This window comes from Dasypus novemcinctus, chromosome 16 (genome assembly GCF_030445035.2).
Source record: "Dasypus novemcinctus isolate mDasNov1 chromosome 16, mDasNov1.1.hap2, whole genome shotgun sequence".
Taxonomy (NCBI): Eukaryota; Metazoa; Chordata; class Mammalia; order Cingulata; family Dasypodidae; genus Dasypus; species Dasypus novemcinctus.
In genome coordinates this window covers 74,963,348-75,251,705 of record NC_080688.1, presented here as the reverse complement: position 1 = coordinate 75,251,705, position 288,358 = coordinate 74,963,348, and the positions used below count along the sequence as shown (strand labels likewise).

The 288,358-nt window shown below is 42.7% G+C and overlaps 2 protein-coding genes, 1 long non-coding RNA gene and 1 pseudogene across 6 annotated transcripts; 3 read left to right on the top strand and 1 right to left on the bottom strand.

Moving 5' to 3' along the window:
* Positions 1 to 206, top strand: part of LOC101446842 (ubiquitin-conjugating enzyme E2 G2 pseudogene) — a 481-nt pseudogene extending 275 nt beyond the window's left edge.
* Positions 207 to 29,876: 29,670 nt separating this feature from the next.
* MALT1 (MALT1 paracaspase) lies at positions 29,877 to 87,420 on the bottom strand. 2 transcript variants are annotated; one of them, XM_004447193.5, is made up of 17 exons: positions 86,970 to 87,420; positions 72,733 to 72,899; positions 62,107 to 62,228; positions 61,314 to 61,473; positions 58,287 to 58,465; positions 57,814 to 57,910; positions 57,210 to 57,242; positions 54,236 to 54,262; positions 52,123 to 52,155; positions 47,611 to 47,814; positions 42,732 to 42,909; positions 41,884 to 41,958; positions 41,432 to 41,559; positions 34,636 to 34,785; positions 32,522 to 32,679; positions 31,592 to 31,717; positions 29,877 to 30,512 (listed from the first exon to the last, which is right to left on the bottom strand). In XM_004447193.5, the coding sequence occupies exons 1-17, from the start codon at positions 87,194 to 87,196 to the stop codon at positions 30,072 to 30,074; spliced, it is 2,505 nt and encodes an 834-aa protein (XP_004447250.2). In that variant the 5' UTR covers positions 87,197 to 87,420; the 3' UTR covers positions 29,877 to 30,071. The 2 variants fall into 2 exon arrangements, with proteins under 2 accessions (XP_004447250.2, XP_012379143.1); XM_012523689.4 differs by lacking the exon at positions 57,210 to 57,242.
* Positions 87,421 to 121,512: 34,092 nt separating this feature from the next.
* On the top strand, positions 121,513 to 267,672 carry ALPK2 (alpha kinase 2). 3 transcript variants are annotated; one of them, XM_058277803.2, is made up of 15 exons: positions 121,515 to 122,080; positions 129,950 to 130,051; positions 132,933 to 133,077; positions 133,401 to 133,528; positions 137,795 to 137,912; positions 169,873 to 171,580; positions 212,802 to 216,021; positions 219,632 to 219,779; positions 226,094 to 226,221; positions 226,318 to 226,353; positions 233,440 to 233,714; positions 235,636 to 235,724; positions 247,256 to 247,473; positions 252,416 to 252,464; positions 266,930 to 267,672. In XM_058277803.2, the coding sequence occupies exons 3-15, from the start codon at positions 133,052 to 133,054 to the stop codon at positions 267,141 to 267,143; spliced, it is 6,357 nt and encodes a 2,118-aa protein (XP_058133786.1). In that variant the 5' UTR covers positions 121,515 to 122,080; positions 129,950 to 130,051; positions 132,933 to 133,051; the 3' UTR covers positions 267,144 to 267,672. The 3 variants fall into 3 exon arrangements, with proteins under 3 accessions (XP_058133787.1, XP_058133786.1, XP_058133785.1); XM_058277802.2 differs by lacking the exon at positions 129,950 to 130,051; XM_058277804.2 differs by lacking the exons at positions 129,950 to 130,051; positions 132,933 to 133,077 and having other exon boundaries at positions 121,513 to 122,080.
* Positions 267,673 to 274,303: 6,631 nt separating this feature from the next.
* On the top strand, positions 274,304 to 281,015 carry LOC131273697 (uncharacterized). Its single transcript, XR_009180974.1, has 3 exons — positions 274,304 to 275,867; positions 278,657 to 278,762; positions 279,415 to 281,015. It is a non-coding gene; the product is annotated as an uncharacterized lncRNA (long non-coding RNA).
* The last annotated feature ends 7,343 nt before the right edge of the window (positions 281,016 to 288,358 follow it).

Here is a 288,358-nt window from a genome sequence, read left to right as displayed (position 1 = left end):
CGACGACCCCACGGGCTCCGAGAGCAGCGCCGAGCGGCGGAGCCCGGTGCAGAGCGTGGAGAAGAGCCCCTGTCGGTGCTGAGCGTGCTGGCCGAGCCCAGCGGGGAGAGCCGGGCAAATGCGGATGCTGCCAAATGTGGCGGGACGACCGAGAGCCGTTTTATAAAATCGCCAAGCAGATTGTCCAGAAGTCCCTGGGGCTCTGATCGCACACCTGCATGTGCTCGCGCGCAGAGCCCCCGCCGCCCGGCGGCCTCCAGGGTTGCTCCTCGGGAACGATTAGCGACGCTGGCGCTCTGCGCTACTACCAAAAAGGCAGATTTGCAGGATCACAGCATCTTTTTTTTTTTTTTGCCCAACTTCCCTACCCCAAATAGGCTTCTCTGAAATTATGATTTTGTAGAATAATGACAGCCTAGTGCGGTTGTGAGGTCTTCCCTGGAAGGTTCAGGTAGATTCCCAGCGCTGCCAGCCCTGCCTTTCCCGGCTGGGGAGCCCCCCGGGGCAGGCGGGACCTCCCACGGCGTCCTGCGGCTCCTGCCCTTGCCCACCGCGGGCTGAGCGCGCCGCCCCTCCGCGGGTGAGCAGCAGTGCTGCTCTGCCAGGAAATGGGTCCTGTGGCAGCAGCCGAGGGGCAGGGGCGTGAAGGCCAGTCCTGTGTCCATCGTGTGCCGGGAGGGGACGTGGCAGCTTCTGTTACCGCATCTGATGAGCAGACGTTTTTCTTAAAAGCTTGTTAAATCTTTTTCATTTGTTGTATATTACAAACTCTCACACATATTTTCAGGAAATAAACGTTTTTTTAAAATGTGGATTAATGAAAAATGGGTTACATAGAAAAGTTTACTGCTGTTTGTAAAGACCAAGAGTTCTTTTGTGATCACATTTCTTAAAGACTGACATTTATGTCTTAGCTACTAGTGAGTTTTTAGAGCAGGCATACAAGAGGGGGTACGTTTTAATGGAGATTTCTTCTGGAACTATAGGAGTTTTTCTTTCCCAGCCTAAAAACTGGTAAGTTCTAAGCTTTTGCACATTGTGGTTGCGCCAGGAACTTGAACTGTTGGCAGAACCGTTGTTGGCGCTTCCAGGAGGGGAGGGCGTCCGTGGTTGGTGCAGACGTCCCGTAGTGACCGCTGGCCCTGGAGGTGGCACGGGGTCCCCAGGCTGTGGGGACCAGCAGAGCCCCTTCCTGGGCCCTGTGGCTTTGCTGCGGTTGGGGCTCTACAGCACAGTCCGGGGGCTCCTGTGAGCAGTGGTGCTCACTTACCTGTCTCCAGCAGGTCAAGTTTAAATAGGAATTTCTGTTTTTGAAATAAGGATGGTCTATCTGATAGCCCTTTCTGTAAGGAGTGTAGGAGTGGCCTGGGCAGGTGGGCAGGCAGTGTGGGGGTGTCACAGCTGCAGCAGGGGCCGCACAGGCTGTTTGCCCATCAGGCTTCCATGAAATTCGGGAATGGAAGAGCAGCAGTCTCTTTGCAGAACCAAGTATTTTTATTCGTTTGTATTTATTAAACAGAAAAAAAAGAATCCTATGATGTTCTTGCTCTGTGGTGGAATTTAATTACCTTGTTAAAAATAAAGTTACATATTTTCCTCCTGAAAAAAAAAAAAAGATCCTACTTACAATGGGCCCACCCCCAGGAAAGGATTAACTTTAAAAACATGCTTTTCTGGGGTACATACCGTTCCCAACCACCACAATAGGGAAAGAGTAAAATTTAATAAGGAGTGCATTATGAAGCCACTCCAAGTGGGCAATTGGAACTTTTTTTTAATAAAATTTTTTTAAAGATTTTTTATTTATTTCTCTCCCCTTCTGCCCCCCCCACCCCAGTTGTCTGCTCTCTGTGTCCATTTGCTGTGTGCTCTTCTGTGTCCACTTGTATTCTTGTCAGCGGTACCCAGAATCTGTGTATCTTTTTTGTTGAGTCATCTTGTTGTGTCAGTTCTCCGTGTGTGTGGCGCCATTCCTGGGAAGGCTGCACTTTTTTTGCGCTAGGCGGCTCTCTTTACGGGGCACACTCCTTGCATGTGGAGTTCCCCTATGCGGGGAACACCTCTGCGTGGCATGGCACTCCTTGCACGCATCAGCACTGTGCATGGGCCAGCTCCACATGGGTCAAGGAGGCCTGGGGTTTGAACCTTGGACCTCCCATGTGGTAGGTGGACACCCTAACCACTGGGCCAAATCTGCATCCCAGGCAATTGGAACTTAATCCTATGGGGGAAACCCTAGGAAACAATGTAAAAAAAACATGCCTCAAGCAGATGTGGCTCAAGGGATAGGGCCTCTACCTACCACATGGGAGGACCTGAATTCAATCCCTGGGGTTTCCTGGTGAAAAAGAAGAGAAAGTGTGCCTGCACAGTGAGCCAGTGCCTGCGTGGAGAGCTGAGTGCCTGTGTGGTGAGCTGAGTGCCTACGTGAGTGCCTATGTGGAGAACCAGAGCCTGCGTGGTGAGCCAGTGTGTGTGCAAGTGAGTCATGCAGCAAGATGATGACACAACAAAAGAGAGACAAAGGGGAGTGTCAAGGCGAAGCACAGCAGAGACCAGGAACTGAGGTGGTGCAATTGACAGGGAACCTCTCTCCACCTTAGAGGTCCCCAGTATTGAATCCCGGTGAATCCTAGAGGAAGGTGAGGAGAGAAGAGAAATAGATGCAGAAGATCATACAGCGAGTGGACACAGATGGCAAAAACAGCGGGGCGGGGAGGGGAGGGGAAGGAAGAAAAATAAAACTTGCCTCAGGGTTATCCCACCTAAAGAGTGAGTGAGCTGAGGTATTGTGTCCATCAGTGTCTCCAGAGAAACAGAACCAACAGGACATACGTATCCACAGAGAGCGATTTATTTGAAGGGACTTTGGGGGCTGGCAAGTGTGAAATCTGTGGGGCAGGCCAGCAGGCTGGAAATTCAGGTAAGAGAGATGATGCAGTCTTAAGTCCGAATTTCCTAGGGAAGCCCAGCAGGTTGGAAATCAGAGAGGTGTCGTGTGTGTAGTCTTGAAGCAGAGTTTTTCTTCCCTCTGGAGCTCTCAGCTCTTGCTCTTAAGAACTGATTGGCGGAAAGCGGATGTGGCTCAAGCGACTGGGCTCCCATCTACCATATGGGAGGTCCAGGGTCCAATTCCCAGGGCCTCCTGGTGAAGTTGAGCTGGCCCACGCGGTGAGCTGGCCCAAGAGGAGAGCTGGCCCATGTGGAGTGCTGGCCCGTGCAGGAGTGCTGGCTCATGGAGAGAGCTGGAGCAGCGAGATGACACAACAAAAACAGACACAGAGGAGGGACAAAAAGAGATGCAGCAGACCAGGGAGCTGAGGTCTGGAGATCGAGCACCTCTCTCCCACTCTGGAAGGTTCCAAGATCGGTTCCTGGTGCCACCTAAAGAGAAGACAAGCAGACACAGAAGACTCACAATGAATGGACACAGAGAACAGACAACGGAGGGGGGGGGGCAGTGGGGAAGGGGAGAGAAATAAATCTTTAAAAAAAAAGAACTGATTGGGGGAGCGGATATGGCTCAAGCAGTTGAGTGCCTGCTTCCCACACAGGAGGTCCCAGGTTTGGTTCCTGGTGCCTCCTAAAGAAGACAAACAATAAGCAGACAACAAAACAATGAGCAGACACTGAGGAAAAACAATAGGCAGACAAACAAAAAAACCAATGAGCAGGGAAGTGGACTTGGCCCAGTGGATATAGCGTCCATCTACCACATGGGAGGTCTGCGGTTCAAACCCTGGGCCTCCTTGACCCATGTGGAGCTGGCCCATGTGCAGTGCTGATGCGCGCAAGGAGTGCCCTGCCATGCAGGAGTGTCCCCCACGTAGGGGAGCCCCACACGCAAGGAGGGCGCCCCGTAAGGAGAGCCGCCCAGAGCTAAAGAAAGTGCAGCCTGCCCAGGAATGGTGCCACACACACGGAGAGCTGACACAACAAGATGATGCAGCAAAAAGAAACACAGATTCCCGTGCCACTGACAACAACAAAAGTGGACGAAAACAAGAACACACAGCAAATACACGCAGAGAACAGACAACTTGGGGGTGGAAAAGGGAGAGAAATAAATAAAATAAATCTTAAAAAAAAAACACAAACCAATGAGCAAATGAGGAGCGGACAACAAGCAAAAAAAACCAAACGAACAGGGAATGGATATGGCTCAAGCAGCTGAGTGCCCACCTCCCACACGGGAGGTACAGGGTTCAGTTCTAAAGAAAAAACAAATAGACAGCAAAAACAACAAGTAAACAGACAAGGGAGGCACCTCAGGAAAAAAAAAAGAACTGATTGGATAAGGCCCACCCACATTACGGAGGGTCATCCCCTTTCCTTAAAGTCCCCTGACTGTAGATGCTGACCTCATCTACAAAATACCTCCACAACATCTAGACCAGCATTTGACCAAACAACTGGGCACCGTGGCGCTCCCCATCTCAGGGACTGGTGCGCTAACTCCCATCAGCCACTGCGTGGGGCTGCTCCCGGGTGCGGGCGGGGCGGGGCCTCGCTGTGTCCTGCCCTCCAGGCTGCTGCGCTCACAGCGGCAGAGCCACCTTTGGAGAAATCCTGTAGGCAAGGTGATGCAGACACCTGCCTTCAGAAGCCGGCCAGAACCCAGCTGAAGAGGAAGACCTGTGGGATCTGGGGAGGGCACCAAGAGGATCCGCTACAGGCCCCTAGGAAGAGAGAAATGAGGTAAGTGTAGTTCAAACCCAAAATGCAGCTTCTCCAAGTTATCTTCATTGAATGCCTGGCATAGAGTGGGTGCTCAATAAATGTGTTTGATTGTTAAAGGGAAGAGAGTTTATCAGTTAAGAAAGGGCAGAAAGTGCTGAAAAGGCTTCATGCCAGAAGCAGGAAAAGCAGGTGCCCAGAGAATGACTGTCAGCTTCCTCTATGGCCAGGCCAGGCTTCCAGCCTCTTTAAATGCCTCAGGGGGGCGTGACCTGGGAAAGATGTGGTCTTGACCGGTGGTTCTCATTACCTGCAGGGACCTTCAGTTTTGGATAAACACACCTTTACTCTTTAAAGCTTTTACTTTTTATAGTTCTTTCAATTCCTTTGATTTTATCAGGGAGAAAACTCTTAAAGAAGGGTATAAGAGGTAGAAATTTGTGAGACTGTAAAACCCCACAAAACTTGATTATGCTGGGTTTAAGAGTTATGGCAAAATTTCTCAGCCTTGGTACGACTGACATTTTGGGCTGGATAATTCTATCATGGAGGATATTTTGTAGCATCCTTAACCTCCAGCTGATAGATCAACAGGATGATTTTGTCATTGTCCCCCTCCCCCAGACATTTGGCAATGTCTAGAGACATTTTTGGTTGCCAAACCTGGAGGAGGGGGTGGGTGCTACTGTAACTGAGGGTTAAGAATGAACAAATGGGGGGAAGGGGACTCAGCCCAATGGATAGGGCGTCCGCCTACCACATGGGAGGGCCACGGTTCAAACCCTGGGCCTCCTTGACCTGTGTGGAGCTGGCCCATGTGCAGTGTTGATGCGTGCAAGGAGTGCCCTGCCATGCAGGGGTGTCCCCCACATAGGGGTGTCCCCCGTGTAGGGGATCCCCACGCGCAAGGAGCGCACCCCATAAGGAGAGCCGCCCAGCGCGAAAGATAGTGCAGCCTCCCCAAGAATGGTGCTGCACACATAGAGAGCTGACACAAGATGACGCAACAAAAAGAAACACAGATTCCTGGTGCTGCTGATAAGGATAGAAGTGGTCACAGAAGAATATAGCGAATGGACACAGAGAGCAGACAGCTGGGGGAGGGGAAGGGGAGAGAAATAAATCTTTCAAAAAAAAAAGAATGAACAAATGGGGGAGTAGATGTAGCTCAAGCAATTGAGTGCCCGCCTCCCACATGGGAGGTTCCAAGTTTGGTTCCTGGTGCCTCCTAATGAAGACAAGCAGATGCCGCACCAGCATGATGCTGCAATGAGCAGACGTTGCAACCAGCAGACAGCCCACCTAGCAGGAAGCCGAAGTATTCGAGTGCTTGGGCACTCACCTCCCACAGGGGAGGTCCCAGGTTCCATTCCTGGTTCCCGATGCCTCCTAAAGAAGATGAGCAGTCAGCGAGCAGACAGATGAGGGAGCCATCCCAGGGTGGGGGTGGGGGGAGTAGAATAAAAAAAATTAAAAGTAATTAAAAAAAAAAACAAATGATTTTGATTATTGAATCATAGAGACCCTTTTTCTTCTTATTTTTCCAATATATTATAAATACGCAAAAGTTCATATTACTGAAACTGGCTATACTTGCTATTGTGATGGTTATCCTAAACTGGTCTTACCTTTGTTTATGGTCATTCCAAACCAGTCTCACCCTGGTATATACTTGCTATTGTAATGGTAACCACTCTACCTTTCCGTTTGAATCCATAACAACCTTAATTTTAGGTCATTAGGCCACTGAGCTCCTTGCTATGCACTGGCAATAAATACTTTCTCTCTTTGAAACCTAGATGCCTCAGGAGCTGGTCAATATGAAGCACACTGGACAAAGAACCCTGCTTTTGTTTATCGATTCTGGCCTGGATAAACATCCCACAATTCACAGGACAGCCCCCACAACAAAGAATTATTCAGCCCCAAATGCCGATAATAGCGAGACTGAGGAACCCTGGTCTAAGGAAACTGAAACGGACACAGAAGCTGATCCAGCAGGATGCAAGGAGAAAATCCTAAGACAGTGACATCACCCTGACACAGAACTCAAATTTCCATTTTCTCTGTAAAGCCTGGCCCCTTGCTGATAAAGGCAGGAACAGGTGGCTTTAACGGCTGATTCTGGAGTTGGGAGATCTTGCTGGCGGCACTTCCTGGAAGACAGCCTCTGCCACAGGAGGGGCGTGTTCTGGGTTGAACTGCGTCTCTCCAAAAGATCCGTCCCAGCCCTAAACCCTGGTTTCTGTGACTGGCACCTTATTTGGAAATAGGGTCTTTGTAGATGGAATCAAGGTAAGATGAGGTCACCCGGGATTAGCATGGGCCCTAAATCCAAAAGGACTTGGGTGGGAAGATTGGAGCCTGAGATGGAGACACACAGGGAAGTGGCCATGCCAAGAGTGATGCTGCCAGAAGCCTAGGGACCACCAGAAGCTGGAAGAGGCCAGGAAGGGGCCTCTCCTAGAGCCTTCAGAGGGAGAATGGCACTGTCTTGATTTTGGACATCCAGGCTCCAGATCTGTGAGAGAATACGTTTGTGTTGTCTTAAGCCACCAAGTTTGTGGTCATTTGTTTTAGGGGTCCTGGGAGACCAAGACAGGGCATGATGTAGGAGAGGGGGGACATAACCTTATTTTTTTGAGGTGCTGGGGCTGGGGATTGAACCTGGGACCTTGTATGTGGGAAACTAGTGCTCAGCACTGAGCCACACCAGCTCCCCTGAGTTGGTTTCCTCGTTCTTTGTTTTTGTTTTTTAGTAGGCACCATGGACCGAAGCTGGGACCTCCCATGTGGAAAGAAGGCGCTCAACTCCTTGAGCCACATCTGCCCCCCATACATCCTTTTAAGAGTGGCCAAGGAGGCACAGAAGAGAGTTAACAGACACATAACTTATTAGTTGGGGAAAGGGACTAAAACTTCAGAAAAGCCAACTCATGCGGCTTCTGCTGGCTCTGTGAGCCCTGACAACTGACTGAAAAACAAAACAAAACAAAACAAAACAAACGCTGAAAGGAGCAGATGCAAACACAACACAGCCGAATTGGCAGGCTGGGCTGTCAGTACTTAAAATTTTTTTCAGTATCCAACATCTGTGAAACACATCTCAGAGGACATTCAAATATCACCCACTTGAAAATACAATTGAAACCAGACCTCAATTATGAAAAATAATGAGCAAATAACAAAGAGAAAAAGAAAAGCGTCTGTGCATAAATGCCTCAGCTCTTATCAATCAACCTGAGAGCATTAAGGCTGTTTTTTTGCTCTATGATCAGCACAGCTAGGTGATGGTAAACAAATAGCTGTGGGTTGTCACTAATTAGAGTAGCTGCTGGTTCCCTCTCCATCCACTGTTGGAAATGACAATGCAGTAGGAACAGGTTGAGGAAGGTCAGATTCAGAGCTGAAGAAAAGAGAGGTTAATTAAAACCATGGCATGCCCAGCTGCTGGGGTGCACCTGAAATAACTGTGTTTACAAATCTTTTCCTTTCCCACCTATCCACTAGCTAGACAGATAAGAATAAGAAACGATATGCATTTTAAAATCCAGGTACAATGAGTCCCCAAAAAAGAGCTGGGAGGTTATCAGAGGGGTTGCCCTTATGCACACCTGAGCAGAGTCCCAGAGACAGATAAAGGAGATACAACCCCAGGTATTGGTTCTCCTGAGAGCTACAGAGACCCATAGGTTCTATGGTCATGGCAGATGGAGTTCAGTGCCATGTCAGTCGGCCCTACTTTGGAGTTTGTGTTTCTGTGTGATGGAGCTGGACTCAGATGTGATCTTTGTTCACAAGCCTCTCCTGTTACTTTTACCGGACCTGTGGTTAGTGCTGGCATTTAGTGTTTACCCAGGGGACCTGAGTCTCTGGACTGACCATGTGATAGCCAGGCCCTGAGCCTCAACAGACTTGCAATTCCTACACTCTGGTTTACTGGACTTACCCCACTCAGCTAACATGGAGGTGAAGAAGGTCAACCACCACACCAGGGAGCCAAGAGTGCCTACAACTGAAAGCAGGAGAATTGCATTCAGCATCCATGTGGAATCTAAGCCCCCTCTTGATATAGATGTGGAGTGGATACAACCATTCCAGGGTCCACAGGATGGAGGAATAGAGTATGGATTAGAGTGGACTTACTGATATTCTATTCATGAACTATTGTGATTAGTAATCGAAGAAAATATAGCACTGATGTGGAGAAAGTGGCCATGGTAGCTGCTGAGGGTAGGGAGTGGGAAGAAGAGGTGTGATGTGGAGGCATTTTCAGGACTTGGAGTTGTCCTGGGTGGTACTGCAGGGACAGTTACTGGACATTGTATGCCCTCCTATGGCCCACTGGGTGGACTGGGGGAGAGTGTAAACTAAAATGTGGACCATTGACCATGTGGTGCAGCAGTGCTCAGAGATGTATTCACCAAGTGCAATGAATGTCCCATGATGATGGAGGAGGTTGTGGTTATGGGAGGAGTGGGGTGAGGAGGGTGGGGGGTAAGGGAGCCTCATTTTTTAAAATGTAACATTAAAAAAATAAAGACAAAAAATAATAAAAAGTAACAGGACCTCAAGAAAATTCATGGAGGAAATAAAAACAGCAAAAGGATATGAATAAATATAAGAAAAAATTTCAAAGCCATTTATAAAAAAGCAAATTTAAATAAAATGTATGGCAGCATCATAAAAATAAAATAAAATCCAGGTACAGGAAAACAAAAAGTCATTCTATATTTCATGTTCGATTTTTCCTCCCTGCCCTTTCAGAACAAAAGCTAACACCACCTGGTTGGGCTACTCCTGACCAGGTACTCTGAGGCTCTAGTTCCTGAAAAGGCTGGACATTGAAGACAAAGAATGAGGGAGAAGAAGGGACAGGCTGGGGTCATGTGTCCTGCAGCAGCCCATCCCAAGTTGTGTTAGTGTATTAAAACATTCTGGATTTTCTCCAGTGCTTTGGCAACACTTTTAGCACTGAGGCCAAACCAGGGTGGAAAGAGGTGGATAGTTGGCGTGTTACAGCACAGCCAGGAGTTCTGAACCATAGAAACTTACAACCGGCATTCCAGAAAGCTGGATGAACAGTTTAATTACCCGCGGGCCCAGAGGAGAGTCAATCTCCAAATTCTGAGCCCCTTTTTTCAGTTTTCATAGGTTTATATACGATTTCAGGTGGGATCAGCATAACTTTTGTTCATTGGCTAGCGCGTCGCTAAGCGAAATTTTGCAAGCAGGGGAGTTACAGAGTCAGAATGCAGCTGCCAGGTTGTGGGCTGATTTACAGAATGGGGGGGGGGGGGTTGAAATCACTTATTTGATATCTTTCTACTAGGCCATGTTTTCACAGACTGATTTACAGAAACTGGGGTAGGAGTTACTTGATATTCTCCTGCAAGGCCATGCCCTCGCAGGCCGATCCACAGAAGCGGGGGCAGGAGTGACTTGTTAGATATTTTGCAAGGTTATGCTTTTGATTCCTCAACAGGTGAGCATGCAGGGATGGGCCTGTGCAGCCCCTTGTCACCGTGGGCATATTTAGAGTCATGCTAGCTCACCAAGACTTGAGACACTGACACTATTCCAAGAGGGTGAGGGAACCCTCCCACCAGCTTCCCAGCACTCCCAGGATGGGGACACTAACTCAGGGCTGCCCTCCAGCGGCCAGCACAGGGTCCAGCCAAGGTGTAGTCTTCAGGCAATGTCACTGCCTGCCTGGGGTTCAAATGCAGGCTCCACCATTTATTTCCTTTGTGACCTTGAGCAAGTCAGCTGCCCATCCCCCACCCCTGGTTCCAGGGCTTAGGTTTCCCCATCCGTAAAATGGGATTAGAAGCAACAACTAGACCTCAAAGGGCTGGATGAAGAAAGCAGTTAGCACAACGAGTAAGGAAGCCGTCTCTCAGAGTTAGCCATTATTGTTAGGTGTTCGTGTTCAGCCTTGCTCAGCTTGCTAGCTCACCAAAGACCAACTATCTAATACATCTTACTGCTTAAAAGTGTTTTCTCATAATTACTGATAACTTCCCATTTACATTATGCATAGATTATGTTCAAATCGATTTCAGAGGCTTTTGAATAGCTTTTGGTCCTGTTTTTGAGCATAGGTGTAGCCCCTGCCACTCCTAAAGTTTATGGGGAATGTGAGGCTGGACGTGTGAGTGAGAGGTACTGAGGTGTTCTGGAAAGTTCATAGGTGCAGAGTGGCCTGAAAAACCTCTCACGCCCACTTTCGAGTTCCTTCGATTATTTTTCTCAGCTAAATTATTCTCCAGGACTCTCTGCCCTTTCTCTTTGAGGTTCACTGTATCTCTCTGGGCCTCGGGTTCCATTTGTGGAACATTACAATAAAAACCTGGGGTGGGGAAGCACATTTGGCTCAACAGATAGAGCGTCCAAGTCCGCCTACCACATGGTTGGTCCGTGGTTCAAACCCCAGGCCTCCTGACCCATGTTATGAGCTGGCCCATGCGCAGTGCTGATGGGCGCAAGGAGTGCCATACCACGCAGGGGTGTCCCCACGTAGGGGAGCCCCACGCACAAGGAGTGCGCCCTGTAAGGAGAGCTGCCCAGTGCAAAAGAAAGTGCAGCGTGCCCAGGAATGGCGCCACACACAGGGAGAGCTGACACAGCAAGATGACTCAACGAAAAGAAACACAGATTCCGGGTGCCGCGGACAAGAATACAAGAGGTCACAGAAGAAAACACAGTGAATGGACATAGAGAGCAGACAACTGTGTGTGTGTGTGGGGGGGGGGGGGGGGGCGGAAGGACAGGGAAGGGGAGAGAAATAGAAAAATAATAAATCTTTTTTTAAAAAACAGCAAAAAACCTGTGGCGGGAGGGGCACCCGTCTCCCTGCTCACACCCTGGCGCCATTTCGAAGAGGCGGCGGCCCAGCGTCGTGTCTCCCAAGGAGCCTCCCACAGCCGCTGCCGAGTCTGTGTCGTCTTCCTGAGCTGGGTAAGTTCTTGTACTTCTGCGCCCGACCCCGCCGGCCAAGTGCGGCCCTCAAGAGCCCTTGCTGGCTGCTCCTCAAAGCAGGAGCCTCCCTCAGAGGAGGTTCAGTAGGACGTGGCTCGGCCATGCCCGGATGTGGGGCTTCGCCCCTTTCTTGCCCTCTTTGGCCTCAGGGATGCGGAACTGAGGCTGGAGAAGAAAAAGGAAGAGGAAGGACCACTTCCGGGCGCCCGACTCGTGGCTCAGCGCAGGCCCTGTGCGCCCCCCCTGGAGCGTTCCTTGGGGGGCTCCCTGGATGCAGCCCCTAGCTAGATGAGGGGGGACCCCAGTGTGTGGAGAAGCTGCGCGCAGAAAAAACGCAAAGCCGCCTCCCCGCGTTCTTTCCACGGCCTTCTTGGGAGCCTGGGAAGGTGACGCTCCGCAGCCTGGAGAGCCAGACACCAACGCCCGCCTGCGCTGCCCTCTGCTGGGCAGTCAGCTCGAGGACCGTCCCGGAGCGGCGGGAGGAAAGCCCAGGGCAGAGCCGGGCGGCGGAAGCAGGGCCAGGCGTGCAGGCCTGGTGCAGCCGGCGGGCCCCAGGGGCGCCCCCGCCCGCGCGACTCAGGACCCCTCGGCAGGCTGCTAGCCTGTTCCCCCCGCGTCGATCCCAGCTCTCTCTCTGGGGCCGATACCCTCTGTGTGGTGCAGGTGGGCAACACCTGGCCATTACTAGGTCATTCGGGGATGGTGCCCTCTCTCCCTGGGGGTTAGGGAAGCCTCACCTGTCCCCTAAGACCCCTAGAGTGGGCCCCCCATTTCCTTTCCAAGACAGGCCCCCATCCCATCTCCCCCGTCATTGCAAGAGTCTCCAGTCATTTCCACCTGACCTTGCAGCCAGGTTATCTTTCCAGAACATTGATCTGATTCTGCCATGTCTATGTCTGACCCTCTTCAAAGCCTCCCAGTTGCCAAGAGGGTGAATTAAATTTAACATGAAACATAAAGCCCTCACGGTCTGGTTCCTGCTTTCCTTTTCATGTCCAGCACCAACTTTTCTATTCTTGTACCTGTTCCTTTCCCTCATTCAAACTGGAAGCAGTGTAGTCCCTGGAGCCAAAACTGCTTGGGTTCCTCTATCAGCCTACTACCTGTTTGAAGGAAAGTTTCTTAACCCCTCTTGCCACAAGTTCTTGTCTGTCTGTAAGCTGGGGATAATAACAGGAATAACGTGCTTCATAGAGTTGTTTAGAGATTCCCTTGATTCTCCCATTTCATTTGAGATATCAAATAGCTGTGGGACCCACACTTCTTCCTCTGGGCCAGGAGAGGGCGCAAGAGGACCTGCAACAGAAGGCCGTGAATCTAAAGGAAGCCTTTAGAAGCTCTTTGTTTCGTTACCTCTTCAATGCCCAAAGTTAACCCTATGGCAGGTAGTACTGGTTACCTAGGAGAAAGCCCAGGCTTAAAGAGATTAGAAAACTGCAGAGGTGGACACCGAACCTAAGGAGAACCTTAAACCCACTCCTGCTGCCTTTGTTCTTGTAAAGTCTGCTTGTCACGGGGCTTGTTCAAGCCTTTATATATTGATTGCCTTTCTTCTTAAATCGCAGGCAAGGCTTGCAGCTTATCATTTCATTGCATGTGATTAAAAGGAAATATCAGGCATAAACTTACCTGTAACTGTTTTAAATTTTGGGCCAAGAACATATAAAATCCTCTGTGGTGGGAAAATCAGCAAGATGGCGGCAGAGTAAGGAGCTCCTAGAGTCAGCTCCTGCTGCAGGGCAGTTAGGAAACACCCAGAGCTCTCTGGAGCTAGCTAAAGCACCTGTTGGGGGCTCCAGGAGACCAGAAGAGTATCCTGCAACATACTTGAAGGAATGGAAGGGGGAGACTGCCAATCTGCAGAGAAGACTCATAAGTAGAGCACTCCATGCCTCGGAGGCTGGTGCCCATCCTCCACTGGAGCTGTTCCATGGCTGAAATTGAAAGCTCCACTTCCCAAAAACGGGGGAGGAAGAGACGGTTGGGCACCAACTTCGGCTACTGAGGAGTAAATTCAGCGGACTACAGTATAATCCTGAGAACAGCTAAAGTGTGAGCCTGTCTAAGTTAGAAAGAGGCCGGTAGCTGCCATCTGAACTCCAAGCCTGGCATGAGGGGAAGCATTGCTGGTGGGGACTGGCTCCTGTCCATCCAGATCAGATTGCAGCTCTTGCCTAGGCCCCAGCACCACCTCCGGCAGGGAGGAAGCTGCAGGGACCTGTGCCAGCCTCTCTGGGAAATTACTGGCCAAGCTGCAGAGGCCGATGATGGTCCTACTATGGCAGCACAGGCCTTCCCAGGAGCTGTTGTATGGCTGGAATTGGAAGCTCCATTTCCCAAAAATGGGGGAGGAGATGGTTGGCTATTGATTTCAGCTACTGATAGTAGATTTGGCTGGCTAAGGTATAACCCTAGGAACAGCTGGGGTATAAATCTGTCCAAGTTGGAAAGAGGCTGGTGGTGGCCATTTTGACTCTGCCCTCAGTATGAGGGGAAGCCAGGCTGACTGAAAATCAGTGAGGGTAGAGAACAGTTTCTTTCACCCAGATCGGCCTGTAATCCTAAACTGGGCTTCAGCCCAGCCTCTGGCAGGAAGGAAGCTGATGGACCCTGCACCAGCCTGTCCAGGTAACTGCAGGTACCTTTGGCTGGCACAGACAGAATAATCGGAAGTCTGCCGGGGCATAGATTTTTGCCCACACCTGCAGCTCCATCCCCTCCCAAGGCAGGGGAGAAAGGGCTGTGAAGCTTCATCAGTCTCTTTGGGTAGCAACAGTCTAAGCCTACTTGACTTGGATTATTTCACACAGCTGTGACTCTCTCCCTATCCCTGACAAAGGAGAAAGTTGGGAGACGCTTCATTGGTCCCTGGGGCTATGAGGGCAGCTTGAGGCTCCACAGTTTATAGCACCAATTACATTCTTGTTTCTACTGCACAACTAGCAAGGGAGAAAGGGCAGGAAACCCTAAACTAAAGAGAAAGACTGCACCCAGAATAAATACTCTAGTAAGCCAGATGCCAAGACACCAACAAAAAATTATAATCTACACCAAGAAACAGGAAGATATGGCCCAATTAAAGGAACAAGATAAGTCTCCAGATGACATAATGGAGTTGAGACAACCAATCATAGATGTTCAAACAAATCTCCTTGATAAATTCAATGAGGTGGCTCAAGAGGTTAAGGATATTAAGACACTGGATGAGCACAAAGAAGAATTTGAAAGCATACATAGAAAAATAGCAGATCTTATGGAAATGAAAGGTGCGATAAATGAAATTTAAAAAACGCTGGAATCATATAACAGCAGAATTGAGGAGGCAGAAGAAAGAATTGGTGAGTTTGAAGAAATGGCCTCTGAAAGTGAACATTACAAAAGAACAGATGAAGAAAAGAATGGAAAAAATTAAACAAGGTCTCAGGGAACTAAATGACAGCAAAAGGCGTGCAAACATATGTGTCATGGGTGTCCCAGAAGGAGAAGAGAAGGGAAAAGGGGCAGAAGGAATATTTAAAGAAATAATGGTAGAAAATTTCCCATCCCTATTAAAGGACATAGATATTCATGTCCAAGAAGCACAACCTACTCCCATCTGAAAAAATCTGAATAGACCAACTCCAAGGTGCATACTAATCAGAATGTAAATGCCAAAGACAAAGAGAGAATTCTGAGAACAGCAAGAGAAAAGCAATGCATAACATATAAGGGCTATCCAATAAGATTAAGTTCTGATTTCTCACCAGAAACCATGGAGGCAAGAAGACAGTGGAAGGATATATTTAAGATACTACAACAGAAAAACTTCCAGCCAAGAATCGTATATCCAGCAAGACTGTCTTTCAAAAATGAGGGCGAGATTAGAATATTCACTGATAAACTGAAACTGAGAGAATTTCTAAGCAAGAGACCAGATTTTCAAGAAATCCTAAGGAGTGTGCTAGAGACTGAAAAGAAAAGACGAGAGAGGGGCCTGGAAGAGAGTCTAGAAATGAAGATTATATCAATAAAAGTAACTAAAAGCATCAAAAGAGTGGTGAAAATAAAATATGACTCAAATGGTCAGGAATAAATTTAAGCAATGATGTAAAGCACTTGTATTCAGAAAACTGCAACTCAGTGTTAAAAAATAGGAAAAAAAGGCCTAAATAACTGGAAGAATATTCCATGCTCATGGATTGGAAAACTAAATATTATTAAGATGTCAAGTCTACTCAAATTGATATACAGATTCAATGCAATCCCGATAAAAATTCCACCAGCATTAAAAAAAAATTGAAAACATGGCTATCAAATTTATTTGGAAGGGTAAGAGGTCCTGAATAGTCAGAAACATAAAAAGGAAAATCGAACCCTCATCTCTAGACTTTAAATCATATTACCTAGCTATAGTGGTAAAAACAGCATGGTACTGGCATAAAGACAGACACATAGACCAAGGGAACCAAATTAATGGTTCAGAAACAGACCCTCACATGTATGGTAAGTGATTTTTGACTAGCCTGTCAAACCCACACAGCTCGGGCAGAACAATCCATTCAACAAATGGTGCTGAAAGAATTGGACATCCATAGCTGAAAGAAGGAAAGAGTACCCCTGTCTCACAGCTTATCCAAAAATTAACTCAAAATGGATCAGAAACCTAAAAATAAAAGCAAAAACCTTAAAACTTCTAGAAGAAATTGTAGGAAAATATCTTCAAGACCTGGTGGTAGGTGGTGGATTCTTAAAGGAGATAAGAGGAGGACTGAGATGGACTACTGATGTTTAATGTATGTAGAAGTTTTAATTAGCTTTACTGTAAAATTGTGGAAATGTAAAGAGGGGATGGTAACACACAGTGAGTAACAGCAAGTTTATAAATGGGGATGGGGGAAGTGGACTTGGCCCAGTGGTTAGGGCGTCCGTCTACCACATGGGAGGTCCACGGTTCAAACCCCGGGCCTCCTTGACCTGTGTGGAGCTGGTCCACTCACAGTGCTGATGCGTACAAGGAGTGCTGTGCCACGCAGGGGTGCATCCATGTAGGGGAGCCCCACATGCAAGGAGTGCATCCCGTAAGGAGAGCCGCCCAGTGTGAAAGAAAGTTCAGTCTGCCCAGGAATGGCGCCGCACACATGGAGAACTGACACAAGATGATGCAACAAAAAGAAACACAGATTCCCGTGCCGCTGACAACAACAGAAGCGGACAAAGAAGAACACGCAACGGATAGACAAAGAGAACAGACGGCGGGGGCGGGGGGGGGGAGAAGGGGAGAGAAATAACTAAATAAATAAAATAAATGGGGACGAGGTTGAAAATGGTAGTCTAGGGATGTAAATGCCAGTTGATAGAATGCTAGAGAATAATTTAGGAACTGAATAGCACAGTAAACCAAGAGGTGGATGAGAGATGTGGTTGATGGTATAGATGCAAGCGTGTCCTTTGTGAGCTAGAGAAAGTGTACATCACCACTGCAGGGTGTTGGGAATGTGGAGAAGCATGGGAAAAATAGAACTGGAGTGACCTATGGACTGTGGCTAGCAGTAATAGTATAATATTCTTGCATCTATGCCAAAGATGTACTGTGTTGATAATGAGGCAGTATGGAAAATGTGAGCCAAATGTACACTATGGATGTGGTAACAATCAGATGATATTATCTTATCTGTAACAAAAGTTCCACCACAGTGTGGCATGTTGATGGAAGGGTGTTGTTTGGGACTTCTGCACATGTGCATGTTTGCTTTGTAAATTCACAACTTATACTATACACTTAATTGTTTATGTATGTTCATATATAAATGATATAAAGTTAGTAATAATAGGGTGGTTGGGGGAAAATACTTTGGTTAATAGTGATATTTTGACAATGCTCTTTAATTATTATTTAAAAAGGTTTAACAACAGTGCAAGGTTTTGGTGGTAGGGTGAGTTATGAGAGTCCTGTATGATGTTATATTTATTTGTTTTGTAAGTTCACAACTATTACTATCCACTTATTATTTAGGTATGTTTATGTATTAGTGATATACTTCAATAAATTAATTTTTTTTTAAATCCTAAAAAAAAAATTTCGGGCCAAGTCTGGCTGGACTAAGCCAATCAGGAATTTGGAAGTGAGGCTCAGGTCCCCAGTAGATGTCAAGGAACTGAGAGATGTCAGGCCTGGGGCAGCCATTTTCTGACCTGAGCTTAAGGAAGAAGAGAGCTCCTCTGAAATGAGAGGGATGGGGGCTTCCTGGTCCTTCCAGAGCTCGGAGCTTGGCTGTAGCCTCTGCCCCTGGGTTTGCACACATATTCTGGAATCATCCTAACAAAAGTTCAGTTTTGGTTAAGCTCTTTTGAGTGGGGTTCTGTTACTGGATGCCCCTAGGTCCTGCCTAGGACCATGTCTTCAGCCCTGGGCCTGTCACAGGTCCTGACAACTCCCAACTCCCAGCCGTCTGTGAGGACCTGCCTCTTTAGGCCTCATTTCCCCACCTCCTCTTTGTTCATTCCCCATCGACACCGTCATACAACTTTCAATTCTCCCCGCTTTGAGTTTATGGAGGAGGCATCCTCAAATCCATTTTCTCCATCCCTTCCTCTCTACAATGTACTTCACATTCTTCTATGTTCTTAAAATTAGATAGAAGGGGAAGCAGACTTGGCCCAATGGATAGGGCGTCCGCCTACCACATGGGAGGTCCAAGGTTCAAACCCTGGGCCTCCTTGACCCATGTGGAGCTGGCCCTGGCACAGTGCTGATGGGCACAAGGAGTGCCCTGCCACGAAGGGGTGTCCCCCACGTAGGGGAGCCCCATGTGCAAGGAGTGTGCCCTGTAAGGAGAGCCTCCCAGTGCGAAAGAAAGTGCAGCCTGCCCAAGAATGGCGCCACACACATGGAAAGCTGACAAAACAAGATGACGCAACAAAAAGAAACAGATTCCTGGTGCCGCTGATAAGGATAGAAGCAGTCACAGAAGAACACACAGCGAATGGACACAGAGAGCAGACAAAGGTGGGGGGGTTGGGAGAGAAGGGGAGAGAAATAAAAAAAATAAATAAATCTTTAAAAAAAATTAGATGGACATTTGGGGCATGATTTGCTTTTTAAAAAAACAAAACAACCTCAGAAATTTTGAACTGCATCCTTTTAAAAATTTTTAAAATAGCTTCATGAAACTATAATTCATATACCATACAATTCACCTATATAAAGTGTACAATTCAGTGGTTTTTAGCATGTTCATAGACTTGTGCAACCATCACCACAAACAATTTCAGAACATTTTTATCACCCCCCCCAAAAGAAACCCAAACCTTCAACAGTCACTCCCCATTTACCCCTAACCCCCAGCCCCTGGCAATGTTTAATCTGTTTTCTGTCTCTTTAGATTTGCCTTTTCCAAAGAGTTCATAAGATAGAACTGCAGTCCTGATTATTTATTTGTGATGAGCAGAAGATTGGATGACCTTCTTTGGACTTTAGAGATGTTTTCAAATAGGAGGCTCATTCTTTTCACAATTAACTCATAGGGTCTCAAGGATTTAAATATTTGAACACTTTTAAAAATGATTTTAGTATTGAAAGGGTAGAGAATAGGAGGAGAAGCATCTGGGCAAATTTCTTTTTTCCTCCTTCCCACTCAGCCCTCTCCTTTGTCTCCAGCAATGAAGGGAACAGTCTTGAGGGGGAAAAGAAAACACAAAGGTTCAGAGTTGTGAAGGAAAGAGGAATGAGAGTATGACTGTGTGAGACACACAGGGACCATGTTTAGGGGTAGCTCACCTCCTTTTCTTCCTTTTACTGAACACAGATCTCCAGTCTTCCCCTGCCCTACCAGCAGAATAGGGATAAAGACCCTTTAGAGTGAACTGTGTATTTATTTGATTAGCAGCAGTGCAGGTGATTTGCATCGTATTTTGTGTACTTTTTTCTGGGTTTCCCCTTCCTACCCTCAATTCCAGTGCCACATGTACCCCAAACTCTGGGGTACTTCTGCGATCAACCATGACAAGCTCAGGGAATAAGGAGGAAAGTAAAGATTGAGCCAAGGGGCGGGGGGAGCTGGGGGTGATGAGTTGTATCGTGTACTAGCAGAAATACCAGTTGGGTACTAATGGCAAATGAAAAGGAAGGGGTCCTTGAAGAGAAAGAGTGAGGGAGAAAGAGAGGAGAGAGGGCAAAAGGAGAAGAGGGAGAGAGGAGAGATGAGAGAGATAAGATTGGCAGAAGGCTGTTCCACCTCAGCTTGTCTGGACCAGTGGTTTCCGGAGGACACTTGGTTCTGCTTCCGTTTCCACTGGCCCAGTGGTTTCCCACTCTCTCTTTGACTTCATGTGGTCAGCTGAGGGGAAGCTGAGGCAGCACGCAAGTGTCAGCATATTTCCTGGTACAAACGTGCTTCCTTTACATGGCTTTCTTGAGGAACACTGTGGGAATCCTGGCATCCTCTGAGTTTCCCCCTGGAAAGTGGCTTCTCCTATAGGTAACATCCCTCCCCCAACCTCTACAGAGGAGCTTTGAACTCGCCATGAAATGAACACTCGATCCAACTCAGGAATCGTACTAGTCTGCAGAAATAGGAAATACATGTTTTTAAATATCGGCTGTATTTTAAGTTTATTTCTGCCTGAGTCCTCGCTCCCTCTCTGAGCTCCTCCTAGCCCTCGGGACAGCCTCTCTCCTCTCTGCCTGGTGGGTGGCTCACCTCAGGGAACCTGGTCAGCCTGGTCAATGAAGAGGAGCCTCCATCATGCAGGGGGTCTGGGGGTGGATAGCGGGCAGGGGCTTCTTCACGTTATTACCTTCAGGCCTGAGAGAGCCCCAGGATCTCCATCGCTCACAGCCTGCCACGTCACAAACGACCTGCGGGCTGGGTGGAAGGTAAATGCCTCTTGGCGATGAGTGGGGTGTGTTGGGGATTGGGGACAGTGTGTGGGTAATTCTCTGGGGTGAAGAGCTGGAGAGACAAATGGCAACCTCAAGTCAGATGACCTGTACCATGTGCCAATGACATCTCTAACTTATTTTGTGTTCTGGGCCCTATTAGCCACAATCTGGGACCAAAAGATGTGCCTTTGTGGCATTTAAATTCTGAAAAGTATGTTACAAAGAACTCTGTTTATAGTGTTACTCTAAATGTACTATTGTGGAAGATGGCCAAGCTCTGTAGTTAACTGAAAGAAGGCAATTATAAAACAGTACATTCAGCTTGATCATGTGTGTGTGTATGTATTTTTATCTCCACCTACCTTCTACCTAGCTATATATCTATATATGTATCTGAAGAAATGTTCACCAAAGAATTAACAATGGTTGTCTCTTCAAAGTGGGATCAGGGGAGGACGGGGGAGGAACTTTCAAACTTAGAAAAAAATCTTTTAAAAAAATTTCCCCCCTCTATGTTGTTTTCACTCTTGCTGTCCTCTGTGTCCATTTGCTATGTGTTCTTTCTGTGTCTGCTTGTCTTTTTTATTTTCTAGTCTTTCTCTTTAGGAGGCACCAGAAACTGATTCCAGAACCTCCAGTGGGAGAGTGGCACTCAATTGCTTGCGCCACCTCAGCTCCCTGCTCTGCTGCATCTCTTACCGTCTCTCCTCTGTGTCTCCCTGTGTTGCATCATCTTGCTGTGCCATCTCTCCACTGTGTGGGTCAGCTTGCCTGCACCAGGAGGGCCTGGGGCTGCCCATATGGTAGTTGGGACCCCAATCTTGAGTCACATCTATTTCCCTCAAACATTTTTATATACAAAAAATAAGTGAAAAAAATTATTCTAGTCCAATCTAATTAGGGTAAGACTAAGGCCAGGACCCCAGCCTCCTTTTTGAGACTAACCCACACTCTCTGCCCAATATCACCCTACCTGTGGCCTCTCCTGTGGTTTGTTCTTTACTCCCTCACTTCCTGCAAATTACTGATTTATGATTGCAGAAGAATGCTTGTGATATTCTCTGTCTCTACGTATTTTGAAGTGAAATTCCTTGGTACTCAGTAGTTTATATTTCAGGAGAGGCTTAACTACCAGTTGCTCAAAGCACTCTCTCCAACTTGGCTCTCCATTCTGCTTTCAATGGTAATGGGCCTTACTGGCCTCAGATGAAAACGTCAGCAGGAAGTGGTGTAACTGAAGGTGCGCCTTTGGGCTCTGGAGGGAGGTGTGTTCCTATTGCCTTTCGTACCAGGTGGAGAATGCGCTGATGGACAGGGTGGTTTTCCCCTGTGAAAGCTGAGCAGGAGTTGTCAGTGATGTTCTCCTCTCCCTCCTGGTCAATCTTGTCACCACCAGCTGGCTGCAGTGACTGAAGTTAAGTCATGAGCATCTCAGCTCTCTGGGGTATGTGTGGCTATTTCCAGGAGTGACCTCTCTCTCTCTCCCTCACTTGCACCTTTACTTTCTTTTATTTTTTTAAAGATTGATTTATCTCTCCCCCCCACACACTTGTTTTGTGATTGCTGTCTGCTCTGTGTCCATTCACTGTGTGTTCTTCTGCGTCTGCTTGTCTTCTTTTTAGGCGACATCCAGAACCGGTCCCAGGACTTTCTGGAGTAGGAGAGAGGCACTCAATCTCTTGTGCCACCTCAGCTCCCTGGTCCGCTGCGTCTCTCATTGTCTCTCCTCTGTGTCTCTTTTTGTTCTGTCATCTTGCTGCGCCAGCTGTCTGCGTGGGCCAGCACGCTGCACAGGCCAGCATTCTACTCGAACCAGCCTGCCGCACGGGCCAGCTTGCTTTCACCAGGAGGCCCCAGGAATCGAGTCCTGTACCTCCTATATGGTAGATGGGAGCCCAATTGCTTGAGCTTCCCCATCTTTTCTTTCTCTTTCAAAATATTTTGATGCTCTTGAGAGGGCTAGTCTGTCTCATCTTGGTGTGGTGTAAGAGTGGGCTCTCTGTCTGAAAGCTGGGGTTTTGGCACTTTAAATGTGGAAGAATGGAAACCAGGGCAGTGATCACGAAGTGAGAACCTGTGTGCTGTAAGGTGGCAAGAAGGCAGGCATATCTTCCTGTGCTTCCTCACTCCATCTCTCCCTCTCTCCACCCCAAGAAACATGAAATGCAGAAATCCCAGGAGTTTGCAGTGTTGACATAAGTCACAGGGGTGTCCCCAGCACAGGAAGAGGCATGGGCCTTGGGCTCTTTCCCTGAATGGAAGGGTCAACTTCAGGAAGTAATCAAGGTACTTCTCTGGGGCAAGAGATATCCAAGGGAGCAGATAGTGCCCATGAAGGACTCTGAAAGCAAAGTAGCATTTCAGAATACTCACGTGGCAATGACACAAGCACTAATGATACCCTGGAAGATCTGGAAGTTAAAGATTTTTGTTAAAAGGAGTATTTACTCAGGGATAGAGAACCTGAGGTTGGTTTCAGAGCTCTGAATGGAGAGCGAGTGCTGTCTTTCCGTGGATCAGCCTAATTTACGTTAGGATGCACGTTCAACATTAAGGCTTCATCAGAAAGCCACCATTTAAAAAGGTTTTTTTCATCTCTAGAAGTACCATATAGCTTGCCATGGGCAAAAAATAAAAATAAAAAAATTAGAGAATGATCTCTAATATAGAGGTCAAGTTGGGAGACTGAACAGGATGTGAAGGAGGAGAAGTGTAGACTGTGCTTTTAAGATATGTGGGAGAGAAGGGAAAGAGAGTGGGAGGCATACCTGGGATGAAGAGGTACCTTTCTGGGGGATGTTGCCATTGTTGGTCAAGAAACCAGTTTAAAGCAAGAGACTGAAAAGCACAAAATTGAGAGGGTGGGAAGGTAGTGGTGGCAAGTACAGGGTCATGAGTGATTCTTTAAATTTGGTGCCCGGGCACCTGGCTTGCTTCAGGGTGCCAGAGAAGGAGGTGTGGAGACAAGATGACCCAGAGGTTGAAACTCCTACCTCAACACGAGGGGAGGTTGAGGTGGGGAAGGCAGAGATGTGTGGAGTCAAGGGGAAGGACACTGAGGAGGTGACTCCTCATGGCCGCTGTCTTTGTAGCATGGGATCTGCTGTGATCAGGGTAGCGGAAGTGTGCCTGGGGTTCCAAGGAGAGAGCTGAGGTTTTAGAATGGTTGTCTCCTGGGAGCACCTCAAAGAGGATCCCAAAGCGTGAGCTCTCCGTGGGACCCTAGTCCCCACTCCTATGGGCCCGAGGGCTTAATGAACGAGGCAGCCAAGTAGAGGTGCCAGCAGTGCAAAGGTAGGAGCTAGGGGTAAGCAGAGGGCTTGATGGGAACACAAAGGGGCATTTTTTTGGCCCAATTTGCGGGGCTGATTGGTAAGGTTTTCTGAAAGAAGTGTCATGTGTAAGCTTTGGAAAGAAGAGGGATAATAAGCCTGGCAAGGTAAGGAAGGTGCTCCAGACAGTTAAGAGCAGGTGCACTGGAGTAGCCTGGTGTGCAGTAAAGGACTGGCCTTGGTCAAAGAAAGATTTGGCCCCTTTTCCTGGCTCCTGGGAGGTAATCTTTCAGCCCTTGGACTACCCTCCCTAAAAAGAATCTTTTTTTTTTTTTTAAAGATTTATTTAATTTCCACCCCTCCCCCGGTTGTCTGTTCTCTGTGTCTATCTGCTGCGTCTTGTTTCTTTGTCCGCTTCTGTTGTCGTCAGCGGCACGGGAAGTGTGGGCGGCGCCATTCCTGGGCAGGCTGCTCTTTCTTTTCACGCTGGGCGGCTCTCCTTAGGGGCGCACTCCTTGCGCGTGGGGCTCCCCTACACGGGGGACACCCCTGTGTAGCAGGGCACTCCTTGCGCTCATCAGCACTGCGCATGGCCAGCTCCACACGGGTCAAGGAGGCCCGGGGTTTGAACCGTGGACCTCCCATGTGGTAGACAGACGCCCTAACCACTGGGCCAAGTTCGTTTCCCCCTAGAAAGAATCTTTGTTTACTTGGGAACCTTGGGCTATGCTGGATAGTCTATGCTAAGAATGTGATTTATGGTGGGGGCTTGGGCCTCGAGGCACCAGCTCAACCTCTGGGCTGGAGACTAAGGTCAGATGGGTGGTGAGCCATGCCTTTGTGAGCAATCCACCATAAAACCCTGGGCACCGAGGCTCAGGTGAGCTTTCCCGATGAGTAGTATCCGCTGTGTGTTCCCACATCATGTCTGGGTGGAGTTAAGTACTGTCTGTACAACTCTACCTGCAGAGGACAATGGAAGCTCTCACTTAGTCTCTCCTGGACGCTGCCCTACTTGCCTCTTCTCTTTGCTGATTTTAGCCTGTATCCTTTCATTAGCATTTCCGAGTTTGATGAGTCCTCCTAGCGAATTATTTGAACCTGCTAAATCCCACTTGTGTATAAATCCTATCTTATCCAACTGGCATGTGATTAAATAAAAGCATGGCTAATAGAAAAAGCAAAAGCTGCACCTTCCTTTTAGTTATTTTTAGACAATTTAAAAAATAATATATTTTTAGTTTGAAAAGTTAAAATATACAGAAAGGTATAAATTAAAGATGAAAGTCCCTCAGCCATCCCTAACTAATAGTCCCATTCTTGACAACTGCATGGCCCAATATGAAAACGACTAGGTACATGCAGTATTTAAATTAAAATTATAATAAAAAAATTCAGTTCCTTACTCACTAGCTCTATTGCAAATGCTCGGAAAACACAGGGGACTAGAGGCTTTCATCTGGAGAGGGCAGATATAGAACATTTCCATAATCATAGAAAGTTCTACTGGACAATGCTGCTCTGTACAATTGAGCACTTGTATATTGTTCCGGAACCTTTCTTTTCCATATATAAGCACATTTAGAAAATGGAACATTATCAAATTGTGGTGCACCTGACTTTTGCCATGTTTTCATAGACAGCTTTCCATAGCAGTACATCATACATACTTTATTCTATTTAATAGCTGTATGACTATACCAAAACTTATTTTTCCTACTGGTAAAAATCTAGACTATTTCATTGAAAAATTTAAAAATGATAGACGTTTTAGACGTAAGGGCGTTTAAAATTTGTCAATTTAGGGGGTGGATATGGCCCATGTGGTTGAGCTCTCACCTCCCACATGGGAGATTCCAGGTTTGGTTCCCAGAGTCTCCTTAACAAAAGAAAAAAGAGCAAGTAAAACAAAAGAATAAACCAATTCAGGGAAGCCGATGTGGCTCAGTGGTTGAGCGCCAGCTTCCCACATACCAAGTCCTGGGTTCAATCCCCAATCCCTGGTACCTGGTCTAAAGCAAAGCTTTCAATTTATGTTCCCACCAAAAAAGTTATCAAGTGGGTTCCTTATGAAAAATAAAAAAGGCTAAATCAAAGGTTTTCCCTGTCATGATTTAGTTTCTATGAAACTTGATCTAAGAAGACACAGAAATTACATGGGAGTGAACTAGTAGTAAATGAATGACTTTTCATTCTAATACAATTTTTTACTACTGCTCAACCTTTGTTTTCCCTTTTCCTGACAGTATATAGCAATTAAGGAAAAAGCAGAAAATGATCCAATTTAAGATCCCTGGACTGATGTTTATGATCTTCCAATTGGAAAATGAGGTATAACTTTATCTTTAAATTCAGTTTGGCCTGAAAGTCAAGGTAAGGGTCCATTTTCAGACCTTTTTTTTTTTTCCCCCCAAAGAGTGAAATTCCTTCAGTTTCCATAAAGCACCAGTTATAAGGGATAGATGCAAGACCAAAAAATTCCTTGAGATTAGGCATGTAGCGCTGAATAAATATCTCTGGACAATGTATCCAATCAATTATTTTGCAGGAAGGAGACATCTGCCAGTAGTGCCTTTTGTTCATTTGTTTTGTTTTTAGACAGTTTTATTGTTATATAATTCACATACATCAAATTTACCCACTTAATGTGTGCAGTTCAGTGGCTTTTAGTATATTAACAGAGCTGTAAAACCATCCCAATACAACTTTAGGATATTTTTTATCACCCCCAGAATCCCTAGCCCCATTAGCAGTTACCCCCTCCCCCCCCATTTCCCACAAATTCTCTAACCTTAAGCAATCATTAATCTACTTTGTCTCTATGGATTTGCCTAATGTGGACATTTCACAAGTGGAGTCATACAATACATGGCCTTTTGTGTTTGGCTTCTTTCACCTAGCATAATAAAGTTTTCAGGGCTTATCCATGTTCCTGCATGTATCAGAACTTAATTTTTTTATGGCTGAATAATATTCTACTGTATGGATATGCCACAATATATTTATCCATTCATCAGCAGATAGATGTTTGGGTTGTTTCCAATTTTGGGCTACTATGAATAATGCTGCTATGACTGTGAACAACTTTTTGTGTGGACTTACATTTTCATTTCTTTTCAATATGTACAAATACCTAGCAATAGGATTGCTGGGTCATATGGGAACAGTGTCCTATTCAAAGCAGCTGCATGAGTTTTCCATTCCCTCCAGCAATGTCCAAGGGCTCCCAATTGTTCCACATCTTCACCAACAATTACTTTGTCATTTTGATTATGGTCATCCTAGTGGGTATGAAGTGATTATCTCACTGTGATTTGATCTGCATTTCTTGAATAGTTAACATGTATATCCTCTTTGGAGAAATGACTACTTAAATTCATTGCTCATTTTAAAATTGAGCTGTCTTTTCGCTATTGATTGCAAGAATTCTTTTAGTATATTTGTTGCCAAAGTGAGCACAAAAATTATTTTGGGTATAACTCCCTTATCAGGTATGATTTTCATACATATTTTCCTCATTCTTTGGGTTGTCTTTTCACTTTCTTTCTGTTGTTCTTTGTGGCACAGAGTTTTTAATTTTTCATGAACTCCAATTTTTTTTGTGTTTTCTGTGTAAAATCTAAGAATCCATTGCCCAATACAAGGTCCTGAAAATATTTGCCTATGTTTTCCAAGATTTTTACGGTTTTATCTCCACGATCCATTTTGAGTTAATTTTTGCATATGATGGGAGGCAGAGGTCCAACTTCATTCTTTTACATATAGCTCTCCAGTTGTCCCAGCACCATTTATTGAAAAGACTATTTTTTCCCCATTTAAATGTCTTGGCCAACACTGTCAAAAAGCCATAAATGAAAGGGTTTATTTCTGGACTCTTATTGCATCTTTTTTACCAACCACACTATCTTGATTACTGTAGTTTTGTGGTATGTTTTGAAAACAGGTAGTGTCAGTCTTCCAAATTTGTTCTTCTTCATCAAGATTATTTTGGCTATTCTGGGGTTCTCCAATTTTCGTATGAATTTTAGCATTAGCGTGTCAACTTCTGCAAAAAGGCCACCTGGGATTTTATAGAAAGTGCACTGAATCTGTAGACCAATTTGGGGAGTACTGCCATCTTAACAATGTTAAGTTTTCTAGTCCAGGAACATGGGGTATATTTCTATTTACTTAGAGCTTCCTTAATTTCTTTCAAATATGTTTTGTAGTTTTCAGCGTAAGATTTTATTTTCATTCTTTTTGATGCCATTGAAAGATCACATTATCTATGAATAGAGATAGTTTTACTTCTTCCTTTCCAATTTGGGTGCCTTTTACTTCTTTCTCTTGTCAAATTGCCTTGCCTATTACATCAAGTACAATGCTAAAGAGAAGTGGTAAAAGTGGATATCCTTGTATTTTTTTAGATCTAAGGAGAAAAGTATTCAGTATTCAATATATTACCATTAAGCATGTTAGCTGTGGGGTTTTTGCAGATGACCTTTTTTTTTTTTAAAGATTTATTTTCTCTTGCCTCCCCCCTGTTGTCTGCTCTGTGTCCATTCATTGTGTGTTTTTCTGCATCTGCTTGCATTATCTGGTGGCACTGGGAAACTCTTTTTTGTTGCGTCATCTTGCTGCGTCAGCTCTCCATGTGTGTGGCGGCACTCCTGGGCAGGCTGCGCTTTTTTCATGTGGGGCTCACTCCTTGTTTGTGGGGCACACCCCTATGCAGGGGCGCCCCTGCATGGCACGGCACTCCTTGTGTGTGGGCCAGATTACCACACGGGTCAGGAGGTCCTAGGGATTGAACCCTGGACCTGCCATATGGTAGAAGGACGCTCTATCAGTTGAGCCATGTTCACTTCCATAGATGGCCTTTATCAGCAAAATTTGTTCCTAATTTGTTGAGTTTGTTAATCATGAAGGGGTGTTAGATTTTGTGGAATGCTTTTTTTTGCGTCTATTAGGATAACCATGTGCAATCTGTCCTTTATTAATGGATATAGTGTGTTATATTAATCGATACTTGGATGTTAAACCACCCTTGCATTCTGGGGATAAATTCCATTTGGTATTGATGTATGACACTTTTTATATGCTTTGCTAGGTTTGCTAGCATGATGTTGGAGGTTTTGGCATCTATATTTTTAAGGATCTGTAGTTTTCATTTCTTGTGATGTCTCTGGCTTTGGTATCAAGCGTTTACTGGCCTCATAGATTGAATAGTAAAGTATTCCCTCCTTTTCTATTTTTAAGGAGTTTGTGAAGGATTGGTTAATTATTTTTTTAAACTTTTGCTAGAATTCATCAAGTGAAATCCTCTGAGCTTGGGACTTTCTTTGTGGGACATTTAAAAATGACTAACTCAATTATTTAACTTGTTATTACCAGTTGCCCTTTTAATCTTTTAAAAAGTAGAATAAAACATAATAGGAATATTATCTTCTAAAGCCAGTACAACTCAAGAAGATACGTGTTACTAACAAAGATACTTTCAATGTTTAGATGGTTCAGATCAGCAGTTACCAAAACTATTAAATCACATCTCAATTCTTAACCTTTGCTGTCTAACTTTAACACAGGCAAACATTTTGCCACCTTTCAAATTCTTGCTTCTACTAAGCAAGATGACCTTATAAACCAGAAATTTCAGCCCATTTTATATAAGACTATATACTGACCTTTTAACTAATACTTCCAGCAAAGTCCTATAGTCACAAATTAAAAGCTTAGACATTCTTTGAGAGTATATACAGATAAGTGTATCAACCAAATATATACATATATATATATATTTATATATTAAATCTATGTACAAAAACACCTGTCTCAACTGGTCAGGGAGGCAGTATGTATAGTGGAATAAATACTGAAATGGAAATCTGGAGGCTTTAGTTCTGTTGTTGGCTCTAACATAGACAAGATGCCTTAATATGTTTCTCCCACTGACAAAATTAGCTGTAAGCCCAATGATCCACAAAGGTTCTTCTGATCCTAAAAATACAATGACTTATTCTATAAATAATGCCATTCTCATTGCTTTTACTTCAGAGCAGCCATAATGAAAATATGTGTCCATATTTCATTCTTATAGAACAAATCAATCAAATTCGCAAAATTTTAAGAGAGAAAAGGAAGCTGGTGGCTAAACAATACAATTCCAGCATCTCAAAGTGGATGTTCCTGAGTCTGCTATGAAAAAGTTGTTACTCTTTTCTCTCTCTACATCACATATTTGCTTTCCCACAATACTTCACAAATACTACTAGAAATATGCTAACTTTCAAAACCCAAGGAATTTAATTTTCAGAAATTCTGAGCCTATCAGAGAAATTGAACGGTATTTCATCAGTTGTTTCTTCAGGTACATTACTTCCACCAAACTGGGATGAATAATGGTGGGCATGACGACGTGAAATAAATGAATCTGGAGTCCGGCTGCTATGACAGTTATCTGATTGCAAAACATGGCTTGAATTATCAGGCTGTAAATGGTAAATATCTGGGAATGAATCTTGAGAAGAATGATAATGTCCAGATGCACCTGATGTGGATACAGGACTCTGGTAAGGGCCATTAGACATAAGACAAGTTTGAAAGCAAGTCTTCCTTCCTAAACCTCGATGAATGTCTAATTTAGCAATGAGAGGTTTCCCAACATTTACTTCTTGTTTTTCCTCTACAGTATCTTCCAATCCTGAATACTGATATGATAAACACACTGTGAAAATCAGATGTTCCTGAAAAGGAAAAGAAATGAAGCTTGTTATTTTATCAATAGTGAAAGTATATTAATCTTAAAAATGTCATCAAACCAAACCAAAAAACACAAAACAATGAAAAACTACTCTCACCTCCCGCCTTTCCCAGGGTCCCAAATCATCAAGGCATCCTTTATATCTCCCATAGACTAAAAATGGTCAGCTATAATCATCTTGCTTTTTCTTCATTCAATACTAATTCTTATTAGAGTTTAGTAGAAATCTAGTTCCTACTAATTGAAAGTAGGCAAAATCATAGAGATCCTAAGTTATTTTCCTGATGAAAAGCAGAAAGATATTTTCTAAGCAGTAAGGCTTGGGAAATCCTTCCCTATTATTGGAGATAGGGAATTATTATTTAAAGGAAAAATAATCTGGTTTTGCACCTAGGTCAAAAGCTTAAGCTGTTGTAAACTATAAAATAAAAAGCTACAAATAAAGGTGGAGAACTATAACTGGATCAGATAATGGGCTAAATTTCTAAGAAAAGAGGAGTTTAAGTAGATTAGCTATGAACAGGGTGACATAGGTTTATGCCTGTTGTCCCGGTGTAATTGTCAACAGTGCCCCATTTCATTCTCTGTTGTTGGTATTAGGCTGATAAATTATATGGTCATGCAATTATATATGAGTTAAGAAGTCAAGCTTGGCAAGGATATACTTTTATTAGAGAGGCCAACATCATATGTAAAGCAATTAGAAATTAAAAATAAAGATAAATTTCAATTCTAATTTTCTATGTTTTGTTATGAAGTCAAAGAACTAGAAAAGGATTACTGAAAACGCTAAAACATTTAAGAGTAGAATATGGTCTATGTCCCTAACTTCTCAACACTATGGAGGGTAATTATATATATTCATACAAAGAGCCTCAAGGCCCCTATAATGAACAGAATACAATAGGAAAGGGTCACTGATGAGATCCAACATGATTTATCTCTACTTCAATTTAATACCCAATGAAGTTGCATCTATAAAGACAAGGTCCACACCCCAAAATGAATTTTCTTTTTCATAACCCTTTCTATTAGTAATCATGAGGAGGAAAAGTTAACAACCTTTAATTTCTGCAGTGAACTGAGTCTAGTATAGAGGCAATGCTTGGGAAGATCCTTTGATACTAAATAGCTGCCAGTTTCTTCAGGAGTCCCTTTATTTGCATCTTTTGGATCAATATCTAGGTCCTGTGAAAATCAGCGAAAGTTAACAATGAATTCAGTGCAAGTTAACATATAGACCATGACACAAAACAGGCATCATTCTCTTTCTTGTATTTTGGCCTGAGAAGGTAGACCCTTACCCAGGAATGAAGAGACAATGAAAATAAACATAGTATAATTAAAATAATTTATTATGAATTTTGTTCTTATCTTACAAGTATCACTAACATTTAATTATAAATATATTTCATGGGGGTATATCTTTGAGCATTCTAAATTTTGCACAAACTTAAAACATTTATATCTGAAAGGACAGCTTCCTTTTGAATTATTTTTAGAAACATTTATTAACCTACTCAAGTTTCCTTTTAAGTAGAGAAAGCCCCATTATTGTTCTACTCATGGATTCTCTCCCTTTTTATTAAACACTTTTGGAAAGGGGAAAAGGGTTTTATATTACTGGTATATTTAAGAAGAATAAATGGGCATGCCAAAGTCCTTCACTTTTTCTCCTTTTTGAGCCAGCCCCCTGGCAAAGAGCAAGATGTGTTCTGCTCCTCCAGGGGGAAGCCCAACAGGCGCCTCCCCCCACCCCAAACATATAGTGAGGCCTACCCTGGAACAGTGCGGCCATGACTAGGGAGATGAATTTGTCAGATTCTGGGGTTCAGTGGTAGACCATTTGCTCACATTAAGCAATGTCCTCCATGAAGCCTTTATCAGTAATAAAAGTGATATTTTGGATTTCTGTTTGCTTACTCTTCGGTTACTTCTAAATTTGAGGATATATCATTGAATTTTAAATAAGAGAAAAAAGAAGAGACTTACAAGTGGGAAATCAGTAACATAGGCATCGCACATTATTATTTCAGGCGGTTTGTGGACTATACTTGTATAGATTATCATGACATTGGAAAACTCAGCTGCAAATCCTAATTGAATCTGAACTCCACATTGAAATTTAAGACACATACTTTCTGGAAGTTCTAAAAAAGAATGATAACAATTACTTAAGGAGTGCTTATAAGTATTCTGATGATAAATAGTAAACAAATACTCTTTATGGAGCAGACCGTGGTTAGGGCTTTTACTTTTGCTTAAAAACACCATGTAATCAACATTATATTCTTTACAAACACATACAATTAAAACAGAAAGGAAAACAACCCACAATTCTGCTGGCCAATCAAATCATATTTTTCATTCACTATTTTCTTATAGTTCTTGACCATCTGCAATAAGATTTTTATAGAGGTAATCAAAAGTACATATATAAAAAAATTTTTAAAAAAGAAATAAAAAAAGAACAACAAAAAAGTACATATACAGTTGTAGATATATTTTTTACTGTTGCCTCAGTCTTCATGAATGGTCATGCTGTAGCTTATTGCCATTAACCATTCTGCTACTCTTGAATATCTGTAATATTTCTGGTTTTTATTTTGGTTTTCTCTTTCACTATTTCATATATATACTTAATTCTTTAGGATTGCTGGATATAGTTATTTTATGGCTCCTCATATATGGGACAAACTGTTTTTGATTAATATGAAATAAAAGATATGAGTTTCACCATAACATTTCCAAAACTGGTATTATTAATTTTCCAAGTGTTTATATATTTGATAGGTTAAAAAAAAATACACTATCACACCATTCATTCCTCTTCTTTATTATTTATGTTTGCCATTTTCTGTATTTGGTTCTTAATTATTAATACAGTCCTAAATGTGTGGATGGTTGAAATTATAAATTTTGCTTATTCATTGGGGAATGGTCTTAATGTTTATCTCTTACCATTTTGCACGAACTCTTTATTTTAAAGAAATTATCCACTTATCAGCCAAATTTGCTATCTATACTAGTTACCCTTTTTAGTTTTGTTTGATAAAAAGCTTAAATTTTGTTTGCTGTTGGATCTTTACCCCTGTAATTTTTGTTAATGCTGTTTGGAGAGTTTTAGGAAGATATGTTTAATTTCAATTACTTATCCAATTTCTATTTTTATCTGTAAAGTTAGGATAATATATTTATGGAATTGTATATTTTAATGTGCTTTAATATGTTAATTTACCAAATATATATTAATATCTTAGAGAACAAAGATTTGTAAGATAAAGATAATCCTATTTTGTAGGAGCTCAACAAATACAATTAATTTGCAATTAACCATAATAAGGGATTCACAGCAGAGACACATGGAATTCACCAAAAATCCAAAATCTTTATTTTATTTTACTCAATAATTTAAACTTAATTTTTAAACTAAATCATACAGGATTGCCAAAAAGTACTAAAGCTACAGATATGATTGTTACCATTTTCTTTATCACCCAACTCTCTGATCCAAGTGTCAAAGAGAAAATGTTCAGTAATTTATATTAGCATATAATATTTGCTAAACACCATGTTTGCTCTTTACATATGTAATCTCATTCAATCTCAATAGCCCTATGCAGTAGATATTACTTCTCATACCCACTTTTCAGATAACATGCTTATTAAGTGGTAGATGTAGAATCAGTCCTGACTGATTTTTCATCTTGCACACTTCAAGAGGTCACAATATAGAAGCATCTAAGGGACTGAATATCAGACAAACTGAAAATTAACTCATTAAAAATTTTTTTTTTAATTTAAGAAAAAAAAATTTTTTTAGGAGGTACCAGAGGTTGAGCTATAGCTACTCACCTTATTTAAGAATTTTAAAATGATATTTTAATTTTACCAGTGGTGAAAATGGTAGGTTAACTAATTTATATTTCCAACATAAAATAAATTAGTATAGTTACCTATAAACATTTGATTAATCTTGAGTTTGCCTAATAGGCCAAAATACTTCCACTACAAAACTGGACAGAAAGCTGTTCAGAAGAAAAATATCTTTATGATTTAAAAGGTATATTAAAGAAAGAACTCAGAAAAAATAGAATTTACCATACCATGTGCCTTAGCCCACTGTAGATTCCGCACCAGAGATTCTGCAGAACATGCTGTTCCCTGTATTGGGTCAGTAAGTGCTCTCTTTTCTGATAAACTACTTCGAATCTCTAAAGCTTGTTTGCCTTTGGTAAGGTGACATTTTCCCATGTCTAAAAGATAAAAGGAATATATTTTTTCCAGATTACCAATCCTTACGTTATGTTTTAAGTATCTGCACCAAGACCTCTCCTACTAGTCAGGTTATATTCTCAATAGTATTCTTTCACTCAATAAATACTTGCTCAACACATGCTATGTGCCAGGCAGGTATGGATGCAAAAGAAAGTATAACCACAAACAAATAGAAAGATAATGTAAAACTTCCAAACAAATAGAGAAGACAAAGAAAAATAAAGAAAACTTAAGAATTTCTCTTGAGGACATGAAATTAATAAATAACTGCTTAGCTGCTTCCTCAAATGATACCTATCTAGGTAATGGCAATCGGAAAATATCAAGAAACTAAAGTGGGCGGGCCTGTTGTATTAATGCTAAAAAAGATAAGGAAAATTTTTTTAACAATATGGAATAAGAACAAGAAGACGTAAAGAGCCAACCAGAAATATCAGATAAAAACTGTAAATCAAAAAAACACAATAGGTAGGATACAGAGTAGAATGGGTATAGCTAAGAAAATAATTTGTGATCTGGAGAATCAAATTGGGGAATTCACCCAGAAGAAGGAAAGGATAAAGAAATAGACTTCAGTACAGAAGAAAAGGTAAGAAATTGGCAGGACAGGAAGTAGAAATCCTAAGTAGTAGAGATCCCAGGGAGACAGAAAAACAAAAAGAGAGGAGAAAGTATTTGTATAAATAATAGAAATAAATCATTCAGAAACAGATCCAAGACTTCAGACTGAAAAGGGCCTATACAATATCAAAGCAGAAACATAGATAACTATAGTGAAATTGAAGAATATCTAAAACCAACAAAATTTTAAAAGCTCCCCGAGAGAAAAAGAAAATAGGCTTTCAAGACAAAACACAGTAGAGTAGAAGTTTTCAAATTAACTAGCTACACTGTCATTCATATATGAAAGTATGATTCTAAAAAATCTCAGCAAAAGATCTCAGAGTTTTTGTCACATCTGACCCATATTGAAAACAATTTTGGATGAGATATCTAAATAAGGGAAAAGGCAAAGCCAGGAATGCTGCAAGAGATATATGAAGTAAAGGCATTCATTTACCTTGGTAAAATTTGTTGTTTTTTCAACAATAATCAGGAAAAAAGAAAGAAGGAAAAATATATCAATAATAAGCCAGAACCAAATCTAGGTGACATCAACATGTTTGGGGTTGAATGGGAAGAGCAAGGGATGTGAGGGTCTGTTAAAAATTCCTACAGGAAAGAGGATTGGCCCAACACATCCGCCTACCACATGGGAGGTCCAAGGTTCAAACCCAGGGCCTCTTGACCCCTGTGATGAGCTGGCCCACGGGCAGCGCTGATGTGCGTAAGGAGTGCCGTGCACCCACATGCAAGGAGTGCACCCTCTAAAGAGAGCCACTCAGCGCGAAAAAAGTGCAGCCTGCCCAGGAATGGCACCACACACACAGAAAGCTGACGCAACAAAAAGAAACAGATTCCCAGTGCTGCTGACAAGAATACAGGCGGACACAGAAGAACATGCAGAAAGAGCAAACACCCGGGGGGGGGGGGGGCGGTGAAGTGAGAGAAAAAAAAGAGAATAAATTTTTCAAAAAGAAATTCCTACATAGTTAAGGGAGGAAGGATACTGAAATCAACCAAAAAAGGAACACATAAAAAATAAACAGAAAGAATTAGCCATATCAAAATATCAACAGTATTGAAACAGTCACCAAAAATAACAATTAAAATACATGTAAATGCACTAAGTTTTCTAGTTAAAAGAAAATACTTACCCGATTGGATTTTAAAATTTGCTATATGCTGCCTCCAAAAGCAATAGCCAAAGCAAAATGACATGAAATGTTTGAAAGAGAAAGAATATAAGACATTAGGTAAATGATAACCAAAATAAATCTGGTTGTCCTTAAGACAAACATAAAACATTATCTGGGATGGAGGGGGTCAATATATGATACAAGATTCAATTCACCAAGAAAATAGAGCCAACTGAAAGAATACTTAAACTTGTGAAATATGATGAAAGCGATGGCTTTAAATGAAATGAATAGACTTAGAAATTTAGAGACCCACCTAGAAGACTCCAGCCACTGTCTTTACCCTTCCTCCCCTTTCCCTCCACCCTGCTGATAATGCGAAAAATGGGAAAGCAGTAGAACAGAGAGAGTAAAAATGTTGAAGAGACAGAGGCTGAAGAATCTGTGATGGAAAAAGTATGGGAAGGTGGAGTATTTCCTAAAGTGGAAGGGATTTACAGATGCTGTCAATAATACTTGGGAGCCTGAAGAAAATTTAGATAACCCAGAGTTAACTGAAGCATTTCTTATTCTTAATTCTCAAAAAGCTAGTAAAGGAAAAGATGATACAAAAAGAAAATCTTTACCTGACAGTGAATCTGATAACAGCAAATCAAAGAAAAGAGATGCTGTTGACAAACCAAGAGGCTTTGTTAGATGTCTTGATCCTGAATGCATACTTGGTGCCACAGACAGCAGTGCAGAGCTAATGTTTCTTATGAAATGGAAAGATTCAGATGAGGCAGCCTTGGTGTTGGCAAAAGAGGCAAACATGAAAGTGTCCTCAGATTGCAATTGCTCTTTTTTTTTTTCCTTTGAGGTACCAGGGGCCAGAGACCAAACCCGGACCTCATAAGTGGGAAGCCAGTGTGCAACCACTGAGCCACATCGGCTTTCCTGACTTTTTTTGGTTTGTTTTTGTTTTTAGAAGGTACCAGGAAGTGAACCCAAGACCTCCATATGAGAGGTGGGAGCTCAAAACTTGAGTCACATCTGCTCCCGTGTAATTGCTTTTTACGAAGAGAGATTGGCATTCTTGTCCAGAAGATGAAGCTCAATAATTGTTTGCATTGATATATATATATATATATGTATATAAAAATCTAGGTATTGGTTTTTTTAATTTATTAGTGTGAAGCAGGACTACATTCTATAGGAAATTGAGTTTGAATATATTTGTTTTGAAGTAGTAGTATTGGGAGAGTTGTTAGGGTTTTTGGGGGGACTGTCGTTTTTGTTTTCATCAATATCCCTCATTACTTTGCAAAAATGAAAGCTTTCTGTAATTACTTCATTTATCAGAAAAGAACATTTGATAGAAGTTGTGTTTAACCTATGCCCAGGGACCATTCTGGAGATTTTTCATTTGTGTGTGTGTATAAATACATATGTGGGAAGCAGATGTGGCTCAAGTGATAGGGCCCGCCTACCTTATGGTAGGACCCTGGTTTGACCCCTGGGGCCTCCTGGTGAAAAAGAAGAGAAAGCATGCCTGTATGGCGAGCCAGTGCCCACATGGTGAGCTGAGTGCCCGCACGGTGAGCCGAGAGCCCGCATGGGTGCCCGTGCAATGAGCCAAGTGCCTGCATGGTGAGCCAAATGCCCGCGTGAGTGCTGTATGATGAGCCAGTGCCCGTGCAAGTGAGTCACACAGCAAGATGATGACACAACAAAAGAGAGATGAAGGTGAGAGTCAAGGTGCAGCAGAAACCAGAACAGAGGTAGTGAAATTGACAGGGAACCTCTCACCACATCAGAGGTCCCCAGGAGTAAATCCTGGTGAATCCTAGAGGATATAGATGAGAAGAAAAGAGAAAAAGAGAAATAGATACAGAAGATCATACAGTGAGTGGACACAGACAGCAAAAACAGCAGGGCAGGGGAGGGGAAGTAAAGAAACTAATATTGAAAAAAAGTATATATGTAATTTTTATTTTTCTATTTTTTTTTTACGTTCACCAAAAACCAAAATAAAAATGACATTTCACAATCACAGATAAGTCCATGTTGCTTCTGGGACGCCATCATTCTTAGCTAACCAAGAAATCACTTCAAGTTAAACTGAAAAATTTCCTGAAGTCATAAGCTTTCAATTCAAATAGGTGATTCAGTAATTATTTGGATAATTTAAATATAATACAGATAACTTAAATTATATAATTTAGGGAGCAGGTGTAGCTCAGTGGTTTGAGCGCCTGCTTCCCATGTACAAGGTCCCAGGTTCAATCCCCAATACCTTCTTAAAAAATAAAAAGATACATAATTTAAAGCAACCAGATCAAAATCCATTGTATCTATTGTTGTATAAATGCAAAGTATTTGCAAAACTCTGAGAGAAAACAAGGTAAATACAGTTGTGTTTCCATTAGCCAAGCAAGGCTTAGTTAAAAGAGTACTCAAAGGTTCAGTCTAGAGAGCCATTTCTTTATGGAAAGTTGAAATCCCTGTGCTGTATTGGCACATGGAAAATTAACCAATGGTTAGAGATGTTACAGTCTAGGACCGGGTAAATTGACTTTTGTAATCTAAACTATTGACCTGCATGTTTTTTCTTTACTCCCAATGCATTCCGTGAAGGCTCAATCTTTTCAGTATTTGGATTACTGGTTCAGCAGAAGCCAGGAAAAATAGTAACTTCAAGTAATCAGAATGTTATCCAACTGTATACTGTTTACTTTATTGTAAACTCTGGTGAATAGTGGTCAATAAACAGTTTTATATTCCTTAAAAAAAGAAGAAATTTAATTAGAAAAGATAGGCTGAAAAAAAGAAAAGACAGGCTGAAAGTGAACTGAGCTAATTTTATCTTATGATGTTAGAAAAAGAATAAAAGGAAATTGAAAAAAGCAAGGAAAGACATAATACAAACAGCAGAAATTAATGATATAGAAAGTAATGAAAAAGTAGAGGAAATCAGCAGAGCCAAAGGTTGGTTCCTTGAAAAGAAATAACAAAATTGACAAAATCTGGCAGTAGTAATCAAGGAAGAAAAAATGAGAATGGACACAATATGTAATACTGAAAAAAAGGAATATATGACTATAGATAAAGCAGAGATTAGAGAATACAATTAGAGAATCAACTATATTTCAACAATTTTGGAAGACTGACAAAAGGAACACATTCCTATGAAAACATTAGTTACTAGAACTGATGCAAAAAATAAAAAGCCTAAATAGTTAAAGAATTATTTAAGAAATTGAAGCAGTAGCTAAAAAAATTTTGACAGAGAAAATACCACTCCCAAGTGGTATCTTAACAGGCAAGTTCTACCAAAATGTTCGATGAATGAATCTTCTCAATTTTACAAAAAACTTTACAGTGAATAAGAAGAGAGGGAGGAATACCCCAACTCATTCTGCACAGCCAAACCAAAATATTATGAGAAAGTAAAATTACAGGCCCATTTCATTCACAAATAGAACAGGTTTAAGAATCTTAAAGATGATGCTAGCAAACTAAATCCAAGAATATATTAAAAAATAAAACACTCCAAAAAGTTGGGGATTATCTCCAACTGAATTAATATTAGACTATCAATAAATCTGATTCATCACATAAATAAAATAATACCATATTATCGTCTTCATATTCAATATTAATTATGATAAAACTATCTCTTACATATTGCTGGGAGTGTAGATTGGTATAACCACTATGCAAAAACAGTTTGATATTATCTTCTTAAAATTGAAAATAGACATATTCCATGATCCAGAAATTCTAAATTTTAGGTTTATACCCCCAAAAAACTCTTGCATAGATACTCTGGGAGATATGTACAGCAATGTTACAACAGCACTGTTCATAATAGCAAAAATCTGGAAATAAGTCAAATGACCATCAAGAGCAGAAAAATTGAAAAAATTGTATTATGTTCACAAAATAGACTATTATATAGCAGCCAACATAAATGAACTAGTCACAGAGCATTATGGATCCATCTTAACAAAATAATATTAATTAAAAAAAAATTAAATCGAAGAAAATGTGGCATTGGTGTGGAGAAAGTGGCTAAGGTGGCTGTTGGGTGTGGGGAATGGGAGGAAGAGATGAGATGTAGAGGTGTTTTCGGGACTTGGAGTTGTCCTGGGTGGTGCTGCAGGGACAATTACTGGACATTGTATGTCCCCCCATGGCCCACTGGATGGAACGTGGGAGAGTGTGGGCTATGGTGTGGACCATTGACCATGAGGTGCAGCGGTGCTCAGAGATGTATTCACCAAATGCAATGAGTGTGTCATGATGATGGAGGAGTGGGGTGAGGGGGGTGGGGGGGTATATGGGGACCTCATATTTTCTGAATGTAAAAAAAAAAAAAAAATTAGTTCCAAAAAACAACACAGTGGGGAGGTGGTGTGGCTCAGTGGTTAAGTGCTGGCTTCCCATACACAGGGTCTTGATCTCAATTCCTAGCCTTGGTACCTCCAAAACAAACAAACAAACAAACAAAAACAAAACAACATAGAGCTTTTTATAAAGTTATAAACTAAAATAAAAATATACATACCTTTGGGAAAACAAACTCAATTAAAACTATATAAAGAGAAGAGCTCTGAAATAAACGACTTTATTTCAGAGTCATGACTTGGGGCAGCCCTGAAGTCTAAGTAATGCTGCACAGACAGCATGTAGCTAAGTCAACATGGGAAAGGAAGCTATTAAATAGCCGGAGTGTTGCTGAACATTACATAAAAAATTATTTTATTAAAAAATACTAATTCCAAACCTGTACAATAACAGTAGGGATAAAATAATTACCAAATGGGGCACCCAGAGCAGTTTTCTCTCCCTCTCTCTATTCTCTTTTGAGTAGATTTATCTCTATCTTTTTATAGTATTTTACCTTCTGCAACTTCATCCAGTAATACAGTAATTTTCTTGTCTTCTAATAACCTATCTTTTAAAAATTTCATAAAGATTCCATTTGCCAACCCAGAATGCTGGATTTCAAAAGCTTCTGCTCCTTGACACCTTAAAAACAACAAAAAGAAAAGTGTTAAAATAAAGCAAACAGTTGTCACAGGGCAAGAATGGAACTTCCATCAATACTGATGAACCTCATTCTCTCCCCTGCCTCCGGCATGACATCCATAATTAGAGTTATTAAGCAAGAACAAATTGCCAAGGTATGAAGTGCTAAAGTCAATGATTTAAAATTTTTGACCAAGAACATCAAGGAAGCAATTTTATGTCTGGATGTCTATGGATATTTCTAGACCTCTGAATCTAAATTTAAAAAAAAAGAGTCATTGAAAAATAAAAGAATCTTCAATGTAAACATAAAAATTTGCTTACGTGGCATATCCAAACACAATATTGGCGGTGACTTTTAGTGCATCCAAGATTGGAATAGTATCATCATAGTCATTTCTGTTTTACCAAAAATAAGGGGGGGGGGGGGACAGATACAAATATGAAAAATTAAAGAATTCTTAAAAGAGCTATATAATGGCACAAAATATGATATGATGCAATTCTAGTACATATAATTTTAAATTATATATGCAAAATTCCTTGCTATGGTGCTACTATTTGTCAAAATTAATCCAGGGTTCCTACATTATTGAGACAGCAGAGATTCACACATCTTTCCTCTTACTAGCTTTAAAATTGGCACTGAATTTTGACTAGTAAATGCTGAGCAAGTGAAAAGTAGTATCTCTCAGAAGCCACTGTGGCATAATCATTGGGTATAGTCTTTTATTTTCTTTAGGAGGTACTGGGGATTGAACCCAGGACCTCGTACATGGGAAGCAGGCATTCAATCACTGAGCTACATCCACTCCCTAATAAGTGTTGATTTTTTTCGTTTGTGTTGTTTTTAGGAGGTACCAGGGATCGAATCTGAAACCCTGTACATGGGAAGCAAGCACTCAACCACTTGAGCTATATCCTTTCCCCTGGGTCTATTCTTTAGTAACACAACAGGGGACAACTGGGATCCAAACCTTTAAACATCTGCTTCAACTAAGCCTTCCATAACTGCAAGACCAAATGACTAGAATGACCAGCGGTCCCAATTCTGTGGGTGTTGGTTCTGTTAATTCCCCAGGAAAAACTGTATTTTACAGTTGTTTTAGATTTATTTTTTAAAGGCTGACCTTTAACTGCAACAAACTTTGTTCAATAAATAGAAATTTTACCTTTTCCTACACATATCCAACAAGAACACATTGAGTCCAGTTTCTTTTTCTTGCATCAGTTTCAGTATATTTTGCACACACAGGCAATTTTCAGACCTATATGGATTAGGAGCATCAATAGGGACCATAAAGCTATTCCCAAAGTTTTCATAACCATGTCCTGCATAATATAACAGTCCTGAAAAGAACAAAAAAAAGGGTAGTTGTTAATTCTAAACTGCACTCTGAGCAAATACATAGCACACTTAAAAAAAAAAAAGAGAGGGGAGCAAATGTAGCTGCACCTGCTTCCCAGGTACAAGGTCCTGGGTTTAATTCCTTAAAAAATTAAAATAAATAGAGGTATGTTTTTCTTCAAATCGATGCAGGCATATTTTAAAGAAATATCCAATCATAAATACATTCAATGTTAACTTCATTTGTTTTATTTTTATTTTTAATTTATTTTTTTACATTTTTATTTATTTATTTCACTCCCCTTCCTCCCCGACTCCGGTTGTCTCTTCTCTGTGTCTATTTGCTGTCTTCTTCTTTGTCCGCTTCTGTTGCTGTCAGTGGCACAGAAATCTGTGTTTCTTTTGGTTGCGTCATCTTGTGTCAGCTCTCCATGTGCGCGGTGCCATTGCTGGGCAGGCTGCACTTTCTTTCGCACTGGGCGGCTCTCCTTATGGGGCGCACTCCTTGCGCTTGGGCTCCCCTATGCAGGGGACACCCCTGCGTGGCAGGGCAGTCCTTGTGCACATCAGCACTGCGCATGGGCCAGCTGCACACGGGTCAAGGAGGCCCGGGGTTTGAACCGCGGACCTCCCACGTGGTAGACGGACGCACTAACCACTGGGCCAAGTCTGCTGCCCTATTTTAATTTTTATTTATTTCTCTCCCCTTCCCCCTGCCCCATTTGTCTGTTTTTTGTGTCCATTTGCTGTGTGTTGTCCTTTTTGTCCGCGTCTGTTGTTGTTAGCGGCACAGGAATCTGATTCTTTTTGTTGCATCCTCTTGCTGCGTCTGCTCTCCGTGTGTGCAGTGCTATTCCTGGGTAGGCTGCACTTTCTTTCGCACTGGGTGGCTCTCCTTACGGGGTGCACTCCTTGCACGTGGGGGTCCCCTACACAGGGCGAGGGGGGGACTCCTGCGAGGCAGGGCACTCCTTGCGTGTACCAGCACTGCGCATGGGCCAGCTCCACACGGGTCAAGGAGGCCCAGGGTTTGAACCGCGGACCTCCCATGTTGTAGGCGGACACCCTATCCACTGGGCCAAGTCCGCTACCCGATGAACTGTTGTTAACAGTATAAATATGAGAAGGTTCTCTCAGGAACTATAACAAATGTACAATACTAATACATGGTGTTAATATTACGGTGGTCGATGGAAAATATACACCAAATGTAAGCTATAGACTACAGTTAGCAGTAATATTTTGATAATGTTCTTTTATCACTTGTAACAAATGTTCTACAACAATGCAAGGGTTTGGTGGTGGGGTGATGTGTGGGAATCTCTATGTTAAGCATGACTGTTTTCTAAGTTCACAACTTTTCTAAAACAAACAAACAAACAGGTAAAAGCTGGGTTTTTCTAATTGAGACCTGAAATGGAATGCTGCCTATTCTAAAGTTCTCATCTAAAGATGTAAGAAAGCTTGAATTCCTTAAATAAAGAGAGTGCACAACAATAATAGCTATAGTATTTTGATTTTGGTTTTTGAGGTAAAGGGGCCAGGGATTGAACCCAGGACCTTGTATGCAGGAAGCCGGTGCTCAATCACTGAGCCACATAACTTCTCCTAAGTTAGTTTTCTTGTTTCTTTGCTTGTTTGTTTTTGTTTTTAGGAGGCACTGGGGACTAAATCTGGGTCTGCCCATGTGGGAAGCAGGTGCTCAACTGCTTGAGCCACATCCTCTCCCCTTTTGACCACTTTTAATGTACCAGGAATAGAGCTAATTATTTTATCTCATTTATTCCTTAACAACCCATTACATTAGTTCTACCCACTTTTTAGATTCTTCTTGGCTTAAAACTGTGAAGTAACTCAACCACAGTCACATAATTAGTAAGCAGAAGAGCCAAGATTCAAACCCTGGCTTGCTTACTTTAAAGCCTATTGTTTAACCACTGAGCAACACTGATCCTGAATGACTCCTCTAGAGTGAATAAAGCTTTTGTCATATTCTGACCAGATTCTTAATATCCTTCTCTATCAAAGCACAGCTGGCTGCAGCAATCAATGAATGTAGAAAGGCATTTGCTGAGCAGGGTAGATATCAGGCATAATAGTTAAATTTTTTATCCTAGCTATCTATATAAGATAACTAGAAATCCTTAACCTTATTTATATTCAAGGACATGTAGTATAAGTCAGTTATTTCTGCTCTTTAGTTCTTATTTTTCATATTTATATATAATATATTTAAAAGTAAATTACTTATTTTCTGTTCTTATGTCATTTTTAGTTATTTATTTGCAGACCTCTGGGTAATGTAATATAATATAGTATAATATAAAGGTCATAAACTGGAGTGCCTGTGTTTTCCATATCTAAAGTTGTTCATACTGAAACTCCTATGCATTTCATTCCTATGAATGCCACCCTATCACCATCTCCCAAGTACTATTAGTCACCTGAGAGTATCAACTACAGGTAAAGGCACAGTTTGGAAGAAAAATTAAACATGTTTCTTTACAACATGCCCTAAAACCTCAAGCCTCTACCACACTTACATTTTATGTAGATGTGCCTGATGTTTTGGATATTCACAAAACTTCAAAATATAATGCAGCCACCCTGTTAAGACATGAATCAGCAGGATTTTAAAAACTTTCTAGCTTTCTTAAGCTACCATTTTGCTCTACTATGCCACTTTATTTTGCATTTCATGATGATGTTTTATATTGGGGCAAAGCTTCAGCCTAAGTCAAACTCTTCTTGCTACCACTTTTTAATATTTCTGGTTCTCTACTTAGCAGAGGCAATTAAGGTTTTGATTTAAAAAGCCAAAACAAAGGGCTTAACACTAAAGTGATAATGTCAATAAGAAATGAGAATGAATAATCAAGCACACAATTCTTCATATAATTCCCTAACTCTTCACCAATCCAGAAACCTCATTTGGTCAATAATTTTTCTTTCCACCCTCATTACTTCTACAGAAGTTTTAAAAGCCATTTCCTTTTTATACAATGTTTAAGCCATGTAGTTAATATAGGCACCTTAAAAATTGAGATAATTAAATAATACAAAAATAATCAATCAATCCACCTGATTCTAGGCTGAAAATATTAACCAGTTAACAAGGGGGCATATTTGTATAGTATATAATTTCATATTTTCATAAGAAACATTGATGGATTCACCCACAGTCATCATTCTGTGATACTCATAAGCAAAACTGTTATTACAATATCAGCATAAATAACTGAAATATCAAGTTTGGAGTATTTACCTTGTTAATTTCATTTGTGTCACAGGTGCAATCCTATTACTTAAATAAGAGGGAACTCATCTAAACAATAGATTTTTTTTTTGACTAGGTAAAATGATTTATTTTTTTAGTATACTTAAAATTTTTTTAAAAATTAAAGTTAACATATCACAAGGAATGTTACATTAAAAAAACATAAAAAAAAACAAAAAACCTAAGAGGTTCCGATATAACCCACTCCCCACCCTCCACCACATCATTTTTATAAATTGTATTTTTTGAAGATATATACATCACACAAAAAAAGTTACATTAAAAAATATGAGAGGTTCCTGTATACCCCCATCCCCCCATCCCACTCTGAACAATAGATTTTAAGAATTTTTCCAATCAGAAATTCTACTCTAAGAGGAATTAGCAATTCTACCAAGCTTGCTTCATCCTATTAGACTTGTTATTATCAGCAGTCTAATTATAAATAAAACCATTAAATTCAGAAATTATTAAAGTAAAATCCCTTGAAAAATATAGAAGCCAGATTGACACTTTGTTTATCACTTGTTTGTATGGAAATGTCACTTTCTTGGCAGTCAAATATTATTGTACAATTATCATGGTAATTACAACCATGTGAAATATGGCCCAATGGCCTCAATAGTAGGCCTTACCATATTTGAGATTATACCCATTAAAACAAATTACCAAATAAATAACTCCTGACAGCATATTTTTCTTTTAAAAATATTTACTATATGAGCTATATTCTTAACAAATATAAATGAAAGAATGGGGAAAACCATTACAAATTTACTGCTACAAGTTTTACAGAGGTACACCTTTAAGTCTGTTTAGAAATTTAGTTTACAAGCTATTTTCATTCATATGCCTAGTTCCAAGATTTCCTTGTTAAATTCTAGTTCCCACTAACAGAGAAAATACTGTGCAATAGTTAGAAAGGGAAACAGAATGTACGTACAATTATAACCTTTTATGCAAAAAAAAAAAAAGATAAGAAACAAAACCCAAACACACACACACACACACACACCCAGCAGTACTTTACATATGAGTGTACATTTTGCTATTTGCTTGTCAGGCTTTACTGTACTGTAGCTCTTTGTAGTCAACAAAAAATAAAAGGTAAGTAAGAATTCTAAGAACAATATTGTATTGACAAGACAAGAAACATGAAAGTAAAAACTGTATTTATTCCTATGAAACTATGGAACAAATCTAATCTATCTTTTTCTAGGAGAATAAAACTCAATTCAATTAAAAAAACGTGTTTACCTTAACTCTATCTGATTTTCAACTTTTAACCTAACCTGTACAATGCAAAGAACAGTAGATAATCATACACATTTTTAAAAAGGATCTTTGAACTATGCAATGGTTAAATGGTTTCATAAGACAGAGATTTTTCTGAGTGTAAAAGAAAAACAAAGATTATAACTCTTACCATATACTCCTTTGTCTAAAAGTAGTAAAAATTCATCTACAGCATTACGCATTTCATATTCAGTAAGATCCAACAATGAAACAACTTTGAAATCTAGCTGTCTTAACAAGTTGGTCAATTCATACACATCCACCAAAGGTGCTTTAAGCTTGGGGTGCTCCCAGTAATTCATATTCCCTATCAAAAGAGCAACTTTGTCTTTTGCTGTAAAAAAAAATAAGGGGAGGGGGGACAGGGAGATTATTATTATTTTTTAAGTAGAATATAATGATGAAAATAAAAACCTATGAAAATGGTAACATTATAATAAAAAGTATGCTATACAAATAAGATTTCATTATTTTATTTCATTTTAAAACTATTACTTAATGTGCCAGACCAATATACTCTATTGAGGAACACAAAAGGCTATTAAACAACTGAAATTAAAGTTATTGACCCTTTTGAGAGTTAGGCAAAGGATTATTAGCTGTATATGAAGCATCATGGTAAGTGATAATAAAGTAATACTTTTATTGAGTTATAGTAAAAGTAAAAAAATAAAACATTCAACTAGATTTTTAGGGCAAATTTATTAAACAAGGAATGTTTGAAATGGGGCACCCATTAAATTAAATTCTCTTTTGCTGAGAATGGAAGAGACTAGAAACAAAGGAAATAAACGAGGGACAGGAAGAATTCACATCAAAGCAAGTAAGGGGAAATACCAAAGAGAAAAGAAGGAACTTAACAAGTACTGTACTTTTTGTTTTTAGTAGTCATGTTGATGTACCATCTCCTCTTAGACGCTTTGAAAAAAAACTTTCACTATTTAGGTGACATGTCGTCTGAGGGATATGTGAGGGCCTTTTGTATGTTTTAGTTCATTTTCTCACCTTTAGTGTACTGACATTGCTCCACTGTGTTCTGATATAATTTTCTGTTTGTAAGGGCAAAAAATCTATACCTATGCCTTAAAAAGTACCAGCTACCTTAAATCAGGTATAGCCATCCAAAAACAGTTGTGGGAGGCTGGCCATAGCTTAGTGCTTAAGAGATTTTCAAAGCTATACCATTGCTAGTCTGGAGTGGGGACAAAGATCAAAGACTTGAGACCACCTCAGGACCATAGGAACCAGTTATGATTTTTTTCCTTGAGGACTGGCAGTGAGTGGTATGTGTGTAGAGTAAGTCATGGCATAAATAAGTGATGGGTATTGGAGAGCAGTGGAGATGGTGTAACGAGCATCTGGCAGGACCAGCGAAGTGGCTGAAGAGTCACACTGGGGAGGAGAGGTCACCTCCTTCGGACATGGGCCAGGGCTTGGTGATCAATGCATGTCACAAAGTGCTACAAAATAGTTTATTTATAAATTATGGTTATCATGCTTATGAAATTGAAACAGGTTCAACTAATCATACTGTTGACTTGGTGTCTGCAGTTATGCAATAAAATTTCAGGTGCTCTAAATTCATTAAGATGATTAAATCTCACCAAAGATCTTTGAACTTTTCACGTTCTTTTTCCACACAATATTTAAGTCTAATACTAAATAAGGTGTGGAAAAAAACTAGCACCAACTCAAAGCATGTGACTCTGTCAAAGTGGCAGAAAACCCTCACTAGATGAAAAGCCTCAACACTTTTGTCATGATATCCTTTTATATGCCTTTAGCAAATTGCCTATTCTTATGAGCATATACATTTTAGATAAAAAGAAGTGACACTTAAACCAAATCTTTAATTCAGTAATATCCACTCTAAATCCTATACAAAGGATAATCTCTTCCTTTATCCAAAAGAAAAGGTTGATTATCAAGACTATTCAATCTACAAGGAAATTCAGACATAAAGTTTCTACTTAAACTGCTTTTGTTTGTAAAACTCAATGTAAAAGCTGAGAATAATACTCAGGATGGATTTCAAAAGGAGGCAGTATATATGCTTCTGCTCTTAAAAGTAATCTGCCCAGATAAATTACAACCTTGAAAACTTAAGCTCACTTGTATTCCTGCCCTAGATTGCCTTCCCATTCCCTTGTTAATTTTTTCCTTAAATAAACCAGATATGTACTTTTATACCAGAGTACCCATAATACCAAGGCTGATAGCTGGCTAATCCACAGTGGGTAAAATTTCAGTGCCTTTTTTGTTGTTGTTCATCAATCCTAGAGCTCAGATTCAACCTTCATACAGTTACAACCTCTACTTCTAAGTGAGGGGAAAGAAAAGCATGTGCTACCTCTGGCTTATACCATCATAGCCCAAATCAAGGTTATATAGCAAGTGGTTCCAAAGTTATGCAGATAATAAAATGCTTGCGAACTGTAGTGTTTTTTGTGGAATATTTATAGTTTAATTCTAATGTGCCTCCTAGACAAAGTTTTATTGGTAAAAAACACCTATGTTATATAAAAAATCATTGGGGATCTTTGGGGGGAACTAGCTGTCAAACATGGGATGTTTCTGCTAATAATGTTGTGATGATTAGGTTTATGTGTCAACTGAGCCAGGTAATTGTGCCTAGTTGTTTGTTCAAGTAAGCACTGCCCTAATGGTTACTGTGAGGACATTTTTGTGGACTTAAATCATTAGTAAGTTGATTGCCTTCGACAATGAGATACATCTCATCCAAAAAGTTGAAGGCCTTAAAAGGATTAGTGTCAATTTCAGCAGTCAGAAGAGAGAATTTCCACCTCTACCTCAGCCACCCGGCTTCTCCTGGGGACTTCATCAAGGATTTTTATCAGGGTTCTTGGCTTGCAACCTGCCCAACGGAATTTGGCCTTGCTCATATCCCATAGTCATGTGAGACAATTTCATAAAATCTCGTAATATTTACAGATTTCTCCTGCCGGTTTTGTTTCCCTAGAGAACCTTGACTAATACAAATGTCAATAATTTTTCCACTGGTTTTGCTATTTGTAAAAGAAGAGTTGGTGTTATCTGCAGAATGCATGGGTTCAAAAATTTGGGAATTATATGACTTAAAATATATGCATCAATAAAAGCCCACAATGCTTCTAAAATTTCTTTCTTAACAGTATTTTTTACTTCCTAAGATGTCTTTAAGTATTTTCTTGAATTTAATGGTAATAAAGATAATGGGTAAGTAAATCTTATCTTACCTAAGCTACTTTTAAAAGAGTTCCTGGACGACAGAGGAACTGCAGTGGATTTCGAATAGAAAAGCAGACTACAATGGCTGACGTAAGAGATGAGAAAGACCTATTCCAGGAAATTAGCTTAAGAAAGGGAAAGAAAAAGTCAGACTTTAGAGATACAGTAGAGGAAGAAATAGTAAAATTTGAATGTGAAGAGACAGGAGTAAGGTTTCAAATAAAATCCAGCAACTATATAAACAATTTATGATGGTTTTCAAGTGATAAAGTAAGTAAATGACAGAAATTTTCTGTAGAAAAACATTTACTGTAAGAGCCACCCACAACTTCTTGAACACAAACCATTTATTGGAAAAAAGGAAAAAAACACACATACAAAAACCCTCCTAGTTGATTAAACAATAGAATAATGAAACCACTTGAGAAAGATATTTTAACCAGCAGATCCTAGATATCCTCCAAAGTTTAATGCAATGAATTCTTTACAAATTATTTTATCACTAATTCCATGTCTAGTTATTCTAATATTGTCACTCATCTCATATCACCCAAAATGAGTTAGTATTCATATGCACCTAGAAAAGGGCCTGACACGTATTGAGTATTAAAGTATTAAATAAATAAAAAGAAATCTTTGGTCATATATCAAAAATGGAGTACGTAGCATCAGATTGGTCTGGCTGAATATATAGTCCTTGTTACTCTCATGCACCATCTTGTAATGGCTCTCCTACAAAATAAAGTTCAGGTTCCTCAGTTTGGTATTCAAGACCATTCATTCAGAGTCTAGTCCATGCCCTCTTTTCCAGCTGTGATAAAGGATGGTGCCCCAGAGCGATGGATTCCATATCCTTGTGCTGTTTTCAGCAACATAATGTAGCCTGACATTCTGCCAGGTCTGGGCTTCAACCTAAGAAATCTGACAGCTTTCACTATTGGGATCCAGTCAACATGTAAAGAAAGCTAGCTACATGGAGAGACCATGCAGGGAGCGGAAAAGGAAAGGGAGAGAGAGATGTTGCCAGAAACAGAAATCACCCCAAGTTGAAATAGAAATTACTTCAAGTTGACTTGAAGTCCCAGAACTAAACTCATAATATTTTTATGTCTCCTGTTGTATACTTTATTTACAAAATCTGTCAAATTAATATTTTTAAAATCTCTTCATGGTCACCATAAAATAGCTAAATATTATAATTATCTTTTTCTTTACACTTGTATAATTTATTTGTGTATTTCATCTAGGTTTGTTTACTTTATTGGATAAAGATTTCATGATATTCCATTGTAATCCTTTTGGGGACTGAACCCAGGACCTCGTACATGGAAAGCAGGCACTCAACCACTAACTAAGCTATACCTGTTCCCCAATACTATAATATTTTAATCATGATCCTTAAAGTTCTACTCACCCAAAGCTTGGTCAGTTGTTTGCTCTTTATTATCTATAAAAAGATAAAACAGCAAAAAAAAAAAAAAAAAAAAAAAAAAAGATAAGGTGTTATCCATGATACAAATATCTTCAGGAGTAAATATATATGGAAAAACAATGAACTTGATAAAATCCATGGCATTATTAACATACAGACTATGGTTATTCTAATAGCTAATTTGCAAACCATTTCAAGATTTTCAGATCCCTGCTGAAAACATACACATGGATGGAGAGAGGTGGAATCAAGACAGGGGAATTCTTTTGGCAACTGGTTGTCACAGCTGAAGGTGATAAACCTGACCATGCTAGAGAGAGATTACACCCTGAAATGGTGGCAGTGGTGGTGGTAGTAAAAATAAGCAGCAGCAGCAGCCATGGTGCACATTTACTTGCCTAGTGCTGTTCTGTGTCCTATATATATAGTTGATTTAATTGATCCTCACTCTACTCTGAGATACATGCTATTATCATTACCCTTATTTCATAGGTAAGGAATCCGGATTCAACCTAGCAGTCTCAATGTGGAGTCCATGCTCTCCACTGTCTGTTATACCTGAAATGAAATACTTCTCATCCCTCAGCACCACCCAAGAAGAAAGTAACTTTTTGCAATTTTAGTGATATAAATGCTACTAGAGCCTATTAAAAGCCTTTTCCACACATCATCATTATTATTATTATTTTTAGGAGGTACTGGGGATTGAACCCAGGTTCTTTCTCATTTGAAGCAGGTGCTCAACCACTGAGCTACATGTACTCCCATCATTCTTTTTTTTTCTCAAAGATTTATTTATTTAGGTACCAGGGCTGGGACTGAACCCAGGACCTAGTATGTGGTATGTCAGCACTCAATCACTTGAGCTACACTGGCTCCCCATCATACTTTTTTAAAACTAAAATTTTTTGGTGGATCTGAATCTTGCTGAGTAAGGATATAATCAAAGAGAGGGCTGTGAACATTTTAGATGGCAGTGGTTTATTAAAATTTTCCTGAAATACTCCACAATATTCAAGGAAGAAAAGCAAGAAATAATACGCATATTTAGGAAAAGGCTAACCAGATTGAGAGAAACCACTAGTTAGAATTTTAGGATAGTTCTCTAACATCATTTAGTTTTGGGTGTATGAAGTAAGTCACTTTGGGCTTCAGGTGAACTCCAGGTTGCTCCAGCAAGGAGAACGATATACTTGGTAATAGCAATTTTCTGGTTTTTCTACTTTACTTCTATATAACCAGCACAGCCCAATAATCACCATTCATAAAAATGTATGTTTATTAAATTGGAAGTAGTTATGAAACTAAGCAAACTAATTATGGTGCTAAAATAATGAGAAATAACATGCAAGGTAATAAGGGGGATCTCTACAAATATTAAATGATATAAGTGCCTCCTTAATCTGCACTGTAAGGTTTTATTTTCAGGTATTTTCATGGGTTCCATCACTGTCAGAATGGCCGTAACTTATACTGATGATGGCCTTGTTTTTTGGTTAATAATTATCCTCACTGTGGACATATCTTTAACTTTAGTAAAAGGTTTTTGCTTTACCTCAACTTGCTCAGAAATCTTTTCTGATTAAAATTTGCCTTCAGTGTTCTGAATATTACCTCTAACTCCAACTCTAAGTCTTAATCCCCACTAACACACCTTTTACTTCCAATAAAGACACTCAGCATAATTTGTTCAGGTATGTTCTAGGACTAAGCTAATGAGAATTGGCCCCAAGGAGCTGGCCAGTTCAGAAACGTTACCCTTGTCACTCTCAAAGACTGCTTCTCGTCTTTCAAATTAAAGATCATGAACTTCCCCCTCTGACTTCCTTTCTATGATACAAGGAATTACACGCAACGACAAAAGCACACTAGTGTTTTATGTTGCCACAGTATCCTTTTCCACCATAGAATGTTTTTAATGTTTTCACTTGCATGAAATTGTTCTTCATTTTAGTAGCTTCAACCCTAAATAACGATATCATTTCAATAAAGAAAAAAAGGCTACTAGTATTACTACAGCAAAGGTATCTACATTTTCTAAATTATATTCTAGCTTAAACATCTAAAACTAATGTTTTATGTTTGCATTACTCACCAGGATGCCCAAGATTATTTAACTCATCTAAAATGAAGTAAGAGAAAACAGATTAACTTCAAATAATCTAATTTCCAACTTAAAACAATTAGTAACATGGAGTTGTGATGGCTCCCAGCTGTTGGTAGTCCTGAGGTCTTTATTCCTCTTTCTGATGTCTCTTAATATTCCACACCTATGTTGATTTATTAAACCCTCCTCAATCACACACACACACAAACAACAACAACAACAACCACAAAAAAAAAAAACCAATTATGAAGACTGAAGAAGTAGGTTTTGGCTTAAATCATGTTATGTTTTATCAGTTTAGAATTTTTCAAATGCATTAAATGAGAAGTCACGCAAATACTGAATAGAAGAAAACTAAATATCATTTAGGACTTCTAAACTTAAATTTCTTTTTCTTTTTTAAAGATTTATTTATTTAATTCCTCCCCCTCCCCCGGTTGTCTGTTCTCTGTGTCTATTTGCTGCGTCTTGTTTCTTTGTCCGCTTCTGCTGTCAGCAGCGGCACGGGAAGTGGGGGCGGCGCCATTCCTGGGCAGGCTGCACTTTCTTTCGGGCTGGGCGGCTCTCCTTACGGGTGCACTCCTTGCGCGTGGGGCTCCCCTACGCGGGGGGCACCCCTGTGTGGCAGGGCACTCCTTGTGCGCATCAGCACTGCGCATGGGCCAGTTCCACACGGGTCAAGGAGCCCGGGGTTTGAACCGCAAACCTCCCATGTGGTAGACGGACGCCCTAACCACTAGGCCAAGTCCGTTTCCTAAACTTAAATTTCTGTTTAACTTATTATATGACAAATATAACTTATTATATTATTATATATAAACTCACTCATAATTTGTTCAACGTTTCAGATACAGGCCAATTATTTTAATTTTAGAACAATTTATATTTATAGAATTTTCACAAAGTAGTATAAAGAGTTCCTATACACCATGTACCCAGTTTCCACTATTACTAACATCTTCTGTTAGTATGGTATATTTGTCACAATTAATGAACCAATATTGATATATTACTATCTGAAGTCCATAACTTGTGACAGTTTCTCAGACTTTCCTTGTTTTTAATGATTCTGACAGTTTGAGGATTCCTAACAGTTTCAGGAATTTTATAGACTGTCCCTGGGATCTGCTGTATGTTTTTCTCATGGTTAGACTGGAGTTATGTGCTCTTAGAAGGTATAATGGTTTCAAAATTGTTAGCAATACCCCCATAGGACACAGTAGATTAATCTACAACTATATAGTTTGAAAAAACAACAGAGTTAATAAATTTTATACTAAAACAGAATATTTACTATTTGATAAAACACCTGTTAATAAAACTCCTGATGTGAAACTTTTATGAAAACTACATTTGCATTTGAGAGGCATCTTATCATGGCTAAAGAACAGATAAAATAATCTAAAAAAGTATCCATGACTGTAAAGTTATCTATTTTTTAAACAAAATTTATGAACATGAAAATTAATCAGCAGTAAACTGCAAATGTTATATTATTCATCAGAGTTTAGGATCTTTACTGCTACATGTAATATGAAATTAATTAAAGAATGGCTAAAATCAGAGTTCAGTTCTTATGTTCAATGTCTTTAGTCTCACAGACTCCAGTCATTTCCAGTTAAGTCAGCACCTTTTTCTTCCATCCCTTTCATATATTTGTAATATATTTAGAGTTTTTTGTGACATTCTACTTTCCATCCTGATCTCCTAAATGATTTTTAAAAAGTTTGCATACATGTATTCCCCATTATAGCTATCATACGGGATAGCTGTACTGCCCTCAACGACCCCCTGGGCTTCACCTACTCAATGCCCCATCTCAATCAAATATCTTTAACTAAATACATAAAATGAAAGAGGACATCATGCTCTATAGGTTAAAAAAAAAAAATCACAGGCCACTGTTCATAATGTGTCCAATCACCAACTATAAAAGGTTTCTTAACTTTGTAGACATTTTAGAAAAAAATTGGATTTCATTTTTTAATCTGGAAATTCTGAAGTAATTTCAAAGTCTGCTTTTTATCTTTAAGTGTTAAAACAGATCTGAAAATTATTGTTTAATAACAGGTTTACCATATGAAAAAATTTATTTTGAGAATCTTGTAGAAACAGCATGGTAAGGTACTTATTTACATGCATCACCCTGAAGTCCAACAGCAATGCTAGTTTATATTTATATATTTTATTCACACATGTCTCCCACATTAAGAAGTTCTAAAAATCATGCAATTATACATAAAGTAAGAGAAGGAAGAGGAGTTTGGTTAAGATTTCTTTACATAGTTTCCCTATATAGGATGAAAAGACCACAGAACTGCTAGAGAATTCCTATTCATAATTATGTATTAGGATGAAAATAATAATAATTATAGTATTTCAAAGAGATCCCATAGAGATATGAAAGAAGGAAAACCAGGAAAATGAAACTTATTACTTTACCCAAGTAGTCTATGTTATGTAAAAGTTTAAAAGAGGCAGGAATTGAAAAAATACGTTGCTATACACACTAAGGAAGGGTAATTTTAAGTTTTAAAATTTACTAATTATAATTTATGTACAATGCTTTGGTTAATTACAACAAATTTGAAATTTATTTGAAATGGATTCTCTGTCTTTACATGTAAGGTAAAGGGTAACTTGGTTGATCAATCTACTTGCTTGTAGCTTCAAAAAAACAATGGGACTTAAATTACAATTGTTATGCTATTCATAAGACATTATGTAGGAACTTTATTCTCAAATGCAATATCAACAAAGAATGGTTATTTTAATAGTGTCAGTTTAATAGTATTTGTGGCACTTTACAAAACTTTAAAAATTATGATTTTCTTCAATCAAAATCATTTCTTATAGCTAGCATTTTTTCCATCACTGCACTCAGAAAGCTAGAACACTCCATCAGTCCCAAGAGTAACCAGCATGCAGGATATGTGGTTTCATAACCAGAAAATTATACTACCTTCAGTGCACTCCACTGCCTCATTTGTTCTTCCTTGTTTCAGAAAAAACAAATTTGAATATACTGTAATTCATGGTCTTAGGAATGGCAGCCATTAAGCAAACAGAGAGATAAATACAGAGATATGTTGGCAAACCAACATATGTATTAATATCTCCTACTATTAAACATTACTATAAATTTATGATGCTTAAACAGAACAAACTCCCAAATTAAGCAGTTCATAATGGAGATTGCTGATTTAATAATCATTCTTTTCTTTTTATGTTTGGGATGTTTGTTTTAAAAATGTTAACAATCTTTTCCCACAAAATCCAGTTTTTTAAATAGTGAAAGCTTTAAAGTTTAAAATTTTTTGTTGTAAATTGAAAATAGCTTTTTTTCTGGTTCTTTTTGCTCTTTGTATGTGAACTTAGATGATAAATTTAGTATGCATTCTCTCTAATTTCTATATTGTTTACAAAATAAGTTGTGAGACTTAACACGTAAGAGCATCAGTAAACAGCATGGGATAAAAAAATAGTAGAATTCCTATTGTTTAAATGTTTCATTTGTATAGCTTATATTATATCCCACTTGCAGAACACTGAGTAATGCTACTTACCTATGATGATTTCTACCTTTTTGCTATCTTGACTCTCTCGGTCATTATATACCCGACACCAATAGGTTCCTTGATGTTCCAAATCCACATAAGGCACCTATAGCAAGATCAGAACACATACATATATTTCCTCTTCAATATTAATTGAAATTGGCCTGGAGATAAAGTTATTTTGTGTTAAAAAAATAAATAAACTCCCTTAACATTTCAAAAGGCTGTAGACATTCTCAGAATATTTCTAGTCATTAAATTTAAATATTGGTAAGCAAATGATACAATGATTCCACTAGTAGTGAGTTTGATGCAATACTATTTGACGTTTTAGCCAATATAAGAGTAAATAAATACTAAAAAAAAAAAAAACAAGGACTAGAAATAAAAATAGTGAAAACATTAAAACACACCTGTAATGCTCACATAAATTTCAATTACATATTAACCAAAAAAAAATATCCAAAACAGCAACATCTTACCACATAAAGCTTTTTTGTCTCATGTGTTAGTGGTGCCTCATTTTTGAACCACTGGTAGTGAGGAATAGGGCTTCCAATAGCAACACACTGTAAAACCAATGTGTTGCCCAGCATTAGCTTCTGAGAAATTGGTTCAACACAGATTTGCAACTTGGAGTCAGAGATGGCATCCAAACTTACTTAAATTAAAAGAAAAATATCAGTGAACATAATTAAAATCTCCAGGTTAAAAATAAAAACATTCTTTCCCTTTAATTTTTAAAATAGATGTGTTCTCAAAAGTTTACCCTTCATTTTTTTACAATTTGTAATAGCATCGCCTAAATTCTGTTTCAGGAAACAGTAGCACACCTAGAAATATTAAGAGATGTACTGTGGATAAAAGGATTCTGTGGTCAAATAAGTTTGGAAAATTTCTGGTTAAGAAAGGTTAAACAGATTTCTTTAGGCAGGACTTCTCAGAATTTCCTAAGAAGCAGTATTACTATGTATTACTATTGGGAATTAAAGAGGGGAATATAATTCAAACCAAATGTATTTGACTGCAGAATCTTTTTGCTGGAATAAACAACATATTAATATCTTGAGTGATATCCAGGTTCAACAGAAAACTGCTCTATACTCTGCTCTTTGATTTAATCTGGCAATTGAAATAAGGAAGTTCAATATCAGTGCTGAATAAATACAGACGAGTTATCTCTAGCATTCCTTCTCAAGACATAGATCAGAAAACACTATTTATTTGTTTGTTTGGTACCAGGGCCAAGGTTTGAACCCAAGATCTCATACTTGGGAAGCCAGTGCTCAACATCTGAGCCACACAGGCTCCCCAAAACATTTTTATCTTTCATTGTTTTTCTTTTTATTTCTTTTTAAAACATTATTTTTTAAGCATTCATTTATTATTCTGAAAATTCCTTGCAGATAAAAGGTATGTCAATTTTATACATTACTTCATATCCAGCATAAAACTTAGTGTCTAACACAGGTGATCAATAAATTGCAGGTGATCAATAAACATTTGTTAACTGAAAGATATAAAAATATCTAAAATTACCAAGATGGTACACACAATTTTAGAATAAAAAACAACTAATTTGGAGTTATGAAAAAACTTTCATAATGGACAACACTGTGAATGTAAATAATGCCACCAAACTGGACACTTAAAAATGGCTAAAATGGCAAATTATATGTTACATAAATGTTACCACAATTTAAAAAAAAAAAAAAGCTTTTTGGAAAACAGTATGGAAAACAGTCTCAACCAAGATGGAAATAGCTTAAATGTTCATCAAAGAAGGACCTATTAAAATAAATTGTCGTATAATCATACAATGGATTCCTATGTAGCTGTAATTGTTAAGATTTATATGCACTGTCACAGAAAATGCTCACAAGATATTACCATGTGCAAGAAGTTATAAAACAATGTATACAATATGATTCCACTTAAAACCATATTAAAATTTACTACATGCACAAAAGTAGTCTGGAAAGATATATCACTCTCTTAATCATGATTATTTGTGGAGATGTGCCCCACTTCCCACACACTTCCTTGCTCTGGGCCATCGCCGGTCATCCCACCTCCACTCAAATGCCTATCTCATTTGGCCTCACCTAGTGACTTCAGAACCAAGCAGAAGAGGGAGAGTAGGTGGCTGAGCTTTGGACAAATTTATAAAGAAAGAGTGTGAACTGGCATTAGGGTGACTAAGGTATTTCCCAGGACTTTCCTTTTTTTTTTTTTTAAAGATTTATTTATTTTTCCCCCTTCCCCTCCTCCTGCCCTGCTGTTTCTGCAGCCTGTGTTGTCTTCTCTTCCCATTTTTCACTCCTCTAGGATTCACTGGAATTTGATCCTGGAAGACCGCTGATGGGGAGAGGTTCCCTGTCAATTGCGCCACCTCAGTTCCTGGTTTCCGCTGTGCTTCACCTTGACTCTCCCCTTCGTCTTTCTTTTGATGCTTCACCATCTTGCTGCATGACTGGCTTGCGTGGGGCACTGGCTCACTGTGTGGGCACTTGTGCGGGCACCAGCTTGCTGTGCAGGCATGCTTTCTCTTCTTTTTCACCAGGAGTCCCCAGGGATTGAACCCAGGTCCTCCCATATGGTAGGTGAAAGCTCTATCACTTCAGTCATATCTGCTTCCCCCCAGGACTTTCAATGTTAAAACTGGGGAAGTCCTGGGCAAACCAACTGTTCTCCTGAACAGCACAACTGTATATTCTTAAAGACCCCAGCCACAAAGAGATTCTGCACCCTCTCACCAACTCTTTCCGAGGGGCCCTTATCCAGTGCCCTTGGAGAAGGGTGGTGGCAGAGAAGGATGGCTGAAAAAGATGACCTTCTGAGGTACAAGTCCAAAGGCCCTGCTGAAGCCTGAAGGAGCGGGGGAAGGACCGAGAAGCCCCTCTAAGGCACACTAGGATCTCAGTGAACGCAGTAATACAGGCTTCCAGGGCTGGCTGGGGCAGGGCAGCTGGACAGATCATCTAAGCCACAGACAAGTCAAGGGTGGGACCGGAAAACAAAATGACTTTCTCAGTGACCCCAAAAGCTGGTGGCCAAGATATAAAGCAGATGACCTCTCTTACAGTTTGGAACCCTGACCCAAGGGGCTATAAAGCACAGAGATCTCTGCAGTCTCAGTCAATCATTGAATGATGTGAGGGTGGAATGAGCATCTTCCCTTTTGCATCATTCTTGAGAAAATGGAAAGTAGTAGGAGAAATTAAGTTGAGTATAGATTATGTGTTTGTGAGGGCAGGACAAAGGCTATTTTGAAGAGGTCAGCAGGGAACAGACTGAGAAGGGTTTTATTCTGAGGCATGTGCATATATATGTTCATAGAGAAAAAGAATCAAAGTAAACGGGACAAAACGTTAACAACTGATAACAATGTATCAGATGAAAGTACATATGTGAGCTTTTCATATGATTTTGTAATGCTTTGAAATTATTTAAAATAAAACAAAAATAAGGCAGCCCTCATCTCAACATGCAACTATTTTATTACTTACTCCAAGAGCTTCCTGTTACTTCTGTGACATCACATACATCTAGTTGTGACCACTGGCTGAATTCAAAGGTGAAATTATTATTAACTCGACAGACATAAAAGCCTGCATCTTTCACATGGACTGTGTTAAAAACCAGTTCTGGTGAATTTCCATATGGAATCTATGAAAGAGTCAATAAGAGAATATAAGTGAATGATTCATCAAAAGCACATCTTATAAAATGTACTCTGCAAAATCTATGATTTCAGCTTAGAGCTTTAGAAAAGTCTGCTTTTTACCCTCCTCCAGGTTCTATAATGTTTGTGAGTTAAGAAACAGTAACATTTTCAGTTACTGGAAATCCAGTCTTTCCCAAGTCCATTAACCAGAGTTAAGCTGTCATCTGAATATCTCCCAAAAACTCATTAATAGCAAAGTATCTATTTTGTCATTTAAAAAGTTCAATTTTTCATATTTAAAGGATCAACAATTTTTAATTGCAACATTTATGAGTAAATTAGCCATACACTATGACAAACACCATAGTAATATGGAGAGAACACAAAGTTAGACCTAACTATCTATTTCAATTCTGGCCAAATTAGCTGTGAGTACACGGGCAATTTCACCTAGGGACCCTATTTTCTTACACGCAAAATTTTATGAGGATGGGCTCCTTATTAAAATATACAACTTCTTTCTAGGTCTATCAGATCCTTTAACAAAATTCCTAAAAATACACTAAGGACAATGTGCTAAATTTCTATCACTCTCTTCCTATGACAGAGGAATTAGAAGACACTTTAAAAACTACCTCTTTATTCATTTTGAACCATTGATATTGTACGAAAGGATGTCCAGTTGCCCGACAAAACAGTTTCACAAATTGTCCAGCCAAGACTGCCTTAGATTCTGGGTTTACGATGATCTTTATTCCTAAAAAAAAAAAAAAGAAAGTCACAGACGAGAGCTTTTCCTTGTTTATACTTCTAAAACCAAAAAAAGGCAAATCTTTTGGAAATTGCATATTGATTTCTGTATAAACCACCCATTCACATCCCCTCCCCCATCAGACTTTGCACTCCAGGCTTTATAAAACTATGGGGAAAGAAACTCAGCTGCAGAAGACTTTGATCTACTGTGCTTCCCCATGATTGGGGCAGAAAATTATTTGCCATATAGCTTCTTTTTTTTAAAGATTTCTTTTTATTTATTTCACTTCACCCCTTTGTTGTTTGCACTTGCTGTGTACTGTATCTTTAAGAGGCACCAGGAACTGAATCTGGCACCTCCAATGTGGGAGGGAGGCACCAAGTCTCTTGCACTACCTCTGTTCCCTACTTTGTTGTGTCTCTCATTGTTTTTTCTTCTTTTGTCTCTTGTTGCATCAGCTTTCTGTGCCTGCCCATCGCATCAGCTCGCTGTCTTGCTTGTTTTTTCTTTAGGAGGCACTGGGAACCTCTGCTCCCTGTGTAGTTGTGCCTCTCATTATGTTTTTCTTCTTGTATCTCGCTGCATCATTTTGTTGTGTCAGCTTACTGCGCCTATCATGCCAGCTCGCTGTCTTCTTTAGGAAGCACTCAGAACCGAACCACGGAACTCCCATGTGGTAGGTGGGAGCTCAGTTGCCTGAGCCACATCTGCTTCCTTCTTTGATTCTTTAGAAAGCTTTCCCCACTACATTCTAACACTTCTGAAATCAAGATGCACCTTACAGAGCCCATATGGCCCAGTAGCTGAGTGCCGGCTTCTCACATACAAGGTCCTGGGTTCAACCCCCAGCCTTGGTACCACCCCCTCAAAAAAAAGTATATATACATATTATTTTTTTTTTAAAAGATGCACCTTGTAATAGATGCTAGCCAGCAGTCATAATGCAGTTCTCATTGCCAGCTCAGACGAATATGTAGTCATAAATGCACATATGGCTGTCTTTTCAGCTGAGTCAGGTACACTGTTAGAAACAGAGCAGCAGAATATATGCTTGGCACTTGTGTTGCAAAGAATTCTCATTCTCATAGAAGTGGTTATCGGGGTCAAAAACTTAAACTTTTGACAGCGCTTGAGAGAAAATCCTGGAATCAATAATGGAACACATTTCTCCCTCCCCTCTCGGATCACTCACTCAGGGAAGCCTGCTGTCCTTCCATGAGGACACTCAGGCAGCCCTGCTGCAAGGCCCACATGTCCAACAGCCAGTGAGAAAACGGTCTCTTGCCAATAGCTATGTGAGTGAGCACCTGATGAGAGGATTTTCCAGCCCAGTCAAACCTTCAGATGACTGCAGCCCTGGCCAAGCTTGACTGCCACTTTGAAAGAGACCCTGAGCCAGAATCACTGGGCTAAGCCATTCCACTCCTGGATTCTTACCCTCAGAAATTGTGAGATACTAAATGGCTACTGTTGAAAGCTGTCAGTTTTGGTGTAATCTGCTATGCAGCAATAGATAACCAACATAAAGGAAGAAATTTTACCTTTGCCAAGGTTATAAAATATATAATAAACTAGGTTTGTTCTCTAAGCTTTTAGGAAGGATGGAGAAAAGGTCATTAAAACAATTTTCTTTACCTACTTTTCTCTCCTTATTTATCCTGAATGACTTCATAATAGTCTTTTTCCTCTACATTCCACCAATGCAAATGAACAAAAGGTTACAACTGAAGAGTCTAAATAAAAGCAATCTTAATCCATCAGAGCCGTAAACTCCTCCAGCAAGTACTTATTACATATCTATCACATTTGGGGGTCTGAAGAAACCTCGAAAAACCATCAGCAATTTTAGCAAGAGTCCCTCAAAAAAGAATTTAGCACTCTTGCCAAGGGAGTACTTCGTATTCATTAATCCTTTAAATTGATGCCAAGTTAGCACAAGATGGATGAAGATTTTTCCCCCTAAATTCTTCATTACATGTTGGCAGGAAAGTATATGACAAAGTCTAACAATGGGATGAGCACTCTGGCATAAGCCAGCAAATTTAAAACACTGTATTTTAATGCCACATATTTACCATTTATCGCCCAGGAGTGTCTGACTTTGAAACTTCAAGATACAAAGATTCTGATTCTTAAAGTTTAGGATAAAGGGAAAAAAATTGCAGCAAAAACAAAAGGGAATAAGTATGAATCTGAGAAGTACAGAAGTTGTGGATATAATGGCTTCAAAAATCTGGATGTCTTATAAGTATCTCAAATTTAACAGGTCCCAAATCCCTCCTGACACAAAATCTGATCTCCACCAGGTCCCCCTAGTCTTCCCCTTGGCAAGGAAGGTAAAGAAGTCTTCCACTGTACTATCATTCATCCAGTTACTCAGGATAAAAACTTAGCAGCCATTCTTGAATCCATCCTTCTGGCTTTCTCATTTTCCACGTGTAATTTATCTACAAATCCTGTCAGTTAAGCTTCTCCACTTCTTCCCAGCTTCAATGCCATGATCTTAATCCAAGCCACTATCAGCTCTTGATTGCACTATTGTTACAGTCTGCCAACTACTTTCCTGGTTTCCAACCAGCAGCCAAAATGTCTTTCTAGAACATGACCAATTCATACCTCTCCTCTGATTAAAATGCTCTAATCACCTTCCCCTGTACTTGGAATAAAATCCAAACTCCTTTCCATGGCCTATGAAGCCCTTCAAGAACTGCTGTCTCTCCTTCTCCAATCTCATTCCCCATTCTCTCCTTGTTTATCATGCTCCAGCCATCAGTCCTTTCCTTTCACAAGCCAAGCTATGTTTTGCCTTTCCACTCACCAGTGCTCTGTTGGTTCTTCCCACAGATTATATTGTGGCAGGTGCTTTCTCACATATAGATCTCTACTAAAACATCACTTCCTCAGAGAAGTTGCCTTGCCAAATGTATCTACTTATCTACTACTCACCCTCACTTCTCTATTACAGTAGCACCATTTTGTGTTCTTCACAACACTAATCATTACCGGAAATCCTTGCTTTTTTACTGTCTGCCTTTCCTACTAAAATAGAAATTCCATGAGAACAAGGACCTTACTGGTCTTAGTCATCAGTTTACCCAAAACCTAGAATAGTGCCTGGCATATAATGACAAAGTGGGTGTTCAACATGTTTTTATTGAATGAATGAATGTATACCATAATAATAAAAATTACTCGCTGCAATTTGCTGATTGCTCCATATATGTTGGGCATTTTGAAGAGCTCCAATTTTCAAAACAAGCTTATGAAGTAGTATAAAAATTACACCTGTTTTACAATGAAGAAATGAGTTTAATTTGCAGAAAGTCACCCAGATTACCTTGGATAAATCACGTAATCTGAGACTCATTTTTTTTTTCCATGTAAAAATGGCAAAAGCAGGATACAAATCCCTGATTTTCCTGGCTTAAAAACTCTTACACTTTTGCTATCATCATGATTCTTAATGTGTCTCCCATGCTAATACCATCTTCTACCCAGTGAAACTCTCTTACTGAAGACTGTCCCAGGCAGAGAACAATCTTGCATCATGACACTGCTTATAAATTTACTATGGCAAATATTCTCCAGTATTATTCAGAGATAAGAGATAAGAATGATGAAAATTAAAAGGCTTTCTCCCTAGAGGGTCATACAAAGGAATGAACATATGAACAAGACTAAATAATTTTTTAAAGGTTTATTAAAATTTCTCTCCCCCCTCATTGTTTGTGGTCACTGTCTGTTCTGTGTCCATTATGCTGTGTGCGCTATGTCTTTAGGAGGCACTGGGATCCAAACCCAGGACCTCCCATGTGCAAGAGAGGCGCTCAATCACTGAGCCATCTCAGCTCCCTGGTTTGTTGTGTCTCTCATTTTCTTTCCTCTTTGTGTCTCTTTCGTTGCGTTATCTTGTTGTTGCCAGCTTGCCACATCTGCCTGCCACACCAGCTGGCCTTCTCCAGGAGGCACTGGAAACCAAACCTGGGACTTCCCATGTGGTAGGCGGAAGACCAATCACTTGAGCCACATTTGCTTCCCAAGACTAAATAATTTTTAATTCAAACTTCCAGTTTGTCTTTCCCACATTGACAACTTTAGCAGCTTAGAATTTGACAAGCAATTAAACATGTATTTATTACTTATTGCTTCAAAGATTGAGAATTGAAAAGCAAATTGTGACTTGGAAACTGCCCTTGTTGAGTAATAAAGAAAAGCAGTCACAATACCTGCCAAGGTTTAACCACACATATTTCCTTCCTCCCACATAGTAATGTGCGACGGGAACCACGATTTACCCCTTGCCTTAACCATGCTTATACAGCACCCACTAGTCAGAAGATGCTGAACAAAGGTAAGGAAAGAATGGGGCACAGTGCTTTGTAGACTGTACCAATGCATACAAAGGAAAGTTCTATTTTGAAGGGTGAATACACAGCTTCCTGGCAAACAAGCATTATTTTCAGATAACATCTGCAAAGAAGTCAGAGAGGTTATTTGATTTCCTGTAAGACTGGGAGAATTTGACTAGGTATGATGGAACCAAGGATTGTGCTTTAACACACACATATGTAGATGAATAGATACATGATGTTAAACAATTACAATAAAAACAGAAAGGATTACAAACAGATTAATTAGGATGATTCTTGATTCAACCAAAGGATTCATTATTATAGACTCCTTTTAAGTTATTTTTTCTTAAAATACATTTAAACAGTGATGTAATTTATAAACAGCTTTCCCACAAAAAGCTCTCTTACATACATTCAAGTGTATCACAGGCCATAAACAACCAAAAAAATCTTTTTATCAGCTTCCACCTAAAACTCTTCCGAAAGGAATTCTGAAATTTTCTAAGCTATCACTCAAAGGTTCCTATATGCCCTAAAGCATCCCAGAATAATGCTATTCCTCTTCTTCCAGTCATCTCCACCCAGTAGCTAACTAAGACTTTGGCCAAATGACAACTTCTGAAAACCACATTTTCTAGATAAATGTCTGCTGATAACATTTAAAGTGTTTATAATAGTATGGTTTTGTCCTTAACAAATCATCAATTTCTGAAGAATAAAATGTGGAGATATTCTGGAAACTGAAGAATAATTTATTCAACAATCTTTTCATCTTAGAGATAATAAAGTAATAAAAAGTAAAACTGATAACAGAAACACAAAAACTAGGGTGCTACATGGGGTTAAAAGAAAAAAAAGTGATATGAAAAAAAGGGGGTGAGGAATAGAAAAGATGCCACTGAAGAGAAATCATTGCATGACTATGCTATAGCCATCTGGTATGTACCAGCAGTGAAACACCTCTTATATGAAGACTGAAATAAAAAGGAAACATCACAGAATCTGAGTTGGAAAGAACCTTCGGATTCAGCTAATGAAACCTACATACAAAACTTTAATTCTCTCTAAACATCCCCCATTGTCTAGCCTGCTTCACCAGTTCTGGTAAGCATTATTTCCTTAGACAACCATTTCATGATCTAAATGATTTTAATTGATTGGGGAAAAAACAATCCTACAAGTCTGCCCTGAAATGTTTTCACTAGAAAATAAAAAATAAAATAAAATAAAAATAAAAACATTTTGAACTATTGTTTATAGGAAGCACTGGGGATTAAACCTGGGACCTTGTACATGGGAAGCAGGTGCTCAACCACTTGAGCTACATCTGCTCCCCCCTGAACTAAATTTACCTGCATTTTCCAAGTATGCAGATGCCAATATTGGTTCTTGGGGATCAGGCTCTTTGAAGTGTATGAAAGAAAAAAGGACTTTCATTTCAAAACAATTTCAGCACATTAATTTAACTACCCTTCTCCAATTCCTACTGAGATGACCAAAGGAATAAGAATAGGGAAACAATTTATAAGTGTTGGAAAATGGGGATGGACAATATTCATACTAAAAAATGACAAGCAACTTTATAATTCAGGCAAGACCAAACTGAGGGGCCAGCTGGCCAAAGTCCAGGCTGTGGGAAAGTCCAAACAGAGGGAAAACAGAAGAGGGCAACCTCAATGCTATGGGCCCTTCAGAAAGGATATCAGGTGCCAGAACCCATAGGGAGCAAGGATTTTGAGGTATATTCACAGTTAGATTAGATATCATATTATGTCAAGTGAGAGACAAGCTATAGCCAGCTCCTAATGAAAGGAACTGTTCCAGGTAGAGATGGAGAAAGTTGTCTCAGCTACTCCGGGTTACCAAAACAAATACCTAAAAAGAAACTCATAGTTTCTCAAAAAACAGAGCTATTCTATACTATGGCTATCTCTGGCTGTCATTCCACCAAAAAACTGGAATGGAATATGGCATGAGCAAGACTGTAAGAAATCAAGTTTTCACTTCTCCCTGCTTGTAGGCCTGAAAAGCCTGGTTTACAGACTCACAGAATCTTGGAAAGAACTTAACTTAATCACCTAAACTGGACCTCTTTATATAAGAATAATCATAGAAAAATCACCAGACTTTCTAGGGATCAAGAATTAGTGTCCTCCCATGAAACTGTACTATTATAAAAACCAGCAGAAAAATTAGAACATTTCTACCTTGTATTTTCACCCAAACTCAAGAATATGCTAAAAAGGAAAAACTAGTGATAAAGTAAAATTACTTGATATACACTTGTTTTCATGACTGTACTGGATGTGATCACTTTTATGCTTATCTCCCCTACCAGATTATGAACTACACATAGGCAGGAACTAATGTTTTTTCCATCTTTGAATTTGCGGTACCTAACACAATGCCTGGAATGGTGACGGTATTAAAACACAGTAAATATTTACTGTATGAATGAGCAAAATCCCGAACTAAGTTATTTCTATCAGGACTTACATTCTTAATATGTCCTAATTACAATAGTATTTATTCTCAATATTCTTATTAAAATATTAAAATGCTGCCTTATAGTTCTTATATTTCTTTATTCTAATATCTGGAAGTACAGTAAGGTTCAGATTACCCATTTAAGATGTGGGTAGTAAGCTAACAGTAAATTAAGTATTTCTTCCTGAAATTACTGAGATTTATCATATCCCAAAATATTTTCTCTTAAATAAATAATGAACATTCAAGAAATAACTGATTTCTATGAACACCATATGGCTAATCTGACATTAAACTTCAGAATCAGTGAATAAGTGGTAATACAGACAATGCTTTCCTTTTCTTATACTCCTCTCAACTGCAGAAAAGCTCTAGTGTATAACCACAAAAAAGCCTGTAGGCCAAATTTCAAAGAACAATCTGCATGGGGGAAACACTGGCAGTAAAGTACTATTCCTACTCTTTGAAGGAAAAACACAAAGAGAAAAATGGACTTTTCAAAGGAAGATTATGGGTGTCTATTAAGGATGGTACTTTATTAAATGGTGGCTCATCCAAAGTCAAATATAAAATATTGTTTTAAAATGTCAGGCAGACCACTACATATAAATATGTGACTTACTTTCAGCTAATTCTGGTTTCATATTTGGGAAACTTTAAAAACTGGGAACCTTAGGTCTCAAGCCAGTGGTCACACCACAAATCATAAAAGATATTGAGGCCTCTGTCATATGCAGTTCAATACAGTATTATTTCATACAACTTGTATAGCTCTATGAGGTAGAGAACATTTGTTCTCATTTTATAGATTTGGCAACAAAGGGTCAGAGAAATTAAGGTAATTATTGAAAAAAAGAGATATGAAAGTTATATTTACTTTCCAGAGAAGTTTCCTGTTTTAAGAGGCCTGGTATCATATCAGTATGAAAGCCTAGTAGTTAATTTGGTGCCCTATACTGGTGGATTTTAATCGGCACATCTCCTGGGTACCATATTTGGATGCGCAGTTTGCATTAGCAGGTAGTTATTTCTGCATCATACCTCTTAGTACGAAGAGGCACTGAGAAACTTTTTCAGTGTGTAACACAATGGAGGCATTTAGCATTGCTCTTTTATCATCTACATTAGAACTTGGAAAGTAGGGGATGGCTTGACAGTCCAAGTTTCCTGACTCCTAATGTAGATCCCTTTCCATTTATAGTAGACTTTTATGGTTACCTCCCTAGCATCTATGTCTCCTTTTGCTTTCCAACAAGCTTTTCCCTTTTGTATGGTGATCCATATGGTTCCTGGAAAGCCAAATCCACCCAACTGGGCCCAAGCCAGGCTAACTGGTGCATTCCATCTCCCTGGCCACAGTAACAGGCTCAGGGACAGGCATGTGACCAAAACTAGTTAATCAGAGTGGACCTTACGATTAAAAAAAAATTATTTATTACCCCCTCACCCTCCCCCTGCCCTGCTGTTTTTGGTGTCTATGTCCATTCACTGTGTGATCTTCTGTATCTATTTCTCTTTTTATCTTCTCTTCTCATTTTTCTCCTCCCCATTCACCAGGATCTGATCCTGGAGACCTCTGATGTGGAGAGAGGTTCCCTGTCAGCTGCGCCACTGCAGTTCCCGGTTTCTGCTGTGCTTCACCTTGACTCTCCCTTGCATCTCTCTTTCAACATCATCTTCCTGTGTGACTCACTTGCACGGGCAGTGGCTCACAATTCGGGCACTTGGCTCACCACCCAGGCACTGGCTTGCCACGCAGGCACACTTTCTCTTCTTTTTCACCAGGAGGCCCCAGGGATCAAAGCCAGGTCCTCTCATATGGTAGGCAGAAGCTCTATCACTTGAGCCACATCTGCTTCATGACCTTATGATTTTTGCTGAGAATTCTGGGACAAAGATGAATGGGCCCAGGAAACAGCTATTAGATACTTGTGACTTTGGAGAGTCAGTCTTGGAAGGAAGACAATGTCAAGAAAGGATAAACAAAGACAAAAGCAAATGAACTCCCTGGAAACAGCATGGTTTCCTTTCTCTTTTGAAGGTCAATTTACTTCAAGATTTTTCAGTAAGAAGAGCTGACATAGTCCCTTTATTATGCCAATTTGAGTTGGGTTTCCTGGTATATGTAATTGAAACTACATCACTATACCACACGTCCCTAATTTTCCCCAAACCAAGTAAAAAATAAGTTCTGAATTGAAGTATTAGCTTCTTAATGATAATTTAAAAATACATCATAAGCAAGCCAGTTACGAGATTGCATAACCATGTAAAACAGAGTATCAGGTCCACAGTCCTTTTTTTCTTTATCTTTTTTAAGTCCACAGTACTTGTATGCTTGTCTGGTCTCTTTGCTTCTAATGGGAAACACTATAGCAAAGTGGACCCCTAGGAAAACCATCTACAGTGAGGCTGCCATTAGAGGCTTAGATGACATGGTCCTTTCTGCCTGACACCACTGTAGATAGCCAACTTCATCTGTGCTGTGGACAGGAGGAACTTGTTTCTTATTCTGTCATATCTGACCTGAGACTTAAGAAGACTCACTCAATATTGACGTATACAGGAAAAATTCATATTATTGTGTCAATCAAAATTACAAACCCATCATGTTGGCAAAAAACTTAATAAATGCCAATCACTTATTGTATTAATATACATATAGATTTGTGCACTTTTTTCTGAACTATTTCAACGTAAGTTAGAGAAATCTTACTCCTAAATACTTTAACATACATCTTCTTGGAAAAATGGTTTTCTTCAATAGAACCACAATATCATTATATATGATAATTTCCTAATATCTAGTGTGCAGATCATATTCAAACTTTTCCAATTATCCCCAAACCATTTTCTATAGCTGATTTTTGGAACCACAATCCAATCAATGTTCATACATTTTCTGTAGTTTTTAATAACTTCTTTAGTTACTTATTGAGAGCTTCCCCACTTTTTTTTTTGACCTTGACTTTTTAATAAGGATTAGGCTAGTAGTCCTAAAGAATGTCCCATTGTAAATATAATTAACAGCAATGAATTATATATTTGAATGTGGTTTAAAGAGGAAATTTTAGTTTCATTATGTTATTAGAACAAAATTTTAAGAAAAAAAAACCACAAACAGTGAACCCTAAGTTAAACCATGGACTACAGTTATTAGTTTATATACTATTATTGTAACACAATTACAAATATAAAGATGTGCTTTTATCAATTGTACAAATGATCCACAATAATGCAAGCTGTTAATAATAAGGTGGTATATGGGAATTCTGTATTTTAAGAATGATTGTTCTATAACCTACAAGAAGTTTTATAATAATAATCATCATCATAATAATAATGATAAAAAAGACTAGGCCAATAGTCCTAAAGAATGTCCCACATTCAGGATCTTTCTGATAATTTCCTTAGGCTTTTGTTTAATTCATTCCTCTATTCCTTATATTTCTTGCAAACTGGCATTCATATTTAAAAGCTAAATTAGATTTATGTCAAACTGGCTTATACTTATTACTTCATTAGAACACTTGGGGGAAAACGGGGCTCTATCCATTTACATTTTCCAAAAATATTAAGCACAGTTTGCCTGTGTTATTGCTGGAGATATTTTCCCTTAAGTTCGTCTACATGAACTCCTGAAGATTATGCCTAAGGGAAGAACCTACCTGGGGGGCTGAGAAGCTGAAGAACTTCAGTATGTGCCATGGCTTGGAGGAACTCACTCAATTCCATGACCGTACAGCCTTTTTCACCCATTAGCTTCAGTAAACACAGGCTTGGGCTTCCTTCAGGCTCCAATACCTTAAGAGAACATTGCTCCAAGTCCAGACAACTGAAAACAACAGATTTAATTCAGATCAACACTTTTATTCAATACCATATGCCAGCTATATGTGTGGTACCACTTTAAGTGTTGTAAGGAATAAGCCTTAAGTTGTTAAGTGGTGAACAACTATTTACATTATGAAAAGCAACTACCCTTTCCAGCTCCTTTAGCCATTATAGGGAATTCCTCTTTATTCCCTTCTCCAACTCAGCTCCCATGACTGTTAAATTAGGAGGAGAGAAACCTTGAAACAGGATGTGACAGAAATTTAGCCTTTAATTTGGGAATGGGGAATAGGAAGTCTATACAAATTCTTTACTTATTCTTGTACTTCAAATTTGAGACATATTAAAAACTAAAAAAAGTTAATACCCAGAACAGAGCGTATATTACTATTTATATTAAGACGGCGGCATGCGTCTATATGCATATTCATATTAAAAAAAAGGAAGTTAGAGTATGCTCTGTATGCCACTATTTTTATTACAGGAATATGTGTACATGAACCTTAACAGAGGCAAGGAATTGGTAGCAACAGTTGTCTTAGAGAGAGGAACCAGGGAAATACAGCTCTTGGCGAGATTTATTTTTCACTATTAACTCCTTTTTTGTACTGTTGAATTTTTTTTTTACTGTAAGTATTTCTGAGTGCCTAGAAATACCCCAAAGCAGGGGCAAACTCTGGTCTGCTAGCCAAATCCAGCATGCCTCCTGTTTTTGTAGTTTTACTGGAACCTAGCCAAGCTCATTCAGTTATACATTCACACATTTCGAGGGCTGCTTTTCCTTCACCAACAGTAGACTTGAATAGCAAGTTTTTTGCAAGTGGTTTTGCAAAACCAAAAATATTTATTATCTGGGCCTTTATAGTGTACCCCTACCCGAAAAAATCTTTACATTCTGTCTCTCTCCTTTTGTTAAAGCTATTCTTCTTTTAGTATCAGTATTTTAGATATATATACATACAACTTTCCTTTCAGTGATATTCTGCCCAGTATTGGTATACAGGGTTAGAAAGACAGGTTAAAATCGGATTATAGCGGAGCATAATGAGAAGAGGATTTTGGACTTAATGCACTTTACTAGAGAGGAAAATACAAGAATGAAATATTCAAAGTTAGAAAAGAAAATCACCCCCCCCCCAACCAAAAACAAACACCAAAACACACCCTCCCAAAGACACATAACCAACAAAATAGGCCGACCAAAGCTTTTATGCTGTCTCCACAGCGTACCACAGAATTTGAACCTCATAATCTTTGCAGTTACTCCCTCTAGTTGACTGACTAGAATTACAGTCCAACATAAATTAGCTTCTCTGGGGAAGTGATCTTGGCCCAATGGATAGGGCGTCCGCCTTTCACATGGGAGGTCCACGGTTCAAACCTAGGGCCTCCTAGGTTTGTGTAGAGCTGGCCCATGCGCAGTGCATGCACGCAAGGAGTGCCCTGACAAGCAGGGGTGTCCCCCACCACGCAGGGGTGTCCCCTGCACAGGGGAGTCCCACACGCAATGAGTGCTCCCCGTAAGGAGAGCCGCCCAGCACGAAAGAAAGTGCAGCCTGCCCAGGAGTGGCACCGCACACATGGAGAGCTGATGCAGCAAGATGACGCAACAAAAAGAAACACAGATTCCCGGTGCTGCTGATAAGGATAGAAGCAGTCACAGAAGAACACATAGCGAATGGACACAGAGAGCAGACAACTGGGGGGTGGGGAGGAGGGGAGAGAAATAAACTCTAAAAATCTTTAAAACAATTAAAAAATAAATAAATTAGCTTCTCTGTGAGTTCCTCTGAGACCACACCGGTCCACCAAACACTCTTTATGCACATTCTCCTTACTGTGCTTTTTTTTTTAAAAGATTTATTTTTTATTTATTTCTCTCCCCTCCCCCTCCTGTTGTCTGTTCTCTGTGTTCATTCACTGTATTCTTCTGTGACTGCTTCTATCTTTATCAGCAGCACCGAGAGTCTCTGTTTCTTTTTGTTGCGTCATCTTGTTCTGTCAGCTCTCCGTGTGTGTGGCACCATTCTTGGGCAGGCTGTACTTTCTTTTGTGCTTTACTGTGCTTATTTTATGTAGACTTTATTCCGTAAAGGGCCAGAGAATAAATATTTCAGGGTTTACAGGCCATACACGGTCCTTGTCATATGTTCTTTGTTTTTTATTTCAAAGTTTTCAAAATGTAAAAGCCTGTGTGGTACAAAAACAGGCAGTTAGCTGGGTTTGGCCCCCGGATCATAATTTGTAACCCCCATTCTATATGCTGCATCTGACACAATTTTGCCTTAAGTTGTGAGCTTCTTCCAAGAGTGTTTTTTCTAACGCACTAGATTATTATAAATGCCTTGAAAACAGAAAGTCCATTTTACATATTTTTTAAATCTCTCCAATTCTGTCTTGCCCATATTAATGACTCAATAAAAATTCACTAATTGAAAAGGTTGGAAACCTAGGTAGGTGGAAAGGGTCAAACATAACAGGCCAGAGATACAGCAAAGTCAAGGTCAGCAAATTTTCATATTACTTGAAATATTTTTAATCCACATTCATTTTGACCAGGCTGCTACAGCAGTTATATTATTTTCACCCAAGATTTAGAATTCTGAGATAAAATTAGTTACTTCATATAGGAAAAACACACCCAACCAAAATAATTTCAATAGTAATGTTATTTACCTCATAGGTTTATTAAGATTAAATTAGATATACTATATGAAAGAGGCAAAGTGATTGACAAGTAATAAACAATAAATGTTAGCTCTTATTACTCAATAAAAATATGGGGTTATTAAAACAATGTTAAATCTTAGGAAATGTAGGCGGAAGTATGTTTTCAAGGAGCATGATCTATACAACAGTACTTTCAAATGTTTAGAAAATAGGGAGATGCACTAATAAGCACATGTATAGATAGAATGATACAGCAAATATGGAAAAATGTTAAAATTGATGGGTCTGGGTATCTGGGCAGGGAGGGTAGGTTGAAGACCTCTGTTTTGGTTTTTATTAGTTTTGTAACTGTCTCATTTTAAGTTTGAAATTATTTCAAATAAAAAGAGTAAAAATAAAACCCCAAAATAACACTAAGGTTATTTTTTTAATCATGCTTACCATTGAAACTACAGTAGCTTTTTCTTAGAAAATTTTTTATGCAGCTACTATTTTGATAACCTGATAATGTCCTCCAAGCTCTCCTGTGGACCACTACATTAATAGAGTATCCTCTTCTAAGTATTCTAGTTACATTTATATTATATGTAATTCTCTATTCCTGTACAATGTGACATCATCTTACTACATATCAATTGCTCCCAGTTTCTAGACTGTACACCAGAGGTCCACAATGTTAAGTTTTCTTTGGTCTACTATAAAAGGATAAAAATAAGTACAATAAAAATCTTTTATTCTAAGAGTCTTTCCTATTTTTTAAAGTGATTTTTCTTTTATGAAATAATGATGACTAAGATGGCAGCTGTTTTTATTAAAGCACTAATACGGCAAAAATAAAAAGTTGACAATGCCTGTTGGTTCTCTTAGTTTGTAAAATTTCTTATTGCCCATCCCTCAAATGTCCAAGTCAAGGAATCAGTATTAGAGACAACACAGATACTACCAATTTTTCAAAGAATTAGAATATAAGATTCACAGAACAACAATGCTATATGCTAAATTTAATTTTTTATGATTCAGAAAGGCTGTTGGAATCTGAATAGGTTTGGTGTTCATAGTCATTATGAAGTTTATTATGTTCTGTAATCATTTTGTAGAAACTACAGGAGACTGCACTGAACACATACTATCATTACAAACTTTTTTTTTCTTTTAAAACTTTGGAAACAAGAGCTGGGTTCTAGAATTTCTATTTCTTATGCCCTAGACTCCCAAACTTCATAATCTCTTCTGATTTAAAATATACTGCAGTCTTTTCTTTTTTCTTCAGTCTTGATATAATGATGTTTCTAACCTGAGATCTTTTAATAGAAGAAACAACCTTGGCTCTTGGTAGTTAACTCAAGGTTAATATATGGTGATACATCTTGCTCCAACTCCCATCTCCATACGATGTATTTCCTCAAGTCTCATAGGCTGCCACTTGATATAGTTTTTTGTGTATACTAATGCAAATATAAATAAATATTATTTTCCCCCTTTATTCTGCAGAAAAAGACCGTACTATGTGCACTATTCTTTATCTTGCTTTTTTCATGCAACAAATGTACCTTGCAGACAATTCTACATCTGAACACAGAAAAGACCTGCTTGTTCTTTTTTTCCCTGTAGCTGAAGAGTATTGGACAGTAATAGCTAAGCCATGGTATTTACTCCAGTCTCCTACTGATGGACACTCAAGTTGTTCCCATTTATTTGCTCTTACAAAACAGTGTTGTAGTGAATAACGTTAAATATATTTTATATGTATATTTGCAAGATAAAATTCTAGAAGTGGGATTTCTAAGTCAAAGAGCACACACATTTGTAATTTTGACAGAATTCTCCAAATTGCCCTCCATAAAGGCTGTACCTACACTCCTGGTGGTGACTTTTATCTAAATGCCGAGCTTTAAATACCACCAATCTACTAACATGGCTCCCCAAACTGTATCTATATGCCCAGGGACTGCTTATTTGACATCTTTACCTATCTACCTATCTAATAGATACCTCAAACTTAACTAAATAACTCTTCATTTCTCCCCTCTAAACACACTTATCCCCATGTTTTCTAGCTCAATGTACTATATTACCATCCACTTGTTACTAAAGCTAAACTCCCAAATTATCTTTGATTCACTGTTTTTTTTTCATCACCTACTTCAAATCCTTCAGCAAGTCCTACTAACTCTACTGGATCTGACCCCTGATCCCCATCTCCACTACTACCAACCTGCCCCAATTTCCCACCAATCTATTATGACAGCATTCTAACTAACCTTCCCACTTCCACTCCTGTGTGTCAGTGACAATCCATTCTCTCAGATTATTGCATTTGTTTCCTCTGCCTAGAATTAATCCCTTTTCACTCAAAAATATTCATTAAGAAGTTATAATGTGCAAAGGAACTGTTATAAGTACTAGGGATAGAGAATGAACAAAAAAGCTGCCAATCTAGTGATGAGTAGAAAATGAACAATAAACAAGTAAATGTACTGACTGTCAAAATGGCAATAAGTAATATGGAGTATAAGAAAGCCAAGAGAAGCATAGGAAGTACAAGATGAGGAGTTACTTTATATAGGGTATTCAGAGAAAATGTCACTGCAAAAGTTAAAAGGATCTGAAGGAAATAAAGGAGCAAGCCCTGTGGATACCTGTGACAAAGTGTTCCAGGTTTTAGGAAGTAAAAAAGGATCTATGACAGGAGTAAACCACTGAGTTGAGTTTGAGTTGAGAAGTGACATGATCTGACAAACAAAAGGAAGAACCTTATCTCCACTCCAGTGCCCATCAATGCATGGTTGACCTGTTGTCATACTAACGGCACTTGAAAATGGCACCTCCTCAGAGAGAAGTTCCCTGACCACTTCATCTAAGTGATCACCAATCATTCTCTCTCTCTCACTTTAATTCTCTGCAGAACATTAATTACTACCTGATATTTTTGTTGCTTTGCTATCTGACTCATGAACCTTCATGAGGACAGGGATCTTCTCAATCTTGTTCACCCTGTGATCCCAATGCCTAGGAGAGTGCCCTGCCCATGTCTGTAATCAATGAAGATTAGCTGAATGTATGAATAGGAAAGGCCCCTGCTGTCAAGGAGCTTACGTTGGGAGCAAAGAGGCTGTAAAGTAAAAAGGAAATAAAGAAGATGGTTTAAGACAGCAAAGAACATAATAAAGGAAATAAAACAGCATGAGTAGGAAGCAGATGTGCCTTAAGCAGTAGGATGCTCGCCTACCACACGGGAGGTACGAGGTTCAGTTCCTAGTGCCTCCTTAAGAAGATGAGCAAGACAGCAAGCTGATGTGACAGGTTGGTGCAGCAAGATGGTGCAATGAGATGATGCAATGAGGAGACACAATGAGGAAACACAATGGGATCACAACAAGCCGGGAACAGAGGTGGCCCAAGTGACTGGGTACCTCCCTAACACGTGGGAGGTCTTGGGTTTGGTTCCTGGTGCCTCCTTAAAAAAAAGAAGACAAGCAGACACAGATCACACAATGAATAGACACAGAGAGCGAAGAGACACAGAGCAGTGAGGAAGGGGGTTGAAACAAATCTTTAAAAACAACAACAAAAAGCAAGCAAACAAACAAAAGCAAACAGCAGGAGGTGAACCAGAGTGGAAGTCTATGTGTGCTGGATTGGTTTAAATAGTGGGTAAAAAAGCCTTCTCTGAAGAACTTACTTATAAACGGAGACCTGAGGTAAAGGAGTCAGTCAAAGCTATAGGAAGAAAGATCTTGAAGACATCCACACAAATAGTACTGAAATTATGGCCAATCAGCAATAACTCTTTGACACTGCTCCTCTGTCATCACGCAATGTGCACTCAATCATTGAATATTTCTTGACTACTCGATACCTCAATATCCTTATCTGCAAATAATAGCACTTACTTCTAAGGTTGCAGTGATGATTAAATGAAATAAAACTTCATACTTAAAAGAGTCCTGACACACAGTGAGCTATATAAACATTAGTTTTAATTTATAGTGCCTTTTCTGTGTCATGCACTAGGGATACTGTGAAGACAAGCTTCATTCCCACATGGAGCTAAAATTTCAGCAAGGAACAAAGAAGGAAGGGGAAGAACTGGTCCTGATCACAACTCTTTTTAATTGCAGTTACTAGCAAAGGTATTTCATCTCCATTACTGCAAATTGCCTAAGAGTAGAGATTGGTTTATATATCTTTGGGTTCTCCCACTGCCAAGCTGTGCTGACTTGCCCAGTGCTCAAATATTTCTTGAACAAATAAATATCGAAGGAGATGTAAGAGAGAATTTAAGAAAAAGAAAAAAAGGGGGATAAAGGAAACAGATATAAGAAATATTAAGTAGAGAGTTTCTCTTTAAAGGATTTCCAAAAATTACAATTATTCTCCATTTTGTAAAAAAACTTTAGTGCACAAAAAAATCACCCAGGAGCTTGGTGAAAATTGGATTCCCCTAGTTCCCTGAGATTCTGATTCACAAGTACTACACTAAACTTTGACAACTACTGGCATAGACTTAGGAGTAGAAGATAAATTAAGAAACTGTGTGATTCAACCAAGTGTTTATATAGACAGAGAAATGAAAAACTATTTTGAATTTTCCCCTCAAATGAACAGAGATTAAATTGAAGGAGATGAAGGTTTCTTTTCCAATACAAAGAGACAGGATGAAAAACCAGATTCTATATCTCCTTGTTTTTTACTGATTTTCCACATGCGCACTTTCAGCTGAGATATGCTTATATGTATCTAACTTTCATTTCTTTCCTTTTTAGTTACATTCCTGTAAGATTGTGCTTTGAAGTGGTTTTGACCAGAACTAATTTGGAAGTTTTGGTTTAATTAAAGAGACTACTTTATTACTGAAGCAAATGGGTTATCTTTTTAAAAAAGATACCTATATCTCTATATATCTTTACTTTAAAATATATATAATCAAAACATATATTATACTTCATTTAGGGTACAAACCATGACATTCCCTTCTGGTTTCTTCTTCTCCTCTTCTTGGTATATTTACTCTTTGTAATCTTCATTCATTAATGCAAGAACTATTTGTTAAACACCTATAATAGGATGAACAATTTTCTAGGTATTGAGGCTATCGCAGCAAGCAAAACAAAATTCCTATCCTCTTGGAGAGTCAGACATATAGACAGACAGAGCCAAGCATGTGTGTATCCATTCATCCAATGGTTATAAGTGCTTTGGAAAAAGAAAAAAAGCAAGGAAGGGGGATATGTAATGCTGGAGCACATGTAGGGGCATAATTTTATACATGTTAGAGAAGGCCTCACAGTGGTCATCTTTAAGCAAACACTTTAGAAGGTGAAAGAATAAGTTATGTGGTTATTAGTGGAGACCCTCTCTGAGTAAACAACACATGGAAAGATCCTACCATGTTTAAAGAAAAGCTACTGTGACCAGAGTAGAGAGAGGAGGGGGATAATAAGATATGAGATCCAAGAGTTTTACTGGCGGCTAAATGGTGCTTTTACTCTGAGATGAAAAAGCAATTGGAGGGTTCTGAGCAGAGATGGGACAAGATCCCATTTAATGTTTTAAAAGGTTCATTCTGACTACTATACTGAGAATAGACTAGGGGTGGAGGGCAAAGCAGGGGAGGGAGATGTTAAGCAGCTATTGGGATAATTCAGGTGAGAGATAAAGATGGCTCCAACTAGTGTGGTAGTAGGGGGGGTTGGGTCTAGATATATGCTGAGGGGACAGCAGACAGGATTTTCTGACAAAATGGATGTGGTGGGTAAGAGGCCAGAGCAACTGCAAGGATGCAATCAGCTTTTGCTGAGACATAGAAAGCACAAAGAGAAAGAAGGTTATAGAGGAAAGGTTGTTAAGTTTTATACATGTTAAATTTAAGATGCCTCTTAGTCATTTAAGGGAGGATGGTGAATTTGTATCTGCAAGTATGAATCTGGGAGTTTAAGATGGAGATTTGGGCTGGATATACAAACTGGGAGTGGTCAGCCTAAACAGAAGTAAAGCCATGAGACTGAAGGACACCACCAAGAAAGGGATTCCGTAGAGAAGTGTAGATAAAGAAATACAAAGACTGAACCCTAAGGCATTCCAACATTCACATACTGAAGAGATAATGAGGAAACCTTTTATTACAGCTTTTTACTTGTGTTCTGATTCCTACAATTTACAAACTGCTTGAGTACAGGATTTCTGCAGCTAAAAGATTACCTTCTATCCAGCAGGTATGCAAAGACTTGTTGCTTGGTCCCTATTCCATAGGCCCATTTCTAAGCTCTGTGCTCAACAGCATTAGATACCTCCTGAAAGCTCTGCCATTCATGGGGCTCAAATGTGCCATGCTACCATAGAATTTACATATCCTGGGCATGACACACAAAACCTGTGCCTATCCCCACAATGACAGGAAAAGGTATTCAATATTAGACCACTTTGGAATAGAATTAGGGCTGGGTCTGTATTTGGGGCAGAGAATACAAATGGCTGTGGAATATGAAATATATGCAAGGATTTATTCTGAGTCATCAATAACTATCCCAAAAGATTTAAAATTATTCCTAATCCCTGACGGACGGTTCTGAATGGACTCTCTTTGTTTGTAGTTTAATTAAATAAAAATTCTGATCTAGTTTGAGGAAATTTGTAGAGGTAGAAAAAAAGAATAGGCAACCTTTTGAGATTTCAAACCTGTGAAGCCAGTGATGAAAGTGCTTTATGGACATGTTTCCCACTTGGGCTAGACTCTCACACAACTCCTATTTTTATTAGAGAAAAGACCTTCAGCACCTTCTAAAATCATAGACACCCTTCTATCAGTAAGGAAATCACTTGAAAGTAACTTTTGTCTTAAACAGAAGCAGCATCACCTTTGCCCCCTCAGCTGCCACTCCCCTGCCCCCAAGTTCCCAGTGCTAAACTTTGCTGTGCCAGTTAAATTTTTCTGGCTCACTCTAGCCTGCTATATACAGATAGAGAGTAATAAATATAAATAAATGACTATAGTAGGGGTTCTTAACCTCCCAAGGGCCCGTGGAAAGATTTCAGGGGGCCTGTGAGCTTGAATTGAAAATTCAAAAAAACATTATTCTTGTGGGGACTTGTTGGTGTGGGTGTGGTATATTATTAAATAATACAGAGTATAGTGTGGACTTAGTAAAGGGTCCGTGGTTTTCACTTGGCTGGCAAAGGGGTCCATGGCACAAAAAGGTTAAGAACCCCTGGTCTATAGGCTCTCGTATCAATATCACTATATCCCAAAATAAGCTAAATGCTCCCCAATTCTCCAACCTTCAGGCTTGCTCCTACCTTCCCCACCCCAACTAACCTACTCTGAGCCCCTCTGGAAAACTGATGAAAGCCTATTTGTCTTTAATCAGATTCCACACCGCAATTGTCCACTTCTTGCTACTCCTTCACCAGAAAAGTACCCTCAAGCCCTTCCATTAATTCCTCAAACAAAGCTAACACCATTCTGTAACCTAACAAAACTTTACTCAAGACTTGGGAAGGAAAATTTAAAACCTGACATGAGGTATCTAGTCCTTTCAGATCCCATGAGCTGTTTGCCTTCACTTGGGAGTGCCTATCTGGCTTTTTTCTCTTCTACATCAAGAAGAAGGAGTGTTTCAACCAGGCTCTTTTCAGGAAGTCGAGAACTTTCCCTAACTAGAGTAGTTCACATCATAATGTTCAAAAGATCTGACCTACAAATATGATAACTTTTTACATTATAAGTCTAGAAATTTAGAAATTGATGGTCCTAGAATAATAGCATTCGGATATTTTTTTGAATGGTCAAAAGCCTAAGATCTGCTTCTCCTAGAAAAAAAGATATCATCTGTCTGCTCAACTTTGCAAGTTTACCACATTTTGATTCCCTGTTCACAACATTACTCCTTTGTGTAATCCAAATAATCCCAAATTGTCATTGCTTTTTGCCTTAACCACAATTATTCTGAAACTCTGGGTTTTTGTGAAGATTAAAGGAGATAATACATGCAAACAGTACACTGTTCGGAACATAAGTATTCAATAAATGATAAATCATCAGCATTATTATTACACACATAGAAAAGCATGTAACATATTATTTGTGAATGTCCCAGAATAAGTCTCCATTTGTGAATAGGAGTTAAATACTTATCATCTTCTGGAACTTCCAGCAAAGAGGAGGCACTCAGGTACAATGTTGAGTGAATAAATGACTCCTCTCTCAATTCAACAAGTATTTACTGAGTGTCTAAGATAGGTTCTATGCATAACACAGAATATTAAAAGAGATGATTTCTGCTGTCAAGGAGTTTATAAAGATGTGTGAAAATTACAGTACAAGACAAAAGTTTAGTAATATGAGAAGTTAAGAAACTACTAAGGCTCGAAGCCAAACTCAGCATGTAAATGCAATGCCTTCCCCCCAGCGTGGGACATGACACCCGGGGATGAGCCTCCCTGGCAACGAGGGACCACTATCAACTACCAACTGATGATGCAACTGGAAAATGACCTTATACGGAAGGTTCAATGCGGATCAGCAGAATATCCATGTCTACATAAAATACCATGACTTTAAAATGCTGTTTGACCTAAAGTAAGGGGGAAATGGAAAGGAGAAATGAGTTTATATGGCTACGAGTTTCTAAAAAAGAGTCTGGAGGCTGGCAGAAGGTTTGCCCTCATGCACAACTGAGCAGAGTCAGAGAGACAGATAAAGCAGATACAACCCCCAGATATTGGTTCCTTTGAGGGCTAAAGAGACCCATGGGAGTTATGGTCATGGCCGATGGGGTTAACTACCAGGGCAGATGGCCCCTTTTGGAAATGGTGTTTATGTGTGATGAATCTGGACTCAGATGGGATCTCCCTTCATAAGACTTTCATGCTAATGTGCTGGAGGTGCAGTTAATGTTGGGGTTTAAGATATATTTAGGGGATTTGAATCTCTGGACTGACAATGTGATAGCCAGATCCTGAGCCTCAACAGACTCCAGCACCTACAATCTGATCTATTGGACTTACCACACTCAGCTAAGATGGAGGTGAAGAAGGACAACCACCACACCATGGAGCCTAGAGTGATTACAACTGAAAATGGGAGGATTGCATCCAGCATCCAGGTGGAATCTGAGCCTCCTCTTGACATAAAGGTGCAATGGACACAACCAATCCAGTGTCCACATAGAAGAGGTGGCATTGGATTGGGAAAAGTGGACATAATGGACAAAGGGTATGGGGAAAGGCAGGAAGAGATGAGAGGTGGAGGCGTCTTTGGGACATGGAGCTGCCCTGGATGGTGCTTCAGAGGTAATCACCGGACATTGTAAATCCTCACAGGGCCTACATGATGGAATAGAGGAGAGTATGGGCCATGATGTGAACCAATGTATATGAGGTGCAGAGGTGCCCAAAGATGTACTTACCAAATCCAATGGATGTGTCATGATGATGGGAACGAGTGTTGTTGGGGGGGCGGAGAGGGGGGGTGGGGGGGTGGGGTTGAATGGGACCTCACATATATATTTTTAATGTAATATTATTACAAAGTCAATAAAAAATAAAAAAATTAATAAAAAAAAAAAAAAAAAAAAAAAAAAGAAACTACTAAGGGGCTCAAAGGCAGACCAAAACCAAATCAATGGTACAGCGTTATAGTCCTCAAAGTGTGGTCTAGGGTCGTTCCTGAGACCCTTTCAGGTGGTCAATGTCAAAATAATTTTTTTATAACAATAATTTGCCTTTTTCATTCAGTCTCAGGAACGTACACTGGAGTTTCCAGAGTTATATGACTATGATATTGCGAAAGACTGAATGCAGACACCTTAAGACAATAAAAAGATTCCAAAATGTAAAAAATGTCACTCATTTTTGTTTTGTCTTGGAAAAAAACTATTTTGCCACAAAAATGTTATTTTCATTAACATGTAATGGTAGTTTCAACACACATTCTCCAGTTCACTGACTAGCCCAGGACAACTAACAAGGAGATAATGTTGGACAATGCCCATCCCAAGAAACAGAGAATCGGCAACTGCAAGCAAGATAGTCACACATCCAATTGCCCCCTGGGATCAAAGGCCCCTCTCAATTAGAGGTAGAGAGGGTATCACCATCCCAGAATCTTCAGGACTGGGGAATGAATGATGGACTAGAGTAGACTGTTATTCTACTACAGACTTATTGTTATTCTAGCAATGGAAGAACTTTTATCATTGATGTGGAGGCAGTGGCCAACAGAGGTTCTGAAGGGAGGAAGAGGGAAAAACAGGTGTAATATGGGGATATTGGAATTGTCCTGAATGATACTGCAATGATGGATACAGGCCATTATCAATCTTGTAACAACTTCAAAATTGTGCAAGACAGAGTATAAATTATAATGTAAACTATAACGCATGCTCAGTGGCAATGCTCCAATTCCAATGTGTTCATCAATTGTAACAAATGTATCACACTAATGAAGGCTGTTGTTAATGTGGAAAACTGTGGGAGGGGTAAGGAGTGGGGCATATGGGAATTCCCTACATTTTTTATGTAACATTTATATAATCTAAAGTACTTAAAAAATAAAAAGTTTAAAAAAGTGCCTATATATTTCCTATTAAAAAACATGTAATGGGTTACTATTTAATAAGTTAATAAATATTTTTAACATTTCTTAGTTTTAATTTCTAATACGGTAAATATCAGTATATATTATAAATATATAACCCATATAAGCACAAACTCTCTAGGGGTCTCCAATAATTTTCAAGAGTACAAAGGAGTTCTGAGACCCAAAAGCGCCAGACTCACTAGTACAGTAATGGATTCAAACCTGCTAACAAAAAGTAATTTTACTTATAGTTAAATGTTCACGGTGAAGTCAAGGGAACATGCTAACTTGGTTTGATGGAGAAGGATGGTGCAAGTTTAACTTCGCTCTTCCCCATCCTATTTCTCTCCCTACATAAAACCCTTCATGAATTCCTGCACCCCAAATCCTCTGCGCTCATTATCTCGCTACCTGTACTTCTCCCTCCCAAACTTCCTCAGGTCTTCCTCCTCTCCCCATCCTCTCCTTGGTCCTCCACTCCTCTCTTGCAGTCAAGGGGAGGGCAAACATCGGCGGTGCCATTTCTGCGTTCTTCATTCTAAAAGCTCAGGCTCCCACCTCAACTCTCTTGCATTCCCGGGACCTTCCCTGGTTAGGAAGGCTGCGTCTCTAAACGACCGAAGTTTCCCCCAATCCTGTCCTTCATCGCCGCTATCCCCACCAGCGGCCCCTCCGGCTCGTGCGGCCCCCGTGGCCCTCCAGCCCACCCACGACGTGTCCCTCCTCCCACGCCGGGTCCCCACCTCGCGCGCCCCCGGCGCCCTCCGCCCGCACGTGACCCCGAGCCCGTCCCTGCCCCTCCCCCCCGCACCCCCGCCTCACCTGAGCCGCAGGCGCCCCCGACTGCCCGCCACCTCCGCCAGCCTCCGCCAGCCCTTGCCCTCGGGCGCTCGGTCCAAGCTCTCGCTGAGCCTCCGCAGCAGCGGCTCCCGCAGTCGGTTGAGGGTCGCGCTGGCGGGAGTGGGCAGCAGCGGCCCCAAGGGCGCGGCCGGAGGCGACTGCGAGGCCGGGGGCGGCGGGGCCTGCAGCGGCTCCCCCCACAGCGACATGTCGCACGCCGGCGACCCCGCGACCGCCACCGCTCCCGCCGGCCGCGTTGCGGGCCTCGGTTCCAGCGCACCTTCCGCCCTTCCCCTCGCCCTCCTCGCAACCGCGGAGGCAGGGGCGGAAGAACGAATCGGGCGGCGTAGCTCCGCACCAGAGGAGGAAGCTCTGCTCCCCGCCTCACGGAGACAGGTTTGCCGGGGGCAGCCGGGCGGGCAGGCAGCGCCGACCGCGCGCGGGGGCGGGGCCTGTCCTGGGCGGGGCCTGTCCTGGGCGGGGCCTGTCCTGGGCGGGGCCTGTCCTGGGCGGGGCCTGTCCTGGGCGGGGCCTGTCCTGGGCGGGGCCTGTCCTGGGCGGGGCCTGGCGGGGGGCAGGCCTGTCCTGGGCGGGACCGGGCGGGGGGCGGGCCCAGACTGGGCGGGGCCTGGCGGGGGCAGGGGCGGGCCACCTACCTACGCGCGTGCGTGCGGCCGCGGTCTTCCCTCGCCCTCCCGGGTCGCCTGCGGGTTCCTCCTGGCGCGCGCTTCAAACCCGGGGAGGCGGAGCCCGGTTGAGCTGGAGGGGCCGGGTGGTTGCAGCTGGAGGAGGAAGCGGCGGAGGAACTACGCCCCGGCAGCTCCACTGCTGCGCGGAAGCCTGCGGCGTCGGGGCTTCCCGAGACCGTGGGAGGAGGGTGGCCTCACCCCCCGAGAATGTCATTCTCCAGAGAGGGTAGCACGCGGGTATCCCGATGGATCAGTGGCCGACTCAGTGACTTCGTGTGCACTGAGGCGCCACTTTCGACGGAGAGGGTTCTTGTTCAATCTCAGGGAAAAATTCAAGGACAGAACTAGGCACGGACGGTTTATTGAACAGTGTTAAAGGCAGGAAAGAGGGAGCAAGCGAGTGGGGCATGTGCTGAGAAGCACACTGGGAACCTCCCAGCGGAGAGCAACCTCCAGGGGTTGTGAGTTGGCATCTTATAAGTCTTTGGGCAAGGGGGCGAGTTACTAGATAAGTTGAGCTGTTGTTTGTGTAACCTTAGGTTTCTAGCTCTTGCAAGCAAGTGACTTTATCCTGTTGTCCGCTGCTGGCCTTTCCGCAGGTAGGGGCCTGACTCTCCACCTGCCACAGGGTCCCTGTTCTCACACCCGGCGCTGCCCATCGCTACCTCGGCTTCCTCCTTTTAGAGTTAGGTGTGGTATTGCATAGCTAAAAGGAAGTAGTGCTTGAAATCCAGATAGTTACAAGGAAATTGGCTGAAATCAGAACCTCGACTTCTTTTTTTCTTTTTTGGCTGGGTGGTGAAACAGTGGTTGTGGTTTCCTCTGGGTCAAGACTGTCACCCAGTCGTCATAATCTAAACTGGAACCGTGGAGATGATAACGCTCCCTGGAATAATCCAGAAATGAATAAACACGAACTACACCTGAGTTCACTTTCTCAGTCCTAGCAACATCCATCATCCTGTTGAAAATAAGGGTAGTTTCATGCTCCCAGGCATAGAAGTAATTTAGGCAGTGGGACCAACCAGATAGCCCCCAAACACAAGGTTTCCCGGCCCAGTTTCTGGTGCCATTGTTATAAATTTTGATATACCTTTCCATTTACACTAGAGTTTTAGGAGTTTCCACAGAAAAAGAGACCACATGTTCTTTCCCATCATGACATTGCAGTTTTCCGCTCTTATTTGCAGCTGGAGCTTAATTTGTTTCCTCTTTACAGCCCTGAATCTCCGTGTTTATTTGTTAGCCTTTAACACACTTTCCTTTTTGGTCTCTCACAGTTACTTTCCAGCATCCTGTGACTCCACTCCTTCTTGCTTGATCCTGGTACATTTCTTCTGGAGCCCGCCAGAAGTGGTTTCAGAGCCCTCCTGTCCCTTCACCTTGCATACCACAGGGTGGTGCCATGATTTTTTCATCACCCAGAGCATCAGGCTTTTTGGTAGCAAAAAATTGGACCCTCAAATTCTCACTACCTGTTGGTGAGATGGTGGTTCTGTACAGCGTGGCCACATCACGGCACATGTAATCCCTTTACAGTGTTTCAATGTTAAGATTTAAGAGTAGGTACAGTGGCAAAGAACATGACCTTTGGACCCAGAAAGATCTGGTGGATTCTAGTCATATGACCTTACACAAGTTATTTAATTTCTCTGCCTCATCTGTTAAAATGGAACTGAAAATATAGTGTCTATTGCATTGCATAAATCACTTAACTCAGTGCATGGCACATAATAGATACTCAATGTTAGCTTTCTATTTATAAATAGACTTGTTTCATATGAGCTTGATGTGACAGGCTTGTCTCAGTCACTTCTAGTGCCAATCTGTTTTACCCTCGATTGAACAAATATATTTGAGAGTCTATTTTCTGTATGTACCAATTATGGAATTCAAGTCTTTTAGTCCTCATTGGAATCCTATCTTTTACAATTTAAATTCAACAAACTTTTTTTAAAGAGTCTAGCATGTGCAAGGTATTGCTTATACAGCTTATTGTGTGTGTGTGTTAGTTAAAATGGGTACCCACCTTACTTACCTGAGGGTATTCCTCCTGATGTGATCAGGTACTTCCTTGCTAGTTTATGCTTTCTCTTTCCCCTGATTTAAAGCATTGCTACTTCTCTGTGCTCATTGTCATTAATTTATTCAAAACACTACCTCTTGAAATCAAGGTTCCAATTCAGAATTTGGTCAAAATGTCTTTGCAAACATGCAGAAGTTGGTCTCATCTTCAGGCTCAGAGGTAGGGCAAGGGAGAAAGTGAACATATCAAAATATCTTGCTTCATTAGAAAATCTCACCTCACTTTGAGAGTAGGTAAACAGGATTGGACCAGGCTGCTCTTTAAAAGTGTCCCAATGATATGATCAGTGTTAGAAACCCCTAGTGAGTTCTGGAGGCGGGAGAGGTACTTGCGGTGGGGTCAGTTGAGTGAGAGTTTGGGTTGAGGTTAGAGCTGGTGGGAGTATTAGTTAGACTGAGAAGTTTACTAAAGTGCAGTATTCTGTAGTTTCCACTTTACTTGGCTGTTACTTTCAGGAAGGTGTAGGAAACACTGAGCAGATACACAGGTGACTTGTGGGGAATTGATGGGAGGGCAATGGTTACCACTTCAATTTCATTGAGTCTGCCTTTCCGATAAAGTGACCTTGGACACTGAATCTCCTTGGGTTTTATTTTCCTTTTTCATAAAAGGAGGGTATTTAGTACCTGGTCTAAAAGTTCACAAGAATGTTATGAGGGTCAAATAAAATGATATATGAGAAGTTGCTTTTAAACTCAGGTACTAGGCAAATGAAAATAATTCTATTTATTTGTAATTCTAGAGTTCTCTTTATTGGGTTGTCTGACTTTCAGTTACTCACTTAGTCGAAGGCCTCCAAAGCATTAGCTTGTGATCTCAGGTGCCCCTTGAGCACACATCATTGGTCAGGCAAACAGAAAGATCCAGATGATTAATCATCCAAGTAGACCCATCTAGTACTTAAGAGCTTGTAGTTAGGAAATTACTGTGTTCTTTGGGTCAGCTCTTTGGGTCTGAATGTTTATGCCTGTGAAAAATGTCCAATTCCAGCCCTCTTAGCTAACTAGACTGCATTTTTTCACTTTGCAGGCTTTTCCACTTACTGCTTAAATGGTTCCAGATCTTGCATCTTCTCTACCAGAGCGGAGACTGGGTGAGACAAGTGAGACCTTAGCTGCAAAATTTTAAGTGGGTGACAAACACACACACACACAACACAGTAATCAAGATAAATAATGATTTAATGCAATATTTTTAAAAATCAAGTTTAATGCAAAAACCCATGATACACAAAACACCAAAAATTATAACTTAAGTCAGGATTGGTTTTACTGATGTTTCCTTTTGTTTCAGGGTCTAATAATCCTGGGCACTGTCCTATCGTCACCAACCTCCACCCACCTCCACCCACCCCCACCCACTTCTCTCCCGGAGAGAGCCTCACTCACTTGGCCCTAGCTGGACCCAGGCACCTAACAATTTTGTAACTGCTGCAGTCCCCCCAACCCCATCCTCCACCCTCTACCCTCTACCATACAGTGTGACACTGTATGTCATGACTGTGTTTCTTCTCCTTTCAGTCAAACATTAATATTTTTATGACATACTTTCACTATTTTGATTCTCTCCTAGTGGATAATGGTGGGATAAAAAGAATGTGACTTTTAGACTTGGCCCTAAATCTGAATTTTGATGCTGCCACTTATTAGTTGTGTGGTTTTAGGCAAGTTCTGTCATTGCTCTGAGCTTCAATGTCCACATCTGTAAAAAAGTACCCATTTGCAAGGATTGTTGTGAGAATTAAATGAGAGATAAAGTGTCTGGGAGAAGTAGGTGCAAAATATATAAGTACTCTCAAGATTGACCATCAATTTTGGGAACAATATATTGAACAGTAATTTAGCTTCCATTTTACCTGTTATATTTGCTTAAAGGTGAGAGAAACATGCTAGTGGGAGATCTGGCTTTTACGTCCTCCTTAAAAGTTCATATACATCTATGGGTAACATCCTTGGCATTCTCCCTCATTAGTTGAAAGTGACATAGGACTTTGAGAATCCAGACAATTTGTAAGAAGCTCATGGTTTTATTCTTTGGAAATCCATTGATGTAACCTTCAAAACATAGATCTGGAAACTGACTTACGGATGTTTTTCTTTTACACAATTTGCGTATAGATGGTACTCCAACTGAAAATGCCAAAACATTATTTCATTCCTGTACAGGTTCTAAAAGGCTCAGCACAGGAGAAACCCTACAGGTCTTTGGATTTATATACAATGGAGGGAAGGAGTTATGTGACTTAAATGGCACTGATTATCTCCCATCTCTTATTTCATGCTTAGCACCCTTAGTGACCTCTCTGATTCAGCTTTTATGTTGGGGCCCCTCAAGAAAGACACAAGACTCCACATCCACTGCAGCCCATTCTTACTGCCATCTCCCAAAGGATTAGGGGGGATTTTTTAGCTAAACATTTCTTTTTTTTTCTTTCTTTAATTTATTTATTTCTCTCCCCTCCCCCCACCCTCGTTGTCTGTTCTCTGTGTCTATTTGCTGCGTCTTCTTTGTCCACTTCTGTTGAAATCTGCGGCACAGGAATCTGTGTTTCTTTTGGTTGCATCATCTGGTTGTGTCAGCTCTCCGTGTGTGGTACCATTCCTGGGCAGGCTGCACTTTCTTTCGCGCTGGGTGGCTCTCCTTACAGGCACACTCCTTGTGCGTGGGACTCCCCTACGCGGGGGACACCCCTGTGTGGCATGGCACTCCTTGCGCACATCAGCTCTGCGCATGGGCCAGCTCCACACAGGTAAAGGAGACCCGGGGTTTGAACCGCGGACCTCCCATGTGGTAGACAGATACCCTAACTACTGGGCCAAGTGTGCCGCCCTAAACATTTCTATAGTATTCCACATCCTTCCTTCATGATGAATCATCCAGGCCTAAATACTTAAAATTTGCCATTGCAAAGACTACATTTACTTGTCCAAATCCATTCATTCATCTATCCATTCAGCCAGTCATCTAACTAATATTTATTGGCTGCTTACTTTGTGCCAGGCGCTTGCCAAATACTGTTAAAGTATAATTTTTTAAAGGTAAAATCATCATTCCCAATAAGTATTCAATGACCATGTCAGATATTTTATTTAACTCATTAATTAATGAGGAAACCAGAAAGGTGTTGCAAATAGTTCAAAAGAGAGTCCACAAAGACCAGATAAATACATAAATGCATCAGCTGGAATTAATCTGCCTAATAGATGCAAAACTGGCTTCTTCCACAGTGAAGAAGGGAAGTCAGTTGAATCTCTGCCTGACAGGATTTATGTATTTATAAATAAGAATTATTTGCCTTACTGTCAGTTTTCTGCAGGTTAGCTTCTGTCTCCATAGAGCAGTGAGACAACCTGGTCAAAGACAATGAAAGGCCAAATTAACCCAAAGTGATGAGCTGTGAAGGATACTCCCAAGACTGCAGTCATTCTCAACTTTTCTTTACACACTGAGGGTACAATGAGGACTAAAGCCAATATCTGCTGAAGGCAAGGAAAGGGAGTGGTGAGTACTCTGTTGGAGGCAAGAAGAAAGCGATGTGAAAATACTTAGAAGAGCTCTTTTCTTCATAACATATCACAGCAAGGCTGAAGAAATGCAGCTGGGTTAGCAGAGCTGGGGATCCCTATAAGAAAGGGACAGAGACTAAGATTGAAAAGTTAGTGAAGACAAGATTATATCATGCCGAAGGACCGAGCTTTTATTCTATAGTCCTGTGGCTCCCAGAGTGTAAAATGTGTCCTACTGGGGTATGGCACGATGATTTTCAGTGGTATAAGGATGAGTATTTTTATTTTAATAATTATATACTAATTTAATACATAACAGAAAAATTTCTGCCAAAGTTGTCATTTCATTAATAGTATTGATTAGGAAAATGCTAAATTTCCTTAAGTAAAATGATAAAATTTTGTTAAAAAGCAGTACGTTAAATATCCAGTAGTACAGGTGGTATGTGAATATGTTAAAATCCCTAAAACTTGTTAGTATTTAAAGTTTGAGAGGGAAGTGGATGTGGCTCAACTGATACAGCATCCGCCTACCATATGGAGGGTCCAGGGTACAATATCCAGTGCCTCCTGACCCGTGTGGTAAACTGGCTCACGTACAGTGCTGCCGCGCACAAGGAGTGCCATGCTGTGCAGGGGTTCCCCCACATAAGGGTGCCCCACACACAAGGAGTGCACCCTGCAAGGAGAGCTGCTCCGCATGAAAAAAGCGCAGCCTGCCCAGGAGTGGAGCTGCACACACAGAGAGCTGATGCAGCAAGATGACGCAAGAAAAGAGACGCAGTTTTCCAGTGCCTCCTGATGATGCAAGTGGATGCAGAAGAACACAGCAAATGGACACAGAGAGCAGACAGTGGGGAGAGGTGGGGAGGGATGGAAGAGAAATAAATAAAATAAATCTTTAAAAAATAAAAATAAACTTTGAGAAACCCTGCTGTAGATGAAAGGGAGTAATTGGAATATTTTAGGCAGGAGAGTGATTTCATTTTCAGATTTCCCAAAATTGTCTTGGGCAGGCTTTGTAAGGAGGGGCAAGAAGTACTGCACTAGGACAGGTGAGAAATGGATCAGCTTAGAGCCATGATATTGGACATGGAGAGGAGAGGACAAATCCAGGAGATATTCGGGATTACATTTTACTAGTCCAAAATAGTGCCAGGTTGCATGAATCATGATGCTTCCAAGAGTGTTGTTCAAACTTTCAAATGTGTTATTCAGATCTTCTTGTACTCAGGAGGAAATGAAACAAGCATTGCTGTTGTGCGGAATATTGTACAAAGTGCAGTAGAGAGGGCAAAGGTATTAGAAGATTTAGCCCCTTTGTCAAATGAGTAACCTTGAAAGGTGGAGATGACAAATCATTTCCAAGAGAAGGATTGTGGAAAATATATCTCATCAGCAGATTCTCTGTGATATGCCCTTAAATGAGTGAGGATTTAAATTACTAAGCATTCAGGGCGAGTGGACTTTTCCTATGGACATGCGTTTAGAGCTGGGTCTTAAAGGAAGGGACACATACGTTACAAGTAGGGGAAATGTGCAGAAGGTAGACTTTAATAGGTGGTGTTCAAGGGATGAAATATAAGAAGAGACATGTTGGTGGAGGGAAATGAGAGTTGCAAGGAGCCGTGATTGACAGAGGGCTTTGAACACTGGGGCATCTGTTTTCTGGCTTGAAAGCAAAATTTCTCAAGTTATATCCTGAGGATCACCCATTCCTTGAAATAACATGTTACTTAAGAAAACAGTTTCATGGCAAAATAAATGTGAAAAAACACTGTGACAAAGTTATTCAGGTTTCTTCACTCTCCATTGTGACTTGGCCAGCATATAGCATTTCTTCAAACGTATTTGCCCACTGAACGTATTTTTTGCTAAATATGTCCCAGAAATAGTGTTCTGTGGATTATCCTTTAGAAAATACTGCCTTAGAAATTTTTCTGGTAGAAATCAAAACTAGCAGCTGCTGCCCTGTCTTCCCCCAGACCAGTCCCCGTCTAGGCAGCCCCGAGCCCCTCTGCAGTCCCATCCCTCCCGACTGACCCCAACTGGTGTTCTGAACCACCATCCTTTCTTTTTGTATCCAGAAGGGCTTGTAGAAATTCACACACATCTTTTAAAAATGGTAAGGCAATAAGAGAAAAGGAAGAGGTTGATAAATTATTTAAGATAAATTAAAATGACAAATCTTGAGATTTTTACTCTTCCTTAGATCCATTCTCAGTCTTTGCTTTTATTTTTTTTAATTTTTTATTTTTTTTAAAGATTTATTTATTTATTTAATTTACCCCCCTCCCCTGGTTGTCTGTTCTTGGTGTCTATTTGCTGCGTCTTGTTTCTTTGTCGGCTTCTGTTGTCGTCAGCGGCACAGGAAGTGTGGGCGGCGCCATTCCTGGGCAGGCTGCACTTTCTTTTCACGCTGGGCGGCTTTCCTCACCGGCGCACTCCTTGCGCGTGGGGCTCCCCCACGCGGGGGACACCCTTGCGTGGCACAGCACTCCTTGCGCGCATCAGCACTGCGCATGGCCAGCTCCACACGGGTCAAGGAGGCCCGGGGTTTGAACCGCGGACCTCCCATATGGTAGACGGACGCCCTAACCACTGGGCCAAAGTCCGTTTCCAGTCTTTGCTTTTAAATGCTGCCAGTTGGAAGATATTCACGTGCAACACATGCTCATGGCTATCACCACCTTTTCCTTCCTGTTCTAGGAAAAATAGCTGAACCCTAGTGTGATGGTGGGAATGATGTTAGGCCTTATGATAGAAATGCCATTCTTATTATGTAAAAAGGAAATTATTAAGAATCTTTGAGCCTTACATGAGCAGTACAAAATCACTGGGGACACATTTCTGCTGCAGGTAGGAACTGCAGTTGAGGTGATATTTCTCATGGACATGAGATACCTGTTGGGGTTTCCAAAAGGGTAACAACTACATTAATCAATCCAACAGTCTTTTCACTCTGCGACAGTACCAACAGCATTGTGATACAGTTTATTTTATTTTATTTTTTTAAAGATTTATTTTTTATTTATTTCTCCCTTGTTCCCCGCCGACCTACCCCCCCGCCCAATTGTCTGCTCTCTGTGTCCATTCACTGTGTGTTCTTCTGTGTCTGCTTGTGTCAGTGGCACCCAGAATCTGTGTCTCTTTTTGTTGCATCATCTTGCTGTGTCAGCTCTCTGTGTGTGGCACCATTCCTGGGCAGGCTGCACTTTTTTCATGCTGGGCGGCTCTCCTTATGGGGCACACTCCTTACACGTGGGGCTCGCCTATGCAGGGGACACCCCTGTGTGACGCAGCACCCCTTGCGCGCATCAGCACTGTGCATGGGCCAGCTCATCACATGGGTCAGGAGGCCCTGGGTTTGAAACTTGGACCTCCCATATGGTAGGTGGACGCCCTATCCATTGGGCTAAATCCGCTTCCCTGTGATACAGTTTATGAAGAAATTCATTCAATATCTACCACCTACCAATCAGTACTCTGTTAGGTTCTCAGAGGGATCCTGGTCACACCAGTGTTTCTCACTGTTGACTACACATAAGAAGCACCTGAAGAATCTTAAAAAGGCTGATGCCTCCTCCAGAGATTCTGATTTCTGAGTGGGCAACAGTGGTTTCAAAGTTCCTTAGGTACTTCCTTTTTTTTTTTCTTTTAAGATTTATTTATTTATTCCCCCCCCCCCCCGCCCCCACCACCATTGTTTTTGCACTCGCTGTCTGCTTTCTGTGTCCACTGGTTGTGTGTTCTTCTGTGTCTGCTTGTCTTCTCCCTAGGTAGCACTGGAAACCGATCCCAGGACCTTCTGGAGTGAGAGAGAGGCGCTCAATCTCTTATACCACCTCAGCTCCCTGGTCGGCCATGTCTTTCATGATCTCTCCTCTATGTCTCTTTTTGTGGTGCCTTAGGTACTTCTAATGTGCATCCAGTCTTAAGGAAGCCATCCAGGCTTAAGAAGGACAGCCAGGCTTAAGGAGGACATCCAGGATTAAGGAGGACTGCGTAATCCTCAGGGTGGCTTTGCTCAGTCTTGAGCACACTAGAATCATGGGGGAGTTTAAAATGCACAGCTCTCTGGGTCTTAAGCCTGAGATTTATTGGTTTGGGGTGCCACTTAGTCGTAGAGATGTTTTCCCAATTCCCCAGGTGATCCTAACACAAAGCCAACATTAGAACCATTGCTTTAGGGAGAGCCCAGGACTCTCCTGCTTCACTCCAGCTCTGGAGAAAAAGTCAGAATGCATGTCAGTGATGAAATAAGAGCATGGTTGGGAGGAGCTTCTGGTGAGAGTTGAGGACCCAAATTCTCTAAGTCCTCTTAGATGTTTCTCTTTCTCTTCTTGGAGTCAGAATGTTAAAATGGGAAAAGCACTGAAGACCAGTAGAGGGCCCAGGAGAAAGGAGCCAGAGGCCAATCTATTGGAACCACTTTTAAGAGAGAAAGTCTTCTTTCTTTGAGGCCTCCAGATCCTACTAACTTTGAACATGGGCCCTGCCCCCACACCACCCCCAATCCCAGTTTGAATTCTTCTCCTCACCAGAAAGGACTCATGTCTGACCTGTCTAGCCAGGGTTCCAAAGAGTGAGGGCTGCTGAGGAGAGTATCCCAGTCAAGGTCCTAGAGAGCTGGTGCCTGAAGAAGTAGCCAGTTTAACTCTAAAGGATTATTGAGGTTGACACCATTCCTTGATTAATCCTTATTTACCTCTAGTCAATCTTTTGTTATTTTAACCCTCCTTGGTATTTTAATTTTTGTTCTTCTGTATAGACACTTGCTCAGTTTGCTTATTTGTTTGTGTTACATACTGCTGTCTTTGAGAATGTCCTACTCCCCCAAGGCCAGCTAGAGCCAGGAATAGGGTTGGGATTTAGAGAGATGTCTGAAAGGCAAGGTTGGAGCAGGGTGGCACGTAAAAGAAAGGAAATACAGAAAGAACAGATGAGGCCTGCTCTGCTCTAGGCCTTAAAGTAATAATTCCCTATTAATCTATCCTGTTCCATCAAGGTAGAATTCCACGATAAGGATTTCAGCTGGTGACTTACCCAGTGGTCAGAGAATACATTTGCCTGCAATGTCCCCTGCATATATATGTCCCTCTTCCATATGTTCACCAGAAAAAGCAGACACTGGCAAGGGGACTCAGGATTCTGGATCCTGGCTACATAGACACAGCTGGCAAGGGACACAGTACAAAACAGAATCCATAGTTTTCTAGGAGTCTGGTCTAGTTGAAAAAGTTCAAAGCAAGGTTTTGGACCTTAGGATTTTTGTATTGTTGGTACAATCTAGTAGTTTTTTCCAGAGACTTTTGTCAAAGGGCCTGTGAATGGACCAAAGGAAAATAGGAATGGTGAACCAGAGAGTTTATAGAACATGACCAATGATGGCATGCCTATTTCTTGGGAAATGACTGTGTAATTTTTTTTCTTTCTTAATGTGACAACCATGATCATTTCTAATTGATAAAGATAGTAACCTTTGTAGGTGTGCACATTCAAGTTGAAAGGTAGTTTTAAATGCATTGGTGCTGGCTCCATTCCATGCCTCCAGAGTAGCTTCTTCTCAGTCTCCTGGGGTTGCTGACAGAGGAATCTTAGCAGACTCTTGGAAAGAGTGGACCAGTTAGTAATTCAAAGTTCCTTGTCACTCAGGCTGTCCATTCGGTGTGGGAATTCCTTGTTGTGGTACCGTGTGGATGCTTTTGGTGGATAAGATTGGGGGTTTGGACTGAATGCTTTCTAAGTTCCCCTTCAATCTTGAGATTGGGTGATAAGAGACTTTGGAGAAGGAATGACCAATAAGGACTACAGAGGCCTGAGAAGGCCTACTCGAAATGTGGGGGCCTGGTTTGTGCCTGAGGGCTAGTAGGAAGGGATTGCTCACTGGGCAGTGGAGGGGGTCTTAGGTGCCTGAGAGAGGAGAAAATGAGATCAGAGACTAGCAGTGGGCAATGATCACAGTTGTTCCAAAGAGCCAAGAATACTGCAAATTAAGCAAATCCACATGTAAATAAAATTTGTGTGTGGGGGAGGGATGAGGAAGGTATGTGTTTAAATAACCTAACTGTTCAAATTATAGCATATTATATGCTAAAATTAGATGTTGAGAATAAGCTAATCTATTTCAGGAGGATGGAAACAGTATTAAATTAAAATGTAAATGCAGTTTTTACTTGTCGAAGGAAGAGGAAGGGACATGTTTGGTTGACCTCAGTTCAAATCATATTTTAGTCCTTTAACATGTTAGCTATATGCTAATCTTTATATGCTAATTATTAATTAAATTTGTCCTGTAAAACTAAGTCAGTGAAAGCTTTCCTTTGAAACATTTTTATAGGAAGCTAGTTGAAATTATGAGTACAAGGGCATTTATTTAAAATGTTCTATAATTCAGGCTTTTCACTAAGTGACTATCTAAAGAATTTTAATTAATGAGGTCTAGTATACAGAACAGAGCTCTGAAGCACCTGGAAATCTATCCTAGTGTCCTGGCTGTGATCACAAATACACCAAAATGGGTCGGCTTAAACAATGGGAATTTATTGGTTCATGCTTTGGAGGCCAGGAGAAGTCCAAAATTGAGGTGTCAAAGCTTTCTCCCTGAAGACTGTGGTGTTCTGGGGCTAGCTGCTGCCAAGCCTTGGTCCTCGGCTCTTCTGTCATGTGGCAACGCACATGGTGATGCCTTTTTCTTTCTCCTCTGGGTTCTCTTGACTTCTGGCTTCTTTCCACGGCTTTCTCTGTCTGTTGGACTTTCATTCTGTGTATAAAGGATTCCAGTAACTCTGGATTAAAGCCCAACCTGATCCAGTTGGGCGACATTGTAACTGGAGTAACATCTTCAAGAGATCCTATTTACAGTGGGTTCATACCCACCAGAATCCAAACCAAGACCAAGAATAGGTCCAAACCGGGGTACACAATTCAATTCACTTCAGTATCTCAAAAAAGTACTCAGTGACTATTTATTGATAATGAGAACAGCTTGACCCAAGTACATACAGACTTACTTACCTGTTTAACAATATACTTGTAGAATGTTAGACCTAGATAGCACTTTAGAGTCCTAGTCCGATACCTGCAATTTCAGAAGAGGGCCCTATGTCTTAGAGATGTTTTCTCTATCTCTTAAAAATCTTACCACAGTGGTTCTCAACAAGGAGAAGCATCAGCATCACTAGGAGCTTGTGAAAAATGCAAATTCTTAGGCCCCACCCTAGGCCTGAAGGGGAAACTCTGGGGAAGCTCCCAAGGATAGGTGCCTTAACCAGCTTTTCAGGTCATTCTGATAATGCTCATGTTTGGAAATGCTCGAATACTTTCAGGCTTCAAACAACTTTGGGGCAATAACTTCCCTTTAGCTACATAGAGAAGTACTTCCTGTTTTAGTTCTAAATATATCTCCCCAAAGCTTTGATGGGTGTGGTGTATAGACTTCACAAGTGTAGGGACACTTCTCACACATTCTTTTATTGGTAACAGTCCAGGGTGAGTCTCAGCAGAAGGGGAACCAAGCCTAAGGAGAAATGAAGACACAGCTGCAGGAGGTGAGGCATGGGGAAACGGGGGCCAGACTTTGTCTTCCTTCCCTTCCCTGTTATTTGATAATTCGATAACCCAAGATCCACTCCAAAGAAGAGCATAGCATCATCTGGTTTGGGGTCTGGGAGCACAGGATTGGAGAAATTTTGCCTCTGTGCTGGGAGTCTCATACACTGACCAACATTGTTCCAGAAATTTCCAGAATAAAGCAAGATGGAATTAAGAAGGACCCTCCAGACCTCTGGAAGATGAATATTGACAAGGAAAAGATGCCCCAGATGACTGACTGTGATTCAGAGCAAGATTCTACTGCTCCCCACCTGCTCCTGCCAACCCAGTACTAGCTGAGAAATCCAGGGATCCAGGATGTCCAAGAGATGAGGGCAGAAGAGAGCTAGGAGGTGGCCTGATTGTGCTTCCAAGGTCTTTACTAGGCTGTTGCTGAAGTATCTGGGATTAATCCCAGAGGAGCGAAGGATTGTGCACTGACCTTTCTGTCTGCCTTGAATAGACCCTCTTCTTAGAACTGCTGCTTCCCAGCATGTGGGTCAGTAGGAGCTGCTGGTGTCTTACCAGTCTGCTTCCTTAGCTCAGTGATTGGCTGGAGGTAAGGCATCTTCCCCAAGCTTGGCCAAGCTCGTGGATTTCTGACCTTCAACCAGAAGAAGAGTCTCAGGTTCTCTTAGGTGACAAACCTGTGAGGTGTGAGTCTGAGCTGTTTGGTGGCCATGTCACCACAGCTGTGTAGAAGAAGCCAGTCTGCACTGGGGAAGAGTGACTGGCATACTAAGAGAAGCAGAAATGAAAGATGGAGAAAGGTTTGGTGGTGGTCCAGTTCCAGGCTGTGGTCATCCCTGAGGCCCAACTTAGACACCCACCCCTTTCTGCAGTTCAGTTGAGTGAGCCAACAAATACCCGTTTTGTTATAAACCAATGTATCCCTCTAGGTACTGTGTCTAACTTTGTGACATCTTTCTGGAGATGCCATAACTGGCAAAGAACCCAGCAGGATTTTGAAGAGGAATAGAAATAAAATATGATAAAATAAAAATGTGGTTTTATTTGCTTTTCCAGTACTTCTTGGGGCCTTTGGAATATTGGGCAGACTTCTTAGGAAAGAGATGGGCTCCCTGAGTCCCTTTCTAAGACTACACTTTCCCAAGTTGAAATTACTGGATGGTTTTCTCTATCACCTCATGAGTGTGAATAACAATGTGTTGAATAAGCAGACTTGAGGGGTCTAATTATATTGCAATTTTGCTTTTAAGTCCCACTGTTCATTTACATTTTTCCTGTGGATTTAGTTCTTGCCCTCCCCGGGGATGAAATATAGGGCAGTATGAACTTATGTTCATTCATATGCAATGAAAATGTCTTCAATTAATCAATAAAATGTGCAGTTCTGAGTAATCATCAAAACATCAAATTTTGCTTTTCAGAGAGGCTGCTCCTCCTCCCCACAGTTTAGGTGAGACGCCTGCAGTGGGGGAGAGGCCAGGGAGGAGCCTTCTGTTTTATTCCACCTCGCCCTTGTACACTTTCCTCCTTACCTGAACAAGTGTAATTTCTAGTCCTATGGGCATGAACTGCAGGAAGGAAGAAGAGGTAAGGGGAACGAGGAAGTTCTTACCTGATTGATACTGTCATGTTACCTGGGGACTTCGTGAATGTTTAGCACTAACTCTCTGGTGGCCATATTCATAGGCTCTTCTTCAAAGACTCTGCCCCCGTCACCAGGACTTCTCATCGGTAATTTCCTAGACAAAGGAAATGTTCTAGATGGCCATTTACTCCTTTTTCAGCCCTGGCAAATCACCTTACTGAGATGTGGTTGTGCTTCAAGGCAGCCAACTTGGACAAGACCTAAGATGATGCCTTAACTTGAGGCTCTTCTGATCTACAGGAAACTTTATCCCAGCAAACTCTGGACAACATACTCACATACTCATCCAACATACTTACCTTGTCTCTCCTTGCCACTATAGCAGGAGCTAGACAACCTGCTTCTTGTCCATTACAATTTGTAGGCAGGAGTCAGGCATGAGTACAGGATGGCCCTAGTCTACAGAGGATACATATTAAGTCATCTGAGCTATTCTGTTGAAACCCTTTTCTCTGAACTTGAGTTGAGAGGCAGTCTTTGCACTCTCCACATCCCTCCATGGCAGTAGGAGATTCTAAGCACCCTCCAGTTCTCTCTCAAAACTCCTAATCTCCAACACTTGACCATTTTATTCCCTGATAAAGGATTTAAGAGTCTAATAACGATTTTTCTGCCATCTGCTTTGGAAAACCTGCCTTTAGGTGTTTTGTACCTCTTTGGAATGTGGTGTCTATTTTAGGGGCCTCAGGATGATAAACTTAACATCCTGTTGCATTTATCCTTCTTAACTTGATATTTTCCCAATCTTGCTATATCTACAAATTAACAGATTTTAAAGATCATACATAGTTCATGTCATGGAAAACAATGATGTTGAAAGAACTATTACTTCCCTCCTTATTCCTACCCTTCATTTCCTCTCACTGAGCCAATGCCTGAACCTTTGCCCCACTTTAATTATATCCTGGCTCTGTGGTTAGAAAAATTTCTTTTGTGTGGAACTTTGCAAAAGGATTTTATCAGTATAAATGAATCCACTTATTTATACCATATTAATCAATTATGGTTTTCTTTTTCTGGAATCCATGCTGCTATTCGATATATGGGCTGTTTATTCATACATTTAGTTGTTCCCACACTTAGTGACAGATTCTACCAAGTGTGGACCTAACACTTACTCTTCTTCCAGGGTGTCCTCTGGAACAATTATTATTATTATTATTATTTGCATAGAACTAGTATTGACAGCCTGACGGCCCTCTAGCTCAGTGGTCATTTGTGACATATGTTTGATAACTCATCTCCAACTGTCTTCAGAGCTCTTCAATGGATACTGCCTAATTCTGGTGACTTAATATTCCAGTGGTTTGTCAATTTTGATTTTTTGAAAAACAGCCTTATTGAGATATAATTCATATTCCATACAGTTCACCCATTTAAAGTATACAATCCATTGGTTTTTAGTATATTCACAGATATTTGTGACTATCATCACAGTCAATTTTAGATCACTTCTATCACCTGAAAAGAAACCCCATACCCTTTAGCTATTGTTGTCCCCCACATGGAAAAAACACATAGGACAGAGACAGGAAAGATAGAAAACATGAAGCTTCCATTGTCCTCTTCCTTTGGAGTCATGAATGCCCTGACTTTCCCAGAACTGATGTGTGGCAACATGCATGGCGTACTGCCAACCATGAAATTCACCTGAGCCTCCGTGTTCAAAGTTTTTATTGGGACTTCTTTACTGAGTCATGGTTGATTGATTAAGTGCCCATGTGGTTAATCTCAGCCTCCAGATCGACTAACCCAAAACCCCCACCCTAAATCACATGTTTGATCTAAAATCTGCCATGGCCAACCTCCATCCCAATTCCTGCCAGTTATGACAGATTATCTCCCCGAAGCCAAGGGAGAAAAACCAGACCTATCTTTGGGCAAGGTCAAATTCTTTATTACATAGATAACATCTTGTTTTGCAGGTGATATTGGCCAGACATCACTGTTAATGTTACCTTTGGATTAAGTCCAGTCCCTGAATAGTAGTTAATAGATGTTTTCATGGTTACTGATATGGTGCCATTTATCATAAAAATTAATGAATATTTAAAAACTTGCAGCTGGATACAGATTAAACAATTTACCTAAGTTACACAGCTAATAAATGATTGAGCTTTGAGTTTGAAAGTATGTCTTTTGGCCAGTGGCTTTTTCCATTGGGCTATAGTTATGTTTTTAGAGAAAATAAACCAACAAAAATTCTTGTTCTTCTATTTCTTTCCTTCTCTGTTCTCCCTCCTTCTCAATCTCTCTCTTTCCGTATTATGTAAGTTGTGATGGAAAGCATAAGTTTTCCGCTCCTTCTAAGAAGAGAGGGGAATGAAAGCCCTTGGCTAAAAGTTAATCCAATTTCAAGTGTCAAGCTTTTACCAGTTGGAGGTGGGGGGTCTTAAGAGGTAACTATGGCTCAGCTTTAGAACCCTTTCTTGTTTTTGTTTGGCCAAAGGGACACAATTTGAAAGCAAGAAATGAAGAAAGGAGGTAACACTGTCCTGCACAATCACGTGAAATACAGACCCCACTTTGAGAGCACGATGCCTGGCACATTTCTAAAATTCACTTCTGTTATCCCCGCTCTGAATTGCAAAAGCAGTTGAGTTCTTCTGAATTAAAAGGAAGAGGCCACAAAGTTATTTTCAGTACTATAGTCTCATTGGTGAGAATGAGAAGGAGAGGACAAATTTGGGGAAACTGCCTTCAGCACACACACAAAAATCCTCTGATCATAGGAGATATAGGAGACTTCATGGAAAATCAGGAGTGTGCTGTATCATTGTTAGCAGTTAAGCAGCTGCTCTAGCAATCCATAGCTGTGGTGTCAGAGACTGAGGGAAATCCCAGAAGACTTCCTAGAGGAGGTGACATTTGTTTTGGCCTTAAATGATAGCTAACATTTTGACAAGTGCTTGTAAACTCCGTGTGGATACTGCTTGAGAAAAGGCCAGGAAGTATGACAGAAACTGTTTGCACCGGATATCTAGCATTTGTTCCTCCAGATCCAGTATTTCATTTTCCCCCACTGTGTTGTGTGTCCTATTTTAACCATTTTTATGTGTACAATTCAGCGGCATTAATTACACTCACAATATTGTGCTACCATCACCACCATCCATTATAAAAACTTTCCCATCAACCCAAACAAGACTTTGTACCCATTAAGCATTAACCCCTTCTCCCTCCCTCAGTACCCTGTAATCTACTTTCTGTCTCTCTGAATTTTCATATTCTAGTTATTTCATAAAAGTAAGATCACAGAATATTTGTCCTTTTCTGTCTGGCTTATTCACTCAGCATGATGTCTTCAGAGTTCATCTATGCTGTGGCATGTATCAGAATTTCATTCCTTTTTGTAGCTGAAAAATATACCATTGTATGTATATACCACATTTTATGTATCCATTCATCCATTGATGAACACTTGGGTTGCTTCTACCTTTTGGCTGTTGTAAATAATGCTATTATGGGAATTTATGTACAGATATCTGTCCGAGTACCCACTTTCAATTCTTTTGGGTAAATACCTAGAAGGGATTGTTGGGCCATATAGTAATTCAGTGTTCACTTTTCTGAGAAACTGCCAAAGACTGCACCATTTTATATTCCCACCAAAAATGCCTGAGGGTTCCTATTTTTCTTCATCCCCACCAACACTTATTTTCATTTATTTTTTTGTGTGTATTTATTTATTTTTAATAGTAGCCATCCTAGTGGAAGTGAAGTGGTCTCTTATTGTGGTTTGATTTGTATTTCCCTGATGACCCATGATGTCGACCATATTTTCACATCTCTATTGGCCATATGGCACATATGATAACTCTAATTTTAGCTGTCATTTGAGTTTTAAACAATTTCTCTTTAAAAATGCTTCAGGGAAGTGGATTTGGCCCAACGGATAGAGCGTCTGCCTACCACATGGGAGGTCCAAGGTTCAAACCCAGGGCCTCCTGACCCATGTGATGAGCTGGCCCACGCGCAGTGCTGATGCGCGCAAGGAGTGCCCTGCCACACAGGGGTGTACCCCATATAGGGGAGCCCCACGTGCAAGGAGTGTGCCCTGTAAGGAGAGCCCCCCAGTGCGAAAAAAGTGCAGCCTGCCCAGGAATGCACTGCACACACGGAGAGCTGACACAACAAGATGATGCAACAAAAATGAGACACAGATACCGGGTGCTGCTGACAGGAATATAAGCAGACACAGAAGAACACACAGCGAATGGACACAGAGAGCAGACAACTTGGGGGGGAGGGGGGAGGGGATGGGAGAGAAATAAATAAAAAATAAAACCTAAAAGAAAAAAAAGCTCCAGACTTATTTGCTTCAAAAGACATTTCAGAGTAAGACTTCCCTAGAAAACAGAGTAAAAACTAAGACAAAGAAAGCTGACACACTCTGCTCTTCCATTCCTGAGTGCACATCTGCAGTGCAATTACCTAGTACAGAATGAAATAACATGGACTCTAACTTTTGACTATAAACATTTGGTTTCACCCTGTTATGTTTCCTCCCTTTGTGGTTAGCCGCTTGGGAGGGGATTTCCGGAGATGCAGGCTACACAGTTTGTTTCCCAAAATATTTTGCATTGTTTGGGGTGAGAAAGTGTGTTGCTTACTCTGTAATACCTAGATCTCAGAGAGCTAATATGACTTATAAACATAATCACATGATCATAACTTGTCCCAGTGGTGAGGGGAGGTCAAGACTCATTCTTCCATAAGACAACTTGGAAAATATTGTATTTTTTCTTCGCTAACCACAAGCTGGCTCTCCAGGCCCAAAATATGATGTGGCAGAATGTCCAGAAAACACAACTGCCACTTAGAACCGTAAGTTTTGAGGTCATGGGTACATCCCACAGCCTGTTGAATGAAGCTGGTTTGGTATTCCTGACATAGGGCAGGAGAGGGGGAGACAATTCATTTTGGGGTGTTTTGTCTGAACCCCTGATATTTCTTAAGAGAAGAGTTCCATGCTTTTTTCCCCAAGCGGATGCTAATTTCCAGAGCAACTCCAAAACTAACCCTGCCTCCTGGGATGTAGACCAAGGCCTTTACAGAATTGGACTAAATCCTAGGGCTGCTTCCGGCAAGACTAGAACACCACCTCCCCCTCCTAACCTACCCAGTCACGTTCATCACCAAGTCTTGCCAACATTTACTCCTCTGTATCGCTGGATCCTGTTTTCTCTCAATCTCCACTGCCGCCACGCTGGTTCAAGTTACCCTCATCTCCCATGTCAACTCCAGCAATAGAATTTCTTGCTGGTCTCCCCACACCCACTCTTGGTCTTTACACCAGAGCCAGAATGATCTTTTTGAAATTCAGATCTAATTGTGTCACCAACAGGATTTTGGGGGGACCTAGATAAGATGAAAAACAAGAATAATGAGAAAGGTCATGCACTATCAGATATTAAAGTAGGTTATCAAGCCATGAGTACTAAAATGGCTTCACATTAGCACATGGATAGCAGATCAATGAACAGAATACAGAACTGTAAAAGAGACCTGAAATAGACGGGAATTTTAATTATAATGAAAGTGGCATTTTGAATCAGTAGGGAAAATCTGATTTTGAATAATTAGGTATTGAGACAATTGGGAAAGTTTCCTTAACTCATGCATTACACCAAAATAAGATCCAAGTGTATCAGAGATTTAAATAATATATATTAAAAAGTGAAACCATAAAAGTACAAGAAGTGAATTCAGAAGAATGTTGGTATATCTGGAGTAGGAAGGGCTTTCTGAAAATGATAAATTTAGAACCTTGAAATAAACAGATTGATACATTTGTCTACAAACAAATTGAGATTTTCTTCATGGAAAATACCTTAAATAAACTAAAGATGCATGTGACAAACTTATAAATATATTAAGGCCAAGGAACTACAATCCTTAACATTTAAGGTGTTCTTACAAATCAATAAAGAAAAGACCATTCATCATCAGAAAGTTGGGCAAAGAACATGAACAGACAGTTCATAGACAAAAATAATTCAAATGACTTTTGAATGTATGAAAAGGTGCTTGACCTCTTTTTAATAACAGAAATGTAATTAAATAATAAATGAGTACTAATAATGCTATTTCCACTCTCAAATTGGTAAATAAAAAATTCTGATACTGCATTGTATTGGCAAGGGTGTTTCAAATCTGGCATCTCATGTATTGTTGAGAGGAATGTATATTGGTGTAAGTCTTTGAAGGACAATTTAACATCTCTAAAAATTAAAAATGCACTTTCTGTTTGACCTAGCAATTTCACTTCTAGGAATTTATCTGAAAAGAATATGAAAAACTCAACTATAGGAATTCCTAGAAGCCTTTATTAATCCTGGCAGGAGAGGGGACACAAAAGATTTTCAGAGAGGAATCATCACTGGAAGAGTAACAAAATTTGATGTTTTTTAATTAAGATGAAAGAAATTTCCCACTGTCAGTCAATGTTTCCTATGGTACATTCATGTTTGTCTGGATGATTAAAAAGATCTAACTAGGGGGAAAATTATTGGTTGCTGAATTCTATGGTTGGAGAAAGCTATCCTAAAGATTTCTGGGACCAATGTCAATTTTTACATGAATTCCCCTCCTAAAATACTGTATTTCTCTTGCCCATAATCGCATACTTACCTATTTTCTGCTGAAGTATATATCACATCTGCTCCCAGGTCTGACTCCATAATTCTCAAAGTGCAGTGTAAAGTGAAAATGTGGGGCCTTGTGAAAAAATTATCAAGAATTCCAAGGCAGTGACAGCAGAGCATTAAACCCAGCAGAGCACGCTCCCAAGCACAGGGCCTTTTGTGACCGCGCAGGTGGCTTGCCCCAGAGGCCGCACCTGCCTGCTCGCTGCTGTCTTGCTGCTATACCAACCTACTTTTGCCGTTCTCTTAAATAAACCACCCTTTTACTTATCCCCTTACTCATGCTGTTGCTTTAACCAGAATGTTCTTCCGCAGATACCACCTCATCCTCCCCAAAGCTCCTACTCTACCTTCAAAACTCCCCTCAGATGCCACTTCTGTGAAGCCTCCTTTGCCCCACTCCCCTCCCTGCCCTCAGCAGTGACCCCCCCGTCCCTCCCTTGGCACCCTGACAAAATATCTAGGGGTAGGTGTGCTCAATAAAAATGGGTTGAACTTAATAATTATATACATAATTCACACCAGTGGGCTAAGACATGATGATAGATTATTAAGCCTACACTTGAAATAGCTTCGCATAAACAAACCTAAGGAAAACAGACTCCTCTGACTGGGTAGCTGACTTACCTTCCTTCTTCAAATAGTATAAGAATACATTTACATATTAAAGCGGGTGTCTTCTTATTGTCCCTTGTCCCAAAGCCCCAATTTTTATCAATAATGGTGATGCCTAAAAATACACCCTTTAAGTTTTTTTTTTTTGAGGTAAACATTTGCCATCTTTGGACATTCTCTTTTTTTAAAAAAGATTTATTTATTTATCCCCCCCTCGTTGACTGTTCTCTGTGTCCATTCACTGTGCATTTTTCTGTGCCTGCTTGTCTTCTCTTTAGGCGGCACCAAGCTCCAATCCTAGGAACTTCTGGAGTGGGAGAGAGGCACTCAATCTCTTGTGCCACCTCAGCTCCCTGGTCTGCTGCATCTCTTATTGTCTCTCCTTTTGTCTCTTTTTGTTGAGTCATCTTGCTGTGCCAGCTTTCTGCTTGGGCCAGCTTGTTGCGTGGGCCAGCACTCCGGTAAAGGCCAGCACTCCTCTGCAGACCAGTTCTCCATGAGGGCCAGCTCGCCTTCACCAGGAAGCCCCAGGAATTGAACTCTGGACCTCACATATAGTAGATGGGAGCCCAGTTGCTTGAGCCACAGCTGCTTCCCCATTTTCTTTTAAATGGCAAGTTCTCCAAAGTTACAGCATTAAGTTTCTACAGCCATTGAGTGCATAAATTTATCACAGACTTTTCTACTCCAACCTAAATCAGACTGGAAAAATTCTGGGCTGAAACAAATTAAATAATCTGATCAAAGGTAAATAATGTCCATAAATGTCTTAGGGATGTGTGGCTTACCATGTGGTTCATCTGGCTACTTGCACTTGGGTGCAAGATTAGTGGTCCTGCACTTGGACCCAGCCAATTAGAGTCATTTGGAAGGGGCTTATAAAATCTACGTCTGATCAAGAATCCTAGGTGATTTGGATTCATAGTGAGGTTCAAAACTAATTACTTTATAGGTCAATGTAAACTTCAAATAAAGTGAGACGAAAATATCCTGCACTACGTGTTTTGTTTCCATCACTACATTTTTACTCATAAGACACCCCACACCCCCTGGATGGTAAAGGAAGAGAGAATACTGAAATGGAGGAGAAAATGGAATTGAAAGACAAGGCCTAGGAAATTACACCTCAAACATTTCACTCTTCCTTCAGCTGGTGCGGCTCTTGCTACAGCTCCTCAGAATAGTCATGACTGGGTTTACATTCCACCTTAATCAGTGCCATTTCGGAAGTTAGTTTTTTGAAAGGGAATGAGGAATATACTGCTGTGAGAAGACTGTGGAGCTAAGATCCATCCATCCACTCACTCAAGGAATATGATTTGAGCCAGCGCTGAGGGGGCCCTGTAGTAATTGCTAGAGATACAAGGGTGAGTAAAACACTTCTCATAAAGCTTTCAGACTGGTTGAAGAGAGAGGAAACAAAAGAATTAGGAAGCTGATGTTGATATTTGCTTTCAAAACTTTAGTGAAGCAAAGTAATAGGTTGCTATGTTTGTGATAAAAACTGAAAGCTGTTTTGTTCTAGTATTTCAGCTTTACTATATGGGGAAAAATTAAAATGGGGAAATCTGTGGTACTTGTAGGGCAGGAGGCATTTCATCTGCAGTCAAAGGGGCTAACCAAACAATGAATGGTAAAACATGCTGGCACAAATGATGAACTCATCAGTAATAAAATAATTCTCAACAGAACTTTATCTATATTAATTGTGCAATTTTCAGTATGTAGCAGAATTCTTCTCCATTTACTGCTCCTGCCAGATCTCTGATTATTTCTGAATCTTTGCCTGGGTTTGAATCTGTAATATGGGTAAAATGTGAAGTTGAATTAGATAATCATGAAGGCCCTTGCAGTTCTAGTTCTTTTGGAAAAGAGGAGATTCTCTATTCTTTTTCTAGTGGAAATGGAAATGCAGTGAGAGAAAAAAAGATCCAAGAAGTATCTTTGATAAAACTGGATAGATGTATTTAGATAAGGCGTATTGACACAAGTACCTGTTATAGGCACAGTGTTATGTTAATCTTCACAGAAATCACAAAGAAATGGTAAGACAGGTTTCAAGCCCTCTAGGATTTTTCTAGTTGAGAAAATTTTATTTATCCATGTGCTATCATTAAGCAGAGGAAGTAATCAAAGTGTATTTGGTGAAGGCTACCGTGCTTCCTTCCTCTTGCCTAGAAAGGATTTTCAGAGAAGAGGTGAGCTCAGCCTTACACCATCTTCCCACCCAGTATTCTCTGAAAAACTCCCACCATCACCAACACTGATTAAGAATTCAGGGTACTCAAAGTGTCCAATCAAATGAACTACGAGTTCATGAGTTCAGAGGGGTGAGGGGTACAAATGCTGGAATGGGGGCTGCCAGAACTCTGAAGGCAGTACAAGCTATGGTGTAAACAAAGACACATGGGAGAAGTTTAATATAGAGTCTTTTGGGAAAAGAGAAGAGATTGCCTGGGTGGAGTAGAAGTGAACAGCAGAGTTCAGCGAAAGCAGTTTTACCCAGAGACCAAGATATGTTTTCCTGGTAATGAACTCCTTGACAGTCCAATTTAGTGCCATTATGAAATACATTCTGAGAAGTCTCTGAGGCACTAACAACATTTACCATTGACAATCTATGCCATTGATTAAGCTCTGATCCCTACATGTTACAAATCGAGTAAGGTGAAGGTGTGACTGACAACAGATACGATGAGGCAGGATGAATGCTTGAACACAAGGCCTGCAGCCCACCTACAAAATATCAGTGTAATCCGGAAACAGGACCTGTCCATTCCTCCGAACTCCATGCTGTGTGTGTACATCACTTTGAGGACTCAGGAATGTCAGACTAAATTGTTTTGGCTTTCTTCTGTTAGCAGGGGAGGATCACAGAAGAATTACAAACTAGAGAACAACAAGCTAGGTCAATCTTTAGAAGATTGGCCTTTTTGCTGGACTGTCTCAGCTGGCGGTGGTGGTGCTTGGGAGTGGTGATGGTGGTAGACCTGTAAAGAGGAGGTTGGTAGGCTCTTCCTGAAGTCATGTGACTGATGGGTGCGGTGCATTGGACAGAAAAAAGTGGACTCAAAAACAATGTTCGTAAATTAAATGAGGGTGAAGTGCTCTTGTAACGCACAGCAACATTAACTGTTGGTGATGATGTTACATCACAATCAGCCACATTTGCAGGTCTGGACAATAGGTTTTAACCCTGAATAAAGTTCTTTTGTTCCCAAAGAAACGATTTGAACAGTTTATGAAGGGGAGGGCTGTGGAGATAGAGATAGAGATAGAAGGTTGTAGTTACAAGTCCTCTCATGAGGGCAGCAGAGGGGAGTTTGCGGAATTGGCCGCACTGATCCTCGAACGCAGCTGTGTAAATCTTTTATCCCAAGCAAGGAACATAACTGCATGAAGCTTGGTCAGGACGGCTGGAATTCAAGAAAAGGAGAAAGAGCAACTGGGGTAGACTGTGCTTCAAGAAAGCTGTGAGTTGGAGGAAAACTCCTTTGTGAAATTTTTCTCCATGCAAGGAGTTTACACTTTTGCTTCTGATTTTTCAGATAGATAGTTTTCCCTGCCACCTCTGCATTGATCAGAGGGCAGGCTTGTGTGCTGTCTTGTTATATAAGGGAACAGCATAATAACACTGTCAAGCAAGCAAGTGTTACATGAGGCAACTGGTGATAATTCTTGTCCTAGACTTTTGGCTCTCTGGATTCTGTCATGAGGGATATCATGTTCAGGAGGATTTATTCACTAGGAATCTGCTTCTTGAGCTCATGGGAACTGAAATCAGGAGTAATCATTCAAAGTCGCAGGTTTACCATGTAGGTTCTATGCTTTTAAAAGCGACTCAAAAATAAAGGTCACAAAATAATCCTACTGTTGGGCAAGTTAGGAAAGGAGTCCACTAACTATTTTATTCGATTTTTTAAGTGCTTTATTGAGGTATAATTTACATGAAATAAAGTTTGCCCATTGTTAGTGTACAATTAATTTTTAGTAAATTTATAGAGTTGTGCAACCATTACCACAATCCAGTTTTAGAACATTTCAGTCATCCCAAAAAGTTCACTCATGTCCATTTGCAGTTAATCCCTTCTACCACACTAGTCTAGGAAACTGCTGATCTACTTTCTGTCTCAATAAGTTTGCCTTTTTTGGATATTTCATAAAAAGGAATAATTAAATATGGACCCTTTTGCTTCTGGTTTCTTCCACTTAGCACAATGTTTTTGAGGTTCACTCAGGTTGTGGTATGTTTCAGTAGTTCTTTTCTTTTTATTACTGAATAGTATTTCATTGTATATGAATGGATGTACCACAATTTGTTTAACTATTCACTGGTTGATGGATATTTGGACTATTTCCCATTTTGGGCAAACATTTTTGTTTGGACATATATTTTCAATTCCAATGGGTAGATTTCTAGGAGTGAAATTTAATGGTTATTATGGTAAGTTTATGTTCAACTTTTTCAGAAATTGCCAAGTACTTTTCCAAAGTGGCTATATCACTTTACCTTTCTACCAGCAATATACAAGAGTTGCAGTTTCTTCACAACCTCACCAATACTTGGCATTGTCTGTATTTTTTATTATAGTCATTCTAGTGAATATGTAGTAGTATCTCATTGTTTTAATCTTCATTTCCCTAATGACTAATGATGTTGAGCATGTATCATGTGCTTCTTAGCTATTTGTGTATTTTCTTTGATGAAAAGTCTATTCAGGGCAGCGGACTTGGCCCAGTGGTTAGGGCATCTGTCTACCACATGGGAGGTCCAAGGTACAAACCCCAGGCCTCCTTGACCTGTGTGGAGCTGGCCCATGTGCAGTGCTGACATGCGCAAGGAGTGCCCTGCCAGGCAGGGGTGTCCCCCGTGTAGGGGAGCCCCACGTGCAAGGAGTGCGCCCCATAAGGAGAGCCACCCAGCGCAAAAGAAAGTGCATCCTGCCCAGGAATGGTGCTGCACACACAGAGAGATGACACAAGATGATGTGACAAAAAGAAACACAGATTCCCGTGCCGCTGTCAACAACAGAAGCAGACAAAGAAGAAGATGCAGCAAATAGACACAGAGAACAGACAACCAGGGTGGGGCGGGGAGGGGAGAGAAATAAATAAATAAATGTTTTTAAAAAAAGTTTATTCAAATCCTTTGCCCATTTTTAAATTTAGGTTTTTGTTGTTGTTGTTATTTAGTTGCAAGAGTTCTTTATATATTCTAGATATAAGTTCTTTAATAGATGTATGATCTACAAATATTTTTTTCCAGTCTGTGGTATGTAATGATGTCCTTTGATGCACATAAGTTTTAAATTTTAATGAAATCCAATTTCTCAATGAATATTTTTAAGGATTATGCTTTTGGTGTCATATATAAGAACTCTTGGGAAGCGGACTTGGCCCAATGGATAGGGCGTCCCCCTATCACATGGGAGGTCTGCGGTTCAAACCTAGGGCCTCCTGACCCGTGTGGAGCTGGCCCATGTGCAGTGCTGATACGCGCAAGGAGTGCTGTGCCACGCAAGGGTGTCCCCCGTGTAGGGGAGCCCCACGCACAAGGAGTGTGCCCTGTAAGGAGGGCCGCCCAGCCCGAAAGAAAGTGCAACCTGCCCAAGAATGGCTCCACACACATGGAGAGCTGACACAATAAGATGACGCAACAGAAAGAAATGCAGATTCCCGGTGCCACTGATAAGAATAGAAGTGGTCACAGAAGAACACACAGTGAATGGACTCAGAGAGCAGACAACTGTGGGGGCGGGGAGGGTCAGAGAAATAAAAAAATAAAAATAAAATAAAAAAATAAAAAAAGAACTCTTTGCCTAACCCAAGCTCATGAAGATTTTCTTCTATGTTTTCTTCTACAAGTTTTATAATTGTAGCACTTACATGTAGGTCTATGATTCATTCAAAGTTGGCTTTTGGGTGTTGTGGCAGTTTGAGATTATTTTATGAATCCCAAAAAGAGAAAGATTATATTTGTAAATTAATCTATTGCTCTGAGTGTGATACCCTTTGATTGCATTAAATTCAATTGAGGGGCTTTGATTAGATTACTTGATTGCTATAGGGCTTTTTATTGGACTACATGGGTAAGGTTGACTCAGATTGAGTCCCTGCCCCCTTGCTGGGTATAATATACATGGACACTCACTCAGGCTGACACAGGAAGGGAGAGCTCTGCCACTTTTGATCCTGTCATGTGACAGACGGTAGAGGCTCAAAGAGCTGAGGCCCCAGGAAGAAATGAACCATTTGTCTGATAGCTTACAGCTGAACTTGGGAAGAAAGCAGAACTAGCAGACTGATATAGGAGGACCAGAAAGTGACAAACCCTATGCCAGCTTACAGCTGAAATCGGGAAGAAAGCAGGGCAGCTGAGGCTGAGAGAGGAAGCCAGAGGGGAAGGCTGAAACCTTGGCAGAGATCTCCGGCCATCTTGCTTCAATATGTGATAGCTAGCTTTGGTGAGAAAGCATCTCTTATGATGACTTGAGATGGGCTTTTCACAGCCTTGGAAATGTAAACTTTTACCCCAAATAAATACCCTTTATAAAAGCCAACACAATTCTGGTACTTTACATCAGCAGCCCTTTTGCAAACTAGTATGGTATGAGGTTAGAGTTAAAAGTTCAAAAAAAATTTTTTTTTTTTGCATATGGATATCCAATTGTTCAAGCATCATTTATTGAAAAGACAGTTCTTTCCTTCATTGAATTGTCTTGGCACCTTTGTCAAAAATCAACTGATATAGGGAAGCGGCTGTGGCTCAATCAGTTGGGCTCCCATCTACCATATGGGAAGCCCTGTGTTCGCGTCCCAGGGCCTCCTTGTGAAGGCAGTTTTGCCTGCAAGCTGCAGACCAGCCTGCAGGCACTGCAGAGAGCTGACTCAGCAAGGTGACGCAACAAAAAAGCAAGACAAGCAAAAACATAGAAGAGTGCGTAGCAAAAGGACACAGAGAGCAGATAGCAAGCAAGCTGCAAGGGGGGAGGGGAAATAAAAATAAATAAATATAGACACAGAAGAACACACAGCGAATGGACACAGAGAGCAGACAGCACACAAAAAGCCACAAAGGGGGGAATAAAAAAAAGTCAACTGATATAAATGTAAGGATTTGTTTCTGTACTCCCAATTTTGATCTATCTATATGACTATCCACCCATATGATAGTTTGCCAATACCACAATGTCTCGATTACTGTGGCTTTATATAAGTTTTAAAATTAGGTAGTGTAAGTCCTCTAGATTTGTTCTTTTAAAAAATTGCTTTGGCTTTTCTAGTTCCGTTACATGTCAATGTAAATTTTAGGATCAGCTTATACTTTCTACAAAACACTCTGGCAGAACCTTAGTGTGAACAGTGGATGGGGGAATGGGAACAGCCCAGGCTGAGACAGCAAGTTGAGCAGCTTCTTGACCAATGCTTCTCAAATTATTAGACGTCTTTGGTAAATTCCTGTTTTTGAAAATTGTCCAATTTTATTTATTTATCTTTATTTTAAAAGATTTATTTATTTATTCCCCCTCCGCCCCCATCTGCTCCTTGTGTCCACTCGCAGTGTGCTTTTCTGTATGCTTGTATTCTCATTGGGCAGCTCTGGGAACCAATCCTGGAACCTTCCAGAGTGGGAGAGAGATACTCATTCTCTTGCGCCACCTCAGCTCCCTGGTCTGCTGCATCTTATTGTCTCTCCTCTGTGTCTCATTTTGTTGCATCATCTTGCTGTGCCAGCTCTCTGTGTGGACCAGCACTCCTGTGTGGGGCAGCACTCCTGTGCAGGGCAGCACTCTGCATGGGTCAGCTCTCCGCTCAGGTGGACTTGCCACCGGAGCCAGCTTGCCTTCACCAGAAGGCCCCAGGTATCGAACCCTGGACCTCCTATATGGTAGATGGGAGCCCAATCGCTTGAGCCACATCCACTTCTCTATAGTTGCTTTTTGGGGGGAGGATTTTCTAGCCCCCTCACTCAGTCATAGCTGGAAGTCCCACTTCCCATTTTATTATAATTTTTTTTTAGAAGGTACCAGGGATTGAGCCCAGGGCCTTGTACATGGGAAGGAGGTGCTCAACAACTGAGCTACATCTGCTCCCCAATGAGAGTTGGTTGTTTTTTTTGTTTGTTTGTTTGTTTGTTTGTTTAGGAGGTACCGGAGATCGAACCCGGGGCCTTATACATGGAAAGCAAGTGCTCAACCACTTGAGCTACATCAGCTCCCTGCCGTTTTACTATAATTTTAATGGGGAAAAAATCCAGAATCTTCAAACCAAAGTCCTATTATACCTGTAATAGCTGTATATGTGTGTATGTGTGTGTGTGTCAACCTCTTAGTTGTAAAAGGTAGAGTCTCTAAAGCAGCAGGGAAACTGGGAATCTTAGATACTTGGGTTTAGGTAAAAGGCACAACTGATCAAGTACGTTAGCACAGACAGAATCATAAAAAAGAGGTAAAAGGATTTGCTTTGAAACCACCTTTACTCTCTCCTGTGCCTTGGAGCTGTATAGGATAGTGGTTTTGTACGTGGGTGGAGAAGGCTTTCTAAGCATAGGATGTGACCATAAGAAAAAGAGAAGTAGGTTTTATTAACTAAAAATGTATAACTTCTGTTTACCAAAACTTAACAAATAAAATAAAACAAACCACAAATTGGAAGATAGAGCATATTTGCAACAAATTAATATGAAGTGTTTTATATATGCAAAAGGAAAACATTTGAATAGCAAAGTTGACCAAAAAAAAGACAGTTCATAAAAGAAAAAATACAGAAAGCCAGTGAACTTAGAAAACAAAATTTAACCTAATCAGTAATAAAAAAAATGTACATTAAAATGAGATACCATTTTTGTTTCTCTGACTGGCAAAACATTTAAAATGCTAGTCCTCATTGCCAGTGAGTTCTTCAGTGAGATGGGCAGACTTATACCTGCTAGTGGAAACATAACTCAGTACAACTTCTAGAGTTTTATTTGGCAATATGTTTCAAAACCTTAAAAAAAGAATCATACCTTTTGACCCACTAATGCCACTTTTCAGAGCCTGTGCTTAGAAAAGAGAAATGCCCCTAAAGATTTATATAGAAGTATGTTATCACATCATTATTAATAAAAGCAAAAATATGTAAGCAACCCAAATATCTAACAATAAGACACTAGCTAAATAAAGCATGTCACACTCATGTAATAGAATAATGTGCAGGCTTTCCTGAAAGATTCTTACTGACAGGCTCATTTTAAGTAAAAAACAGAACAAAAAAGAAGACTGTGGATAATAGTGATCCAAATTGAATATGTCTCATTGTATGTGTATGAACATGCACAAAAGGGGGAAAAAGAAGTAGAAAATAATACACCAAAATGTTAATAGTGTTATTTCTGGGTGGGAGATTTAAAATTTAAAAAAAAAATTATTAATTAGAGTTTTTAGTATGTATTGTCCTTATGCTCAGAAAAGAAAGTACTTAACACTTTTATAACATACTTAGTATATACAACATATGCAAATATTTTTTAAAATTTAAATTCCCATGTGTTGTGCAACTAATTTACTTATGAAATGGCACCTAGGACTGAACACGCATATTTATGAAAATTGGAATTTTGTTCCAGTTCTGAGAGTTGTAATTCTTTTTGTAGCTGTTTTAAAAATGAAATGGAAGCAGTGGGATAATCTGTGATGGAATTTTATCTTGCAAGTTTGGATAGTTTTTTCAGGGCCTAGATTCATCCTTAGTTAAAGAGAATGAGCACTTGGATTTTTTTTTTTTTTTTTTTTTTTTTTGAGGAACAGTTGAATTTCTCATGGGAGTTCCTTACCATGATAGTACTCGGCTTGGGCCTGGGGAAGGGGTAGCCAGACCCTTCCCATGGTGCCTGGAACGCCAGAAGGTGGGAATAGAAACGAAAAAGTTTACAGTCGAGGCCCCTGAGAACTTGAATTTTAATTTGTTTTTCATATTTGTGGTATTAAGTGGCTGAAATGCACAACTTTAGGAACTTGATGGGTTAAATACTTCTGTGAGGTGTTTCTGCAAACCTAACTACCATTTATAATATTGATAGCCTGTGGGAAATGAATTCCAAATTCCAAAACAACTTTCATACTTTTGGTAAAGTCCCTCTTAGTTATATCAGTTCTGGTGAAACTGTATTTTAAAAATTATTTTTGCAAATATATTTTAACTTCAGAGTCTCATAAATAATTTTATAGACCTTATACCTAGATTGAAAAACACTGAAAGAAAGGAGTCTTACATTTAGATTTTCACAAACTCATGCATTTTTTGAAGCGCTTAGGGGTACAAATATATGCCTTCCCTTTTCTCTTCAACACCTTACTCCCTCCATCCATCCCTTTGAAAAAAATAGAAAATTCAGAAGTGTCCTGGCCTAATTGAGTTTAATTCCAAAGTCTCTGTTTCTGATTTCCTTCCATCCTTGCTTCCTCAAACCTGAGATTAAAACAGAAATTCTATGGCTGCAGGCTAATGAGATGAATAATAAAACAAATACAGTCAACTCCATTATTTGAACAATTAAAAAAATCCTTCTGCTCCTTAGATTTATTTTACTAGGAAACGGATGCTTGGAATTGAGAAATTGGTCTTTCAGTTTGTTTGTGATGAACAAAATTCAGTTCCCTGAGTTTCATTCTTTCCCATTTAAAATCTTCCAGGCAACTCTTCTTTCATAAGCACATCCCATTTTTCTATTGTGTTGGGACATTTGTTCATTTCTGCCTTTATCTACTGCTGTTTGGCAACCTTTGTTTATTCCTTATCATCACACCTTCCTCCTCTCTTCACTCTCAAAGTTATCGCCTCTTACCTGAAAGTGCCTTTCACTGAGAAGAGGACCCCAGCTTTAAATAAAACCAGCTGAGACCCACAGCCTCAAAGATTTGTTCCTGTCTGTGTCCCATCATGTTTCATAGATGTGTTCCTAAGGAAACAGTCGAAATTGTAGAATGTCTTGGCTTTCAATAATCTTTCTTCTCCTGTGAAGGTAAAAGGGAAAGATAAAACACATCAACAATATACTTTTTGATTTTTAATAATTTTAGATGGTGATATTTTGTCTTGTGTAAATTTCATTCCATGAAGATATAGTGATAAATGTACAGTTCAGTGTTAAACAATTTGCTTTTCAGGATTATAGTACTCAGTATAATGTGAATGTTTACAGCTATGTCCCTTTCAAAGTCACCCACTCTGAGCTGCTAATTTTAGCCATCTCCCAGAGGTTTCTTTTAAGCTGTTTCCAGGTATTGCCCATTTAAATATGTTTGTAGAGAGACAAAGTAGTTACTGAAAGATAGTTCTGAATTTTCTATGTTCTTTCTTGAATTTGGACAAAATCCAATAAAAGAAATGCTCACATTACAAAATCTGCTTGGCTTAACAGGAACAATTTTGGACAATTTGAAGGAATAGAGCCCATTTGTCTTCTATGGATTTCTTTCTGGTCTCCTGTTCTTTTCTTTCTTACTACCACAATCAAAATAGGAAGAAAGTGTGTGTGTGTGTGTGTGTGTGTGTGTGAGAGAGAGAGAGAGAGAAAGAGAGAGAGAGAGAGAGTGGTGGGGTGGGGGAGGGAAGAGAACTGCTGAGAGGGGGAGGAGGTTGGATCCTGCCTCGCTGTGGCTTCTCCTTTTCTCAGAGAACTTCAGAGCACGACTGTGATACCAGTTCTAAATAAACAACATCTGACTCTTATTTTCACCTCTCCTCCACCCCCTCCACAGGTTTCCTCTGAGTACTTCAAATGCCCAGTAACCTTGGTACAAGAACTGATTGTGTTGCTCCAGTCCTAATCACTTTATCAGGCAGCAAGTTTTGACTTTTCAGAGAGGCTAGCGACTAAACCTGAGGTCCTGCCCGGGCTGTGCGCGAAGCCGCCCTTCCCCGGCAGTCAGTGACAGCTCGCTCATCTGGGTTTCATCAGCTCGCCCGGCTGCATTTCACCAGGTCCCTCTGCCAGGGCCTCCCCTGCGTCAACAACAAGTGTCACACCTACTGCAGAAACAGCCCTCAAGTTTCATCACAGTGATGCTAAAAAATATTCTCCAGCTTCAGCAATGACCCAGTTCATTCAAGGGCAGGGAAAAAATGTTCTTCCAGAACTTCCCTGGGCATGGAATTTTCCCTTTTAGGGAGATAGGAGCTTTTCTGGAAACAGACCCAACTGTGCTTTGACCTGCTCGTGGAAAAGACCCTCAACCCTCTAAGTCCTCTGAATTCCAATCCCAGGATTAAAACACCCAGTCAGTGCCTCGCACCCAGCCTGGGGAGCCCGTAACCGAGCCAGCTCTTCTATAGCATTTCTTGGACAAAGAGTACTGAACAGTGAGTACATAGAGTTCGGTTTTTACATAAGGAAGGGCTGTGCTTTGAATATATAGCTGTAGGGAGCAATGCAGATTGTTTCCTTATGAAATAAAACAAGATGAAACAAATAGGGGCTTATGGGGGATGATTGGGCATATAGTGTTTTAAAGTGGATGGATTTCCATAGTCTATAAATGCATGTTCTGACCCTTTTGAAAATTATTTGTGTTTTTTCTAAATGTTTATTTTGATATAACAGTAATTGAAATAGTTCCTTTCACAGCAAAGCTACCTCAACAATTAGGAAAAAGACACCTAGGATGACTCAGTGGGGTGATTTCTAAAGTCTGTACTCTACCTTTGCATAGTAACATGGAAAACTAAGTCACCGCTCCAGATACCCCCGCGCCACACATCTTTGCCTGAACTATTTGAGTATTTTAGTTACAAGTGATCCCTTCACAACTTCTGTATTAACAATGTATTAATTTAAAAAGTGATTCCTTTTACTTGGATTATATGAATGATGATTTAAAATCCTTCCTTTCTGTGTAGGCACAGCAGTATTTTGCCTGACAACAGGTGATGCAAGTTGCTGAAAAGCTATCAGACATTTCAAAATGGCTGATGCAAACGTTCATTGAATCATTGCATGGACTTAAAAAAAAGGCAAGGCAAGGCAAAAAAAAAAAATCCATCAATAAAATGTCACCACCATTGTGTTCTGTTACGGTGAACACATCCAAACTTTAATACTACTGATCGAGGGTAGAAGTTGCAGACATCTGGCAAATACTTAAAAATAGTTAAAAGCAAGAACAGCATTTAAGGCTGCTTTGGCTCTAAGTATTTCCTTTCCACAACATTTTCTTAAGTAAATGTAGCTTTCACTTTAAAAGATTAATTAACCAGGAATGATAATTCAGTCTTTCTGCTGCTCCAAAGGTGTGTGAGATGTTTTATTATAGCTTACCAGCTAAAGGTAAACTGAACACGCATTTATGCTGTGAGGCATCTGAATTGAAACCCAGGATGGCGTGAGCCACATTCTCAAATGACAAATTGAAAAATCCTATATCAAAAGGCACTTATGGTCCATAGATATGTTCACATATTTGAAATCAGCATTTAAAACAAACTAAATCTATTTTAGCTTCCAAACGCATTTTGTGTTTTTTACGAAACTTTTAATTGCGATTTGGAGAAGATTCTTAGGTAAGGTGGAATGCCTGTTTTCATCACCTGCAAAGTGTCTCCCCTTTCCACTTAGTTTTTCTAGGTTTTATCATCCCATGCACACTAGATGTAGATTTCAGCTTTTGTAAGGAGGGTGCTTTGTAATTTCCCAGTCTGGGTGGAGGGAAGCAGGGTGGTGCTGAGGGAAAAGCCCAGGCTTTGGAGTCAGATTTGGAATCAGATCCTGATACTGATGATGTTATTCTGGGTTCCACATGCTGAGAACCACTGCTCTAGCTACTTCTTTGACCCATTATTCCTGAAGGAAACCTATTTGCATTTGTTCTTTTTCAATAAGTAAGCCTGCCTTCTCAAAGATCTGAAGCAACAGCGCAGTGTACTAAGTGCTAGCACAGGAGAGAATACAAAAGACAACTCATTCAGGAATCCTCCAGACAAAGAATTTACAGTCCAGCGTGTGGGGAGGATACATTGAATTAAGTGAGCCATCACTGGGGGAAGAGAAGACATAACTGTTTGGTTTTTTTTCCAGCTGAGGATATCAAGGAAGGCTTTAAGGAGAAGCTAGCAGTTGAGCTGGGATTTGCAAACTGGTGGGATTCAACATACAAAGATACACAGCCCTTCTGTATAAAAGAAACAAAGAGTTAAAAAAAAAAAAGCCATGGAGAACAGAGTGGGATAGGATACTACATAAATCAGAAAATAGTTTGGTGGGGCTAGGTGTTCCACAGTTCTCCTTAGCGCTGACTATCTTGGGAAAGCATTCTTTGATCAGTCATCTGTTGTCAAGCCCTTCACATATTCTGTGACTTGGTAAAGGCATGTGCGACAAAGAAATCTAGAGGGGAGAACCCGTGGTGGGAATTTCAGGCACCATGGTCGGGGAAGGAGAGAGTGTGGACGCTTCAGAATGCTTTCTGGGAAGTACCAAAAAATTAAACTCTAACTTAAACAATAACCAGAATTTACTGTCTTCATACCACCGAGAAGTCCAGGAAATTGTTTGGGGCTGTGGCTCCATTTCTTTGGCATCTCTTGAAGCTTTGCCCTTGTCTGTGTTTTGGTTTCATCCTCAGTCCCAAGATGGCTATCAACCTACAACTACGCTCCGTGCATTTTCTTTTTTTGTCTTTAGAAGGGGAGAGCGTGAAAGACCTAAGCTTTGCACTGATTGGATCATCCCTGTACTACTCGCTGGGAAATGCCATGTGCTGATTGGCTTAGACTTTGGTAACGGAATCAGTCACTGAGCTAGGAATACCCTCATCAGTTTTGACCAATCAGATCCCTTAAGGAGGAAAGAGGCCATCAAACTGGACAGAAGCCACTAGGCTGCTGCGTGGTGAGAGGGGTGTAATTGAGTTGGGGAGATGATCACTTTAAAAGGTTTTAGATATTTTGGAACAAGTCCTCTAAAGTCAAACCTTAGTGATAAGGTTAGCCATGTGCAGCATTCATAGTTTAATGTTAAGTCCAGACAAGTTAATATTCTCCCCCACAATAGTCCTGCCTCTGATTGGAATGAACTCTTGAATCATCCAGTCCCACCCCCGGCGCTTTTCATAAGGTGTGAGGCTCCTTAGCCCTAAGGCTTGCTTATTTACTGAAAAAAAAAAAAAAGGTTTAGATAAAAAAATGATTCAGAAAATAAGGCAAGTGGAGGCAATACGCAAAAATTTCTCGGAAGATACTGGCCAGTCGAAGGAAGTGTGGCAGGGTAGGACTGCCTACAGCACCCCTTACCGGTCCTGCACAGCTCCATTTCTTGGAGTCTGCTTGCTGAGAGGTGATGTGTTTGGTATTGTAAATCCAAGCTCAGTTGTTTATACTAATCTACTTTCTATGTCTATAGCTTTGCCTTTTTTTTGATATGAGATACTGTAATATGCGGTCTCCTGGGTCTAGGTTCTTTCATTGAGTATATTGTTTTTGAGTTCATTCATGTCATACCATGTATCTGTAGTTTATTCCTTTTAATTGCTCAATAGTATTCCATTGTTTGGGTATACCATATTTTGTCTGTCCATTCACCAGCTGATGGACATTTAGGTTATTGCCAATTTTCAGCTGTTAATATTATAAATAATGCTGCTAAGAACTTGTATGCAAGTCTTTGTCTGGCTCTATGCTTTCATTTCTCTTGGGTTAGGTACCTAGGAGTGGAATTGTTAGATCATTTGGTGAATTTATGTTTAACTTTTTAGAAACTGCCAAACTATCTTCAAGAGTGTCTTTACCACTTTATATTTCCACCAGCAATGTATGAAAGCACTTGTTTTTTCCCCACAGCCAACATTGTCTGTCTTTTTTTATTATAGTCATTCTAGTGGGTGTAAAAGGCTATCTCACTGTGGTTTTAATTTGCGTTTCCCTAATGACTAATGATGTTGAGCGTTTCTTTATGCTCCTATTTTCTTGCTTCTGTTTTTCACATGTAACCCTAAAATCATAGCCAAGAAAGAGCACAACATTTAGGCTTCAACAAACCTGGGCTCACGCCCACCCTGTCACTTGCAAGCAGTGAAAAATGAGGCTTGTTACATTAGTTCCTTGAAGTTACTTAAGCTTCCAAGTCATTACCTGTGAACAGGGGAAAGAACACCTTGCCGTGAGGATTAAATGTGATACAGTATATGAAGCACTCAGCCTGGGGCTGACTCATAGTGGGCACTAAGTACATTTTAGCTGTCTCTTCCTGTGTGGTCTGCCCCCCTCCCTGTCTCCACCCCTCCCCCACTTCCAGAACCTTCTTTGGGGAGGGCTACTTTCCACCAATTACATGGATTTGGGTATTGAACAACAGTGAGGGTGGCGTCCAAATCTGCAGTAACTCAGAAGGCAAATTCAGGAACACAATTGCCATTGAATTAGGCTGGGTGATCACATTAATCCCTCCTGTCCCCAGGAAGAAAGCACTCCCCTGTCAGCTTTCCTGCCAGCTTGAGAATTGGTGACCGATTATCTACACGTGGGCTGCGAGCTCTCCCGAGACCCCTGGAGCTGACAGCAGGCTAACTGCTGACAGCAGCCATGCCACCAACTCTGCATGGGGTAGATTAGCCAAAATAACACTTGGCTGTATTAGAGTGCTTTAAATGTTCAAGGAACTCTCTGATATCCTCTTACTTGTTCTCTACTGACTTAAGAAAAAGATACATTTTTTGAGAATTTAAAAAAATGTATTTATTGATTCATTTAAAATAATTTTAAAAGTGCCACATTAATATAAATAACATTTTAATAGAAAACAGCTATCTTTTCTAAAACAAAAGAAATTTGAGAAAAATGGCAGCTTTACATTTTTGCAAATATCTTTTTAAAATTTATTTTTATTTTTTAATATTTTTCATTTTTAAAGAGGCTTTAGATTACTTAAGTGTTGCAGATATTATTTTTGTAATTTTGCTCATGTTAAATCCAAAGTCACAATAGTAGTTAATACATACATAGTGTTTGCTATACTCTTCAGAAGAGCTTCCTACATAATGAATCATTTATTTTTTATAACAACCAAATTAAGTAGGTACTACTATTATTGTAGTTTTACAAATGAAGAAACTGAGGCAGAGAGGAGCTTGGCTAGTAAGTGGCAGAGCTAAGGTTCGAGCCCAGGGAGTGTGGCATGGGGATGCGTGCCCTTCATCTCTACATCTTTCTGCTGCTCTGTTCAGAGCCCTCGCGCTTTGCAGTACCTATTAAAGTGTGAGAGGTGAGTACTCTCCCATCCAGCAACTTCAGTTCTTGGTGTCTGGTCTAGAGAACCATTCATGTGTCCAAGGAGTCATGTACTAGGATGTTCTTTGACAAACTTTTTTCAAGTCTAAAAATCTCTAAGTTATACATCATCAATACAAGATTAACCGTGGTTTTCCATGCTATGGACTACTAATATCGTCTAGCATGGCAGGTTTTGAAAAATGATGCAGCCTTTGTGGATTGGGTCGAAAAACTCATTCTTAAGTAAAATAAGCCAGCTGAATAAAAAGTACATGCAATGTAATGCCAGCCATCCAACAAAATTATATGTATTTTTTATATGTATACATGTAAATTAATGGAAAAATGCCTGGAAAGATGTACAGTCATTCCCCTAGGGAAAGTCCTGAGATTGAGGCATGGTGCTTGCAGGTGCTCTACTTTTATATGTGTTTTTAAGAATGTGAATCTATCCATTTAGAATCCATATAATTAAAAGCAAATACCATTTTTAAAAAGAAAGAAACTTGCCCTGGGCCACATAGCTAAAAAAAAGGCAAAGGCAGCATTCCTTCCAGTTAACATACTGCCTCTCCACTGTGGTCTGCAAAGACCATCATGACCCCTTCCACTAATACCAGTAATTCGATATTGATTGGAGTCATCTCTACAGAGCATAAGTCTGTCCTCAAGGGATGTTCTCCCTGTCAGAAGAAGCCACAGAACATGAACTTGGCCTGACTTAACCGTCCTTTCCCTTTCCCCAAGACAGTCAGTGTCCCGTGGCTGTGACACACAGTAACGGAACCGACTGTGTGAGTCAAATCATGCGCCTTGCTCAATATCTGAACACACAGGACGTCACTGTCAGGAAGTAGTCACCTAAAGAGGCGTCGCAGGTGACACATGTGGACTACGACCTCACCCCAACTCCTGACCGCTGGATTTGACTTTTCGTCTCTCTCCATCCACAGCAGTGGTATCCAGGAATGGGACCCTTGGAGTCATGTCTGTAAATTACCATTACAGTGAACAGTGTATCAGGAGAACTTTTTAGATCTCAGTTGGAACATCACTTAAAAAGAAAAATCATTGTGGTAACCCACAGCAGAAAAGGAAATTGTGTGCTCAACCATGTGAAGTCTTTTCTTAAAGTCTACCACTTTGAGAGTCCACTATATAACAGTTTATTAGGCAATTTACATAGGTGATTGTAATCCTTCAAACAGCTCTGTGAAATAAGCAACATTATCCTATTTTGCAGGAGAGGAAACAGGCTCAATACTTTTGCTGGGTAAGCAGTAGATCTGGATATATATTTTTTTCTTTTTCTTTTTTTTAAAGATTTATTTATTTTTCTCCCTTTACCCCTCCCCACCCCACTGTCTGCTCTTCGTGTCCATTCGCTGTGTGTTCTTCTGTGTCTGCTTGCATTCTTGTCATATGGGACCAGCAATCTGTGTCTCCTTTTGTTACTTCATCTTGCTGCATCAACTCTCCGTGTGTGCAGAGCCACTTCTGGTCAGGCTGCATTTTTTTTCACACCGGGTGGCTCTCCTTGTGGGGCACACTCCTTGCATGTGGGGCTCCTCTACGCGGGGACACCCCTGTGTGGCAGTGCACTCCTTGCGCACGGCAGCACTGCACATGGGCCAGCTCACCACACGGGTCAGGAGGCCCCAGGTATGGAACCCTGGACCTCCCATATGGTAGGTGGATGCTCCGTCAGTTGAGCCACAACTGCTTCCCTGGATGTATCTTCATCCCTGACAAAGCTTGGGTTTAGTCCACTATCATATTATACCTCCTGGTCAGGGGAGAGTTATCCAGCAGTGAGAACCACTTCCTTACCTTCACCCCCAACTTGAATTGGAAATTCTAGGAATGTGCAGAATCAGCAGAATCTTCCCTCTGTCTCCAAAGTTGCTCTTAGGTGTTGCAGATTGGCAATAAAAGAATGAAGTTCCGATGCATGCTACAACATGGGTGGACCTTGAAGACATTATGCTACATCAAAGAAGTCAGCCACATATTACTTGACTCCATTTATAGGAATTATACAGAATAGGCAAATCCAAACAGACAGAAAATAGATTAGTGCTTGCCTAGGGCTGGGAGCCAGTGGGCTGGGGAGATTGGGAGGCCGCATTTAAGGGTGCAAGGTTCTTTTGGAGGTAATGAGAATGTTCTAAAATTGACTCTGGTGAGGGATGCACAAATCTGTGAATATAATGAAAGCCATTTTATTGTACACTTTAAATGGATGAATTGTACCGTATGTGGAGTATATCTCATTAAAGTTATTAAAAAGTAAAGTGGTACAGAGACATAGTCAGCATTTCCCATCAACACATCAGATGAGCTGGTCCTTCCAACTTTTTTTTTTAAGATTTATTTATTTATTTATTTCTCTCCCCTTCCCCCCCACCCCGATTGTCTGTTCTCTGCGTCTGTTTGCTGCGTCTTCTTTGTCCGCTTCTGTTGTCAGTGGCATGGGAATCTGTGTTTCTTTTTGTTGTGTCATCTTGTCATGTCAGTTCTCAGGTGTGTGCAGCACCATTCCTGGGCAGGCTGCACTTTCTTTCTCACTGGGCGGCTCTCCTTACGGGGTGCACTCCTTGCGTGTGGGGCTCCCCTATGTGGGAGACACCCTGCGTGGCAAGGCACTCCTTGTGCACGTCAGCACTGTGCATGGGCCAGCTCCACACAGGTCAAGGAGGCCCAGGATTTGAACCGTGGACCTCCCATGTGGTAGACGGACGCCCTAACCACTGGGCCAAGTCCGCCACCCTCTGGTGCTTCCAACTTGAAGCCACCTTTTCCTACCTTTTCCAACCTTGGTTCCATACTTTTTTTTTTTCAGGTACTGGGTTTGGGGATTGAAACTTGAACCTTATATATTGGAAGCCAGTGCTCAACCACTGAACAACATCGGCTCCCTTGAGTTGGTTTTTACATTTGCTTGCTTGTTTCTTTTGTTTTTGTTTTTAGGAGGTACCAGGGATCAAACCCAGGACCTTGTATGTGGGAAGCAGCACTTAACCACTTGGGCTACATTTGCTCCCTTGTTCCATACTGAGTCAAGGACAGCAGGTCAGCACACGTATACAGTTTTCACTATTCGTTGTGAAATACCATTTAAAAATGTAAAATTGGACATAGCTTCTGCATTCTGCCTTATGCTTGGGTTTAGCCATAAAGTGATTTGTTTAATAGTCCAGAGAAATATCTACTAATGTCAGATCAGCTTCCATTACCAGCTTGAACCTCCAAAATGGAATTTATGCTTGCTTATTCATTTATTCATGCAGTAATTCAATGATACACTCCATGTTTTCTTTAAACATTTTCACTTGTGTGCAAGATGGGTATCACTAAGGTTGTCCTACTGATTTTTTTTTGGTGTGTATGATACTCTGCAAACTTAGGTGGGAACAGCTTTTCCCTTACACATTATTATCTTCTAAGTAATTGATACGATGTGCCAAATCTGGCATTTTTATCCCCATTGGAAGCCTCAATTCCTCAATCCTCAAATGTCCTTGTGACACAATCTGGAATGTCTATCCATTTGCCATCTTGCAGATGCTTTCTTTTCCTATTCTGTGAAACCAGTTTACCATCTACTTGGGAAGGGATTATGATACTCTTAAATATAACATGCGTTAACCAGGGACCCATGTTGTCCAACCTCTGAACAAGTGCATCATAAAAAGTCCTATAAGAAAAAATAATTGGAAATGCAATTCAAGTCTTTATTAAGTAATGCCAAAAGGATCTAATTCACAATCACAAAGCAAAATTTCTTAGAATCTTTTTCCTGATCTCTCTTGCCCAATTTTCCACACCTATCCCAGCAGAGCTCATGCTCATCCCCCTTCTCTCTAAACTCTCTCCAAGCTTCTTCCCAGTCCCAGCAGTTTCCATCCATTTTGATGCTAACATGTAATTTCATCTTTACAGCTCTGTCTACCCATTATGCATTAGTTTAACCTTAAGTCTAAGCACTAAATTGTGTCCAGCTTACAGTCTTCCTAAGGAAGGGGCAGCAGTGTATTATAAATTAACACAGTTTCCCAGCTATTCAGAGATATTCCGGTATCTTATACCCTGACAGTTTGGGAAGGCTTTTTAGTTTTGTTTCTTCAGTGACTCAACAGATTTCTAAACAGGACATTTTGAGATTAAGGAAATGCTATGAGGGTAACAGAAGCAGCGAGAGAGCCTGGGTGGGAAGGACTGGCAAGCATTTGTGCACAGGTTTCCAGGGCTGTGTCTGCCACGGCCTTGCTGGCATGTGGCTGGCGCCTTCACACAGAGCCCTGTGCTCAGATGGGCACGTGTTGGCTCTTGCCATCTTGAAATTCTTGGTAATATCTGAACACAGAGCTCCCTCCTCGTTTTTGGTTTGGACTGGCCCTGTAGCCAGCAGCTCCTGCTGCTGAGGCCAAGGGCGTCAGGAATTGTCTGCTGCCTACCTTGGGTCCTTCCCTCACTCTGTTCTCTTCCACTCGTCAGGCCGTTTTAGGTGTTGGTGAGACCTTGAACTTGTCTCTGGTAACCTGACTCTCAGGGCATCTTTTTATTTTATTTTATCTTATTTTATTTTTTATTTCTTTTTCTCCCCTTCCCCATCCCCCCTCCACCACCACCCCCAGTTGTCTGCTCTCTGTGTCCATTTGCTGTGTGTTCTTCTGTGACTGCTTCTATCCTTATCAGCAGCACTGGGAATCTATGTCTCTTTTTGTTGCGTCAGCTCTCCGTGTGTGCAGCACCATTCCTGGGCAGTCTACATTTTCTTTTTGCACTGGGCGGCTCTCCTTACAGGGCATACTCCCTGCGCGTGGGGCTCCCCTACACGGGGGAGACCCCTGCATGGCACGGCACTCCTTATGTGCATCAGTGCTGCGTGTGGGCCAACGCACCACCTGGGTCAGGAGGCCCGGGGGTTTGAACCCTGGACCTCCCATGTGGTAGGCGGACGCTCTATCCATTGAGCCAAATCCGCTTCCCTCTCAGGGTATCTTAACCTGGAGAAGAGGGAGAAAAGGGAGGGAGGAATTGCTTCTAAATGGTAAATAAGTTACTACTGACACCCACATGCATAGAGGGTTCTTCTACAGTACCAGTGCCACTTTACACCCAGCCTATCCCACCAAGAGAAGCTCAGGCTTCTGTTCTAGGGGCTCAGCCACCTGGACTCATCATTTGCAGATTCTAATCCTGCTGCTCCAGCTCATGCTCAGGGCATCCTCCTGGGGCATGGCTCTTCCCTTTCTCCCAGCCCTGTGGGGTGCAAGAGCCGCTGGCCAAGGTTAAGGGAAGTGAGATGCAGGTTTGGATAGAGTGCAATGTTTTTCCAAGTTTATAGCTTCATAAAGCATTAGTTTTGGGGCCCCATGTGGGGCTCACACTGTGTTGGCGTGACAGAGAGGAAAGGGCCCTGTGGCCTCAGACCTGCCTCTTCAGAGCTATCACACTTCTGTGCAGGGCATGCTCTGCACAGCTCTAGGAGGTACCTTTCAGGCTAAATGTCTGTTACCTGCCCAGCCAGGAATCACAGCCCAAGGGCTGCAGCCGCTTGAGCTGTGCGGTCTTGAGCAAGTTATCAAACCTTTCTGTGCTTCCGCGTCCTCATTTGTATCATGCAGGAACTATTAATAACCATACTTTGGGAAGTTTAAAAGGGATTAAATGAAATGACATAGCTGGTGACTAATCAGGTGTTTAGTGCCTGCTTGTACTGATGAATAAATGCTCAAAAATGCTAGCCCAGTCCCTGCCCTTCCCAGCGCCAGCTGTCTGGAACTAGAAGGTATATAGTTGCTTCCAATTTCCTTTTTAGTTGCTTCTGATTTTAAAATATTGCCCACCTGGAGATATATTTGGTTTTAAGAAATTCCTCTTTTCAGAAGCAAGGTCCTCTTTTCAGGGTACAAATACGTATTATGTACACCTTTTTTTTCTTTTTTAGTAAAACATGAAAAGATTTTGATTAAAAAGAGAAAGAAAGTGAGAGGACGTGGCACCGAGTCCTTTTTCTGACCTTGGCTCTGGCTGTCCTGGGATTCACCTGAGACCAACAGTTTTCAGATGGAGCTGTGTCCCAGGAACACTGGGTAATGTCTGCAGACATTTTTGGTTGTCACGATGGAGGTAGGGGCAGGTGCTACTGGCATCTCGTGGGTAGAGGCCAGTAGCTGCGAAACGTCCTGCAAAGCCCAGGCAGCCCCCACAACAGGATTATCCATCCCCAGGTGTCAGGAGGGCGGAGGGTGAGAGATCCTACCCTGGTCCTTTAAACCTGCCTTAAATCCACAGAGCAGCTCCACCCTTCTCTCCCTGAGCATCCCCAATGGGGCCATGTGGCTTCTTTAATTCCTAGGAAGACCAGAGAAATCCCAGAGCAGAGGGTGATGTCAGGATTTTTATTTTTTTCCAGATTCCTGTGGCATGAAAGGATGACAGATGCAGGAGAGCCCCGGAGGCACACACTCTGCTTTTTATCGACGTTGCTTCCCCAGAAGGCTCCTGAGAAGTCAGACATCGTGCTTCGTTGCATAATATCTGGTAACCATCACAGCTAATCAGCCTCCAAAATCTCCCTGTGGCCCAAGTCTCTTGGCTCACACAGGCATTGTTAAAGCATCATTTGGAAAAAGTATTATAACTCAGAAGTTTGTTCTGAGAGATGGTTTGCATAAATAAATCTACTTTTTAAAAAAGTTTCTTCGAGTAACTTCCTGGTCCCATTTTCGTGATCCTCTTCACTTTACGTTGTAGCTCTTGGTTAGGCAGTTCTCACCCAGATTATTTTTTCAGATAATCCACCCTTCATTTCCTGTGGGTCGTAGAATGAGATGAATAGCTTCACATCGGACAATTTATTAAAGTCTTCTGCTGTATCTCTAGTGCTTGCCTTCTTCAGGCATGAGAATAAGCAGTGAAATGTTGAAAACCAAGGCAAAGGGTGCCTGGCAGAGGGAAGGCAGAGGACTGGAATTCCCCAGGGACTGGGGAATGGGTAACTAAAAAATCCAGGGTTGGTCAAGTATTGGTACCCCCGTGGTAAAAAGGATTTATTAATAAAAGAAAATGAAAGCAAAACAATTGGAGTATGTCTCTACCCTTAAAAAACAAGGAAGCACCAGTGTTCCCCTGAGGGCAGATGGGAAGCTGTTCACCCCTTGATCCATTCTTTGAACTCCGGACCCTGAAAAGTCTGCATTTCTTAGCAGACGTCAGAATAAAATCGCGTCTTTAGTCCACATGCTGGAGTGAAGAACTCTTCACTCAGTCATTCCCAGCCCAGACCGAGCAGCCTGTCTTTCTCCAGGCTTGCCCATCGGTCGTTCAGACAGAGGGATAGACGCACAGTTGACCTTGAGCTTTCAGAGGAGCGCCTCCATGTTTGCCCACGAATCCCCAGAGTTTGGATATACCCAAAACTTGGCTGTCGGTCCCTGTTTGCTTTAGCCAGCTATTTCTGAAACCATCAGGAGGTGGCTCTCAGTATGTGATCTGCCGGTAGTTTCCGAAAGCAAGGGTAAGGGGTTCAGGGGAGGTTTCCAGGCACTGGAGGGAGAAGAGAGAACCACCCACAAAGTCCAATACACCACTTCTCATTTCTGGCTAATTATTCAGATCTATATAGCACAGAGGGAAAAAAACAGTCAGCCATCAAGAAACCAGGGCAATCGATTACTCCTGGTGAGTCTGAAAAAAAACCTGCTCTCAGATCAGAATGAGTTCCACAGACCCAGCTCGTGCGTGCTGCCCGTACTTCCTTCAAAACAGTCATGAAAAAGGACCAGTTCAATGCTTCCTCACACGGAATCCAATAAAAACTACCTGAAAGGGGCACGTGAAGCTGGAAAGCACAGAGATGAATTAATCCTAGTCGGCAACCGCCTTGATGGTTTTCAGGGGAGCAGGCTTTCGGTGGTTTAGCCATTTACTCGCAGGAGCGCGGCGCAGCAGTTGTGGAGAAGCACACGTGCTGCCGTGCAGCTCTGCCTGCCCCGGCTCTGAGGACTGGCTTCTCAGGCCCCCCGCCTGAAGGAGGAGACAGGGAGGAGCACCCCACGGTTGCCAAAAAGCACATTCAGGGTATCAGCACAGCTGTTGCCTGGCTGGGAGACCCCAAGTTAAGTGGGACACAGGAGGGTGGGGGACACAGCGTTCTTGGGCCCTGCCCAGGGCTAAGTCCTCACAGTTTTTGCTTGTTTTTTTTTTTTTTTTAATTAGAGAAGTTGGAGGTCTACAGAAAGATCCTGCGGAAAATACAGGGTTCCTGTATCCTCACCCCCGTTTTTTTAGCATTTTGCATTGTGTGGTACCTTGTTCTAGTTGATGAAAGACTATTATAATTATACTAACTATAGTCCACAGTTTACATTAAGGTTCACCATTTGGGTTGTACAGTCCTAAGGTTACTTTTTAAGTATTTTTGTTCTAAAATTTCCCCTTTTAACCACATTCAAATACATATTTCAGGGATGTTAATTGCATTCAGATATTGTGCTGCTCACCATCATCCATTACCAAAACTTTTCCGTCACCCCAGATAGAAACTCTGCCCCAATTAGGTCCTTGAAGAGATCGTGTTGAGTGAAATAAGCCAGACACAAAAGGACAAATATTGTATGATCTCACAGATTTGAAGCAATTAGAGTAAGAAAACTCAGAGTCAGAATCTAGAATACAGGTTACCAGAGGACAGGGTGGGGATAGGGAATGGGCAGTAAAGGCTTAAATCAGGTTTCCTATTTAGAATGATGGAAATGTTTTAATAATGGGTGGTGGTGATGGTTGTACAACATTGTGAATGCAACTTAAAACACTGAAATATATATCTGAATGTGATTAAAAGTGGAAATGTTAGATTGTGTTTATGGTAACAAAAAAAATTCATGGAACTACACCACACAGTAAACCCTAAGTTAAACCATGGACTTTAATTACTATTGCAATTATAAAAATGTTCTATCATCAATTGTAACAAATGTTCCACACCAATGTAAGGTGTTAATAATAGAGTGGTATATGGGAATCCTGTATTTTATACATGATTGTTCTGGAAACCCACAACTTCTCTAATAAAGGGGGAAAAAAAGAATAAATTTGCCATTCCCTACCCTCACCCTACCTTCACCCCTGTATTCTAGTTTCTGACTCTATGAATTTGCTTATTCTACTTATTTCATATCAGTGAGATCACACAGTATTTTTCCTCTTGTGTCTAGCTATTTCTCTCAACATAATGTCTTCCAGGTTCATCCATGTTGTCGCATGTATTAGAGGTTGATTCCTTTTTAAGGCTGAATACTATTCAATTATATGTATATACCATGTTTTGCTTATCCATTCATCTGTTGATGGACTCTTGGATTGCTTCTATCTTTTGGCAGTTGTGAATAATGCCACTATGAACATTGGTGTGCAAATATCTGTTTGAGTCCCTGCTTTCAATTCTTTTATGCAGGATTGCCAGATCATATGGTAATTTTATACTTAACTTTTTAAAGAACTGACAAACTCTTTTCCACAACAGTCCTCAGTGATTTTATCTTCCTACCTCCTTGATCTCGTTTAGCTTTTCCCCTTCTATGACCTTCAAAGAACATGGGGTTCTTATCTTACTGGTTTTGGAGGTTGCTTGCCAAAAATTGTGTGATAAATAAAACAGAAACACAAGAATGTTCCTGGGAGGAATTCAGAATGGTATAATATTTTCAAATACTGGGCTGTGCTCCCTGTATATATGGCACATTTTAATAAATTTTCAGTGACTTGATGGCTGGTGAGAAAGGTCTTTGGGACACACTAGAAACCTCCTACCCTGTAACAAGGGGGAAATATCCCAAAGGTAGATGGAATTCCTGGGGTTTAACCAGATCAGTCCATACATCTGGTTAATAATCACCAGGGAATAATTAACCCCTTCTAAGGGAAGAAAGCATATGTCAATTTCTATCAGTCATATATGCATGGCACTAACCTTGGGAACCAGTTTTCCAAACTCTTTCATCCTCAGGAAGACAGTGGCATTTGCTAGTCTACTTTGTTCTTTTCTTTTTTGTACCTTAACATGTGCTCAACTCTGAGTGCTGTTATCTGTTCAAAAAGGTAAAATGACTTATGCAAATATGAAATGAGCATTTCGAAGATTTTATTAAACTCATTAATTCAAGACTGGACCAGAAAGTATGAAGTCCTGGTCAAAGAACACTTGAGGCACTAGGTATTATAGGAAATTTAATAAAGGATTGCTAGGATAAGATTGTTGGGTTAGGCATAACACTGGTTAATGACCTATAGGATAATAAACCATATGTTATAGGATTATCTTTTCTGGTAGACAGAAATATCTGCATCTCTATTATTTAAAAATTTACAAGTTAACATGTAACTTCCCTAAGTCTGGGAGTTTTAATCAATAGCAATCATTGAGTGAAACAGAGAACATTCCTCTGGATAATTCTTGGATAGGCCTTTGCTCCCATATGACATTGAAAGGCTATAACATGTGCAGTTTTGCCCTATTTCTAACGTTTGGATAATTTTTCTTAATATCTCCTTGAGATTAGGGACAACAGTTTTTCATTTGTATCCCCTACCTCTACCCCAGCACAGCACCATCATAGACACATAATATGTTCAATATGTGCTTATTGAATGATGCATTTTTATCAGTGAAAGGAAGTTTTTTTCAGATCTCCAACTAATCCATCATATTCATCCCTATTGTTATTACCCATTATTGTTCATAACTTGATGGTTTTCTTTTTTAAAAATACTTAAAATTTAAGAATATACTTGTTTCTTTATCATCAGGTCAGCCCAAGCCAGAAGTAACTTGGTATAAGAATGGTCAAGCCATTGACATGTGTGACATTATTTCCAGTTATGAATTCTTTGAGAACCAGTATATTCATGTGCTGCATCTCTATTGGTAAGTGGCTGTGTCTCTGTAGACTGTTTATGAACATTGCTATATTCTGTCATGTGCTGGTTACTGTGACGTAAGGCCAAAAGATTGACTCATATTTGCTTCCTGAATCCTAATTTTAGATGGTCTCGGCGGCCATCAGCCAAGGCATCCAGGAAAGACTATTTGCTCAACTCTGCCCAGTAACTAATTACATTCCTCTAATTTGCTGCTATTGATGAAATTATGACTTTATCTAGGATTTCATTTAAGATGATCCAGCCATTTTCATTTGTTAAATGAGCCTCTCATTTAATCTTGTTCTCTCTGGAAAGTTAAGGAAGCATGAAAGGATCTCAGCACTGCCATCCAGTCTTTATGTGTAAGACTGGAAGCAAGGGGGAGTGGCCAATCATGAACCTACAGCAAACTGGTGATTGAGTTAAGACTAGAAACCATATCTTCTAGCGCTATTTTAGGAAGTAGCATAGTCCAGTACAGTGGTTTCTGATTCTTTTCTTTCCCCTGAGAATGAATGAAATCAGGAAGCTTGAAAGGTGAAACAGAGAAAATGAGAACTGCCCTGGTTGAAGCTGGGGAAGAGTCTGGAGCCTTGCACTCTTCCGTCGTATTGCTCTGAGAAATCTGCAGTTCTGCAGGGGAGGTATATAAACATAACTGGTAGGCATGGGCGTGAGCCAATAGTCTGGGGTTGGAGAATAAAAAAAGTAAGACTTGGATTTGAATTCCAGCTCTTCTGTTTTTTGACTCTGTGACCTTGGCCAGTTTTTCAGTCTCTTGGAATCTCAGTTTCTTCCTCTGTAAAATAAAAGGGTGGCGGGGATAATTGAATTATGTATGATTGTGAGGCCTGATTATTATAATTGTTCAATAAGCACTAGCTTTCTTATCTCCCTAGCCATTCTTTAGTTTCAAAGTAAGAGCAGAGATAATTTCACCATGGTCCAAATGTTTGATTCAGAGATCAAGCCTGACATGTCAGACATCCATTTATTCAACCATTCTTTATTTTATTTTTTAAAAATACATATTTTTATTTTTTAAAAATACTTAGATTGCATAAATATTACATAAAATATATAAGGATTCCCATATGCCCTGCTCTCCCAACCCCCACATTTTCCCACATGAACCATATCCTTCATTAGTGTGGTACATTCACTGCCATTGATAAATGCATTTTGGGACATTGCGACTGAGCATGGATTGTAGTTTAAACTCTCTCCCACACAGTTCTGTAGCTTATGGGAAGATATATAATGGCTTATATCTGTCGTTGCCATGTCATTCAGGACGATTCTCAAGTCCTGAAAATACCCCCTTTTGCACCTGTTTTTCTCTCTCCTTGCCCTCAGAGCCTCCAGTGGCCACTGCCTCACACCAATGTTATCCAACCATTCTTTAATTCTTTAAATCATATTCATCGAGCAGCTACGATATGCCAGGCTTTTTGCCTAATGTTAGGGATAGAGGTGAGCAACACAAACGTTGCCTACTCCCTCATAAAACCTAGAGTCCAGGATGGAAGACAAGACGTGAACACACAAAGCCATTCCTTCCCCCACCATTCCAATATACCTCCAGGATACCAGTGAGGCAGCCAGATGGGCTTCTGCTGCCCCTTGACCACAGCTTGGATTTCCCTGCCTTTTCGTTCCAATCTTGCCATCTCTCCTTTATACCCCATTCAACTCAGAATGTGCTTTTAAGGTTCGCAGGCAATTCTCGTTACTCATGGGTTTGTCCAGCCCCAAACATTCTCTTCTCCTTTGTGCTTATTGCACAGATCTCCCTTGGATGCTTATTTATTGCTCAGGATCGAGGATAGTTCAGTGGGGCTGCAGTCCTCACAGGGGCGGGAACCCTATTTCACACCCACTCATCCTCTAGGATCTGGTATAGTGCCTGCAATAGAAATATTTGTTTAAAAAGATGGATGGGTAAATGGCTATTTGCTGGTATTGTTAACTTGTCTAGATTGGAGTTGGTACACTTTTTCTTTTAAGGACCAGAGAGTAAGTATTTAGGCTTTTCAGAACAGATCATCTCAGTCACAGTTTCTCAGCTCTGCCATTTGAGTACAAAGGCAGCCATAGACAATATGTAAATAACTGAGCATGAATGTATTCCAATAAAACTTTATTTACAAAACAGTTGGAGGGCCTGTGGGCTATAATTTGCTGACCCCTGACCTGGACTGTAAGATCCTTGAGGATCTCCACATGGTACTTCTTTGCATGTTTCCCACTTAGCCTTGCTCCCTCTGAGCACTTAATACATAATTTCTCGATTAATTTTAGTCTCACACTAAATAAAAATACTGTATACACTTTGTAGCCAGAAGAGAAGTGTAATGTGTGTTCTTTTAAGAATTTAAGGATTGAGATTTGCTATTAATGTTATTTGTCCTTTATACAGGATGAGGAAAGTAGGCAAAAGTAATGTTTCTAGGATATTAAGAGATGGAGAAATAATTTTTCTATAATCTAAAACTTCTTTAAAAATAAGGTTAAAAAAAAAAAAAGAGAGAGAGAGAGAGTGAGAGATGGAGGAAGAAGGCCATGACGAAGCCCCAGGCCAAAGTGGGAGGGATGCACCAGGGAGGAGAAACATAGGAAGGGTACTGGCTGCTAAGGAAAGGGCAGAGAATCCCTCTATGCTGCCCCAAGGTCCGGCAGAGCGATGGTCATCTGTAAAAATTAAAGATTTCATGTGACAGGGAGCAGATATAGCTCAAGTGATTGAGCTCCCATCTACCACATGGGAGGTCCTGGTGGCTCCTAAAGAAGACAAACAAGACAGTGAGCTGATGCAACAAGATGATGTGACAAGAGACACAAGGAGAAAAAACATAATGAGAGATCCAACAAACAGGGAGCGGAGGTGGCTCGAGTCATTAGGTGCCTCCCTCCCACATGGGAGGTCCTGTGTTTGGATCACAGTGCCTTCTAAAAGGAAGACAATCAGACAGCAAGCACAAACAATGAGGGGGTGGGAAGAAATAAATAAATAAAATAAATCTTAAAAAAAATATTTCATGTGACAGAATCCACTATTTCTAAGCTTCTAGCCTGCCATTTTGAAAGGTAACCCACCCGCTGGGGAAAATTATCTAAGGAATGATGGCCAGGCAATATGATAATAGATGCAAACACATTTTTCTGCTTAGGAGTAAGTTTGCTGGGTATTCATGATCTTTGAAAATTCTGGCTTTTACACCAGTAGTTCTGAGCTGTAGATGCACACAAGCATTGTTGGGGAGTTTTTTAAAAACCACTAATGCTTGGGCTTCACCCTTGGCCAATTAAATCAGATTCCAATGTGTTGCCTAAGATGAAAAATACCTTTACATCCTAAACATTCATCTGCAAATTACTTTGACTTACCCCAGTCAGCTAAATGCCAGTCAGGAAAATGAATGGTATTGTGTTACAAATGTCTCTCAATGATTAAAGGTTAGCGCCAGTTTCTGTGTTTCCCAAGGGATTTTTCTGGTTTAACAAATCCAGTCTGCCTCGCTGCTGTAGGCCCAGAGGCTTGTTGCCATATTTATGGCCCTTCTGATCCTCCCTCTTTCTGTACTTTGGTAGCACCCTCTCCCACCCTGACACCTCTGATTTCTTCCTCAATCTACTCTCATCTACTGAAACTAGACCTTTTGGGCCAACGAGAGTCCTGGAGGGGAGAAATCAGTGCTGCTGTGACCTTCCCATAGCCACCGGTTAAGTGTGCTTGGTAGGAGAGAGAAGTAGAAAGCCAAGAACACAATCAAAGGGAATGATCTCTTCATCTGTAAAAAAAAAAAAATTTTTTATGATTAAATAAGATTATTCATGCGAAATGATCAGAAAAGTGCACATGAAAGTGCAGTACCTCTTAGCCATTATTAATATAATTTCACTGCCTACTCCCTGGAAACATCAAGGAGCATTTTATCTCAAGAAATACTTGAAAGTATCCTGCCTTATGGTACCAGTTGTGTTTAGAGGCAGATTAATTTTATATGAATAGCTTTGAAATATTAAAAATCAGTTGAGAATTTTCAGAGATGAAAAGGGAAAGGATATTTAACAGGAGAGCTGTTATTCAGAAACAAGGGTTTAAAACTCTTTTTGTTGTTGTTGAAGTTTTATGCATGTTTATACCGCAGCTCTCTTTGGGTTGGTTTTAGAAAATGGAATCTGTGCTTTCAGTGATGTCTTGGCCTTCTCAGCTACTCCTCCGATCCAGGTGGACAGGTAGACCCCAGGGGCCTTGACACTCACGTTTCTTAAGCCCCTCTGGTTTAGAGCAGGCAGAGAGGATATCATAAGTATCTGTTGTCTGAGTCAAAGGCTTCGCCTGGCCCCTGGGAGGCCATAAGCCTCTTTCTATATAAGATCACCCAGGGAAACCCACCTGCTTTGCAAAACATCTAAAAAAACATGAGTTGTTGGTTGTGAATAAGGCTGGGCAAGTAAGTATAGGTGACAGTTCAAAATATCTCCATTCCTGAAACACCTCAAAGCACACAGCCTGCTAATGGCAAAATTGTCACCATCAATTTCATTTACAAAGGACAGGATGTTATTTCCACTATTAACAGCAAGGTTGTAAAACCCTGTTGTCTGGATTTAAATCCCAGGACTACCTCTTACAAGCTGTATCATCTTGGGCAGGATACTTAACCTCTCTGTGCCTCGGTATCCTCATCTGTAAAATGGGGATAATAATAGTCCCTGCTTTAAAGAATTGATGTGGGGATTAACTTGACACATGAAAATAATTTCGAATGCTCAGTAAATAATAGCTGTTCTGTGCATGTTAAACAGGTTCCCCCAGCCAAACTATACTTTTGGAAAACTGTTTAAAATAGGATAGTTTGAATGGTAGAAAAGTAGCATGGCTTGGCAACATTTCTTCATTTGCTATTTCCCTGTTGGAAAGTGAACTGCAATTAATGTGCTTGATCAAGGAATCATTGGGTAGAAATAAAGATGACTGAATTTTGCTGCCTTGGCTAAGACAGAAAGTGCTTCTCATTCAAGGTTGGAAAGCATTTTGCGAACTTTGTGTTCCCTTGAGCTTAAATAGGTGTCATGAGTCTTAAGTAGAACCTACTGGCATGCAGAAGGCCTCTGTGCTCCCAGCACGGGGCTGAAGCAGGCTCCTGCGGATTCTTCCTGAATGATTTCAGCAGGCGGGCATCAAGGCCATTCCTCAGACCACGCCTGGAGTGTGCTTGAATGAGTTCCAAGGGTCTGACGAGAAGCTCCCATTTAGCCCCAGGGGTAATAATCAGCCCTCTGCCCAGAGTCCACTGTCCGTCATCACGTTACAATGGTGACTTTGGTAGATAAGGTCTCAGAGGGGTCAGTGGGCCCAGAGACCAGGCCATGGGCCACTCAGCTTTTCCTGGGGATGGGACTTGGGCAGCTCTCCCACCCCCTCTGGGATAATTGGGGCAGGTGACAGATTGATCCAAGAGTGCCTCCCAAAACCTTGGGCCAGCCAGGAAAAAGTGCCCAAGTCACTGGACATTGGACATTGGACATGGGAGGAATGTCTCTGAAAATGTGACTCCACCAACGTATTCTAAGAACTTGGAGTAGACCAGTAAAATCAAAGAAGCTCTTGAGCCTATTGGGGTTCAGTCATGCTTTATAGTCACAGAATCAAGGTCAGACCCTGAAGGATTGAAAAGATGGGGAGTCTTACTGATGGAGAAATCACATCACCATAGCTTTAGAGATCATTGGACCAACATCCTCTTTGAAGAGGAGCATCATGAAGAAGTTACTTGACAGAGGTGGACACTGAGTTAGGGGCAGAGCTGGAACCAAATCAGGCCTAGTGAGTCCAAGGGAGGGGTATTCCAAAACTCTGTAGGAAGGGGGCTGCAGGACTAAGAGGAAGGTTTGGTTTGGGACCACTTGTCTGCCTGATCAGCCCAGCCCCTGTAGCCATCTTCTCCCCTCTTGTGCACGCAGCCAAGAGCATGCCATGGAATGACATGCTCCTTGTGCCATCAGGCCTCTCCTGCCTCCCCTTGCTCCACCTTAGAGTTCCTGTGAGTGATTGTATGCTTTGAGCCCATGTCTCTTCTGTTTCTGCCACTGGGTTCCTTCCCCCACCCCCCACCCGACTTCCTGGCTTGTGCTCTCCTAGAACACACTCTCCAGTTCTCTTGTTTCTGAATCCTACAATGTTGGACCAGTCCCAGCACCTTCTACCCCTTCAGCTCCTGACATACCAGCTCAGGCCTCAGACTGAGTTGCACTCACTTGGGAAGAGGAGGCCAATGCTCTGAGTCTTCCCAGAGCCCCTCCAGAGCACACCTGAATCCCAGATGAGCCAAGAGCCGTCTGCTCCCACTCCAAATATGGAGGCTGTCCTGGCCATAAGTGGGACAGGCAAGGGCCAGGCCAGGGGGCAATTGAGTCTGAGATTCGTAGCATCTATGAGGCAGGATGTAGATGGTCCCAGGGCCAGCACTGAAGTCAGATTGCTCAGAACAAATGTGGGCCCTACCTCTTCCTTGGGCAGGTGGCTATCTGTCTGCCTTACTTTCCATATCTGTAAAGTGGGAATAATAATATCTGTCTTGCAGTGTTGGGCAAAGATTAAATGAGATAATGCACATACAGTTTTTAGAACAGTGTCTGGCACTTAGCAAATGCTAAGTAAATGTTAACTATTTTTACCCTGAAAGTAAAAATAGTTTTTTTGGTTTTTTTTTAGTAAAAATTGTTTTGTTAGGTGCCGCTTGTCAGGGTCATCCTTGATCATAAGAGTTTGAAAGTGGAATTAGGCTGCCTGACCAAAGCATTTCAAAGAAGATGAGGTCAAAACCAACCTCTGAATTCTTGGACAAGAAGATTAGTGCAAATTCTAGAGCTGGTATCTAGAATATACTAGAATAACTGCTTATATAGGTGTAAGAAGCCAGGCTTGGGCGAAAGACGTGGACTTTCTTGTGAAGGCAGGATACATACAAGGGAAATGTTTGGAGCTTGGAGCAATTATTTACTTCCAGTCTTGAAGCATAAACTAATTTCTGAGCCGTTACAGCACTGAAGGATGTGAAGCAGCCTAGGAGCGTGCTCCCAGTCAGCGCCTTGGCCTTGTGCTCGCTCTCCTGCGGGGCTCTCCCCAGAGAGCCTCTTGCTAGCGCCCTTACTTCCTCCAGGGGTCTGCTCAGAACCACCTGATCATTGAGACCTCTAACTGACCATCTAAAATAGCACCGTCTGCCCAAGCACGCTTCACCTTCCTTATTTTGCGTTGTTTTTCACATAGCACATTATACATGTCTATACACACATGTGTATATGTATGTATAGATGTGTGTATATATGAACATATATGTGTAAAACTTAATTGTGTTAATATATATTTACACACATATATATATACAATTTGCCATTTTAACCAATTTTAAATGCACAATTCATTGGCATTAATTACATTTACAATGTTGTGCTGCCATCACCACCATCCATTACCAAAACTTTTTCATCACCCTGAACAGGAACTCTGTGCCCACAATACAATCATTTCCCATTCTTCCCTACCCTCAGTACCTGGTGATCACTAATCTTCTGTCTCTATGAATTAGCTTATTCTAGATATTTCATATAAGAATCACCCTATATTTGTCCTTTTGTGTTTGGCTTATTTTTCTTAACATAATGTGGTTGGGTTCATCCATGTTGTAGCATGCATCAGAGCTTCATTCCTTTCTATGGCTGAATAGTATTCCGTTGTATGGATATACTACATTTTATTTACTTCTTCATCTGTTGATGGGCACTGGGGTTGCTTCCTTTCGCCTATCATGAATAATGCTGCTATGAACACTGGTGTACAGCCATGTGTTCAAGTTCCTGCTTTCAGTTCTTTGGGGTATAGACCGATAAGTGGGACTGCAAGTCATATGGTAATTCTATCCTTAACTTTCTGAGGAGCCTATACTTGTTTTTTAAAACAATCTAATTCACATACAATGAACTACACATCTTTAAAGTGTCTGGATGAGTTTTGATATCTGTGTACCCCTTGAGACCAAACAGCACAGTCAAGATAGGGGACATAGCCTTTGCCCCAAAACTGTCTCACACCCCTGTCCCCCCTCCCTGACCACCCATCCTTCTCCTGCCTGACAGAACAACTCACCTGCTTTCTGTCACTATAGATTAGTCTGCATTTTCTAGAATTTTACATAAATGAGGTCAGAGAGTATGTTCTCTTCTGTGCCTGGCTTCTTTCACTCAGCATAATTATTTTTAGACTCCTCTATGTTGCTTGTAGCCATAGTTCATTCCTTCTTATTGCTGAATAGTGTTCCATTGTTTGAATCTACTACAATTGGCTTATCCATTCACCTGTTGACAGGTACTTGAGTTGTTTCCTGCCATAACATATACTTATTTGTATCTTCGTTTATTGTGAAATACACTTTAAAAAACTTACATTACTACATTACTTATATTACTTAACATTACTAAAATGTAAGTTCCATGGGAGCAGAGACTTGTCCCACCTGTTCCTTGCTATACCTCTAGCATTTGGCACAGTGCCTCTCAGTAGGCATTCAATGAAATATAGAATTAATAACACATTCAGGGAAGTGGATGTGGCTCAAGCAATTGGGCTCCTGTCTACCATATAGGAGGTCTAGGGTTCGATACCCTGGGCCTCCTGGTGAAGGCAAGCTGGCCCACGTGGAGTGCTGGCCCACATGGGGTGCTGCCCCACACAGGAGTGCTGCCCATGCAGGAGTGTGGCCCACACAGAGAACTGATGCAGCAAGATGACACAACAAAAAGAGACACAGAGGAGAGACAATAAGAGACTTAGCAAAACCAAGGAGCTGAGGTGGTGCAAGAGAATGATCACCCCTCTCCCACTCCGGAAGGTCCCAGGATCAGTTCCCGGAGCCCCTAATGAGAAAACAAGCTGACACAGAAGAACACACAGCGAATGGCCACAGAGAACAGACAATGGAGGGAGGGGGGAGAAATAAATAAAATAAATCTTTAAAAACAGAAAATACCACAACACATTCGGGGTTTTGTTGTATTCTTCATCGGGTCTTGCCCTGAAGGGAGGAGAGTCACTCCATATAGAGTCATCCGAATCTGGGGAAATGATTTAATTACTGTGGCTTCTTGGGAATCAGCCTACCAGTACTTTAGAGGCTATTGCCTCTAAAATTTAAAAGGCCCCCTGCAGTAGCCATAGGAGAAGGGCAGTAAGTTGGCAGCTCTCGTCACCTTTTGAGCCCCCGGGTACCTGAGTTTTTTAGTTATTATGTGGCAGTCCCCTCTCTGCCTTGTCACTCCCCATTCCCTGAGTTGCTGCTTCAGAGGGTGGAGATTCTTCCTCCCATTAAAGCCACTTCTTGCTAGCCCTAACAAGCCTTCTCCCAACAAGGGGCTGCTCCTTCTCATCACTGTGCCTGGCTCCCTCATTCATGTTTGCCTGCCAGGCGCTGCTTCTGCTCACCAGGAGATGGGAGGAAGGCAGAGGCGTAATGAGGTGGTCCTGTTCAGATGACAAAGAGGAACACAGCAAGCACAGGGCCCTGAAGCTGACAACAGGATACCAGGCAAAGAGAAGCAATTAAATTGTGATGAGCCTTCTGCCCTGACCACAGGTCTTGGAACCTGTCTTTGAGAGAAATGTTCTCTTGTCTGGTTTTGCTCATTTCCCCTGTCTGGGCCTGGCAATTATATATGTTTTTAAGGAAACCAAAACCAACTCCAACCCCCACAGAGTTGCCTGCGGGGTCAGCTTGCTAGCCATTGACTTGGAAACTCAGCTCAAAGTGAACAGCAAGCCAACTGGCAGCTAATGTTTTTCTGAGAATGTAATAAAGGAACTTTCACTCTTCATAGAAACGTTGGAGTGATAGAGCTGGAAGCAACTGGAAGACCTTGCTGCTCTCTTTGATTTTGAGCCCACAGCCTTGGTATCCCCTGGGAGCTTGTTAGGGCGACTGACTCCTACTCCCCACCCCAGAGTTAGCATGTCAGAGTCTGCGTCTGAATGAGATCCCAGGTGATTTCCGTGCACAGTAAGGTGTGGGGAACACTGGGCAGAGGAGTGCACCCACCATTCCACCTGGGAGCTCTTCACAAATACAGATGCTCAGGTCCCACCCACGTGGTCTCGTCCAATCCTTTTACTTTATAGATAACCCAGGGCCTAGAGAGATAGCGTGACCCATCCAGCGCTGCACAATGGGTTAGGAGCAAAACTGGGGTCAGGACCCAGCCGGGGCCTTGGCTCCTAGTGTATCACTCACGGCATCTGTTCTACCAGTCCCGGCCTCCAAGGTGAAATCGACTAAAATAACCTGTATGCTGGATTATAACTCAGAAAGAAGTGCTCTTCAAGGTGTGCCTCTGAAATAAGGATGAATTGAGGGCCTACTAGGTGCCAGGGGCCAGAGAGGACCCTGGAGACCCAGTCCTGAACACAGTGAGGCCACAGAGGGACCCCTCACAGGGGGAGGGGTCAGGCAGGAGGCGAGCCAAGCAGTGAGGAAGAGAAGAGGGAAGGGGAGCGAAGGACAAGAGTGGGAAGGTGACGTGAGTGTTGGTTACCTGGGGGAGGAATGTTCTCTGAGGAAACGGCAAGGGGAAAGCCGGGCTACCAGGGCCGTTGTGGCTGGAGAAGCACAAGGTTCTGGACGGTGTCGGGGGCCAAGATGCGTGACACAACTTTGGGTTTCACTTTGAGTGAAATGGAGACACACTGGAGGTTTCTAAGTAGAGAAATGATGTTTTCTGAATTAATTTTGTGGACACGGGTCTGGCTGCAGTGTTGGGAAGGTGCCGCCTGCAGAGGCGTCAGGCAGCGCTGGGGCGACCAGCATGCAGCTACGGCCGAGGTTCAGACGAGCCTTTACAGTGGCTTGGTCCTGGACGGAGCTGACAAGGGTTGCTGTTGGACTGCATGTGGGGTGTGAAGGAAAGATGGACTCCAGGATTTTCAGCCTGAACAACTGGTAGACTGGAAGTGCAATTATTTGAGATGAGGGCGGACACAGGGAGAAGGTGGTTTGGAGAGGAAACCAAAAAGAGTTCGGTTTTGGACATGCAGGGTGTTTGATGAATTAGCAGAGCTAGTCCTTTTTTTTTATTATTATTATTATTTTTTTAAATTGATTTTGTAAAAATGTTACATTAAAAAAATATATATATATATGAGGTCCCATTCAGCCCCACCACACCCACCCCACCACTACCCCCCCAGCAACACTCACTCCCCTCATCACGACACATCCATTGCACCCGGCAAGTGCATCTCTGGGCATCTCTGCACCTCATGGTCAATGGCCCACATCATGGCCCATACTCTCCCACATTCCATCCAGTGGGCCCTGGGAGGATTTACAATGTCCGGTGATTGCCCCTGAAGCACCATCCAGGGCAACTCCAAGTCCCAAAGGCGCCTCCACATCTCATCTCTTCCTGCCACTCCTCATATCCATCAGCCACCATGTCCACTTTTCCCACTCCAGTGCCACCTTTTCTCTGTGGGCCTTGGATTGGTTGTGTCCGTTGCACCTCTATGTCAGGAGGAGGCTCAGATTCCACATGGATACTGGATGCAATCCTCCTGCTTTCAGTTGTAGGCACTCTAGGCTCCATGGTGTGGTGGTTGTCCTTCTTCAACTCCATCTTAGCTGAGTGAGGTGAGTCCAATAAATCAGATTGTAGGAGCTGGAGTCTGTTGATGCTCAGGGCCTGGCTATCCTATTCTCAATCCAGAGATTCAAATCCCCTAAATATATCTTAAACCCCAACACCAACTACAATTCCAGTAAAGTAGGATGAAAGTCTTATGAAAAGAGATCCCATCTGAGTCCAGTTCCATCACGCAGAAACACCAGCTCCAAAGAAGGGCCATCTGACATGGCAGTGAACCCCGTCTGCCATGACCATAGAACCTGTGGGTCTCTTTAGCCCTCAAAGGAACCAATACCTGGGGATTGTATCTACTTTATCTGTCTCTTAGACTCTGCTCAGGTGTGCATAAGGGCAATCCTTCTGACAGCCTCCAGACTCTTTTTTAGAGACTCATAGCCATATAAACGCATTTCTGCTTTCCATTTCCCCCTTACATTAGGTCAAACAGCATTTTAAAGTCATGTTATTATATGTAAACAGGGATATTCTGCTGATCCGCATTGAACCTTTAATTCAAGGTCGTTTTCTAGTTCCATCTTCAGCTGGTATTTGGTAGTGATCCCTTGGTGCCAGGGAGGCTCATCCCCGGGTGTCATGTCCCATGCTGGGGGGAATGCACTGCATCTACATGCTGAGTTTGGCTTCAAGACTGGCCACATTTGAGTAACATGAAGGCTGTCAGGAGGAAATTCCCAGGCACAGTGCTGCTCTAGGCCTTGTTCTTATTTCAGGCATATAGGCTCACAAGCATAGTCATTAGTATCATGCTCTCACTGTTGGAACCTCATTCCTTCCTGGTACTTACCGTTGCACCTGGGGGACTCCTGCTGTTCCCCTAGGGACCACAACAGAGCACCCCCGGCCAGGAACTCAGTACCCCCCCAGCTGTAGTTTTTAATTGTTGCCACTATGAGTATATCTAAACATTACCATGCACCCTGGGCATATGCCCTGTACAACTCGCTGTCAGTCATATATCACCTGTCAATAGTATCCTATACCAGTATTCCTCCGCTGCCATTGTTGAACCACTCTGTGATCCAAAACTTCCTGAAAATTGAAGTCCAGTGTAATGTCAGGGTCCCTTACTAGTAAAATGGCATATAGCGATGGGTTTAAAGGTTAGATATAGAATACGTGTTGACTTGGAAAAATTCTACATCCTATCTTTTTTTTTTTCCCCCTATTTATTGAACTTCTCTTCACAAGAGCCCTAGACCACAGTAATTCATATATACAGTATACAGTACTCCCCCACATCTACCATTAAACCTTTTCCCTTCCACAGCGATATTCTTATAACTTATTCATATCATATTTACTTAAAGTGATGTACAGACTCTGAGACAATAGCTTTCAAACAAGGTGACATCTGTGCTTACATTGTGTTCCATACTTTAGGATATATAGTTTTCTAAATTTTTAGTTATCCTATGTTTTACATTATGGTTTACTTTATTAGTCTGTCGTCCCCTATATGTTTATGGTGTAATATTACATGTTTTATATCCATCCTTGTGTACTCTCACGAAATTCCTCTCTTACCCCACATTTACTTTGGTTCCACACATTTAACATCCATTTTCCCATCCCCTTGGTGCCCACAGTGAGAGCCAGCCTCCGTTTCCTGAGGAGCCCCATCCAGAGACACTTGCAACATTGGTCAGGGCCTAATTTGCTCAATTACCCCAATGCCCTGGGAGCCACCCTTTCTCTCGAGAGATATGGTTCCCTCTATCTGATGACATTAGTTTTCCCCAGGATGTGGGTCCACCCCCACTCTCATTACTTGGGTCTCTACCCAATGGTACCACCCACTCTGGCAAAATGAGCATTCAGACATTCCCTAGGATTCCCCGCATCCGACCATCCCCTCCGAGCATCCTAAACAGGTAACCCTCTTAATTATATTTTGATATGATTTCCTCAGCATTTTACTCTCGACCAACACCTGACACTCTCCTATGTTCGTATGCTACCCTTCCCTCCCCCCACTTTTTGGGCAATATTACCCGTCCGCCCATCCCCAGCCCCCCTCAAACCCGCAAAGCCCCATCCAAAGGCAACCCCTTACCCCCATTTTATCTCTTCTTTGTGTTCATACTTACCGTCAGCTCATCATAAATTCCATCCCTGCAGACGTCGGCTCACATCCTTCCTCCACCCCCCGATTTCCTGTAAGCCTATTGTTCAGTCTCTAGCTCTCTGAGGCAGCTTTCTTATTTCATGTCATTGAGTTCATGTAGTATTTGTCCTTCAATGCCTGGGTTGCTTGACTCAACATAAGGTTCTCAAGATTCATCCATGTTATCACGTGTGTTTGTAGTGTATTTGTTCTTACAGCCGAGTAGTATTCCATTGTGTGTATATACCACATTTTATTGATCCACTCATCTGTTGATGGGCATTTGGGTTGATTCCAACTTTTGGCGATAGTGAACAATGCTGCTATGAACATTGGTGTACATATATCGGTTTGTGTCCTTGTTTTCAGTTCTGCTGGGTATATACCCAGCAGTGGTATTGCTGGGTCATATGGCAAATCTATGGTTAGTTTTTTGAAAAACCGCCAAACTGTCCTCCAGAATGGTTGGATCCTTCTGCATTCCCACCAGCAGTGGATGAGTGTTCCCCTTTCTTCACATCCTCTCCAGCATTTGTATTCTTCTGTTTTTTTCATAGCTGCCAATCTTATGGGAGTAAGATGGTATCTCATTGTAGTTTTGATTTGCATTTCCCTGATAGCTAGAGATATGGAGCATTTTTTCATGTGCTTTTTAGCCATTTGTATTTCTTCTTTGGAGAAGTGTCTGTTTAAATCTTTTTCCCATTTTTTAATGGGTTGTTTATCTTTTTATTTTCAAGATATAGGAGTTCTTTATATATGCAAGTTATAAGTTTCTTATCAGATATATGGTTGCCAAATATTTTCTCCCACTGTGTTGGCTCCCTTTTTACTTCTTGATGAACTCCTTTGAGGTGCAGAAGGATTTAATTTTCAGGAAGTCCCATTTATCTATTAGTTCTTTTGCTGCTCGTGCTTTTGGTGTGATATTCATGAATCCATTTCCTATTACAAGGTCCTGTAGATGTTTCCCTACACTGCTTTCCAAGGTTTTTATGGTCTTGGCTCTTATATTTAGATATTTGATCCATCTTGAGTTGATCTTTGTATAAGGTGTGAGATGGTAATCCTCTTTCATTCTTCTACATATGGCTATCCAGTTCTCCAGGCACCATTTGTTGAATAGGCCACTCTCTCCCAGTTGAGAGGGTTTGATGGCTTTATCGAATATTATATGGCTATATATGTGAGGTTCTATATCTGAGCTTTCCATTCGATTCCATTGGTCTGTGTGTCTCTCCTTATGCCAATACCATGCTGTTTTCACTACTGTAGCTTTGTAGTATGTTTTGAAGTCAGGTAGTGTGACTCCTCCAATTTCGTTTTTCTTTTTCAGTATATCTTTGGCTATTCGGGGTCTCTTTCCTTTCCAAATAAATTTCATAGTTAGTTTTTCTAGTTCCTTAAAGAAGGCTGTGTTGATTTTTATTGGGATTGCATTGAATGTGTAGATCAGTTTTGGTAGGATAGACATCTTAATAATATTCAGTTTTCCTATCCATGAACAAGGAATATTCTTCCATTTATTTAGGTCTTCTTTGATTTCCTTGAACAGTCTTGTATAGTTCTCGGTGTATAAGTTTTTTACCTCTTTAGTTAAATTTATTCCTAAGTATTTGATTTTTTTATTTACTATTGTGAATGGTATTTGTTTCTTGATTTCCTCCTGATCTTGCTCATTATTGGTGTACAGAAATGCTACTGATTTTTGCGCATTGATCTTATAACCTACGACTTTACTAAACTCATTTATGAGTTCTAGAAGCTTTGTTGTAGATCTCTCAGGGTTTTCTATGTATAGGATCATGTCATCTGCAAACAGTGAAATTTTGGCTTCTTCCTTTCCGATTTGAATGCCCTTTGTATCTGGTTCTTACCTCAGTGCTCGAGCAAGTACTTCTAAGACAATGTTAAATAGGAGCGGAGACAATGGGCATCCTTGTCTTGTTCCTGAGTTTAGAGGGAAGGATTTTAGGATTTCTCCATTGTAAACAATGTTGGCTTTAGGTTTTTAGTATATACTCCTTATCAAGTTCAAAAAATTTCCTTGTATTCCAATCTTTTGGAGTGTTTTTATCAAGAAAGGGTGCTGTATTTTGTCAAATGCTTTTTCTGCATCTATAGATATAATCATGTGATTTTTTTCCTTCAATCTGTTTATACGATGTATTACATTGATTGATTTTCTTATGTTGAACCATCCTTGCATACCTGGAATAAATCCCACTTGGTTGTGGTGTATAATTCTTTTAATGTGTTGTTGGATACGATTAGCAAGTATTTTGTTAAGTATTTTTGCGTCTAGGTTCATTAGAGAAATTGGTCTGTAATTTTCCTTTCTTGTGGTGTCTTTGTTTGGCTTTGGTACTAGGGTAATGTTGGTGTCATAGAAGGAGTTCGGCAATGTTCCTTCTGTTTCGATTTTTTGGAATAGTTTCAGCAGGATTGGTGTTAGTTCTTTCTGGAATGTTTTCTAGAATTCACCTGTGAAGCCATCTGGCCCTGGGCTCTTCTTAGTTGGGAGATTTTTAATGACTGATTCTATCTCTCTGCTTGTGGTTGGTTTGTTAAGATCATCAATTTCTTCTTTCATCAATATGGGTTGCTTATGTGTTTCTAGGGAATTTGTCCATTTCCTCTAAATTGTCATTTTTGTTGGAATATAGTTTTTCAAAGTATCCTCTTATGATAGTCTTTATTTCTGTGGGGTCAGTGGTGGTATCGCCTTTCTCATTTCTTATTTTGTGTATTTGCATCTTCTCTCTTTTTTTCTTTGTTAGTCTTGCTAAAGGTTTGTCAATTTTGTTGATCTTCTCAAAAAACCAGCTCTTGGTCTTGTTTATCTTTTCAAGTGCTTTCTTATTTTCTATTTCATTTAGTTCTGCTATTATCTTTGTTATTTCCTTCCTTCTTCTTCCTGTTGGGTTACTTTGTTGTTGTTTTTCTAATTCCTTCAAATGTGCAGTTAGTTCTTCAATTTTTGCTCTTTCTTCTTTTTTGAGATATGAATTTATGGCTATAAATTTCCCTCTCAGTACTGCTTTTGCTGCATCCCATAAATTTTGGTATGTTGTGTTATCATTAACATTTGTTTCAAGGTAGTCATTGATTTCTTTTGAGATTTCCTCTTTGACCCACTGTTTTTCTAAGATTGTGCTGTTTAATTTCCACATCTTGGTGTGAAACCTGGGCCTCTGTCCCTTGCAAATTTCCAGCTTGACTCCACTGTGGTCAGAGATATTGATTTGTATGATTTCAATCTTTCTGAATTCATTAAGCTTTTCTTTGTGGCCTAGCATATGGTCTATCTTGGAGAATGATCCATGTGCGCTTGAGAAAAATGTATATCCTGCTGTGTTTGGGTGTAATGATCTATATATGTCTATTAGATCCAGCTCCTCTAATATACTGTTCAAATGTTTTGTTTCTTTAGTGATTTTCTTTTGTGATGTTCTGTCCAAGGTAGATAGTAGTGTATTAAAATCCCCCACTATAATCGTAGATGCATCTATTGTTTCACTTAGTTTTTTAAGTGTTTGCCTCACGTATTTAGAGGCACCCTTGTTAGGAGCATTAATATTTATGATTGTTCGATCTTCTTGACAGATCTTCCCTTTCACTAAAATGTAGTATCCTTCTTTGTCTCTCACAATTGTTTCACATTTAAAGTCTATTTTGTCTGATATTAATATAACTACTCCTGCCTTTTTTTGGTTACTGTTTGCTTGTATGATTGTTTTCCAGCCATTCACTTTCAATCTCCATGCGTCTCTGGGTCTAAGATGTGTCTCTTGTAGACAGCATATGGATGGGTCATATTTCCTTATCCAATGACCCAGTCTGAATCTTTTGATAGGTGAGTTTAATCCGTTGACATTCAGTGTTATTACTTTCAAGGAATTATTTGTGTTAGCCATATTTTGATTGGATTTGTGTTTGTCATATTTTGTTTGTATTTTTTTTCTTCTATTTTTGTCTTTTTTTGTTGCTCTTATACTCTCCTCCAACTCTGCCTGTCCTGTTTTTTCCTTTCTTCCTGCAGAACTCCCTTTAGAATTTCTTGAAGGGGATGTTTCTTGTTGGTATACTCTTTCAGTTTCTGTTTGTCTGCGAATATTTTGAACTCTCCATCATGTTTGAATGCTAGTTTAGCTGGATAGAGTATTCTTGGTTGGAAATTTTTTTCCTTTAGTACTTTGATTATATCATACCACTGCCTTCTTGCCTCCATGGTTTCAGATGAGAAATCAGCACTTAATCTTATGGAGCTTCCCTTGCATGTGATGGTTTTCTTTTCTCTTGCTGCTTTTAGGATTTTCTCTTTGTCTTGAGCATTGGATAATTTGACAAGTATGTGTCTTGGGGTGGGCCTGTTGGGGTTTATGACTAATGGAGTGCGCTGTGCTTCTTGGATATGTACATCTGTCTCTTTCAGTAGATTTGGGAAGTTTTCAGCCATTATTTCCTGCAACACTCCTTCTGACCCCTTTCCCTTCTCTTCTCCTTCTGGAATGCCTATAATACATATGTTTGAGCATTTTGCATTGTCATTCAGGTCCCTAAGTCCTAACTGGATTTTTTCTATCTTTTTATCGACCCCTTCTACTATCTGTTTGATTTCTGATGTACTGTCTTCCACATCACTAATTCTCTGCTCTGCCTCTTCTAGTCTGATGATATTTGCTGCAAGTGTATTTTTGATTTCTTGAACTGTGGTGTTCATTCCCATCATATCTGTTATCTTTTTGCGTATGTCTGCAATTTCCCCTCCGAGTGTTGTCTTCATGTTGTTAACCTCTTTCATTACTTCATCAAATTTGTCGGTGATAAATGTTCTGAAATCTTTCATTGCTTGAGTGAAGTTCTGCTCCCCTTCCTGATTTTTAGTTTGTTGATTGGATTCAGCCATGTTTTCCTGATTGCTGGTTTGGTTTGTAGGTTTTTGTTGCTGTCTGGTCATCATTTTATCTAGATGGGTTTAATCAGTTCCTTAGCTTCTTTGTCTACTCTTGGAGATTAATTAGCTGTTGTTTTTGTGTAAGTGTTATATCTTCTCTTTGTCACTTCGTTCTTCTTATTCTAATTTCTTGTTGCTGTTAAGTTCACTTTAAAGGAAAGTATTAGTGCCGGGGAAAGGTAATTGTGTAAGCAAGGAAAAAGTGTAAAGCAGTATTGGCGATATATGTTAACAAAGCAAGAATATGAGATCTGGGAGGATGGAGGTTAGATTCATGTAAAACTGTGTAGAGTTATAGCAGTAGGTAGAGTACCTATTATGAGGTAGCTGACTGAATATGGGAGGAATATGGTATGAGCTAAAAAGCTATTGCTTTTGTGAGAGAGGAAAGAGAAAAGAAAGGTAATAGTTTCAAGAGTGGATAACAGACAGAAAACAAAGCAAGGGTATTAGGAATTAAGAGTTAGATACTTTGTGGATCAAAGAAAGGGAGATGGGAGGTGGAATATAGGAGAGACAGTAGATGATGGTGGATATCAAGATGTAGGGGAAAGGGGATAGTGTAGGTAGCCTAAATCAGTTCACATAGAAATGAGGCAGTGGAGGATGAGAAAACCCAGCAAATGTGAGGTGTTCCCTGCAGCACCTATTGTATAATTGAGTTAAAATAAAATAAGTAGAAAATGAGGGACAAGAGGGAGAGTGAAACAGAAAAAGAAAAACAAAAAATGAAGAGAAAAAAAAAGAAAGAAGAGAAGAAAGGAAAAAGGAAAAAAGGGGGGTGGGCAAAGGGTGGGGAACAGGTAGGGGAAAGAAAAAAACAGATATACGCGAACCACAATTGCAACACCAACAACAACAACAACAACAACAACAAAAAACCCTAAATAACTGAATAAAAAAAAAAGACTTTGGGGAATACGCTGGGAGAAAAGACTAGGGGATAATGCAATATTAGCACTCAGGACATTAAAAAAAGTAAAAAATAAGATAAAATGAAAATAGAAACAAAACAAAATGAAACAGTTAAGAAAAAATGCAAACGTTGAAGGCTAGGGCATTCAAGGACCTCAGATGGACCTCAGGGCGTGATGGATTCAGGGGTGGAAAGTCTGAGATATTGAAGACTCAAGAGGTGTGAGTCTCTGGGGTGTGGGCCACCAGAGTTTAGGGGATTCAGACCTGGCAACCTCAAATCTGGTCTACAGGAAGCCTAGGAGCCCCACAGTGTAGCACAGCCCTCAGGGAGCCCCGCAGCTGGGTGCCAGCCCTATGGGGGAAGTCAGATCCGCAGACTCTATAATATGTCTGAACCCTGCAATTCACTTATTCACTAGGGTTTATTTATGTGGATATTTCGTCAATTCAGCTATCTAATTCCATTGCCGATCGGCAGCCGGGCCTGTGGGGGCGGGGCTCCAGGCGGAAGCGCTATTATTTGTGTCCACAATCAAAGATTCCCCCGCTTCACAACAAAACTCTGTCTGTCTCCCCAAATCGATCTGCAAAGGCGTCCCGTCCCATAAACCCCGCAACAGCCCGCCCAGGACTCTTGAATTCCCCTGCACCGCAGAGCCACCAAAAAGCGCGGCAGAAGTGCGGGTTCCACGGCTCCGCCCACCCCCAAGGAGGGAGCAGCCTGTGTGCAGGTCTCACCTCCGGGCAATAGAACCCAAATTATATCTTATAGACCAATCCTCTCCGTTATCTTCCCACCAAATTGATGTCCAGACACTTCCTGCCCTGCAAAAATCCCGAAAAAGCCTGGTCCCGGAGAACCTCCAGCAGTGCCCAGCTGCCTCTTCCCAGGAGAGACGGCAAGGCAAGCTCCCAGATCTAGTCCTAAAGCATTCTAAGCTAACTTGCTTTTAAAAAAAAAAGATTTATTTATTTATTTATTTATTTATTTATTTATTTATTTATTTTTATCCCCACCCCCCTCATGGCTTGTTTTGCTGTCTGTTCTCTGTGTCCATTCGCTGTGTGTTTTTTCTGTGTCTGCTTGTCTCCTTTTGTTGCGTCACCTTGCTGCTTCTGCAGTCAGCTCTTCATGGCGCCAGCGCAGACCCTCAGCTCTCTGCAGTGTGAGAGCCAGTTTGCCTTCACGAGGAGGCCCTGGGCCTCCCATATGGTAGATGGGTTCCCAATCAATTGAGCCATAGCCAGTTCCCCTAACTTGCTTTTATAAAAGAGCTCTAGACCCCCTTGATGAGTCATTCCCACTTTTGAGAGCTGCTGTGGTTCACGTGAAAATGCAAAACATGGATAGAATTGATTTACAATTTAATTTAGGATTTTAAAAATATTGTTAAAATGTCCGTTGAATCTTCTGGAGACTTTCTGGGGCATTATGCTGGCTGGGTGGACTATTGAGTGCAGGTTTGGGAATGGAGCATGATGGTTTCTAGCTGCCCTTGAATTTTCTTTTGATAAGAGGGATCAATTCTCTGTTAGTTAAGCCTGAAGGTAATAGTGCCACAGGATTGTTTTCCTTTCAGAAGTTAATTTGCTCATTTCTTGTTCAGTGACTCTCTGGCAGAGGCTCTGAAAGTTTTAGTGCCAACCGAGAACCAAGAAATCCCTGCTAAGGAGTCAGAAGGAAGAAAGATCCCTCCTCTTACCATCAACTTTTCTGATGCCCTTACCCCATACCCTAGGACAAAAGCTAACATTTTACCCATTCCCTAGGACAGGGGCCCAAACGCACAGTGAATGGACACAGAGAACAGACAGGAAAACAACCAAGAGGTCTGTGGGAAGATTTCGGGGATCAATGAGCTTGAATTGAAAATTCGAAAAAAACATTGTTCTTATGGGAACCAATTGGTGCGGGTGTGTCATAGAACTCTGCCGCCGCATTCTGAGAAGGGGTCCGTGGTTCTCACCTGACTGGCACAGGGGCCCATGGAACATAAAAGGTTAAGAACCCCTGTTCTAGGATAACAAAAGCTAACATCAGTGCTTCTGAGCTCAGGCTGCCCATTAGAATCGCTGGGGAGCCTTAAAGACCCCGATGGCTAAGGCCTCAGCCCTGACCTGCTGCACTAATTGATTTTTGGTGGGGCCCTGGCATTGGTATTTTTTAAAAGCTTCCCAAATGGTTCTAATGTCCAGCCAAGGTCAACAACAACTGATTTGGTGCTTACTGAGTGCTGGCCCTGCTCTAAGGGCTGTGTTCATATGAACCCAGCCGTCCTCCTGTCTGTCCTCTGCTGTGGATGCAGTTATTGCCCAGAGCTGTTTAGACTTGTCCAGAGTGGCACAGTGGGTGGGCCAGCGGAGCAACCCAGGCAGGCTTGCTGCTGAGTCAGCCCCGCCTCTGTGTTGCACAGAACATGTTATCTGCCCATCGATCTGTCCCGGCTTGCTCTTGGCTAAAGGAGAAAAGTAAGTTTCCTCTGCAGCTAGCTCCCAGGTGGTGCTCCCGAGCTGTCGAGCTGTCCTCTGCGGCTTCCACTTGGAAAGTCCTTCCAACCCACAGTGGCTCCTGTCCTTCGGGGCCCTCTCCCCCGGTGGCCCCACCTCCTGTTACTGCCTACGCCAGCTCATTTCTTTACTGCCCGTTCACATGGCCTGCTCATTCCAGCTCTGCTACCCCTGCCCGGAATGCCCTCCCCCCTTCCCCACCTAGCCAGAGTTTAATCCTTCCAGCGGGGCTCAAGTTCCCTGCTGCTGGCCCCCTTCCCGAAGCTCCTGCAGCTCTGACCTCCCCTGTTATCCTCCAGAAGCGCCCATTGCCTCAACTGTGCCTTCTGGAATTCCACGATATTAGATGGTGCAAATCACACACTACTTCTTGTTTAATACCTGGGAGTCTTATCTCACTGCAAAACTGGCAGCTCCCCTAGGGGAAGGGACCAAGGTTTACATCACTCTTTTCTTGTTTCCTTTCTCAAGCCCCTAGCAGTGTGTGGTAAGTATTCAGTGAAAAATTATATGTTTGTTAAATGATGACTCAAGAATCAATAGGACATTTGGGAGGGGTAGGGGTTGGAGCATATGGGAATCCCCTATGATTTTATGTAACATTTATGTAATCTAAATCTTCTTTTAAAAATTTGAAAAAAATTGAAAAATTGCACCCATAATTTAAAAAAAGAATCAGTAGCACCTCTGGAAGAAAGGGGCGTTCCTGCTCAACCAGAGCACAAGCCAAGATATGGAGAGCAAAAGTGTTTCCTCCTCACACCTCGTAGGCTGTAAATCGCTGCTAGCACCTTCCAGAATGACTTTCCCTTCCTCCCTAAACAGCTGCTTGGATCTGCTTCCCGGTGGAGGGGAGCCTGGGGTCCAAACCCAGGGGAGGGGAGCCTGGGGTCCAAGCCCTGCAGTCTGGGATGAAAGACCCTCCACAGCTTTCCTGGCAAGGCCTGGATCCGCCTGTGGTCCTGGCATTCCTTCTCACTCTCTGCAGTGTCCTTCAGCCGTCAGGAACGCAGTGGCCCTACCTTTCAGCCCACCGCTCCCCTAGATTCAGACGGGAAAACGGCACGATTGCTTCCTGAGTTTTCCTACCTCCACTTGCCTTTGTGCTGCTCCTTCTCCCTGGAACCATCTGCCGCAACCCCTTCGCCAATCCCAAGCACATGCCATCTTTCCAATCAAAAGCCTACCGTGGTTTCCTTGGCCTGCTTTGACTGAGTTTCCCCCCAAAACTATTATTCTCAGTACCTTATAGCCCCGTCCGAGTCCCTATAACTGCTATGATTTTTAATGTCACTTAGCACATACTGTTCTGTGTTGTGGCTCTTTAGACACTTCATCTCCCTTGTTGAATGGGAAGCTCCTTGAGGAAAGAAATTTACATCTTCGTCTTCTACAAATTGGCTAACACAGTGCCTTATATGTCATGGACACCTCCTGTACCTTTAGAAGCTCTGTCATTGAAGAGCCTCAGCTTCAGCATCTGTAAAATAAAGCATCTCTTTTCAAGATCTAACCAGGAACTCAAAAACCCTTTCCAGGTGTTTGATGCAGGGTTACCTCAGTGAGCGGGGCTGTGAGGAGTCCGGCCGGGAGCACAGAGGTAACCCATAGCGTCAGCAGGAAGCCCCTCCGTCCTAGGCTGCAGAGACCAAGGGGGGCTGCGGGGCTACCGTTCAGGGCCAGGGGCGGAAGCTGGTACCCTTGTGGGCCTGTCCCATGTGACTGGGAGAGGGGCAGCCACTACTGGAAGCGCCACCAGACTCTGGCTTCCCCCCTCCTCCCACCCTCCAATCTCTTGCCTCCCTTTGGCTCAGTGCATGAAGTCCATGGTCAAGGGCGTCTGGGAGACGTAACCACAAGGAGTCAGCCCCAGTGATATAGAGCAGATCAGGGGAAGGCTGCAGGCTGGGCCAGAGGCCAACAGGCCCAGGAGCCCCCCAGCTCTAATCCCATTCAGCTCTTCAGGTGGGTGGTTCAATAGGTTTTTTTGGATAAACTAACTGAGTAAATTGATGAATGAATGAGAAATCTCATTCCTTCGAAATGAATCCAGCTGCTTATAGAAAATATGATCAAGAAATTTGGTGTGTTTCTAGTATTCTTCTTCTGTCTCTATAACAAACATAGCTTTGGGACTGAAAAAAATAAATCAATATAATCGTTGATAGCAGCAGATAGGCATGCCCTAAAATACAGGCACCTAGCCTAAGAATATATTATGACCCTGGCTTGGTGCTATGACTGCAGCAAGGACATGGATGTCATCATGTAAGTATTTATTGAGCTGAGGGTATTGAGCCAAGGGCATTATTTGCCCTTTCCCACTGTGTTCACATGTGCATGGATGGTAAAAAGTAATGGAGGGCATTTACCTCCCTGCAGAGCTCAGAAAATTCACACCAATGGAAAGGAAAACTTCACAGAGATCTCCCCACCCATGCATTCTTGGCTGCAAGGATGAAGACACTAGACTTTTCCATCTCAGTCCTTGTTTTCTTCTACTGGAAGGTGGAATACAGAAAAGGGTCTGTTACCTGTGGTGCAGGACAGGGGTTGTATGATCCCTAAAATCCAGAGAGGAGGGAAGTGGAATTGGCCCAGTGGATAGGGCGTCTGCCTACCACATAGGAGGTCTGCGGTTCAAACCCTGGGCCTCCTTGACCCGTGTGGAGCTGGCCCACGTGCAGTGCTGATGCACGCAAGGAGTGCTGTGCCACGCAGGGGTGTCCCCCGCGTAGGGGAGCCCCATGCACAAGGAGTGCGCCCTGTAAGGAGAGCCACCCAGCGCGAAAGAAAGTGCAGCCTGCCCAGGAATGGCGCCACACACATGGAGAGCTGACACGACTAGATGATGCAACAAAAAGAAACAGATTCCCGGTGCCGCTGATAAGGACAGAAGCGGTCACAGAAGAACACACAGTGAATGGACACAGAGAGCAGACAACTGGGGGTGGGGGGAGAGATAAATAAAATAATAATAATAAAAATAAAAAATCCAGAGAGAATTCCAAATCTTAGCCCCGATCAATTGCTTCAGCTTCTCCTCCCTCTCATCCTGGTAAATGGTTAAATTCTATAGTTTGGGCTTTAGCAGTTTTCCTATTATTGGGAGAGTTGCTTAAGAGCCGTGAAATGGCCTCAGGGCAGACCAAAATTGAGCGTGCAGAAGCAAGGCCTGGGATAATTCACCTTTCAGTTCACATTGGAATACTTGATTTGATTCGAGTTAGTGGAGTCACTCACCTTAAGATTCAATATGTAGATGTATGAAACCATGCGTGCAGGAATAAAATACTCTTAGGGATGATAAATGCTGCTGCTGCTGCTGATGAATAAAATGTAGGGATTTAAAAGTGTATCAGGGGAAGCAGACTTGTTCCAATGGATAAGGCATCCACCTACCACTTGGGAGGTCCAAGGTTCAAACCCTGGGCCTCCTTGACCTGTGTGCAGCTGGCCCATGCACAGTGCTGATGCATGCAAGGAGCGCTGTGCCACTCAGGGGTGTCCCCTGCGTAGGGGAGCCCCACGCACAAGGAGTGCGCCCCATAAGGAGAGCCACCCACTGCGAAAGAAAGTACAGCCTGCCCAAGAATGGTGCTACACACATGGACAGCTGACACAAGATGACGCAACAAAAAAAGAAACACAGATTCCCGGTGCCGCTGATAAGGATAGAAGTGGTCACAGAAGAACACACAGTGAATGGACACAGAGAACAGACAACTGTTGGGGGGGGGCGGGGAGGTAAATAAATAAATAAAAATAAATCTTAAAAAAAAAGTGTATCAGTTTTCATAGGTATATTGTGCTGGTAGCTAGAAAGAGAAGAGCAGTCCAATCTTCCCTTTGCACTTCTTGGTATATTCTATCCCCTAACCCCGTGTCTTCATTTTCTTGTTTGATAGGTTACTAGGCCTGTGCATGCTTGCCCCACTCTGCCCAGGCCTTGTGGGCATCCCTATGCTTGGACCCCACGACACTGTGTTCTACTTTCTCACATATTCAGCCCTTGTTCCCAAGGCAAGAAACCATGCTGAGTTAGCAGGGTCCTGAGGAACTTTCAGAGTTAAGCCACTGGAGAATTGGTGGAAACAGTTTCTCCCTACCCAACATTTAATTGCACAGACCCTGTATTGAGCGTCATATCAGAATCTCAGAGTGTGGACTCCAGATAATGTTTTTACAGATTAGAAAATTAAGGTCTACAGAGATTAAGTCCTCCATCTAAGAGTACATGTAAATGATTGCACTGAACAAAACCATCAGGCACCTGTGCCAATTTCCATCTCCCCGAGTCCAATGACACTTTTCTGCTAGATGTTATGTTGTGAGTGGATGCTGAGAGCATTTTAAAGTTTCCTTTGGTGAAGAGCTTAAATCAGTGGTTCTCAAAGTGTGGTCCATGGACCCTTGGGCATCCTTAAAACACTTTTAAGGGCTCCACAAATCAAAACTATCATCATAGAAGTACTTAATCATCATTTGCTTTATCACATATGCACTGACAGTAAAAAGCAATGGAGGGGAGTGGAAGTGGCTTAAGCTGTTGAGCAACTGCTCCCTACACAGGAGGTCTCAGGTTTGGTTTCCAGTGCCTCCTAAAAACAAAAACAACAAGCAAACAAGCAAAAACAACTTGGGAGGTGATGCTGCTCAGTGCTTGAGCATCAGCTTCAAATTTACGAGGTCTTGGGTTCAATCCCTGGGCCTGGTACCTCAAAAAAAAAAAAAAAAAGCAATGGAAGGTGAAATGTTGGTACTTCAGCATAGGTCACGGCGGTGGCATCCAACTACACTAGTTGATGTAGACTTCTTCTCTGTCATACAGTCACAGTTAAAAACAAACAAACAAGAAGTTTTACTTAATAATATTGTTGCTGCATCTGTAAATATATATATATATAAATTTTATTAAATCTTGACACCTCAATACAAGCCTTTTAAATATCCTGTGCGGTGAGATGGGAAATATGCATACAGTATTTCTGCTGGATTTCCTTGAGATGATGATCATCTTGATGAGAAGCACTTGTATGATTATTTAAGTTGCAAGCTGAACTAGTTACTTATTTTTCATGGATCACTAGTTGTACTTGAAAGAACAGTGAACAAACAATCATTTTCAGCCTTGGATATTTTGTGGACATTTTCACAAAAATGAACCAAGTAGGCCTGTCACTTTGAGGAAAACTCAAAGTATTTGTTGCCAATGATAAAATCCAAGCATTTAAGCTCTCATTGCAGTTCCTTCTCTGAACTTTTCTTGCCCTTCCAGTTTCTTCAGATATTCTTTCACCTCTTTCTCTCTCCTCTCCTGGGATTCTCATGGTGGAAATGTTGGTATGCTTGATGTGCCCCATGGATCTCTTGAGCGTGCTCATTTTTCTTCATTCCTTTTTCTTTCTGTTCCTCAGACTGGATAATCTCGACTAATCTATCTTCAAGTTCACTCATTCTTTATTCTGGGTGTTCAAATCATGGTTGAGTCCCTCTTGTGAGTTTTCTAGTTGCTATTGTACTTTTCAAATTCAGGATTTATATTTCGTTCTTTTTTTTTTTTATCATTTCTCTCTTTTTATGAAACTCTCTGTTTTGTGAGACATTGCTCTCATACTTTCCTTTGGTACTTTAGATATGGTTCCCTTTCATTTTTGAAAATATTTAAAATAGCCAATTTAAAGCCTTTGTCTTTAAATATGTATATAAGGCATGGCACATGACGGCATTTGCTGGTCTCTTCTCTTTTGGGTTTCATTGCTCTCAGCTTCTGGCTTCTATGGCTTTTTGTCTGCATCTATGGCTTTCTGTCTGTCTCTCTGTATTCATTTATAAAGGACTCCAGTAAGATTAAGACCCTCCCTGGGTCACACCTTAACTGAAGTAACCTAATCAAAAGGTCCCACCCACGATAATTTCAGACCCACAGGAATGGACCGGCTTTAAGAACATGATTTTCTGGGATTAAGTACAGTCTAATACTATCTCTTTAGTAAAATGAAATGTGTCAATATTTGAAAGATCTCATAAGCCAAGTTTTTCCATATGACCAATGCATAATATTACAAAATCATACGTGGGTAAAAGATGCATTTAAAATGCAATATAGGGGAAGCGGCTGTGGCTCAAGCAATTGAGCTCCCGTTTCCCATATGGAAGATCTGGGTTCGATCCCTGGGACCTGTTGGTAAAAAAAAAAAAAAAGAAAAGAAAAAAGGCATCCCAGACCCGTGTGAATAGGCATAGGCCTCTGTGCAGTATGGAGAGGCACAGGCACCTGTGCGGTGAAGTGATGCACCGAAAAGACGATGACACAACCACATAGGAAAAAAAAAGTAATATAGACCAGTGGATAAATACAATGGATAAATACAAAAAGTTCATTGTCCTTCTGTCTTCTATTAAGCCAGATATTAAAGAGATGTGAAAAAATGTAAAACTATGCCACTCTTACAAAATTTTACTTTTCTTGGAAGAATACCTTTATTTCTCATAAAAATATGTTATTTGTGCTAACATGTCATGAGTTTTTAATTTTAAAATGAGTGAGTAAATGTTTTACATGTTCCTCAGTTTTAGTTTTTAATAAAGAAGTTTTTTGGAGTCCTCAATTATTTTTAAGAGTAGAAAGGGTTCCTGAGACCAAAATGTATGAGAATCTCTGGTTTAGACTTATCCTAAGGAGTAAAACTCAGAAGCCCCATCCACTTAAGAGATTATATAACTTTTTTCTTTAATATGGAAATCATTAATTTGTAAAGAACTTAGAGAATTTGAGCTACATGTTCACAGCAGGGTGGGAGAATGCTACTGCTTCCCATAGTCAGTAGGAAAGATATACAAGGAGGGAACTCAATTAACTGTTCAGGGAATTTCTTACTGGAGGGTTTTACATTCCTGCAAATTACTGTGGGACACACAGTTCTCTTGGCTCAGATCTGGCAATGATTCTAAGCCCCAAGTCCACTTTAACTGTTATCATTGCAGTCCCTTCCCTGAACTCCTCCTTGCCCTTTCAGTTTGTAACTTACAACCTAACAGAGAACTGACCTATCAGGTTCTCTGAGAAGCTCATATTATTTCCCTTAGTAGATTTTTAGTCATTTTAGGGCTAGCCATGATATCTGGTACATCTCCTTGACTCTTTCTCAGCTCTTAACATAAGAAAAAAGCAAGCATCAGTACATACTCGGTACAAATATTTCAAATGACTGATGAAGACGAAGCCAAAGGACAGAAACACATTATGTACAAAGTGATCTCTCTATACTCTGTCACTTCCTTTCTCTGAATGTTACTTTTCTAACAGCCTACATAGAACCAGGATTCAGAGTCAGATAAGTGTGGTTTCTAGTCCCAACTCTATCCCTAACTAGCTTTGTCATGCTGGAGAAATGACTTAACTCCTTTGAGCTAGGGAGTACCTAGCACTTTAACATATGAGGCATCCAACAAGTGCTGGGTCCCTTGCCTGATTTCCTGCCCTTTTTCTTCAGAACGCTTAGTGATAATAATCAAGGATGTGTCAACCACAAATCATAACTCTCTCAAAGATGTTCATTAGCCAGTGAGAAGTTAATTATACGTATCATAGTTCCTTTTCCTCTTAAGTCTACTCAGGGTGAATTGTAAATCTTATGTCAACTAAAATATCTGTTCCACAAAATCATACATCAGTATGACATGGCAGAATCCCAAGTGTTTATTTAGTCATGAACAAGTCAAATATACTTAACCCAATTATTTTTTCCATATTTTTCTGAAATTCTGTTTTTCTTCTTTGATTCTTGAGAATTATCAGTTTCCATCCTTTATTGCTTCCTTATCTGGTCCTTTGTGCTTCTTAGCCTTATTTTTCTGCTCTAGCTCCTCTCTTTTCTTTACATACAAGCCATGGTACCATCAGGGCAGGTGGTTTCTTTGCAGAGGGTTTGTGGTTTGGATAGGTCAGGAAATCAGAGTTATTTGCAATTTTCTAGGGGCTTATAGTGTGTTTTATGCTCCCTGTAAGCTCTTAACCAAGGCCAAATCTCTAAGAATTAATCAAAAAGGGACATAAAGGAAAAGGCTCGGATAACTGAAACTCAAGCAAAAGGCATTTTTCACTTATTCCTCCCACTGAAAAGACTCAGCTTTAACTTAGAGACTTAAGTCTAATTAAGAGGATGTGTATAAGGATAGGCCAAAGACATTTTATATTAGAATATCTTCCAGATCTCTTAAAGCAGATTCTCAGGCCCTTTCCCCAGGATTCTAATTCTGGAATTTTAAATAGAGTTCCCAGATGATTCTTCTGCATGCTTCCTGAGAACCACTCGGCCAACTGAAACCTGCTTTTCATACTTCCACATTCTTGCATAAAGTTTCCACTTTGCAAGGACCCTTCAGATTTATTTTCTCATTTTAACCTCAGAATGACCCTGTGAAATAGACTGAGGCAGGTTCTGTTTGCCTCAGCAAGTTGCCCTGAACATCAGTCTTCTTGTGCTGTTGGCCAAAGCAAAACCAGATACCAGCTGCAGGTAAGGCTTAGCCAACTTCAGCCATCCCTAAGTGACTTCTATTTGGGAGCCAACTAAACAAAGCATCAGTAGAATTGAAATTAGAAATGACTCCTTGAAAATGTAAGCAGACATCCAATAGTTGAGGGCTGATGAGCACTTATAAACTTGAAGAGGCAAAGGGGTCCTTCTGGTGAGAAAGGGAAAGGATAAGGAAAACTGGCTGAGCCGTGTGTTTTTAACACTGCCCCCCTCTAGGTTAGATATTTATGCATATTTTACACAGAGGATGAGTCAATAAATATCTAAGCTTTGCCTCCAAGTGTAAGCCAGACCCACAACTTCTGCCTTCTGGACCTGGTTGTTGAGTTGTGAGCTGGATAACAAATGATTGACAGTAGCACAATTACCATTCCAGTAAGGTCAATGAGATAAGTAAGAGCGTCCATTATAAAGCAAGCTTAGGTTTTTGGTGGGACTGCCGAGCCCAGATAGGAAAAGGTCTAGTGGGAAAGGGTCAGAAGAGTACAAGAAGCTATGTTTTCCCCGGAGGCTCCAACCCGGAAGGGGAGGAGCCACAGGACGTACCTTTCCTCCTGGGGCCAGGAGAGCAAGGCTTGCCCTGATCCAGGATTCTGCTGCCTCTTGTGCTGGATGGAAGCTGAACACTTGGCTTAACTGATGTGAGTCAGGATGGCATGTGACCGTGGGTTCCCAGTCAGCAGGCTCACGGGCTGTGGTTCAGAACTTATAGTCACATTAAAGTAAGTCATCCACGGAACCTTAGCATAGTGTCATCTTTACTGCCTCATGGCAAGAACTGTGCCCTCTGAGCATGGGTTTAAAAAGAGTTATTGCTCACACTCTTCCAACCACCTGAGGTACACTACTTCAGTTACTTGGGTACGTTGTCTCATTCCAGAAAATAATGCCCTTTCAAATTCCCATAACATTAAAAGCAACCTAAAACCAAAGGAGAGAAGAACTAGATGATACAACTTTCCCCTCATTGAGCTAAACAATTCTCAACATTTTCAACTTGGGGTAAGATTGTGGAAAGCTTTTTAGGGAAAATGTGAAGCTTCCAGGATTTTCTGCACTAGGGCAGTGGAGTCAAACGGACCAGTAGGTTCTGCCCACGAGCCACGGAGGCCACAAACCTCCTTGAGCATGCGATAAAAAAATATGGTTATTTTCTCTATGTGCCATGATGCAAAAAATGCTGGCATGCACTACCAAATGTGGCAAACTTACCTGTATATTCTCTTCATCCTAGCTGTTCCAAAAATGATGCTGCTATTTATCAAATCACTGCTAAAAACTGTTTTGGAATGATCTGCTGTTCAGCTGCCATTGAAGTTGAGTGCTCGTTGGAGAACCCACAACTCTCTCCTAACGCAAAAGGTGATGTGGATACAGGATGGAGACATGCCACAGAGACATATGAGGAGGAAAGTGCTAATCAGATTGATGAGAAAGAACATCCCTACAAGGAAGAAGAAAATATCCCCTCAGGCACTCCCATGTCAACTGATTCCTCTCCTCCTGGAGTCAACTGCCTATGCTCACTCCAATTATTGGCCAACAATGACTTTAATGTAGCCAGTTCTGAAAAGCCTTTGGATATTCAAGGGACAAGGCAAACTCAAGAGGTGTGTGATCAGAATGACACAGAAGACATTGCAGAATTGTTGCTTTTTCTTAATTCCAGTAATACTCCCGAAAGGCAAGATGTATATTGCCACAGAACAGTGCATTCCAAAGTATCAGAGTTCATGGACAATGCCCTTGACAATGACAGCCCTAAAGATGAAGTCTTAAACTCCAGTCATCAAAATCCCAAAGTAGAGAAATGCAGTAGCCTCAGCCTACCGCTTTCTGAGGCAACCATCCCCATTTACCCAGAATACAGTGCCAAGCAACTCTGCCCACAGGTTTCCAGTGAAGGTTCTGACAGTGATTATGAACTTTGCCCAGAGATAACCCTAACCTACACGGAGGAGTTTTCAGATGATGACCTGGAGTATCTGGAATGTTCCGATGTTATGACGGATTACTCTAATGCCATTTGGCAAAGGAACCTGCAGGGGACTGTCCATGTTTTTTTATTAGAAAGCGATGACGAAGGAACAGAATTCAGTGAGTGTTGCCTGGGTGGGTGTGAGCATTTCCTCAGTGAAATGGGTTGTCAGTCTCAGGTGTCAGATAACACTGGGCCTATGGATGCTACCACTGGCTTCTGTGGTTATCACTCACAACCCCAAGAAGTGGGGATAAGGAGCAGCGGTGCCTCCCTGCATAGTCCCTCGTCCCTGCACACAGGAATGACCCTTACTTTGGGACCTCAGCAGGATGGAACGTCTACGGTGACAGACCAGGGGAGATTTGTTTGTGCGGCTGCTGAAAATGATTGTCCAGGAATTCAAGGAGAAACCAGAGACCGCCACCACGCAGGAGAGGAATTCACCAGTGACAATCTGCTAAACATGGATCAAGCCCCAACAGAGATGAAGCCCTTGTCTGGTGAGTTAAGAAAGTCAGGGATGAACCAGTGTTTGGAGACCACAGCTGAGAAAAGAGTAGGGGGAAAGGACTTACTGAGCAAGAGGGGCTCACAGAAGCCTGTCAGGGTAAGGAAACCAGGAATGAAGGGGAAAACCAAGAAGCTGAACACCAACCTCAAAGAAAGTGCAGCAGAAGACACACTTAATCTCCTATATTCAAAAGAAACTGTTATGCACCCACTTATCTGGTGTGAGGAAAGAGAGAATTCTCGTGTCGGAGCAGAAACTCTTGATCTTAACTCCTGGTTGCATGCCCAAGACGGGGCCCTTGCAACCCAAGCAGAGCAAGGAGCAAAAACCCTTCAAACAGCAACAGACTCATTCCCCAAAGAAGAAGGACATGCAGATGTGGAGGGAGAAGGGCTGCAGGTTAAACTATTTGAAACAAGCCAGGCTCCGGACCAGAGCGATCATCCTCAGGTGAGACTCCCCTTTTAAAAAATGGCAAGGTAAAATGTGTTTGTGTGTGTGCATGCCTCTCCCCTCACTTTGTCTTCACGGTGGCTGTACCATAATGTAAATCAGAAACAAGTCTCTCAGGACCATGAGGGCACTTGGAAATGACAGCTGCTGCTGCAAGGAAGGAAATCTGGTTTTGAAAAAAGGCCCAGATAAGCCCTAAGCCATCCTAATTATAGCAAAAGACTGATAGAAGTAAGAGGCTCTAATGGGCTTCTGGACAGCTGGAAAAAGAAATCTGATATTTTGTCTACTGCATGTGTTTTACCAGGCAATGTCACTATTCAGAAAGTTTCTCAAGCAAGTGTTTTGGGTGTAGGCTTTAAAGGGAAAAAAAAAAGGATTCTTTTGGTGCCTTCTGACTTTAAGCAGAATTGATAAGCACAATTGACCATTTCTAGCGTGTCTGAAAGACTTGTCAGATTTACTTTGTGATGCTGAAGAAAGTAGACAAAATCGATTTTGCTATGCTGATGGAATGTTTCAGATTGGATGTTTGTTTTACTTAGGTCACAAAGTATAAAATAATTAAAGAAAATACTGCCAGCAAGTAGTTTTGTTTTCCCCTCTTACCAATTTGGGGTATATTTCAAGAGATGGAATTAAATGTGGACATGGCCAAAGGATGTAATACTTGATACCTGACTTTATGTTTTTAATTTTAAAGGGTTCCAAATAGGCTTTGGATTGGTACTGTACTTTGGCCAACATTGGATTTTTGTAAATAAATGCTTTATCAATTTTCTTACTACACCTTGTATTCCATTCTTCCTTCAACTTTGTAGTAGGATCCTTGTATTGTTTTTTTATAGAAGACTAAAAAAATACTCAAATGCATTCATAGTTACTGAATTCTGTCCATAAAGAAATAAAAAATGTAATCATTGATTTCTAAAGACCCAATCATAAAATAGCCAATTTAAAGAACTCCAGATCTGAGGTAGTTTTTATTAATCAAATTGTTCTGGCCCCTTGTCAAATTTTCCACATAAAAGCCATATTTACTCTTTTCTTTTTGCAGAATAGCCCACTTTCTTCTATTCACAGTCATTTAACACATGCCATTTAGCAGCTTGCACATCAATAACAGATCCATGCCCAAGATGAGTTTATGGAGTGGTTTGGCCAGCTATTAATACAAAGTTAATTTACAATGGTAATTTTTCATGTCAATTAATACAACATTGCCTTTTCTATTCATAAAATTCTTTTCCTTCCTCAGCGAAGTGACTTTTTACAGTTGCTTGTCCACTTTGAGTATGTGTCATTGTGCAAATTACTGATATAACTAAAGGTTGGGAATAAAGTGGCCAAAAAGGAGTACATAGAGGGGAAGGGGCTATTGACAATGCAAGTTTTAGACCCACCATTATGGGAGGCTATCTCTGGCTCCCCACACTGCCAAAAACTGAGAGGAGCTGGAGGAGAGAGCCGTATCGCCCTCAGGTTGTGCTTTCTACTGAATTCTGAGATCCAGAGCCCCGGGGACCCGCAGCTTCCTTGTTTACTGGCAGTGCCGCCAGATAGAGTGGGCCCCCTTTGGGACCAGGGTCATCTGTCTTGTGCCCATTCTTGTATATGTCAAAGTTTTATGGAACTCTTTTGCTCACATATGCATACACACATTCAGGAATACATACCCACCCCAGTAGCTGTCAACTCAAGGTCTGACTTTTGCTTTGTGGTGTGACTAATGCAATTATTTCAGAACCATGAACATTACTCTTTCAAAAGCAATCAGAAGAGCTTGCATTCTGCAGATAGTAGGACCATTTCTCAACTTGTGCTCAGTAGCAGGGTTGACCTTCTACTCAAGGAACAATCAGAAACTTGAAAGGAAGCTGTACCTCTGAGAGCAATGTGCAGCACTAAGTAAGAAACAGGATCTTTATTTCTGGGGCATTTATTTTCCTTTGACTAATGCAGTAAAAATTATGCCACAGGCATGGGCATATTTGAAAGTAAAGATTCTTTTACCCATGCAAAATATTACTCTCCAACAGTAGGATGTCTGTTTCTTACATACATACAAAACAGGGTCAAATTTACAGCAGATGGCCAAATATCATTGTGAATGTGACGGAAGTATTGGGGGCCATTGGGAACCAAATGAAATTTTTTATAGTAGTGTTTTTAAAAGGAGTGATGAATCTTTCCATAACTAAGTCAAAAGAAATTTTAAATATTTATTCTCAGATATTTGGGTCTTGTGGAAACCTAAAAACTTGAAATGGTTAAAAATCCTGGGTTTGAGATAATATTAATAAATTTGCCCACTTTGACTCTCACCTCATTCACTTACCTTCAGGTGTCTTTTTGTAGAAACAGTTGACCCGCAGGTTGTCTTTTAGTATTGTGTCTTCAACTGCATGTTGCTTTTAACATTCTGAGAAATCTTCCATATCTCTAATTCTGTTATAATAACAAGGCTATACTGTAGAATACCTCCTGCCTAAATATGCATCTCCAGGTATATTTACATCCTGTCTTCCTGTTCCTTTTTTACAATTCGAGGCCACCTTATTATGATTTATCTTCAAATAGTACTTCTGCAGGTTTGGGATTAGAAAGCCCCCAATTTCTCTGCATCTATGGAAAATTCCAAAATTTACTCCAGATAGGGAGTGGAAAGCAGAGAGGCTACCCCAGGCTAACTTGAATCATCTTCAAGTGTCACACTGCCAACCCTTCACCTTGGTTTTGATCTCGCTCCACTGATCCAATTCAGAGGCAAGGTCTGATAATCTGCCCATCTTAAGTTTCCCTGTAGCCACACTGGGATAAGATCATGCTCACTCTTAAATCAGAAATGCTGTGTCTCTCCTTCTGCATAGCTGTCCAGTTTCACCCCAGAGAGATTTGCATTTCTCATTGGGATCTTAAGTATGCAGTATGGAAATATATCCTTAGACTCTAGCGATCAAGAATCTTCCCAATCAGGAATTAGCACAAAGCACAGAAGGCAAGCTCCATGACAAAAGGGGAATCACTGTGTTTTACTCACCAATGTATCTCAAGTCCCTGGAATAGTGCCTGCCACGTAATTGGCACTCAATTATTGAATAAATATGCAGCTATATAGTACTAGATTAAATTCCATGTGTTAGTTATGTGGGATTCTAATGATCACTGGTCTCAAGCCCCTTATGGTTTTGATTTTCACAAGCATATATTTTTATTTCCTTCACACGAAAGACCATGCTACCAACTCTCCACTATTGGGACCTGGTTTTCCATTGTGCTTTTGGCCCTGGGGATGGATTGGTTCGTGCTAAGCCATCCATACCTTGGGTTCCCTTGTGAATGCTGGATATTCACATGCAACCTTGGTGTCATCAGTGTTTCATTGCCCTTCAAAAATTGCTAATTAGATCCAGGAAGATCCTTGGCATTAATCTGGCTCTCAAGCTCTCCCACAACATTGCTTCTGTCTGCTTCCCAAAGGCCAAGCAGGAGGACACTCCAGTTTCCTGATCCTTCTTTTTCAGTCGTGTGGTCAATTTTCCATCTTCCTGTCTGGAGTGCCCTTGCCCTCCTTGTTATGAACTAGCTTAGTCCAACTTGCCCTTCAAGATCCAGCTCCTGCAGCGACCTTTGAGTTGCCCCTCCACCTGAGAGCGTTCCTCGTTCCTAAGTGCACTTTCTCCTTTCGGAGAGACCCATAGCGTTAGGGCCACATCCTTCATATAGGTAGTGGCTTCCAGACCCAAGTTTGTGATTCTGTGACTCTGGGAAAAATTATTTAAGCTCTCCTAGCCTCCGTTTTCTCATCTATAAAAACAAATGATGGTAATACTTAATTGCATCCAGTGTGAGGATATGATAAAATCTTGCCAGTGAAATACTTATCCCATAGCCTACTATCCAGTTCACATTTAATAACTGTTAGTTTTAGCAGCTTTATTTTATTATTTACCTTCTTAATACATATATCCATTCTCCCTCTATTACAAACATCTTGAGGATGGGCTGCAGATAGTTTTAATTTTTTTTAATTAAAATTTTTATGGAGAAAATTATAGATGCACAGGCAGTTGTAAGAAAAAATATGGAAAGATCCCTTGGACACTTTGCCCAGGCTCCTCCACTGTTAACATTTTGCAAAACTGTAATATCACAACCAGGATAATGACATTGATGCAATCCAGCTGATCTTATTCAGATTTCCCCAGTTTTTGTGTTTTTTTTTGGTAAAGATTTATTTTATTTATTTCTCTCCCCTTCCCCCCTGTTGTCTGCTCTCTGTGTACATTCACTGTGTGTTCTTCTGTGTCCGCCTGTATTCTTGTCAGTGGCACCGGAAATCTGTGTCTCTTTTTGTTGTTTCATCTTGCTGCATCAGCTCTGTGTGTGTGTGGCGCCACTCCTGGGCAGGCTGCACTTTTTTCGCGCTGGGTAGCTCTCCTTATGGGGTGCACTCCTTGCACATGTCCCCCGCGTGACACAGCACTCCTTGCATGCGGCAGCACTGCATGTGGGCCAGCTTACCACATGGGTCAGGAGGCCCTGGGTTTGAACCCCAGACCTCCTATATGGTCGGCAGATGCTCTATCAATTGAGTCACGTCCACTTCCCTCCCCAGTTTTTCTTGTACTTTTCAGTATGTGTGTATAACCATTTGGTGTACAATTCAGTGGCATTATTTACATTCATGATGTTGTGCAGAATGTGTTAAGATCTACAGAAATTATCACCTCTATAGGTTCACGTATGCACCACTGCAGTCAAGGTCTTGAACGTTTCCAACCCCACGAGGGTCTCTAATAACCACACTGAACTCTGTCCTGCTGTCCCCCATCCTCGCCCTCTGGCAACCGTGATCTGTCCTACATTTCTAAAATTTTGTCATTTCGAACATGTTATTTAAGTGGAATAATACAATATGTAAACTTTTAGAATTGGCTTTTTTCACTTTCCATAATCCCCTGGAGAGTTATCCAAGTTGTTGAGTGTATCAAATGTTAGTTCCTTTTTATGGTTGGGGAATATTCCATGGTATGCATATACCACAATTGGTTGAACCGTTCACCACTTGAAGGACATTCGGGCTGATTTCAGTTTTTGTCTCTCACCAATAAAACATTTGTGTACAGGTTTTTGTGTGAACATGAGTTTTGGGGTTTTGGTTTTTGTTTTTTGGTGCCAGTGGCTGGGCATTGAACCCAGGACCTCATATGTGGGAAGCCGATGCTCAACTGCTGAACCACATCGGCTTCCCTGAGTTGATTTTTTCGTTTGTTTGTTTTTTGTATTTTTAGAAGGCACTGGAAACTGACCCCAGGACCTCCCATGTGGGAGGCTGGAGTGCAACTGCTTGAGCCACATCTGCTTCCTGAACACCAGTTTTTATTCCTCTGAGATAAATGCCCAGGAATGTAATTGCTGAGTTGTATGGTAGTTACACATTTAGTTTTTAGAGAAACAGCCTAATTGTATTCCAGAGTGGATGTACTATTTTACGTTCCCAGCAGCAATGTGAGAGTATCCAGTTTCTCCACACCCTTGCCAGCATTTGGTGTTACTATGTTTTATTTTGGCCCCTCTAATAGGTATGTAATGATGTCTCATTGTCCTTTTAATTGGCAGTTCCACAGAAGCTAATAATATTATATAATGATTCACATTATATAATGAGCTTATATGCCACCTATATAGCCTCTTTGGTGAATTGTCCCTTCGTGTCTTTTGCCCATTCTCTATCAGATTATTGTTGTTTTTTAACTGAGTTGTGGGAGTTCTTCATATTTCTAGATATTAGTCCTTTCATGGTTTGCACAAATTTTCCCCAAGTCTATAGCTTTTCTTTTCACCCTCTTCACATGGGCTTTCACTGAGCAAAAGTTTTTAAATTTTGGTGAGGTCCAATTTATCATTTTTTCCTTTTATGAATCATGCTTTTGGTGTCAAGTCTAGGAACTATTTGACTAGCTCTAGATCCCAAAGATTCCCCCCTATTTTTTCCTAAATGTTTTATGGTTTTGTTTTACCTTTAAGTCTATGATCCATGTTTAGTTATTTTTTATAAGGTATGAGGTTTAGGTTTTGGCTTTGGGTTTTTTTTTTGCCTGTGGAGGTCCAATTTTTCCAAGATTGTTGGTTGGTTGAAAAGGCTTTATATATATATATATTTTTTAAATAATACTGTTTTGTTTTGTTTTTTAAAGATTTATTTTATTTAGTTCTCTCTCCTCCCCCACTGTCTGCTCTCTGTGTCCATTCGCTGTGTGTTCTTCTGTGCCCACTTGCATTCTTTTCACACAGCACCGGGAATCTGTGTTTCTTTTCTGGGAATCTGTGTTTCTTTTCATTGTGTCTTCTTGCTGTGTCAGCTCTCTATGTGTGGTGCCATTGCTGGGCAGGCTACACTTTCTTTCGCTCTGGGTGGCTCTCCCTACGCGGGGGACACCCCTGCGTGGCAGGGCACTCCTTGCGCGCATCAGCACTGCGCATGGGCCAGCTCCACACGGGTCAAGGAGGCCCGGGGTTTGAACCTTGGACCTCCCATGTGGTAGGCAGACACCCTATCCATTGGGCCAAGTCCGCTTCCCAGGATGTTCTGCTTTAAAACAGAAAGCTAAAGGGTGGGAGAGACACAGAGACAGAATTCAAATGCAAGTCCAGAGACTCCTTCTAAATGATGTATTCACAGCTTAAGGATGAAATGTGCCTCCCAAGGGGCCAACTACTAGCCTAGGCCACTAGTTCCCAGTGGGAGTTTTGGTAATAGAGCAGAAGATACACCTCTTCTTGGCTAGGCAGATTTGGGCTGATATGGCATGAAATTTCGTGTTCATCTAAATTCTGTCTAGTAGCTAGGAAGGTGGTAAAAGAATAAGGTATAAATCTGCTTGAAAATATGCACGGCCCTCCAGCGACATGGAGTGCGAAAAATAGTAGGTCTCTAATAAATCTTCTTTCCTTGGCTTGGGAAAATATAAGCAGACATTCTAAACCTTCTTGCAATACAGTTTTCATATCTGTGACTGAACAACTGGAGATCTTGAATTCAGGTACAAAAAACTATTAAAGCAATGAGCCCAGAGGGTTGAAAAGGCAGGCTTCTGCTGATGGCTGGAAGGACAGAGGCTTTTAATTGCTCGTCTTGCAGCATACAGCAGTCACACCTCCCTTGTCAGCACTACTTCATGGCCAAATCAGGGAGTAACACAAACATTTATTTTGTTATTAATCACCAAGCCCACTGTGCCACTTCTGCCAAGTACCATTGCTGTCCTGGACGTGCAGATCCTTTAATGTCCTGGCTCACTGCAGTAGCTGTACTCAAGTCAGTGTTAAATCATCAGAGAAAATGAACAGACCCTACAGCTCTGTTACTGGCATTGTGGGCTGCAGACCTCCTGCATGAGAATGTGCATTTTTCCCAAATTCCCAGGAGATTCATATGCACTTTGACCTCCCAGAAGCCCTGATCCACAGAGTACAAGAGACTTCTCAGATTAGAAAAGACTCTCAAGCAATGGTCCTCAAACCTGACTACACAAGGAACAACCTGGGGAGCTTTAAGTTCCATCCCAGAGAGCGTGATGTAATTTGGTATGTGAGTAGCTTGGGCCTTGGGAGTTTTGTTTGTTTTTCAGTGATGCTTTTGGTTTTTTTTAAGATTTATTTTATTTATTTATTTCTCCCCACCCTCTTGTTGTTTGCACTTGCTGTGTCTGTCTTGTTTCTTTAGGAGGCACTGGGAACGGAACCTGGGACCTCTGATGTGGGAGGGAGGCACCTAATCACTTGATCCACCTCTGTTCCCTGCTTTGTTGTGTCTCTCATTGTTTTTCTTCTTGTATCTCTTGTTGAATCATCTTGTTGCATCAGCTTGCCATGCCTGCCCTTCGCACCAGCTCACTGTCTTCTTTAGGAGGCACCAAGAACTGAACCAGGGATCTCTCATATGGTGGGCAGGAGCCCAATTTCTTGAGCTATATCTCCTTCCCCAATGATGCTTTTTTACAGTGGTAAAATATATATGACATGAAATTTGCCATGTTAGCCATTTTTTAAGCTATTTTTTAAAAAGATTTATTTTATTTATTTATTTCTCCCCACCCCCTTGTTATTTGCACTTGCTTTGTCTATTTGTCTTCTTTGTTTTTTTAGGAGGCACCAGGAACTGAACTAGAACCTCTGATGTGGGAGGGAGGTGCCTAATTGCTTGAGCTGCCTCTGTTCCCTGCTTTGTTGTGTCTCTCATTATGTTTTTCTTCTTGTGTCTCTTGTTGCATCATCTTATTGTGTCAGCTTGCTGCACCTGCCTGTCACACCATCTTGCTGTCTTTTTTAGGAGGCACCAGGAATTGAACCACAGACCTCCCATGTGATAGGTGGGAGTTTAGTTGCTTGAGCCACATATGCTTCCCATGTTAACCATTTTTAAGTGTACAATTCAGTGGCGTTAATTACATCCACAATGTTGTATAGCCATTACCACTATTTAGAAAACCCTGTCATCATCCCAAACAGAAACAACATGCCCATTAAACATAACTCCCCACTCCTCTCCTCTACCCCTTGATAACTTCTAATCTACTTTCTGTCTCTATAAATTTGCCTATCCTACATAGTTCATGAAAGTGGGATCATACAATACTTGTTCTTTTGTGTCTGAGTTATTTTACTTAATGGAATGTTTAGAGGTTCATCCTTATTGTAGCATGTATCAGAATTTCTTTTTATAGCTGAATAATCTTAGATTTTATATATATATGACATTTTGCTTACCCATTCATCCACTGGCGGACACTTGGTTTGCTTCCACCTTTTGGCTATTGTGAACAACGCTGCTGTGAACGTTAGTGTACAGGTGTCCTTTGGGTCCCTGTTTTCAGTTCTCTCGGGTTTGTCCATAGGAATGGAATTGCGCGGTCATACGATAATTGTGTGCTTAACTTTTGAAAGAACTATCAAACTGTTTTCCACAGAGGCTGCACCGTGGGCATTGGAGTGGTTTTTTGGGTTTTTTTGTTTTCTTTTTAACTTTTTATTTTGAAATAACATAAAACTTATAACAGAGTTAAAAACAACAACATAGAACTCCAAAATCACGGGGCATTGGGGTTTGAAAAGCTCCCAAGTGACTGCATCCCTCTAAGGTTGTGGTTCAGAACCGCACCTGTGGCGCTTTCTCCTGCAGCCCCGCCCCTGGAGCACCCATGTCCAGTAGTTCTAGGGACGGGCTCAGGCATGTGTGACCTTACAAAAGTGCCCACAACCAGGTAAATGAGGCAACCATGGTTGAGGACCACTGCCCTAGAGCCCACAGGGAGTGAAAGGCAAGGGTCATCTTGGGGATCCCCACGTTCTACCCCCCTGAGCAGGCCTACAGGGAGCTAAAGGACGTTCAGCTCGTGGCCGTGGCTTCCTCAACGATTCTGGAGCCCCTTGCCCTCTGGTTTCCCACAATTTTAGCCAAGGAACGAAGTTCCAGGTAATTCCATACTGCTTTGCAATGGAAGACAATGGGTCTGCACTTTACATGTTTCTGCTCTAATGCGATAGATGCCTTTGGAAACACCTTGCTTTCTGAAAGATCACAGTTAAAATATCAGGGCTCATTTAATAAATAGGCGATTTTAATACATTAGAGATGAACAAAAACAAAATATATATATATATACCTAGGAGCTGACTGGGGTTGCCCAGGGAGGTAGCTCAGGTTGGCTGGAGGCTGCTGCCATAGCAGATATTAAAAATACAAAATCACGGGAAGTGGAATTGGCCCAGTGGTTAGGGCGTTCGCCTACAACATGGGAGGTCTGCGGTTCAAATCCCGGGCCTCCTTGACCCGTGTGGAGCCGGCCCATGCGCAGTGCTGATGCGCACAAGGAGTGCCATGCCACGCAGGGGTGTCCCCCGTGTAGGGGAGCCCCATGCACAAGGAGTGCACCCCGTAAGGAGAGTCACCCAGTGAGAAAGAAAGTGCAGCCTGCCCAGGAATGGCGCCGCACACACGGAGAGCTGACACAGCAAGATGACGCAACAGAAAGAAACACAGATTCCCGGTGCCACTGATAAGGACAGAAGCTGTCACAGAAGAACACACAGCAAATGGACACAGAGAGACAACGGGGGCAGGGAAGGGGAGAGAAATAATTAATAAATAAACAAACAAATAAATAAAAAAAAATTTTAAAAGATATAAAAACAGTAGCTGCTGACAAGCTCGAAGTTAGAGCAGTGCCGGAGGGTGCCTGCCCCAGGAGGGCTGCCGGGAAGGTGGGCCTGGGAGGCCTGGCAAGCTGCTTGGAGATGAGCAAATCTGGAGGGAGCTTCTTAGGAGACACGACCCCTGGGCCAGGCAATCGTTCTTAATTTTCTTAAAATAAGGCTTTAAAGGACTCGGCCTACCAATGCAAAGGCTGGATTAAAGGCTCTTTCCTTTCCTGCAGAAGATTCCGTAGAGCTCGTTCATTACAAAAACCTGTGTTGCAGCAAAAGCACCTGCCCTGAGGTCCCTCAGGGTCGCAGTCTGCGCTGAGTCTCCAGGGTGGTCTATGCGTTTCTCAAAGGGAAGTCCTGGATTATCTTCATTGGAAATAGGAGGTGATGGTTAAAAATATAGGTCTCTCAGTTTTACCTCAGGCTTGGTCAATCTGCAATTTAACAAGCATCCTAGGTGATTCTCATAGGCATTTAACTTAGGGAACTGTATGCCTAATTAGACCAAGACCTAGAATACTATAACTTGAGGTGTTTCCGCAAAGAATCACAGAATTTTGGAAAGAGTACAAACTTTAGGGATGGTCAAGTGTAACCCTTTTGCCCTAACAGAAAAAAAAAACCCAAATAAACAAAACTGCATGATTTGGATTGTTCTCTGCTTTCTGTTTGGCTTGCTATAAATGTATCTTGCTCTTCACCTGTCTGGGCAACTGAAATAAACACAGATCCTGATTTATTGTAACTAATCCAAAACAGGTGTGCTATTTACAGCTGAGTTTTATTTTGAGGAGTGCTTCAGTGACAGGAATTTGGGTGACAGCAGCAGGGGCTGGGGAGAGGAGGGTCCCTTGGCTGCTAGGGTGGGTTTTTAGTCCCCATAACAAATCTCTGATGACTGGTTTGATTTGGAGCTTAGTGCCGGAGACATGCCTTACTTGTCTTTTTTGTTATGACCAAAAATGAACTTGCATTTCTGAAATGGGGTGGAGTAAACCAACCATCTATCAAGACAAATTATAAAACTCTTAAAGCAGCATGGTAATAGATCCAAAATGGATAAATACATACTCCAAACTAAGTGGAGTACAGAATCAGACTCAAGAATATATTGGGGGAGGTGGATTTGGCTCAACTGATAGAGCATACACCTACCACATGAGAGGTCCAGGGTTCAAACCCAGGGCTCCTGACCCAGGTGATGAGCTGGCCCACGTGCAGTGCTGATGCACGCAAGGAGTGCCGTGCCACACAGGGATGTCCCCCTCGGAGGGGAGCCCCACGTGCAAGGAGTGCACCCCGTAAGGATAGCCGCCCAACGTGAAAAAAGTGCAACCTGCCCAGGAGTGGCGCCGCACACACGGAGAGCTGACGCAGCAAGATGACACAACAAAAAGAGACACAGATTCCTGGTGCCACTGACAAGAATGCAAGTGGACACAGAAGAACACACAGTGAATGGACACAGAGAGCAGGCAACTGGGGGAGGGGGGAGCTGGGAAAGGGAGAGAAATAAATAAAAAATAAATCTTTAAAAAAAAGAGAATATATTGGAATTTGATTTGTGAGAGAATTAGCCTTTTGACTTTTAGGGAAGAAGCAAAACCTTCACCACTGACACAATTAGTCATCCATATGAAGAAAAAAAAAGATCAGTAACTTACAGTGGACCCCAAAAAAACTCCAGTTGGATCTCTGAGTTAAACACAAAAATAAAACTATAGAGTATTAGGGAAAATATTGTAAATATTTTTATGACCTTGAGAAAGAGAAGGTCTTCTTAATTGAGACATACAAAAAAACATAAAGAAAAAGATTGGTAGGTTTGATTATGTCATATTAAATATTTCTGCATAACAAAAGATATAAGTAAAATGTAAGGAATGCGACAGACTTGGAGAACTATATAGCACATGTGCAATAGACAAGGACTGACTTCCAAATTATATAAAAAACAAGTAGGAAAAATACCCCAGCAACTGAATTGTAAAAAAATGGTAAAAGGACATAAATATGCAGTTCATAGAAGAGGAAATGCAAATGATCAATAAACATATGAGATACTCAATTACATGAGTAGATTTTTGAAAAAAAAAACAACATTTTTCACCCATCAGAGAGGCCAAAAAATTAAAAGGATGATAATATCAAGCTGGCAGATTATGCAGAAATGTGTACATTGCTGTTGGGAGTGCAATTTGACAATATCTTTTAAAACTAAGAAGGGCGTTACCTGTGATGTAGCAGTTTCACTTTTCATCATCAACTTTTGAGAAAACATTGAACCTGGGTCCAAAAAGACATGTACTGTAATGTTTGTTGCCAAATCATTTGTGTAAGGAAATATTTACAGGGAAATAGCTAAATAAAATGTGGTCAGTTCATATGATGGACAGACCACCCCAAAACATGATGTAGAATGAGAAAGGTATATTGCAGAATGGCACATATGATATGATATTGTTTATGCACCGCAAATCACTTAATAGTATATGTTATTCGTATTTACAAACATAAGTACATACAATTATGTTCTATAAGTCTAGAAGAATACATACCAATATGATAATGGTAGTTACATCTGGGAGAAAGAAGCAGGAAATTAGAATAAGGAGAGGTGATCAAGAGTGTTTTAGGGGAGGTGGATGTGGCTCAAGTAATAGAGCTTCCGCCTACCATATGGGGGGACCTGGGTTTGATCTTTGGGGTCTCCTGGTGAAAAAGAAGAAGAGAAAGCGTGCCTGCGTGGTGAGCCGAGTGCCTGGGTGGTGAGCCAAGTGCCTGCGTTGAGTGCCCATGTGGTGAGCCAATGCCTGCATGGCAAGCCAGTGCCTGTACGAGTGCCCACATGGTGAGCCAAGTGCTTGCATGAGTGTCCGTGTGGTGAGCCAGTGCCCTGCGGCAAGCCAGTGCCCACGCAAGCGAGTCACGCAGCAAGATGATGATGTAACAAAAGAGAAAAGGGGAGAGTCAAGGTGAAGTGCAGCAGAGACCAGGAAGTGAGGTGGTGCAATTGACAGGGAACCTCTCTCGAGGTTCCCCAGGATTGAATCCTAGTGAATCCTAGAGGAGAAAGACGAGAAGAGAAGACAAAAAGAGAAATAGATACAGAAGATCACACAGTGAATGGATGCAGACAGCAAAAACACAGGGAGGGGAAGAGGAAAGGGAAGGGGGGGAGGGGAGGGGAGGGGAGAGGAGGGAAAGAAGGAGGGAAAATAAATTGAAAAAATTTTAGTGTATTTTAGTATATTTTCAGGAAAATATATTCATTTATTGCTTGTTATTTTTTTTAAAGATTTATTTATTTCTCTCCTCTTCCCCCACCCCACCCCAGTTATCTGTTCTCTGTGTCTATTTGCTGCGTGTTCTTCTTTGTTCGCTTCTGTTGTTGTCAGCGGCATGGGAATCTGTGTTTCTTTTTGTTGCGTCATCTTGTTGTGTCAGCTCTCTGTGTGTGCGGTGCCATTCCTGGGCAGGCTGCACTTTCTTTCGTGCTGGGTGGCTCTCCTTACGGGGTGCACTCCTCGCGTAGAGGGCTCCCCTACACGGGGACACCGCTGCATGGCATGGCATGGCATTCCTTGCGCGCATCAGCACTGCGCATGGGCCAGCTCCACATGGGTCAAGGAGATCCGGGGTTTGAACCATGGACCTCCCATGTGGTAGACGGATGCCCTAATCACTGGGCCAAGTCTGCTTCCCACTTGTATTTTTAAAAACCAGTTTTAAAAAGAAGAAAACATTAAGCTGGGAGCTAGGAACTTTTGGTTTTAGTCCTGACTCTTCCACTAACTGGCAGAATGGTCTTGAGTCAGTATAATCTTTCTTTGGGCCTGTCTCCTCAGTATAAATTGTAGAGGTTAAACATGAAGATATCTGAGGAGCCAAGGTGCTAAAATTCCATGAATCTCTAATTTCTCATCAACTACCAAAATAAATATCAAATGAAGTACAAGGAAATGTGGATGCATTGATCTGATCTCAAGGTGAAGAAAGACTGAACATAAAAGGAAAAATAATAAATCCATCAATTTAAGAATTTTGCATATCAAAAGCACCATAGGTAAAAATTAAAAAAACAAATGAAAACTTAGAAAAGTACTTGAGATGTATAGGCCAAGTAAAAAATATAAGAAAAGACATAAGAAAAGATGAACAGGTTAATAAAAAATGGGCAAGGACTCAGATAGGCAATTCATAAAAAGATGTACAGGGAAATGGATGTGGCTCAACCAATTGGGCTCCCGTCTACCATATAGGAAGTCCAGGGTTTGATGCCCAGGGCCTCCTGGTGAGGGCAAGCTGGCCGATATGGCAAGCTGGCCCACGCGGAGTGCTGGCCCATGCTGGAATGCCGCCATGCAGGAGTGCCCCCCTGTGTGGGAATGCCGCCCAATGTAGGAAAGCCACCCTGCCCAAGAGTGCCAGCCAACACAGACAACTGGCACAGCAAGATGGCTCGACAAGAGTCACAGAGGAGAGAAAATAAGAAGATGTAGCAAAACAGGGAGTTGAGGTGGTGCAAGAGAGTAATTGTCTCTCTCCCACTCCAGAAGGTCTCAGGATTGGTTCCCCGGAGCCACCTAATGAGAATACAAGCAGACACAGAAGAACACACAGAGAATGGACACAGAGAGCAGACAGCAGGGGGAATGGGGGAGGAGGAGGGATTAATAAAATGAATCTTTAAAAAATAATAAAAATAAAAAGATGTACAAATGGAAAATAAATTTATCAACTACTAATAAACTGACAATTTTAAATATTTCATTTATCTATTTAGAAAAAAATATCTTAAGAGAGAGAACATTTTGTTTTAAGAATTTTTAAGTGGAGAGACTACTATAACAAACTGCCATATACCTTTTGCCTAGTTTTTTGGTCATTAACTTTTTGCCTTGTTTCATGTTGTTTTTCCGCTGAAACATTTTAAAGCAAATTCTAGCACTGTGCCATTCCACCCCTAAACTGCTCAGTCTACATCTCTAAAATATAAATACATTTCTTACATGATCATTACATCATCATGTTATCGTTATTGTTATCTCACCTAACAAATTTAACAGTAATTCCCGAATATTACCTAACAACTAGACCATATTATATTTCCACAGTTATTCTCCAAGTGCTTTTTTTTTTTAACACTTGTGCAAATCATGATCCAAACTAGGTCTTCGCGTTGCACTTGGTGGTTTTGTCTCTTAAATCTCTTTTTATCTCTCTGCCATCTCCTTTTTTAAGCTGTTGAAGCGATCTAGTCAGTTGTCCTGTGAAATTTCCCTTCTAATGAATTTATCTTATTGCTTCTTTCTGGTGGTGTTGTTGTTTTTTCTTTTCCTTTTGAAATAATTTCAAACTTCAGAAAAATTGTTGCAAGGATCATAAAATTAAGTTTTGTCATACTTGTTTTTCATTCTGTTTATGTGTACACATATTATTTTTTTCTAAACTGAGTGAAAGTTGCAGACATTATGCTCCTTTACCTCTAAATAATTTGGTGTGTTTCCTAATAATAAAGAACATTCACTTTCATAACCACAGTATATTCATTAAAATCAGGAAATTTAACATTGAAATAATACAATTTTCTTATCTATAGACCTTATTCAAGTTTCCCCAGTTGTCCCAATAATGTCCTTTTTATGAAGCTTTTTCCTTGTCCAGGGTCTAATTCAAGACCCTCCACTGCATTTGGTTGACCTAGTGTCTTTAGTTGCCTGTAATCTGGAATCATCCTTCAACTTCTCTTTGCCTTTTATGACACTGACATTTTTGAAGAGTATAGGCAAGTTACTTGATAGAATGTCCTTGAGCTTGAGTTCGTCTGCCGTTTCTCATGATTTGATTCAGTTATGAATCAAATTTTGGGCAGGAATATCATGGAAGTGGTGCTGCATCCTTCTCAATGAATCTCATAAGTGCCTCATGATATCAACGTGTGCCATTGTCAGTGATGTGGACTTTGGTTAAGGTGATGCCTGCCAGCTTTCTTCATTAGAAAGTTACTATTTTCCCCTTGGTAACTAATAAGTCATTTGTCGAGAGATACTCTGAGACCTTGTAAATCAACAGTTCCTCATCAAACTTTCACTACTAGTTTTAGCATCCATTCATGATTCTTACGTGGATCATTGTTAACACCATCATTTCTTCTACACTTATCAGTTGCATTCTACTATAAGGTAGAACTTTCTTTTCACCCTATTGATTTATATATTTATTTCTTATCAGAATGGGCTGCTGGATTATGATTTTATTCAATGGGTTATAATAAATTATTATTTAGTTTGATATACAAATTGTCCCAGATTTGGCCAGCGGAAACCCCCTCAGGTTGGTCCCTGTGTCCTTTTGACATGTTTCATGGTCTCGTTTAACTCGTTCCTCTGACCCTCTGTTTCCTGTAATTGTGGAGTTAGAGCTAAAGATATAATTGGATTCAGACCCAATATTTTAAATGTTTTTTTTTTCTCACGAATATATAGGTGGTGCTGTAGCCTTTATGTTATACCATATTTGAATGTACGTAATGTGTTCACTTTTAGTGACGCTAATATTAATCAGTGAGTTATTGTGGTGGCATTTTATTCTTATGTTCAGCAAGTAATCTGTGTCCCTTGGCACCATGCAAATATCCAGTTTCTGATCCATTTTTTACTTAAAGGTTTCCGTGCCCATTGATGTTCATTGCATAATCATTTATTTCACTGGGAGTTGCGAATCAGATATTTTAAAAGTTCCATTACTCCTTCCATATTTATTAGATGAAATTCTCCCTGATGTAGCCTATCTTCAGACCCTGAAATACAGTCACACAGGAGGGGCAGGATAAATGCCGGACTCTTTCCCTTTAATTATCAGTCGTCAGAGGAAAGAATTAGTTTCGTTTTGTTTTTGGATTTTCTTTCTCCTAGTATGATTATGAACGCATGGATTTTATACAGTCCATGTGTTTGAACCAGTTGCAGTCATTATTCTTTTTGAAGCATTAATCATGCCGTCTGGCCAGTAGGAGCTCCTTCAAGCTAACTCCTGCACCCTTTTTGACATGACCCATTAGTCTTTACTTTTTGAGACAAAAAGATGTCTCAGTCTTACGTATATCATGTCCTAGTTCTGAAATCATCCACTAGTTTTTAACAAAGAATCTCTGGTTCCTTTTAATGAAAAACGGTATTTAAAGACCAGAGTATGGATACTAGAGATGTTCATTATTATGGGACATCTATTGTCTTTTCAGTAGACAAAGCTGGGAGAAGAGTTTGTTTGAGTAATGATTTCATATTGATATTTCAAATTCAAGTTTTATAATAAATTGTTTTTGCTTAGCTTCTCAGGGTTTATACTTGATTGCTCCTCTTTTTAACTGAAAATTTGTTGTAACCCTCAATATACATAAAATAATTTCATAATTACAAAACCAATTGTATTAACAGTAATACTACTGAATGAAGTTTAGATTTTTTTTTTTTTTGCAGTTCTCTTTGGCCTTAGAATATATTCCATTAATATCAGAGGAAAAACGATGCCTTCTAATTTACTTGAAATATTTCTTTTCTCTGTGTGGTTATGATATCAACCTCATTTACAACTGGGTTCCTTTCTTTCTTCCCTTATCCTTCCTACCTTCATTTTCAGAGATTGTTTTTTAAATGATGATATGTCACACTGATAAGACTGTGAGGAGACAGGCTGTCTCTTACACTGCTGATGGGAGTATAAAGTGGTACAACCTTTCTGGAAGGCAAATTAACAATATTCATGAATACTTTAAAAACTGGCCCAGTAATTAACCTAATGAAATTATCAGAGACATAAACAAAGCTTGCAGGATAAGAATGTTCACTGTATCATTATTTATAATAATGAAACAGTGGGACCTGTCTAAATAGTTAACCATAGGGAAATGGTTAAATGAATTGTGGTCCAAACATTCTTTGGGACACTGCAGCCATCAAAAATCATGCTTTCAAAGTATTCGCGGATATGAGAAAAATGCTTGCAAACAGATTGCAAAACTATTTCAGCATGAGCAAGTCATTCTCAAAATCTTATCCAAGGTAACTGACAATAAATTTGGTGGTTTTAAAAAGGAAAGAGCTATTCTCCTCTTATAGCTATTTTTACAATATAAGTGAGCTCTACTCCAGTGTATTGGGAATATAGACTGTATATTGCAATACGACAACTCTTCTAAGCCCCTAAGAGACTACTACAAACCCAGCAAGAGATGTTTTCTCTTTGCTTGCCATGGAAAAAACCTGGTCATGAACAGCAATGTCGAAAATTAGGTCCTGGACAGAGACTCTTTAAGAGTCCAAGAGCTCTAAAAGGAATTAATATTATCAACACAGAACAGAACCAATAAATATGGGGAAATGTTCCTTTCTGATTATTTTCCTAGAACCATATCAGTAGGATTACATTATACGAGGAGCCAAATTTCCCCAGGGCAAACACCACTCTATAATTGTAAGTGAGGTCACCCTCAGAAATGACATTCCCAGTCCCAGGTAATTTGGGAGTTATTTGGTGCACTAATGTAGTAAATCACCAAAAGGCATCTTTCTAGTTTAAAATAACTTTGGTTTGAAGCTAATTTATACCAGAGCTTTGTCCTTTACTGGGAGACTCTGACTCCTTATGGATGATGATGTTGCTATTACGCTGTTGATTGCGGGACACCTCAGGGAGGCATTTTTCTGAAATGAAATTGTTATCTACCGAAACTAAGCAATAAATTACACATAATATCAGTCAGTTGAAATCCCAAAGATGCAACTGTCCTGGAGGTACACTTTCAGATCTCCTCAGCTTCCGTATGTGGTTAAAAGTTTATATTAACTAGGGAGAAAAGACAGTGGTGTCATCATCTGCAAAAACAATAACCATTTATTGAGTGTTTTTATGTTCCAAGTACTATGTCAATACCCTATCTCAGTATCTCTTTTTCGCTCATATAATAAAACTGTGAGCAGGACCAAAGGCTCTAAGAGGTTAATGAACATGGCCAGGGTACACCTATTAAATGGCAAAACGAATTCACATTCTGTAAGGGAATCAGATCAATGCAGCACAAAATGAAGCCAGTGATTATGAGGAACACTGGATTTTGACGGAGACTAGAGGCAGCATCATCGAGGTAACATAGTCCCAACATCCAGATTATTTATGAATTTATCGACTTGTCCCCGAGGCAGACACTGGTGATGCCCGGCTTCAGAGTTCCTCCATGTCCAGCTCCTGACAGCCCCCACCTCCTGAGCCCCTGTCTTGCTCCCTGCATGACCCGGCAGGTTGCTTGTTTGCACACTGTGGCATACTTGAGAGCTGGGGAAATCTTCAGCCATGGGCGTAGGAATGAGTGAGTCATGTCCCAGCCTCCCTGCCCTGCTGTGGCGTGTGCTGTGATGTCCCACAGTTTCTTAGAGGGGCCTCCTGGGATCAAGCGCCCCCCAGCTCATTAGTGGCCTCGCTCCCTCTCCTGGCTTGCCCTTGAGGGATTCTGTCCCATTCCTAAGAGCTCATTGCTCAAATGTCCCTTATTTAAGAACCTTTGCGGGATTCTTTCCTTCCTGGCATAACCATCCAATCCTGAATCGTTCCCTCCTCTGTAATCCCATAGCTCTTTATTTGACTGATTTTAGAGCCTTTGTTGCAAATTACACTGGATTTGATCGACATGTATACTAATTTATCTCCTCTGCGGATTGTAAACTCCCCATGGGCCAGGGCTGAGCATTACTGAGCAGGGACAGTTCCCATTAGTCAGAAGAGCTTGATGAATGTTGAATCGAAAATCATTTGATCTGATAGGTCCACATGTGAACGACCATATAAACTCAGGGAGTGTGAGAACAGCTTCAGAAACATTGTAAACCAAATAACATGAAAGATCTGAATCAGGATGATTCATTTTCAACTATAACAAAGAGGTAAATATGGAAAAGGAGTTTTTAAACCCCTCACTGACCTTTTGTGGGGTTTTTGGTTTGTTTTTTGTTGTTGTTGTTCTCGCACCTCACTGACCATTTTGGGGCACAGGTCCACTGAGAATTAGGATCTGGAAAGTTAACATTTAACTGCCTCAAAACTCAGATTGGGCAAATTTCCCAACTCTGGGAAAGAAAAAATTCCCAATTTCTTTTTCCTAAGGAATGAGGGCACTGGAGTGCTGGTCGAGGGACCATCCCAGCAGACCACCTCCACCCATTGCACACAGTGGCAGCTGGGAAAGACATTTAATATAAGTCACATATGTAATTTGTTTAGTACTCACAGGGTTGTGCAACCATCACCACTGTCTCAGTCCAGAACGTTTTTATCATCCCAAAAAGGAACTCCATACCCATCAGCAGTCCCTCCGCGTTCCCCCCTCCCACCTACCCCTGGCCACCACTAATCTACATTCTGTGTCTTTGGAGTTGCCCTTTCTGGATATTTCATATATGTAGAATCATACATTATTTGTCCCTTTGTGTCTGGCTTCTTTCACTTAGCATAATAGTTTCAAAGTTCATCTGTGCTGTAGCATGTATCAGAACTCCATTCCTTTTTATGACAGAATAATATTCCTTTGTATGGATATACTGCATTGTGTTTATCCATTCACAGAAGATGGACATGTGTGTTTTTTCCACATTGAGGATATTATGAATAAATGCTGCTGTGAACATTCATGGCTACATTTTTGTGTGGACATTTGTTTTCATTTCTCTTGGTTAAATGCCTAGGAGTGGAATTGCTGGATCATTTGGTAACTCTATGTTTAACTTTCTTAGGAACTGCCAAACATTTTTCCAAAGTGGCTGCCTCATTTCACATACCCACCAGAAATGAATGAGAGTTCCAATTTCTCTGTTTTGTTTATCTGTTCTGCAGTTGATGGGCATTTGGGTTATTTCCACTTTTTGGCTATTATGAATAATGTAGCTTTGAACATGTGTGTATAAGGTCTTGTGTGGAAATATATTTTCATTTCTATTGGGCATGTATCTAGGAGTGAAATTGCTGGGTCAAATGGTAACTCTATGTTTGACTTTTTGGGTGATTGCCACGCTGTTTTCAAAACAGCTATACCATTTTACATCCCACTGGAAATGTATAAGAGTCAGCCATATATGTAATTTTAAATTCTCTAGTAGGCATATTTTTAAAAAGTAAAAACACAGGTTAAATTAACTTTAATAATAATATATTTTCATTAATACAATATAATCAAAATATAATTTCAACATGTAAATCAATATAAAATTATTGAGATATTTTGCATTTTTTGTCTAAAGTATTTAAAAACGGGTGTGTATCCATTTGTTGCATATCCCCATTCACACATAAATATTCATTTGAAATACTTGATCTGTGTTTAGATGTCACAAAATTTACAGTTGAAAAATGTAGATCCAAATTTTTCCAAACATATTTAATCCAATGGAATCACTTTGAGTTTTTTTGGTTGTTGTTTGTTTTTTGAGGTACTCGAGGCCAAGGATTGAACCCAGGACCTTGTATGTGGGAAACTGGTGTGCAGCCAATGAGTCATATTGGTGCCCCTGAATTGGTGTTTCCATTTGTTTTTGCTTGTTGTTTGTTTTTAGGAGGCACTGCAAGCAGGCGCTCAACAGCTTGAGTCACATCCACTCCCCCATATTGGTTTTTAAATTTACATATAAACTCATTAAAATGAATTTAGTGTAAAAATTTGCACTAGCCATATTTGGCTAGTGGAGACTGCATTGGGCAGCATATCTCTAGTTATTTCTGTGAACTGTGATTTTTAAAAATCCTACTACCGCCCCAGGCCTCAGCCTTGGTTTTCTCTTCTCTTCTACAGTGACCCAGTAACAAACTGCAATTCCTGTCTTTAGGGGAAAGGCTGCTTCCTGTATGCTGTTCGTTCCTCGCCGTGGTCTACAGGTTTAGAACAGTGGCAAACAGCAGCACTTGTCACCACATTTGCCCCTCAGTCTTCCTGAACCCCTGTCCCCACCCCACAGGCCTTCTTCCTAAGGAGAGCCTGAGGCAGCCCCCGAGAGCCAGGGTGGTGTCCCAGTTGGCATCCTGGCACCCTGCGGGCTCGTTGGGCAGCCTCCAGGGTGTCTCTTGTATCGCTTGAAAAACAACATGCCACCTCTGTCCCCAAGCCATCTATCAAGTTACTGTCAAGCTCCAGGGCCAAAGAGGACACATTCCAGTTGTCTTTGAGGTCACAGGTTATCGGGCCTGGGAAATCAGGTGATTAGAAAGCTGGGAGAAAAAAGCCTTTTCCCTCCAAAGTGTATCTGTCATGAATTTTCATCACGAGATTATCTAAGGGCTCATGCCGAAAGGAGAGAAACACATCACTGCCTCTCCAGAGGCAGGGATTCCCACGCCAGCAAGGATTCCTGGGATAATAGGGGATAGAGCTCCTCCAACATCAATGTGTGTAGGGATCACCCAGGGACCTTGTCCTTATGCAGACTTCACTACAGCAGGTCTGAGATCCTGCGTTTCTCACGGGCTCCCAGGGGGTGTCCGGACCACCCTTTGGGTAGCAGGGATCTAGGGCTTTGCCCTAATTCCATGCGCCCCGCCCCTGCCTTCCCCGTTCCTCCACCACACTCTTACCCAATGGCTAATAATAGCTAATGCTTATTGAGTGTAAATATGTGCCAGGGAGTGTGCTGAGCACTTTACTGGGCTTAGCTCATTTAGTTATCATGACCACCCAATGAGATAAATCCTCTTCTTTTCCAGGTTCTGGGTCAGTAAGTGTGAAGTCTTGCTTTGAACTGAGTCTGCTTGACTCCAGGCCCTGGTTCCTAACCATGACATTAAACAGCTTCCCTAATTCCATTTTAGGTCTGAGTTCCTTAACTCTCTTTAGAACTAAAATAAACGCATTGATAACTGAGGTTGCCTCTGGTGAGGGGATCGGAGTGACTGGGTGGCAGGGGTAAGAGGGAGACTTGTCACTGTGCACCTTGTACTGTGTGTGTGGGGGGGGTTGTATGTGTGTTTACATACTCAAATACATAAATGAATAGTTTCAAAAAATAAGCCCGTTGGTCTTCAAAGTTAGAGCCAGACCAACAGCTGTACCAGCATCAGATCAGTTCTCAGGGCTAGGGAATCGGATATTTCCCCCAAATTGTGGATTTGTGTCAAGCTAAAATGTTGTAGCTTCTTGGCTTCCAGCCATGCCCCAAAAGATGAAAATGTACAGAGCAGGGCTGGCCTACAATTTCCCGCCAGAGGAAAAATGATATATTTGCCAACTGGTTGGTGGGGACTTTTTCAGAGTAGGTAGGCTCTGGAGTAACAGTTCACTAAGCAGATAATATTAGTTAAAATGGTGCTATTTGAAGTCATGTGGGAGAATTCTTTCCCTTCGAACAACTTGGCATGAGTCTAAATTCCATAGCACTTACCTTTGCTCTTTTGTGACATTACATCAAAACAAACAAGAGAAAGTAGTGATATTAAGATAACCAAGAAATGGTTGGATTTGGCTATGTGAGTACCCTGATGTGATTTAAACCCCAATGCTATCTGACTAATCTAAGCTAATTGCTGAACTCATGAAAATGTGAATTAGAAGATCTGTCTTAAAGGAAGAACTGGTTAATAATTTCGAAGTCTACATAATGCATGAATCTAATTGCTAAGTTCCTGATCCATCCAATTAGGGAGCAACCTATTTGCTAAGAAGAGATTACAAGAAGAGGTTCTGACCTCACCAGTTTTACAGTGAAACATATTAGGAGAAGAAAAGGTCTGGTTTGACTGGAACCTGATGTGTTTAGAAGATAAAATTGGGAAGGTTGAGGGCCAAGCATGGGTGGCCCTTATCATTGGCCTCAGGAGTGGGAAGAAACCAAATTGAGAGCAAATGACAAAATGTTGCTGCTGTGTTGAACACTTCTACCTAGGCCCCAAAGAAACCACTAGGCCAAAATTCTTAATTTGCTCCACACCTATAGAATAACCACTTGATCTTACCCTGTTCCTCTGGCTGTGCATCATATCATTTAACAGGAGGAATTTAGGCCCATGTATGCAACAAAAACCCTGGCTTCTCACAGACAGATGGAGCTGGAGTAAAGTTCATTGGAACCCTCAGGTAGGTAAGGCATATTGCTCTCCCTCTGCCTAAGTGCTCTTTCAGGCCCCACGTTTTACAGAGGGCAGGAAACTTTCCCTTGAGTCTTTCAGGTGTCCTCATCCTCTATTCCTCAGGATAGTGGCAAGATGCCCTCACCTTGTCCTTGCCCTGCCGGTTCCCCAAGGTCCCTGCTGAGGATGACTCTCGCCCCAGCCCATGTGGCCATCGGCCTGCCCTATCTATGCCACTCTTGCTGGGTGCCCATGGCCCTGCCTGTGTAGACATGCCATGAGCCGCACCCTCCGGGGTACTTGCTGCCTCCCCAGCAGAGGCAGAGCACTGTCAGCATTCTATCCTTCCCTCAACCCCAGGCCAGCAAGTGTCTCAAGACATCAGTCTCCCTTCAAGTCTCTTGACAAAATACTCCTTCCATGTCCTTTGTCCATCCAGCAGATACTTCTTAGACCCCACCATGTGTCAGATCCTTCCCATGTGCCAGGGTGGCAGCAGTGAGCAGAGCCAAGTGCCTGCCCTCAGGGAGCTTACCTTCTGGTAGTGGAGACAGACAATGACAGACACTGTAACCTCAGCTAGTGATGAGTTTTTATGAAGATGGAAAAAGTAGAATGAGGGTCATGGGGGATGCCGCTTCAGGAAGCATGCCAGGCTTTTTGGAATCTTCTAACTGTTCCAAAAAGCCTCTAAATTCCCTAAGGTCCTGCGCACTTTGGTGCCCAAGAGCCCGAGAGACTTGGACTGCAGGTTGATTCCACATCCCTTCCCGACACAGCAAGGAATAACCTCTCAATCTGCTTAAGTAGGAAGAGAGCAACCCAGAAGTACAGGGAGAAAAGCAATTGTGACATCATATCCCTTCAACAACAAGGTAATGGAGAAAGGAGTGCCATGGTGTCACACCTATTTTAGGGTGTCATTGTGACCTCCTCCAAGCCCCCAACTCCCCAGCTCCGATTTCTGAGGGCAGGCTCCACAGTAGTTCTATTGCTCTCGAAAGGACTCATGAGGGTCGGAGTGGGGTGGCACAAAGATCGAAGGAGGGCAAGAAAGTTTCTAGCTGCTGTATGTGCTAATTCTGTGCCTGAACCTGACCTTCATTGCTGTTACTGTCCTGTGCCTTTCAGGGACCCAGACATGCAAAGAAGTGACTTGAAAAGATAGTAAAGGATTAGAACTTAGAGAAAGCCACAGATGCAAAGCAGTAGGGGTGATCTTAGGCCCAAACAAATTGCATTTACCCCTGGCATCCCGTAAGTCTCTTCTCAGTCATCTTCATCAGGAGTGAGGGCAGGAAAGACTAAAGGCAAAGAAGAAATACTGGACCTCCAGGAGCCAACTTCTCTGGGGTTCCTCCAATGTACTCGTCCCTCCTAGATTTTGAGTATCTTCTCTGTGAAAAGGCTCAGATCAGCTCAATCCTCCGTTCCCATCCTCTCGATGTGTACTATGCAAAGATTGCACCCCAACAGCGATCTGAAAAGCATGCACGTTGAGCCGGGTTTCTAACAATGAGGGAATTACCAGGCGAGTTAAGCCCTCCAGCAGGTGTGGAGACAACCGAGAAAGGGGAGGGCAGAGAAGACTTTTGGGCCATGGCTGATCCGAAGGGCCTGCTGAGGCAGCTGAGACTGGTCACTGGCCCCAGTTAGGGGACCCAAGGCAGGATCCTCAAAGAGAAGCAGAGCCTGGGGACCCTCGGCCAGCTGCTGCAGAGGGAGGCCCCACATTGGGTGGGAGCAGAAGCACCCCCAGCTCTGTGCCCACTCGAAGGTTTTGCAGTCCATCTTACGATCTGGAGGACTGGAGGAGCAGACTTCAGCCCCTGGCCAGAAGAGAGGGATGTGAACTGTGAAGCTGAACCCCAAAACGTTGTGTCCAGTGCTCCTCCCCACACCCTGCCATCAGAGAGCCGGGGGCTGTGGGCTTTCCGCTCTGACCATTTCCAACCCTCTCTGCACCTCCCTGCAGCCCTGGGCAGATGACCTTCGCCTCCTTCCACCCCAGATCTAGAACTTCTGCATAAATAACTGTACAGGGGCTCAGTTTACAGCCCCAAAGATGTTGGGAGCTGAGCCCACACGTTTATGAAGCACCTGCTTATTGCATCAAGTGCTACAGCAGCAAGTGTCTGAGTGCCTCAAAGGGCTTATGGTCAAGTTCCCCAAGCTGGCGACCAATGAGTGGTGCTTCATGCATCCCTAGCCCTCGACCCCTACCAGTTCCCAAATCCCACCAATTCTCCCTCTCAAACATCTGCTGAATCGCAGTCGTCCTCTCGATTCCTTCAGCCACTAGTCCATGGCAATAGGTTTCTTTCTAGACACCTAGGGCCAATGCCTCCCTCTTCTAAGAAATTTTCCACGTGCCACTGAAACGAGCTTCTTGAAACATAAATCTGTGCGTGTCAATCCCTTGTTTAAAACAACGGTAGCACCCCCCACCAGCCCTTTCTCCAGCACGAACACCTCTCTCCGCTGTAGACAGGACAGCTGCTGATTCTGGTCTTTCCATCTCCCCACACCAGAGCGTAAGCTCCAATCAGACTGCGACCTGGGCTGGTGATGCTCTCTCCCCAGCAGCTAGCACAGGGCCCAGCTCACAGGGGGCTGTCAACCAACAGTTGTTGAATAAATCAACACTTGTTGAATAACAAGTGGACATACTTAGGCCAGAAAGAAATCGGCTCTGTCCCTTTCCCTGACCCAGTTGTCCTGTTTCCTTAACCTGAAGGAGAATTAATTTCTCCCATGACATTTCACTCCCCTCTTGGTGCTAGCATTCACTGTGCATTAGAATCAGTTGTTTGCGTGGCTGGGAGACTAGTCTGTGAGCATGAAGACAGGTGCTGGTTCTGATTCATCTTTGAATGCCCAGAACAAACACAGTGCCATCAGTATTATTTCTTGAGCTGAATTTAGTCTAGTTGCAGAGGCAAGACAGAAACGGAACAATCCATATTCCCCCACCCCCTCCAATTCACTGCCTCCACTGCATCTGCAGAGCTGAAGGAGGGGAGGTAAAATTGCAAATTCTGTCATTTCCCCTTTCTGCTGATGCTTGAAAAAATTATCTTTCTGAGTCAGCACAAGTATTTTGATACTGCCTTCAGATTTCGGGCATTTTTTTTTTAAATAAAAGAGATGGTTTAAAAACATTTACCATCAGACTGCTGGGGTTGGGTGGGAAAATAACTATCATGAGAGCCATTTACCCATTCATCTTCTAAGTTTCCAGTTCAGGATCTAACTCTGACAACAAACATGAGGAACTCCCCAGCTGCTGCCTCTCCACAGCTCAGGCATGGCTTGGTCTTTGGGTCTTTGCAAGAACATTCTGAAATGGCTGATGCTGATTACAGGGTCTCAAGCACTGGACTCAAGGAACATTCTGGCAGCACGTGCAAGCCCGTCTTGGCAAAATCAGAGAAGAGGCCAAGGTATAGACTCTTGGTTGCACCCACTTCCTGTCTCAGGACAGACTTTGCTTACCACAGAAGTAAGCAGAACCTCCAGCCACCCTATCATTGCCCTGCCACCAGGACATCATGCTAAACTTCTCTCAAGTCCACACTGCCCGCCAGTGAGGAAACCACTTCTGAAGTGATGGCCAACTGGAGGGAGGGCCAGGAGGACAAGCTGGGGGAAAAACGGGCTGTGGGTGTGTACAGGGCCTTGTTAGAAAAGAAGTTTTGTTTTCTCATTTCTGCACATAGGACCTGCTTCCAAAGCAACGCAGGTGGAAATGACTAGGATTGTAATGTGGACAAGCAAAGAGATAAAAAGCAAGCCAATAAGTTTTAAAGTCAGAGTTTGTTGAGAGAGGGGCTTTCTAAATTCCTTTCTTTTTGTTAGATCAGAGAATCAAAAAGCGGGAATGTATAAGGGTACTGGTAGGGACACAACCTTCCCTCGGAATTGTTGGGAAGAAGCTGGCGGAGATAGAATCAGGTCAGAGGGGTATGGGTCGGATCTTCACTTCTCCTGACATGAGGGTTGTGTTAGGGGAGTTAGAGAAACCATGAGAACAGGAAAGCCTTCCCTATTTCCCTTTCGGAACACAGAAACTAGCTCCTACCTCCCATCCCTCCCTCCCTATCCACATAGGGCAACTGAGGCACTCTTTGAAAAGAAAGAGGGTCAGGGTAAGTAGAACTAAGAAGGCCTAAGCATTCCCTAAAAGACTGTGCAAGTTACTGTAATCGAGACAGGCTTAATCAGAGAAGACATTTTGTTCTTCTCCACTCATCACCGCCAAACCCCTGCATGTGACTGGGAGTTCATGAGGAAGACAAGGTCTGTTCCAGAGGAAAAGATAAACGATTGCATTTCCTCACACATGCAAGAAGCAGTGTGCATAGATTTTCAAACCACCATGTGTGTACCAGCTCAGCATATACTTTGCCTTCCTAGCTCATATCATAGCATTGAATCCTAGACATTTGTGTTCTTTCTTGGTTCTCAAAGCATTTTCCAAACTTCAGCTTCCCAGAGGCTTCCTTGTAAATCATTCTTTTTCCTGCCATCTATAATGAAGAAAGTGGATTCTCACGGCTCCATCAAATGGAGTTCTTGATTTCAAGTCTAATTTTCACCATGGCCCTCCCCACCCTTCATCCTATGTTTGACTTCCTCATCTTTAAAGTATAGGTGTTTTAAACATAGCCCTCAGCTTGCATATTGCAGTTTTACGACTCAGAACCCATGATAAATTGGGCACCCTGATCCCATAACAACCTTCAGTGCCTAATGCCCAGCTAGAGTTGGTACCATTATGCTGATGTCTTCTGGGTGGCTTGGCCACCCAGTTGTTCATGGCTAAAACAAAACATTCTTCTCTACTCAAAAGAGAACAAATGGCTTAGTTTAGATCTAAAGAAGACCTGGGCAAATTAGAAACCAGGTTATCAGTGATAGAGAAATTTTTAGTTCAGTAATAACTACACACTAACCAAAGCACAGGACTCTAGGGCAATTTTTCAGATAGGAGAGTGCTGTCTCGACAGAGAACTCAACGGAGAAAGAGAAGAGAACCTAACTCTGAAGAAACAAAGACTTCCTACATATCTTTCTTGGAGGGTGGATGATTAAGCTCCCAAGGATTATTCTCAGCCCTTGAAATATGAAGGAATGTGCCCTGCTAAATTTCAGACTTGCTTGGGACCTGCAACCCTTTTAATCTTCCCAATTTCTCCTTTTTGGAATAGGAATGTCTCTCCTATGTCTGTCCCATTTTTGCATTTTGGAAGCAAATAACTTGTTTTCTGGGTTCACTGGTCCACAGATGGGGAGCTTTCCCCTAGGCGGATCATACCCCAAGTCCATCTCCTAGCTGATTTAGATGGCGTAGGAATTTTGAGCTCATGATATTAGATGATATTTTGGACTTAGAGTTGAGAATTTCGGGAATATTGAGATGGAGAGAATATATGTTGTGCCTGGGATGAACATGAATTTTGGGGGGACAAAGGGTTGGCTGTAGCGGGTTGAATTGTGTCTCTCCCCCAGAAGATGTTCAAGTCCTAACCCATGAATGTGACCTTGTTTAGAAATACGTTCTTCGTAGATGTAGTTAAGTTAAGGATCTTGAGAGGATAGCATCCTAGATTTAGGGTGGCCCTAAATCTGACGACTGGTGCCCTTATCAAAGAAAGGAGAAGGAGAGGTGAGACCTAGAGACAAGGAGGACGGGGTCATGTGAAAATGGAGGAAGAGGTTGACGGGGCAGCCCCAAGCTAAGGAATGCCAAGGATTGCCTGCAGCCCCCGGAAGCTGGGAGAGAGACAGGGAATAGCTTCTCTCTCAGACCCCCAGAAGGAACCAACCCTGTCAACATCTAGAGTTTAAACTTCAGACCTCCAGAACTATGAAAGAATAAATTTCTGTGTTTTTTAGCCAAGTTTGTGGTAATGTGTTTTGGTAGCCATAGGAAACTAATGCACTTGGCAAAGGGATATTACACCAAGAGCATACTGGATGGGTGTTCACTCATGTGACGAACAATTTTTGAGCACCCACAATGTGCCTTGTTCTGTGCTGAGTGCCAAGTTGAACAAATCTAACCCTGTCCTCCTTCTCATGGATCTTACTCTTCCAGGAAATTTTGTTTTTTCTGCAGGACAAAGCTGTCTCTGAATCTAATCGGGTAACTATTATTGCCTACTGGGTAACTGTACCCTCATACAGTTGTACTGCCAAGGGCCTAGTTGCTCCTGGTTGAGAAGCCAAACCTGAGGCCACAGATCTCTGTTGCTGACTTACTAGAGGATGTGGGATATAATGGGATCTTCAAACCCCACACCTCTCAAGCTGCAGCATTTTCTCCTCACCCTTTGGTAATGACCACCAGAGGCAGGCTACCTGGCCCTCATATTTATGTTTATATTCAGATTTTCCAAGCACCAAATAGTGTCATTACTGTACCCTTTGAAGCCCACGCTGAATAAGCAATGTACTAGGATAGTGATTGTGACCAGTATTTCCTGTTTCTAAGGTTTACAAGAACTTGCTTTGTACAATTTATTATTGTCAGTAAAGTACTGTAATTGCTGCTACCTTGGTTTTGATTTTGCTCACAATTCTAGAAACTGTAAAGACAGATATTGATTTGAAAATATGCTCCCAGAACCTGACTAAGTGTTAATTTTTTCCCCTTGGTATCCAGTTTGAAATCTGTTTCTAAGTTCCAGTCTGTAGGAAGTAAACAATACCATGCTATCCACCCCCAGGCTCAGGACCTATACCCGAGACTCTTGGGAGGGTTCTTCGGAGGGGACAGATGGGCTCAAGGGGCTCTGTACTCTTTCTGAAATTATAGGCAAAACTGTCTGCACGAAATAAGATTTTTCTGGGAAGCAGAATCCATAATTTTCCTCAGAGTCCTCAAAAAGGGTTAGCAAAGTTGGGAGCCCTCAGCCACAGGTCTTCGGTTCTGTATTTACAGGGGTTTTCATTGGCCTGGACTAGGTCTATGGGTCTCTAGGGCATGCATGCAGACCTAGTGCAGCCTATCAGAAAGAAGCAGCACTTGCTGGGGGCAGAGTAGGGAGAAGTAAAGCCATTAGGGAGGCAGGAGAAGAGCTAGGAATCCAGAAGACATGTTCTCCCACCCACTGATCCTTCCTTGTTCTTCTCTTGGATCCCCCCTGGTGCATTCTTGGTTCAGTCTATGTATGATGACACACTTGTGTCCTTTTCCCTAACAATTCTCATAGTTAATAGAGAGGAGTAGGTCAAGAAACCTTAGGAATCAAAAGAAAAGCTGGTTCCAAATGGAGGAGCAAGTGTGAAGCCCATCTCAATGTTTGTATTGTTTACATGACAGCAGATCACAGAACACCTAAGCTGTCGCAGACTGTATTAGCTTCCTGGGGCTGCTGTAACAAAGTACCACAAATGGGGTGGCTGAAAACAACTGAGGTTTATTCTTTCACAGTTCTAGAAGCTAGAGGTCCAAAACCAAGGTGGTGACTGGGGCTCACTCCCTCTGAAGCCACTAGGGGAGGATTCTCCCTTGTGTTTCTCCTAATTTCGGGTCGTTGTTGGCAAGCCTTGGCTGTCCTTGGCCTGTGGCTGTGTCACTCCATGTCTTCACATGGCCTTCTCCCCTCTGTGTCTCCTCTGTGTCATCTGTGTCTGAGCCTCCATCTCCTTTCTCTTACAAAGGCACACTATTGAATTTAGGGCCCACCCTAATCCAGTAGGACCTCATCTTAACTAGTTCCACCAGAAAGATTCTATTTCCAAATAGGGTCACATTCTGAGGCTCCAGGTGGACATGGATTTGGTGAGGGGCATGATTCAGCCCAGCACAGGAACCTAGAGCTACTCTCCAACCTTCTCATATCATTGGAAGAAGCAGACTCAGAGAAGTTTGGTAATAAGACCACCCTCCTGTGGAGCAGCCGAGCTAGGACTGAACTGCAGCTTTAATGAGGCCTGGCCCTCTTTCCATTACCTCACTCCACCTCCTTTCCCCCTCCTCATCCAATCCTAGTCTTCTCCAGACACAGCAAAAACCCTTGACCTATTCAGAAATGTTTAGTTGAATGCAAGGAAAATAGTTGCCCTCCATGGTCCCATCTTGTCTTATGTTTGTCTGTTGCCCACTTGCACTTAATTGAAATAAGGGCTATCCCTTTCCTCTTCCAGCAAATGCCCAGATGTAGGCCAACATAGACATACCCAGGAAAGGTGAGACAACCACTTTCCTGACCCGTCGTACATTGGAGTTTACCACTGTGTTGGAATAGTTGGTATATTTCCCCCTAGCATTACATAAAGTCCTAAAATCATATATTTCTGTGACATTTTACACAAAGTAACTGTTGTGCCTGGTGTGTGTTAAGGGCCCTATGGGATTAGTGATTATCCTTATCAGTAGTGCTACTACTTCTTAGCTCACCTGAGATGCACAACACACACAGTGCTCCTGGCTCCTGGTCTGGTGCCCTTTCAGTCCTACCACCCTACCCAACACAGACCCGTCCCCGGGTATGCATCGCCCCTTAGCCTAGGAATGGGCATGGGCCAGAGAGATCTAGTCTTCTCCCCATACAAGGTCAAATGGGTGTTTTACAAACTCTATGGCTTCCCCAAGAAATCAGGACAGGATTGTTAACACCATCTGGCTTAAAGACTTCCTGTGTCCCAGGAGGGAATGGAATAAAGAAGAGTTAGTCTAGTGGCAGGGTGTTCAGCCCTGGGGATTTCAGCAAGGCCAAGTCCTCCACTTTATTATGTGTTATTTTAGCGTTCAAAGCCTTTCAGTGGAGCTTCTTTCTGGGCAACCAGGCAACTCCTAAAAATAAATGTAAGTTCCTGAAATATTCTAGTTTGCCTTTAAGCTTTCTTTGGCTGGGAACCTGACTATCTATTTCCAGATTCACACCCCCAGGTGGTATGGATTTGATCTATCGAATGACCAAATGACTCCGTGCCTGGAGTGACAGCTCAGCAGATATTTAGGAAAGGTTAGCTGTGGATGAGGTTCCAGCAGCCCGGCATGGCTGGGGAACGAGGAAGTTCTCATTTAAAGATTCCTGGAGCCACAGGAGAAAACTAATGATGTGCAGACAACTGTTGAAGGATGCGGTACTATCTGTCCCAAGGAAGAGGAAAAAGCATTAAAAGGAGGAAATAACATTAAAAAAGAACAGGAGTTAGAGACACTGATGGCCTATGGACATGTTGCCCAGCTAAGTGGTAATTAAGTGGTAACTGAGTGGCTTGACCCTGCTGATCTGCTGGGTGCTTATGCTTGGCCTTTAGAACCCTGCCCTCAACTTTCATCATACAGCTTCTCACATTTCTCCTTACTTCCTCCCCCACTCCACTTCAAGATCACCTTGCCACAGGCCTTTTTGATCCCTTGGCATTTTGACCATGCCCTTGAGTTCCCTTCCCAGGAGCCACACCCCTTGCCCTTTGTGACCAGTACTTAAAGAAGGGCTCCAGGTCACCTTTACTCTCATTCTCAATCATTCCTCAGCAATATATATTTTTTTCTTGTATCATTAAGTAATGCATTTAGCTGCAGTTAACAAAATTAACAATGAAGAGTGGCCTAAAAATAAGACCATTTGTTGTTGACTTAATAAGAATTCCGGGGGTAGAAGCTCTCAGTGTTGTTCTAGTGGCTCATAGATACCTGCGAACTCCCAAGTTCTTGCTACCTTTTTGCTCCACCAGCCTTGTGCGTTGGCTTTTCATTCTCATGCTAATAGCCCCAGGAGTGGAAGATGATAGCTGTAGCAGCAGGAATCACAGCGTCATTAAAGGAAGAAGGAAGGGAAGAAGGATGGTTCTCTAAGAAGAAAAGCTTCCCAGAAGTCCCTTTGTGGAATTCCCCTTCTAACTTACTAGCCACAACAGATCCCTTGGCACAGTCTCCTTACATAGGAGGCTGGGAGTGTGTCTGGTTTTCCAGCCTTCCTAGTGGGGTCAGCAAAGGAGAAGGGGGCTGGGAATGCTGTTGACTTAGTCAACCAATATCTACTGCATCTGCCCAGTCTACTCAGTAGAATAGGCCCAAGAGCACTGGAGGGTGAAATGGTCAAGAATCATTTTTTAAAAACCCACAACATCTAAGAATCAATGCACATAACCTAAGAGCACAACTTCTGGCTTTCGCACGGCAGGGACCTTATCGTTAGAGTGGAAGAGAGCTCAGTGGTGACCCTCCTTCCATCCTGGGGCAGCACGTTTAGTTAAGCTCCATCTGTCTGGACGTTAAGCAGAACTGTCAAGAATTGTTATTTATCTTTTCCATGTACATCTTGTCTCTTCAACTGGATTATAAGCTATTTGAGAAGAGGGATCTTATCTCATACCACCTTCTATTGTTAGTGACTCAAATTAGTGTCATGCACTTTGCTGGCACCCAGGATACTTTGCTTAATGAGGAGGAGTGTAACCCTGAATATTATGGTAGACAGAGAGGCAACAAATTTTTTCATTAGATTTATGGCAGGCATGTGTAGGAGGCAGAATTTTTGGAAAGGCCAACAAATGAAAACGATGTGTCTGCAGAATCAGAGGCATGCTGAACAGGGAATGGGGTTGGAAAACACTGTACCAGCAGAGCGTAAGTTTTCAAGTTTCTGCTGCTTTCAAATAGGAGTTTAGAAGTGTTCCTAAATTTGATTTACCCTTTCCCCTCCTTGTATTCATTCATCAGCTTGTTCGTTCAGCAAAATTAACTGAGCCCCCACCATGAGTTAGGCTCTGGTGATTCAGAAATGAATAGCACCAAGGTCTGTCCTTAGACCTTGTGGGAAGAGATTAAGAAACAAAATGGGGGAAACGGACTTGGTCCAGTGGTTAGGGCTTCCGTCTACCACATGGAAGGTCCGCGGTTCAAACCCCAGGCCTCCTTGACCCGTGTGGAGCTGGCTCACGCACAGTGCTGATGAACGCAAGGAGTGCCCTGCCGCGCAGGGGTGTCCCCCGCGTAGGGGAGCCCCACGCGCAAGGAGTGCGCCCGTAAGGAGAGCCGCCCAGCGCGAAAGGAAGTGCAGCCTGCCCAGGAATGGCACCGCCCACACTTCCCGTGCTGCTGACGACAACAGAAGCTGACAAAGAAATGAGACGCAGCAAATAGACACAGAGAACAGGCAACCGGGGGAGGGGGGCATTAAATAAATAAATAAATCTTTAAAAAAAAAAAAAAAAGAAACAAAATGGCCATGCTGTGATGTAATAAGGACCATTAGAGTGTCTCTGGGTTCAGAAGTTCTGGGTTTAAATTAAAGGAAGTTCCCAGGCCTCTAGTGAGATGTGTTTTAACTTATCTTATTAGAAAAGCTAGATTTGAAAGGACTTTGCAGCGAGCCAGACTCAACTGTAAATTCTGGTTCTGTCATTTCCTGGGAGACCCTGGGGAGATTTCTGCTCCCCATCTGTTACTGAACATCTGTTACTTCATGTGTCAGTTCTCAGGTTTTTGCCTCTCATCTCCCACTATACCTTTCAACATATGCTCTGTGAGAATGGAGTTCCTGTACGCTTTTCTCCTTAAAAGTAAGCACAACTGTATTAGCTTCCTAGGGCTGCTGTAACAAATGACCCCAAACTGGTGTAAAACAACAGGTTTAAGTTGTTTTCTGGCAGTTCTGGGGGCCAGAAGTCCGAAATCAAGGGACTGGCAGGTTGGTTCTTTCTGGTGACCCTGAGGCAGGATCTCTTCCATGCCCCTCTCCTAGCTTCTGGCATTGCCGGCAGTCCTTGCTGATCCTTGGCTTGTAGAGGCATCACTCCAAGCTCTGCCTCTATTATTCCACGGCCTCCTGTGTCTTCTGTGTCTGAACCTCTTTCCCTTTCCTTTTATAAAGACACTAGCTGTTGGATTTAGGACCCACCTAATTCAGTATCACCTTGTATTAGTCAGCCAAAGGGGTGCTGATGCAAAATACCAGAGATCTGTTGGCTTTCATAAAGGGTATTTATATGGGGCAAAAACTTACAGTTACAAGGCCCTAAAGAGTCCATCTCAAGGTTCCTTTGTCACCAAAGTCAGTTGCCACATGTGAAGCAAGATGGTTTGCAATCTCTGCAGGGGTTCAGCCTTTTCTCTCAGCTACAGGTTGGCATAGGCTCATCTCTCTTCCCGGGGCTTTAGCTGTTTGAGCCCTCTCCTTCTGTCACATGGCAGGACTGAAATGACCAAGTTCTCTCTCCTTCTGTGTCTTCTTTCATGTGTATCTTCTTCTGTCTTCTTGACTGAGTGGCCATTTATATAGCCCACCAAGGGGGCAAAGACTCAACTGTGATGTGGTCGAATCACAGCTCTAATCTTGATTTAATCAAGCAAACACAAAACCTTAATACAATCAAAGAATATCACGCCCAAAGAAGATATTGATTATGCTTACACACATAATCAATATCTTTTCTGGAAATCATAAATAATATCAAACTGCTACATACTTCATCTTAACTAATTACATCTGCAAAGACCCTATTTTCAGTAGGTCACATTCTGAGATTTCTGGTGTACATGGCTTTTGGGGGACTCCATTCAGCCCTCCATAGCAGTGCTAAGCTTTCTCAGTAGAGCGTGCTAGAAGGATGTTGCGGGATGGAGAGGATTCCCACAGTTCCCATTTGGTGGGGATGGTGAAATGAGATATGGGCCCCGGGGCCCAGAACAAGCTCCTTCTGTGACCTTGCAACCTTGGCCTAGTGATGACCTTTCTGCAGCCCTCTATTTGGACCCCGCATGGCCTGCCCACTCTGGAGACCTCCTGCCTGTACCAACACCAGGACTCCCTCAGCAAGGCCCTGCCTGCAGGGTTGGCGCCCACAGAGCAGTTGTTCCTGCCACGTGCCCCCTACCCTTGCCCCGCATGTCCTGTGGGCTCTGAAGGCCCTGCCCCTGCTGGTGCCTGGACTCCCACCATGCCCACCTACTGGTTGCAGATCATCTGCTCCCTGCCTGTACACGGTGTGTGTTGTGTGTGTGGCCTTTTAATCGTCCAGCAACCCCAGAGCAGCTCTGACCTGGTGAACTTGGCCGCCAGCTAGTGGCCTAAACACATCTTCTCCCTGAGATCTGACCCCCTTCCAAGGTTGTGCTTCCTTGAGTACTCTTTCTCGCCCTAGGGTACCATGTGATGTTTCCTTTACCTTATACTCTTCTATCACAGTTAACAATTCTCTATATTAAACTTCCCCTATTTAACCTACAGTGTGGTTTCTGTCTGCTAATTGGACCCAGACTACTCCACTGCATCAGTAAAGAAGAGATGATAGCATCTATATTTCAGATTTATTTTACATATCAAATGAGAAAGCCTATATAAAGCCCAAAGCACATTTCCCTACTCATCAGCATTGCTCAATTTTCCCTTTGCCTTAGCTACTAATGTCTTTTCCTAGATAACAAGGGGAGCCAGTGTCACTGAGTGCCTTTTAGGCGCTAGGCACTTGGCCTGGTGGCACTGACATACATGTGGTTAGCCTTAGAGGAGGAGACAAAGGTTCAGAGAGGCCAAAGGGGTTATCCAGGGTCATGCACGTGGTATTGGGTGGGAAGGTGGGCTGGGAACCCGGGTTGCCAGCCCTCCGACTCCCATTCCAATGCCATACTTGGGCTTCCTCCTAGAGCCCCATGCCTTCCTTCCTTTCACCGGAATGGGAACAATCTCCTGCGCAACGAAAGCGCCTGTGTCTCCCCATTCATTTCATGACGAGAGTAGCAGAGCCGCAGAAGAATCATTTTCTGTGGTTCTTTCGTAATGGGTTGACTAAGAGATGGTGTCTTAAAAGAAAGGTCTGACTCATTTGAGAGATACGGCTGTGGTTTTCTTTTCTCTCTGAGTTGGCCTCTGAATGTGGCCCGAGGAGCCTGCCCTTGGAACCGATGCTGTGAGCCTGGACAAGTATGTTAAAAGCTCCACTTGGGGGAGTGTGCAGGCAGGGAGCAGATGCTTCGAATCAGATTTATGGAATTTTGCAGCAGCAGTGGATCAACTGTATGGTTTGTCACTTGAACCTAACTTCTATAAGGGCAGCAATCTTTGTCATAGTCCCCAGTGCTGAGAACAGGGCTTGGTAAGAGGAGAGGGTCCCTTAATGCTAAAGGGATGACCTTGCAAGGCCAAGGAGTCACCATATTTCCTTAAAGACGGGGCCTCATTAGGTATTTTAAAATAGAATTTTATTTGAAAAAACAAGAGAGGAAAGGAGTGGAACTTAATAGGAAAGTCGTTTTTTATTTTTTTACAAATCAATGCATGATACCATGGCTTTGATGATATATTCCAGTTACTGAACTTACCCTAATCAGAACTTACTTAACCTGTGTTTCATCTCTCCAGACGTTATTCTCTTCTTGGTGCCAGCTAATTACTCTGATGCTGTGGTAACAATCAATAGTTGGTGGGTTGGAATAAATGTCCTATCCCAGTCAGTAGCATAGAGGCTTTTTAATGGGAGCCTCTTGGGAAAAATTTCCTAGTGCCTGGCGGGGAATTCTACACAGGGCTGTTCCTCCCTGAATGCCTGCTGGCACTGATGATGATGTGATGACAGCAAGACCTTAAAATAAAGGACTGACAGGCTAGTGGAAATTCAGGCAGAGTGGAAAGGCCCGAGAGAGGGTGTTGGGGACTGTGCCATCTCCTGGTGCCTAATAGTTCTATATGGTTGTGCCATAGATATAAAAAATCCAAGCCACAATGGCAATGGCAAGAAGACTTTCTACATCTGTTATAGAGATATAGAAGTGAAATCCCTCGACATGAAAACAAAAATCTCATTTCTTATTTCTCAGAATTATCTTTTTTGTTTCCTCTTTTCCATTTTTTTAATTAGAGAAGTTGTGGATTTACATAAAATACAGGATTCTCATATACTACCCTATTATTAATACCTTGCATTAGTGTGGTACATTGGTTACAATTGATAAAATCGCATGCATATGATTGTACTATTAACATAGTCCATGGTTTAACTTTGAGTTCACTGTGTAGTGCAGTTCCACAGCTTTAAAATTTCTTTATTCTATTACCACATATACGACCTAACATTGTCCCTTTTAACCTTGTTCAGATATGGATTTCAGTGCTGTTAATTATGTTCACAACGTTGTGTCACCATCACCTCCCATTACCAAAACATTTCCATCTTTCCAAATAGGAACCCTGTACATTTTAAACCTTAACTCCCTTCTTTTCCATTTTAATATGATGAGAAAGAGAAAGGGATATAGAAAGAGAGTAAATTTTTTTTTTCTTTTTAGAAACACCAGGATGTGAAACAGTGGTGTCCCTACTTATGGCTAAAAATCTCCTTTAATAGAGGGTTGCCCCAAATTGGGGAGCAGATGTAAATCCAAACCCTTTCACAGAAGTTTACTGGTTGAAGCTCGGTAGAGCTATCTCAACTGGCACAGAGCCTGTTCATTTATTCATTCTTTCAACAAGTATTTGTAGAGCACCTACCATGTACTAATCACAGTAACATGCATAGGATACACCAGGGAATGGGAGCCCCAGGTGGGTGGGCATTTTGCCTTCTTATATCCCCATTACCTGAGGTACAGTCCCTTGGAGGCATTCAATAAACGTTTGTTCACTCAATGGTCCTAGTTCTCAGTGGAGTTGAAACATACTATTTCTTCTTGTCTGGTTAACATTTTTATGCCAGTAAAATCTGAGTTAAATGACCAACAGGAGAGGATTAAAGAGAAAATGAAAGGCGAGCCCTACAGGGCAACCAGTCGCCTTCAAGGTGTGTGAAAAGGGGTGTGGTTAAGCTGTTGTCTGCTTTCCCACTGGCAGTATGTAGAGGGATTGTCTACAAGGTTGGAAGATTGATTCTCACATGTGATTTGTGGAAATAAGCCTCTGGACATTGGAGCTGCAGGGTGTCCATGAACATTGTACTTCTACTTTTTCATGCTTTGGGAGAGGGCAGACTCCATCACCCCCTTTCTCGAAGCTCAGTCATCTGTGCCTGCACATCTGAATGTATCTGCACCAGGACAGGAGTCCTAGGGGCAAAGATTGAATTGCTTGCCAAAAATTAGAAGCAATTTCCTTCTTCTTGGCTGGGCCTGATTTTGTTTTGTTTTTAAATAATCAATGTGCTAAAAGTTTCAAAAGACAAGAACTTAGCCAAAGAATTTGTCTGCTGCTTCCTTGGGCAATATCCAATATCCCATGACATTCAGATGGTACCAGGATGGGTTCACTCCTCAGAATGTGAGGTGTCTTTTTCTATTTTTTTCCCAACAATCTAAATACATCCCAATCTCCTACTTTTTGCAGGGGTGACTTTGTCTGCCATGGCACATCTGCTTCAAAGTGGGGAGAGCATTCCAGGATTTTTATAACCTTTCCTGGGTCATAGATGATTGGCAGTGCTGATGGCCAATCATAACTCCATTACTTCATTAGAGACAGGTTCAAAGGACAGGCCTCTATTATTTAGTATCACTATTAACCAGCCAACTGTCATTCTGAGGACAAAGACTGCTCTTTGCAACTTCGAAAACACACATATTTCATTTGTTATAGTCATGTGAATTTCATCTTTTTTGAAAAGATTCACACAGCTCTTGTGTGACTTGCTCATGGTAATTAACATTTGATTTGTTATTTCCATTATTTTTTTTCTGAAAGGAAGAGAAAAATCGTTAAATAAACAATGATTGTCAGGAGGCAAAACGGGGAAATTGACCAAGGGTTCCTGGAACACACATTTGCCTAAATTGGCCATTTACTAGGAAGCATCTAATAGCTAAAGAGAGTTTGGGGGTTAATTTTTAGATTTCAGTATGTCTTGCTATTCTTCTTATCCATTATTGCAATAATGAAGGAGTAACACTCTTGGAATTACAGTTACGCTCTATTGTGGGCCTTCCCAGGAACAATTTTATTAATATCACTTTTCATCTTCCTAGGTGCAAATTCAGGAAGCAGTCAGGCAGAGAGCCTCTCTCAGCTGGATGCCAAATATCTCAGAACCTTCAAGGGAGGAGGCTCCATTTGCTGGGACCACAGTGAATTCCCTCCCTGGTTTGGGAGGGATCCACAAGGAAAATGCATCAGTGGCTCAATACCTGGAGATAGAAAACTGCACTCAAGGCCCAGAGCATGAAGAAAAACAAGACCAAGATGGTGCACACAACATGCTTAGAGGATCCTGGGGAGGCCTGGAACAAGAGCTAAGCATCTCAGAAGCCAGTCATGAACACACGTGCCACTGTGAACTCTCAGCACATTTTCCCCAGGACGGCAGTGTTGACCTTGGTGAGCCGGAGGCTCTATCTGTTGCTTCCCCTCAATACCTCACAGGCACAAATACTGTCCTCAACTTGGAAAATGTGGGTGATGGGTCAAGGGGCGGAGAAGCAGCATGTTTAAAGGAGTGTTTTGCAGCAGGTGACCAAGGGACATGTGATATCATGGATCCTCCCATTGGAGCACCAGTTGATACATATTTGCTTCAAGAAATTTGCTGCATGGACTCAGAGATGGCAGAAGGCCCAAGCAAAGTATCTGACTTATGTTCTCCTGACGACAAGGTACTGGAAGTTCTTTTGGAACCACAATGTTCGGAGCCTCCACAATCCACATGCAGAAACAGCACAGATAGAAAATCGCCCTTGTCACCTCTTTTTCTCAGTACTTTCACCTGGAAAATTTCCCAAGAGGCCAGTGAAGGTGCCACAGGAGAAAATCTAGCAGAGGTGGAGAATTCTGCCTCCACATTGACCTGCACGGTGAAGGCTGATCCAGAGAGGCTAAGCCCCAGCAACTCTGGAGCGCCTGAGGAAAGTCAACCTCTTTCTTCTGAGAATAACTTTTCTTTGCATTTCAAAGAAGGGAATGTTGAGAGCCCCAGTACCAGTGTCAAGGACACCGCAGACACACCAGCCACTCAGAGTTCAATTATGAAGTTTCTTCTGGAGAAGCCAATGACATTAACTGCTAATACTGAAAGTCTTCAGGTCACCAGAAAGAGTGAAGTCATATCATCAATTCCCCTGACCACTGAGGTCCAGCCAGCCACGTACCTGTCTGTTTCAATTGCCGAAAGCACCTCTGCAGATGGCACCGACGAGAGCTTACCTCAGGCACCAGATGAAGATTTTTTCCAGCTTCCTTCCTGTGTACAGTTGAGTCATATTTTAAATGGTTCCACAGCTGGATCCATAAAAGAGCTGTCTTGCATGGCACCCAGTGTCCCAGGAATCCATGCCCCTGTTCTCCAGCCCACAGAGAAAGAGAGTGTCTGCAGCCCTCCCCATCTTCAGACTAACAACAAATCTGGAGATAAGAGCCAGATTGTGGACTCACCAGACAATAGGAGCCTTGAAAAGAATTTCCAAGAACAAGGAAGTGAAACCGAGCAGAGGCTCCACCCGGAGGGCCTGCCTTGCCAGGGCTCTCTCTCTCCTCCCCTGGAGGAGTCTAAAGAGAGTGCACCAGGACTTTGGGAACCAGTCAACAAGTTAAAGATTTTAACTCTAGAGACTTCTATTTCAGAAATCTGGCCACCAAATCAACTGGCAAATTCTGACTACAAGGAGTCAGAAGCTGTTCCCATAATTCCCAACAGGGTCTCAGGCGTATCTGAAGTTCTAAAGGCAGATGCTTCTGTGCAGGAACTGGACTCCTCTGAAATAGCAGCACCACCTACCAGTCCTCAGTGCGAGTGTGACTCCATCCTTGCTAATAAGAGAGAAATTCATGAAAGTGCAGAACCAGCCAGCAGCACAAATTGGAGTATTCTTTCTTCTCTGGGTTTTTGCCAGCCCAGACTCCTGGAGTCATCTGTGGATCCAATAGATGAAAGGGAATTATGTGTCACAAATTCACTATCAGAGGCTTCCATAACTGGAATGAAGGAAAATGGTAACAATACGAGTCAAAACCAGGCAGAAAACCAACTCAAGGTGGATCACCTTGCTTTCTTTAAACAGCTTCTGGCCTGCCCTAATATCTTAGAGTCTTCCGTAGATTCTGTTGATGAAACAGGTGTTATAGAATGCTCTAGGGCTGAAAAACCAGAGTCTTCTGACCCCATACTGGGGGTCATCAAAGAGAAGAGTACATCAAATGATGGAAACTTGGGCCAGAAAGTGGAAGTCCAGCCTGCCATTTTGCAAATCCCATGTCCTGAGGAAAGTGGGAAAACCATTCCAAGTGAAAACAACCTAAACCAAAGCCAGGAAGAGAGTGAGAGAGGGGAGGCTGAACAAAGTAAAAATGACAAAGTGAGAGTGGAAGGCCAACCCGCCATTTTGCAAGCCCTATGTCCTGATGAAGGTAGCGAGCCCATTCCAAGTGAATGTAGCATACACCAAACACAGGAAGGCAGTGAGGGAAGTTTAGGAGAGGCTGAACAAAGTAAAAATGAAAACACAGAATTTATTGTCCACACTTTACCTCTTGCAGTAATGACTCACTCTTGTGTTGGAGTTGGTACTAACAACTCCACTGGCCAAATTCATGACATCCCTGAAAATGACTTAGCTGGTCCCAGAAACCATCAATATGTTCTTCCTGACTCAAACAAAAGTGGAAATATTGAGAATGAACGTGTTAAACGTTTGTCTTCTTCTAGTGGCCTTGCTCTGTCGCCTTTTATTTCATCTCCTGAAGAGAACATCGCAGATCAGGCAATAGGCAATAAAATTGAGGGACTTAAAATAGAGGAGCCTCAAACTGGGGAAACCAGGCTCTCAAACTCACTTGACTTGCCAGCAGTGACTTTGGCATTCACTCCAGGAGAACGTGTGTCTGCAGAGACAGCTTCTAAATTACTGCAGGATCCATGCCTGGGCTTCACCCAGGGCAGTGTGAAGTCAAGGCAGGAAGAGCAGCAACTTCACAGAGCAGCCCAAACTGATCAGCTTCCTGGGGTCCTACCAGGAGGGCCTGGGCCAGAGGAAGTCAGGAAGAAGCAAGAATCCTCAGGAAATGGAAATTTAGCTGAAGGAGTCAAGAAGAAAATTCTGTCCAGGGTGGCAGCCCTGAGACTGAGATTGGAAGAGAAGGAAAATGTCAGAAAGAACTCGAGCTTTCTTAAAAAGATTCCTAAACTTGAAACATCAGCCTCACACACAGAAGAGAAGAAAGACCAAAAAAAGCCACCTTGCAAAAGAGAAGAGAAAGGTGAGGTTCTGTTGCTTTCTATCACTGCTGAAAGAGCAGATGTCAAGTTCCCATGTCCCCCAGAGTCCTTTGCAGTTGGGCTGGGCGTCCACTAGGTGGGTGTTAATGCTATGGTTATCGGCCAGGTGGCTTGAGCATTTAGGCCAGTGGTTCTCAAACTTGAGCGGGCTTCAGCATCTCCTGGATGGCTTGCTGGACTTTGCCCCCAGCCTCTGATTCACTGGGTCTGGGGTAGGACCCAAGAAATTACATCTCTAACAAGGTCTCAGGTGATGTTGACACTTCTGGGCTGGGGGCCACATTTTGAGAACCCTGATGTAGGCTGCCTGTAGGTATGGTTAATTGAGAGGGTGGGATTAAGAGGCCTTTCTGTTTAATCATACTTCAAAGAAAAATTTAATAAGATAAACAAAATCATTGATCAGTGTAGCTAATCAGTATGATTAAATAGGTCACACACCAAGCAGGATTTAAAGAAATAAACAACTTGGGATCATTCATTTTCATTTAAAATGTCTTAATTTAATGTTGATTTTTCTTCCAAACTTGAGTATAAAATTTCTTTCCAAATCACCTTCCCCTTTGAGTCTAACAACTTCAGAACCCTTGATCCTTAAAAGCCCCAGCACTTAAGCTGTTTCTGCTTTACCCAGAAAATCCTTTCAGCCCTAAATTCTGCTCCATATCCATTTCTTCAAATGCTGAAGAAATTTGTCAAAAATTCTAGCTGCTTTTATTCCAGAGCTCTTCTTCGCCTTCCCATGAAGCTTGGTAGGAGTCAGAAGAGGAAGCATGGCAGGCAGATGGCAGTGCGGCCGGTGCGCCTGCCGAGCGCGCAGGGGCTCTTCAGCCCAAGGGGAGGGCGTCCCTGCTCTCAGCGCGCGGCCTTGGACCTGGACGCTGGAGCTTGTTACTCCCAGTCCACACCAAACGGGCCCCAGCCCCCGTGGCATCCAGGATTTGATTCAGAACTGTCTCCTGTAGAGCTTGGGCTCGAGTTATTAGTCCATTGTAAAATTTACTTAAAGAGAATGAAGCAACACCTGTAAAATACCTCAAAAGCAGTTTCAGCCCAATGGGAAACAAGCTATTTGGAATTCCTGTATCTGATCATACGAATTACCCGTGGGAAAAGGACCACCCAGAAAACCACGTGCTGTTGCAATTTGACTTTAGTTGCAACACAGCCCCTGCCCCCCCTCCCTGAGCACCCAAGGCCTGCAAAGACAGAAAACACTGCATTCTGGGAGGGGGTGTGCTAGTGAAGCAGGTACCTGCTTGGGCAGCCAGGCACATCCTGGGAGGACCCAGCTGGAGGCAACGGGGTGGAGAAAATCAAAGTCCTTTCCAGGCCAAACCAGACCAATTTGGTAGTAAGGAACTGTTATTATACTAATGCTTCCTAAGCCATGGAGTCTATTAAGAGGCAAAGTTGGGAAGTGGACTTGGCCCAGTGGATAGGGCGTCCGCCTACCACATGGGAGGCCCGTGGTTCAAACCCTGGGCCTCCTTGACCCGTGTGGAGCTGGCCCATGCACAGTGCTGATGCGCGCAAGGAGTGCCCTGCCACGCAGGGGTGTTCCCCACATAGGGGAGCCCCACGTGCAAGGAGTGCGCCCCATAAGGAGAGCCGCCCAGCGTGAAAGAAAGTGCAGCCTGCCCAGGAATGGCACCACACACACAGAGAGCGTACGCAGCAAGATGACACAACAAAAAGAGACACAGATTTCTGGTGCCACTGATAAGGACAGAAGCGATCACAGAAGAACACATAGAGAATGGACACAGAGAGCAGACAACTGAGGGGGAGAGGGCAGAGAAATAAATAAAAATAAATCTTTTTAAAAAAAGAGGCAAAGTTTAGGATTTGGGGACATTTACAGGTATTTTGGTCCCACGTGGGAGGAGGCTGCAGCACAGTGGTTTGGAACGCAGGTTGCTTAGTTCCAGCCTGGCCTCTCCAGTGACTGGGTAGCCTTGGACAAGCGCCTGAGCCTCTGAGTGCCTCGTTTTCCTCACCTGTAAAATGGGTTGTTGGTAGTAGAACTCACCTGCTACCAATTCCTTTAAGGGTCTGCTCTGCCAGCAAGCAATCAAAACGTTTTGTGTGTGTTTGCTTTCTCCCCACAGTATGAACGACAGCTATTTCACTGTTTTTAAAAAAAAAAGTGTTGCCACCAGGGAGATATGCAGGCTAAGGTGCTGATGACTTTTGTGAGACCCAGAGACCCCTGAGTCCTCATCACTGCTTCTGGACCCGTTGGGTGGATGACTTTTGTGAGACCCAGAGACCCCTGAGTCCTCATCACTGCTTCTGGACCCGTTGGGTGAACCCTTAACTGTGTACCCAGCAGACAGATTTAAAGGCCTCCTGCCCAGTGACGTGAGGCTGGGGGTAGGGCATAAGGGCATGGGAGAGGTTGACTTCGATGATTCCAAGAGAAATGAAACAAACGCCGAGGAACGTTTTTCCGACATTCAAAGGTTAGCATACCAGGGGCCTTCTGCATCCTTTTCCCTGAGCACTTGACCAGAAAACATGCAGAAAAGAAACCTAGCCACACTCCCAGGCCGGGTCGAGCATCTGGCCTGCGTTTTCTGTCTCTGTCCCACACAAACAGGCCGCCTTTGCAAAGCCCTGGCTTCAACCCGGGCCTCTCATCAGAGCCAGCCCAAAAGCCAGCCCAGAGACCATCATTTGCTTCTGCTGCCCATGTCATGCGCCCCCAGCCCCTAAATATCTCTACTTACAATGGGACTGGCCCCAAGTCACCCACGGAGACTGCCGTCGCATTGTGTTAGAGGGGTCCTTGAGGACATATGTCCTGGCTGAGGAGGCTTGGTTAAGACTGACCCCAGGATTTGAGATTGTGGGGAGTGCTGCACGCTAGCATGGCTGGGGTAGAAGCCTGTAGAACCAAATGAACTGAAATGGGTTTTGCCATCAGTAAGTTCTGGCTATGTTTTCTCTCTCTTGATTATGCACTTGGCTCCCATGGTAGGGTTAAAATTTTAAATTTAAGTATTGAGCCTCAGCTGCTCTCTGGTTGAGTAGCCCATTAGCACTTCCTGGGCACAGAATAAGCTTTTACATATGCATTGTTATCTAAGAGTCTGGCAGCACCGAGGAGAGATGGGAAGTACATTTAATGCATTGAATGTTGCACAGTAGTGGAATTTGAGGGAAAAGCGAGAGCATAGCATCATTATTGATGACTCTTGGCTTGGCTATGAATTATATAATGTTTTGTAATGATGTACTTCTTTGCATTACAAAACCTGCAGAACTATGGTTTGTAATAGACTGGCACCATATTTCCAGTAATCTCACTGCCTACTCAATTATTCTGAATCACCTGGCCCAGTCTTCCATCCAAGAGATAGCTTGTAGTGGGCCTTCCAGGTGGTACTCGTCGTCTTGTTCTCATGTCTATGCTGCCACCCAGTGGCTGCCCTGGCTAATTAGACACCTGCCCAGCATGCCAAGTGCTCTTCTTGATACAAAGTACTATCCCAGTCTCTAGGACGAAGTGAGAATTAAGTGAAACAAAATGGAAAAGTCCTTTGTAATTATTATAATAATAATGTCCTGCAAATCTCTTCTTTCTAGCTCCAGTATTACTGAAAAGGATCCAAGCTGAGATGCTCCCTGACCATTCTGGAAATGTAAAATTAAGCTGCCAGTTTGCAGAAATTCATGAAGAGTCTACTATCTGGTGGACAAAAGATTCAAAGTCAATAGCCCAAGTGCAGAGAAGGTGCAATTTTTACCCCTGGTTGATTTCTGTAGTTGTTGCTTATTTCACAATGTAATTCTAAAAGAAAATAATGGACTATAGGAAGTGAAAAGGATTCATTGAAGCAGAGATTCCTCACCCAAAGTATCCAAGAATAATAAGTAATGGAAGAAAAGATGTCTGGACAGGGAAAACTGGTGCCAGGTTCTTGCCCCATCTCGGCCACCACAGAGTCCTGTGGCTTTAAGAAGCCTCTGAACTATTAGTTATGCTTTTATTTTTTTTAAAGATATATTTGATTTCTCTCCCCTCCTCCCCACCCCCATCACCCCGTTGTCTGCTCTCTTGCATCCATTTGCTGTGTGTTCTTCTGTGTCCACTTGCATTCTTGACAGCACCAGGAATCTGTGTCTCTTTTTGTTGTGTCATCTTGCTGCGTCAGCCCTCCATGTATGTAGCACCACTCCTGGGCGGGTTGTGCTTTTCTTGCATGGGGCAGCTCTCCTTGCGGGGTGCACTCCTTGTACATGGGGCTCCCCTATGCGGGGGACACTCCTGCATGGCAGGGCACTCCTTGCACGCGGCAGCACTGCGCATGGGCCAGCTCACCCTGGACCTCCTATATGGTAGGCGGACACTCTATCAGTTGCGCCACATCTGCTTCCCAAGATATGTTTTTAAAATAAGGGGAGCATGTCAAGTGATCTTCTAGTTTGAAGTTCTGTGTCCCAAGGCTAAAGAGCTTTCTTCCGTACATCTGTGGATTTTGCTTGAGTGCGTTTCTGCTTCATAAATTCCCATTAACCTGAGAAAGGTTGAACAAAGCTAAGAAAGTGAATCAAAAGGTAAAAAGAAACTACGAGATCACAGGAAAGTGACAGCTATTGAGGGTGATGAGCAGCCATCTCCAAGTTTATTTGGGGGTCCCTAGGATATTAGAGGTGAGGAGAATGAGGAGAGGAGAGGGGAGAGTGAGCCAGTGGCAAGAGTGCCCCGTGGGGCCTGTGTCTGGTTGGTGGCTTCCTAAAGCACCTTCCTGGCAGTTAATGTTTGTTCAAGTGAAAGGATGCGCAAGCGTCGTCAGACACACATGAGGAGATGTGTCTCATTACAGAAACAAACCACTTTGGTGGGATGGAAGCCAGCACCACTTAATCTTTGATGCTCCTCTTCTGCTGTAGGATGTCCCAGTTCAATTCCCTAAGTCAAGGGAAGTGTTCCAATTTCTTAATCTTGTCACAAATAGAAAAAATGAGAAAATTTGAGAATTTTCTGTTTGGCCAAATCAAATATGTCTGCTTGGAACAAATGTCCAGAATTCATTTCCCAAATGCAACCCTGACAGACTTGAGCTATGGTTTCATTTCCATACCAGCACTCCAGAAAAATCTAACTGGATTGTGACTGATATAATAAAACTACTTTGCCTGCAACATCGTCATTACTCTGCTTGACTTATGCATGGCTTAAGAAGAATTATAGTAGAGGGGAAAAAAATGGTTTAATGTTTAAATCAAGTGGTTTCCCTAGAGCCTTATAAAAAAGAAGCACTAATTATTCACTTTAAGTACTTTCTGAACCGTGAGTGGGAAGAGATTAACCCAGGTTGTCGGCAGCCTTGCTGTCAGCTCAGGATTGCACTTGAGTCTTTTGGGTTCCTTTTCCATGTGAGATGTGTTGACAAAACCCTAGCCTCCCTCTGGGGAACATGTGCCACTGGAAAGCACACGATCCACCAACAACATGGGGCCAAAGCTTTGAAACGCTCAATGATGTTTGCTCACTTTCCCCTGGCAACACTCTCTGGCTTAGGCCCTGCTATTTGCCTTCTCCGTGCTAACTCTTGAGATTATTTGGGAGTCATAACTGCTTTGTACATTAAGAGATCACTTCTTCTATTTCAGGTGGGTTTTCAAATGTTAGCCAATTTCTCTCACCCCTCCTTCTAGTTGAGTGCTTCCTTTTACATGCCCCTCCAGGAAATATCTCAGGGGCTTGCCAGTGTAAAATTTTCAAATGTGTAAGTCTCTCAAGCAAACTTAATATGACCATGTGCAAAGATCTTCTTCAACTCATTAATTAATGAGGGAACAGTAAAATGGCAAAGCTGTTCATAGGAGCATTTGAGGAATGGAGATTTATATTCAAGCAGGCAAAGGAATGGTGAACTACATTTGCAAATAGACTTAAAGCTTGTTAATGTTCGACAGGTAATAAATCATAGGGGTTATCTTTTCTACTAGACAGAAGCGTACAAGTTAACATATAACTTCATAGTATCTGGCTGAATTCTATTAGGTCAAGAGCAGAATCAAACAAAGGAGCATTCTCCTATAATTAAATAGTCTTTGAGCGTACCTGTTAAGCAGCGACATTCAAAGGACATGCCCTGTCCCCAAGTTTTGGAAACTTCTCTTTAACAGGCTAAAGTCTGGAAAGTAGATGTCAGAGCACTTTTTTCATGTGTGGCTGGGGCAAGGCTAATGTACTCTGAGGAAACCAAGAAGAAGAAAGTGGCTGCTTGCTCTGAGCATTTGTGTATCAGGGATAGGTCTTTGGCTCCTCAACAATCTCAGACTGGCACCCTCCAGTCCCACCTCGGCCATCAGGACCTGGGGAGGAAGGTGCTTATGCGTGCCCTGGGCTTCGGGAAGGGCACTCGTCTGCATAGAGGGATTGGCTGAGAGCTGAGCAAGGGCCGCGTCCTTCCTGCTGGATAACCAGTGAATGACAGGCTGCCTGCAGCTGAAGGCAGTTCTCCCTGGACGGCCAAGGGAAGGACACCCGGGGACTTCTCAGCCCAACTGGTGTGCAGTGGGTGCTGCCAATTCCCCCTTAGCTCCTGAGTCTGGGGCTGGGGGATGGGCTCTTCTCAGAGAAGTCCCCAGGCCCGGCACTGCACCCTCCCCCCCAGTCTAGTTTTCGGCAGTGTCAGTCAGACTGTGCCCAGCCATGGCTTCCTCTGCATTTGTCTCCACAGCCAAGCTCCACTCTTGTTCAGCCCTTGTTTCTACATTTAACTGTTTCTTCCAATAAAAGAGAAACAAGGGAAGAGGATGTGGCTCAAATGATAGAGCTTCCGCCTACCATATGGGAGGACCTGGGTTCGATCCCTGGGGCCTCCTGGTGAAAAGAGAAGGCGTGCCCACACGGCGAGCCAGTGCCCACATAGTGAGCCGGTGCCCACACAAGTGCCTGCATGGTGAGCCAGTTCCCCCACAAGTGAGTCATGCAGCAAGATGATGACACAACAAAAGAGACAAAGGGGAGAGTCAAGGTGAAGTGCAACAGAAACCAGGAACCCAGGTGGCACAATTGATAGGGAACCACTTTCCACATCAGAGGTCCCCAGGATCAAATCCCGGGGAATCCTAGAGGAGAGAAAACGAGAAGAGAAAACAACACAGACAACAAAACAAAAGGGAGGGAGGAGGGGAAAGGGAAAAAATTAATTAATTAATCTTTAAAAAAAAAAAAAAAGAGGAACAAAACAAAACAGAAACCTGTCCCTTAACAGGGTAAACAAAAGAGAAATTGAGCTTCTCCCTATTGACTCAAAAGGATCTAAGATCCCTTCTTCCCCATTTCCATGGTTTATTTTGGTATTTTCTGTTTGTCCCCTCCCAGATTGGAGGGCCCTCAAGGGCAAGGATTGTGCCTTTTGTTTTGTGTGTTTTTTTTTTAAATCACTGAATCCCCCAGGACTGGGCACAAAGCGTATTCTCAATTAAAGTTGAGCTGAATAATTTGGGACTTCAGAAGTGGCTTTGTTCCATGGAGAAAGCACACTAAGACCACTGCTCCCCACGCTAATGGTCCCTGCCTGCTGCTCAGACCAGGCCCTCGGCTGAAGGCGCCCGGGCCTCGCCTCAGGTGCACGGCACAGCGCACCTGGGAGGTCCTCGTGCCCTTCCCGTTTTACAGACCAGTGCCCTGCGGGTGGCAGGCGAACTCCTGTGCCTGCGGCCAGCCTTAGGCTGTGGATCCAGATCCTCTGACTTCTAAGGAATTCCTCCCAGAAGGAAGCCTTGGCTGGGAAGGCTGAGCCAAGACAGGAAAGGGCCTTCACAGTTGTGGGCTAAGTGTGAGAAGCAGAGAATTTCTGGGCTGGAAGGAAGACGTTAACGGGCCAAATCTTCTAGTTCAGCCCCCACCCTTTCAGGTGGGTCTCGACTTCCCTTTACAGTGACAGACTTGCTGCGCCGATTCCCCGATCCCTCTCGGACTCCCTCAGTGTTGGACAGCCCTGCTGGGAAGCCTTCCCCTTATAGGTGAACCTGTTCACGTCCAGCTTTAACCAAGCATTCAGGATATTTTCCGAGACCCCTCGATAGAAGAAGTGTTACGATCTAGTGTACCTTGTTTTTTTTTTGTTGTTGTTTTTAAAGATTTATTTATTTCTCTCCCCTCCCCCCCCCACCCCAGTTGTCTGTTCTCTGTGTCTATTTGCTGCGTCGTCTTTGTCTGCTTCTGTTGTTGTCAGCGGCACCAGGAATCTGTGTTTCTTTTGGTTGTGTCATCTTGCTGTGTCAGGTCTCCGTGTGTGTGGCGCCATTCCTGGGCAGGCTGCACTTTCTTTCGCACTGGGCAGCTCTCCTTATGGGGTGCACTCCCTGCGTGTGGGGCTCCCCTACGCGGGGGACACCCCTGCATGGCAGGGCACTCCTTGCGCGCATCAGCACTGCACATGGGCCAGCTGCACATGGGTCAAGGAGGCCCGGGGTTTGAACCGCGAACCTCCCATGTTGTAAGTGGACACTCTATCCATTGAGCCAAGTCTGCTTCTACTGTACCTTGTTTTAAGCCACTAGAACATTCCAGAGGAGGCATGGGTAAACCAGAGACTTGGTTTATACCTTCTTTGGTTGTACATTTAAAAGAGACAAACTCAAGATCAGTGGATATTTGTTGTTAAAATTCAGTGAACCAAATCTGAAATGCACCCCCCACACACACCAACCCACAACTTTGGTGAATGTTTAAACAAAATTCTTTTTAAAAAAAGATTTATTTATTTATTTATTTATTTATTTCTTATCCAGCCCCCCCCCATTGTTTGTGGTTCCTGTCTGCTCTCTATTTCCATTGGCTGTGTGCTTTCTGTGTCTACTCATCTTCTCTTTAGGAGGCACTGGGAACCAAACCTGGGACCTCGCATGTGGGAGAGAGGGGCTCAATCACTTGAGCCACTTCAGCTCCCTGGTTTGTTGTCTCTCATTGTCTTTCCTCTTTGTATCTCCTCATTGCATCATCTTGTTGCGTCAGTTCGCTGTGCCAGCTCACCTTCTTCGGGAGGCACCAGGAAACAAACTTGGTGCCTCCCATGTGGTAGGCAAGAGCGCAATTGCTTGAGCCACATTCGCTTCCCTAAACAAAACATTTTATATAGAATAAAACTAGGACCAAATTTGAATATCATTTCGGGCTACAAAATAAGCTTTTTGTTTGAGCCTTTGAATAAAGATCATAGCTCGAACCATAATTCAAATTATCCTAGACTTAAGTGCAGGAATCCTAATTGACTTGGGGTGGTAACTTAGTAGAGGTCAGGATGGGGCCCCCATCTCAGCTTTACCCTTACCAGCTGTGTGGCCTTCAGTCATCTGCTTCATTTCCTCATCTGTGAACTGGCAATAGTTATAATATTGTTCTCATGGGGTTGTTCTGAGGACCTCATGAAATAGACCTTAAGGGGTTAACATAGTGTCCTGTATATACCAAGTGCACCAGATACACTAGCTATCACCATCATCATCATCACCACCACCGTCATCATCAGTTTTTGTATTCATAGCACAGTATCAGAGACTTAACACCACTGGGTGGCTGGCTGGCTGGCTGTTCTTCACTTGGGAAATACACTATTTAAAAGAGTTCTCAGCGTGAATTTTTATATAAAGCAAAGAAGCCCCCACCCCCCCCTTTTCTGGTTGCTTATTGTGTGTGTTTAGGTTTGGGATCAGAGTTATCAGGTTTCCTTCAACCATTGGACACTTGGATTAGTAGCATAACCAAGGTGAATTCTAAGCAGAAATTTTAATAATGACCCCCAGAATTCATAATTCCAGCTCTTTCTCTACAGATGGCAGTTAAACCCCTCAACATTTTTGTGTATTAATATTGCATATGGGAGTGAGGATGTTACATGAAAATGGAACAATCATTCCTTATAGATAGACGAAGTATTTAAGCAGCTTACCACAATCCTGTCCTTTAGCCAGTTCACTGGCTGAAAACTTCAGGCAGGGAAGCATTAGTTTCTTTCTCTTTAAGAGTATTAGAAAAACGTGCCTTTAAAATGAGGACGGTGGTAACATTACTGTCCCCTGTTACAGCGCAGGAGACAACTCCACTGTCTCCTTGGCCATCGTTCAAGCTGGTCAGAAGGACCAGGGCCTGTATTACTGCTGCCTCAAGAACAGCTTCGGAAAGGTGACTGCTGAATTTAACCTCACAGCGGAAGGTAAGCCTCAGCGGGGCAGTTTCCGCTGAACACCAGCCAGCCTTACCTGCTCAGGGGGACCTTTGGACTGAAGCCATTCTCTTCTTTGTCTTCTAGTTCTCAAACAGCTTTCAAGCCACCAGGATATTAAAGGTAAGCCAGTCCAGCTTCTTAGAGAAAACCGACTCACAGCACGGCCTGAAACAGCGGCTGGCGGAAATGGCAGAGGCGATATGTAGTAGTTGTGTACCCCACCAAGACGTGTAATCTTAATCCACATTCCCGTGGGTGTGAACTCATTCAGGAACAGGACCCTTTCAAGATGTATGATTAGTTAAGGGGTGTGCAACTCATCAGAGTGGGCTTTATCTGTATCACTTGAGTCCTTTTTTTTTTTTTTTTTTTTTTAATTTTTTTATTTTTTATTGACTTTGTAATAATATTACATTAAAAATATATATGTGAGGTCCCATTCAACCCCACCCCCCCACCCCCCCTCTCCCCCCCCCCAACAACACTCGTTCCCATCATCATGACACATCCATTGGATTTGGTAAGTACATCTTTGGGCACCTCTGCACCTCATATACATTGGTTCACATCATGGCCCATACTCTCCTCTATTCCATCAAGTAGGCCCTGTGAGGATTTACAATGTCCGGTGATTACCTCTGAAGCACCATCCAGGGCAGCTCCATGTCCCGAAGACGCCTCCACCTCTCATCTCTTCCTGCCTTTCCCCATACCCTTTGTCCATTATGTCCACTTTTCCCAATCCAATGCCACCTCTTCTATGTGGACACTGGATTGGTTGTGTCCATTGCACCTTTATGTCAAGAGGAGGCTCAGATTCCACCTGGATGCTGGATGCAATCCTCCCATTTTCAGTTGTAATCACTCTAGGCTCCATGGTGTGGTGGTTGTCCTTCTTCACCTCCATCTTAGCTGAGTGTGGTAAGTCCAATAAATCAGATTGTAGGTGCTGGAGTCTGTTGAGGCTCAGGATCTGGCTATCACATTGTCAGTCCAGAGATTCAAATCCCCTAAATATATCTTAAACCCCAACATTAACTGCACCTCCAGCACATTAGCATGAAAGTCTTATGAAGGGAGATCCCATCTGAGTCCAGATACTTGAGTCCTTTATAAGCAGAAGATTCGGACACAGAGAGTCAGAGAGGAGCCAGAGTCAGCAGAAAATTGGAAGAGCAGACAAAAAGAAAGAGAGATGGCCATGTGACTGGAGGTAGATACAAGTCACGGAACTCCGAGGACGCAAAAGACGTCAGCAAAGCCTGGCCTTGTCGACACCTTAACGTGGACTTCTAGCCTTCCAAGCCAAAAGGCAATAAATTCCTCCCAGTGGTTAGGGCGCACAGTGTGTGGCTTTTATCACAGCAGCCTGGCAATGCAAGACACAATAGTCCCATGGATTCTTATAACTATGTAGAGGAGAGCTCAGGAATGATGGGAGAAATGAATGGCCTTTTCAACCTGATAGGTACATACTTCCTATCATAATTTTATTAGGCTATGAATATCCAGAAGGATATCATTTTGGGAAGAGATTAGATAGTAGCAGAGTAGGTGGTAGGAAAACATAGAGGGGGAGTTTGGGGTTGTACTTTTTCCTTTAAGCATGAGCATCAAGGACTTGAATTGAGCCCTTCTGCATTGGGTTTTTCAGCCTCTGTCATTTTTGTTCAATTCACTTTTGTTTGTTCAGCCTGTCTTGTTTGTTCAATTCACTTTTCATTTTGACCAGCTGAGCAGATTTCCAAAGTGAGCTAGGTTCTAGGAGAATGACCCCATTCATTTGCATCTTCGTGGAAATGAAGAATGGGGTTTCACACTTTCCTTTGGCACCTGTGCACACCTGATAAAGAGCCCCACGGCTGCTTCTGCACTCTCCCACTGCCCCTGGGCCCCCCACTGAACACGGCTCTTGGAGTCAGGGCTTGCCCTGTGTACGTTCTAATTTCCCAGGGCTGCTGTAACAAACGGCCACAGACTGGGTGGCTTACAACAGAAATGTATCCTGTCACAGTTCTGGAGGCTCCAAGTCCAAAACCAAAGGGCCTGCAGGTCTTTCCTTGCCTCTTCCCAGCTTCTGGGTGTGGCCGGCAAGCCTTCATGGTCCTTGGCCTGTAGACTTCCCGCCATTCTCTGCCTCTGTGTCCACGTGGCGTTCTCCCTGTGCCCTCTTCTTATAAGGACACCAGTCATTGGGTGAGGGCCCACCCTCATCTAAACTGCAGAGATGCTGCTTCCAAATAAGGCCCCATTCTGGGGGTTAGGACTTGAGCATATCTTTTGGAAGGACACAATTCAACTCATAACACCAGGTATTCCCTCTTAGGGAAAATTACTTTCCCCCTTACATCCACACATGCCCGCCACTCCAACTGCCCCAGTGGTGTGCTGGTAAGTAATTAGCCTGCTGGGGCCGGGAGACCCTGAGAAATTGTACAGTTTCCCAATTTCTGTAGTGTAAATACTTTCACCACAGCCAATTTTAAATACCAACCAACATCACAGAACACAGAGCCGGGAAGAGAGGCCTGTAACCAGCTCTGGGGGCCTGGGCCCGTGGACCCCACACACCCCTGCCGTCTTATCTCATCTCCTGCTCCCACAGCCTGTAGCCCAGGGTGGGACTGGCTCAGTTTCAGGAGAGATAGGAATAAAACTTTGATAATTAAATTGATTTAGAGCCTTAAAGATATACCACATGTGCTGACATGTAAAGCGAAGAAAATACCTGAAAAGGTGCAGAAATCTGTGTGAAAACAGGACAGTGAAGGAAATCAAGATGCAGTAATGTCTATACATTAAAGGCAAGAACTTAGAAATGAGGTCTAGAAAGTATTGTGGGATTTATTCAAAATAATAAGCAAATACAAACTTCCCATAAACCCATTCCACTGCGACGTGTATGTCTTCAGTGTGTAATATATTTGTGATATAACTTTAAACCCTTTTCCCGATTTCTGCCTCCACCGCCCCCAAAGCCAAAATATTTGAAAGAATCCCCTTCTTTCTAATCCTTCAGCAAAGAAATCAACTCTCAGAAGGAGTCCTCTGTCTCCTCAGCTTCTCAGCACCTACTGGCATCTATAGCTCAGACATTTGCTTTGCCTTATCATTTGGGTTTGTATAAACTCATTTCTCAAGGGTTCTACCTGTCAGGAGTTAAGCCTGGCGGGGATGAACCACTAGCCGCCTTGTGGAAATGGTGCCACTTTCATAGCCCAAGCCGCAGGCTTGGGGTCTAGAACCTGAGGACATCACCTCCCAGTGATGTCCTGACCCCACTGTGACTGGACGTTCCCGGTTTCAGTGACTCACCAGGCTGGGAAGGCCATGCTTGGCCACTCCCTGCCTTGGACCTTCAGAGGAAGATGTTAAAACTTCCTTCATTTTCTTTTTTTTTTTATTTGGATGAGTATCTCTTTTTCACTAAGCATTTAATAAATTTATTCTCTACAGGAAAAACAAATATCATTTTACAAGGCCATTTCCAATTAAAAAACTAATAAAACTAAGCTCATGGGAAAGCCCAAAATGAATGATAGGTCAAATAAAACACAAGTTAGCTCAATTTAACAATATTACTGGGATTACTTTTCTCTAACCCAAAGCAGTCTTTGCAATCAGTGGCTGCAGGTGTCCATGACTTCTCTGTGCGCTTCTTTTCAGGATTTGGCTTGCACAATTGAGGGATGAAGCAAAAACCCTTAGGGAGATGTATTGATAGACCAACACTCCTGCAGGTCTTTGTATGGTTGGTCCAAATGAATCTTTGCTTGTGTATTTCTCAGACTCTTGAGAAGTTTGGAGCTTGAGTCTTAGCAATGGCTGGATCCAGCAAACCTTCAAAGAAAAATTCACTTTCTTCACGACTTAGACTTGAACTTCCCAAGTTGTCTTTCCTGAGCACCCCTCAGGTGCTCAGTGTCCCTGTTACCCTGCTCTCTCTCAACCCAGAAGAAATTAATCTAAAGAACCAATTCTTGCTGCCACATCTCCACTTTATTTATTTATTTATTTATTTTTAAGATTTATTTATTTATTCCCCCTCCCCCCCGGTTTCTGTTCTCTGTGTCTATTTGCTGCGTCTTCTTTGTCCACTTCTGTTGTTGTCAGTGTCACGGGAATCTGTGTTTCTTTTTTTGTTGTCGTTGCGTCGTCTTGTTGTGTCAGCTCTCCATGTGTGCAGCACCATTCCTGGGCAGGCTGCACTTTCTTTCACGCTGGGCGACTCTCCTTACGGGTTGCACTCCTTGTGCATGGGGCTCCCCTACGCGGGGGCACCCCTGTGTGGCATGGCACTTCTTGTGCACATCAGCACTGCGCGTGGGCCAGCTCCACACGGGTCAAGGAGGCCCCGGGTTTGAACCGCGGACCTCCCATGTGGTAGACGGACGCCCTAACCACTGGGCCAAGTCCGCCACCCACATCTCCACTTTAGAAGAGGTCTATGCTCTAAGCAAGATGGCACACTCATTAAGGTTTCATCTCAGGTATCACTATGAAAGGTATTTTTGGACAGAAGGGCCTCTCACAGTTTCTACAATATGACAGGCTATATAACTGCTTCCCCTGCAGGGGAATGGCCAGTGGATGAGTTTCCATATGGAAAGTTCCCACTAAAACTCCAGCTTTTCCACCATAGGACTTATAAGAAAAAAAGAAAAGTCCTAAGATTTGTTTTTTGTTATTGTTCATGTCCTATCTTTGTTAAGTAGACACATCAGTTAGAAATTATAGACAGGATTGTTAGTTATACCACCCACAGTACTATACAACATTTTTTCCTTCCTATTTCTTAGCATATAGACTAGAACAACTTTTGCCTTTAATTACCTTTGATGAATTTTAAAGCATAGATTAAAGTGAAAAAACTTTTGAATTTTAAGAATAATTGAATTTTAGAATTTTTTGCACTTTGAAGGAAAACAAGATGTGGCAAATATGCCTTGCTTTTAATGGGCTCTGATATATGTACGTAAAATGTTTTCTCTATTGTTTAAGTGCTGTCAGGAGCTGTCTTAGTTTCCTAACTTCTTAAACAAAAACCATGCAGTGGGCTGGCTTAGACGCTGGGAATTTTCTGGCTCAGTTTCTAGGGTAGGAGAAGTATAAAGTCGAGTTGTCAGCAAGGCGATACTCTCACCCCAAGGACTGTGGCATTCCGGGACTGGCTGCGGGGGATCCTTTGGCTTTTCCGTCACATGGAAATACACATGGCGATATCGTCTCCTTTCTCCTCCGGATTCCGTTGACTTCCAGCTGCTTCTCCTCGCTTTCTGTCTCTCTGACTTTGATTCTGTTTATAAACGACCCCAGTGATCCAGATTAAAGCCACACCTTAAATGAAGTTACACCTTTAAGAGACCTTATTTTACTGTGGGTCCGCACCTTCCAGAATGCAGACCAAGACCATGGCCAAGTTGGGGTCCACAGTTAAATCCCCACGGGAACCAAAACGATGGAAATGAAATCAATTATGCAGTGAGACGGTTTGGGTTATAAACATTTCCTCTCTATTTTCTTACCTAATTACCTAACTCTTTAATATTAAATTTTTTTTTCTTGCTCTTTTACTTGGATTGAAATCTGCAATGCAACTATCTCCTTAAAATTTTCTAAGAAAATGCCCCATTTGCCACCTATTTTCCTGTTTCTCCCTCCCAGTTTCTCTCTGTAAAGTCCAGGACTGTTGACTCCACACAGAGCTTCTGCTAGCCTTTGTGCGAACCCTTGGGGCACCTTTCTAAACACCCTCTTTCCTGTGACAGCCACCTTCTAGCTCATCACTGCTCCTTCCATTTGAGAATCTCCCCACCCACTCTCTTTCTTTCTTTCTGGCTATAAGGAGGCCTAGACCTGAATCAATTCTCTTAAGCAGTTTCAGGCTCCTTACACTTTAACAGCCAGCTTCAGTCATAGACTGAATGATTTTAAGGCATAGGATTTTGAGGTTTTTAAAAAGAAGATGAGAATATTTTCTAAGCAGAATTTTCACAAAATCCATGATTTCTTTCTTGTAAGCTTTCAGAAAGAGAGCGGTTTTCCTCATCTTTGAGTGGAAGGAGTTTTTAATAATCTAAACAATCTTTTTGATGTGGTTTGTTTTCAATTTTTGTTACACACAATAGGTGTGAACTAATCAGAAATTAGGATGATTTTCTGCATTCTTGAAAATCACAGGAGAAACCCCACCAAGGTTAAGTGTCAAAAATGGAGGGGCCATCGGAATGTTGCTATATAAGTTATGTTCTACCTGTCAATTAATACCTGGCCATGTCAGGTGCCTCAACAGACAGGGCCTTTTGAACATCTTGAATGCTAAACAATCTTATTTCATTGAAATTCCTCTTACTGTTTTCTCTCAGCCAATCAAAAGTGTGATTTACTCATCTTTAGTTTAAAATGGACTGTCCTGGTTAAATCAGTTGTCATCGGAAATAAGTATGATATCACCTGTGAAAACTCAGAAGATAGTTCTACTTTTCTTTTTACAACTAAATTCAAAATAATACTTCTTTTTTTTCACTTTCTCTTAAAAGGCCAATTCCTTTCATGACTCCTTTTTTCTCTACCTAGTTCTATCTATCACATGCATGCTCAATGGATGCAATATTGCCCCTGAGGGAGCAGAGATAAGTTCTTGGTGAAACAAAATAATCTTATTCTTATAATGTATAAAGTACATATATACTGCATAAACAGGTATTACAGTATATCTGTGGTATAAAATTTCATGGGAAGCAATTAGGAATAATGTCTAAAAGTGTCATTAGTGGGGTAAATAACTTAAAAGGTTGAGAAACACTGATCTATCAGATTATATCATTGGTTCTTCTTCCCTCTTCTATACTTTTCCTATCTTTTTAACTTGCCTTTAATTACCCTGCAGGATTATTTCTATTTTCCAGATATATCTAAAATTATTTTCCTGATCTTTCCAGTTTTGCCCCAGTCAGTCTTCTCCCCTCATATCTGATACAGTGGGGTCTCACACTGAACTTCCTACATCCTCTTTCAATGACCATCTCCTCCTTATCACCCCACCCATCTCCTCATGTAGCTATACCTTTATTGGGAGTTAAATGTGATTTTCCCCTTCTACATCCTACAGGTCAACTTTGTCTTTGTCCTTATGTGCGCTCCTTTGTTAGCCAAGGAGCAGGATTAGGGAATGTTCTGTCCAACTAAAGCTGTGCTATCTTTTAGGCTATGAAGAAATTGAATTCAGCCAGCTCCTATTCAAAGAAGACTTCCTCAATGACAGCTACTTTGGGAGCAGCCTGCGTGGTCAGATTGCCACAGAGGAGCTGCACTTTGGAGAAGGGGTCCACCGCAAAGCCTTCCGCAGCAAAGTGATGCAGGGCCTCATGCCCGTGTTCAAACCTGGCCATGCCTGCGTGCTCAAGGTGCACAATGCCATTGCCTATGGGACCAGAAACAATGACGAGCTTGTCCAGAGGAACTACAAGCTTGCTGCCCAGGTGGGTCCATCTGCCCAAATGTGTCTTCTGGTGTGAGAGTGACCCATGATAACATGAGATGAAAATCAGACTCAGAGTAGATGGAAGTATCCCCAAAGAGGGTAGTTTTCTCCCCTTGGCATGTGATTATAAGGGATCTACTGGATTAAGACTGAAGTTGGCAATCACTTCTCAGTTCTCAGGTGTCATTTCTCAGTCTCGTGCCATCCAGTTGGAACTCAACCAATGTCTAGAGAAAACTCTCTGGGATCATTTCTGTTCCTTGGAAACTCCATGAGATCCCTGGGGGGTTTAATCTACTTGAACACAGGATGGTACAGAAAGCTAAACTAAGCTGGATCCCAGGATCCCCACCCCCAAGGACAGTTGAAACCAGGAATAGTTTCTGGAGTAGTTTGGTTTATTTTGAATTATGGGGGTAGGAGGGAGTGGGGAGAGGAGAGGTGGGGTATATTTAGAAGGGTTTGCATTTGTTCTGTTTCTTGCCCTCCTGAGTTTGGGTCAATGTTAGCCTACAAGCTAGGAAGGGAGATTGACCCAAGTCTCCAGCTGAGTTCCCACACCTCTATCTGTGTTACTGAGTTGCAGAACTCTTGAGGGGAGGGGAGCGCTAGCTTCTCTCTCCCTCCCCCTCCCAACAGGTATCCTACTCTTGACACCAACACCAACCAAGTTGACAGAGAACTAACTGAGTCTAGTTCATTCACAAACTATGTGCATGCACACACACACCCCTTTTTTTTTTTTAAGATTTATTTATTTATTTCTGTCCCCTCCCCCCCTCCACCCCGGTTGTCTGTTCTCTGTGTCTATTTGCTGCGTCTTCTTTGTCCGCTTCTGTTGTTGTCAGCGGCATGGGAATCTGTGATTCTTTTTATTTGTTGTTGCGTCATCTTGTTGTGTCAGCTGTCTGTGTCTGTGGCACCATTCCTGGGCAGGCTGCACTTTCTTTCGTGCTGGGTGGCTCTCCTTATGGGGCACACTCCTTGCGTGTGGGGCTCCCCTACACGGAGGACACCCCTACGCAGGGGACACCCCTATGTGGGGGACACCCCTGTGTGGCAGGGCACTCCTTGTGCACATCAGCACTGCACATGGGCGAGCTCCATACGGGTCAAGGAGGCCCGGGGTTTGAACCGCTGACCTCCAATGTGGTAGACAGACGCCCTAACCACTGGGCCAAGTCCACCGCCAACACACACCTTTTTAAACCCCCCAAAATGAACAGATTAGACTGAGGTTAATCTCTCAGGCACTGTAAGCATTTGCCATCCATGACTCTGCACTCATGAAGGTGGTCCCTCCTCTTTGAGTAGAGGATTTTGCCAATTGTATTCCTTTCTCCTCTGAACACATCTTTCTTTTTATTTTCTTTTTCCAAGTGTTCCTTTCATTTCAAATATCATCTGGCATGGTCATGGGAAATCCCCAGCCTCCAGACTCCTTCTCTGAAGGGACCCACAGAGTAGGAAGCAGAACCCGGTTTGCTCTTCTTAAACCAGCAATCTGATCAAGTTATTCTGTATTTACTACTCAAATTATACCTTTGAAGAGGACTCTCAGCTATGGAAGCCCAGCAGGCTATGGGCCCTGAGCTTTACTGATATTGTGCCACTGACAGTCACCTTAGCTTAGGGGCAAACTTCAGCTATGCTTGTCCTAGAAATTTTATATAGTTCAGGGACACCTGACTGCAGAATCCAGTTGACTACCACCTGGGAGAGTCCCTTCAGGTCTCACAGCTCCTTTGTGAGTGACTAAATCCTGGTTGCAATAATTGTTGCTCCTGTGAGCCCAATCAAGGAATGGGTTTGGGAACCCTCAGGCTTAGCCTATGTTGGGAAATTCCCTGCTTAGCCTTACCAGGCCATTCTCTGCCTGATATTCTAATCATTGATTTCCCATGTATTTGGTGCTATAGGAATGCTATGTTCAGAATACTGCCAGATACTACGCCAAGATCTATGCTGCTGAAGCACAGCCTCTGGAAGGCTTCGGAGAAGTGCCAGAGTAAGTGTGTTTGTCCTGTCTGGTATTGTCACCACTGATTTTTGGGGACCTGGAAGGGCCGAAGGGTTAAGAGGGAGAGAAGGACCAGTAGGGCAAGCATTTCAGCTGGTCTTTCTATAAGCTCCATGAGGGTACACGTGGCTGCTATCGTGTTCCTGCTGGGTCTCCAGAGGCATGCAGAGAGATGCTTGATAAATGGTCTTTGAATAAATGGATGTACGTGTGTGTGGGTGGAGGGCCTAATTCATTCCATCAATGTGTCTGTCATGTTTAACAGGGAAGAAGGAGTTCCTCCTCTCATGGATATTACATTATCTAAACAATAAGCAAATATAAAAGAACAAGAGAAAACCAGGAAATGATTAGCCCTATGCTGAATATACGATATGGCGATGTGACAGCGTAGTGAGGAAGGGCCTTCCTGAGGAGATGACGTTCAATCTAAAGTCAAAACGATGAGGAGGAGCCAGCCACATGAAGACCCGAGGAAAGGGTACTGCACGCCCAGAGGCCTGCTAGTTCCAAGGCTGGAGGCAGGAAGGAGCTCGGCACATTCGTGACAGAAAGGTCACTGTGTCTGGGACTCAGTGAGCAAGGGGAGAATGGGAGGATGAGGAGTCAGAGAGGTAGGCAGGGGCCAGCTCAGGCGGGGCCCCGCATGGTACCTGGAGAAAGGTGGGAAGCCGCGGGTGGCTTTTAGATCGGGAGTGGTGTGACCTGGCTTATGTTTTTGAATGCTCACCCATGCTGTTATGAAGGAAAGGGATGCTAAGGGCGAGAGTGGCAACAGGAGGGCCAGTTAGGGAGGAGACGAAGGCTGGGAAAGAGAAGTGTGGAGAAAAAAACGGTGGCTTGGATTAAAGTAGTTGCAGTGGAGATGGAGAGTAAAGGGTGGATCCTGGGTATGTTTTCAAAGCAGAGTCACAGGGTTGCTAGTGGCTGAGATGTGGATCCAAGGAAAAGAGGAACCTAGGTTGGCTCCTAGCAACTGGGTGGGAGATGGCACCATGTACTTTGCTAGGAATGAAGGAATGGGTGTGCATAGCCCCCAGTTCACTCTTGCTTAATTCTCCCTCCCCACTGGTTTACATTTGTAAGGTGGTGGGTGAAGGCTGGGGCTACAATCAGAGGCCATGAAATAAAGCAAAACTCACCAATCTGACATTAACTTTATTAAGCACAGTGATTTACTTCTTGAAAATATTTGACTATAAATCAGTGCCTATTTGCATATCACACCTCCTTTTTGAAAAAGGGAAATATGTTTTAGATGTAAGAATTACCCCTAAGCTTGAAAGTGCCAGGGGCTGACAACAGATGACCTGACCTTAGGACATCCTTTTGTTTTCCATCTTTTCTTTCTTGAAAGGGCAGGGATGTGACAATGAAGCCATGTGTATAATCATAGTAACTACCTTCCTGAAACCCTGCAGACATAAATTACATCGAATACTTTTATCCACTCGTTGCCTGTGTATTTATTGGCCCACGCAAATTTTGGGGAGTCTGGAACTTGTGTTTACTAGTCGGTTTATCTGTAGAGATCATATTTGAATGCTTCAGTGGAAACAGAAAGGGCTGTGCTAGCATACTTTAGAAATTTCCGACAGAGCTTTCATTTTATACATCAGTAAAAACTGGGACAGAAAAGGAGGGAATTCTTGTCCACAGTGTCCCTGCAACTCACAATCGGGAAAAAATACTCTCCCTGAGGGGGTGTGCTGGGCATACCACGTATGAAATCTAACAATTTCTGCCCTTCACCAAGAAATGTTGAACATCCTGATCTGCTAAATAAGCATTTCTCAACAACTTCAAGAAAAATTAATATAACACAGGAAAAATACTTATTTTAGTCTTAAATACACTAAGAGGGTTGTTTGTATTTTTTAAAAAAGATTTATTTATTTAACCCTCACTCCCCCCATTGTCTGCTCTCTGTGTCCATTTGCTATGTGTTCTTCTGAGTCTGCTTGTATTCTCATTAGGTGGCTCCGAGAACCCATCCTGAGACCTTCCAGAGTGGGAGAGAGACAATCATTCTCTTGTGCCACCTCAGCTCCCTGTTCTGCTGTGTCTCTTATTGTCTCTCCTCTGTGTCTCTTTTTGTTGTGTCATCTTGCAGCACCAGCTCTCTGCATAGGCCAGCACTCCTGTGTGGGGCAGCTTGCCACACAGACCAGCTTGCCTTCACTGGAAGGCCCTGGGCATTGAACCCTGGACCTTCTATATGTAGATGGGAGCCCAATTGCTTGAGTCACATCTGCTTCCCAAGAGGGTTAAGTTTTGAATCTTATACAATTTGGGGCCCTTCTGAGGAAAAGAATACAAAGTAACAAATGTAAAATTGGTCCAGGGACTCCGGAAGGGCCTGTGTTGGGAAGCACACAGAGATTGAGAGGTGGTGATTTTTGTTGTTGTTTGTTTGTCTGTTATTTGTTTTATTATTGGAATAATGAAGATGCTCTGTGATGGTTAGGCTGTTGTATCCACTCGGCCAGATAATTGCGCCCAGTTGTTTGGTCAAGCAAACACTGGGCTAACTGTAAAGCAAGGGCATTTATGGACTTTAGTCACCACTGACTTTACTGCAGTGGTAAATCATAGATAGCTGGTTGTAATTACATCAGTCAGGGAGGTTGCCATCAGCAGTGAGTGAGTTTAACCCAATCAGTTGAATCCCTGAAAAGGGGAAGTGATTCCAATATTAAAAGCCCTTTCATCAAAAAGCTCCAACTGCTTTGCCTTGCCTTTTATCCATCCACCAAGGGGTGGGGACTCAACACCCTAATGACGTGGCCCAATCAAAGCCCTAGTCATAACGCAGTCATGCCCAGTAATACAGCAGATTACAAACATAATCCAATGTCTATTTTTGGAATTCATTAATTATATCAAACTGCTACATGCTCTAATAATGACTGAAGTGATGAATGCACAACTGTGATTATACCAAATACCATTGATTGTGCACTTACACTTTGGATGGATTTATGTTTTATTAATATGCATCAATAAAATTGATTTGTTAAAAAAATGAGGAAAGTTATAGATAGCAAATTTTGTAATTTTCCCATGAATGTGAAATATTTGTAAAGTTAGATGATATTTTGCAATGAGATGCTTTTTAAATGGGCCTTTAAACTCTTTGGAAAGCATAACTATAGATAGGTAAGGGGTTAAATTTTCTCTGTAAATGGCAGATGGAAAATATTTTAGGCTTTGTGGACTATATATTCTCTGTCGCAGCTCCTCAATTCTGCCGTTGTAGTATAAAAGTAGCTATACAGAACCTGTAAACAAGTGGGTATGGCTATGCTCCCATAAAACTTTATTTACAAAAAGAAAGAAAGGACCTACACAAGCAAGGTACACACACAGGTTTAAGCTTCATTTGTCTCTTGGTACATTCAGTTAGTACTCTGCTACCCTGAAACTAGATATGCATATTTTTATATCTAAAACATCTTTCTCTGCCTTTCAGTGGGAGAATTTGGGACATGATTGCTTATAGTATTTGGAATGGACTCCATTTTCATTTAACTGAATCAGAGAATTCTATAGCAAGAATAAGCACGCACGCACATACTCCGCCCCCCCGCCCCGCCTTAAAAACCTCTGCACTTGGAGGCAAGCAGCAGGGTTTCAGCGGCGGGGGAGAGTGAGTGTGGGGGGAGGGAGGGTGCTTAGGTGATTTTAACCTCCGGGGGCTCCGTGTGCGCGGTGGGGGATGGGAGGCGAGCTGCGGGAGGCGCCCTGGCGGGGACCATGGGAACCCGCCCGGAGGCGGTGAGAGGATGAAGGCCGAAACCCTGAGGACGAGGCCACGGCGGCAACAGCAGGCGGCGCTCCCGGGAGCGCGCAGGGCAGGCCCAGGGCGCGTGCGCGCGCGCTCCCCGGCTCCGCCCGGCCCCGCCCCTCGCCAGGCCCTCGTCCCGCCCCGGCTGGTTTCCAGGCGGCGACGCGCCGGAAGTCCTCTTTTAGAATTTCCTGTGGGGCAGATGGCGTCTGGAGAGAACCGTGTAGGCTGGGGCAGCTTCTGTTTTTGAATCCATGAATACCAATGGAGCTCGGCTGTTCGTCCCAGCGAGTCAGCTGGGCTCGACTAGACTTAAGCCGAGTAAGGCCCAGCCCTTGTTTCTCTCTCCGAGGGACACAAAGTTAATAAGACTCCAGGCAACCCGGGAACCTTTTGCTCTGCTGAAGGGCCAGGGGCCAGAGGGGCCCTCTTGGGGTTATCAGGAAGGAGCGGTGAAGCCCTAAATCCTGCAAAGATGGCAAAGCCAGACGGAGGGCGGCGTGGCCGGCGGAGCCGGCAGGTGGCAGGGTGCTGGGAGAGCCTGCTGCCACACGGGCACCCACTCGCCACCTGGCTGGTACTTAACATTTCTTTAACGGGACACAAAAGGCTTTCAGCCCCAAATTAGGAAGAATGTTTAAAATGACTCCTGGAGTGAAAGACGTTGTTCTGCTTCCGATTCTGCTCCTTTAGCCAGCTTCAGTTTATTCATAAAATGAAGGGGTTCTCACATTTTTTTCCATGAAATGTCCGTAAATAGCGTGCGAGGGTGAATATGGGCCCTTCAAAGGATCTTGGGGTTGAGCCAAAAGTAGCCTGTCTGCAATTGTAGTTTCTTGGAAGTGTTATATTTTGTATCTTTACAATTTGGTTGAATTTTGTATTCTACCTCCCTCTGCGTCTGTATTTGTTTTAATATAAAAATCACGTTTTCCCAACATTTTTTAAAGTTAACACCAATGTTTAACCTTCAGCTAAACTCCTGGGAGAAGACACAACCTGGTTAAAGAAGCACAGGTGCTGATGATCTTGGAGAATGCTTGCAGTGCTCCCAGGTAGAAAAGCAAGTGAGCGCTGTGGGAATGTCCCTCAGCCTTCTCTTAGAGACAGGCCTCACGTGCTCATTCCATTGAAGAGGTGATGAGCTAGTGACTGAAATTCCCACTGAGAAATAAATGATGATGGTAGCTTTGATAGTCTTTTTCAACGGAGAGTATTTTCGTTTGCTAAAAACTGCTTGGAGCAATATACCAGAAATGGATTGGCTTTTACAAGGGGGTTTATTAGGTTAAAAGCTTACTGTTCTGAGGCCATGGAAGTGTTCAAATCAAGGCATCATCAGGAGATGGCTTTCTCTCCGAGCTGCTACTATGGGCAATCAGGCACCTGGTGGCTTCTTTCCCCTCTCCTTTAGGCTTCATTGATTTCAACTTCTGGAGGCTTCTCTCTCTCTGTGACCTCCTCTCTTGGTATTTCTGCTGTTTATGTAGGACTCCAGCAAGAGGATTAAGACCCACCCTGGGTTATGCCCTACTGAAGTGATTTAATCAAAAGGTCCCATCCACAATAGGTTTTACATCCACAGGAATGGATCAGCTTAAGAACATAAGTTTCTGGGGTCCGCAAAAGACTCAAACTGCTACAGAGAGGGAGCCCACTGGAACCCACTGCATTCACAACTTACCCTAAGCTTGGGTCTGGCCACATCATACTACAGGATGATTCTACATGTTTACCTTTAAAGGTCCTGAGTCAAAATTCAGCACCACTTTTGGGGCACTTTCATTGTAGGAGTCCTTGGTGGGACTTTGTACAAAGAGAACTGAAATAACCCATCACCCCTACTACCCTGGAGAGCTGGTCACCATCTCATCTTTGCATCATTGGAACTGCTTTTGGGCCACAACATCACCAATTCTTTTTCTTGCCATTTGGACCCTCCTAGAGGACTATTTTCTGATCCATTAAACATAGAGGGGCCTGCATTAGGTACTTAAAACCTGTTTGTTAGTTTACTTATTTGGCAAACACTTTATATTAAACGTATAAAAGAAATTAATTAACATCAATTCCTCAACATCTCACTTACCTCTTGCCTCCAGGACTTTCTATCATTTTTTCTACTTTAAACCCTTGAAAATGATATCTACACAATTAAGCAAATTTAAACTACGTGACCTTGGCTATTAATATTTAAAAGCTTATAAGATCAGATCCTGTATCAGTAGTTCTCAACCCCCAGAGGACATTTGACACTGTTTGGAGACATTTTTGATGGTCACAGCTGGGGAGGTGCTACTGGCATATAGTGGGTGGAGGACAGGGGGTGCTGCCATATATCCAACAGTGCACAGATAGCCCCCCGCAACAAAAAATTATCCAGCCCTACGTGTCAATAGTTCTGAGGTTGAGAAACCTTGGCTATGTAAGTATGATTCATTCATTGATTTGTTGAACACTTAGCTCTCATTTAGTATGTGTCAGGTTTTGGTTCTATTCTAGGTAATGGGCATGTAAAGAATAAAAAGAAACTGCGGTAGATTCTTGCCCCTCACATCCAGTAGGGATGCAAGGTACATAGGACAAAATTTTGAAACATAATATGATGTGTTAGGTGAACGCTATATGCAAGGAGTTAGAAGAGGGTGTTGAAGAATGAGTAGGAGTTTGCCAGTTAGAGAACAAGCGAATTGCAAGCAAAGGGAGTAGCATGTTCAAAGGCACAGAGCTATGCAAGAGCTTAAAAAGTTTTCAAGGAACTGGAAAATATTCAAAGTGTCCAGAATGCTGGGAGTGTGGAAATGAAGGGGCAGAAAATGAGACCAGAGGTGGCTTGGGTGCCAGGATGCAAAGAATTTTATATGGTCAGTGAATGAACTTGGAATTTGTTCTTTAGGCCATGGGGAAAGAGGGTTGGAGGGGTTAATAGAGTTTTGAGGCAGGGGAGTCCCAGGGCAGGGAGCAAAGGTGGTTTTCTGAGCCACCTGCCAGCAACAGTGGGTACCCAGAGGGAAGGCCAAGAGGCTGGACCCAGTGACATCAGTCGGGATTGTTGCTATAGCCCAAGACAGACGGTGGCAGCAGAACTAGGGCATTGGCTCTGAGGAGGAGAGGAAGGGACAGGCTTGTATGGCATTCAGCAGGCAGGGGTATTTAATGAGACTTGATGTTGGGAATAAGAGAGAGAAAGGTGAATATGACTCCAGGGTTTTTAACATAGGAGATTAGGTGGCTGCTGCTGTATTTCCAGATACTGAACAGAGGGACAGGACTCATCTAGGTTGCGGCAAAGTGAATAATTCATTGTGTATATTCCGAGCCTGAGGTTTGCGGGATTTGTGGTACATCAGACTTTACCTTTGGTCATAGAAGCCTAGAGTTAAAGAAGAAAATGGATTTGTTGGTCCCCAGCATACAGATGGTAGTTGCGGGTGTGGAAATGGTGTAATCATCCAGGTAGAGTGTAAACAAGAAGAGAAGAGGACCAAAGATGGAAGCTTGAGAAATGTGAACATTCAGGGGTGGGAGCAGGTGTTCAGAAGAGCAGGGGTGGGCAAATGCTTAGTCACAAGCAGTAGAACGACAGCCACTAGAGGGCGCTATCCCCACAGCCAAGGGAAGACAGTGGCTCCAGTCCTGCTGTCAGGTTCTGCAGGAGCATCACCCTAAGGAGTCTTTTGAGGCCGTCAAAATGGGTGACCTTGGAGAGTAGAGTTTTGGTAAGATGAGAGGTAAGGTGAGGGGTAATGAGGGAATTGAATTGAAGCCATGGATACAAATGGAGGTGCCCTTTCCAGGAGTGAAGGGCACGGAGAAAATAGAAGTGAAATCTGATGGAAAGGCCCATTAAGGGAAGGTGGCAGTTGTTTTTAAGGATGGGGAGACAAGAACATGTTTGTAGTACTGGGGAAGAGAGAGGAAATAAAGAATTAAGAAGATGCTGATCAAGAGAAGACAAGGAGGGTAGAGAATGGAAAGCTGAGGATTAATCTGTGCAGAATTGGTTAAAAGGTTATAAATCTTTGGAAATGAATAGAAATGGTGAAAGCACATCATAGTGTTTGTAACTAGCAGAGCTATTAAATGGGTAAGACAGTGGTTGAAAGGGAAAGTCTAAGGTCATGTATATTACTAGAAGTAAAACTGAAAAATGTATCATGGGACTATGAAACTTCATGTGAAATGTGAATATGTAAGACTGTTTTTTTACAAAATATAAATACAAATAAACTAGAGGGATAGAAACAGAATAGCAGCTGTGTGTGGCAGGGGAAGCATAGATTGAGAGGTGATGAGGGTTTTTTTTGTTTGTTGGTCTGTTTTTTATTTTATTACTATCATTATTATAGGAATAATGAAAGTGCTCTAAAAATGATTGAAGTGATGAATGCACAACTATGTGATTATACCAAATACCATTGATTACACATTTCGGATGTATTTATGCTTTATTAATATGTATCAATAAAATTGATTTGTTTAAAAAAAAAGACTTGAGACCATTGTGCTCTGTAGAGCAGAGATTGGCAAAGTTTTCTGTAAAGGCCCAGATAGTAAATATTTTAGGCTTTGCAGGTCAGGAGGCAAAATCAAAACTATTAACGTAGGTACTCATATGACAAGAGAGAAAACCAATTTCCACAAATTTTTATTGATGAAATTCAAAATATAATAATTGAGTACTTTTTGTTTTTTGTAATTAAGGTTTACTAGTGAGAAGAATGGAATTCTTTCTCTCTTTTAAAGAACATTGTACTTGATTGGGGTTCAGAGTGAGCAATACCTGTGCTCAAACTGGTTACAAATGTTCATCTGTAAAAGTCATCCTTAGCTCGTGGACTGCACAAAAGCAGGCGTTGGGCTGGCTGTACTCTCGATGTACAACTTGGTGTCATTTCTCCTTCAATGATTAGTGGGTGGGATGGATTTTTGCACATCCTTCCACAGGCACTGAGGCAGTTGACTCCTTGCCCGGTGACAAATGAGAATGGCCAGTGGTGGCATTACATCTTGCCCAATGCCCGAGTAGCTGCTTTTGGGGGAGTGGGAGGCCACAGGCAGATTATTGGTAGGGTGAAACTCAGGGAGAAGAGGCAGGGAAACTTCAGTCCAGGCAGGGTAGGATGAAGAAAGAGCCAGAAGGTGAAACTCAGATTAGTTTGTGTGTATGTGTGTGCTTGGGGAGGAGGGCTAAATTATGGGGTATCACTGTAGGGGAAGGAGATAGTTATGTCTCTTTGCCTGGAGGGCTTCTCCTCCTACCTGTACTCTGCCAGCTCAATTTTCACTTAGCCTTTAAAACTCAATTCAGGAGAGCGGGTATAGCTCAGTGGTTGAGCACCTGCTTTGCATGTACAAGGTCCTGAGTTCAATCCCTGGTACCTTCTAAAAATAAAAATAAAACTATTCTGGCATCACCACTCCTGGAAAGCTGCTGCCTGTCTTTATTGCTCCTCCTGCGTCAGGGGCTCCTGCTCTTTGCACCTTTCCCAAAAATTGCCCTGTGAAGTCAGGGACTGCATCTGGCTCATCTCTGCTCTCCCAGTGAGGATTTCAAATTCTAGTGCAAGCTTTTCGTTTGAACTTGGTTGAATGACAAAAATGGGAGAATAGAGTTGCCCATCACTGAGATGGGGCAGATGTGGGGGAGGGGCAGTTGGGGCAAATCAGTAGTTTAGTTTTTACCACGTTAAATGCAGGTGCCTGTTGGACATGGAGTGGAGCTGGTGAGTGGGCAGCTAGAAATGTGAGTCTGGAGTTCAGGGGAAAGGTCCGGGCTGGAGATATAAACTAGGAAGTTTGTTAGCATATATGGTAGAGCAAGGGGCTCTCTAGGGATGAGTGTGTGCAGAGAGAAAACGACTATCCTCGGGCAATCCCCAGTCTAACTTTTGGGGAAATAATGAGAAGCCAGAGAAGGAGACAGAGAAGTAGCCAGTGAAAGCAGGAGGAAAACTGAGAGGTGGTGAGCTTCTGGAAGCCATGGGAAGAGGGTGTTTCAAAAAGAAGTGAGCGATCAACTGTGTCGAGGGCTGCTGGGATCAAGTAGGATGAGGGCTGAGAAGAGACTGCTAGATTTATTAATAGCAACAGGGAGGTCATGGTGGCCTTGACAAGCTTCTTTGGTAACTTGGTGAGTGAGAAAGCCTCTTCGAGTGGTTCAAGAAAGAATGGGAGGAGAGAGATTGGTGAGAGTACGTCTACAACTGATGTGAGTTTGGGTGTAACCTGAGTCAGTAGTTGAAGTAGGCTAGGGGATTCACATGCCATATAGAATTATTTCAGCAAGTTGCTATGCTATTAGCAGTAATTCTCTAGAGGGAAAAATTGATGGAAGAGAGTGAGGAACAATTGCTGGAACATTCATTATTCTTGAGCTTTTGAGAGAGGCCGGGATCCAGGGCCCATGGAGCAGATGTTTTCCGGGAGGAGCGAGACTGGTTCATGCAGAATGAAAGGAGGGAAGGCGGAGGATATGGGCACAGCTGTTTGGAGGTGGGAATATGTGGGATCACAGCTTTTTCAAAGTTCTCTTTTAGTTGCTAAAGTTTTCACACTACAACAGGAAGCAAGGTCATCAGCTGAGAGTGAGGTTGGGGAGGTGGGTGGTTGGAGGAGAGAGGAGACGCCTGGAACAGAGCGAATGGATCTGTGCTGTGAAATAGATTCTGAACGGGATCCCTGCCCCACTCCATGATGCCAGCACTGTTGAGGGGCTTCCACACGGGTCCTCTGTTTCTATCCTGGTCCTCCGCAGTCTGCTCTGGGCAAAGCGGCTGAGTGGTCCTTGGAGCACACATGTCCCGTCATGTCACTCCCCTGCCCTGTTCCCTCCAAAGAATTCTCATCCCTCTCAGCATAAAGGCAGAGACTTCTAAGTGCCCTGCATGGCCCCACCAGGTCCCACTGCCCATTCCCTCCTGCCCTCACCTGCTCCCATCTTCCCCCTGCTCACGCCCCTCCAGGCACTTGGCCTCTGCTCTTCATTGAACATGCCAAGAATGCTCCTGTCCCAGACACTTATACAGTTGCCCTTCCTCTACTTGGAACACTCTTCTCCCCTCACTTCCTTCAGGTCTCTGCTCAAGTGTCACTTTGTCACTCAGCAAGCCCTTCTTGACCTCCATGTATTGAAGAGCAGTGCCCAAACTAACCCTGCCATTGCCTATGTTTTCATCTAGCACCTAGCACCACCTGGTACTCTGTGTCTACTTATTTACTTTTGTCACCTTGGTGTAAATGTAAGATCCATGAGAGTAAGTTCCCCTTTTCTTTACTGCTTTTTTCTAGAACAGTGTCTAGAAGTGTCTGACACATGAAAGCCACTTAATAAGTATTTATTGACTGAATGGAAGAGAAGGACGAGCGGGAGGGAGGAAGGGAGGAAGGGAAGGTGGAGAGATGGCTGTTAGTTGAGATAGATGGATTTTAATCACTGGCCAGTGAGTCATTGAAATATGACTATAATGACTATAAAGCTTACAGTCAAGAGCAATTAAACTCCATTCCAAGGAAAAATTCCTAACCAACTCCAGGAACAAATGAAAACAAACACATTCTCTTACCCACTGCATAATCCCTGGGTGGGGTAGGGGGGATTTTTAGCCTAAATCTAATGGAACCCTGGTGTTGACTCTGCAGCTCCCTGCTGCTCCCAATGAGAACAGAATGCACCAGAAGTCTTTCTTCTCATCTGCAAGCCTGATGTGTCCTTGTTCTCTCTCTGTGCCAGGATCATTCCTATTTTTCTTATCCATCGACCTGAGAACAACATCCCTTATGCCACAGTAGAAGAGGAGTTGATGGGAGAATTTGTGAAGTATTCCATCAGGGATGGAAAAGAAATAAACTTCTTGAGAAGAGAATCAGAGGCTGGTCAGAAGTGCTGCACCTTCCAGCACTGGGTATACCAGAAAACCAGTGGCTGCCTCCTGGTCACAGACATGCAGGGTGAGCCGAGCAGTTGGGGCTGTTCCTAGAAATGGGAGGGGCTGAGAGGAGTCTGCTGGGAGCAACTCATGATGTCCTTAAGCAACCCCACCTGCAGAAGGTGTCACTGATGTCAGAAACAAGACTTGACAACAGAGCCTGAAACAATCAGTCAAATGGAGGAATAAAGTGAATTTTAATAATTCATGCCAGTAATGACTTTCCATTACAATCAGTCACCAAACATTGGCTTTATTATTATACCCTCAATAATTGCAAACTCAGAATTACATATGAAAATACAGATAGACCAAAGATAAATTAAAATGTAGTGATTCATTCTTTAAAATATATATTTTTTTATTAGCGCAGGTATAGAAAAATATTGCAGAAAGTTCAGAGTTCCCACATACTGCCCTCTCACACACACTGTTTACCTATTATTAACATTTTGCATTACTTTTGTTACAATTGATGAAATAGTAGTATTAGTATTAGTATTAGGCTATTAATTCTGGCCCACTGGGGTTTACTCTTTGCTTTATACAGTTCTATGCTGTTGTTTTTTTTTTTTAATGTGTGTGGTAACTTAAAGACGACCTAAAATTTCCCTTTTTATCCCTTTTCAAATATACAAGTCAGTGGTGTTAATTACAGTCACAAAGTTGTGCCTCCATCACCATCATCCATTGCCAAAATTTTCCATCACTCCACAGAGAAACCTTATACCAATTTAACATTAACAGCCCAATCCCCACACTTATGCAAGCCCCTGTATTCTAGTTTATGACTTTATAAATTTGTATATTCTGCATTTCTTTGTTGGGAGGTTTTGATTACTGATTAGTAGTTTAATATATGAAGCAGTCTCTCACAGTTGCTTTAGATTTCAAGCTCTGCTGGTGCCTTTATAGTATGTTTTCAATTTATATGCAAATTTTTAGGAGTACATTTGTTGTATGAAGTGGGGACATCATAAATAAGGTTACCCCAGAAACAGACCTACGAATAGTTGGTTTGCAAGGGGACTCCAGGAAACACCCCTGGGGAAGGGGAGAAGTGCTGCAGGGGGAGTCACACTGTGGGCCGGGGGACCTTGAGCCTGCTAGGGAAACTCTGGGAGCCTGCACAGAGCCCTCTTGCCAGAATCACCCGCCCCAGGAGTGAGGGAGCAGGAGAATTTATACACCAACTCCCATCAGTCACCAGCTGAAGGCTGTTTCCGTTTCCGGTGGGGGGTAAACCCCCCTGCACTTCCTGCCTGCCCCTTGGGCAGGCCAAGTCAGGCAAAGCAGGCTTCTGTGATCAGAAAAAACTCTCAGCAAAGAAATGCTGATGACAGCAACTGGAGCTGTGGCAATCCGGCCCTGAAGTGGGGAGGGGGCGGGCCACGAGTGGGGCACCAACAGCTCTGCCATAGAGGTTTTCCTGTTCCTTTTTCCTTCCAAATAATGCTGCTAAGAAAAATCTAAACTCTAATTTTTGCCTACTAAATGTCAGGCGCTGTCAGATACAAGGATCCCAAGTTCTGCCTCTAGCACGGTTGCCTTTGGGTTCCATTCCCTGCACCACCACTTCCTAGCTGTGCAGCCTCAGGCAAATTACTCATATCTCTGTGCCTCGGTGCTTTCTGCACGGGGCGGTTATGGAATTAATTGAACTAGCAAAACATTCCAGGCAATATTGCCACATAATGTGTTCCCTATGGGTTAGTTTAAACCTGAAATAACTATAGACTCACAAGAAGGTGCAAAAATAGTTCAGAGGGGTCCCCGTGCACCCTTCCCCTGCCCCCTTACATCTTACATGACTAATATACATTATCAAAACCAGGAAACTAAAGGTGGCACAATATAATTAACCCAACTACAGACAAAACTTACTGAGATTTCACCGATTTTTGTATGCACTTTTTTTCCTATTATTTTTAAATCTTCACTGTAACCCTATTATGATCCCCATTTTATGAGCCCCATTTTACAGATGAGAAAAATGAGGCTCAGACTGATTTAATTGCCTGCTGACACTCAGTCGGTAAGTAAAGGGTTCCAAGACTCCAGCCCAGGTTTTCTGACTTGGAAGCCCAAGCTCTTTTCATGAAAACACAAATAACAAATTTGCAAGAGATTTACTTTCCCACCCTTCCCAGTGCCCTCCTGATACTGGAATGTTCCTGTGCATATGGCTCACCCCCCTCTCCCTTTGAGCCCTCTGAGGGTCCCCTCAAAAGCCAGCTGGGAAGTACAGCATTACAGTCTTGCAGATGCATCACATCTGCACATTTAAAGCAGCCACAGCCTCTTATTCTTTGAAGAGACTTTGCTGCCACACACTCACAAAAAACATGGCTAACTATTCTACTTGGATTCTGACTGTGCCATCGCCAGTGTTTCTCCTATCTTTTCTCCTTCAGAGCTCATTTTGCATTAAATATAGTTCTTCTGCTGGAAAGCATCGGCCTGGAGCTTACGTACAGCTAGTTTCACTTCCAGGCACTTGTAAACAATGGTACTGGAATATTACATTTCTCTGTAAATGGATGTTTGCGCTCTGAAGTGTCAGTGCAGTGTTTCAGAAGAATGTTATTTACTCTTTGCGGCTGGGAAAAATCCCACAGCACATCCATTCTCTAAGCAATCTCCACATTGTGCGATTTTATGGAGACTGGAATTAGAGTTTTACACAACCCAACGACCTCAAACTCAATTATCAACCTCTCAGACTCTAAAGGTTACCCCTCCCTGGTTACATTTGCTTGTTTACAGCTTGAGCCAGTTCTGCAGGTTTGTGGGGGGAAGCCCAGCCTGTGGATGGCCCTAAGAGCTGCTCCTTGGTGAGACCGTTAATGGACTTCTAAGAAGCTGTCACCCAAAGACCCAAATCACGTTCTGGAGAATAAACTCCCAATGTTGCCTTACCTCCTTCCTTCCATCAGAAACAATCTGTAGATTACTCTTCTCTCCAGCTCAGTTTAGTAGCTGCACACTAGAACTTAAATTATTATACTATAGTGGGTCTTAATAACCTTGGTTGAATAGCTGGCAAATTATTAAACCAAGAGAGAAACATTTCCTTTTTAAAATTATATTCAATTTTTCTAAACCATAAGTGATGTCTGGTAACTGTGAGAAGCAAGGGAAAGTCAGTCCCAAATTTCAAGGACTTTTGCCAAATGACTTTTTAAAATTGGACTTAGGTGCAGCTTAGAAAAGAGAGCTGTGATTTTAAAAACACAGCTTTCCACAAAACAAGATATCCAAAGAGGGCTTTTGCAATTTGGTGTCTTTTTTTTTCCCTCCCCAGGACTGACCTTGTAATAAAAGCTATTGCCGAGCATTTCTACATATGTCCTACTTGTTAGCAGCTTTGAAAGAATGAGATGAATTCATTCCTCACTGTGAAAGAGGCTTTTACAATGCTCACGGGCTCCCCCATAGTGCCATCTCTAATTTAGCTCACAGGTGCACTGCAGAAAAGACTAACCAAACTGAACAGCAACATTTTTGCCAGGTTCCAGGCAGACCTGCTGAATCATAGCATAAACTCTTCAGCTTTCCTTCCTGGACCTCAGAAAACAGCAATGTAAGCGAGGAGAACCGGGAAGGAGAGGCCATCAGATCTGATCCCCAAGGATTGGTGTGTGAGGGGGTAGGGGGGCAGAGTACTTCCTCCACAGCCCAGACTGGCCCCACGCTACCCGGCCCTCCAGGGGCTGGTCCACTGCTGGCTGTGGGGAGACCAGCAACCTCGGTCTGGCCTGTGTAAGGTCAGGGGCAAGACAGGAGGCAAGGCTCAGACCGGTGCAGAGACCGCTGGGGTAGCGCTGTGCCTGGCGAGGAAGGGGCCATCACCAGGCTGCACGGGCAAGGTCAAGGCAGAGGCCACTGAACTGGGGCAGGTGCCCAAAGCTACTACCCCGAAGAGTTTGGAACAGAATTGCTACCTGGAGTAAGCAGAGAGATTCTGGAAAGGCCCACCGGCCACCCAGGCTTGGGGCTTTACAGAGGGGCCTTCCACAAGTTTTGGGAGAGATGAAAACCGTGGGACTGAGACGGGGGCTGAGCGAGGGAAGGTGGGCCTCTTGTCCGCTGCAGAAAGTGATGGTCCTTCTCGTCCTTCTGTACCCTGGGAGACAATAGGATTGTCCATTCTCTTTGCAACACTCGTTCCCTAGCCTCTCTACCAGGGCTCTTGCTAGGAGGGCAGAAGGAAAAGACTCCTGTATGCTTCAGATTCTACCTGGGATGAATCTCTTTGCAGAACCAAGGTGGGAAGCCGAGGTCGCTGCTTTTGTTTTGGTTGGTTTTGACTTTGGTAACCACCGCTGCTATGGCTTAGTGGCTAGAGGTTCGGAGAAGTGTCATAGGGTCAGACCTTGGTTTGCATATGTCAGCATCCCCAAGCCACAGGTTAAAAGTCGATGTGTTTCCCCGGGTCTGAGCCCAACCCAGGAAATCACCAGTCCAGGATCTGAAACTATTTACGGAAACAGGAAATCACGTTTCTGGGGTTTGGCTTTGAAGCAACAAAATGCTTTTTGAACTTTCTCACCGTGGGTATGGCCACCCCAGCCCACACCCACTCCTCCCTCCACAACTGTAAGGCCTGCGGCTTTCAGTGAGGAGGGGGGACCAGACCCGAGCCCAAATCAGAGCCTCCCTGGGAACAGGCCTCAGCTTCCCACAGCACCCAGAGCTCCCGCCGCCCAGGTGCACCCCGACCTCTGAGCCGCCCCGCCAGGCCGCCTTCCCCAGGATATCCCACAGCGCTGAATGCAGGTCCGGAAGGCCTTCGGTCCTCCACGGAAAGCGGCGTCGGGGGTGGAATCAGGACGGAATTGCGTGTTGGGGCAGGCAGGGAAATGGTGACAGAGCCATCGCCATCCTCCCCATGAAGGGAGTGCTGGTCCTTTCTGATTTGCCATGGGTAACACAAGCACTGCCTTTGCTCTCTCTCCTCACAGGTGTCGGGATGAAGTTAACAGATGTTGGCATAGCAACACTGGCTAAAGGGTAAGTAGAAGAAAAATCCGCGTGTCTCATTTAACACTGGGCACCCCAACCCCTTCCGGGCTAAGGCTGCCAAGGCAGGCGTGGGCAGAGCAGGCTTCGTGTCTAACTGCAGGCGACAGATGTTCTCAGGGAATTCAATTCTCTTCTCTAACATAAAATATTTATGGACTTTTTCTCGCCGGGAGACACATTTGTTTCCTAACTTCGAAACAAACAAGGACCCTGCAGACGTATTTTAAGATGAATTACCAACAGGAGTGCTGTGGGGGGAAAAATACCAGTATTATTGGGATTTCTTTTAACTATGAATGTTCCATTTTCCTAGTTTTACTAATATTTACTAACTTCTCAATGAAAAGTTTGAAGATTTCTTTTTCCAGTTGAGTACAATGAATTCAATTTGTCTGTTTTTCAATGTTGTTTCCTCCCACTTTTCCCCTAAAAAGTTCTTTAGTGGCTCCCAGCCTCCCATGATGACAATTACAGGAGCAAGTGGTGGTTGAAGAGCTGGGATTAGCTCTTCCGTTGTTGATGGCTTTGTTTTCCTAATTTCCTGATGTAGGGGGTTCCTGGCAGTGTGAGGCATGCTGGGAAGGTGCTAAGACAGAGTTTCAGTGGGGTCTCTTGTTAGCAACCTGCCCCTTTTCCCGGCTTTACCTGACCACCACTGTAGAGAAAGCAGGCTGTTTGTGGGTTTTGCTGAAAATTAAGCTGGGTTGGAGCTGCTTCTGTCGTTGCCCACTATTGCGGTTCTCAAACGCGCCAACTGTTGGCAAGCAGGAGGAAAAGAGGGGGCCAGGGGCCTTTGCGAGGACGGCTTATTCTCCTACGGCACACTGTTTATCTGCAGCACTGTAAACCTTTCACAGATATGTCAATTTTCAGCCTTAATGATGGATGGAGAAAAGTAGAGGGATTTGGAAAAGTGGAAAGAGGACTGCGCTTTCTTTTAAGCCCCAGATCAATAAGTCTGGTTCACGATGTTCTCCCTGACGGCACAAAGCTCTGGATTTGGCTTTAGGACTCAGATGAGTTCGGATATTTTCCCCTGATGTGTTCCCTTCTGATAATGTCCTATGTCAGAGCTGCCCCTGCTTCCTCTCCCATGGCTCACCAGAGCCCTCACTGTCCTTTGTGACAGGGACGATGTAGCCTCCTTTGACTTGTGAAGAGAGTGCATAGGGAGGGGTTCAATGTCGTGGGGTGAACAGGGCTTTGAAGAGGAGACTTGGGCTCCAATCTTGGCCCCTCCACTTCCTTTTGTTTCTCCTGGTGGTAGCCTTACTTCTTGGCATCATAGAAATTTGGATCCCAGTCTGCCTGGGGCAGTACCATGGGCTGCCAGCTATCCCAGCAGGTAAATTCTGCAATGCCCCTAGGTTTTGAAGGCCCCTGGACCCCTGAGCGGAAGCGTCGTTTACGACTCCTAGGTCCTCTGTAGAACATTGCAAACTCAGGCATCAGCCAGGCCTGGTTTGAATCCTGGCTGCTGGTCTTACCAGCTGGGGGACGGTGGGCCTATGACTTCAGGTTCTTGAAGCCATTTCTCTACAGAATTGGGGTACAGGGAGCAGTAGAGGAGCCCACCTGAGAATCCCTGTCAAGTTGCTAAAGCTTGGCATGAGCTCAATAAACATTGCTACCCCACACCCACCCCATGCCTCAACTTCACACCAGAGCTGGCAAATTTCACACTATTTAGAACCACCTCTTACCAGAGAAAAACCAAAAACTTGCCCAAGAAGTTTCACAAGCAAGAGAGACTTAGTGTGATTAAGAAATCTTTTCACAGTAAGTCAGCAACTTCCAGGAACCCAGACCAAGTGACAGCTTTAAATGCTGTGTTTTTCTCCTCATTTTAAAAGAAATCCAAACTCTTGGTTTTGTTCTCAGCTTTAATGTGACTTATCTGGCCTGGGACAGCTGCCCAAGACACATTAGAAAGGCCAGTGGCTGGAGCCCAATGTGAAATGTTGTCTACAAAGATTTGGTTATTTACTGCTTTTCTACCCAAGGAGAGGTCAGGGAGGAGGAGATGGGAGACAAAGGAATTCTGAAGTGTTTTAAAGCTTTAGAAAGGATATGAAATCATCTTGTTCATTAAAACAAACAAACAAACTTTTCCTCTTAAGCTACGATTTTTTTTCCCCAAAAGAACCCTTTCTTTGAAACCCACTATGAAAAGGTGCTAAAAGGGAGACCTTCTCCAACCTGAGGGTGAGGTATTGGGAGGCTCTCTAGAGGCTCCTTGGAACCCCTCTGCTCTGGGTGAAAACCGGTGACCTTGGCCTCCATGCAGCAGGGCCAGAAAGGGACAGGTTTGGAGTCGAGAGTCAATTGAAGAAAATCTCTAGTGAAAGCTAGAAAATGCAGCTAAAGCAGTGGAGAGGGGCTTGGAAAGAGTTAACATCCAGAAGCACACATTAGCTGAAAGGTGGAAACAGCCCAAATGTCTATCAGCAGATGAGTGAATAAACTAAATGTAATATACCCGTAGAGTGGAATAGTATTCAGCCATAAAAGGGAATGAAGTGCTGATACAGGCTACCTCATGGATGGATCTCAAATTGATGATGCTAAGTGAAAGAAGCCACACCCAAAAGATGGTTACAGATTGTGTGACTCCATTTTTATGAAATGTCCAGAAAAGGTAAATCCACTGAAACAGAAACAAATCAGTGGTTACCAGGGGCTGGGGGGATGCAGGAATTGGGAGCAACTGCATCATGGGTAGGGAGTTTTCTTAGGGGGCAATGAAAATGTTTTGGAACTAGATAGAGGCAATGATTATACAACACTGTGAATGTTTTCAATGCCATTGAATTGTTCACTTTAAAATGGTTCGTTTTATGTTATGGAATTTCACCTCAGTAGGTTTTTGTTTTTGTTTTTAATTGAAAGGCAGTTTGCCTTCAGGAAGAGAAAAGCCCAGGGGGAAGCCAAATGAGCAAGGAGAAAGAAAAAAGAAAGGGAGAGCCCCAGAGCACCAAGGGACTTCCAGAGAGAGCAGGAGAGAAGGATGACAAAGGATTGGCTAGGCACATTCTAGTTCTTCTTCGCAGGCACCCATGCACGTGTTTCGTTTATTCATGATAAAGGGAGTCGCCTGTTCTCAGGCTGCTGGTAAAGAGGGAAATGGACGGCTGGTGCTCAGCAGAGCTCAGCTGCAGGCAGCGGGCCCAGACTGAAGAAGCCATGCTCTGTGGAAGCAGGAGAATCAATGGACCTATAGAAAGAAGGAGCAACAAAGAGGCAGCACAGCCGGTTCAACATACTTTAATAAAATTAATAATAATAGTAGCTATTCTATATTGTTGACAACAGAAACAAGAAATCTCCCAAATTTAGGGCCTTCCCATTTTTGGCTGACAGTGGTCAAGATCATTTGGGGGAAAAAGAACTATCGTGTCATTTAAAGAAAAATGTCCCCTTATGTCTCAATCAGAACCATATTTTTGACAGCTGACACCCCATAAATGCAACTAACCTTATTCTCTTGTAATGAAGTCAAAGGGTGTGATACTGTTTGAGAGTAAATAGTTACTTATAAGCTCATACAAGAAAATTGGGTACTATCATTGACTTATTCAGTTTTACCTGCTAGCACAATCCTTATAACAGAAGTATGTAAGATGTCTCTAGGAGCCAGCAATATGGAAACATCTGGAAACATATCACCTGTACCCCAGTATCCTTAAGTCTTTGGTAAGATTGATTACAAAAATGTCAAATTTCAAAGCATGGCAAATAGGATTGTTTTGAAATCCAATAGTTCACTTTCTAGGTACACTCAAGTTACCATCTGGACCATTTAACACATTTCTCACTTGAAATTGCTCAGCCAGTAGGTGCTCATTGAAGGAGACAATGAAAAATGACTAATTCTATACTGGAGATTTTGAAATGTACTCAAATCCAGCCCAAACCAGTTTCAACCAGTGTGTGCAGGGGAGCAGGCCTGCCCAGTGTGGACGCAAGTGGACCCTGTGGACGCAGCAGCCGCCATTACTGGGGAGATGACGAGGTTGCAATTCAGCCACCAGAGGGCACCAGAGTAAATACTTTGCCCTCCAAAATAGCCGATTTCCCGTGGCTAAATTGCAGGACAAAGAAAAGTACCCTGAGCAGAGCTCTTGGCAGGTAATAAGCATCGGACCCAAATGGGATTCGTAATGAATAGCCACAAAGGACAGCTCTCAGTATGGCCACCAGCCAGCATCATGCCTCTCTCCCCTTAGAAAAGAGAACCATGAGGTTTCAAGAAACCTAACTCAGGAGGCCCTGGACGGAATCACAATGACTTGCCCTAGAAGAAGGGCACACATGAGGCGATGAGGCCCTGGCAGCAAGGCAGATGTGGTGAGGACAGTGGCCTTGAGAGAGCAGACTCTGCAGGCATCTGCAGGGCTGCTCAGGCTCTCAGTAGTGGAAATGAGGAGAGTCTAAAAGACTCCCACTTTCAGCCAAGCGGAGTTCCAGAATGAAGGCTCTGCCCTGTATGCCAATGATAGCCCACTGCAGAGCCCCCATGTGCTCCGGGCAGAGGGGTAACTGCCACCCGGATGCTTATCTGGGTCCCAAGTCCAAGCCTACCACCGATCCTGCAGGCGGAGGGCCAAACCAAACCTACAGATGAAAGAAATGGATTCTAATCTTCAAGAAACAGAGCCCAGCAGTAGGCTGTGTGTGTGTGTACATGTTTGTCCTGATGCCGGGCAGACCATTCAAAGTGAGGCATGACTCAGCCGGGGGGGTGGGGAGGAACAAAGGACTTAGGAGCAGAATTTCCTGACATCTTTCAAGGGCTTCATTCACTGTAGGGTGGTGTCACCAAGGAACATCAAGCATTCTTGTTACCTTCCCAATGCCATGCTTCAGAGAACCCGTCTCACAGACCCAGTGGGCTGAGAGAGGCACTTTTACACCCCAAATACCTACTTTCCCCAGACTGCCACTGTGCCTATAATTGCTGCACTGCCTGCTCCCCTGAAAGGCTGCCTGCAATGCATTTGAATCTGATCAAGCCATTAGGCTGTAGCGCTGGGCCCATTGTTGGTTTATCTGGCCAGTCTTTGTCACTGTGGAGGTCTGGCGGTCCATGAAATGAAAATGCACTGCTTCCACAGACTTGGCTGATGCTGCTAGCCAGGTTCTTAGTGTATGTTCAGAAACTCCTGGGCCCAAAACATTCGTCCAGGACACACCTCCTCCATGCAGTGGGGCTGGCACAGCCCCCTCCTGGCCTTGCCCCAGGTTGCCAAAGGACAGTGGTGTTGAAGTAACTGGACCATGTGGTCCCTCCCACTTCCCGACCCTCCTCCCTGGTGATGTCCTTGCCCATCCCAGGGACAAGGATGTCCTTGTCCTTCCCAGGACCTGAGCTGTTCACACCAGCCTCTTCATCACTTGCCCAACTTCAAGAGACAAGTAGGATAGAAAGAACATCTCAGGCATAGATGGTGGACTTGAGGTTGCCCTCTGCAGGACACCCAGCTAGACAGTAAGAAGGAGACAGAAAGATGAGCCAGCCGGCCAAAAAGCCCAGGTGGCACAGAGACCATGAAGAGGACAGGCCTGTGTGAGACCAGATTTGTCCAGAAAAAGTTATTAGTGGCAGCAGGAAGGCCACAGCGGGATGTGGTGGTGGGAACTGGGTTACTGCTCAGGTACCATGGTGTTTGGGTGTGCTGGGCTGCTGAAAGCAGATACCATGTAATAGGTTGGCTTAACAATGGGAATGTATTAGCTTACAATTTTGAGGCTGAGAAAAATGTCCAAATCAAGACATCATCAAAGTGATGATGATTATAAAAATATCAAAAATATCCCAAAGTCTGGCTTCAGGTGATCCTTGACTCCTCTGCCACATGGCAAGGCACATGGAGGCCTCTGCTGGCCTCTTCCTTCTCTCCTGGGTTTCATTGCTTTCGGCTTCTTGATTCCATGACTTTTTGTTTCTCTGAATTTCTTTTGCTTATTTAAAAAAAAAAAAAAAAACAAAACCTCCAGTAAGAGGATTACAACCCACCCTGGGCCACACGTAAACTCAAGTAACCTCATCAAAAGGTCCTGCTTATAAAAGGTTTACACCCCCAGGAATGGATTAGCTGTAAGAACATGATTTTCTGGGATACATAGTTTCAGAGCACCACAGATGGATTCAACAATAGAACAATAAAAGACAAGCAAAATCCAGAAGGCGGCTAGAAAAAACAGGAGGGTTGAGTGTATGTGTGTGTGTGTTTGACTGTCTGTCTGTCTACAGGGAGCTAGAGTGTCTGTTTGAAGGCAGAGGGAAGGAGCCTTGTAGAGCAAAGAATGAGGGCTACACTGTGGGGTGGAGTCCCGGAAACACAGAACCCCCCTTCCCAGAGGATTTCAGAGGTTGTCACATAAGGAAGGCCCTGCAGCCGGCGCTTGCCAAGACTGAACACCCTGAAAATGTGACCTTGCCTCTACCTCGCCCTTATCCCACCTGGTACATGGGACTAGATGCTGCTCTGAAGGGTAAAATCACAAAAAGCCTGTACTTCATGGGAAGCCGATGTTCTCCTCCCTCACCTCGACGGCAGGCCCTGGGCCCGACTGAGGTCCTCCATCTGCAGATAAAAGGAGGGCATCCTTCAGGAATCCCAGCTCTGGGGCTCAGATCGAGGGACAGCATTCAGATGGCTTATTCAGTGGCTCTGCTCGCAGATGGCCTCTTCACTGGTTGTCTCTTCTCCAGCATCCCCTCCTTGGCTCTTTGTCTCCAACTTCAGTTTCAGCTTCAGAGAGTGAGATGACTGTGTACATCCTGCAAGTCCACGGGGACAAGGCTCCTGAGACCTTAAGAATCGATCCGCGTCAGATGACTCTTCTCCCCCAGCTCCCGGGGTGCCTCTCTGCTCTCTCGCATCACAGAGAACCTCCTGATTTCAGGGCTCCTTCAGAGGCAACAAGAGCAGGACCCTTGCAAGTGAGCAGGGATTCTAGAATGCCCTTCCAGCGGAAGCAGAGAGAGTAATTTGCCAGACTTGTGGGCAAGGTGCTTTTGCTCTCCTCTCCCTCCCTCTCCTGCCAAAGGATACGCTTAGTGTTCTGCTTTTTCGGGCCTGGTGGCTGTCAGGGAAGAAAGTGCCAGGGCCAGGCTTCCACGGAGGCAGCCCAGGCTAGGCCGATGCGTAGACTGAGGCCTAAGGAGGGCGGGAGGGGTGGGCAGTCAGCCAAGAGAGCAGGCGGGGGCTAGATCAGAGCATCGCCATTTCCTCTGGCTGCCGGAACAAAGTACCACGAACCTGGCAGCTTATAACAGCAGCTCTTCGTCCTCTCACAGTTCTGGAGGCTTGAAGTCCAAAATCAAGGTTGTGGCAGGGCCATGCTCCTCCAGTAGCTCTGGGGAAGGACCTGTCCTTGCCCCTGCGAGCTTCTGGTGGTGGCTTGCAGCCCTGGTGAGCCTTGCCTTGTAGCTGCGTCACCCCAGTCTCTGCCTCCATCTTCACACAGTCTTCTCCCCCGGTCTCTGTCCCTCTTCTTATAAGGACTCCAGTCATATTGGACCAAGAGCCCACCCCTCTCCAGTATGGCCCCATCTTAATTACATCTGCAAAGACCCTATTTCCAAATAGGGCCACCTTCTGAGGTTCTGGGGGTCGGGATTTCAACATGTTCCTGTGGGGCCACAATTCAACCCAGAACAGCCTCTGAGCTGGAAGGAGCTGGGCTGTGTTCTAAGTGACGTGGGGTCACCTGAGCCCCTGGGTGACTATAATCAGGATTGCTCTGAGTGACTGTGGGAGGATCCACTGCACAGACAAGGTGGGCAGCAAGGGTGGGGGTTAGGAGGTCCCGCGAGAGGCCTGTTGGGGGTGGGGGGTGGCTGGCCAGGCTGCTGTGGTGTTCATGGAGTTTGAATGCTGACGGGCCCCCGTCCAAGAGAAGAGTGGTCAGCCTGTAGACAACCTCAAACTACAGCCTCTCGAGAAAACACAGGTCTCATTACTTTATACTGTCTCCACCCCAAAGAGCTCACCAACCTTTGTACAAGTATTTTCCAAAGTGATTATGTGAAAACAAGATTTCCATTGTCAACTCATGGGAAACCCTGAGTTGAATAAGTTTTGGAAGTTTCTTTAAGTGTGAGACCTCTTAGGGTCTTAGAAGAGCTGATGTATGTTTTGAATGTCTGAGAGCAGGAAAATATATAGCATTTCTCCCAGAACTTATACCACGGAATTATGTATTTTTTCAAAGCATCTTGCGGAACCACTGCTCCTTAGAACATATTTTGGGAAACACCAAGCCACAAGGAAAATTACATAGCACAGCTTACAAAGCCCTTCCAGAACGCCCTCTGCCTCTTCTCTCCTCGGTGCGCCTACTCTTGATCAGAACGTACCTCTTAACTTCCCTGCTTCTGAGCCTTTGCTCATGCTGTTCCCTCTGCCAGATAACCCGCGAAGCCATGCTTCCTCTGTGAAGCACTTTGTCCATGGCACATTGTGATTGTTGGTTTATAAACAGTGTCTGTCTCCCCTAGTGGATGCCCGTTTCTAGAAAAGAGCCAGCCCTTACCAATCCTTCATTAATCCCACCATGGAGTCTCGTGCCCAGTGAATAAAGAAATGAGTGAACAGACATGATGGGTATTGATGTAATCTCAGGAATCACTAGATGTTCCAAGGGTGGGAGGTTCCCCAGTGCCAGCCCCACACCCTTTGCATGTAGGTGGAAATCTACTATATAAATCCAGACCTGGCTTTATTTTACTCTCTCTCTCACCAAACTAGGGGTTCTTATTTCAGTTCTTCCAATACTCAATCTGAATTCCTTGTCCTTAAAGCCATTCTCTATAAATCAAAAATTTCTTCATAAAGGATGTCAAACTAAAGCTCTGTTATAAATAGCTTCTGGCTTTCTTCCCAAAGGGTTACCATAATGTGGGGAAAATGTCTTTAGAGATTTTTCTTGCCTCACATAGTTTTTTTAATGAGTCCTTTATTAAGCCAGACAAGAACCTTGGATTCTTCATCACCGCCTGAGCTGGAAGTTTCTGCAACTTCACTCACCCCCTTCCTGGCACCATAAATTGCCTAGGGAAGATCTGAACAAATAAGCTCAGAGAAAAGCCAGCCAAGCTGTCGGTGGGTGAGTTATGGATGAGTCTGAGAGCCCGTGCCATATATCATCAGCCTGAGAGGAGAGACGAATAGTTTGTAAGCAAGAAATCAGCCGGGCACAGCTCTCACCACATGTGAGTACTGAATAAATCTTTGTTGAGTGAGGGCAGGAGTGTGGAAACAGCTATCTTCCCAGCTCCTCCCGAGTGAAATATTACAGTATAATTTCTTTTAAAGCAGGGTGGTAACATACATACATGATGTAAAATTTGCCATTTCAGCCATTTTAAGAGTACAGTTCAGAGTGTGATTTTATTATATTGCTAGACACCATTTAAATATAAAGACATTTCCAAGGTCAAACAGGGATGGTCTGAGCGCCTCACTCTGAGGAGCCTCTCTCCTCCCTACTCCAGGTGAGGCCCTGGGCCAGCTGCACCTGCTCCACCTCGGAGCTTGTGGAAACACACAGCCTTGGACCCCATCCCAGACCTAACTGAATCCAAATCAGCATTTAACAAGATCCCTAGGCAATTCATATGCACCAGTCCCGTCCAAGGGGAAAGATATTTGAGAAGAGACTACTGAATAATGCCCAGTAAAAATACCACAGAGTCTGTCTATGGAAATGTGTGAAGAAGTTCTCAGACCTGAGGTGCTTTATTCCATCCAGTGAGAAAAACAGTGGAGAATTTCTGCAACGGCAACCTAATCAAAGGAATGCCATGCAGCTCCACACCTGTGGTCTCTTCCCATCCTAAGCACGTGCCTGCATCTGTGGGTGCCAGGGAGGGGCCCTGAGAAGGCAAGACTGCACTTCCCATTGCTTGGGAAACGAGAGCTTGGTGTAACTGGACTCACGGCCTTTAAATGAATCTGGGGGTCATTGAGCTAGGAATACAAAGGATGTTGCTCTCTTTTTCCTTCTTGGGCAATCTATGGTCACAAGTTTGAGAGAACATTAGAGCAAAACAGAACCTGGAAACCCAATATGGCTGAGGCCTTGTTGAGAGTCCAAGAGAGTAGGTTAGAAATGTGATGTGGAGACCCCTGGGCCAAGATTAGGTCGCTCTCAGTCCAGGGCTGATGTCCCTGAACTCCTTCCCTGAACATTCATTAATAAACTATCCCTAGGGAAGCGAACTTGGCCCAGTGGTTAGGGCGTCCGTCTACCACATGGGAGGTCCGCAGTTCAAACCCTGGGCCTCCTTGACCCGTGTGGAGCTGGCCCATGCGCAGTGCTGATGCGCACAAGGAGTGCCCTGCCACGCAGGGGTGTCCCCCGTGTAGGGGTGTCCCCTGTGTTGGGGAGCCCCACGCGCAAGGGGTGCGCCCCATAAGGAGAGCCACCCAGCACGAAAGAAAGTGCAGCCTGCCCAGGAATGGCGGCGCACACATGGAGAGCTGACGCAACAGGATGACGCAACCAAAAGAAACACAGATTCCCGTGCCGCTGACAACAGCAGAAGTGGACAAAGAAGATGCAGCAAATAGACACAGAGAACAGACAACCGGGGTGGGGGGAGGGGAGAGAAATAAATAAATAAATAAATCTTTTTAAAAATAAAATAAAATAAACTAGCCCTGGACAGGAATTCAGGACATAAAGCAGTGCCTGGGAGAGATCACAGTCTGTGCAGACCCATACGCTTAATTCCCTAATTCCGAGAAGGGGAACTCCTCCCAACGGAGATGCAGGGAAGAGTTTGGAGGGTTTCTTCTCGTGAGGTGGACAGGGCCAGGGATCCTGTCACATAGATGGCCCCGGAGCAGGGGCTTGAGGGGCGCTGGGGACCGAGAAAGGGTCTCCTGGACTGTGCAAGGCTGCTCTCGCTCCCAGGCCTTCTGGCCCACAGGCTGCCTTCTGTGGTAGAAACTGGCTTGAATCTGCCACCTGCCTGCAGCTTTCAGTCAGGACCCCAGAGAGGGTGTGGAGGAAACGAGGTTCCGGCTCTCCGGGGCGGTCAGGAAGAGCGGGCCCTGCTGGGTGGCCCAGCAGTCATGCTGCTTGGACCCAAGGCGTCCGTTTCCATTACAGAGGGTGGAAACCAGCATATGAGATGCATGCTCGGCCGGGGCAGGGCTTCAGGGAGCAACTGGCCCCCTTTCTGGGAGGTCATGCTGTGAATTAGTTCTTTTTCTCTGCAGAGTCATGCTGTCTGAAGGCATGAAAGCCTCATGGCAGTCCCGAGCCAAACGAGTGCCTTGTTTCCAGCACTCTGAACCCGGGAGGCTGCGGGTTTGTCTGAGGAACTCAGGCATGGGCTCGGGCCCTGCCTCAGCAGGAGGGCGGAAGGACGCTCTCCATCACCTGACGCGCAGGCCCTGGGCGCCGGGTTCCACAGGGAGCACACAGCCCCGGGGCAAGGCAGACGGCTGGCCATTCAGCCTTCCTCTGGGTCTCCCGCAGGAGAAGATGGAGATGTACAAACGACACGGGCAGCGGCCATAGTTTTTCTCTCCTGCTAGATTCCACTCCTGTCTCCGATGGTCATTTTCTGCAATGAGTGAACTGGACTTTTGGAAATGGAGTCGTTTTTCACATGCAAATGGTCCATGGGTTCCAGCCGCGCCCCAGCAGGGAGGCCAAGGGGCCAGGCTGGATTTGTGCGACCTGCCAGGATAAAGCCGAGTGCAGGTGCCTCAGGGCTGAAAGGAGCCGGTCACGGCCCTGACAGCGTCAGCGCCAGCTTGGGTTGCATAGGGAAAAGAGCTCCATCCAACTTCCCTTTCGTTCCTGGTTTGCTCTGTCTTCACATGGCTTCTACCAGAAAACGAAGGGAAACCAGTTTTCTGGGATCCTGTTAGCTACAGAATCAGCATGGTGTCAGTCCTGCAGACCTCCTTGTCCAATTTGTGCTTGGCCTTATTATTCAGAAATGGCCAGAGGGTGCCGTCACCCGGCAGGGCCGTCTGGTGGGTGGGCGCCCTGTGCTGGCTCACGGGGCCTCGCGCTCGGAAGGGCCCCGTGCTCCGTTTGATGCTCTGCTGTTGCCATCTGGAACTTCGTCCTGCTTTTGAACGAGGGGCTCACGTTTTCGTTTTGCACTGCAGCTGGTCCTGTATGCCAGGCCTACCCCTCTTGCCCGACCTTCCCCTTCTCCTTCAACCTCACCTAAACATCCCTGCCACGGGAAGCCCCGCCAGCCGCACCTGTTATGCTGCTGACACTATAACACAGCCACCGCTAGCTGAATCATTACTGCCTGCCATGTACCGAGCTCGGTGGTTGATATGGATTTTCTTTGCATTCTCTCAACCACCCTGTGGGGTAGCTGGTATCCTTATCCCCAGTTCTGGAGATGGGAAAACTGACCAAGGTTTAGAGAGGTTACTAGTGTCCAGGCTTACCAAGCCAGCAGGTACACACCTTCATCCTTTTTACCACATTTCATTATAATAATTTGGTATCTGTCTTCTTCACGGGATAGAAAATGCATGGGATCAGTGTCTTTCTTGTTCCTTGTTGTACCCAGAGCATCTAGCACAGTGCTCGGCTAGATATGCTATAAGGAATGAAGGGAGGGTGGAAAGGAGGAAGGGAGGGAGAGAAGGAACCTGCTTTCCTTCCTATGTGCCTATATTTCAGGCGAAACACCACTGATGCAGATCAATACAAGAATAGAAAATTGGAAAGGCACTTTATGCACCACAAAAATTAAAACTACAGACTTTTTTCCAACCTCTATCTACTGAGTTCCTACCTTTTGCTGGGCACTGGATTAGGTGCTGGGGATACACTGGTGAGTACAAAGTGCTGGCCCTGTGCTCATGGGGCTTATGAGTCTGTGCAGAGGCAGACATGAGCCAAGCAATGCCTTGCCCATTTCACACTGTGAACGTGACAAGTGCGGTGAGGAAGGAGGGCTCAGTTCCACAGGAGCCTCTAACAGGGATTTGACTAGGGTGGGGAGGTCTGCGAAGGAGTCTCCCATGAGCTGAGAACTGAAGGGAGCAGATTTAACCAGTAAAGGGGGCAGAGGGAATGGCCTGTGCAAAGGCTCTCGGAGGGAGGGAGTGAGGACAGGTCTCAAGACAAGAGAAGGTCGGGGTGGGGATGGAGCCACGCAGTGCCAGACCAATAGGCAGGTTGAGGAGTTTTGTCTTCATCTTTACAGCAATGGGATTTTAAGCTGGGGATGGCATGGTTCCCATTTTGCAGTGGTCGTGCTGATTGCTTTGTGGAGGATGTGTTGATGGGGAGAGGTCGAGTGGATGCAAGGGGGACCACTCAGGTTTATGTATGGACTGCTCTGAAGTGGTCATTCACATGTGGTTTGCCAGGGGGGAGCAAAGGAGCTAATCTGTGATGAGTGGGAGGACAACTGTGACACTTCCAAGAAGATGCCTGTCTTGGTGGTGGTTATAGCTGGCACCTATGTATGCCCTGGCTCCGTCTTCTCCTTAAGTAGATGTGACCAGAGTTAGTGTGCACAAGACATTTGGGAATGTTCTGGTAGCTTGCAGAAGAACCTGCAGGGTCACTTGTCCAGCTATTAAAACTAGATGCAATAGCCTACAGCCCTTAGAAATTCTGCCCAGAGTCCAGGATGGCTTGGGCCTTAGACCACCTTTCTGGATGGATCTCGTCCATCCCCAGGTGAGTGGGGACACCTGAGACCTGGGAGATTGTGGATCTTCCATTCAGTGAGGACACCATCCTACTGTGACTGGGATGTGAAAATAGTCATTTACAGTTTGAGTATTAAACAGCCCAACAGAAAGAGCAGGCATTGGTGCCACTTATAAGGGGTGGTCTGGTCCCTCCTAGAGCCTGCTCAGAGACAGTGACCCAGTGCACGCCTCCTGGGGAGCAGGTGCGATGTCAGGGGAGAGAGCTCATCTGTAGGAGAAAGATTCCAGGGTCTGCATTTTGATCTTGTCTCTTGCATCGACTTGCTTTGTTTCCCTGAGCTGGGCCCTTGATCTCTCAGCTGTAATTCCTTCAACAGCAAATTGAATGGGCTGAACTAAAGAATCTTTCCCAGTTTCAAAGTTCTAGAATTCCTTTACTCAGAACCTCTGGCCACCAAGAGCCCTTCTGATTTTTATCAAGATGGTCCAGCACCAGTCACTATGACTAAAAGGAAAAGGCAATAATCTGCTTGTATATTCAACTGTAAGCGCTGGAGCCCTTGGATAACCATAGGCCTTTCAGCTTTACTGTGTGAGCCACCGGGTCATTGCCTTAATTCCACAGGCTTTTGTTTTTCCTGTAATTAATATTTGTGTCACTCTTTGGCCATTCTTGCGTAAAAATAGAATATTTTGTCCTTGCACGATTCATTTCCTCTTTCTAATATTTCTTTGAAATCCAGTGAAGTGGTATATTTAAAAAATTGTATTTCCTTCCACTTAAACTGACAGGTACAAAGGATTTAAAGGCAACTGTTCCATGACCTTCATCGATCAGTTTAAAGCACTACACCAGTGTAACAAGTATTGTAAGATGCTGGGACTGAAATCCCTTCAAAACAACCAGAAACAGAAGAGGCCTGGTGTCGGGAAGACCAAAGTTCAGCTCAACTCCACAATGGCAAGGAAAACAGCTTCCGGGACCCCCGCAGAAAAGAAAACCTAACATCCCCGGTTAACTCACCAGCGAACCATGCAGAGGCACAGTAGCCTGCGGCGCGGGGTGTGACAATCTCTATTCCCAGCTCCAAGATGCTTCCCAAGCCGTCACCTGTGGGCTTCGCTGAAGTGACTTCAGAACCGCATTTGCGGTCAGACTGATTCAGAGACTGCATCCCTTGTCAGTCTCAAAGACAGGCCACTCTTTGTACACACGTTAGCGTTTTTACAAACCTCACATATGTGTATATTTGTGTATTTGCACGTGGTTGTATTGTCAAGGCTTGGTGCTGAGCAAGATGTGCCTACAGCCACAACCCTTCCTGCCCCCACTCTTCACCCTGTGATTTTTAGGCAACATTCTACTACAAACAGAAAGCATGAATTCCTTCCTGGGCCAAGTGGTGGCTCTAGTGTGGACTGCGGTCCTGCTGCTGGAGATGGTTTCTAAAAACGAAGGCCATCTCCCGTGATTATTCACACATTGTTAGTATTTTCCTTTTCATTAAATTCATATCGAAACAAGAACCATCTGATAGTTTGTATCATCATAGCCACTTTGTCTGTAGAATCTGCGCCATGTCTCGAGTCCCCCAGGATTTAGTAATTTATTAATTCCATAATTCGTTTCTTGGAGGACAAAATGTTTACATCTGTATTTCTCCACCAGTCTTACATCACGGCTTTTTTTTTTTTTAAAGATTTATTTATTTACTTACTTCTCTCTCCTTCCACCCCCCACCCCAGTTGTCTGTTCTCTGTGTCTATTTGCTGCGTCGTCTTTGTCTGCTTCTGTTGTTGTCAGAGGCACAGGAATCTGTGTTTCTTTTTGTTGCGTCATCTTGCGTGTGTCAGCTCTCCTGTGTGTGGCACCATTCCTGGGCAGGCTGCACTTGCTTTTGCGCTGGGCGGCTCTCCTTACGGCCCGCACTCCTTGCGTGTGGGGCTCCCCTACACGGGGGACACCCCTGCGTGGCACAGCACTCCTCGCGCGTACCAGCACTGTGCATGGGCCAGCTCCACACAGGTCAAGGAGGCCCGGGGTTTGAACCGCAGACCTCCCATGTGTAGACGGACGCCCTAACCACTGGGCCAAGTCCACTGCCTACATCATGGCTTTTATAAATAAGGTTCCTTCACCGCCTGCTTTGTCCCCTACCCCAGGCCTGACCCAGGCTGGATGACGCAGGCTGGAGCCCATCAGCTCACACCCACCCCACCCCCATTTCCACAGGGAGCTCCTTACCCTTGGAGCCCCCTCCCTGCCGGGTTAGGCCAGGTCCAGCTGCAGAGCAGGAGGGCAGCAGCAGTCCAGCCTGGGCAAGGTCAGCCGAGGGGCAGCCGCAGGCTTCCCAACCTGGGTGCAAAGGTCTGCGGCCCACAGCTTTGGTGCTTCTTAAGGCTGATTTCGTCCACTTCCTGACCCTGTTCTGGGGGAGAGGTTAGGTCACCCGTGAGCAGCAGGGCCATGCTTCTCACGCTGGCCCGTGCACACGAATCACCCAGGGAGCTTGTGGAAATGCAGGTTCTCACTCTGGAGATCTGGGTTGACGCCCGAGCGTCTGCATTTCTAACCCCCTCCCAGGGGATGTCCGTGCCGCTGACCTCAGAGTGGTGGGTCTCGGCCCAGCAAGACGAGGCCGTGGGCAGGGGGGGTCCTGAGACGCTGAGGCGAGTGACTAGCCCTCCTCTGGAGGAAGAATCCAGCGACCTCTCATCTCTGATGTGAGAAGCAGTGCACTGTCCCCTTAGCAGCTTGGCCACAGGAAGGAAACGCCACCCTGTGAGGCCCCGGCCGCAGGTACCATGACGACACAATTTCTGTGGGGCCTCTCTGAGGGGCCGCTGGGCTTTAATCAAAGACTCCTGGTTTCTCCCGCTTTCAAACCCTAATCTCCTCAGGTAAGTTTGTTTTTGTTTTTGTTTTGATTTCTACTGTTTTGAAGTACTGGAGGTGGGAATGGAGCCTGGGACCTCATTTGTAGGGAGCTGGTGCTCAACTCCTGAGCCACATCGGCGCCCCTGATTTTTTTTGTTTTTGTTGTTTTTAGGAGTCACTGGGGACTGAACCCATGACCGCCCATGTGGGAAGCAGGCACTCAACTGCTTGAGCCACATCTACTCCCCAGGCACATGGTTTTGATAAAAGTAAAATGGAACCATAGGCAGTTTTGTTGGAAAGTGATTCAATAGAGAACACTCCGGAGCTAGTCACTTTTCATCATTTTCAGAAAATCCACCATCGCCAGCTTTTCTTGTGACGTGACTACCCTGGCTTAGAGATTTTTTTAAATGCTCATTTTCTGTAGCCTGCTTTCCCCATAGAGATCCTACAGATGTATTTAGCAATGGAGTTCTAGAAAGTTCCACAACAGCAAAGGCACAGGCACATGTTGATTAGAATTACTGTGTATAAATGTTTACTTATATAAATATCCATAGATTCATATGAATATATCAGTGGGTGATCCAGAACCTTCTTGACAGACCAAGGTACTTTCTCTAGTAATAATTTATAATTTAGAAAACAATATCAATAAAAGTGCTAATTTTTAAAAAATATAGGAAGTTATACAAGGAAAGGATGAAGTCACCTTGTAAACTCTTCCCTCCTTGCCGGCTTTGAACCTTGATGTGGAGAGACAGCTGGAGGGAAAGGATTTCCATTCCCCATTTTTCTGTTCTGCTGTCAGCCCTAGGGGTGCCTGTTCCCTTATTGATTATTGCAATCTCACTTCATCTGTATATAACAGTGGAAGGATCAGGGACAGAAGGGGTGCTCAGAGTTACTTGCCTTGTACAGGAGCAGGATGCACACACAGTGGGCTCTTAATACCAAATACGTTGCTCTGGGGTCTCAGAAATGCCCATGCTCATTGTCATTTGTTTTAGCTCAGCTTGCAACGCATCCAGTTTCTATTGATTTTTTAATTTGTCCCTGTAAATGTGCAGTGTTAGTAAGTCTATAAACACAAGGAACACTCAACCCAGGCACTGAGTAGGTCAGCCTATGGGTCCAGCTGTGGATTCTGTACCTTCCTGACGCCTGCAGGGTGGCTCAGCGGTGGAACTCTGTGATGGGCAGGTCATGAAAATAAATAAACATTTCATTAAAATGGGCCTGTGTTTTCAACTGCAGGTTTATCACTAATGAGAATGGCAAGGAAACGACTACTGGCCAACGGGCATCATATTGTGGAGAGGTCTAGTTTTGGCTGTGTGGTTGGCAAGCTTATGTTAAAATTTTACCTTTTTAAATTTTATTGTACCAGTGTCTCCCCAGCCACATTTATGACAAGCCCCATAATAGCAAGATGTTTCAAGAGATTCTTATTAAAAGAATGCCAAAAGAAGCAAAAATTATTTTCTAATTATAAAGTGCTTTCTTTTCTAAATATCCTTACTGTTTTTTGTGTGTGTTGGGCCTGTATTCAACTGGATGCCAATGGGAAGAGCGTGCCAGCATCCTGGTTAGGGCTTGTTTTCCTCATGTATGTTTTGCTCCTCTGGATCATGTGCACAAAAGAGAACGGGCTGCCATTTCTTCCCCATTTAGCTCTGTTCTTGCCATTTGAGCTTGAATTGTTGGAAAAAATCAGAGCCAACAAGCAGAAAAACCTCTTCTGTCTACCTGCATAACGTATGTTTTCCAACCCTTTGCTGTGGCAGATCTTAAATCCTTTGAATCTGCTTGTTCTAAAACTATTTTGTAAAAATTTAAAGGCAAGATGGAAGCCAACTTCATCTGTACAATCACATGAGCACAGACTTCAATTTTATAATGTAATGAACAAATATTTACAAGGACTAATTGTACCAATAGTTCAAGGGTTTTTAAAATTCTATATTTCATGAGAAGCCAAAATGGTCCCAGAGAGAAATTACTTCAGAGTTATTGTTTTATTCCTCCCCAGAATCACATGTTCTCGATCAGTCAATCAAGAAGAAGCTGTCAGCTTCCATTTTAGGGCCCGGAAAATTCAGAAACAATTCTACTGTGACGTTTCCACCACCATCTCCCTGTCCCTCCCCATCCCTTCCTCTTTTTTTCCTCAAGGTCTAAAATGACAAAGTACTTCCTAGTGATAAAATTGTCCACAGTTCTTTCTTTGGTCTGTGCCTCTTTCACATAAACATCCACTTTCCAGGCATTTTCCTCAGGTTAGAAGCCCAGGTCAGAGGAAATAAAGATGGAGTGTGCCAAGGCCCTGTCGTGCCTCCCATTTCCTGCTCTGAGGGTGGGAAACCTGGCCTACAGAAATGTTCCCCTGTTCTCAGGTAGCCCAACACCTCCAGCCCTTGCCATTCCCAAAGAAAGATCATCATTGTGGTACCTCTCTTCCCTTTCCTATAGTTTTGGAGAAATCGCTACCCTCTCAATAGCTGGAAAGGTGTGTGTCGTCATCAGTAGCCCCAGATGTGGTGGAACCCAGGGCCCAGGGCGATGCCAGCACTGCGTTCTCCCTGTCCCAGCCTCCACGGTGACCTCCACACCTTAACTGAGCAAGCTGTCCTCTGTGTGCTCTGACGTGACCTCATACCATCTTGCTGTTCCCGTCTTCCTTCCCTGCTAGACTTCCCCTTAGCCCACACCATCTGCTGAAACACTCTGTAGTGTACTCATTTATTTATTTATTTAAGATTTATTTTTTATTTATTTCTCCCCCCCCTCCATTGTCTGCTCTCTGTCCATTCACTGTGTGTTCTTTTGTGTCTGCTTATATTCTTGTCAGCAGCACCGTGAATCTGTGTCTCTTTTTTGTTGTGTCATTTTGCTGCATCAGCTCTCCGTATGTGTGGCACCATTCCTGGGCATGTTCCGTTTTTGTTTGTTTGTTTTTTTTCATGCAGGCGGCTCTCCTTATAGGGGCACACGCCTTGTGCGTGGGGCTCCCCTACTCAAGGGACTCCCCCGCATGGCACTCCTTGCACACATCAGCATCGTGTGTGGGCCAGCTCACCACATGGGTCAGGAGGCCCTGGGTTTGAACCCTGGACCTCCCATTTGGTAAATGGATTCTCTATCAGTTGAGCCAAATCCGCTTCCCTACTCATTTATTTTGTTGAGTGATATCTCCCCCATTAGAATATAAGCTCTATGAGGAGAGAGAGCTTTATCTGTTTCATTTACTGAGGTGTCCCTAACACTTAGAAATGCCTGGAACACAGGAGAAGATTAATAAATATGTTGAATCAAGCTCTGTTCCCCTGTCCCCTAAACGTAGTCCCCGGTTCACAGTAGCTATTCTTCTCAGACTGCGATTTGTGTTGTATTTGTTGCCCAGCTTTTCTGTAGGTTTGAGTTTGCTCCCATACATTTCATTCTTTTTGTTCATCTCAGTGAATTTGAGGATGAAGATTAGGGTACACCTACTGTTTTTCCACTGTTGTAAAATGGAAGTCTTTGCTCCTTAGTACTAAGGCACAGGCTTGAACTGGTTTTTCACATTTGCAGCACTGAAATCACCCTGCACGCCCTTACCCTCAAAGTTGCCATGCCAGCCCTTTCTGATGCCCTTTTCGTGGGAGACACCCTAGGCAGAGTTCTTATCCATACTTCCATCCTCTCACCTCTTCCAACAGCCCCTCCTATTCCTCACTCTCCCCAACCCTTTTTGGGTGGCTCTATAAAATGACTGGAAAAACCCCAGCCTTCCTTTCCTCTCCCTATTCAGTCATCTTGATTCCAGAATTGCTAGGAAGCCCAGAGCAGAAAATGATAGGATCAATCTGGGCAGTGCCACCTGCAGGGATTATACACTGACAGCTCCCAAATTATGATCAATTGAACTCCAGACCCACCTATTCAGTCGCCTCATCTGAAGAAATGCTCCATCTGAATTTCCAGTTGGAGCCTCAAGCCTAGCCTGTCCAACACTGAATAACTGGCTTTCTCCCCGAATCTGCTCCTCCCTCAGTCTTCCTTGTCTCCGATAACGGTGACTCCATTCCTCCAGCTATTCAAGCCAAAAACCTGGCAGCCATTCTCGCCTCTTCTTTCTCCCATGCACCTCATCCAGCCCATCATCAAATCCTGTTTCTCTCCTTCCAAAAACTATCCAGAATCACTGCTGCCCCTATCTCCCCTCGTCCAGGCTGCCATCGCCGTTGCTGGAGTTTTGCAGTGGTCTCCTCACTCATTTCCTCAAACTCCGCTCTTGCCTCCTCTTCAGGCTCTCTCCACAGAGTGGCCGGGTGATCCCATTAAGGCTGATGCTGCTAGTCTTCTCAGAACCCTCTGGTGGCTTCCCATCCCCGTCAGAGCGAGGGCCAATCCACCACAAAGGCCAGTAAGCCCTGCGCCGGCTCCCAAATGCCTCTCTCACCTCAGTGCTCTGCCTCCTTGGCCCTCGGCTCCAACAACGCTGGTCCTTTCTCCGTCCTCTGAACACGCCTGCCTCAGAGCCTTGGTGCTCTCCGTCCCCTCTATGTGGAACGTCTGTCTCCAGCTATCCACCACCTTCTATAGATTTTTGCTCAGATGTCACTTTTTCAGGGAGTCCTTCCTCAACCACCCTATTTACAATCGCAAGCTCCTTCCCCACGTGCCCCGTGTCCCCCTCTGGGCTTTATTTCCATAGCCCTTACTGCCATGTGACACAATACACATTTTACTCCTTTCCAAAAACTGTCTATCACCTCTGCTCTAGAACCTAAGTTCCCCGAGGGCAGGGTTTCCCCTCTAACTGACTCACTGCGGCACCCTCGTCCAGGCTAGGAGATGCCTGGCATATGGAGGACCCTTGATTAATATTTGTTCATTGAATGAATATCTCGGGTCCGTCCACACTGGTGTTCTCCTCCATTGGGGAGGGAGGGACATTCTTTCTTAGGTCAATTTAGTATGATTACTAGAGGGAATTCTTAGATTTGAAAATCCTTCTAAAGCAGGAAGGCAGCATAGAGAGCATAACACACCTAGGCTTGGGAATTGGACTGGGGCTCTGGTCTTGGTTCTATCCCTTACCAGCTGCGTGATCTTAGAGAGTTACTTAATCTCCCTGAACCCCAAGATTCTCAGCTGAATAAAATTGTATAAGGACACCTACCTTGCAGGGATGTGAGAAGTAATTTATGTATTTTAAAATAACTGACAGTGACATTAAAAAATGTGAATCATTATTATAACTATTAAGCTTCTCTTTACATATTTTTAGCTTGGAGAAGGTATTTTTCTATAGATACCTATACCTCATTCTTAATAGAGGAATGAGTTTCATAAATTAAGGTTTCCTATTCATTGGGGAATATCACCTAAAAACGATGTATAACTGTAACATAATTTTTTCCTATTCTTGATATTTAAGAAGAAAGAAATTGAGAAGAAATCATGTTATATAACAGATTCTTGTAAGGCATATTTTTCAGGGTTCATTTTTCCAAAATTCCCCATTGTTTCATAGGCCGCATCTATAAAACCCCTTCCATTTAGCCCCATCCTATTCTCTTGAGGGGGCCATGCAATTGAGGTTTTAAACGTTTTGCTGCATGTCTCTTAAAGACATTCCCTTTCAGGCAACAAGAAGCCCTCCCTGCCTTAAATGGCCCAGGATTTGCTGAGGAGCCTATCTGCATCATCTTCCTGCTCTTTTTAGAACAAGCTTTGATCAACAGCCCTCCTAGCTTCCTGATCCTCTTTTTATTTTACATTATCTTTCTGAAAGAGGGGGATTTGGAGCAGGAATAAAATGAAGTGATGGATTATCAGAGAGAAGAAAGGAAGGTAGCCCACACGGGGAGACTCTCAGGCCAACATTCAGAAGCAAGAATAAGCAAGCATGGAAATAGAGGAGATGCTCCACTGACTAAGGGAAAACGCAGAGCAGGTGGGGGATCTGGGCTTGCTTTTGTGGGATTCTTGAGGCGCTGGAAGTGTAGCCAGACACAGGCTGGCAGCTGAAGCCTGGAGAGGGCAGTGCTTGCCCAGGCATGTGACTGCTTGAGAGCTCTCTGGCCAGCAAGTGGAGGAGGGCCTGGGCAAACCCGAAAGACATCGGGTCTACATAGGCTGGGAAGCAGGCCATGGACGTCTGCAGTGACCCAGAAATGGAAGGGAGAAGCCAGAGCAAGGCAGAAATCCAAATAGACTGGTCCTTCCCAAGCACCCAGAAATTTCCTCTTCGAGTCAGCTTCCCCAGGGCTCGCTCTGTGGGGCAGGGTCCCACCCAATACACAGCCCCCCTCCCCTGCCCCACAGGAGAGCAGGAAGGGTAGCTGAGGAGCCGACTGGGGATGGGAAAATTCTGTCAGGCCGATGGATTTCCACAGCAGGGGCCCACTGTTTGCAGGTAGTCCAGATGTTTCTCAGAATCAACAGAGGACAGAAAATTCCACCCTGATAATTGGTTCACTCTGACCTGCCGCGTCTTCGCAGGAGGTTGCCTTCTCTTCTCCCGCACCCACGCCTGGGTTTACACCTCTTGTTAACGGTGCCTCGTGATGCGGTTTTAAAGATCAGTTTAGTCTGGACTATTATTTCCGTGTCTGTACTTCAGGAAACCAATAAATCAAACAACCCCTCACCGCACCAGACCCAGCTCTCATTAGATGAGGTCCTGAGCTCGTGAATCGTCTTCTCTCTGTCTCCTTCCCAGTGACAGGCTTGAGATAAGGAAGAAACACTGCTTGCGCCCAAGTGAGGATGCTCCTGCCCTCTGCCCCTACCTCTCACCCCTGCAGGCGCAGTTCCCTGCAAGACTCTTCATGTAGCTGTGTGGTCCTGAAAATCCCCGTGAGTAAAACCCCTTCCCATCAAATCCTCCTTTAAATATCCTGGAGGAGGCAGGGGCGAGGGTATCCCCATTAGAAAAACCCTCTTTGTTGGTAAAGGGGCTCATTGCCCCATGGCCTGATTTTTTTTTTTTTTAATTTTGAGATTCCAGCTGTCCTCATGTGTGGAGATGCAGGGTATTATCTTTGAGACTTAGGCCAGTATTTTCTCAGGAATAAGAATGTTTAAAAAGCAAGTAAGGTATTTTTCTCTGAATTACTGGACTCGTTCCCTCTGTTTTCACTTTTCATTTGATATTTTTCCAGAAACAACTTCTCTTGGCTGTGTCCTTCTTATCTGTTAGATCTCCACTGAAATGTTATTTTCCCAGGGAAAACCTCTAACTCTCTAAACCAGTCTTTTCAGACTTGATTGGGCATTGCAATCACCAGGGAGCTTTAAAAAGCACAGATTCTGGGTCCCAACCAGAGACCAGATAATCGGTCTGGAGTGTAGCCTGGATTTGGGGACTGACTTCTTAAAAAAAATCCACACCTAATACAAGCTTATTCCCAGAACCTTGGGTAGTCTTAGAGGTCAATCTTGTCATTTGATGAATTTCTGTAACAACTTTATTATAGAGGTCGAGGAGATTAGGAAATAATTACACACCTTGAAGGCAGTGTTCCCAAATGGCAGCCTCTTGATTCTTTTGTGACTGATTTTGATGACTTTGGGTGGTAGGATTTGATGTGCCCCTACACAGCTGGCCCCCGTGGCCCCTAGTTTACCTTCAGGAGCACTGCCCCATCCGCCAGGCTTTCCTAAGACGTGGTAGCATAAGAGACCAGTATAACAAACACGAGAGCTTATCCTTGGCAAAATCATCCAAGAGGCCCAGAATTCCAGAAAAGGAAAGCAGTAATTTACATAAGAAGCTTTCCAGGGAAGAAGCCTGTCCTCAAGTTTATTTTCCTGAATATTCCAGTTCTACCAAATTACAAGTGGTACAAAAAAATTTACATGCTACCCTCTCAAAGTGAGGAAGCTCATTCCCTGCTGTTCCAGCCCAGCTCACTGCTGCCACAGTGGTTTGATATCAGAGGAACAAAGGCTCCTCTGTCACAAAACAAGTTCTTCATCCTATTGTCACACGCCCAAGGAGTCAACCTTTTGGGTGTAAACGTTGCATCTCAAGAAACACGCCTGTTCCAGTGCAGGTGTGTTACAAGGAAAGGGAGTTGGTATGCCATAACAATGGTATCATTCATTAGAACACAGTTAATTCTTCAAAATGTGGACCATGCCATGTAAACTTGGCCACAATTCATGAGGAGAGTAATCCAGGCCCCCTGGCCCCCTTTGCACAATGAGGAAACTGAAAATGTCAGAGCTGTGTAGTGTGTGAGCTCGGCTCGTTGCTGCTCAGCAGCCAGCCAGCCCCCGAAGGCAGGCCTTCTGGCTCGGGAGCACCGTGTCCATCACCCTGTCTCCCAGGGTAGGGGGTTTTAGGTGAGACACCTCAAAGATAAACCCTAGCAACCTTCAGGGAGACCATCACAGCGAGGCAGGAGCTACCAGATGAGACTCCCCAGATCACTGTGACTTTGCTCTCGGGTTGGCTGAGGTCCTGCTGTCACTAGCCCCAAGCTGGCCACCTGACGTGAGCAGACCTTGGAGCTGCCGACATAATTATTCTCTTTGCACTGGTTATGCGACTAGATTGGGTCACCCCATTATTTAGCATTGACTTCTCCAGGGTGCTCATGAGATGTTTTACCAAATAACCTCATGGGCTCTATTTTTATCCTTTTATCTTTACTGCATAGAACAGCTCAATAGAATTGCCACAGTTCATCCTCAGACAAGTAAAAGCGAACCTCGGAGCTTTTATAAATATAAATATATGGCTATATTTATACCCTCTATAGATATGCACACAATGGCCAGGCCTAAATGCAGAGCATGTAGGTGGGCGACTCAAAGGTCCCTCTGCTTCCTCTGGAGATCCTGAATCATCTCTCCCTCTTTTGACCTCCTGGGGATTCTTCCAGCATGCTGGCTCCCCCTGTACTTAGCTTGTGTTTGGGGTGGGGTGCAGGAGGGCTGCCACCACTGCCCACGGCCTGGACTTGGCCTTTCACACCCCAACTGTAGCTCTGGGGCCAGCTCCCCTTTCCGAGGAAGGCCACTGAAAGGGGAGGGGCATGTCCACTTTGGAAGGGGCTCAGCCAGTCTCAGGCATGGGTGGGCATCTGCACTTCCTCTCCTGGACCCCCCATGGACCTGAGCAGCCACGGACTAAACAGCCAGGGTGACTCCGAAAATTGCCACATGCTCTCCACAGAGACGAGACGAGCCTCCAGGAGGGTGCCTCGCCCGGGGTCGCACAGACCCGCCCCCCAGACCCGTCCCCACGTCCACATGCTCCAACATCCTGCCCTCCCAAACCCAGTGCTCCCTACCCCCAGCCCGGGCCACCCTCTTCTTTTCTTTCCTGGGAGGAAAAAGCAAATTTCTCTTTTAAGTCTTGTATCAATTCCACACCTTGCTTCATTCGCCTTTTTTTTTTTTCTCCCTTTCCCAAGGAATAGGAGTTCTTGGGTTTTATTTTATTTTATTTTTCACTGTTTTATTTTTTAGTAGTAATATTTATTTTATTTTTTAATTATCTTTTTAAAAATTTAATCATTCACCTTTTAATTTGCAGAAGACTATTTGGGGAAAAATTTTAAACTACACTAAGTTTTTTTTTTGTGTGTGTGTGTGTGTGTTTAAACCCTGCAACAGCAATCCCATTTCTCCTCCAGGCTGCAGTACATCCCTGGCTTCCAAGGACCAGGACAAACCAGACGAGGAAGAGAGGAGCATGAAAAGCACAAATCATCCTCTTCCCGCATCCCATCCTGAGACAGTGTAATTTCATGCCTCTGTGCCTTTGTCTCTGCTTTCCCTTTCCTTCCGGCCATATCAGTGCCTCCTCCAGGAAGTTTTCCCCAGCCCTCCTTCTCAGGACCCAGAAATCCTATTCAGGGCTCAGCCCCACTACCCTGGGAGCATACATCCTCTTGCTTATGGTTCCCCACCCAACATCCAGGGTTGTCTTGGAAGCAGAGAGACAAGGGTTTGCATGTAGTCTCTTTGGGCGGTGACCCAAGGAAGTGCCAGGAGGGATGTGAGTAGCAAGACAGGGCAGGAAGGCAGCCAATAGCAGGCGTGCTTTCAGACACGTGGCCACGTGGGCAACTGGCGCTCAGTTCCGCTGGGGTGGGCCAGACGCCCATGCAGAACACATGCCTGGTCGTTGTCCCCTGAGGAGCAATGGTTTTCAGTCACCAATTCCCATCAGCCATTGGCAGAAGGTTCTGGCACTTCTCAGCAGCATGGCGGCAGAGCGGCTTCTGGGCCCAGGCAAGCCTCCAGCAGAGAGATGCTGATCCTGGCAGGTGGAGCTGAGTGTCCATCGGTAGGACCCGTGCAGCCAGGGGCAAAGGTCCCGCTACAGACTGGCTAATAAATAACTGTTGCTTATTTATTCACCTTTGTGCTTCTTTGTGCCACCCTACAGGCACCTGTAAAATGAAAAGCAGGAAGAGAAGAAAAACAGGAGAGATGGCTGCCTAGAACCAGTGGCCACATGGGAAGATGTGCTAAAAACCTACCGAATATTTGAGTTGTTTTCCTTCTCTTCAGAAGCCTTCGATCCAGCTCTTTCTCTTAGAGTTTCTGCATGTCTGGGTACCTTACCAGTGGACACAGGGCTGAAAAACTTACTCTATTTTTCAAATGTACTTAAATCAATGATGGTTATCAGAGCACACTAGTTGGTCCAACCAGAGAAGAGACTACAGAGTCTCAGGGCGGAGCAAATGGCCCGGGAACACCCAGCGCTCCAGCTGAGCCTTGCTTACCTGCAGGAAGGGAACGCTCCCTCATCACTGCCTCCCTGAAGTCAAGGCATTGTGCGCGCATGAAAACACCAAGAGCATCCCCCTCTGTCCTCTGTCGGTGGGGCTTCCAGGGGGACTGCTCATGGTTACTGACCTTGACAGCCCAGAAGGGGGCGTGACCAATTGCCTGCAGGCTCTTCTGAATCAAGAAGGATCTCCTGAGACCCGAGGACAGGCCTCAGCTTTGCAGCCACCTAGCGAGATGGGGAGTCAGTAGATGGATCTGGATCCTGGCAAGAAGTCCACGTGGACATCAGTAACCCCAAGGTGGCTGCTGGAAGACTCGCAAGAAATCCAGACTAGGATTTCTTCTGGAAGCCAGGAGAAGCCCCGGATAGTCTCCAGGAGCCTTATTATTGGGCCCTCCTGGGGGATTGATGGGTGGGGCAATCAATCAAATCAACAAACAGCTGGGACTCCTCCCATGAATGGGCAAAGGGGAGGAATAATTAATGGTTTAAAAGGCATGCAGGAAAACAAATCAACCCTGTCCTGGTGCCTGTTCCTGCCCTCTGGAACATAAACGTGATAGCTGGAGTTCTAGTTACTGTACTAAGACCATGAGGATGTTATGGCAGAGAGAAATCGGGTGATCTCAGTACTGAAGGCCAGGATGTGAGAAATCTCTGAGAAGGAAGATTTATTAACAGCTGGCTGGGCCCAGTGGACTTCTGTCCAAAAAAACTGAGCCTGGATTAGGATTTCTGGGTCCCTTTTATACAGAGAATGTAGGAGCAGGGAGTCAAATGGTGCTTTTATGCAAAAAGGAATTTCTTTGTTAGTTTCTTAGAGTTTTAAGTGTTTGAGTACCAGACAGGTTTTTAATTAACATATCCCCCCATATTCCAGGTAAACTTGAATTAACATATCGCCCACATTCAATCTGGATGTAAGTTTGAATACACAGTCAGTCTGCATCCTCCCTGAGTATCTGAAGCCTATTGAGCCTATATCACTTAATCGGCTTTCTGGGAACTAGGCATATTTGGATATAGAATTAGGTAAGTTTGAATTCATGCACAGGCCGTATTAAGGACAGGCTAGAGTGGATGTATAGAAGGAATGCCAATCACTGAAGACACTGAGGGGGCTGCTCCCCTTCTCTACCTCCAGATTTTTTTATTCCATCAGAGAAAAATAAAGCTCATTTAGTCTAAATCACTTGTTACTTTATATACTCTTATGTAAGTTGTTCCTGTTTTAAAATAAAGTTCAGCCATTCAAATGAGTGCATCTTGCCTATACTTCCTTTTACTGCAGTAGTTCTCAATTTTGGTTGCACATTAGAATCAACTAGGGTGCTTTAAAATGCAGATGCCTGGGTCTCCCTGAGAGATTCTTGTGTAATTGGCCTGGAGCATGGCCTAGGCATTGGGATTTTTAAAAGCTCTCAGGGTGATCCTAATGTGCAGCCAAGGCTGAGAACACTCTGCTGTTCTCTTTCCCAAGACAAGAGTAATTGGTGGATTGATGCACTCACTCCCTCTCTCTTAAACACTAATCAGCACCACAGCAGCCCAGGCCTGTAGCCCAGTGGTTCTTAAACCCCACGGTGCATCAGAATCACCTGGCTGGCTGGTTAAGGGTCATTGGCCGCACCCTCAGTTTCTGATATAATGGGTCTAGCATTCTGGGATCAGGCTAGCTAATTTGCATTTCTAATAAGTTCCCAGGTGAGGCTGCAGCTGCTGGTCTGGGGATCACAGCTGTAGCCCATGAGGTGCCTTTTCCTTTGTTCCAGCCTCTTCCTTCTGTGCCCTTTTTCTGCTCTCCCCAGTTCCTCCAGGCCCTTTGGTTTGCTTTACTCTTCAACCCCTATTAAAGCAGAACAAAGGGTTTGTTCCCTTTTAAAGGAATTGTAGGCAGTAGTGCTCCAAAAGTTTACTCCAGGACTCTTCCCACCTCTTCCAAGTGAGTAACCTTGACTTCCCTTCCAGGTCTCCACTGAGATGGAACTCTTCCTTTGGGCCCCAAGCCTGTGTGTTCAGAGCCCCTGGTATTTCCGTCTCCTTCATTTAGCTGCAATTGACTGGTCAAACCTCCATTCTCCTAAAGATAGAAATACGTTTTCTCTCTTTATGCTCAGGGTGAGTCCATGGTGGGTTCTCAGGGAGGATTTTCCTGAATGACGGGAAAGGTGGCCTGTGCAGGTGAGGCTTCTGCTCACGGGGAGGATGAACTAGGGCTGGTCTAGACAGAGCCAATGGTGTCTCTTCTTCACTAGATCCTCCTGGGATTTGAAGACTTCCTGGTCTAAGCTCAACCCGTCTGCCCTTTCCCCCTTCCTGGAGACCTCACCCTCCACAAGCTCAGGTCCCGTCTTTCCTGGTCTCCAGCTTTAACCCAACTCTGCCTTTGCCTCTCTCTCCCTAAACTTCTCAACTTTTGGTGTTCTTAGACACAGCAAGATTTGTCTTGCTAATACCCCTAAGCCTCTGGCCAGGTTCTGAAGTTCTCAGTCAAGAAGTCACTTCTTAGAACAGTCAATCTGGGGATGATTTTATCCCCGATAGGACATTTGTCAATATTTGAAAATATTTTTGTCATCACAACTGGGAAGATGCCATCTAGTTGTAGGAAGCCAGAAATGCTGCTAAACACCCTAAAACACCCAGGACATCCTACAACATTACAAAACCCAGGACAGCCCATCTTATAATTCCCAGGACAGGCCTCCACAACCAAGAATCACCTGGCCCAGAATGTTGCAGAGCCGAGGCTGAAAGCCCCAGGGCCAGGTGGCACTCTTCCTGTGACGGCCTCACTGAACCTGCGGGGGAAGCCCTGCTCTTTGCCTGGCCCCACTCTTAGTGAGCCTGTAACTAACAGTTCTCTGTGGGTTGAGCCTAAGGTTTCTCCAGGCCCCCGAAGTCTGAGAATTCTTAAAATAACAATAATGCTAATTAGATTACTAAGAGTAAATGGTCAGTTTCCCTCTCAGCACTGCCTTTGTTGTATCCCATAAGTTTTGGTATGTTGTGTTCTGTTTTCATTTGTCTTGAGGTACTTACTGATTTCTCTTGCAATTTCTTCTTTGACTCACTGATTATTTGAGTGTGTTGTTTAATCTCCATATATTTATGAATTTTCCCTTTTCCACCTATTAATTTCCAAGTTAATTCCATTACGATCAGAGGAAGTGTTTTGTATAATTTCAGTTTTTTAAAATTTATTGAGACCTGTTTTGTGACCCAACGTATGGTCTATCTTGGAGCACTTGAGAAGAATGCATATCCTGCTGTTTGGGGATTTAATGCTTTATAATGCTTATTAGGTCTAATTCATTTATCTTATTATTCAAGCTCTCAGTTTCCTTATTTATCCTTCTCCAGATGTCTAGATCTAATGCTGAGAGTGGAGTATTGAAGTCTCCAACTACTGTTGTAGAGGCATTTATTTTGTCAGTGTTTGTCTCAGTGTTTGTCTATGTTAGGTGTATAAATACTTATTATTGTTTGTTCTTCTTGGTGAATTCTTCCTATTATTAATATATGGTAACCTTCTTCATCTCTTATAACACTATTGCATTTAAAATCTATTTTATCAGATATTGGTATCACTACACCCTCTCTTTTTTTTTTTTGTTATTATTTTGTTGTTATTGTTATTTCTAACCTTTTAGTTTCAGCCTGACTGTGTCCTTGCATCTAAGGTGAGTCTCTTGTAGACAACAAACAGATGGCTCATATATATATTTTTTTATCCATTCTATCAGTCTATGTATTTTTAACTGGAGAGTTTAATCCATTAACATTCAGTGTTACTACTATAAAGGCATTATTTACTACATCCATTTTATTCCTGTGCTTTCTGTTGTCATATCTTACTACAGTCTGTATTTTAACCCTTTCAGTTTCTCGTACTTCCATTCTTCATTTGTACACTCTTTTCCAGGGCGCTCACCCTTGTCTTTCTTTTCAGACTGTAACACACACTTTAATATCTCTTGTAAGTTAGGTCTCTTGGTAACATACTCTCTTGTTTTTTTTATTTTTAAAGATTTATTTACTTATTTCTCCGCACCCCCCCACCATTGTCTGCTCTCTGTGTCCTTTTGCTATGTGTTCTTCTATGTCTCCTTGTATTTTCATTAGACAGCTCTGGAAACCCATTCTGGGACCTTCCAGAGTGGGAGAGTGGCAATCATTCTCTTGCACCACCTCAGCTCCCTGATCTGCTGCAAATCTTATTTTCTCTCCTCTGGGTCTCTTTTTGTTGTATCATCTTGCTGTGCCAGCTCTCCGTGTGAGTCAGCACTCCTGCATGGAGCAGCACTCCTGCATGGTGCAGTACTCTGAGCAGGCCAGCACCTGTGTGGGTCATTTCGCCTTCATCAGGAGGTCCTGGCATTGAACCATGGACCTTCTATATAGTAGATGGGAACCCAATTGCTTGAGCTACATCTGCTTCCCCACTCTCTGTTTTTGTTTGTCATTTCTGAAGGATAGTTTTGCCAGATAAAGCATTCTTGGTGGGCAATTTTTCTCTTTCAATACTTTAAATATATTGTACCACTGCCTTCTCACTTTCATGGTTTCTCATGAGAGATGGGCACTTAGCCTTATTGAGGCCCCCTTGTAAGTAATACGCTGCTTTTCTCTTGCTGCTCTCAAAATCCTCTCTTTATCTTTGGCCTTTGACAATATGAATAGTAGAGGTCTCAGAGTAGGTCTATTTGGATTTATTCTGTTTGGGGTGCATTGTCTTTCTTGAATATTGATATTTATATCTTTCATAAGTGTTGGAAAAATTTCAAACATTATTTCTTCAAATATTGTTTCTATCCCTTTTCCATTCTCTTCTCCTTCTGGGACAACACCTACAATGCATGTTTGTATTTCATGTTTCATTCAATTCCCTGAGACCCTGTTCAATTTTTTGCATTCTTTTCTCCATCTGTTTTCCTTTATTTTCAAAAGTTCAAATATTCTGTCTTTGAATTCACTTGTTCATTCTTCTAACATTTTACATCTGCTGTTGTATGCCTCTAATATACTTTATTTTTTACACGAATATCAGTTCTTTTATTATCATCACATCTAATGTATTTTTTATCTCATTCATTTTGTCTTTCATTCCCATAAGCTCTGCTACTTTTTTTTTTTTTTTTTTTTTGGCAGGCTTTCAAACGTTCTCATTTTTTAAAATTTTTATTTTTTTTCAAATTGTTCTTTATGCTCACACAGTGTCATCTTAATATCCTTTATCCCTCTAGTTATATTTCCTTCATCACCTTAAATTGATTAAGGAGGTTTGTTGAATCTCATTTATTAGTTGTCTTAAATCCTGTATCTCATCTAGATTCTTGGTTTATTCCTTTGGCTGGGTCATATCTTCCTATTTCTTAGTATGGGTTATCTTTTATTGATACCTGGCCATCTGTTTATATTGGTGATTTTGCTCTGTTGATCAATTTCTGTCTCTTGCCTGGTGGTTTTCTTTCACAGCTCTTCTTTGATTTTTAGTTGTAATTTTTTTCTAAAACTTTAGTATTTCCCTGTTTAAGTAGGGGAACGGAAATGCTAAAGAAGACTGACAGATCTACTGCACCTGAAGGCATGCTTACATTAAATAAGAAGAAAGAACTGAAATAAATGAACTGCATACATGGAGGAATTAGAAAAAGAAGAGCAAGCCAATCCCAAAGCAAACAGAAGAATGGAAATAATAAAGATTAGAGCAGAAATAAATGAAATGGAGAGTTAAAAAAAAATAGAGAAAATCAATGAGCTAAAAGTTAGTTCTTGAGACGGTCAATAAAACCAATAAACCCTTAACTAGATTAACAAAGAAAAAAGAAGATGCAAATAAATAAAATCAGAAATGAGAACGATGACGTTATCACTGATCCATCAGATATAAAAGAGATCATAAGATGGTACAATGAACAACTGCATGCCAACAAAGTAGACAATGTTAATGAAATGGACACATTTCTGGAAACACACGAACACACCACATTGACCCTAAAAGGAATAGAAGACCTCAACAAAGTGATCATAAGTAAAGAAATTGAAAATGTCATCAAAAACCTCCCCAGAATGAAAAGTCCAGGACCAGATGGCTTCACAGGTGAATTCTACCAATCATTTAAAGAAGATCTAATACCAATCTTGCTCAGACTCTTCCAAAAACCTGAACAGGAAGGAATGCTACCAGACTCATTCTATGAAGCTATTGTGACATTGCCCTAATACCACAGCCAAATAAAGACATAATGATAAAAGATTACAGACCAACTTCTTTAATGAATATAGATGCGAAAATTCTCAACAAAATACTTGCTAAAGAATCCAGAAGCACATTTTAAAAATTATACATCATGATCAGTTGAGCTTTCTAGCAGGTATGCCAGGGTGGTTCAACATAAGAAAGTCAATCAGTGTAATATACCACATTAAAAAAATGAGGAGGAAAAATCACAGGATCATTTTAATAGATGCCAAAAAGACATTTGAGAAAATACAACATCCTTTCTTGAGAAAAACTCTCCAAAAGATAGGAATAGAAGGAAACCTTCCTAATATGATAAAATGCATGTATGAAAAACCCACAGCTAACATTATGTTCAATGGATAAAGACTGAAAGCTTTCCCACTGAGATTAGGAATAAGACAAGGATGCCCATTCTCTCTACTGTTATTCAATATGGTGCTAGAAATTCTAGCTAGAGCAATTAGGCAAGAAAAAGAAATAATAGACATCCAAATAGGAAACGAAGAAGCAAAACTTGCATTATTCACTTATGTTGTGATCTTCTACTTAGAAAATTCCAAAAAATCCAAACAAAATTATTAGAACTTATAGGCAATTTCAGCAAAGTGTCAGGGTACAGATTAATATGAAAAATCAATTGTGTTTCTATACACTAATAATGAGCAATCTGAAGGGGACGTCAGAAAAAATTCCATTTACAATATTGACTAAAATAATCAAATATTTAGGAATAAATTTAATGAAGGACATAAAGGACCCATATTCAGAAACCTAAAAATCATTGACCAAAGCATCTATGGTCAAGTGATATATATATTTTTTGAGGTACAGGGGACTGAGACTTGAACCTGAGACCTCATATGTGAGGAGTCAGTGCTCAACCACTGAGCCACATTGGCTTTCCTGAGTTGGTTTTTTATCATTTGTTTTGTCCGTTGTTTGTTTTTGCTTTTTCAGGAGGCACCGGGAACCAAACCTCGGACCTTGCATGTGGGAGGTGGGCACTCAACTGCTTGAGCCACATCTTCTCCTTTGGTCAAGTGATTTTTGACAAGGTGTCAAACCCACTCAGCTGGGTCAGAACAGCCTATTCAACAAGGGGTTATTGGAAAACTGGATATCTACATCTAAAAGAAAGAAAGAGGACCCTTACCTCTTACCTTATATAAAAATAAATTCAAAATGAATCAAGGACCTAAATATAAAAACTAGAACCATAAAACTCCTAGAAGAAACTTTAGGGAAACATTCACAAGATCTTGTGGTTAGTGGTGGTTTCTTGGACCTTATACCCAAAGCACAAACAACAAAAGAAAAAATAGATAAATGAGGCTGTTTCAAAATTAAACACTTTTGTATTTTAAGTAATTTTGTTAAGAAGGTGAAGAGACAACCAACTCAATTGGAAAAAAATCTTTGGAAACCATAAATCTGATACGAGATTGATTCCCATGTTATATAAAGAGATCACACAACTTAAAGAATGACAAGTAAACCAATTAAAAAATGGGCATTAGCTAGAGCAGATGTACATCACTATTGCAGGGTGATGAGAATATGGAGAAACATGGGAAAACTACAATTGCTGTGACCTACAGACCGTGGTTAATAGAAATACTATAATATTCTTGCATTAACGCCAAACTATACTGTGTTGATAATGGAGGTGTATGGAAAAGTGTGCCAAATGTGTGCTATGGACCATGCTTGGTGCTAAAAGTCTGATGATATTATCTCACAATCTGTAGCAAATGTTCCACCAGGTTGTGGAGTTGTATGGGAAATCTACACATCTGTAGGATTGTTTTGCAAGTTCACAATATCTGTAACAAAAATACATTAAAAAAATAGTATGGGTTGGGGGAAAAATATAACCAATGTAAGATAAGGACTATAGTTGGTAGTAATATTTTGACAATGCTCTTGCCTAGTTTGTAACAAATATTTTACACCAATGCAAAGAGTTGGTGGAGGGGTGATGTTTGAGACCCCTGTGTGATGTTATGTATGTTTATTTTGTAAGTTTGCAATCTCTACTATACACTTATTGTTTATGTGTGATCGTGTATGAATGAAATGCTTCGATTAAAAAAAAAGAATGGGCAAAAGAGGGAAGCGGACGTGATTCAACCGATGGACCATCAGTCATTCTGCCTGGACCTTGCAGCCGGCTCTTCCCAGGAGAGAGGCAAACTTTCTCTGCTTGACCACCTCCGGGAGGCTGGGCCCAACAGTTTTCACTGGCTGAGGAAACAGCCGCTGCTCCCGAAGCCATGGGGGGTTGTGAACTGCGGAGAATCCTGTTGAGTTTGTTTACAAGATTTCAGAATGTGGCAGAAGAAAGGG

Coding starts and splice junctions, on each gene's coding strand:
- MALT1 (XM_004447193.5), bottom strand. CDS start 87,196: ATGTCGCTGTGGGGGGAGCCGCTGCAGGCCCCGCCGCCCCCGGCCTCG. Junction 57,243..57,813: donor AAAGGTAGAAATCATCATAG/GTAAGTAGCATT, acceptor TTCTGAAACAAG/GAAGAACAAATGAGGCAGTG. Junction 42,910..47,610: donor TTTAGACAAAGGAGTATATG/GTAAGAGTTATA, acceptor TGTTCTTTTCAG/GACTGTTATATTATGCAGGA.
- ALPK2 (XM_058277802.2), top strand. CDS start 133,052: ATGGAGCTGTGTCCCAGGAACACTGG. Junction 171,581..212,801: donor ACCAGAGCGATCATCCTCAG/GTGAGACTCCCC, acceptor TCATCTTCCTAG/GTGCAAATTCAGGAAGCAGT. Junction 235,725..247,255: donor GGCTTCGGAGAAGTGCCAGA/GTAAGTGTGTTT, acceptor TCTCTGTGCCAG/GATCATTCCTATTTTTCTTA.